The sequence below is a fragment of the Lepidochelys kempii genome, chromosome 5 (genome assembly GCF_965140265.1).
Source record: "Lepidochelys kempii isolate rLepKem1 chromosome 5, rLepKem1.hap2, whole genome shotgun sequence".
Taxonomy (NCBI): Eukaryota; Metazoa; Chordata; order Testudines; family Cheloniidae; genus Lepidochelys; species Lepidochelys kempii.
Genome location: NC_133260.1, coordinates 89254103 through 89542460, shown reverse-complemented (window position 1 = coordinate 89542460; position 288358 = coordinate 89254103). Strand labels below are relative to the sequence as shown.

At 40.0% G+C, this 288358-nt stretch overlaps 2 protein-coding genes and 1 long non-coding RNA gene across 4 annotated transcripts; all 3 read left to right on the top strand.

The window, feature by feature from the left end:
• The first annotated feature begins 109810 nt into the window (after positions 1–109810).
• On the top strand, positions 109811–144821 carry LOC140912086 (uncharacterized). Its single transcript, XR_012159220.1, has 3 exons — positions 109811–109862; positions 110489–110665; positions 143422–144821. It is a non-coding gene; the product is annotated as an uncharacterized lncRNA (long non-coding RNA).
• Positions 144822–147155: 2334 nt separating this feature from the next.
• On the top strand, positions 147156–214603 carry ERCC6L2 (ERCC excision repair 6 like 2). Of its 2 annotated transcripts, XM_073344952.1 has the most exons (16): positions 147156–147240; positions 148071–148149; positions 148881–149163; positions 153249–153664; positions 161565–161684; positions 168916–169109; positions 173529–173690; positions 174991–175198; positions 176712–176852; positions 180053–180166; positions 185463–185582; positions 199671–199742; positions 201312–201457; positions 208853–208948; positions 210128–210227; positions 214445–214603. In XM_073344952.1, exons 3-16 carry the CDS (start codon positions 149148–149150, stop codon positions 214601–214603), a joined length of 2064 nt encoding a protein of 687 aa, XP_073201053.1. In that variant the 5' UTR covers positions 147156–147240; positions 148071–148149; positions 148881–149147. The 2 variants fall into 2 exon arrangements, with proteins under 2 accessions (XP_073201053.1, XP_073201055.1); XM_073344954.1 differs by lacking the exons at positions 210128–210227; positions 214445–214603 and adding an exon at positions 209771–209965.
• Positions 214508–249991, top strand: LOC140911600 (DNA excision repair protein ERCC-6-like 2). The gene is given in 6 exon segments (XM_073344955.1): positions 214508–214597; positions 216209–216289; positions 220908–221062; positions 241162–241346; positions 247393–248302; positions 248304–249991. Coding segments are annotated over 5 exon segments (1347 nt in total). The 5' UTR covers positions 214508–214597; positions 216209–216249; the 3' UTR covers positions 248361–249991.
• Positions 249992–288358: the final 38367 nt, after the last annotated feature.

Below are 288358 nucleotides of genomic sequence, written 5' to 3'. Positions count from 1 at the left end.
ATGAGTCCTTTTTAAACTTGGTTCCTAAATGTACACTGTATTGTTTTACTAACAGCCTCCAATTAATGGACACAGATATAAACAGCAGGAATGTAAAATCATTAAAGAGTGGCTTTTGGCTTCTTTCATTCAGGCTCAAATGGTTGGTGCTGCTGTTACCAGTGATGAAAGACATAAAGCAGACTAAAACCACATATTTTCAGTACAAAATTCTGACATGGTATGTGTATGGCTGCACACTCTTAAAAGAGAATAAGTGCTTGTGCAGGAGTTGTCGAGTTGGAAAAAGCTTCTGGTCACGCAATAGACTGTACAACTCTCCTTGCACGTCAGAAAACCTGTGGAAAGTCATGCCCATAAGCTGAAAACAGGCATGGCCTAATTACTAGGAATGTGTAAAGACCAGAATAAATAGCTCCAGGCTCACAGATAGTTTGGCTGTATCAGAATCTTAGGAACCATAAGGAAAGAGATAAGACAACATTATAATGCCACTATATAAATTCATGGTACACCTATACCTCAAATATTGCATGTCATTCTGGTCATCTTAACTCAAAAGGATATTTTACCTCTTTTTAGCACTAGTGCAACGGCTACTAGAATGCTGTGTCCACTTCTGGTGTCCACAATTCAAGAAGGATGTTGATAACTTGAAGAGGGTCCAGAGAAGTCACAAGGATTAAAGGATTAGAAAACATACTTTGTTTAAATAGATTGAGTTCTTTGAATCTATCACTATAAAGAGAAAGTTAAGGGATGACTGGATTAGTCTCTAGATACCTACATGAGGAACAAATTTGATAATGGACTCTTCAATCTAGCCCAGAAAGCTATAACATGATCCAATGGCTGGAAATTGAAACTAGACAAATTCAGGTGGGAAATAAGGCATACATTTTTAGGAGTGAGTGTAATTAACCAATGGAACAATTTACCAAGGGTCATGGTGGATTCTCCATCACTGACAAATTTTTAAATCAAGTTTGGAGGTTTTCCTGAAAGATATGCTCTAGGAATTATTCTGGGGAAGTTCTATCTACTATGTTATACAGGAGGTCAGACTAGATGATCACAATGGTTCCTTCTGACCTTGGAATCTCAGAGCTAGGAGACAGGGACCAACATAACGGCTGCATTCTCTTTTAGCAGAGCAGACACCAAGAAATGCCAGCTGGGAAATGCTGGCCTGCTGAGAAGCCTGAAGTCTAAGGATAAGAGGCCGGTTTGGAGAGAAGCTGGTAAAGGCCCCACAGCTCGATAATCTACAACTTGTCTCTGACGTTTTGGCAATCATGCAGATGAGTAAAGGGTTTTGTCACCTCCTGCCCTGTAACCTTGGGTGCCTTTATGCTGTGCAACATTGGTTCAGAGTCCTGACACCAGTAACCTGCCCACAAGCACAAGGTCTCACTCTGTCTTCCACTAGAATAATTACTACTTGTTGGGTGATATGAAGAGTCCTTCCAGTCCTAAGTCTTCCCAAATCTGCCCTCCCCAAGTTCTTAACTACTAGACACTTGGACTTTTCCCCTCTGGTTCATCACCCCCAAAGTCATGGAACCAGCCCCGGGCACCAGCTTACTCCACAGAGACCTGCTTGGGGTAAAAATAAAGTTTGTTGAATAGGAAAATCATAGTTTCAAAGATGAAATAGTCAGGGAAAGCAAACATATACAAGTAACACAGAAAATAAAAACAAAGATGCAGCTTCACAGTTTCAAGTTAGATGAAATCCCCTTTCTAATACAAGTTACCTATTGCCTCTGAACAGTTTCCCTAGCTTAGGGGGGAATCCAACATTTCACAGACAGCACCTGCCAAATGACTGTCCCTCTGTTTCTGGATGAAGACATCCATTTCAAGCTTCATTCTTAAAAAGGGGCTTTTTTCTCCCCTTCCACCAAACATGGTGACTCACGGTTATTCAGAGTAGGGAAGTTCTAATCAGCATGTTTCAAAGTTGTCTTATCTCTAATGGCCCAGCATTTGTCTCTTCCTGAGTTGTATGCTGCTAGGTGCTTGGAACAAGTTTTATCTGGTTGCCTCCCTGCCTGAATGCACCACAAATTATGAGCACAATTTTCTGTATACATAGCTCATAATCATTAAGGTTAGAACATTACAAGATTTCATAAAAGACTAACAACTTATAGCACAACGTATAAATCAGTTGATTCAACTGCTTATTCTTTGGGGTTCAGACCCCCTATTCTCCTTTGGGGAGTTTGGACCCTGATTGTCTCTGGAGACTGAGGAGAACTGAGAACTCCAGCTTAGGAAGGACTAGAAAATCTGACTAACAAAACTCAGTTCCAAGGAGCAGAGCTGGGGAGACCCTTGGGTAAGGAGAAAGTGTGGAACTGACTAATACAGCCTTATTCCAAAGAGAAGAGCCTGGGATTCCTGCTTAAGGAAGGACTAAAAAGTGGTTCCCTGGTCAAAGACTGTTTTCAGGAGCAGGAAAGAAAAGTCATCTGAAGGAAGAAGCCAGAGGCAGCTAGTTGGACTAAGCAAGCCCAAGGTGACAAATGTCCGCTGTAGAGTGAGCATCTACTTGTGCTTATGGCTGTCATTAATAAATGAGACTGTAAACAAAAAACTGCTAATACACCACGCAGTTACTCACTAACCACTTAAATTTATAACATGAACCTTTCCCCAACACTAAGCTGAGATTAAGAAATGTAAGTCTTGTGAAGGTCTTGTGCTGTAATTGTTTCATTTTTTCAAGTTTCTTCTTTATATCAGAAGCTTCTTTTGTGAGCCTCTATAAAACCTTAACAGACAGAACTTTAAAAAAGTCTAATATTTTAAAAATACACTACAATGAGGAACTCACTGGTAGAACAACAGCATTTCAGTTTGAAACTGCCATTAGTGCCTAGCGCCTATATTTAATTAAACTAGGCAGTGAGCACAACAGAAAATGCAATTTCTGTTTTTTGAAGATGGTCCAGTGTGCATTCCAGATGGGACCATGTGTGTGGTCTTTTCATGGTCAGACAACAATGTTCTTCTCATGTCCTATGTTTTTCTATAATAATCTGAAAGCTGGCTGTGTACCCATCCAAATGCAGAACACAAGTCATTTGTTTGATGGACACTGAGTTTCACTGTAATTAGCATTGTATATTATATATGCTATACTCTTAAGATAGTAATATACTGTAACAGAGGAATTGCAAATGCTCTGCAAGTTTGCTTCTCATGTGCACCTGTCAACATCAATAGATAACACTGCCCCGTGGTTTTATTCTGATTTAGAGAAAATGTAGCATTTAGTGCTTTCCAGTTTTAATATTTATGATATGATTATGGTTTTGATAAATCAAAATAGAGTATTAACTCTTTGTTTTAAATTGTGCATAAAATAAGCATAGAAAAACTAAGAAGGATTTTCTGTCCTACTGAAGTGGAAGGAAACACAGCATAAATGGAAAAGAAGAATTTAAAGAGAACTGTTCATCAGCCAGTCAGTCACCAGCAGAATATTCCTTCATTTGAATCCAGATGTCATAAGTCTTCCAGAATTTTCAAATGAGCAGAACTGGAGGATTCAGGAACTGGAATATTCAAGACACAGACTGAGACTGTAACAGAAACTGAGGAAGCTCTCATAAAGCAGGGAACTGGAAGAATATTAAATGATTTGGTTTCAAGGAAGTAGACTACTTTTTTTTGTTGAAACCCGAAGACTAGAGCCATTGGAACTCTGTTTTTCAGTCATGAGAATTTATGGTGTTCTCAAAAGAGCTGACTTATTTTAAGGTAAAATATCTTGATCTGAAACTGACTTTAACTGGATATTTTAAAATTATTTCCCCCAGTTATTTCTTGTAAAAAATTTGATTTTATTCAGAAAGGGTACATGTGAATTACCACAATCTTAAACCCACAGACTGACAACAGTGGGTCACTTAACAATCCTACTAGGAGGAATCATGCTCTTGTGCTCAGACCACACACTGTTAGTACAGCTGGACTTGAGTTTTTCCCCATCCAAGCATCCCAAAGGGTGAGGATCCCTCAGTACCTAGGTCAAGATGACTAGGACTTCAGCACCCTTGCATCATATTTTTGATAAGCTGGGTAAGACTATGTCAGACACCTCTTACTTCACTTTTGCCCCAGATTGTATAGAAAAAATACATCTTATCTGAGGATGTTACCATCTATATCTCCCACTCCCCTACATGCAAGGTGGGTGGTAGATCCAGGTCTGACCAATGGAAAGACCTGTCAAACTCCAGATAGAGCAGTGCTCTTGAGAGCTCTGCATTGCCAGGCTTACTTTCTGTACAAAGTGATGTCTTAGTACCCTTAACTCATCAGGGAAAACTGGTCCTTCTCATTAGAGAGGAGATTTTTTTCAAGTACCTAGATACATGCTAGGAACAGAATAACACAAGACCACAATTCATGAAACAAAGGACCATAATCCATTCAAATTTAGTGTAATATTTTTTGTCTGTGAATAAAAGTGAGAGTTTAGATAATATATAAATAAGGGGGCAGATCCTCAGACTTCAGTGAAGTTATGCTGATTTATACCCTCTGAGGATCTGGTTCAATATTCTTTTAAAAGTTTAAAGTTCACCATGAGGCATTACTTAGAGTATGTCTTCACTGAGTTGGAGGTGTAATTTCTAGGTAGATGTGTGCTCAGTAGCTTTGATTGTGCTAGCAGGCTAAAAACAGCAGTGTAGCTGCCATAATAGGGGCAGTGGGATCAGCTTGGCACCGCAAGTACAGTCCCAACCAGGGCCTACGTACTTACTCAGATGGCTAGCCCCTCCTGCTGCCATCACTATACTTCTATTTTTAGTGCATTACCTTGATCAAAGCTTGCAAGCATGTCTTTCTAGAACCAGCTCAAATGTAGACATGTATTTATCAGTGTTTGTACAATTCCCAGCACAACGGGGACCCAATCCTCTTTTGGGACTATAGTGTGCTACCCAAATACAATAATGGACATGAAAGGGGTGCATGACAAATCAATAAAAGGTAGGGTCAGGGAATGTAACTATTTAGACTAGGATTTTCCAAAGAGCTCAAGTAGCGGCCTAACTCTGGTCATTGGAACCACTGAGCTCAATGAGAGCAGAGTCAAGCCAACACTGTGCTTTTGAAAATACCACCCTCCCAGTAAACAGCATTGTCTAAACGCAAAGTTGTACTGGTCTAACTAAATCAGTTTTTAAACTGATTTAGGTCAAACTGGTGCCAAACCCCAGATGTGGGCATTTGTCCTCCACTGATGACTGTTCCTGAGCATTAGAACCTTTATTTTAAAAAGTTGTCGGAGTTACCTGAATGAACCAAAAAAAAAAAAAAAAAAAATTCATACCTGGGGAACAACTCTAGTTTTTCTTTTTTCACTAGCCAAGAATTCAGGAAGCCAACATTTATTTTTTTAATCAATTTTTTAAAAATCACGTAGCTGATAAGACAAAGAAAATCTAACCCAAAGGGTAATTAATAAATGAGAATAAATTTTAAAAAATCCCAATTCCTGAAAAACAAGATTTGTCTGAAATTGCATACTCATTTATAATCCATATGCTGACATAGGGCCAGTTCACAGCTCTAAGATCTGCAGCTCTGTCCTCCCTCCCTCCCTAAGCCCCACAGGAACAGGATCTGTGTGGTAGATGGGAGCTAAAGGTAGGTTTGTAAGATGGCCTATAGAGGTTCTCAGACTGAATCTGTATTCTTTGTTTATGGGCTCTTTAAGTGAAGTCCTGGAGGCATGTCTAGCATGGGGAGACCTTGATAGCACAGCTCCATTTAAGTCCTGTTGCAGGGGAGGATAGGGAGGCACTAGTGGGTCAGAACCCTCATGGAAGCACAGAGCCTTTGTATGAATATCTCTGGATGCCTGTGGATCCAGGGGGTTTGAGGGCTGGATCCATGAAGTATTCCATTAAGGAGGTGGGGGAAACTCCACAAGGGTATTTTCCTAAAAGGGTGGGTTTTACAACAGAAGGGGTGATTCCTCAACAGTCTAAAGGTTAATATATAGCAAAAGTCTCTTATCTGTACAAAGTCTTGAGAAAGAAAACAGGAAATCATGGAAACGTTTTTCTTGTCTCAATCCTAGTCAGAAGTTTAAAATGTCTAGGATAACATTGTTAGCCATTACAAAGTGTGAATTTTGTATTATATTAGAGATAGCAAGTTCCCATAGTGCCATGGTTTCAAGAGAACAGACCATAGCAAGGGCACTTTAGTTTACTCCAGGGACATGAATTCCATGTGTTTGCTTTTTAAAAAGAAAACTTGAATCAAAATAAATTAAGAACTATAAATGAAAATAAAATTGTATTGAGTTAAAATACTATTAAGTCTCCTACATCCTATGGGCCAGATCTGCCCATAGAATGTAGAAGTGTTGTAGCCAATGTAGTTATACACATTTATACTGGCTGAGGATCCGGTGTAGTATTTTCCCCTACCTCCCAATATGTAGGTGCACACATACACATTTTTCTCCTCTTGCCAAGTATAACTTTGTATTAAGATCATCTTCCTATCTATGCTCATAAGAAAGCATTATTAAACGTTTTATATATTAACATGTAAACACCTAAAAGTGTTCCTTGAACAGTTTTCTTCTCTGAATCCCTTTCCTAACTCCTCTACTGCAGTCTAACTAAAGAAATCTAAGATGGACATCAGGATAATAGATAGTAAACAAGGATAGTCCTAGCCAGCCACTTCCCACTCTACTAAAATGGAAAGCTTTATGTCTGGGGCCACCCTGATTTTATTGACCTTGTAACCACTATGGGACAGAAAGTGACTCTGAAGATCTGAGCATATATCTTCTTTGGTGTGTGCATGTGTGTTAAAATGTCATCTTTTGGGATAATCATCCAAATGTGGTGCCTATGGAGATGTGGCTGATTCAATCTTTGTGCTCTGGGGTGGTCAGCCTGCAATTTAAAGATAGCCACAAATTGAACAGCAACCATAATGACAAGAGGCTGTTCCACTAATCCATGGTTAACAAATGTTAGTTAAAAGATAAATAAGCCTTATGCAAGCACTTCCTGGAGCTATACAAGTCTTGTGGTTTCATTTGCTCTGACTTCCCTCTTCTTTAGAGGGGAGCAAAAAAAAAAAAGCCAAAGTTTTTGTAACCTCATTTCATTACAATTAGAAATCACAGGAAAAAACTTACAAAACTAATTATTTTTATTTGTAATGGAAAAATAAACTAGTTCATGTCCAGGCTGAGCTTCAGCTAAAAGCTGCATTATTGGCTTTGTCTGTCTATTTTGTTTCTAATCTCCAGTTGTTTATAATGGGCAACAGGATGATCTTGGGACTTCTTAACAGCAAGCATACAAACCAAACCTCAAAGGACTGGTTTGCCTTTGTAGACAACAAATAGAAACACACCGTAAATAGGGTGGCGTTTTTTTGCTTTCATCACATTTATTTTCAAGCTTTTTCTCTTCACAAGGACTTTGTCTTAATTGACCTACATTAAGAGTTTTCCAAGTTACAGTTTTCTCCCTTCTGCTGAAAGTGACAAACTGCCTCAAACTTTAGTGCAGAGATGCTTTATAGAGCTTGAGGTTAAACTTAATACAGAAAGACACACATTGCCATGCTGCATCAGACTAGCAGCCCATTGAATACTGTATTTTGTCTCTGATATTAGCTACTACCAGATGCTTCAGAGGAAGGTGTAAGAAAACTCCTAATGTAACCTCCTTACAAGGGAAGTTTCTTCCTAACCTCCATTCAACTAGGGATTGGTTGTCTTCCGTTCTGAAGAATCAGGCTTTATCCATTTAATTTTTTATCCTATCTAATGTAACAGTGGATGTTCTTTCTTTCTTGAATCCTACTAAGCTCTTGGCCTCACACACAATTGGGATTCTGCCATATCAAAACATTGCTCACATCACCAGGGAGCTTTGCAGTTATGCAGGAGGGATGGGGAAGCAGGCAGCTGTGCCCCCTAAAAAGAATCTGAACACAAAGGGATGCAATTGATTGAAACTAGTCACTATGATTCTCCTTGCTTAAACTTATGATTTACATAGAATCTATGATTCTATGATTATGAACATTTTAAAATGTTGGGGTAAACAGCATATGATACAGCTAACTGTACTCAGTCTGTTCTATGTTATTCCTTATCCCTAACCCTGAGAAGTCCTTCATTTTATATAAGACTAGCACCAACATATACACTACGCTAACATCCAATCACTACACACGATTTCTAGAAATGGATGAACTTCAAAAGGTTTGATTTAGATAAACCCAAAAAAGTTTGAATACTAATGCTTCTTTCCTTCTCTTCTTAACCCATTCACTTATTTCTTCACTTCCTTTGACATCAAATTCCTTACACAAGCCACTCATCCTTACCATCCAGTCCTGCACTCTCTCTCTCTCTCTCTGTTTCCCTTGCCCTGATACCTTTACTTATATCATTCCCATTACAGCAGCTCAGGCTTTGTGCAAGTACTGTGCACTGTGGAGACTTTCTTGGTCAGTGGAATGACATGAATTCTGAGGCACCTCTCATTGCTGAAACCACAGAATGTGCTAGAAATATGAATGCAGATGCTGACTCTAAGCTCAACAGCTGTGCTATCCATTATATCATAACAAGTAAATGGAAGGGCAGCCTGATGGCGGAAGAGGATGACCTGGAATGTTTGTAAAAGAAGAGAGCTATAGGGCCCTGCTGGGAAGACGAAGATCCTCACCGGGGATGGAGAAAGGCAGTTGGGGGAAAAAGATACATTATGGGGCTTATGGGGGAACAGGATTTGAGGAAACCTTAAAAGGTTCTTAAATGGGGCTCGATAAACAGTAGTATTATTTTACAGTTATATAGTGCATTCCATCTGAGGCTCTTAAAATGCTTTACAGCCAGTAAGTATCATAATTCCCCAGTGAGGAAGTAGAATATTGCTATTCCCAATTAATGATGAAGAAAGTAAGGCACAGAGATGGTAAGGAATTGATTTCAGAAGTGCTGAACACCACAGCTGCCTTATTCCCTAATGCTCAAGTGCTGGTCTATTTGCTGTACAGTAGTACTCACGTTAATAGCAGAGCACATGCCAGGGCATCTCAATGGAGCAAAAAGTCCATCCTTCTGGGTGACTATATCCCCTAAACTATAAAAATGGGTAAGCGGGAGAGAAGATACAAGTTAAAAACACAAACATTGCTGAAGTTCCCTCCAATCACATTTAGGCTTAATCCACTTTTCAGTGAAGACAATGGGGCTCTTGCCAGTGACTTCAATTGAAGTAGAGTGTCCCAGGTTGAGACATTAAAGGTATGATGGGAATCTTTCCTCTGGATCAATCCCTAAACATCTAAGTCTGAAATTGGTCCATCTTATGTTGCAACTTTAAAAAAAAAATCTCTGCCAATAACCTTTGCAAGACTACTGCCTACATGGTATTACAAACTCATATCAAACTACCAGAACTCCACACACAGTTATACATTCACCAAATATAATACGATGTTTAAAAGATAATATGGACACTTGAGGGACCTTCCCATTCAAGTGTAGACCATTTATTTACTTTCAGAAAGCAGAATAAAAGAGTTTTGAAAAACTGACTGAGACATCCGGTTACAGTTTCATGCAGCTGTACAGTTCAAGCTCAAAATGTATACCAAAACACACACTGATCAAATCCAAACAATGAACCATGGCAGCTGTTGATAAAAAGGACTGCAGGACTAAAACACTGTTATGAACAGCTGATCATCAGCAACTTTCCTCTCTAACTTTCTCAAGTTATCTGCCTGGCTGCTACTGAATGTACCAGGTATAACACACCTGCTGGGCTACTGAAAGTACTAAGTACCTGCTTCCATTCCCTTGATTTCAATGGTTGAGGGCCCACAAAGCTGGTGTGGTATAGAATCAGCAATTGCGCTGTCGTCTTTTAGTTTTCTATTTTAAATTGGCCTTAAAATAAAGTGAAACTATTCTGAGTAAAAAGAAAAAAATCTGGAAGAACAAGATGAGAACTTTGACCATGGATAAACGATGACATACTGAGTATGGATTTTAAATTACACTGTCACTAGAACATGTTTCTGCTGTTGTTGGCTATTATGTTAATCTAAGACATCCTATGTACAGTAAGAAGCTGTGACTCAGCTCCAATACAATTGCACTTCTGACTTAACCCTCACAAGAAGAATGTAATATGTAAGCATTCACACTGTATAAGTATTAAGGGCTAGATTTAAAAAAAACAAACAAACACCTCCACCCAAGTCTCCCATTTCATACCTACAATTGACTGCAGACACAGATGATGGCATCTGAGTCTCCAACTGCTTGCACTTGCTAATCAAGTTGTAAGACCTCTAACTGACATTATTTACATCTACAATTAATTGTGCCTACAATTAATTCCAGGTGTAAAACTGAGGGCACTAAAAGGGTAAGGCACTTCAAAACAAGCCCTAGAAGTTCTCATCGTTAAACCAATATTATAGCAAGACAGGAGCTGGATAATCTTTTGCATTTATGCTGTAGTTTTAAAAAACTTGTTTAGGTTCAAGAGGTACATATTGGGTCATTATGTAGAATTAATTACCCCAAGACCCTTGAACATTTTCAGGATTGACTGTTCCCAGAGGGAGAATCAGGGGCCTGGTTGCTTATTTAGGCTTTTTCAAGGTATTTAGAGGCACAGCTAGGTTTAGTGCATCAGGGGCATGACTAAACCAGCAGGGACAGATTAAACCACTCAGGCATCACCTTTTGATTGCTGTGTACACAGACACCTGAGAATCCCATTCCTCCCTGATTAAAAAAAATCTAAACACTGTGTGGTAAACAGAGCTAGAGTGACTCTGCTGTTCAGAGTGAAATAGGAAGAGCAAGACATTTTTCAAGAGAGTTTGAATTAGTGTTAGACTGGAATGGGAGCATCAAAAGAACTGAACACCCCAACTCTAGGTGAAGTCAATGCCAGAGTGAAAGTAAAATTGATCTTTTACTGGTACAGGGGCCGGCTTCGGCCCCCCCCAAGAAGGGGTGAGGCCTTGGGCAGAAGGGGCAGGGCTGGGGGGGAGGGTCAGTGTCCCCCAGCCAGCCCATCTGCGCTGCCTGGCCCCCACCGCCAGGGCTCCAGCAGCGATTTAAAGGGTGGCCAGAGTCCTGGCCCCTTTTAAATCACTGGCCCTGGGGCAGCTGTTCCTTTTGCCCAACCCCCCGTCAGCAGCCAGGGGGGCGCAAAAGGGGCAACAACGTTTAAACAGGTTGCTTTTCCATGGCAGAGCTTTAACGTTACTGTCCCTTTTGTGTCCCCAAGTAGGTGGACCTGAACTGGCCTGTACTGGCTTACTTTCACCCCTGAGTCAATGGGACTTCTGAGTGCTCAGCATCTCTGAAAATTAGGTGTTTCAACTTCTGCTCCCAAAACTTATGGCACACAAAATATGTAGCCATTTGCTAATTTGACTGCAAATCTGTATTAAACATAAGCGTTTCCTCATTATTGCAACATTGCTATTGGGTGCTATTCTGCCAACATCTTGGGACTGGGGAGAAGGGTGTGTGTGTATATACATAGATAATATAAAATAGAGAGAAAGAGCGAAAGAACATGAGAAGCAGCTTATTGAGCCCAAATCATAGTGCAACTTCCAGGACTCATCTAGAGCCCAAACCCACTCATAAAAGACAATAACGAAGAAGGGGTGGACCGTGTATCAGAACTGGAGAGAAGACCTCAGGACCCCCCTGATGAATTTTCATAACAGCATTACAGATTTATAATTTCTAAGTGATCTTCTTATGGTGGCTTTTTGGTTGGGTACTTTAGAAGTCTCACCTTCCTATTGAAAAGACTGCAAAAGCATGCCAAAGACTTCAGGGAGATGTTACTTCCTGTTTTCTATTTCCCTAAAGAAACTGAAGAGAGGATGAGATGAAGGGGACCCACTTACAGTATCCCCATTCCATCATTAAGACTATGTAGGATATGTAGGCCAAAAGGCTCCAGGCAACCATTTTGTATCATCTGGGTTAACTGTAGTCTCTTAATCCCACAGAACAGACTGTGTCAGGCAGGTGATAAGGGTAAAATGTACTGTAACCTCACCCTCCTGCCCTGACAGACACTTTCAAAGTGTCTTGAGTTTGGTGGCTTAATAACATTACTATAGATCATTTTTCCGTAAGGGACCATTGTGATCATGTAGTCTAACCTTCTGAATTACATAGCTTGAAGAGTCTTGCCCAGTAATTTCTTAAGTATTTTACCTGATTTTTATTCAGGTTATATTTGCTGTATATAGCTGGGGTTTTAAAACTGATTATCCTTCTATTTTCGTTTTGGAAGGGTGTCTGGTTAAGCACTCCAGGTACTGAGAATTTGAGTGGATTCATGGGCAAACCAGTTTCAAATGGGGAAACAGTCATCTTGCACATCTGTGTTTTTTTGGTTGGTTGGTTTTTTGCTCCAGTCTTTACTGAAAACAAGGTGATACCATCTGTAGTCACTCTATCAAGTATGGCTACCTTGGAAATTAAAGAGCAATTTGCAAAACAAATACCTCCATTTGCTTCTGTACAGAAAATTTGAACCTAAATGAATGGGACATTGTGCCCTGCAGCTGGTTCCTCAAGTGCTATTAGGAAAGTTCCATGAGCGAGAGGCTTAGCTTGCTTTGTTCATGCATTTCCTAGATGCAAACAAGGCTAGAAAAAGATACTCTTCGTATGTAAGATGAGTAATTGAAAGGAAACTAGCTTCTCAATAGGTATGTATTGAGTTAGGCAAACTATTTGCCATTAATATTCATTGCTCTGCAATTTCTTGTAGTAGGTCCATGTGACTTTGCACTATTAAATATTTGTCAGCAAATGTCATGCACAGCAATGGTACCACAAATAGTAATTTCTGAGGTTCTAGCTGCCACTTTTTCTATTTTCCATATAGCAATAATTAAAAATGGAAATGGTTAAATGACATTCTTGGGATTGCTCACAATAGTACATTTTAAGGTCATTCCTTTCAAAGAGCAGGCCAAGAATTCAGAATACCCTTGAATGGAATGTTAATAACAATGAAGAGGTTACTACATATACATGACCTGCCAAATTAATGAATAGTGGTGGTTGAACTTAAATTTTGAAGAGTTTCGGCTCATAAGGAAAATATTGACTGAAGAACTCAAACTCATAATTTTGAGACCATGGGTTATTAATGTACAGTTTTCTGGACCTCTCAGGATCTTACATTGACCTCTTGTCACAGGTGCCAAGTTTCCGATGTGCTGGGGGGTGCTCAACCCCGGGCTCTGCCCCAGGCCCCACCCCCCACTCCACCCCTTCCCCCAAGTCCCCACACCCATACCGCCTCTTCCTGCCCCATCCCTGTCCCACATCTTCCAGCCTCATTCTTCCCCCTCTCCCAAGTGCACCGCATCCTCGCTCCTCCCCCAAGCCTCCTTCACGCAGAGAAACAGGTGATCATGGTGGATGGGAGGGAGGGGCAGGCGCTGTTCGGCAGGTCCCAGCGGTGGGCAGGAGGTGCTGGGGGGTGAGGGAGCTAATATGGGGACTGCTGGTGGGTGCTCAGCACCCACTATTTTTCCCCATGGGTGCTCCAGCCCCAGAGCACCCATGGAGTCAGCACCAAGGCCACTTGTCAGAAACCAGTCAGATCAGAAATACCCGGTATCTGCCATATTTATGACGTATGTGATGAATCTGAGTTTCCTTGCATTGATGTCTTGCCTTTCAAGCCCCTCTATCTTTTGATGAACACGCTTCAACTATTTTCCATTCTTTTGAACAAGGTACTTTTATGGCCCTTTTCCCTGTGGCATTTGAGCACCTCACAATGATTAGTGGATTTTAACCTTGCAACACCTGTGTGATGTAGGGAAATATCACTACTTTACAGTTGGGGGAAACTGAGGAAGGAGGTAGACTGAGTTGCTTAACCCAAAGTTGCATAGCAAACCCATGTCTGAGGTAGGCATTGAACCCCACTTACCCCTATCTACTTGACCATCCTTATTTCAAGGGGCATGAGTGGTCACATGGTATATCTTCCGGTCTTTAAATGGATGAGTGATGCTTTGGAATAGGACAATGATGACTATTAGGCCCCGTCTACACTGGCAAGTTTCTGCGCAGTTAAGCAGCTTTCTGCACTGTAACTCCCGAGGTGCACACGCTGCCAAGCCACTTACGGCGTAGAAACTGTGCAGCTGTAGCGCTCAAAAAAAACCACCCTGACGAGAGGCGTAGAGATTTCTGTGCCTGGGCTACAGCACTGTGGTGCCAGTTTAGACACGGTGGCAATTACAGCGCTGCGATCGGCCTCCGGGAGGTGTCCCACAATGCCTGTTCTCACTTCTCTGGTCATTGGTTTGAACTCTACTGCCCTGCCCTCAGGTGACCAACTGTCAGCTCCACCCCATACATTCCTTTTCAAATTTGAAAGTCCCCTTCCTGTTTGCTCGGTGATGCGTGCAGTGGTCTCAGTGCATCTTTCCAGGTGGCCAGGCCGGCTCCTCGCACCAGGTGATTCCTCGCTTGGAGCAATGCTGAGCTGCTGGACCTCATTGGCATTTGGGGAGAGGAAGCTGTGCAGTCCCAGCTACGCTCCAGCTGTTGGAATTATGATATCTATGGACAGATTTCACGATGCATGACAGAAAGGGGCCATGACCGGGACACATTGCAGTGCAGGGTCAAAGTGAAGGAGCTGCGGAACACCTACCACAAGGCGCGAGAGGCAAACCACTCTCCGGTGCTGCACCCATGAGCTGCTGGTTCTACAAAGAGCTGACTCGATACTTGGTGGCGACGCCACCTCCACTGCGAAGGCCACTGTGGATACTTTGTTGGCTCACGTGCCAGTCAAGAGTGGACCAAGCCAGAAGGAGGAAATCTTGGACGAAGAAGGGGAGGGGAACCAGAGCAGAGGATGACTTGGAGGCCAGAGATGCATGCAGTCAGGAGCTCTTTTCTACCCTGGAGGAGCCTAGCCAGTCATAGCAATCGGATCTTGGTGAAGCACAAACAGGAGAGGAGACCCCTGGTAAATGGATTTGATTTTGGGAATTGCTGAAACGATTTGTTGGGGGCAGGAGGGTTGCAGAAAGCAGGCTTGTCTCCCACTGCATGCCTAGTCTGAGCAGTGGAACAGGCTGTTGATAGACTCCCTCACTTCACAAGAATCTCCCTCAGAGGAAATCTCCTCCTGGAAGAGCCGCATGGGGCCAGGGTGGGAGCCGCAAGCTTGGAGAAGACCCTCTCTTGGTTCCCTGCTCACCCTCAGCAGCGAGATATCTTCCATAATGATCATATTCTGTGGAAAGTGTGGGGACAGGAATGATTATCAGGCTCCCCTTACAGTGCTGGTTCTCCCCAAGAGCCACGTGTCCAGTGTACAGCAGGGTCCAGGAAGAGTGATTTACCCTGCCCCTGTGGCTACTCATCATTCTGGGGGTCTTGTGGCTCATGTGTGCTTGCTTGGGATCGGCCAGTTAGTGATAAGTGTGTGAGTACTGGCCGTGTTTTAAAGCACTGAATCAGTGTTCTCTGTGTTGCAAACAACACTGCTTCTGTAAAATGTTGCCTTTAAACTTCACAGAGATGATCTTGGGAGCCCAGCCCCTGTCTTTGTTATCGGCGGCAGAAAGGCTGCGCAGAATTAGAAAGCGGCCACGAAGAACTCAGGAGGACTTTCTCTGTGAACTTATGAAGCACTCCGCCGTCAAGAAACACGCATTGAAGGAGTGGCGGGACTGCGAGAAGAGGGACCGAAAGGATAATGTGTCACACGAGAAAGAAGTCATGGAGCGGCTCTTAAACATTATGGAGTGCCAAGTGAACATGTTCCAGGCGATACAAGCTCTTCAAACCGAGCAGCTCTGCGCCTGCCCTCCCCTGCAGCCACTGTCGCAAAATTCTTTCCCCTGCGCCTCCCCTACACCCCGCCAACACATTCTTATCAACCTCCTGGCTCCACTCTCTACCCAGAGCATTCCACTCCTCCCTCCTCACAGTCCAGCACAGTGGACTCCCACTACCCACTGTACTCCACACCCGTCCATCTTCAGTTTGGCTCTGCTGAACACAGCACCTGCTGTATCATACATACACAAATCTGTAGCCGTCCTTGAACCCCTCCTCCTCTGGAGACCTTCCCTTCCCCCATCCCCCTTCCTGCTGATGTATTTTTGTCATTTAACTCTCTCATCTGGTTGTTGTCTTTTAATAAAAGAATTGTGTTGGTTTGAAAGCAATCTTTATTCTATTAAGTGAAAGCAAAAAGAGCCCTGCAAAGCAACATACAATTATGTTAAACCCCCTTCTTGCATCATGTGCACCAGTCACCTCCTAGCATTACAAGCACTGCAATCCTGAGCATAGCAACAAATATTAGTGGCTTTCAGCTTCAAATTGTTGTCTCAAGGCATCCCTGATCCTTATGGCCCCATGCTGTGCCCCTCTAATAGCCCTGGTCTTGGCTGTTCAAACTCAGCCTCCAGGCACTGAGCCTCTGTGGTCCAGCCCTGAGTGAAGCTTTCACCCTTCCCTTCACAAATATTATGGAGTGGACAGCACGCGGCTATAAGCATAGAATTATTGTCATCGGCCAGGTCCAGCTTCCCACACAGGCATCGCCAGCAGGCTTTGAAATGGCCAAATGCACACTCAACAGTCATTCTGCACTTGCTCAGCCTGTTGTTGAACCGCTCCTTGCTGCTGTCAAGTTGCCTCATGTATGGCTTCATAAGCCACAGCATTAAGGGGTAGGCGGGGTCTCCCAGGATCACAATGGGCATTTTGACTTCCTCTACGGTGATCTTCTGGTGCAGAAAGAAAGTCCCTGCATGCAGCTTCTTCAACAGGCCAGTGTTCCGAAAGATGCGTGCATCATGCACCTTTCTGGACCAGCCTGCGTTAATGTCTGTGAAACAACCACGGTGATCCACAAGCACCTAGAGAACCATTGAGAAATACCCCTTGCGATTAATGTATTCTCTGGCTAGGTGGTCTGGTGCCAGAATTGGAATGTGTGTGCCATCTATCCCAGTTACGGAAACCCATTTGTGCAAAGCCATCCACAATGTCACGCACGTTGCCCAGTCTTTTGGAGCAGGATATTGTATTCTATTCTATGGATGCGATTAATGGCCTGCACACTTCCATCAACATGACTCCAATGGTCAACTTTCCCACTCCAAACTGGTTAGTGACTGATCGGTAGCAGTTTGGAGTAGCCAGCTTCCAATGTGCAATCGCCACACTCTTCTCCAGTGACAGGGCAGCTCTCATTCTCATGTCCTTGAGCCACAGGGCTGGAGCGAGCTCATCACACAGTCCCATGAATGTGGCTTTCCTCATCTGAAAGTTCTGCAGCCACTGCTCGTCATCCCAGACATGCATCATGATGTGATCCCACTGCTCAGTGCTTGTTTCCCAAGCCCAAAAGTGGTGCTCCACTGTGGTCAGCACCTCTGTGAATGCCACAAGCAATCTCATGTCATAGCTACAACGCGTGGCGAGATCAATGCCGCACTCCTCTTGCCTTTGTAGTTTAAGGAATAACTCCACTTCCACTTGTGACATGTTGGTCAGAGTGAGCAGCATACTGGTCAGCAGTTCGGGATCCATTCCTGCAGCCCAAAAGAGACAGAGCACGCAGTACACAAACCGCTGAAAGATGGCGCCAAATCCGGACTGAAGCACAGAGATCGCTGGGATGCGAAGCAATGCATCACGGGCATGGGGACTGCACCCAGGATGCCCCATGACTCCCTCTGCCTTCCCACAAGTCTTAGCAGCAAAAGAGAAAGACATGCTCTCTGGGATAGCTGCCCAGAGTGCACCGCTCTGAATAGCTCTGCAAGTGCTGCAAGTGTGAACACACTATTGCATAGGCAGCTGTCAGTGTGAACACACAACAGTGGTTTTCCTTCTGCGCTCTCTGAGCAGCACTGTAACTCCCAGCACTGTAACTTTGCCAATGTAGACGTGCCCTTAGATAATGCAGAGAGTACTTCTGCTATACTGACAGGTTTCAGAGTAGCAGCCGTGTTAGTCTGTATTCACAAAAAGAAAAGGAGGACTTGTGGCACCTTAGAGACTAACAAATTTATTTGAGCATAAGCTTTCGAGAGCTACAGCTCACTTCATCGGCTATACGTTTGTGAAACTCCCACCATTTGCCAACATTTAAAGAAACACTGGTAGATGGAGGAATATTTGTGACTAGCAAATTGTATGATCCCATAAATATTAGCAAATCACATTTGAGATGTTTATTTGCAAATATCTCTGCAAGCTAGTTTTTAAAATTATTATTTTTCAATCAGCCCTAGAAGTGTGTAACCTTAATGATTTCTATTTAACAGAACGGAGTAAATTTTCAAGCTTATGGAAGGGGCTGGCAGGAAGGTAAATTACTTAGCCCAGAAAACTCAACTGAAGGTGTAAAACTAACAGAGGGGTTTCAAACTCTTGAGCACATTCATAGTGACTAGATTTTCAAAGTAAAAAGTTGGTTGCTGAAGTGGCAGATTAGGGCAAGAAATCATTTTGTCAGGGAGATATACTGATATAACTTTCTATTGAAGGAAGGACTGGCTTTATGGCTTGTGTAACCTTAATGCGTGTGAAGGTGTGCTAGAAAACCTTGATATGGGGAGAAACGGGAGGTTCCCAATATGACAGGCTTGATTGCAAAGAGTGCTCCTTAAGATGAATAATGACTGCAAGACAAGTGAACATATTTGTCGTCTCCTTAATGTGGCCTAATTGCAGTACCTTATAAGAATCAGGACAAAACACCACTCTCTGCAAAATTAACTGGAACACCACACAAGGTACTAACAATGGGGACATTCCTGATCTTCAAACTGTGACCCTAAATGCAATCCCAAACAATATATTTCTCCTTCAGCTTAGACCTCTAAAGAGAAGTCCCCCTACCTGTGAACTCCTTCAAGTTTCTTATACAGCAGCAATACCCTTATCACCTCATTTCCTGTTCGCTGCTGACTGCCACACCTGCAATTCTGTAAATTAGCTTCTGCTGGCCTCTGCTGTGCCTAATGGCACCACATGTCAGCCAATGGGTGAGTGCTTCACTCATCCGGACTCTTTGTGGATGCAAGTGGGGATAGGAAACTACTATTGTTTTCAAATAAAATATCTGTTATTTTGATACAGAAGGAAAAAAACCCTTCCCTCATTTTCTTATTTAGCACACTAGCTTCCCTTCTCAGCTTATGGTGAAGTGATACTTGTTTTTATTTTAAACTCAGGCGGGGTGGGATAGAAAGGCAGATTGCAATAGAGAGAACAAGAAGGAAAGTTAAGCACAAGTCATACTTACCACCTGATCAAACATCTCAGTGTCAGGAGAGGGGAAGTGGCCTGCTTTACACACAGTTTTCTAGGCAAAACCAACAAGGGGTGGGCTAAGAATCCCTCACTGATATCAAGCAAGTTACCCAAGGAATCTTTTTTCTACAACCTCAAAGATCTAATGAATGCAAACCATGATATTCATTTAAAAAGGTAATCCCTCCTTTCGATGTCAGCCTGCTAATGTCCAGACAAACGCTGCATAAACTTTCCTATACAACTCTGCTAATGCATTTCCGATCTGCAGCATCAACATATTTCCAGTCCTAGGCCTCTCATGAACAGAAACTGTATAGAATTGTGCCAAATTCTGTGGTGATTTTGTGATGTGGACAAATGCTAGTTAGCACAATGGGCCTTTTTTCTTATCCAAACAACATTAAGGCATGTAAGAAGTTTAAGTATTTGGTTACCCTTATTTTTCTTGCATGCTCGTATTTCCCGTACACAGCCCATCACTCCATTTATTATCATCTCTGCCTGATTTACAAAGCTGGGAGGATCTGTGCATTATGCCAGAATAAACTGTAGTCCTTAATGGTGTGGTTAGGAGGTCAGCTAGATTCAGCAAAGCACTTTGGGTGCAAATCTATAAGACAGACTTGGTTATAATCCAATTTTCTAAAGTCTGCGTGAGCGGGAAAATGAAAATAATAATAATAATAATATCTGGAGTGGTTTCTCTGTTATGCTCATCTCAGTCCAGTATTTCAAGTTTCATGGATACCTAGTTTTTCATTTGTAAAAGAATCTAGTTCTGCACTTCAGTGTGGTTAGAACTTTGTGAGGGTAAATACAGGAATCTCCTCTTCTTTTGTTACTCTGGTAGGACCCAACCCTGCTGTTTTTCTTTGCTTGAGTAGTCCTTACTCATGTTAGTTGTCTTTTGGCTTCAGTGAGATCAGATATGGTTAAAGATGGGAAGGAGCTGCAGGTACACGATAAATTCAAAAGACTATGTTCTGATATATCATCTTGGCTGTATTTTCAACATTCAAACAAGTTTACTGCATTTGGGTTACATGCAAAGATACCTGGGTACGGAAATCTCAGAATGAATGTAAGACAGTACAACACACATTTAATAGCTTTCCTTTCAGAGGCATCTTTCTGACAGAACACCACAAAAATACGAGATTATTAAGTACAGTATATCATGTGATGGAGCGCATGGTGGGGAAAGCCAGTCTAAATATCAATCTAATTATCTGGTATTAACTGCTTCTAATTTCAATCTATAATGAAATAATGTAATAAATATTAAAATAAAACAGAAAGATCTTAGAGATTAAAAGCACAATACAAAATAAAAGGAATTATAATAGATAATACTGGGACTTTTAAGGGACAAATAATCTTGATTGGAAAAAATTAGCTGACTTTTAATCTAATCATAAAATTTGTGAGTGAAAGGAATGCAATAATGGTAACTCAGTATATCTAGGCTTTAGTGAAACACTTAATACAATGTGTCATTGACATTAAACTCAAATTGGTTGTATATGAGCATTGTTGCCCTGACTGAAAATTGACTCAAGGACTGCTATGTAATGGGAACCAGAGACATATATGTTACCTTCATGGCATATACTCAGAGAAGTTGGATAACACCATAAATACTCTTGCTGGAAGGTTGTAATGTAACGCTACTTTATTTCTTAAAATTCAGGACAAGAACCCAAAAACACACGCAGAGAGAAAACTGACTGCTCCCTATGGCAGCAAGGGATAACTCAACTCAGCTCACCTCACTTACTTTAAAATGGTTCTTTTCATGCTACGTCTGATCCCATATTTTCCTACAGAGCCCCTTAGCCTGCAAACATGATGAGGAACTATGCCCTCTCATCTCCCTTAAAGTGACAGCTTGCAATTCAAATGCAGTCCTCAATATACCACAGTGGAGAATTTGGGGCTAGAGGGATCTGTGAAAGGTCCAGTTTTATTTAAAATCTTCATTAATCAGGAAGAAGGGGATGAAACTGATTAAGAAACACCTATTTTGTCTCAGGTTACTCAACTTAACTGGAAACCAAGTCTAACAGACTTCCAAATAGTAAAGTCCATTAGACTGTAATATTGTTTTCCAATAGCAAGTGATGTGAGGCCCATCACTTGATTCACTTAAATGATGACTAGGCAAAACACTTGACCCTGTATTGTAGGGAACAGTGCTGATTTATCAGGGAGATGGGAAAAAAGGCCTAAAAGGTTGTGAGGATATATGTACTGTTTCTTTAAATCTTTAGCTGGACAGCAGACAGGAGAGGGCCACAGAAAGTTCTAGAAAGAAGCTCCTTTTCTTATTCTAATATTTTTCCTTGCTCAGTGTTAGAAGAAAGTGACTCTGGCCAATGGTAATTCTTCACCAATGTCGTGGGATAGGAGTCTTTTCTATCTCTTTATTTCTAGGAGCCATGGACTCATTTTGCCCTGAAGATACAATGGTGTTAATCCAGAGTAGCCTACAGTAGAATTTGGCTCTATGTGCATATGTTGCTATACTGTATAACTCAACTGAAAATGGGTGGCAAACCCTGAAATCATATGGCAAACTTGCCAAATTTGGCTGGAGCTGTGATGCCCTTCTTGGTGGTATCACTTTCTAGAGTAATTTGTTGGATCAATGTGAGGCTGTTTGGCATAGCCAGGGTAGTCACTTAGTGGCATTGTTATGTGTGTACTGGAGAAAAATAAATTAAGATGAGATAGTTATGAGAACGGAATTAATTTTAAATTGTCATAGTTCCTGACCTGAACAGACAACTCCAAACATGATTATACAGAGGTTATTGGATCTCACACAAGAGTCTGTAAGTACAAGTGTAGCTTCACTGTTATTGAGTTGTTGGAAGACTGCTGTCTTAGTTCTAACATCAGGCTGTAAGTGTTTGGAAAGTTGGTCCATAGATTGCCCTGTTTGAGAGAGAGGAACCCAATAGGCAAAAGACTCATGCAAGAAAACTCAAAGCCTATTCTGTGACTTCCCACAGAAAGTCACAGAACATGGCTGTGTAGCAAGCACATTGTACTAGCAACTTTTTAGCTGTAATTAATCTTCCTGAATGGCTTTCCAGTCCACTATATTGATGTTCACACTACTCTCCTATGCACAGGTTGGCTTTATGGGGGAAAGGACTTACCGGATGTACTGTGGCAGATTCCTCAGATAACTTGACTTTGCTGAAAATGCATTTTTAAAATTATGACTAATCTGATCAGGATTGGAAAAGATATTAATGTCAATAAATAGAACCCAATTAACTACAGTATCATCCATAGCAATTTTACTTTTTCTGAAATCTTGTCACTCTTTATTTTATATTATCTCTTTAAACTTCAGAGTGACTCTCTTTCTCCTTTTATAACACAGCCTTAGTCTTTAGCTAGGTAATGGGATTTATGATTTTGTTTACATCAGTCGCCATGGCGATCCACCATAAAAGATCAGTTGCCTGGCAACTTGGTATTGTGGAGTTGCAATGAAGGGTGGAATTTTTTGTCTCTCTGACGGGAGGGCTTAAGGAATAATGAAAACTTCTGCTCATACTTCTCATGAATGCTTTTATTTTCAAGGTCAACCAAATGTTTTTTCAGTAAAGACTAATGCATTTGTCTTCAAAAGATGCACCGTAAAATGTTTCTCTGAGATTATCCTGTCTCAGAGTGAAGGACAACTAGCTTAAGAAGTTTTTATTCTCTCCATGCTGTTGCAAAATAAGGTTTAGAGTAACTGTGGGACAGCCATAATGAAGCAGGTCTCTTATTTACTGGCTCTTTCTGCATACATTAACAAGTGAGCTACTGTACACTCAAAACTATCTCTCATCCCAGGAATCAGGATAATTTTTCTTCGGTGTTTTTGTTTTGTCTCACTTTTAGTATTTTATCTTCTCTCATTATCTGGTCTGCTTTACCATAGTTAATGTTGTGGAGTGATCTAGAATTATTCAGGAAATGAAGCTTTGAAATTCCTTTGCAGGTTAATTGTCAAAAGGAGTTACCATTTTAAACTGATGTTCCGCAAGACAGACTCACTTTTAATGATCACTTTTCATATCTACCGGAATCTATGATGTATATTATGCAATTATAAAATCAAATTTTAGTGCAATAATTGGTGGACACAAAATTGCCCAGTGATAAACTCTGAAAATCAGGCCTTCAGACTGTTCAATGGTTACAGCATATCATGAGTGTTATTGTGCAGGCATCTGTGCTTTTGAAGTGGACTTGCTTCTTGCTTCTATTCCCAGTTCTGTCTTGAGGTTAAAAAGGCAGCACCTAATATTCTCTCATAACATCACTGCTTCACAACCATTAGAATTTGTCTGTTACAAACATACAGATTTAATCAGACCACGGTCACATCTCCATCCTGTTTACATGAACAGAAGGAAATCAAATGTCTGATGCGTAAATGGCTTCAGAAATGGAAATCTAGCTTTTAAGACCATACTCATGTTTTTACAGAACATATTTCCAAATCAGTTTGTAATAAGCTCCCCATCAACACAATCAACACAATAACACATCCTTTGACAATCCTGTAAACTCTTGATTGATGGGACTCCCATTGCCAGTGGGAGTTGCACATGTGGAAAAGCTTGCAGAATCAGACTCTGTATTATTAGGATCTAAAGAAGGGGTGTGTGGGGTGGAACGTTAGATTTGTGCAAAGTTGTTTTTAACCAAATATAGTACCCAACCTTATTTCTAATATCAAGAACTCCACACATTTATTTCAGGGATTAGATGAATGTAGCAGACTATTGCCAATGCATACCTTCAACTGTCTCTAATTTTATTGTTTCCCTTAATTCCATACAAACCTGATCTCAAATGCCTCAGTATCTCACACATGCAAAGGTAATCTCTGAGTCACGTAGGACCTAAATCTTTTAGGGCTTTATAGTTTAAAATTGGCACCTACTTTAGGACTTCAGATGTTTGAGAAGTATAGGTCTGTATGTGCTTATGTATAGTTAAATTCTGTTAGTATCTTACTCTCTGTAACTAAAAGATCTTTTCTGATGAACACACCATGTGGTTTCCTTGCCAAAGCAAATAACATGGTGGGCCATGTATCTCCCTCTGAGCTGCACAGCATGGAGACCTGTCGAGATGCTCCTTTTTAATCATACCATAGATTACAGTTCAGTAGCCTTCTCTTGTGTGTGAAACTTGGTCCAGAATTAAATTCTTCCAACACAATGCAAATATTCTGAACAGCATAGCTGAACACCTTTATGCATCAAAAGATGATATGAAGTAAAGAGGAGGGTGGAGAGGATGACTCAGGGAATTACTGATAGTAAACAGGGCCTTTCATCACAAGACTACCAATCCCAATCCAGGCTACAGTATTATAAGAACATAAAAATGACCATGCTGGGTGAGATCAAATGGTCTATATAGCCCGTATCATGTCTTCCGACAGTGGACACTGCCAGATGCTTCAAAGGGAATGAACAGAACAGGGCAATTTTTGGTGCTCCATCACCTGTCGTCCGGTTCCAGCTTCTGGCAGTCAGAGGCTTAGGGACACCCAGAGCCTAGAGTATCTCTGACCATCTTGGCTCCTAGCCATTGATGGACCTATCCCCCATGAACCTATTTAGTTCTTTTTTGAAACCAGTTATAGTTTTTGTCCTTTACAACATCCCCTAGCAATAAGTTCCACAGGTTGACTGTGCATTGTGTGAAGAAGTACTTCCTTGTGTTTGTTTTAAATGCGCTGCCTATTAATTTCATTGGGTGACCCCTGGTTCTTGTGTTATGTGAAGGGATAAATAACACTTCCTTATTCACTTTGTCCAAACCTTTCTTAATGTTATAGACTTCTATCATATTCTCCCTTTAGTTGTTTCTTTTCTAAGAAGAACAGTCCCAGTCTTTATAATCTCTCCTCACATGAAAGCTGTTTCAGACCCCTAATCATTTTTATTGCCCTTCTCTGTATTTTTGCCAATTCTAATATCTTTTTTGAGATGGGGTGTCCAGAACTGCATTCAGTATTCAAGGTCTGGGATGGATGAATAGATTTATATAGTGGCATTATGATATTTTTCTGTTTATATTATCTCTCTCTTTCCTAATGATTCCGAACATTCTGTTAGCTTTTTGGACTGCCATTGCACATTGAGCAGATATTTTCAGAGAACTATCCATGATGACTCCAAGATCTCTTTCTTGAGTGGTAACAGCTGATTTAGACCCCATCACCTGGTGCGCATAATTGGGATTATGTTTTCCAATGTGCATTATTTTGCATTTATCAACACTGAATTTCATCTTCAAATCTATTGCCCAGGCACTCAGTTTTGTGAGATCCCTTGATAACTCTGTGCGTTCAGCTTTGGACTTAATTATCTTGAGTAATTTTGTACTGTCTATAAACTTTGCCACTTCACTGTTTACCCTTTTTTTCCAGGTCATTTATGAATATGTTGAACAGCACAGTTTCCTGTACAGATCCTTGAGGGACCCAGCTATTTATCTCTCTCCCCTGTAAAAACTGACCATTTATTCTTACCCTTTGTTTCTTATCTTCAAATTCGTGAAGCGTTCCATATTTTTATGCTCAAATAAATTGGTTAGTCTCTAAGGTGCCACAAGTACTCCTTTTCTTTTTTCAAACCAGTTACTGATTCATGAGAAGACTTTCCACTTATCCCATGACTCCTTACTTTTCTTAAGAGCCTTTGGTGAGGGGTCTTGTCAGGGGCTTTCTGAATTCCAAGTATGCTATATCCACTGGACCACCCTTCCCCACATATTTGTTGACATCCTGAAAGAATTCTAATAGACTGGTGAGACATGATTTCCCTTTACAAAAGCCGTGTTAACTCTTCCCCAACATACCATGTTCATCTATGTTTCTGATAATTCTTTACTATAGTTTCCACCAATTTGCCTGGTACTGAAGTTAGTGGCCTGTAATTGCCAGGATCGTCTATGGAGACTTTTTAAAAAATAGGCATTATATTAGCTTCTGCCAGTTATCTGGGACAGAGATAGATTTCAGTGATAGGTTACATGCCACAGTTCGGAGTTCTGCAATTTCATATTTGACTTCCTTCAGAACTATTGGGTTCAAACCATCTGGTCCTGGTGACTTATTACTGTTTTATTTATCAATTTGTTCCAAAACTTCCTCTACTGACACCTTAATCTGGGACAGTTCCTTAGATTTGTCACCTAAAAAAAAAAGACTGTCTCAGGAGTGGGAATCTCCCTTGCATTCTCTGCAATGAAGACTAATGCAAAAAATTCATTTAGCTTCTCTGCAACAGCCTTATCTTCCTTGAGTGCTCCTTTACCACCTTGATTGTCCAGTGGCCCCACATATTGTTTGGCAGACTTCCTGTTTCTGATGTACTTAAAAGAAAAGTTTTCTCTTAATTTTGGTGCGTTTTGCTAGTCACTCTTCAAATTATTTTTGGACCTGCCTAATTATACTTTGACACTTGACTTGTGTTACGCTTTTATGAGCCCCAGAACTGCAATCCCAAAGCACAGGGAAATCAAAGCAAGACACACATGTCGGTGGAGAATCAAACATGCAATAACCATGAACCAGCTCATTCAGCAACAATCTGAACAAATCATAACAGTTCCAAATGAGAGGTATGTAGCAGCAGGCTCTGAGTGATTGCACAGACCCCACGCTATGTACACACACACACACACACACACACACACACACACACACAGGGGAATAGGAACTGGAACAATGAGTTCAGGGAGCAGGAAACAAACAGTAACAGGGAGCAGGAAGGCAACACACCCACACACTCAGGTCATCACAACACACCAGAATTTATGCTCCTTTCTCTTTTCCTCAGAAGGATTTTCTTTCAATTTTTAAAGGATGTCTTATTGGCTCTAACTGCCGCTTTTACTCTGGTTGTTTAGCCGTGGCATTTTTTTGGTCCTCCTACCATTTTTTAATTTGGGGATATACATTTATGAATTGCCTCTTCCCTTGTGTGTTCCAGGACTAGCTGGTCCAAGGAGCAGTCATTAATGGTGTCTAGAAATTTTATCTCTGTATCCCATTCTGAAGTGACATTGACTGGGTACATATGAGGATAGTTGAAATCCCCCGTTATTGAGTTTTCTGTTTTTGTAGCCTCTATAATCTCTAATCTTAGGAGCATTTCACAATCACTCTCACCATCGTCGTCAGGTGGTCCTACTGCTATGCTCTCATTACTCAAGCATGGAATTTCTATGCATAAAAATTCTATAGTACAGTTGGATTCATTTAAGAGTTTTACTGTATTTGACTCCATGCTTTCTTTCATATATAGTGTCACTCCCCTCAACAGTATGAGCTATTGTGTCATTCCTATACAATTTTGTACCCTAGTATTACCGTGTCCCATTGATTATCATTGTTCCATCAAGTTTCTGCAATGCCTATTATATTAATATCCTCATTTAATACCAAGCACTCAAGTTTACCCATCTTAGTATTTAGACTTCTAGCACGTGTATACAAGCACTTATAAAATTTGTCAATATTAGGTGATTGCCTTCATGTGATGTAATTGAACAGGACTTTTTTTTCATTTGATTGTTTCTCTTCAGTTCCTACCTCTATTGTATCAACATCTATCCTATCCTATTTAGTAGGATATAGAGAATCCCTTTTAATAAATCCTCTTCTAAGGGAAGTTTCTGCCTGAATCATGTGCTCTTCTGCAACTCTTGGCTTTCCCCCAACCCTGAGATTAAAAACTCCTTTATCATCTTTTTAATTTTACATGTCAGAAATCTGGTTCCATTTTGGGGGTTTATGTTTAGGCTCCTCCTTTCCCAAAAGGTTCTCCAGTTCCTAATGTAACCCTTCTGCCCGTCAGAGTTGGCAGCAACAAGGGCCGGGTTCAGTATCTAGGGGATCCATTCCAATAACACAATGCAAACTGGCTCGAGCCCCCACCCAGCGACCTGGGACAAATATATACCACACCCGCTGGGTGCCTCCAAGAGGCAATACTTCCCCTCTCGTAAGCACATAGTCTGAGTGTAGCAAAAAGCCTTTTAATAACAGAGAGAAACAATGTGGCATTATGTTGGGGAAACACCACCAACAGGATTCATAACACAACCCATGAGAAAAAAAACCCACCCCAAGCAAATTGGGGCATGCCCCTTTCCCTTTGGTTCTTGAGTCCAGCAACCTCAAATCACCCAAAGTCCCAAAAGTCCAATGACCCCAAAGTCTCTGTCCCTGGTCAGGGCAGCCCCAGAGTTCAAAAGTTTATCTGCAGAGCTTTACCTCCCAACCTGGGTGGAGATGGGACGGGGGTAAGAGGCACCTTACATGATCTGAAGCTGACCGCCCCACAGCTCCATAGGCCTTCGCTTCGCTTCGCTCCGCTCCGCCAGCCGCCCCACGAACTCCTTCGCTCAACTCCTCTCCGTGGCCACAAGCAGCTCCCGCCGTCCCACGAACTGCTCCACCAGCTGGTCCACAAACTGCTCCGTGTCCCACAAGCCGCTCCCACCATCCTACGAACTGCTTCACCGGCCTGTCCACAAGGCACTCCAGCCATCCCACAAACTGCTCCACAATATATCTTCAGGCTCCCCCACCACTTAACACAACACTCAGTGATTTCAGCTCTTAGTCAGTTCAGCTCTTTGGTGAATTCAGCTTGCAGTAGGGGAGCCTCAGTGCTGGTGCACCATTAGCCCAAAGTGAGCTCAGCAGCCTGTAACTAGACTCCTAATGGAATCAAAATTAGCTCTGATATTCCACAGTGGAGAGAGGAGGAAGTGCAATTAGCATGTAAGGCCCTCACCAAGGGGCCCATGCCACCAATTATTAATACTTGTCCCCAGCCTCTCTCCAGTCACAGAGTTTTAAAACCCATGACCCTTGCCTAGTGAGTGCTACTTAGTTGATGGTGAGTCCCTGCATCATAACAAAAGGCCAAGTACAGTTCCAAGCACAGTTCCCATAATCAGGGTAATAACAATTTATTCTTCCTGCCCCAATAACAGAGACACTGGGGATCCCACAACAGTCAAAGTGACCATTTAGGCAGCTATGGTCTCATTCTAGGCGTGGTGGGTGTGCCTATGCAAATGAGATTGGCCCCTGAAGTTCTTTTCCACAACTTGCCACACCTCACCACCAGATGTCAGGGTGGAGCTCATCCTGACACTGCTTACACTAATAAACCTAAATCCTTCCTCTGAACACCCTTGTCTCATCCATTCATTGAGACCCTGTAGTTCTGCCTGTCTAACTGGCCCTGAGCATGGAACTGGAAGCAGTTGAGACTGCTACCATGGAGGTCCTGGACTTTAATCTCTTATCTAGCCGTCTAAATTTGGCCTGCAGGACCTCTCTCCTACCTTTCCCTGTGTTATCGGTACCTACATGTACAACAACCACCAGCTCCTCCCCAGCACTGCAAATAAGTCTACTGAAAAGTCTGCAACCTTTGCATCCTTCAGGCAACTCACCATAAGGCCCTCCTGGTTATCACAAACCTAACTATCTATATTTCTAATAATCAAATCCCCCACTACCCATTACCTGTCTCTTCCTAATAACTGGGGTCCCCTCCCCTAGAGGGATATCCTCAGAGTGAGGATGATGATCAGAGACCTATTTGGCTGTCCACGTGAATGATACAAGAGGTTTCAGTCTACTTCCTAGTAGACCCAACTAGTGAAACTTGGCCTTCAATTAAATTTTTCCAGCAATGTACAGATATAATTCCAAACAGCAGAATGGAAGCAGTGGCTGTCCCATAGTCACACAGGTTGGAATCTTCATCAGCCAATAAGCTGCTTTCCTTAATCCTGTTTATTTGTAAAAAATCTGTTACCAATTGCCATGAAATGTCTTATTTCTAAGTTTTTATTTTTGTGTCAGTCTTATGGTTATCTAAAAAAGGCAATACATTTATGTAATAAAATTATATTTATATAGAAAAAGTTTCAAAATATAAAAATAATCAGCATTATTCCCTTGTCAGAATTCTGAATAATTAAAGATGTAAAACTTTCTTACAGATGTGCTGATCTAACCTAATGCTTCTGACTGTCTTGCTTCCAGCATCAGGCAGGCCATTGCTTTAGATAGTGCTTTGCTCACAGATATGTCAGAGACTGATTACTAAGCAATTTTTTTAAAAGCTAACTTGGGGGGGAGGGGGTGGCATTTATTGCTCCCTGTGCTTTACTGAAAAATGAAAGTTAAAGGGACCTGATATCAGATGAAGAGTTAATGAAGTTATAAGCATAACACCAAAAGTAAAAGTTGATTTTTACACTGAAACTGTTGGTACTTTTATTTTGACAGTTCCAAGTTTCTATTCCCTCCCCCCCGCCCACTTTTCTTTCAAAGGCAAAACAAACTACTGCTGAAAATCACAAACCAAAATAAGATCTTTGAAATACCTGAACTTTATATTTATATGTGTTATATCTGTGCAGTTTAAATTGTAATCTTTTTGGAGCAGAAATGACTCCTATTCCGACATATTTGTAAAAGCCATATCTGTGTGTCTGAGTATTTCTGAGCACTTCCCCATGTTATCTGAGTACCTGAGAAAACTATGCTAATCCATATGAGTGGTCTACAAGTAGACTTGAATTTTGATTTAGCAGGAAAAATCAGGAAGAACTCTGAAAAAAGAAAAGGAGTACTTGTGGCACCTTAGACACTCACATAAACACCACCCTATACCAGAAACTTACTGACCGCCATGCCTACCTACATGCCTCCAGCCTTCATCCAGACCACACCACACAATCCATGGTCTACAGCCAAGCTCTATGATACAACCGCATTTGCGCCAACCCCTCAGACAGAGACAAATACCTACAAGATCTCTATCAAGCATTCTTACAACTACAATACCCACCTGCGGAAGTGAAGAAACAGATTGATAGCGCCAGAAGAGTTCCCAGAAGTCACCTACTACAGGACAGGCCCAACAAAGAAAATAACAGAACGCCACTAGCCATCACCTTCAGCCCCCAACTAAAACCTCTCCAATGCATCATCAAGGATCTACAACCTATCCTGAAGGACGACCCATCACTCTCACAGATCTTGGGAGACAGGCCACATCTTGCTTACACACCCCAACCTGAAGCAAATACTCACCAGCAACCACACACCACACAACAGAACCACTAACCCAGGAACCTATCCTTGCAACAAAGCCCATTGACAACTGTGTCCACATATCTATTCAGGGGACACCATCACAGGGCCTAATCACATCAGTCACACTATCAGGGGCTCGTTCACCTGCACATTTACCAATGTGATATATGCCATCATGTGCCAGCAATGCCCCTCTGTCATGTACATTGGCCAAACTGGACAGTCTGTACGTAAACGAATAAATGGACACAAATCAGACATCAAGAATTATAACATTCAAAAACCAGTCGGAGAACACTTCAATCTCTTTGGTCACTCGATTACAGACCTAAAAGTGGCAATTCTTCAACAAAAAAACTTCAAAAACAGACTCTAACGAGAGACTGCTGAATTAGAATTAATTTGCAAACTGGATACAATTAACTTAGGCTTGAATAAAGACTGGGAGTGGATGGGTCATTACACAAAGTAAAACTATTTCCCCATGTTTATCCTCCCCCCCCCCCCACTGTTCCTCAGACGTTCTTGTCAGCTGCTGGAAATGGCCCACCTTGATTATCACTACAAAAGTTTGCCTTCCCACCCCGCTCTCCTGCTGGTAATAGCTTACCTTACCTGATCACTCTCGTTACAGTGTGTATGGTAACACCCATTGTTTCGTGTTTCCGGTGTATATAAATCTCCCCACGGTATTTTCCACTGAATTCATCCGATGAAGTGAGCTGTAGCTCATGAAAGCTTATGCTCAAATAAATTTGTTAGTCTCTAAGGTGCCACAAGTACTCCGTTTCTTTTTGCGGATACAGACTAACACGGCTGCTACTCTGAAACCTGAAGAACTCTGAGGAATTCTTCTTCTTCTCCCATCTCACTTCCATTCAGATGGAAGTCAGAGTACCTTATTGTATTTATTTTTAATTCTCATGAAAGGTTATAGTGAAAAAGTGGCACTATATAAATAATAAACTACAAACTCAGATCTCTAAGTTTTAGAAGATCAGATGGGTGACTCTCTGGAACTCTTCTTTGCCTTCTTCTTAGTATCTCTCCACAGACGGTAATGACTAGTAGTCAAATCTTGGGGATTTTTAGCCTTGAAAGCTATTTTAGTAGCTCCCTTTTTAGGAGTAGTCTCCAATCTGACAAACCTACAGTTTTCAGAGTAACAGCCGTGTTAGTCTGTATTCGCAAAAAGAAAAGGAATACTTGTGGCACCTTAGAGACTAACCAATTTATTTGAGCATGAGCTTTCACCTACAGTTGTGAGTCCTCAGCCTGACTGTCTGCGGAACTCTGCTCTATGTGGAATGCATGGGCCTAATCCTCAAATCTTTACTGAGGGTGAGTCAGGGCACTGGGGACCTAAGGGACGTTTATCCACTTATGTGGTTAATGTAAGCCTTTGTTTGTCTCCCACAAATGCCCCCTGGAGATTATTGCTGAGACATTCAGGAATAATTGATCAGGTCAAGGAGTTTATGCTTCAAAATGCATTTGCAATTCTCCTGTTCAGTGTGCTGGTGTAGCCTAGATTGGGGCATAACAACTTTACTTTTCTTGTTCCTTTATATGTGGAAATAGTGGCCTGACTCTGGCTCTAGATTTGTAACAAACATTTCTTTAAAACAATCACGCTCTTCAGTGGGCACTGGATTAAGTACTTCTTGAAGTCAATGGAAGGACTCCCAATAAAGCCAATAGGCTCTGGATTTAGGCCTAAATGCATTCACAGTATTGCCTATTCCAAGTGTTCAAAAATCATGAGTCAGACCTTCAGAATCATGAGGTTTAAAACAAAACAAAAACTTTGGGCACTTCCTTTGCCTTCTGGTTTCTGAGTTTTTAGGATGTAATCAGGTCATATTTTCAAGATTTTTTTTACAACTGAGGTCTAGAAATTTTTTTTCAAATGAAAGCTGAGATTCTCATGATTCCAGCAGCTGGAGCTTTAAGAAAAAAATCAAATATTGTGAGTCTTATGAGTGCTGGTAACACAGCACTGAAGACACATGCACTTCTTAACTAGCTGGCCTTCAGCTCAGTAGTTTATTGTGCTTGGAGTATCCATCTGCATGCTGTGGCTTTATGTTCTTGCTTGTATCAATATGCCAGAAATGGAGACTCCTCTTCCTAGAACTTTGAGTAAAATCTGGCTGTTCCAATTAAAGTCAATGGTGGTTTTGCCATTTACTTCAATAGGGCCCTTTTTCAGGAGCTAAGGAACAAGCGTGGTCTGATAAGGTACAGGACTAATATTATTTGTATTACCATAGCATCTAGAAGCTCTGTCATAGATAATAACCCCGTTGTGCTGGGCATTGTGCAAACACAGAACAACAAGTGGGTCCTTGTCCCAAGGAACTGATGAACTAAGGAGAGCAAGGCTCCCTTCTCAGCAAAGAATACTTTAAAAATTAGAGGGAAAGTTAGTTTATTTAGTTAGTTTATTCTATAATTATTCTGACATTTGTTTTAAAGATGTGTTCAACAAGAGAAAATAGAAACAAATGTTAAATGATTTCATTCTTTCCTTTTAAAGGGGGAGAAAATGTGTGTCCAGACTCTGCCAGCTGCCTATTGTGATAAATTTTATTGAAATTTCACAAGAGTTAAAGTAGTAAAATTGGATATTTCAGTCCCTCTAATCTTTACCAACATTTATATCTTTTTTTTATTAACTCAGTAGCGGGTTGCATTATTGAGATATTTGGCAAACTTTTCTTCTTTTTTCATTGGTGTAAAAACTTGGTGGGTGTTATGGAATCTGATTGTGAGTGTAACTGATATCACAATAGACCAATAAAGTGCTTATAAAGTCAATATCACAGCAGCCCTCCTCTTCCTCCACCCTACCCCATGCTGTACAAAAGTCTACTCTGCTTATTAATTTAAAAAAATACTTTTATTAGAAAGTAGGTCTTTAGTCTATTACTAGTTTTAACTCTGCACTAAAAATTCTTTGTCTCAATGGGTGGCAGAACTACTTTTAAAGGGGTGACCTACTTGTTTCTTTTCTGAAGTTACTGTTGCCAGGCCTTTTAACAGTGTAATGTGCTGCTACTCTGATCTCTGTTTAAAACTTTTACATCAACTTTATAGAGCCTGGAACATCCCAATACTATTATTGTAATTCAAACTGATTTTCAGTTGCCTGCCTTCTATGTTATTGATGGAATCAGCGCCCATGATGAATAACTAGTCCAGATGGCATTGCTTAATTGCACTAGGTTAGTACAGTGCTACAATTTGTTTAATGTGATCAGAACAGTGATGTTTTAAAACTTTTTATTTCCTAGGTCTGTCTTCTGTGTATATTTTGGGTAATATATTTTCTTTTCTGACAAAAATAAGTTTTGACTGTATTTTACTCCAGGTAGCACGGTGGAGTTAACACAGCTCTAGGAAAGTGAGCTGGATTCTTTTTGGGCTAATGTCAGCAACACATTTGTTAACTAACCCTTCAGTCCTTCAGTGAGATCTGTGCCGGCACAGGGGCCCAACTTTCATTTAAGGAATCTTTGTGAGCAGGGCTTGAGTCAGAAAGAACAGCAAAAAATGAAGAGAGAGCACTTAAGAGCACATTCAGGCTGGTCATGGCCCTAGTTTTAACATGGCCCTAGTTTTAAAGTGCATTTAAGTTGTTTGGATCCAACACAAACTTCTTGAGTCACTAAACATCCCTGAGACATAGCATTTCCCTCTCCAGAAGAATGTTGCCTGTCTTCCCTTATCATTGCTTAAATAATTCTTTATTTCTAGAAGTATGGTGGATACCTACACTGAAATAATGTGGTAACTGTGGAGTACTGAAATTTCTGAACCCACCCCCACTCCTTTTCCAATGTTTGTCCCTCTTATAATCAATTTCTTTACATCCTAGAAGACAGACTTAAGAGCAAAAGGGAGTTTGTCTTTTCCTAAAAAGACTTTTATACCACCTCTATTTGCTTTTATCATGTTCCATTGGCCCAAGGGAGGGTTTAGTATATTGTAAATCAGACATTCAGGAGTAAATGTGCCAAAGAGGACAACTCTGGGAGGCCCCACTTCCTTTAGGGCTTCAACTAATCTCCCCCTTCCACTATCTACAGATTTATTTCATCTTTGTTTTATTTTAATTTTCATTCACCTCTCGTTATATTTCTCAGTTTTCTATTTTGTTGCAGTGGGGCAGCATAGATTTGATTTTGTTTGTTTGTTTTTCTTTTTTTAATCATGAGGTAAAACCTCTTCTTAACAGCACTCCATAATTATCAAATTGCACAATTTATAAAATGTTCTAAAAGCATCTTGAATTTATACCTATACATTGACCTAACAAAGGCCACCTTGAAAATTTTTGCTGCTGGCAAGTCCTTACCCATCCATTTTATTTTTCCCAGTTAAACATTAACTGGTCCACATCAGGACACACCAATGAGCCCAATGCTAGAGTGTAACAGTACAGTGTATACTTTAGCAAAAATGTGGTATTTTCAATTTAGTTCCCATTTTATATAAGCTGTTTGTTAATGCCATTTCACTTAAAGATGAACAGTCTTTATTTCACTGCTTTACTTTCCAAGGCCTACTGTTTGAATGTCAAGCTTCCCCTGAAGCACTTAATGACACCCCTAATGATGAAAGAGGAAATGGAGAATCACAAACTGTAAGAGTATAATGTGGTTGGTTCAAAATGCATTTGCCTGTATTTTTTCAGGTCATACTTCTGTTCCAATAATTGAGTATCTTTAAAAGCTTGTACATTTTTTTAAAAAAGTCAGTTTCCAGCAAAACAATTACAGAAAACAGAAAACAATTTTCTCCTCCGTGTAAATGATTAGACAGAGAATAGAATGGGAGAAAACAGTTTATCTGGAATTCCTGTTCCATTAAGCTCTGATCCTGCGTGCGGCAACATGTGGGTGAATCATTGCATCTGTTTGGGACTCTATTGATTTTATCAGGACTCTGCACAGGCACAGGGGTCAGACCGCATGGAGCAACTTGCAGGATCAGGGCTTTAATTTGCAACAGACTGGAACAGATCATATTTTCCTTGTAGATTGTAAGTTTCATTATACCATAGGTCTATATTTTGACTAGGAAGTCTACAATCATGTTAGTTTTATGTCTTGGTGCGTGGAAATTGAGTGAAAAAAAGGAGAGGGAGCAATTTTGGGTAATCAATGGAATATAACTGGGAGCAGTGGGAGGAAATTAAGAAAAGGATAAATTAGGTTGAATGTTAGGGGAAGAAACCTTCCTGCCAGTGAGATATTAGGCTGTGGAATAATATCCCTAGGGAAACAGTAGGAGATCTCTTACATGGTACAGTTAAAATTAATCTGCATAGAGTACTGATAAAGGTACTGTATAAAATAACCCTGCATATGGAGGGAGATGGACTAAATGACCTATAGAATTTTCCATCCTTAACATCTATTATTGTGTGAGCTAAATTAAAGATTATAGTTCTTTGCATTGATACAGAATGTGAGAGGTATGTGGCCTCTTGCATACCACTTGGTGCCATAAGTTTTCAAAATTGAACCCAAAATGAACTCATTTAAAAAATGGGGAAGGAATGCAAATTTCTTACTTTCCCTTATTCTGCGCCCCAACTAATTTGCCAGTCCACTTTCATCAAAAATGGAGCATTTAGTGGTTCAGATACAAACAACCAGGCCCAAAAACAAAACTTTCCTTTGTCTTACTAGTTACAACTTTCAGGCTGCTGAAGCTACTACTGAAATAATTTCAAACGAGTTTTAGAAAGTTAAGAAAGCCAGCAAAATAAAGCAATGGATATTCTCCATTCTTATAACCTCCTATTCTCTATTGGCAGCCAAATTAGGCTATAGATCAGGGCTCTGCGCCTTTTTCTTTTTGAGGCCCCCCCAACACACCGTAAAAACTCCACAGCCCACCTGTGCCACAACTGTTTTTCTGCATATAAAAGCCAGGGCCATCATTAGAGGGTAGCAAGCAGGGCAGTTGCCTGGGGCCCCATGCCACATGGGGCCCTACAAAGCTAAGTTGATCAGGCTTTGGCTTCAGTCTTGGGTGGTGGGGCTTGGGGTCCTGGGCTTCAGCTTTCTGCCCTGGGCCCCAGTGAGTCTAATGCTGGTCCTGCTAGGCAGACCCCTTGAAACCTTCTCAAGGTCCCCCAGGGGGCCCCAGACCTCTGGTTGAGAACAGTTGCTATAGATCATAGTGAGCTAATGGACTGGAGAACAATCTTCCTTGTCAGCTCTATTCACCAGAGAGTAAATTCACTGTAAAATGAACGTTTCTCATTGTCAGATTCTTAACATCAGTATCGGCACTATTGCAACTGCCCACCACCACCCCGTGGCCCCTACCAAGACTGGTGGGGATTGTTTACAATATTAAAAACACTGAAGCACATTAGAAGAGCACCTATTAACAGTGCCTCCACTGCAAAAGAAGTTCCAACTCTGCCCAATTCTGTGAATCATCCTTTATGTATATACACCCCTTAGATAGGAATTGTATTTGCATACATTGTTTGTGACCTAGCAATCCTCCTGTAGGATAACCTAACCTTGTGAAGCTATCTACTATAGTCCCTTTCTCCATGCTTAGGCTGACAACAATCAAATATTTGTAGAAACCAGATTGGTGTTGACTTTGTCTGAGTTCATTTTTCTGCCAAAGAATATATTTTCAGTGAGATTTGCCCCCAGTCTTCCTCCCCCTTGGTGGGAATATGTTGTGAAACCTGCGATGCCTATATTGCATCTGTTTGACATCCCTGGAAACTGAAGTGCTCTAGCACTTCTCTCCACCATTAAATTAACCTAAAACTTTTTTAAAAAGTAACTATAATTAGTGGGAAAGGATTATTTTATCCCTCTTTTTCTTTTGGGATGGACAGTAATCCTTATAGTAGTACCTGCAACTTTTAACAAATTAGGGTGTTTGAAAAGCATTTTTGTGAAATTATGGCAAAGGAAAGGCTGTCTATAACTCTCTTATTTTGGGTCTTGAAACTTTCATATTGCATTACTTTGACCAGCTGCTCTTCCTTACACTGCTTTGCTCCAGAAGATTGTTCTTTAGTCCACTGAACTGGTTGTAACAGGCACTACCTTCTCATCTGGTTCCCAGCAGTTGGAATTCCTTATGTTGTTGTCTGCTGGCCAGTATACATAAACAGTTCAGGACTGCCCACCCACATTTACTATGAACACAGGTTTTAGCCATTTGCTAGCACTCAGCTGGATTTTCTTAGTAGTTTTGTTAACGTTTGCTTTAAATGAGTCTGATCTGCGGAATCATAATAAAATGCCTTAATATCTATTAATCTGTTCATAGTATATAATTATAAACACAACAATGTGTACAGTGGGCATATGTACATAGGTACACACTGTGGAGCCAGATTTTCAAATACTCAGCACCCACAGTTGGGGCCAGATTTTGGAAAGAACTCAACTTCTGTTTAGACAGATTTCCAAAAGAGCTCCGCACTGCGTTGGCTAAATGAAAGCCAAGTTCTTTTGAAAATATAGCTCCAATTTTGGGTTCTGAGCTCTTTTGAAAATCTAGCCCTATATATTAGAGTGTGCCTATATGCACAGAAAACAGTAGACGGAAATAACTTCAATGGCCTACTGTAAATGTTACTGCATTTTGCAGCAATGTGGGCATTCATAACTTCATTCCAGTACTTTCTTCCTAATTTCTACTTTAGAATCTATCCGGGTAGTTGGAATTATTTTTCCACTCCAGTTAAAATAAACTACTACTATCTACTACTTTTCCTATAAAACGTTTAAAAAGTATAACTTTATTCTGATGCTCTCAGTTGTAGATTTCAAATAGGACAACCATAAATGTTATTTATTTCCTATTTTCGGCATGCAGCACAGGCACAAATGGCATATCCTGCTAAAAAAAAACTCTGCTCATAACTTTCATGAGTGAAAGAAATTTACCTCCCATTACTTTTTCTTCCCATATTTGTAAAACAGCAACCATAACGTTACTATCTCATTGCCATACATTACGTTTAATGTGTGTTTTGCAGGCATATTGTAGTAGCTGCCTGGTCATTTCCATCAAGGCGAAAGGTGCAAAATAGGTTCTATTATAATTGTGTATTTTCTTTTACATATGCCTAACTTTCAATAAAGTCACTTTTTGGGAAATCTTCCATGCTTTTTCTCCAGTAAAAGATGAATTTTTAGGAAAGTTTGAACAAAAGCTGTTTTGAATTCAATAATACATCCCTGCCCCCTCCCATCTTAAAAAAAAAATTCTAACCACATTTTTTGGAACATGCCTTCATTATTCCAAAAGGGCTGAGGTTCGACTGTTGACACTTAGCATGGGCATTATGCTTATTGAGGAGTGGCATGCTTTGCTAGATTCAAGGAAGGAAAACAAAAGTTGTTTTGGTTTCTCTTAACAAGGAATATTTGAAATGTGTGTGTTCTGATCAAACACAGTAGACTTGGTTGGACAGCAAGTAGCACTTAAAGCTGGAAGAACTGTGTTGACGACACAGCAACTATTTAATGAGTGTAACACATTTTTTAAAGGAGTTTGAGTGATTTTAGGTTCCCCACTGCACCTTCTTTAGGTTACAGACCACGACCTGTTTTGCATACCAAATGTGCAAATTTTAACTCTTTCTACCATTGCCTATACAGCTTCACAAGCTTGAGCAGAATTTTGTCTTTCTAAGGCTTCTGTGCTTATGCCACCTTAGGGGTTTTTTAAATTCTGCACTAACAAGAGTAGGTACATTTGTAGGTATAGCAATGCATACTAAATCTGCAATACTAGCAGTCCCTAGGGCCTGTTTCAACTTCCATTACGGCCAGTGCAAGTCTTTCCATTGATCTGAATGGGAATGGAATAAAGTCACTAGTCATCCTCTGGTCAACTGGTCATTTAAGTAGAGCTGGTCGAGAACTTTCCCACGGAGTATTTTTCCTTTGGAAAATGGCAATTCATTGAAAGGTATCTATTTTGATGAAATTTCATTTAGAAAAATATTGAAGTGAAGCATTTCGGTAAAGTCAAAATAAAACATTTTGTTAGAACAGAACATTACAATTTTCCATTACAAAATATATTTTAAAGTGAAAATCAAAATACATTTTATCTAAACAAAGCATTTCAATTGATTCATTCATTTCATGGGACATTTCAATATTCTATGTTTCATTTCAATTTGGAATGAAAACAAATTTAATAATCACAGAATTTCCTGAAAAACAAAAATTCTGATTCCCTCACAGCTCAACTTTTAAATCTGCAGTTGTGAAGTCTGATGACATTAATAGATACCAGCTGACCTTTGCCAAGTGGGTCTTTTGCAAATTGGTACTACCTTTTTTCATTATTTTTTTCATGTAGAAAATGCCTCAAATTATATAAAAGCAACTTTATTAAGGAAGTGTATAAATAAAAAAGGGACATAAAATGAGAACATGAAAACTTAGCTTTGCCCCCTTATTCAGACCTACTATGGTACAGGGAATAGTACTCAGGTGCACTGGGCATGAACTGGATGCATCTGAGGTTGTGTGAAGCAAAGTTCCTAAACCCTGATCATTAGTCAGCTGAGGGGCCAAATCACACATTGCTACCAGTTAGAGCAGTCAGAAGGCACACATAATTAGGACAATTTTGGATTAGATCTTGACTTCAGTAGCAGCAGGACCCATTGTCTTACTCCTCATCCTTCTCAAGAGGGCACATGTATGATTTTAAAAACATCTCACAGGGGTTACCCTTGACTTACCTTCTAATCAAGTTGATCCTGACCATTATAGCTAAGTGCATGTCTGCTAGAATAAGTTCAATGATAAAATGATTTTTAAATTTTTATCATAAATATATTATTTATGATGTGGCTTTGACTATCGGCCAGATCTTCAGCTGGTTTAAATTATTGTAGCTCCACTCACGTCAATTTTACACAAGGTGAGGATCTGGCCCTGTGATCATATGTATAAATGACAGCTTTTCCTTAGTTCCTGTAGGCATCTCAGATGTGGGGGTATTGTAAACTGGTCAAGTTAGAATTTCAACACTTTTTCTTGCATAGTCAAGTTCCCAAAATATTAGCCTATACATCAAATACACTTGCTAATAAGTTTTAGTGTTACTACAGAAAAATCTGCTATTTGGTTACTTATGTACTTGATTAAAATCCTATTTAGGGTGGATCATAGGCTTTGGTCAATTTGCATTGCAATGAAGATTTCATTGAAAGATAATATTTCCTTGCCTTGATTTAGTTAAGTCTTCATTATTTTCCTCTGTCCTGGGTTATTTTTGGCGCAAGGATATGATCAACAACAGTTTAACAATGTCCTATCAGGGATTTAAAGTCTAAGTACACATTTTCTTTCTACTTGGGATATCCAACAAGACATTGAGTTTGTTTCTACATCTAAAATTTCTCTGTGGTTTGGCAGGCCCGTAGCTTTTGGTGGCTATGAACCATATCTTAATTGGATAACCTTGTGGAAACTACACAGAACTTTCTCTAGATTTCATTTCCAATTTATGACTATCTCGCTTTCAGCAGTTAGACTACACAAATACAAAAATGCTCTAATTCCTCTCTTTGCGATTCCTCAATGGTATAAGGTGGAACATTCATACTATCTTTCATTGCTTTTTATGACGCCAATCCAAGTAAGGCACTTAAGTACATGCTTATGTATAAGCACTCAAATAGTCCCATTGACTGTTCACATGTTTAAAGTTAAGCACTGGGACTCTAAGAACCCCTCAGTGCCAACTGGCAAAGGTTCATTGTTCTTTTAGCAACTTCTAACAGGCCTGACAAACTCACTATACATAAAATATTATGGAAATGGTGTGCGTATCCAAAAGGTGTCTTATAAGTACTGGCATCACCTGAAAGCCAGTGGCACACTGCTCACTAATATCACTGTCAAATGTATAGAATCATAGGATGGGAAGGGACCTCGAGAGGTCAGCTCATCTAGTCCATTCCCCTGCACTCATGGCAGGACTAAGTATTATCTAGACCATCCCTGACAGGTGTTTGTCTGACCTGCTCTTAAAAATTTCCAATGATGGAGATTTCACAACCTCCCTAGGCAATTTATTCCAGTGCTTAACAGCCCTGATAGTAAGGAAGTTTTTCCTAATGTCCAACCTAAACAGCCCTTGCTGCAATTTAAGCCCATTGCTTCTTGTTCTGTCCTCAGAGGTTAAGAAGAACAATTTTTCTCCCTTCTCCTTGTAACAACTCTTTATGTACTTGAAAACTTTTATCATACCCCCACTCAGCCTTCTCTTCTCCAGACTAAACAAACCCAATTTTTTCAATCTTCCCTCACAGGTCATGTTTTTTAGACCTGTAATAATTTTTGTTGCTCTTTCTCTGGTCTTTCTTCAATTTGTACACATCTTTCCTGAAACATGGCACCCAGAACTGGACACAGTATTCCAGTTGAGGCTTAATCTGCAGAGAGTAGAGCGGAAGAATTACATTTTATGTCTTGCTTACAACTCTCCTACTAATACATCCCAGAATTATGTTTGCTTTTTTTGCAATAGTGTTACACCGTTGACTCATATTTAGCTTGTGGTCCATTATGACCCTCCAGATCTCTTTCTGCAGTACTCCTTCAGAGGCAGTCATTTCCCATTTTGTATGTGTGCAACTGATTGTTGCTTCTTAAGTGGAAGTACTTTGCATTTGTCCCTACTGAATTTCATCCTATTTACTTCAGACCATTTCTCTTGTTTGTCCAGATCCTTTTGAGTTTTAATGCTATCCTCCAAACACTTGCAATCCCTCCCAGCTAGGTATTGTCTGCAAACTTTATGTATACTCTCTATGTCATTATCTAAATAACTGATGAAGATATTGAACAGAACCAGAGCTGATCCCTGCTGGACCCCACTTGATATGCCCTTCCAGCTTGACTGTAAACCACTGATAAGTATTCTCTGGGAATGGTTTTCCAACCAGTTATGTATCCATGTTGTAGTAGTTCCACCTAGATTGTATTCCCCTAGTTTGTTTATGAGAAGGTAATGTGAGACAGTATCAGAAGCCTTACTAAAGTCAAAATATACCACATCTACTTCTTATCCCGCTATCCACAAGGCTTGTTACCCTGTCAAAGAAAGCTACTGGGTTGGTTTGATACAATTTGTTCTTGACAAATACATGTTGACTGTTACTTATCACCTTGTCATCTAGGTGTCTGCAAATTGATTGCTTAATTATTTGCTCCATTATCTTTCTGGGTACTGAAGTTAAGCTGACTAATCTGTAATTTCCCGGACTGTCTTTATTTCCCTTTTATAGATTGCCACTATATTTTCCCTTTTCCAGTCCTCTGGAATCTCTCCCATGACTTTTCAAAGATAATCGCTAATGGCTCAGATATCTCCTCAGTCAGCTCCTTGAATATTTTAGGATGCATTTCATCATTATTTGTTTATATTCATCCTTTCATCCTAGGTAATTTGACCTAGTTTCCAGTTTTTGTAGTACTCTTTTTTGAGTTTCAGCTCATTGAAGATCTCCTGTTTAAGCCAGGGTGGTCACTTGCCATACTTCATATCTTTCCTAGAGATGTATTAACACTATATGAGGAATTATGTATACTTACTGATATTGTGCTTTAAACTCTGTAACCAAACAAAGGGATAAATGGGTTTCTTCCAGACTGGAGGGAAGGCAGTTATCTCTCTGTCATATATAAATTAAGCATCATGAGCCAAAAACAATGGAAGCTACATTTGCAGGTGAAGTAAACAGGAAAAACAAGTTAACATGCAGATGTGAAAGCAACATGGCATCAGCACACTGGAGAACAAATAACAGGAGAACAAATAACAAATAACCTTTCATATATTTGAAAGGTTTCTTGAACTAAAACAGATGGTGCTGTCCATCTCACTGAGGAGCATCTTTGGTGGAGGGGGTGTGATTTGGGAATGAATGGTTCCTGGATTGACTAAAAACCAGCAGACAGACTTTGAGGGTGAGAAACTGCTTTAGACAGGGATTGTAGCCTGTTAAATCTCTAGAAAAACATGTTATATTTTATTTTACTTGTAACCAGTTTTGTTTCTATTATCCTTACTTAGTATCACTTAAATCTCTATCTTTACTAATAAACTTATTCTCATTTCATGACAAATACATCTCAGTGCTGTGGTATTGAGCAAAGTATGAAAGCTCAGTTGCATGTATATTGTCTCTTTGGGAGGCAGTTTACCTGGTCATTTCTCTGAGTGTCCAATGAAGGGGGCTGGATGCTACTGGAAGACCCTCTTCAAAGGGGGTTCAGAGTTTGGAATGCACCTCACGTTAACCAACAAAGCAAAATAGGACTGGAAGAGTCTTGAGGAGAGTGTTAGAGTTGTTGAAAGGGTGATGGTGTTCAGGAGTTGACACTGAAGTTCAACAAGATCGACTCCCTCATGCTGGAGGCAGGGGGTAACAAAGGGACCCACAGTCCTGGGAACTCCGAGACAGCATCACAAGCACGTATTGAAGTGATTTCCTGTATCTGGTCCTGTATGCGCAAATTAGAGCAGTTGGTGGGTGGAGAGTTAGATTTCTGAGGTGGGGTGGGGTGAAATGTGTGCTTTTGGGAAGTTTATTTCTGCACTCAGATTATCCAGAAGGAATGAAGGTTGTGAAAACAGTGCAGATAGACAGATGTTTGGATAAGCAGGATTTTTTAAAATATACATTGCACTTTTCAATGAACATCATCTCACTGTGTGGGTAAGAGTGTTTTTGGACAAAACAAGGTTTCACTGATAAATTTTCCCTTCTTAACCCAGTTAATGGTTGGGGTAGACATTTGTGTTGCTTTATTTGAGTATATAGCTGAGAAAATATGGAGTAAAATACTGAAGGAAATAAAGAAAATAATCAAGTTTTGACTCAGATGTCAGTGACAATATGTCCTACTTATCCACTTATTTTTACAGAGTAGTTAATAGAGATGAGTAAATAGTCCAAAAATATTTCCACATATGTTTAGATTAATTCATTCTACCATACTCACTCCCTTTTGTTTTTGCTTTCTGTGACCGTTCATGCCATTCGGTTACACTGGCCCAAGTGAGTGAATTTTAAAGCCTCATACTTCAGCATTCATAGAAACTAAGTCTTGAAATTACGATTTATGAGGGTTCTTGCCAAAAGTATTGTTGCACACTCATCAAATCAGGGAAGCAGAAACAATAGTACAGGAATTAGCTGACTGGTCTCAACTAACCAACATAGCGGTAACAGCACAACTGTAAGGACATGTCATGTCAGCGAATGTCTAATATACTCAGCATGGTTCACAAGAAATCCATACTTGGAAAAAAATTGCAGAGAGAACTGAAATACTTTGAAATAAAAAAAACCTGAGGAAATACAACAAATAAATATAACTATCTAGTACAGATAAGCCAAAGAGAGACTAAATTAATCAGATAAGTATTCATGATAAATTATTGACTTGGCTCTAACAATCAGTAGCAGTAGTTCTAAGTTGAAATGTTCAGGAGGTCCCTATTTATTAAATATTTTAACTTTTTTGTTTAATGTTGTCTAGCACAAGCCTCTATTTGCTATTTCTTTTAAAAGGAAATAGAGATCTTAACATATTCAGGTTTTATTCATTCATATTTGTATATGCTAAACAAAAGCAGTAGGGTCCCTTGGCAAATTCTATAAAGTGCATAGAATAAAAGGATTCTATCAATTACCACAGATAACACTGCCACAGCTGTACCAGAAATGTCAAAAATGATTTAATAACCTCCTGAAACCACATCACCATCAGACTTCCCCTTCAACCAGTCCCTGGTCTTACTAGTCTCTCTCCCCTACACCCCAGGCCAGGTAGAGGCAACAGCCCCAGTAGCAAAGTGGGTAGCAATCTCTGTATACAGCATTAGCAAAGGGCCCAATCCTAGTCCTGTGGAAGCTGATGAGAATTTTGCTATTGACTTCATTGGAAGCAGGAGCTTGCCTAGGATAGGGTTAATTTATGATAAGCATGAACCAATTTGAATGGGTGGAATGACATGATTGCCCTATTGCTTTCAAAATGGGCGTGATCTGCAGCCTTGTTCTGGCAAAAATCTAATTGAAGAGAGATTGCCTTTGAATTCAATGGGGGTTTTCCGCAGGTAAGGACATCAAGATCAAGCCCAGTATTTCTGAAGCCCACTTTACTGACTTCAGTGAGAGCTATAAGCCCGCATCTAAGGGCAGAATTTGATCCTAAGCACTCTGCCTTTGAGCAACCATTATTTGAATGACATTCTCCCATGTTTGCAAGTGTATGTTTCTTCTTATTTCACCATATATTATGTGTATCTCACTCATTAGATTTGCTGTCTCTGCTAAGAAAGGCTGCTTATTATTTGTAGTGCAGGAAGGTTATGCATTTCAACTGCAGTCTATAGTCCTGAACAGAAATGATGACTTAGTGACATTTATTCTATTTACATTTGACTGATTTTTTTGCATGGCATCTTAGCTTGGCATACCAAGTTTTTTTTCCCATGGTTACACACAACTGCATATTTTTAGACTGAGCTAATTTCCTCTAATCTCTAAAATAAAAGGTTAATGAGGGACTATTGATTAGGCTTCAAAGTAAAGATGAACTTTTGGGGCTCTTTTTTTTTCAAAACAAGTGATTTCCCTGGTTCCTCTGGGAGTACTCTGGCTCCCAGAATGTCATAAATGTAATCAAACTGTCATCCTGCTGCTTGTGGTAACAAACACAGAAAGTGCAATAGAGACAGCTTTGAACCACAGATTACTGGGGTCCATTTAGTCTGAAAGGCCATTTGTATAAATCCCAACTGCATGTGGGAAGTGTGTTTACAATGACCCTAGAATCCATTTTTCTGACTTATTGCAAAAAACCCAAATGAGTTGTAGGCTGTGGTAAATATGCTTCTTTGAAGAAAGGGGAGTTACTCTTCACTCAGTCTGAAGAGTGACAAGGAAAGATCACTTATTATTTTTATTGTATTACACATTTATAAGGTGTTTGCAGAGCCATATAGTTGTTGTACCCAGATACCCTATGTATAATTTAAATTAAAAAGGCAAACACTTTGACACAAATTGTAGCTCTGCCTGGGTCCTATTGCTGTGAATGGCCAACTACTCTAAGAGAATAACAGATCAGCGAGACCCAGCTAATTTCCAAGAGGATTCCTAGAACTCTAATTTATGGGCAACCTGAACAAAGGTAAATATTTTACATTGTGCTCTGAGCCAAATCCTGATCCCACTGATGTCAACAGTAAAACTCCCACTGATTTCACTTGGACCAGAATGTGATTAGGTTCAGGATCTGACAGAATTCAGCTGCGGCTGAATTCCAACGTTGAAGGCCTGCTGCTGAAAATGCCTCACCCTGCCTATCATGCTGGGGACAAGCGGCTAGTGTGTTCTTTCTGAATGCAAGCAGTATAACTAGACATGAGGGGGGAGCCTGGAACCAAACTGGGATTTTCTAATTGATAACCAGTTCCTTGAATTTCTCTTGGAGGTGAATTGGCAAACAGTGAGGAGCACAGTTGTAATGTGCTCTTGTTGATCTTTCCTACTGAAATAACGGTTAGATGCATACTACACTAGCTGAAGCTTTGGAGTGTGGCCTTTAAGTGTGAACTAAGGAAAAACATCCTGCAGCAGTCTAGCTTTGAGGTGACAAAGACACAAATAACTATGGCAAAGTTAATTGACCTGCAGTGTAATCTTGAGCAAGTTTCATCACTTTTGTTTCCCCTCCCACTCTTTGTCTCTCTTGTCTGTTTATAATGCTCTTCAGGGCAGGGACTTCCTCTTACTAAGAATATGTACAGTGCCACCTACAATGGGCCCCAAACTCGAATTGATCATCTCGGAGCTAGCATAATACAAAATAATCAATAATAATATTCTAAATGGTTCATTTGGAGTACAGTAGCTGCCATGTCTTTGGAGATCTGCAAACAATTAGGCCAAATTGAGCACTGGTGCAAGTGGGCAGGAGGCCCATTGATTTGAGTGGAAATTGTGTGGGTTTATTCTAGGGACAAATTTGGTCCAATAATTTGTTCTTCTCATTTTCATAAGAAAAATCAAATAGTTACAGCATCTAATGTTGCTGAGTTTCATGGGGAAACTTTTTAAGCTGAATTTTGTATGTACTTCAAGTGTGACACTAGAAAATTACTCCAATAATGTAAATAACAGTAACAACAGTACTATAAGAGATTTATAGCCTCCCCATTGGAACCTTCAGACAAGGGTTAAATTTCCTATTTATGAGAACTTTTGAAATTTCATGATCATTTTCTACAGTTTATGCAAAGTTTGCACAATGGTTTCTAAAATAGAGATTTACAGTCATTTTGGTCCATAAACATATTCATGAAACCATTCACAACCAAGAACAATTGGAAGAATTTCTCTCTCAATCTGGGTACGATTCCCTTGGGTATAGTCAGTGCTCTGGAAGCACATACTATGATGTGATTGTTTGTAGGCCAGTCCCATGAGCTTGTTTTGATCGAAATCTTAGGTTCTTTGTTGATCTTAGAATATTTCAGTCCTGGTGATTCTGTGAGCAGCATCTGGAGTGGAGTGCTTGGAACCAATTTGCTTAGATATGTGCAACATCTTTGGTGTGAACATGGAAACAAGGAGAGACAGACATCACAATACAGTTAATTGTGGAAGCTGCAACTTTGTTTAAAATGATTACCTAGCGAGGATAATCAACCACCCCAAACTACCTTCAGGGTTGTTCCAGTGTGAACCTCAAGTAACACAAATGACCTGGGTGGACTATTAACCTGAAGGTGGTTGTGAAAGCCATTCTCCCTCTATGCCTTCAGGCCTGCCCAGGGACCCTGACTGGAAACCAGAGTCTTCACCCATTCCCTTCCATGCTGGAGGTAGGAGAGATAAGATAGGTGGAGCCACAAGTGGTGTGAGACATAGAGGTAACCCCTCCTCACCACGCATTGCCCTGCGCAGGACCAATTCCTAAGCAGCCTGCTGAGTAACAAACTTTGGTCTCTTTCTAGCCCTACAACTGCACTGGAGCCCACAAAAATTGCAGCAGTTGTAATTTAATCTCTGAAAGCCAGACCTCCTAGATGCTGGGTAAATGGTTAAAAGCCCCCACAAAGTAGTTGACCAATTTTTCTGTATGGAAGGAATCCCTTCCAGAAACCAAAACTTGTTTTCAACCTAGTCCCTGGCACTGCCAGAAATCTAGCCACTAGATTGGGGTAGAAAAGGTAAGACTGAAACAGGGAGCCCACAATGGCTACCCTGCCTAGGCAGAAAATTATATCAATCCCCCTCATGCTCACAATGGGAGCCAATCACCCAGCCTCAGCATCACCCAATAGCAGCAATTGTAATGGAATGCTAAATTTTATTATACTGTTCAGCCACGAGACAGCACCGTAAAATACCTTATTTAAACAAACGTCAGCCATACCTGGCAGAGCATTACAGGATCTTATGATAAAGGCATCTGGTGTGTAAGCAAGCTCTGCAGTCAGTTCATATCTGGTACAGAAGCACATGACAGCAGTGGTGGGTGGGAGAGACCCCCAGAGCCCAGGCTTAGAGGCAGTATGTGACCCTTCCTCATAGAGCAGAGCATGGGGAAGGAAGCGAGGTAAGGAAAGAAAGGAGAAGGGACATAGCTGAGTCCCACCTAAGGATGTCTCCACTTCTCCTGCCTCTGCTAAAGCAGCCCTACAGCTTGCAGGGTGGGCATTCTGTATTCTGGGGAACAAAATGGGTAGAGGACACAGGTATTTTATAAACATAACTAAAGACGTTGGCCCTTCTCCTTTCTGTTCTGTTTTCTGTTGTCAGATTTTGAGCTCTTGTGGGCAGGAATCATACCTTTCCCCCCAATTTCTTTACATTGCCATCAGTGAGAATATTCTCTTTTCTACATTTAATTGTGACCCAATTATAATGTTCCTTGTAGAAAAAGGCAAACCGTGGAAAAGAATTAAAAGTGGTAAATTCTTTATGTCCTTATGTCTTGTAAGGGTGGGTCTTAACTCCTGAACTAGTTGCTGTGGGTCAAATTCAACCTCAGTATAATTCCACCGACTTCAATGGATTTGCACTAGGGATCAGTTTGGGCCTGTATATTTGAACATTGCTCCTGCAAAGTGTACCTCAAACACACATCTGATGGACAATTCGAAAGACAGGCAGAAATGCCAGGGTGTTCTCCAATACCAGAGAATAACAAGAAGCTCTTTGTACAGCGTGCCGTGCACACAGGGTGAAATCCCACTCCACTGCAGTCAATGGGAGCTTTGCAACTGACTGTGGTGGGGACAGGATTTCACCCATACTATTCACATCTCAAAAATATAATTCATAGTCAGCACTTAAATGATAAAAAGGAGCAGAAGACTAAAATGAGAAACCCATATTTGAAAGACAGGAAGTTAATGAAAACTTCAAGGGCTGTTGATTTGAAACAAAAATGTAAAAGCGTCCAGAGCAATACGGTGTTGTGACTTAACTATCTGGAACATTTCTTTGTTTCCCAAATGCAGTTGTAAAAGTCACTAAATAATACTGAAGAAGACTGTGAAGGTTTTTTCCCATGGTGAATTGGGAACACCAATTTAAATTAGATTGAGTCCAAAGTTAGAATGGTTAGAAATGATGAGCCATTTTAGAAGTTTCTCTTTCAAAAATATATGAAATGTAACCAAGTCCTCACCTCCACCCTCACTGACAGCAGCTCTCTGTGGGAGGTATATTTGTAACCATCTAAAAAATAACTCTACTGTTTTCTATTGAACAGTTTTTGACCATGTGCAAATGCCAGATGCACTACTTTATGCTCTGCAGAAAGGTCTGGATCCTTTTTGTTGCACAGGGGCTTTTAGACCTTGACATCATGCACAGAATATGACTCAGTGTTTCAATGTTTGATAGAAAAAATGACTTTAGTGAAAAAGGAGGAGGGGACAAGGGGACGATGTGGAAGGTCTGCAAAATCATGTTTTATTTTTTATTTTAAAGAAGATTTATAAATAGGGATGGCTGAACGGAGAGGTGAAGTTGGAATACCCGACTGGAAACCAGGAATTTCTGAATTCTAATTCTAGCTCTGACACAGAGGTTCCTTTTGGCCTAGGCCAAGTTACTTAATCTCTCTGCTTCACTTTTAAAATGGGGATAATACTTATTTCACAGGGATATGGAAGGATTAATTAGTTAATGGTTTAAAAGTGCTTGGAAAGTGAAGTGCTAAGTATTACTTTAAAAAAATGGATGTTTGTTTCAGTTCAAGTAAACCCTCAAAATTCTGATACTTTATCTAAATTTACCTCAATCTTATTAAATCCCTGTTCCAACCCTGGCCCGTCTCCTTCCCAGTACAATTACATCTGCTTTCTCTTGCTTCCATTTCTTCTCTTTCTTCCAAACTGGATACGGACACCGATCCCTGCTTTCTGATCTGGGGCCATTTGTTCTTTATTCAACCCCTATATACACTTTTATTCCCTGACTCCCTCTTTCTCCTTCTTCATCTCTGGTGATATTTCCATTGCCAAATCTTAGCAGGTTTGGTACTTTATACTTCACTCAGTGTGGATGTGATTTCAGGTCAGAAGTGGCTCAAATGCATTGTGCAGCCCTGATTCTGGGGAAGCTTTGATGATCCCACAGACAGCAATTGCCCTTGCAAAAGCTGCCAGATCACCTCGATTTCACAGGCAATCAGAAGGGACAGAGGATTTTAGAAGACAGGCTTTAAAATTGGTGGGGTAATTACTCCAATCAACATGAACTTTAAAAAAGTCAACTTTGATTTGAGGATAGGACTGAGGCTTGTTCTTGTACTGGTTTAGGAAAATACGTTCATCTATCTTAACTTGTCAGGAAGGTTCTAGTGATCTGATGGTGCAGTTTCTCCATGAATTTGACTTTGACTGAATTCAGTGGGAGTTTCATAGGTATACTTAATTGTGCCGCAGTTGGGAGATGGACTAGAAACTAGATGACATCTTGAGGTCCCTTCCAGCCCTACATATCTGCAATTTCTATGTGCAGTGTCTGCAGTATCTTATGAAACAAATAGGTCACGTGGCACTAAAGATTGAAAATTACGACAGCATCCTGGTATACATGAATGAGAATGGAAAATGTTATGTATTAATCAGGATTTCATACAAGATATCCAGTAGTTCCTTGGAAATACCCTTTCTCAGCTGCAAAGAGTGCAGAAATATATGAAAGTTATCAAAGTCAACATTCAGATCATGTCCTTACTACTTCCAAATCAATCTGAATATCCCTGATTAGTGCTATACCACCCAGCCCTTTTTAACACTGTATACTACTCCTCCAACTCAAAATGCCTTGAGCCCAAGAGTAGAAATGTAGTGGAGAAGGAGATTAATTTTATTATAAACTACAAGATAAGCACCAATGAATTACAGTAGTATAAATATACTCAGATAGGGCCCCATTCAAATCAATGACCAAACTTCCTTTTAACATTAGTGGGAAGAAGATTTGAGCCACAGTTTCCCTTCTTGGCTAAAGAAAACAATCATTTTGGTTCAATTTTTTTTATCAGTTTTTCATTTGCCCTTATTGATGTCTTCTTCCTCTATAGAAAACTACTGATTTCTGTTTAACATAAGGCCACATCTCAGTGGAATTCTGTTTAAAAAAAGGTATCAGTCAGAAATCCTTTCTAAAACATGGGCAAGAAAGTTGTTCAAGTCTGCTAAAACTTCTAGAGAACAAATTGGCAAGTGGAAATGATTAAGACAGAAATGACTTGGTTCTCTAATTGAAGAAGTCATCCAGCATGATGTCATTCAGTGTTAGTATTTAATTGCTTTCAGGAGGGCTCACAGTGTGACGCTCTTTCTCCACCCTCTCCTCACCAGCCCCAAAATTCTCCAAGTATTTAAAATGTATCACATTGTGGAAGAATGTAGCTGTTTGCACACAGTTGGTCTGTTTTAAGTTCATTTAATTAAATTAGCTAAAATAAAAAACACAGTTGTTTATAGCCTCAGCTTTGGCTTTTTTATTTTATACATTGAGGTCGGACTCCGGCTGGGTTGGTGAGTGGTCAAATAGCATACTAAAAGAACATTCATATCACATGACAGCACCTGGTGTCTATGCTTGGTATGGCCAATCAACTGTTTGAATGGCTATGGGCAAGGTATATGTGGTGAAGATGTTCTTTTACAATCCTATAAAAACTGACTGTCGGGCACTGTGTCCTTGTCACTTAACTATATGTACCAGGTACTGCGACTTTATTCCCTAGAACATGAATTCACTGTTCCTTCTGTTTTTCATGCACTGTTAGTAGTATTCTGGATGCTCACAAACAGCAAGCCAGTATGTCTTCCTTGGGTTTCTTTAGATGCCTTCTCTTTCTCCTGTAGGACTCACCCTCAGGTGTGGTTATAACATATGATCTTCAGGCGGATGGTATGGCTGAAATCAGGAGTTCAGAAGTTAATGAGATGGATACATAAACAAATTGTGTAGCTTCCATAATGAGAGAAAAACATATCTAACAGGGGAACTTAAACATTCATCAAAGCATGGAATTTTCTAATTAGAGGCCACAGTCAGGTGCATTTTTGGTTTTTGGATGGTTGGTTGGTTTCTTTTTAAAGAAAAATGGAAGAAGATATGCTTGTATAAGGTAAATGAAAAATTGTGCCAAAAATGTAAGAGGAATTGTTCATCTATATTGAGATATTATGCCTGCTAATGCTTTCAAGGGCAATGATAATTTGGGTGTCAGCTACATGTCTTTTCTCTCCAGAAACTATATTAAGTCACGAAAATGCAACTCTTCTGCTAAGTCTTGAGCAAAATCTGTGTACATAAACATCCCTGGCTCTGATTCAGCCATTTCCCTATTTGCTTCTGACTTGGGACCCCAGTATTCCACATTCAGCACTTGCTGAGTGTCATCTCTTGCATTTCTGTTGACTGGTATCAGTTCTACAAGTCTTGTCTGTAGGAGCCTTGCTATACTTCATTCCCAGGCAAAATGCAGAACATAAAAAGCCTGAGTGCCAACACATTTTGTAATGTTTATAGCAAAAACATCTATAGTTAATGTTTCAAGAACATTCCCATGCTAAGAGTTCTTTCTTTCTTTCTTTCTTTCTTTCTTTCTTTCTTTCTTTCTTTCTTTCTTTCTTTCTTTCTTTCTTTCTTTCTTTCTTTCTTTCTTTCTTTCTTTCAGAAATACTTATTTTGGCTTGAATTTTTTAGTGTGAATGTGATACCTTATCCCCCTTTGTTGAGAATGTTTGAAAAAAAGTCAGTCCAATCCTTTTAATTTAAATATTGATTTCTTCCCTCTGTTCTCTAGGGCAAAGGGCTAGGCATAGTCTCTGAGGCATAGTCTCTTATTTTTATACAAAGCTGTTTTCAGTGGTCTAAAAGTTCACCATACTTAAAGTCTTAAATGGCATAATGGTGCAAATACTGATTTAATTAAGCGCTGCTTGCAGTAGTGAGTCTTATTGCTATTTCATGTTTGGCATATGATGGAGACATGAAGACATTCTGTACTCTTTGACAGCAGGACTATAAAAGATCAGCGCTACATTGGCTGTCCTGTTTCCTATCGCCATGAAAACGGACAGGACAGGAACTGACTGAGGAAGTGGTATATCACTATTATGGGGAGGTTTTGTAGCATAATATACTGTATATAATGAGAGACTAGAGGAGCTGGGTAAGAATGAGAAAAAGCGAATAGAATAAAAACAGCAGAAAGCATTTGGTTTTTCTTTTATATGGTAAAGTGCCATTTTATGCTTTTTGCCACACCCTTGTTAAAAACTGGTTCAAGAGTGTGGGAATGATATATAACTGACAACATGAATTTAGTAGCAGAAGCTGGACATTACAGCCTAAGGAAGGAAGGCTGAAATCAGTGAATTAAGTAACAGTAAACCACTGTTCTCTCTCTTTCTAAAATGTATGAACACAGCAACAGTGTGTTTAGTGAAGTTACTTCAAGAAAAAAAAAACATCTGACAGTCATTAAATGTCGAGACAAGTACAGTATATTAACACATTCAACCTTTATGGAAGAACTCCAGTGTGAGTGGGCATGTCCCAAATCTTGGAGCCTATGCATAGACAAAGGCATTCCCCCCCCCAACAGCACAGAAACCATATACAGAGACTTCAAGGGACATTAAAACAACTATTTTTTCTGTCAACATTGGCCAGTGGAAACCAGAAATATTGTGGGGGAAAAAGATGACATCCCTTATAAGTGCATGGAATGGATAGAGAAGACATGTACTGTACACGCATCAAATTGATGATGAATCATGAGACAATAAGTATTTGTGCCTGGAGTACAGCATTTAATTTTCTGCCAGTTAAAATGCATGTTCTTCAAGGGATGCCTTCCAATCTAGTTCTTGCAGCTGTTCTTTCAACTTTTCCAGAGATGTGTGACCGTGCCCTAAGGATTGTGCCAATTTGTTGGCAAATGAGCCCATTAAAATTTATGGCAAGAATGAGGCATGAGGTGAGTGTCTTGTATGACTGCCTGCATTACATGAGCCAAAAACCATATCTAGTTACTACGCTTCCAAGATTGTGAAGGAAAAACTTGTAGCCCTTCAGGAGAGGCCAAGGAGACCATAGATCTGTGCTTCTCAAACTTTTGTACTGGAGACCCCTTTCACATAGCAAGCCTCTGAGTGCAACCCCTCTTATAAAGTAAAAACACTTTTTAATATATTTAACACCATTATAAATGCTGGAGGCAAAGCGGGGCTTGCGATGGAGGCTGACAGCTCGCGACCCCCCATGTAATAACCTCGTGACCCCCTGCGGGGTCCCAACCCCCAGTTTGAGAACCACTGCCATCGATCAACTAAATCCCACATTCCCTCTCCTCCTCCAAAATGATTGGCCTGCATGTGTAACCCTATGCATAAATATATATAATAGCAAGGGCTTGCAGTGTGATTTTATTTACAAGCACTATTATTTACACTATAAGAGTACTGTACTAAGGATCAATATCCGCAACAGAACTAATCTGTCTGTCCTCAAACTTATCCATCTTAGCCATTCATTCAGTTCAACATAACAGCCTGCCCCTGTATCCTGCATTCTCCACCCCTCTTCATGACAAACTTAATGACAAGTCTTGTTACATGCCCTGAAGGCCCAAACATCTGGCTCTATCAGACCAAGAATGGAGATGAAGTAGGGCCTTAATATCTATGGGTTTGTTGCTGGGACTCCTACGTGCTACCACAATACAAATAATTAACAATAATATGAATCTAGTAACCTTTTACTTTTGACAGCCCTAAGAATGCAATCTAAATTTGCATTCTGCTACAAAAATGTGATGGTTTATGGGAACCCACTGAGGGTTAGACCCTAGATCCTAGTGCTTGCAGATCCTACAACACTTGCATCCAAGTTCATGGTACAGAGAGCAGACTACTAGACATCAGAGGGGGCTGTATCACAGCAGTCAGAGTGAAATTTTGCAGTGGTGTCAGTTGAACGCCTTGTGGTGTTTAGATGTTGCTTGTAATTATTAGAATTGGGAGCACTGGCTGTTGGGAGTCTGAAAGGACAGGAAACAGGAAGGATGGGGGAGGAGTTGAGAGGCTAGGAGAAAGCTACAGAGGGTGCAGCAGCCACTTGGTAAAGGGGTTTCCACTTTGAAAATAAAGTCCTGTTGAAGCTTGTTAGTACCTTGCCTGATTGATACAACACACCTGCAGGGGGAGGTTTGAATGCAGGAGACAGACCTGTCGCAGAAATTGGCCCCAGATTACGGAACTCATTCCCACCTGAGAGATGTATAACAACAGATTTCACCACATTCAGAACTAAAGGTAAAACTCAGTTCTTCAACTTGGTTTTCTTTAAGTAGGTTAATGGTACACACAAGCCACACCCACTTACACTCAAACATATAAACCAATAACAGTAAAGAACCCAGGAACCAACCAATCCTTCCTCCTGGTGGTTCACAAGGAGGAGAGAGAGAGAGATAATTATTTCTGTTTTCAAATAAACATCTACCAGTAGATAGATATTTGGACTACTACAGCACACTTGTACTTGGGGAGAAAACTATTGTCAGAAGCTGAACTCAGTAGCGAGGGTTGTTGGCAAGAACAGGTTGATGTAGGCACACTACACAGGACTCTGCTTGCAGTATACTGTTGCACATTGCACTCACCATCCATTGAATATTAGATCAAGTTTTTGCGGGTCTTTACTCTCAAATATCTTAATGGTTAGGCCTGAGCCATCTTTGAGCCAACTGCTCCCTTGTGACCAAGATCTCTTAAGCCTCATTTTTGCTAATGAAACTAACAGGAGCTGCAGGTAGACTTAGCAGTAGCAAGCCCACCACTGTGAAACTCCCTCTGTTTCACAAAAGCTGAGGATGACTAAAAAGTTGACTGCTTTTAGGGGAAAAGTGTAAGGCCCATCTCTTTGCCACAGCCTTCCCATGGTATGAATGATAACTTAAAACAAAAATCATACTCAACTCTCACCTCCTCTGGCTGTATTCAAAATGCTGTTGAGAAAAGATGAAAGATTGGAGGCATTGCAGAAGGTTCTGCAAAGGGGAAGAGGAAGAAAAAAGAGTTCAGGTCTACAGATAGGACACCCATGTGGATTAATGTGATTGTGTTAGGTGCTCAGATACATGACAAGTGTGGCATAAGTATTTAGCTAGGTACTTTTGGCAGAAAATCCTTATGATGTTTATTTGGTATGTGTTCCCAGCATGTGATTGGTAGGAATTCCCAGACCTTTAGAATTATAGGGATAGCTACTCCCTAAACCAACAGGTGGTAGCGTCAGGAGTCCCGCCCAACCTCCATGGGAGTAACTTTACTCACATGTGTAAATGTTTGTAGGATCCAATCCATTAGTAGTACAATGAAATACTGAATTTATTTTATTGCCAAGGATTCCAATTTTTTTGAGGAGTAGTAGTTATTCCTTGGGTTATAACTGGTGACAAAAGAGGAGTTTCCACTGGCTGCAGTGCTCTTGGTTACAAAATAAATTTAAAAGATGCTAACATTTCCAGTTCCTCAGGACTTATATTAAATCTACTAACTTGTTCTATAACCTCACATTCTAAAAGTTTAAGGGTGAGGAAAAATGACTTTTTTATGCTATCTGAGGCCGCAGATACCTCATGCAGCCTTAAATTACTTTTTCTGTTTTATAATTGTTTCCTGCTTAGCTTAATATTTTAATATTAGCTTAATATTTAATATTTTATTCTCCCAGATTCCTTCAGGAATCATCTGAAATGAACAGTCTGTGTTCCACCCTACCACAAAGATTTGTGATCAGCTAGCAGAGCAGACCTCAAACTGAGGTACTGCTGGTGTGAAGAACTTCAGGCTATAATATGTGCACTGGACTCACTTCCCCTGTGGCTGATTAAGGACAATGGGCAAGTATTTGGTCTGTTTATTCATGAGGTTTGTCAGTATGGAGGGAAGAATAACATCAACATTAAATGACAGGTTTCAGAGGAACAGCCGTGTTAGTCTGTATTCGCAAAAAGAAAAGGAGTACTTGTGGCACCTTAGAGACTAACCAATTTATTTGAGCATGAGCTTTCGTGAGCTACAGCTCACTTCATCAGATGTTTACCGTGGAAACTGCAGCAGACTTTATATACACACAGAAATCATGAAACAATACCTCCTCCCACCCCACTGTCCTGCTGGTAATAGCTTATCTAAAGTGATCAACAGGTGGGCCATTTCCAGCACAAATGGCCCACCTGTTGATCACTTTAGATAAGCTATTACCAGCAGGACAGTGGGGTGGGAGGAGGTATTGTTTCATGATTTCTGTGTGTATATAAAGTCTGCTGCAGTTTCCACGGTAAACATCTGATGAAGTGAGCTGTAGCTCATGAAAGCTCATGCTCAAATAAATTGGTTAGTCTCTAAGGTGCCACAAGTACTCCTTTTCTTCTATCAACATTAAATGACAGGTTTCAGAGTAACAGCCGTGTTAGTCTGTATTCGCAAAAAGAAAAGGAGTACTTGTGGCACCTTAGAGACTAACCAATTTATTAGAGCATAAGCTTTCGTGAGCTACAGCTCACTTCATCAGATGCATATCGTGGAAACTGCAGCAGACTTTATATATACACAGAGAACATTAAATGTTGATGTAAATCCAGAAGTAGCACAATCCATTGTACTACATATGGATTGGATCCCACAAACATTTACACATGTGAATAATGTTATTCACATGAGTACTCCTATGGAGGCTGGGCGGGTCTCCTGACACTACTACCTGTTGGTTTAGGGAGAACCTATAATTCTAGCTGACCACTGCCAGCACTACTACAATAGAGATTAAGCCACTCTCATATGCTCCTGGAAAGCAATGCAGAGACTTAGTTATTGTGTATAGTTTTATTTATTAGATAGAATAATGATTAGTTTAAAAAGGAACAGGTTATTCTAGGACAAGGCTGCACCTTAATCATCAGATCAAACAGTATGGAGCAGGAGTCCTTGCCTTAATGACTGGCAGTGCCAAATCCTGGTCCCAGTGAGCATTTTACAGGCAGGTTCATACAAAGTGCAAAATTCTGAAAGCCTGTTGAGGCTCTGGCATTGCACCACAAGTATACACTACTTAGCTGCTTACCTCCATGCAAAATATCCACTGGGTCAATATGATTTACAGGTGGGTATACTAATCCTCTGTGGACAACAGCAGAGATGTGCTTGATCATTAAAGTAGGTCTGATTTCATGTCAGAAGTGGGCTGTCTCCTAAGTCTGCCTACCATCTAAGCATTATGCACAGGTGTTGAGGATGTGTGTTGTGATCTTAGTTAAGGGAGGTAGAGACCCAGCCCACTTCTATCATTATCCTGTCAATGTTTTGTTACGGACAATCTGCAAACCCAGAAGATGTAATATGGGGACTACAAACTGGAGTAGCTACAGAACAAATGGACTATCACAATGCACGTGGGAGAACTTTGCTAGCATATTAACAAGAAAGGATATGTTTTTGCAGGATTATTGAGGCAGAAAAACATTGTGTTTCCAGATCAAGACAACACAGGAATTATAGCATGTTAATTCACCTGAGATAGAAAGTGCTGGATTGTACGCTCATGCAGGACAAGGCAAGTAGAGGGAAGAGGGTGCAAAAAATCTTCCATTCTGCCTGCACAGAGTGCAGGTATAAACTTGGTCTTGTATTAGCTAAGTGCAAAGAACCAGGTATCTCTGGCACTGTTAGAAATCCTCTTGGGATAGGGAAGGACCACAGCTTCACCTGTTCTTCTGCACAGGTTGGCAACACTGGGTTGGCATGGGAGTAATTCATGCTATACCATGTTCACTCAGGACTCCTGGAGGCATCAGAGGGGTCAGGAAGGGACATTTCCCCCATTGTGTTCTGTGAGATTTTTATCTCCTTCCTCTGCAGCAGCAGGGATGGCCACAGTTGGAGATGGAGTATTGGCCAGTACTCTGAGGTGGTACGAGCATTCTCTTTGTCATGTGGTTGGCTGGCGGGTTCTTGCTCACATGCTCAGGGTCTAGCTGATTGCCATACGTGGGGTTGGGAAAGAATTTTCTCCCAGGTCATATTGGCGGTGACCTCGTGGGGATTTTGCCTTCCTCTGCAGTATGTGAGTAGAAGTCTCTTGCCAGGATTATCTCGGCATCTCTCTCAATAATTTTCCTGCCATTGTATGGGGTTTGAACACTGGTGCACCTCAATTTCTCTTATTGTCTGTGGCACATAGAATAGTCTCCCGTGGGTCATATTTACTTTAGTCACATTTCAGTTGTGGAGTTTAGTGTGTGGGTGCTGGGTTGTATTGGTGGCTTGTGATACACAGGACGTCCTACTAGATGATCTAGTGATCCCTTACGCCTCAAACTCTATGACTATCAGTTTAGCCCAAAGCAAACCTCAGAAAAGTATCTCTGTGACTTTGGTGGGAGATTTGCCTGACTAAGGCATTTGCTAGGAGTGCTGAATAGTGTCCATTTGTGGTTTCCGTTATGTTCTTTATATGTACATAGTAAGGAAAAAATTCTGTGTTTTTGGTATACTGTTGAAGTTTCTGTCTGAGAATATTATTACAAGACATTTTCTTTTTTGAGGGTTTGGATATGCATGAGTAATATTTTGTAGGCTTATAAAATCCAATAAAAGCAAAGTTTAAAAAACAACAAAAGAAAACCCAATACCTAACCAGATCCCCAAAGAAGCCAAATCTATTCATAAATAATGAAGAAAAAAATCCCACCCCAACTTTGGGAAATTTTTCCTCTGGGTCTCTGGATGCAGGACTGTGACCCTTAAAAAAATTAATCTTCTGCTTGTGGTGGCTCTTTCTGCCAATCTCATGGGCGAACAGCCGTTATGGGCTTTCACTGACAGTAAATAGTACTTTCCCATACTGTAAAGTCTTGTTCACTGCTTGGCTTTTGAGTAGTTTTAGCTGCTGTGCACCAATAAACAAGAATGACAATCTTGAGAAATCAGACCATGTCAGTGGGCACTGTGTGGAGTTGACATGGAAAGGAAATTTTCCCTTTTATTAAGGAGTCCTCTGTCAGGAGCCAGAACATAAAATGTGGACTGGGAGGTGGGGGGCGAACAGATTAAATGGTCTGTGTTTGTGGGTGATGTCAGATTTGTGGGCAGAAAGAGAGACCAGATAATTGAAAAGATCTCTGAATCATCTCACTTATATAGTAGAGGGTCAGACAAATTTCTAGTAGGTTATGGCACAAATACATCATATGCTTTTGAATTATATACTGCATGTAGCTTAGGGTGCACTGGAAACCTATTCCTCTTAATTTTTATATTCCTTGGTCTGCTCCAATATTTGTAGCTAACCACAGTCTTGCACAAAAAATAAATAAATTTTATTTTAGAGGCATCAGACACCCACGTGATGTCTTTTATATTCAGACGGATATTTGTTTCTATGAATATTCATAACAAAAGTAACTTAAACCCAGGCTGACCTTATTCAGCCCTGATTACAACCCCACTGAACTTCAGTACAATGCTGATGCTGCCTCCATGGCTCTCAGCACTTTACTGTATTTCTTTGTAACAAACTGAAACCATTGATATAAGGAGAGATTCATGGCTCAGTGCAGCCAATGAGTCTTTCCATTCCCTTCATGGGCTTTGGAGCAGGAAAATAATGCACTTAAAAGAATTTTTAAAAATGAGTGTGAAAATAATTAGCCCTGAATATAGGCTCTATTGACTTCTATAAATGGGTGTTATAAATAGTGTTGTTCAAAAGCTTCAGCAAAAAACAATCAGCTCAGCTGGCTTAAGGTTTGAGCCGAGTAGTTAAATTAGTCCAGGTTTGCCTAAACCTGCTCCAACTCCCACTTCCATCCCAAAACTTGTGTTGAATCTTGAAATAGATCTTCTGAATAGGCATATACATTTTTTGAGAATGAGTTTTTTGAGTTTTTCTTTGGTTTCATAACAACATTTTTGTGACATTTGGCCACATGGTAGGTCTTCTGGGTTTGTAGCAGGACATGGCACAGATGCAACCTTTCTAGAGATGATGCACAACCTTCTTCTGGCCTTGGACTGGACAAAACCTCCATGCTGAGATCACTAGATTTCTCTTTGGCCTTTTACACCATTGATCATATGGTGTTGATAGTATACATAGGCGATATTATGGGAGTGAATGGGGCATCCATCTGCTAGGTCCTTTCATTCCTGACAGACAGACATGGAGGTTCACTTGCTCTTTATCACTGAAACCTCTATTTTGTGGAGTCTCACAAGACTTAACACTCTTCTCTTAGTATGTACATGAGACTGCGTCAGGAGATTGTGAGACATCATAGGCTCTTGGTTCACCATTTTGCCAATGACAGCCAGCTCTGCATCCCTTCTTCCACTGGTAGAGTTCTAAGTGGCAAGGGTCCAGCTATAAATCGTTGAACCCAAACTTGACTGTATTTAGATCTACCTTTTCAAAACTCTTCCTAAGGAATCAACACCAAACCCCCAAAACATGCACACACAACCCCCCAAGAGTGAACTTAAATTCATGTGTCCCTGCTCCTTGGAACAGAGAGAAATAACACAGTTTTTGTTATGAACTCTGATACTTAATTCTATATGGCATCTAGCTACAAAGATGATAGGTACCACAGAAATACCTTTGACAGATAGTAACACGTCAGATTACAAAAACTTTGAAGGCAAGCAACAACAACTTCTAAGTTATTTATTCCCCCCTTCTCCCTCATAAGATTTCAAGGGTGTTTTTTGTTTTTGTTTTGTTTTTTAGTGGTGGGATAGCGACATTTTGATAGCAAAATGTCCCATCAAGCTGAAAACAAATTTCTCTATATTGAGAACTACATAAAATGACAGTCTTAGCAGAATAAGAGAACGTTGAGGAATGCTGAAATCCGAATAACTGACTAAGGAGGAGGTAATGATAATTTATAACTTGTTTTGTAGGGATTGAATATACAATATTTTTCTTGTGTAAACAAAAGTTAATTTTAACTGTCCATATGTTTCTGTTTCTAGATTATTTGCTTAGAAATATTCATCTTGATAGCCACACTCTTGATTAATGTACTTTCTGCAACATTGTCACTAATGTGTAGAGAATTATATGATAAATTTCAACAAGTGACTGTGATATGTTTGTGACACATGAGAAATGAATTCAGAAAGAGAGAGACTAGAGCACAACAGTGTCTGGTTTGTTAAGAGCACACGCCATCATGTTCATTAGAGTTTTAACTATCACACTGAATACAGATTGAATACATGTTTACCCAAACATAGCCGAATATGATGAGTTTAAGTATATAAAAATCACATGTTAGGTAGAATTGTTTGAAAACATTTCTCACCTTAGATAAAATCTAAGGTAAACCCAGTGTCACTGTTATACAAAAACACAAAATAGAGTGTGGGTTTGTACTGAAATTTTCAATGGCTCTTCTGAATTCAGAAGCATTTTTTCACAGGTGAAACTGCTTGTGTGTGTGTGTGTGTGTGTGTGTGAGAGAGAGAGAGAGAGAGAGAGAGAGAAAAATGTTAAACTTCAAAATGGATAATCTTGTCTTTGTGGCAAATTTACAAATTCTCCCTGCAAAATTGCTGATTACCCACAAATAATCCATGAAAAATAGTGGTTTAATGCATAACATGGAGCTGAAAGTTGTAGACCACTACGAAATAATACATATTATCAGCACCACAGTCTTTTCAGTAACTAGAGACAGGGTGCATCCTGGTTTGGAACTGTCTACTCCATCTGATCTGGAGAGGTTGGAATTACAATCGAAAATTCAGATCTGGGTTAGCCAGATGCAACTCCATTCATTTCAGTAGAATGAAGTGAAACATTCAAAGATCAGTACTGTGATGTTGCACTTCATAATGTTTTATGGAAATATGCTTATGAATGTGAATATAATATAACTGGAATATGCTTCATGCAAAAGGTCTCTTGTAAGGTATCATTACAAAGCTTATGATCTACTGAGTGTGTTCATCCTATTTGTTTGCATGTATTATTTCTATGTCTGAAGTTAGGAAAATAAGATCTAAACTTGTATTACTGATGTAAACCCATTAAGTGGAAGCCATTTTACATGTCTAGGAATCAGACACCCAGGTGAAATCTTTTTAAATTTTCCAATGTTGAAATTTGTCATAAAATGGTTGTAATGTCATTGAAATAGTTTCATGTAGTTAGACATCACCATACACATCACAGTTCACTGTAAGTGAAGATTCTCAAGGTTACAGAGAGCTCTTGAGAGATGATAAATGGCAAAGTCAAAGGTGTTTGTTTTGTACTGGTTGGTGTCATTTATAACTTCAGTCATAGGGTGACCAGATGTCCCAGTTTTATAGGGACAATCCTGATATTTGGGGCTTTGTCTTATATAAGCACTTATTATCCCACACCCCCGTCCTAATTTTTCACACCTAGTTATCTGGTCACTCCTCTCTGAGATAAATTAAATATTGTAAAACATTTAGGATTTCTCCAAAGTGTTAGGACTAAGTGAAACTTCATGTTATGAGCTGCCTGTCATGTTTACTTTCAGAATGGTCAATTAAAGTACGTGCACTTCATGGGGGGGAAAAATAAAATCTTTCACAAATTGCAAGTTATACGTCAAAGTATCTTGTAACTGAGGGTAGAATCTGGTTCTAAGTAATTTAGTAAAGGCCTTTCTATGTTGACGTGTATATAGTTAGAACCGCTAATGATCTAGCCAAAGTATTTCCCATGCAATGAAGAAAATTAAATTTTCTCTTTGTTAATGTCTATCTTTGAAGCTCATTTTTCTAAAAAACTCCACGAGAAGATTCAAAGAAGTCGTCTTTAGGCTTATCTGCTATGAAATTCTGGGTTTCTTTTTTTTTAAGTCTAATTCATCCCTTTTAAATCTGTCAAACAAGAGCCATTCCTTTTAAGCACATGGTGGTAAGTTTCCTACAGCAAACCAACAATTGGTTTGGCTTGTCTTTGCTGAGGCAGAGAATGTTGTAGTAGACCACTTTTTTTGGGATCACTGGTAATATAAACAATGGGTTTATCACAGAAATACATACAAATTGCAGTTTTCCATTTAACTGCATTACATTTTTTGTGTGTGGCCAATGCCATATTTTCAGACATGCAAAATTATCAGTAAGAAACTGAAAATCATAATTTCAGGGCCCTGATTTCTATTACTTTAATGTCACACACATTCTTAGTCCATTGGCAGCTCTTCTACAGTATATGTTTCAGTGGATGCTCTCTCGCTATTTTATGATGTTCTTCTGATGCTTAATGTTGACATAAGGAGATGTGGGCAGGATATCATACCTGGGTAATTAGTGAGTAATTTTCAAATAGGGTCATCTGTTAACATGATCTACAGTATGATAGCTTGTTCATTATCGTGATCACATGAAGATGATATACATGCACAAGAGAGGCCTGATTCTCCATTACCTTGTACTTTGTCATTTACACTTATACAATGTGAATTACAACCACTCTGCGCAGGTTTAAGTGACTACACAGGATGCAAGGCAGTAGAAAGTGAAGCCCAACTGAGTCTTAACTCTGAGTTTCGTTATGTGGGTTTAGAAAACAAGTCTTGATTAACCAGCTCCTATTAAAGTCAATGGTAGTCTTTCCACTGACTTCAGTTAGAGTTAGATAGGGCTCATGAAGAGTATTCTGATAGCATTAGAAAAAAACTTCCGTGGTTAAACGTTTCTTGTAATGTAATACAATCAAGGTTTGAACTCCAAATATTTTTAATAACTACCTCTTCTATATCTTGGGTGACTGGTCACTGCTGGACTTTGCTGAATAGTATATGCACGGACAAAAACAAGCCAACATCTATCATTTCCTTATAAATCAAACAACACTTAAGCTACTAAGCCTGAGTTCAGAGATTACAACATATACTACAGAAATATTTCTTTTTTGCTATAAACTATTTGGGCAACAATCGTGTGGGATGAATAATAAATGCAATGCAGTTTCTTTTAATCCTCAAAGCTGTATTAACATAAAATAAAAATCCTAATAATCATCATAGTCTTTGTTTTTGTATAGCCAAGGGTTTTTGCAAAGAATAAGGACCCTGGCTTGAAGATGTAGATAGATAATGGAGAATGTGAAAGGCCTTGATTTAATGTCTTTATAATCCTGTCACCTTTGGCCATTCTAAACAGCCAGATTTATATTCTTTCTTCCACTAAACATACACAAAAATTGCATTCTTCTATGCTTAAGACTTTATAATAGCATGATATAATTCCCCATGGCAAAGTTATCATAATAAAACTACAGTCTCAGAGAATTAATGATAAGCAGCTCAATGCTCCAGGGATGGAGTATAATTTATTCTCATGATAACCCACACCCTCTGTTTGCTTTGTTCCTTCTGTCTCTCATCTAAATTGTATTTTCACTAAGGACTATTCAGTCTATCATTAAAACATGAAGGTTTACAGAAGAACTTTGAAAAGGCTTAAACTTAATTGATGTCCAAAAACTCTCAGCCTGCAAATCACACACAAAAGACATTTTACCTCCTTTTCGCAAACAGAAAGACGTCTAAATAAAATATCACCTCTGGAACAGAAGCAACTGACTTTTATGTTCTCAACACAAAAAAGGAAGATCTCCATTGGTGGCCTTTCTTATTTACACCACACACATGGCAGTCTTTGACATTCAGTTCCCTTCATATAAACAGAAAAGATAGTCTTTCTCCTGAAGTTAAGAACTGAATGATGAGGCCTTTCTATACACCACCACAATCCAAATGCCTAATGGCTCTGCAGTAGTTCTACAGATCTGAAGAGTAGATGCATTAAAATTCAATTTTAGATTTTAGTCCAAAATAAAAGGTTGCTGAAACACTACAGATCTGCATTTAATAAGATGCCCTGTCTACATGGAGCCTTTGGCCAAATTAGATAAACCAAATTTAATAATGGCTTAAAACTGGATTTAATTTGATTAAAGGTCAATTGTATATGGGGCTTTGGGGCTGGGGTAAATAAAGCTTTTGCAGTTGATCCCATTAGTATTAATAAGATGCCTAACAAAGGAGCATTAATGTTTCCAGTCCTTCAACAGGTTTCTAATTAATACTAAAAGGTACTAGATAAAACCCTTCACAATCTATATGGTATATCAATTCAGTGGGTTGCTGCTCAGGAGATGCTATTTGATTTGTATAAGTGAATTAGTGATTTTGTTTTTCCTTGTTGCTGAAAGCTCTTGAGTGAGGCTTAGCAATCATAACCTCCTCACTCCCAATATTTGATTTGGCACCTGCTGTGATAAAGATTTGAGAACTGAAGCAAGAATGTAAACGGAGGGTGTTTTTGCTAAAATAAACTTCAGTAACATATTCAGTGTATTTTATTTTAATTTTTAATTTTTCATGTGAATATAATGCTTGAGAAAGCATTTCACCCTTAAGGCTGTCATCTGTTTATCCACAGAGCAAAGATAAAGTAGGTCTGAGTGCAAACTTCTCCATGCTGTCTGATCAGATTGCAAGTCTGTTTCTATATGGGCCACCTAGAGACAGAGCACAGTAGGTCAGTTTCTCAGGCATTCCTTGGCTTCTTGCTGAGACTCCCAACAAGGGTGCCAGTTGATTTTTATAACACTTGTCTGATAGAAACTAGAAAAAGTCCAGCAACTCACTACCCATATATACACACAGTAATAAGAACTTTCAGTTGCTCAACGCAATTGGAATTTGAACTTCGGATTGCTCTGTAACCTATTGCCAATCCTCAGTTAGCCATTTCATCCTCCTTACTTGCTATCTTTTTTAAAAGAAATTTTAAAATCATTCAAACTTGAATTTCAAAATATCAGAAAATATAATTTCACATTTCAGGGAAGTTTTCACGTCCAAAAAAAGTCTGTCTCCAGGCTACATACAACTCTATCAGATTGTTCAGAAGGTACAAACTTGAAATCCTATGCCCTGTGTTATGCAGGAGGACAGACTGGATGATCATAAAAATCCCCTCTGGCCTTGAAATATATGAATGCATTAAACTATGCAATGGAATGGGCTGGTCAGGGACTGGAAGCAGACATAGTTTTTGCTGAGTTCTTGTGCACCAGCCAGTGAATATCCTTTTGTGGAGTATTTATTCAAAAGTCTTAGCACTTTTGCAATGTCTTAACACTTAAAGGTGTGGGCTATATACTTATCAATAAGGCCAAAAGAAAGATGAAGAAGCTGGACAAAATGAACTTCTTACAGGCATGTAGTACACTAGGTAGTCAGCCAGACAACAAAGAAGAGGCAATCGCCTTAGTCTCCATGTATAATCTCTTGGCATGACCAAGCACTGAAAAATCTACCACAGGAACTTAATCAGAAAAATACAAAATAATCTAAATGAAGAATGTCCAGGATTAGAAACAAAAATTGGTTTACTCACTTCCTAGCAAAATAGTTTAGATGGGGAAAATGGTGGTCATGGATAAGGGGCTGAAGCAGGTGGAAAAGAAAGAAGAGTCCTAAGATTGAAACTGAAGTCAGTTTTGTGGAACTGGAGAAAGTACTGAGGACACAATACCAGAGAACCAATCAAAGGTTGGAGAATGTGGAGACGGGTTATAGGCAGAAATAGTAAGACTATTGGGAATGCCACCAGGTAAAGTATACTCTAAAGTGAGATAATATAGCATCTCATTTAGAAGAAGCCATAAGCAACCTAATGTTGACACTATCTCAGGAACTCAGGACAAAAAATGGGTTTTGTTTTTAGTTTGGAATAAAGATGGATTTTGCTTTTCCTGGACTTCAGTCCAGCAACTCATCTGAGAAGGAAAGAAATTAATGTCAAGGCGGAAAAAAGCTTATCAATAGAGAACTGCAATTCTATAATTCATTCAAAATTCAGGGTAATTTTATAGTGACAAAAGAAAGGTTCTTATAAACAAGCTGACACAATTGAGAGGCAAAAATGAAGTCTGTCTCAAACAATGTGATAATTTGTATTTATAATTTGTATTTATCTGAGACACTAATTGTACAAGATGTTGCTAAACATTGATCATTTGTCCCTCTTGATATTTTGTAAAGCTATTGAGTTAACTTCATACAAATCCTTAAATGTTTAATTGTTCTTGCAGCTGAGTACAATTTAATCATGGCTAAAAACACACAAACTGTGGAAATGCCAAAGGAATAGGTTGCAATATACTTGGGCATGAGATAGATGAGGCTAGAACTCTTCACTTGCAAATTCCATTTCCACCCCCTCCTTCAGCTGCCTCTTGTGGCTTACTGCCCTGTTGACAATATTCACCTTCTCCGCAATGACAAGATTAGTAATACGGAGAGCTTCCCAATTTATTCCTTGGAGCCAGGTTATGTGTATTGAAGTATTGTCAATGTCTGTACTACAACTGAGACTTCAGTGAGTTGCATGTTGTAAAATGGGAATTTAATGGGCTTTAAGATCTCAGTGAGGCTGTTAGATTACAGGAGAATGGGAGTGGAGGAAAAAGAGAACAAATAATGAGGGTTTTTTTGTCTTTTTGTTGTCGTTTTGTCATAGTAGTATATAGCAGTAAAAATAATAAGATAAATACCTACCACAGTGTAAATTTTCCAGCAATGTCTGCCCACCCAACGCACAAAGTGTGAAGTTCATATGATACTTCTCTCTATTTTCCTTTCATATTAACAATCCAAGGATGGAAAATTAAGACTATTGAACCATGTGGTGTTAACAATAGGTTATAGCCAAACTTTTAAAAGTGGCTGTTGATTTTAGGTACCAAATTTATGACATGTGAATCTGAATCTCGGAATTGCTGAGTACTCAGAGCTCTCATTGACCTCACTTGGAGCTGTGGATTGAGGGATCCAGAATCAGTGGCCACTTCTGAAAGTGTTGGCTTTAAGCTTCATACACAAACAATTTGTCAAGCCGTCCTTAACCCTAATTTTACCAGAGCCTGCTAGGCAATCTAATGGGTTTTATAAACATTTCTTTTTCAGCTCAGTTGGTGTTTCAGAGAATTTGTGCTTATTAACTTTTTGTACTTAAAAGGCAATGTTTGAGTAATTGAGTTGTCATGTATTTTTATCCTTTACTTGTCAATGTTGTGTAAACTCTTCCCCAGATGGCATTATTTATACAGTTATATAAACTATGTCCAGGCTTCATTTCATAAGTAGATGTTCTGATGCAGATGATAAAACTGGCCCCACCCCCAAATCCACCCAACTGGTACAGATCTCTCTTGTGATTTCCTGAATACCATAAAGTATTTATACTACACTTAATACAATCCAGGCTCTCCACAGAAAACAACCTCCCTGTCACCACACCCTTCATGGTCTCCTGGCCCCACTCCTCTTTAAACCACAGATTTTACTATGCATTATGGGTTGTGCTCCAAACACCCTCCTGGCTTTCCCATTAGTGGCATCTAATAGATATCCCAGCAAAGCATGGATTCTTTATTGCTATGTTTCGTGTAATTTGAAAGTCAAGCATCCTTTCAAGAAAATGAAGCCAACCATGCTTCCTTGTGTAATGCACCTCCTTTCTATGTGTCCCACCTCATCACATCTCCTGTATATAGGATTACCATCTTAAAACAACATGAGTCAATCTGGGGACAACGCAGGAGAAAGGTCGACTGGAGGTGTGGCCCAATAACCTCTCGCACTAACACCAACAACCACGTCATATTTCTTTAGAACACATTGTTTGTCTAAATTTTCTGGAGAAAATTATGAGTAATGCTGTTTCATTTGGAGAATTTAAACAATGCTTTAGTCAGTGTTCAGATCTCTTGAATTGCCAGAAAGACAGAAAATAGAGATCTTTACTGGGCAATTAGAGGGTGCAGTTAAAGAGAAGCGAGTACATGGCTGGAAAATGAAAAAGGGACATAGAACAGATATTCAAAACCTTAGGCTGTATATTTGACACTCATTCCTTGTCAGAACTAAAACAGAAGTTTTTCTCCAGGGTACAAAGTCTAACAGCAAGACCAAGGGAAAACACATTGGGACTACATGAGGTTTAGGAGCAATAGAAAAGTTAGAACTGCACGATGCCCAAGATACTGATAAAATGCAGAAAGACAAATTCATTGAGGGGTTATATGATGATATTTTACCTAGTAAATTAAGGCTATTGAACATCATAAACAAATGAATGTGGCAAGAATCAAAGTGCAATGCAACACGGAAAAAGCTAAGACCTAACAAAAGGCGTGCTATAATAAAACAGCTGGTGCAGAACCTTTGATAGTTGGGGGAAGTATCTTGTTGGAATGCACAAAGGGTGGGAAATTAGATAAAACATGGATTCCTGAGCCTCTGCACATTTATCTGTGTGCAAGATTCAAATGGAATCTAATGAGCAAGTGACTCAAGTCATATACAGGAATCTATTGATACCTTGCAGGTCCAAAGCAAATATGCCAGTGAATACTGCGAGTCACAATCCTGATATTGTGAATCAGAGGTAGGTTCATACTCCTGAAGAAGAAAGATTATATAGGGTTCCTCTAGAACAATGAGTTTTGATACCAAGGGAGACACCTAGAAGCAAAAATAGGGTGGTATCTGACATGGAGACCCCAGGTGATCTATGAAGTCAAATTGCAGTATCCCTCCCAAAAGATTGGTTCAAGAGGTGATTGGGATAGAAATGCTGGAGCCATAGGAATCAGTTAAACATATATTATTATAGAATAATGTAAATAGTTACCTTCTTAACCATTGCATATATTTATGGGGCATACAGGGTATACGTATCATTAAAGGAGGATGAGTGTAGTATTCTTGGTCCCAGTACTAGCACCTGCTCCAGTTGTGAGTTCCTGAATTGCTATCAGCGCTGTGATGTAGCAGCATGGAATGCTGTTCTGGGAAGGGAACAGCCAATGGAAGAATAGCTTGAGCCAGGGAGGTGTTCGGATGATGATGGAAGGGAAGGCAGGTGTGTGTGGAGGTTAGGGGGAGGGAAGAAGGAGAAGGCTCTAGATGCTGAGGTAGGGGATGAACCCAACCCAGGATAGGAGGTGAGGTGATAAAATAAAAGAATAGGAGAATGAAAGTAGGGGACTGGAAAATGAGAAGAAAGAAGGAAATCAGGAGAAGCAAAGAAATTGAACTGGATATGTGAGCAGATGTTACTGGAGAAGGGAAGTAGAGGGAAATAAAATCTAGAGACATACTGGAGAGACAGTATCAAGGGGAAAATCTGAAAGGAAATATAATTGGTGAAAAGGAATTGATTGAAAGGCTGTTAGATGAAAATAGGTCCTTAAAACAGTAAACAAGAAGCTGAACCACCAAGGACGTAAAGTATATGAACAGAGAAAATGACTATTTGAACAGCAATTGATGGAATACAGTTCAAAGGCACCTAACAGACAAATGAGGGCCATTAGATGAAGAAACCCTCCTTGTGAATAAACACGGTAACAAGAAATACAGTCACAAGAACATCACATCTAGGGCAGACTACAGTCTCCGGAGAGGCAAAGGATAGGCCAGCAAGAGTGGAGTTGGGCTGACAACCAAGCAGAGGAAAGGTTGATCCTCCTCTGAAATGACATGGTATACTCTTGAGTAACTTCTTTTATTCTTGTTAATGATGCATTTGGTGTTTACTGTTTCTTGCTTTGTGCAGTTGTGTGGACAAGCTCACCAAGGTTAATGTGTTGGTAACTTATAGTTTATCATTATTAGTAGTATTAAATGATCCTTTTTGTTTTGGTTTGCCTCTGCCTCTCCTCACAGTTAGTATAGCCTAACCTAGCCTGGGTCACTGCACCTACACATCTTTTTTTATACATCTTCCATTCCCACCTGCTAGTCCTTTGAGCCCCTTCCTCTCCCAGGCAGAGGGAGATTCTGGTGTAATTCTTAATGATGATACTTCATTTAATTCTTTCAGATGTGCCCTGTGCTGTGAAATAGTTAATGCTTACATTTAAAAATACCAAAATTGGCTTCTGAGTTATCATCCATTTATATGAATGGGGGCAGTGCAGACTCCTCAGAGAGATTGTTTAAGGTTCTCTTCAAACTCCAGCAGTTGTCTTTCAATTGTTCCATTCATTTCATGTTTTCTGAGCAATCTTAACACAGAGAAACTTACTTTCTTTTTTTTTAAAATGAGATGTTTAGAGAACAAGTGCACTGTTGCTAACTCTCATGATTGCATTGTGAATCTCATGATATTTATTGATTCTTTTTTCCGCTTACAGTTCCTGCTCCTAAAGGCTTGTGATTAGGAGTTAGGCATCCTTAATGTAGGTGCTGTTGTTCCAATTATAATTGCAGATTCACAAGGGGTCGGAGTCTCGCAGGGTATTGGGCCAATTGAAGAACACCAATACAATGGAACTATGGTGGTTCTGCTATGCTGGAGGTGGGCAGTGCTTAACTGCGGGCCCAGATAGGGATATTTTCCTGAATCAAGGCCTAATATGTGAGGCACTTAGCTACTGTGATGTCGAGCACCCTAGAAAAGTCCATGAAGAAACACAAAAATTCCTTATTCAGTGAAGGGTTTGAATGCCATGCAGGAAAGGGCTATTTTGATGAGGCTAAAAAGAAATACTGACAGGTGGTATTTCCCTGAGCACTGTCCATCCTCCACTGTGCACTGAATGAGGCAGGGATCCAGTGGAAAAAATAGCATGTGATCATATCATTAAAGAATGTATCATTAATGCTAAGACACAAGAGGCTAGAACTAAGATTTTACAGGCTTTAATTCTGGTATTTACTAATTTGAGCATCTGACTCGGCAACCGTAACAAAAATATCTGTGTTAAAATATGATGGAATATTGCATAAAATGTTACTACTGACACAGAGTATATGTGTAAGATGAAATTGAAAAATTGTATTTTATTGTAAATGTGTCGCGTGAAACTAAAAGATGTTGATGAAGATGTTACTAGAGTATATTCTGAAGACATTCTTGGCAAGTATTCAGACTTAGTAACTTTGTAAATTACATTCCAAGCCTGTGTGTTTTAATAAATAAAATGGGAGACCAGAATGCATAAGGGTAATAGTGGGACTGAGGCATAACCTATATGGAATCTACAAATAGGTTCTAGTTTGTGGGAAAACTACCCAAACAGCTGTCTATTGACGTTTACAGTAAGTATAAAATATTCAAGTGTGCACAGTGGAATCCAGCTCTTATGTAGTTTCTGTGGCTAAAAGATTTCTTCTGGCATGCTTTTCTTGTCTGCAATTTTAGAAACATACACAGGCAGAAACACTGAACAATGTTTACTGTCATTTATTCCTCCACTCATGGGGCTGGTTGCAACCAAAAGTGGAAGAGTGGAAAATACAAAAGGCCAAATTTGGAAATGCAGTTTGAAAGTTTTCAATGGACATAAAATAGTAACGGAATATTTAAACAGATTAATGTAATTATTTCAAGTTACAAGAGTGCATTAGGGGATCCCAAATAAATTGTTCTGATTACAGGAAGGCCTGCTTTACTCTATACATTAACTCTTTTGCTCCATGCTGCTTTCAAAATAAAGAAGGTTCACATTTGCTTACAGAGAGGCTTATTTCTAGCTCAGTCAAATGGCACGTGTAGCTAAAACATTTCCAGAAAAACACTTGGACTTGTGGAATTTACTGAAGTCCTTTTTCATACCTAGATGTCCAGGCACGTAGACAGTCAGTCAGTCAGACTCATTCTACTTAAAATCTAGGCCTAGAACATGGACTGTCATCCTGGGGGTTGTGAACACTCCTTTCCCATGTTTCTGAATGGGAAGGGAGTCCTGCCTAGAACCTGGCAAGATGGGAGAGGGTGCTGCTATGGAAAAAGTTGAGAACCACTGCTTGTCACAGATTTTACAGTCTGTAAAATCCTCTATCACTTCACTGTTCATTTCTATTTTAAAAATCATCCTTACACTGGTTAGAAATTTTCTGACAAAACAGGTTTTCACTGGAAACTGTCAATTTGTCAAAACCTGAATGTTTCATGAAAATGTATCTGCTTCAGTGAACTTCCTGATAAATCACAGGCAGGGTTCTGGCAAGTTCTAGCCAGTTCACCTGTGAGTCTGCGGGCGAGCCCAGATTTCTAGGGTCTGGCACTCCAGGGCAGTCGTGCCATGCTGACCACCTTTGAGTTGAGGCTGGGGGGCTCAGGATTTCCAAATTCCTTGCCACTGTTCAGTGGTAGGCTGCAATGAAATGGACAAGAACATGTCAATTTACAGCAACTGTCAGGAGCAGTAGAGTAGTTAGGTGAATGGAGTTTTATTTGGGGAATATGAAGTTTGCCTTTGCCAGGGAGAATATTGCATTTTGGAAACACTATGTTTCAGTGTTTCCAAGACATACTGTGGGAATTTCAGTTCTGCAAAAATTTGAGGTTTTGCTTTTTGTCCTGAACTGGGATGAAAGTCTTTCTGAAAACTCCAAAAATGTCCTGGGACAGATAATCCTCTATACAGGAACTCTTGCCATCAGTGCTCCTCTTTTAAGACAAGTTAATTCCTGGCAGCTATGAAACCAAATGAGGTCAGAGTGCCACAGACACTATACAGGGTTTTCTCCTCTGAGCAGTCGTTTGCAAGATTGGACTATTAGGCTTTGTCTACACTGCACTATAAGCCCAGGGTCTGTGGGACTCAAGCCCCCAAACTTGGTGTTTGTAAGCAGGGCTTGAGCGTCTTCACTGAACATTGACCCTAGGTTTAGAATTTCTGGATCTGGGTCTCACCCCCTAGTTCAAGTGTCTACACTGCACTAGGGAGACCAAATCAAGCCAGCCTATCCCAGGCTTCCTAGTGCTCTTCCCAGCTGTCGCCACTCTAGCCATTTGTTCATGGTGTACTATGGGAAAACTTGACTGCCAATCCCATGGCACTTTACAGGAAGTTGTCACATCCTGCCAACCTGTCTTTTGAGTCTGCATATTCCCAGCAACTGGAGCAAGCAACATGGAGAAGTCACCATTTGAAGAACTTGTCCTGCATGGGCTTTCACTCCAGTTTCAGGAAACTGACAGAGCATCCATGAGACATTGGTGACATTTTGGGAACATTTTCTGACCTATCGAAGGCACCAGCAGAGGAGGATGAGGATGATACAGACATGGCAGACTCAAACTGGCTGCTGCTGCTCAGTACACTTGGTATAGCAGCTGATGGCCCCTATGTAGACCAGCATTTCTGGAGCAAGGCCACAATCCCAGACTGGTGGGATCCCATCATCCTGCAGATCTGGGATGACCAGCAGTGGCTCCAGAACTTTCACATGAAGAAAGCTACATTTCTGGAGCTTTGTAGGCAGCTTACCCCGATCCTCCAGCATCATGATGTATGCATGCAGGCAGCAACACCAGTCGAGAAGCAGGTCTATGATAGCAGTCTGGAAGCTGGCTACCCCAGACTTCTACAGGTGTGTTGCTAACCAGTTTGGTGTCAGGAAGTCAACTGTGCGTAAAGTGGTGGCAGAGGTTTCTGAGGCAATCAAGTGTGTGATTTAGCCAAAGGTGGTGGGCATAAACAATATCCCTGAATTAATTGCTGGTTTTGACAGAATGAGGTTTCCAAACTATATTGGTGCCATTGAGGGATTTGTGCCCATAGTTTGCCCTCCTTAAGGAGCTCATGGGTACATTAACTGCAAAGAGTACTTCTGTATGCAGGCAACTGTGGACCACAGAGATCAATTTATGGATGCCAACATGTGCTGTAATGGAAAAGTTCATGTTGCCAAGGTTTTTTGCCTTTACCTTCAGGGATAAGCCATGACACAATTACTGGCAAATAACACAATCATAAATGGAGTAATTGTCCCCACTGTTGTTCTAGGGGATCCTGCATTAACCATCCCCATTGCCTTATCTTGTGAAATATTTCCTGATCTCAGAGGCCCTGGCAAAAGAGTGTTTTTAATTATACTCAGTAGGTGTGGAACGGTAGTTGAATGTGCATTTAGCAGATTGATATCCCGCTGGGCTGTTTACAGAACTGTTTGGATTCCAGCATCACCAATGATGTCCACATTCTTATGGCCTGCTGAGCTCTTCACAATCTTTGTGAATCCAAAGGTGACCCATTTGCCCCTATGACAGTGATGGATTGCTGAGCCAGTACACTCAGCCAGCAAGTGCACTCCTCACAGCTGGAGAAGGGTGCACACGTACCACAGAAATCAGGGATATTTTGGGCACCCACATTATGGACTTGTCTGGACCAATGGAAGAGGAAGAATAGTACAATTGTGGATGCACTTGTATAGCACTTCTTACAGTAAATGAAGTACTCTTGCTGTATGCTGTGTGCGTGATTAACAATTCATGACAACTGTTGCAATGACTATTCTACAGTGGGGTGGGAGCACAACAGTGGTTTGTGTGACATGAATTGTGCATTTTCAGTATGGATTGATCTGAATAGATACAACTTCCCACTTGTGCCTTGGGTCTATCTTTATTCTTCAAAATACACATTATATGATGTATTTGCAGTGATGGTTATAAATGCGTTTAATAAAATAAAAGCCTTGATTTGTAAACATGGCTGTATCACAAACAAACAAAATTAAAGTATTGCCAGGCAGGCCAGCTGCCATTCAACACCAAAATACCAGTCATAAACTAACACTAGTAATTTAAATAAAGTGCATAACAGAAACATTATATGCAAAACAGTGAAACCAGTGTAAACAAATTCCCTACTTTGAGTGTTCCCTGGCCTCCCGTTCTCCTTTCCTTTTTAGCAAGTTTAGTGCACAGTCGGTGGGGTAGATTTGTCTTGTCCAGCTAGCGTTCAGTCCCAGTCACATGGACCACCATGGTATTGTCCAATGTGTTCCTGGTCTGTAGGACATGGTACTGTGGAGAGGACTCAGGACATGGTGTGTGTGTAGCAGGAGCTCTGAAGTGTAGCAGCCATTAGTGTCTGCAACTGCGCTGCAAGTCTTTCTTTGTGTGCTGCAATTCTCTCCTTGAGTTTTGCTGCCTGTCTGTCTCTGTCCACTTGCTGTGAATTCTTTTCCCTTTTGGTATTGTCCCTATTTGCTGGCCCTGTCCAGGATATCCACCATAAGTTCATTGCAGAAATGCTTCCTCTTTTCACCAGTCTGTGACAGTTCAAAATCCCAGACTCCTGCTGGAGTGTGGCTGGGCTGCTGAAGCAGATGGGTCTGCAGAGTTGGAAGGGACTTTGAAAATAGACAAACAACAGTACATTGTCTCTGTACTTCAAAAAAAAGAAAAAAGTATCTGGAATCTCAAGGCCAAAAACCACCTCATTCAACTTCAGCATAGTCTTGGAGGAATGCTTTGGTTCCCAGAAGCTTTGTGTACACAAATGAGTTAAGCAGAGTGCACACTGAGTGGTAAATTGAAGTTTTCAATTTTTAAACATACAGCATTTGTAGACTACTGTGTTTGGGGGCAGGGATGAGGTGTGTGATTTCCTACCTAAGGATGGTCAGTCCTTTCAGGCATTCCATGTTTATGGAGCACATACCAATCCTTGAGGTTCCTGAATGGCAAAGGGACATTCTATTCCAAGCTACTGGTGGCAAGCCAGCCATGTATGCCACAAAGGTTTTCAAGCATATGGTGACTGAGCAACAAATCTACAAGTGCTGTCTCTCCTATTGTGGTGGGCTCAGAAAATACTTATTGCGTATTTGGAGTTCCAAGTATGGGAAAAGTCTGCAGCTATCAGCACCTGAGATTGGACCAAAATTCATGGTGGAATCAACAGGATTCTGCATTAGTGTCCACATGAATTACTGTCTCCCTACAATTTAGATAGGCTAGAGCCTGCTCTGACTGTATCTATGGACTACATGCAAACACAAACAATAATATAGACTCTCAAAGAACTGCACAGCCAAACCCCCTTCCCCGGGCACATTTCTGGGCTGCCTACAAACCTCCCCAGCCATATTTTGGGCATGGATTGTATCACCCATGAACTACATTCCTCTGCCCATCTGGTACAGTTTACGGTTTACAGGTGGCTCGTAATGCTGTGGCATGACAGATTTTTCCGGTGTGGCATATTAAAAAAGGGAAGGCAATATATGGTTCTTACTAGTGACACCCCAGAACATCTTTGTGAGAATGTGTAAGTATCTAGTAAAAAAAATGTTAAGTGCTTGTTTAACTGTTGTTTGTGCCTCCTGGTCTCCATTTTGAATTCCATACGGGGGTGGTGTGACACCAAGGCACTAGTGTGCATTCCACCATTAGTGGATGCATGCTGCTATCTGTGGCTTGTAATCAAAATTGCACTGGGCCATACATCAAAAATCCCTCCCCTTTTGTATATTAACAGCAATAAACGTGGACCCAAACACTTAACAGGATCCCACGGAAACTTCTGCTTCTTCTGTTTCTGTTGCCAGTTCTGCAGGCTGGGGGGCAGGGGGGAGGGAGGTCAAATAGCTCCTATGAGCATGGACCAGGATGTGCTGCAGTTGCTTTGGCAGCAAAGCCTTTCTGGGGACCAGTGTCCACACCATAGTCATTTTGCTAGCCTGATCTGGAACCTGCTGGCTCCCTTCCAGTCCTACACTGACATAGGTGTCAGAAGATGGCTCTTCTGTCTGACTAGGCTATCGTTAACCACTGGGGCCTCAGTGCTCTGCGCAGCACCCAGCACCTGGTCAAAGTCTTCATAAAAGAGGCAGGTTGACGGGGAGTTTCCAGAGGTGTGGTTCTCATCCCTAGCTTTCAAATAGTCACTCCCGAGCTGCTTAATCCACTTCCTGCACTTGTCACCAGTCCATTGAATCCCTAAGACTACCAGCTCATCTGCTATTTCTTGGTGTGTGTGGTCCTTTTTGGTACTCTGACGTTGAACATGTTGCTTGCCTTACACCAGAGTCTGACTGTGGTGCTGTGACCAGGTAGAAACACCCTTGGCAAAGGGCTTTTTGTCAATGGCCATAGCTAATGCAGGAGACCGTCTCTGCATATAGAGAAAGCTTCTTCCTAAACCCCATTAGTTAGAGGCAGGATTATACCTGAAGCACAAGAGTTTAGATCCCTTCCTGCAACCAGCTAACTCATTTCACTTGTGAGCTAAACCACATTGAACCTCTGAAGAGGAAAGGCAAAAGCAATGAACTAGCCACTTCTGCCTATGCCACCCTATCATTCCCTCTGTATATATTATTAAAACCTAATGGTATGTTTGAATTTTGGACAATTCTGGAATGCCCATGTATTTAAACATTTTATGTTTAAAAATACGCCATGAATCTCTTTGAGTAAACTGTTCAATTTTTTTAAAATATGGGTTTTGATCATTCTGAACTTTTAACCCTTCCAAAGGCTGTTAGCAGTCCAGAAAGACACTCCAGCTGTAACTGGGGTAGTACTTTTACACAAACAGACAACACAGGCTGATAATCTAAATTGGAGACTTTTACGATATCTTCGTATGTGGGCACAGGCCTTAAGAACAAGGAGACCACACATGCACAAACAGAGGCTCCCATAATTGCCCAGCATTTTCACCACCTGTTCTAAAGCCATGTTATCAGATGTGAAAGAACCAGTAATGAACAGTTTATAAGCTATAAATGGAAGTAGCTATGTCAGGGAGCTGATAAACAGTTCGGTGCAAATTATTTGTGCAGCAGACTCTGTAATTTACACTACACTCAATGCTTTAAAGTACTGGTTTCAAGTTACAGGATGTCAAAATTACTGTTTGGGTGTGTGTGTGTGTGTGTGTGTGTAGAATGCATTTAGGTAATATTTCTGGTTTAACTGATTCTGTCAGAGATAATGATATCTGTTCCTTGCACTTTCTGCTTCACCTGTACCACAATCAGCTGGCTGAATAATGTGAAAGCTTCCCTTTAGTTTAGAAAAGTTCAGTGGAGCCCACCCTGTTGAACAATTTTCACAGACTTCAAAAGTCTTCATTTAATCTTGAAATACTGACACCTCAGCCTTCATTGCAGTTGTAAGTCAATGAACTCTTAATAAAATTAGCCCCTCATGTACCCCATTTTTTTAGATTTCCACAAGCTAAAGGACCAGGACACATTCAAATTAAGGCCCTGCTTCTCCAAACAGTTCTGCACATGAGTGATCCCACTGACGTAGAAAATTGTTAATGTAGAACTGTGAGTCTGGAGAAATATGCACATGGGAAACATTTTTTGTATAGCTGTAAGGCCAGCCTTATGTGGAGAGAAAAAAAAAAGATCTGTCTGAACTACCATTTAAAAGATAACAGGTGACGCTACTGGAAATTATTAACAAATAGGCAAAATGTAGGTTAAATGCATATGAGAGGATTTTCCTAGGTAAGAAGTGCTTGGGATTGACTTTCCCCCACTGTATTGTTAGAATCTTTCTAACATGGATTTCAGTGTGGGAAATGACCTGACCAATTTTTGGATTATCAATACATTAATCCTAGATTTGCATGGTATGAGTGTTTCTTCTTCACATACCTGCCTGAACCAATGTCTGCATTTAGGGTCTGGAAGGAATTTCTGTGGTGACTTGACAATGGTTAGGCTACTGGTGTGCCAACACCACTGCCTATTGTGCTGATCAGTATTGACTCGTTGCCTTGTATGCTCCCATTGGTCTGTATTGTATCATGTGTTGTCTCGTGTTAAAGTTAGATGGTAAGCTGTTTGTGGCAGGGATTGTCTCCATAAAATGGAGACCTGGATTTTATTCCCTGGCTCCACCACTGACCAGCAGGTTGACCAAGGGCAAATCACGTCACCACTCTGTGCCTCAGTTTCCCCATCTGTAAACGGGGGATAAGAACAGTGGTCTCCTTTTTTAAAGTGCTTTGAGAGTCATGGATGAAAAAAGCTAGGTATTTTTGTTCTGTGTTTGTACAACACCTAGCATAATCAGGCCACGGTTCATGAGTAGGAGCCCCGTGTGCTATGGTAATACAAATATTATTTTGGGAGAGGTGAGTGAGTGGAGCATTAAGAAATGGATCAGCCATTCAGCTCAAGTGGGTATGCCCACACAATTATTTTAAGGGAACATCGGTTATTCTCAATAAAACAAACATGGCATGGCACAGGAAAAATACTGGATTAGGAAGTTCCACAGATACTGTGAACATCAGTGCCTTAACCCACAGTACCAGTGCCGCTGTGAAGTCTTTTCTTGTTTCAAGATGTGCTTCCTCTTAGCTTGTAGTCAGTGAGCTGGATAAAGTTATCCTGTCCACATGATTAAATAAGCAAAAAATATAAACCTATTCATTTGTTTGTAATTTGTCTGTTGGTGATACGCTGTGACCAAGATTTTCAAGTAACTAGTGATTTTTTCTGTGCACCCATTCTTCTGCGTACACAACTTTAATTGAGCCTTTAAAGTAGGCTAGATTCTCAAAGTGCTCAGCACCTGCTTTCTGAGAATCAGGGCCCTTTAAGGTGTGTCAGCTGGATACCTCAAAATTGAGGTGTCCCCCCCAGTCATTAGCTACTTTTGGGAATCATGACCTGTGTACATGTCTAGATCTTAATTTTTAGTATTACATTTATTTTCTAAATGCATTTCATAGACTATGAAGTGGGTTGTACTATTCTCTTCAGAAAGCATCATAGGATGAATGTTTGCAAGATTATGTGTAGTTACAGCAGAGCAAAGGAATTTTTGATTCTCTCTCATGCACCCACGTGCACGTGCAAAATGAACTTGACGGCTCATGACTAGACACTGTGTTAACTTCCTGTTCAACATCCAGCCAGCAGGGGACTCCATAAGCTACAGGAAAGGGATGGGACCAGTATGCAGAGAATGTGACAGCAGGATCTGCAGGCTGGTAGTTGGCAGCGGAGGGAAGGCCAAATAACCGGTAGTCTTGGAGGTAGGACTAGGAGGCCTGAGAGCTAGATGGATACTGCTGCTAGCTGGGGCCAGCCTGAGGGCATAGGCAAGGGGACAGTATTTTTTTTTAACTGGGTTTTATTCTCACAGTTTTGTTTGCTGCCTCTTTTTTTTCATTTTTTTCATTTTGCTTCTGTAAAGGGAAATGGGGAGAGGGGGAAAATGAAAAAAAAAACAAAAGGATTGCTAAGGTTTGGGTTTTGTTTAAAAAAATGAAAGAAAATTAAACATACTTTTGGTAGAAATTTTCATTTTTGAAAAAATGTCATTCCTTGACAAAAAGAGCTTTCATTTGAAAAATGTTGGCCAGCTCTAATTACTATCATGCCAGTTGTTACCTAGCTCTTGGTTCATGCTGCAGCACCCACAATGGCAAAACAGCAACATCTAGCAACCAAAACTCTATCTTCTTCAAGGAATGTGCCTGTGCGTGGCCTGCTTTAGGTAAATCTGCTCCCCTGCACTTGTAATAGGAGAATTTCAGTGGTTGGGTCACACATGTGCTCCATCAACCCCCCACTCAGTTCCTTCTCTACAGACCTGGGCTTGAGACAGAGCAATCAGGCTAAAGATTAAACTCAGAGGTGCTGCCAAGCTTTAACTTTAGAATACTAGATTTAAGACCCAGTTAGTTAGTTATTAGTTAACTACACTACCTCTTCCCCATTTATTTTCTGTTTCTAACCCTCCCCCCCCAAAAAAACAAAAAAAACCCCACCTCAAACCCTTTTTTCTCCTCTTAGGAATTTAAGTTTCAGTTATTAGTATACCCCTTAATGTAGTATAATTACCCTCCCTCGCGGAAGAAACCCTATTCTAAGGGGCATGCCCAGCTCCTCAGGTTTTAAATGTTTCCTCACTGGTTGGTTGTCAATCCTGATTTCTGACATACATTTGCAGTGTGTCTTCTGCCTTGGCGAGACATACACCCCACAAAAGTGCTCCCACTGCTATAATCTGAAGCTCATGCCAGGATAGCGAGGGATTTACAGCTATAACTCCTCATTATGGAGAAGTTTCTGCGCCTGGCATCCAATCCAGGATCACTGACTTCTCCTAGGCACCAGTCTCCAATGGTGGCATCTGACAGAGGTTCCCCACTATCCTGTCAGAGGAAGGAGCACTTCTCCAAAAAGGAAAAAAAACAAAACAAAACAAAAAAACGGGCTCCAAACTCCCCTTCTTGGGAACCTGCCAAAAAGAAGCATTCCCCAATCTCTCAGACCCCTTTGGTACCAACTGCACCAAGACCGTCCACCTCTGAGGTAGTGGGACATTGGGTACCCTAGGTACCGTGTGAGCCAAAGACCATAAGTGGGTGGAGTCAGACAAAGGCACCAAAGGGAAACCTACAATCCCTGTCTTGGTACTACTGGAGCTACTCAAACATGCAGCACCGAGCAGCTCAGCAGCACTACAATCTATGGCACCACCTCCTGCCTCCACAGAGCATGACCCTTGGCATCAACAATTGCGGTTAAGGCATCGGTACCACCACCAACACCTTCTTCAATACTGATGCTCTCCATACTGCAACAGTTTCTCTGGCATAAAGACCTCTTAGTCTTATTGGCACTGGCATCTCCACTCCTCGGTACCTACATCACTCCAGCACTCTTGGTACTATTCCAACTCACAATGCCAACCAGATCAGCTCCTCCTTTATCCAGTGTCGAGGATGATGATGATGAAGTGGAAATCCACTCCTCCTATCACTTCTTGCCTATACAGACAGCCTCCGGACTGAGTCCACTAGAACCACATTGGTACTACCCCAGACCCGAAACTCAAGCATGGTACAGACCCATGGATGCTGCCCCCAATGCCATTCCCACCACAGTGACCCTACTGGGACCCATGGGCAGCATACTGTCAAACTACCCTAAGTCTCCCAGTCCACACAAGTATCACTGAGTATCACCCTGAAGGTCCAGGTACTGAGAGTATCACCCTCAGTACCTGGACCTTCTTAATCCCCAGAAGAGGCAATCGAGGAACTGGAGGAGATCAGAAAGTCTCCCCAGGTGCCAATTTTTGATCTCTCACAATGGGGGATGACTTTAAACAGGTCCAGGAGCTTTTAAAGAGTATTGCAGATTCATTGGCGATACCACTGGAAGAAGTTGTGGAGTCCCAACATAAGTTGTTGGACATCCTCCAGACTTCAACCTCTTCCAAGATTGCCCTCCCAGTAAATGAGGCTCTCATAGACCCAGCCAACGCCATCTGGCAGACCCCAGCAACAACTCCACCCTCTTGCAAAAGAGCAGATAAAAAAATACTATGTCCCTTCCAAGGGAATGGCATTTTTCTTTTCACAGCCTATGCCAAACTCTTTGGTGGCAGATACTGTGAATAAGCGGGGCAGACAACACCACTCCAGATCTACCTTGTATAACAGGGACTGAAAGAGACTGGATCTTTTTGAGCTCACTCCTCAGTGACCTTACAGTTCAGGATCACAAACTATGAAGCATTAATGGCCAAACACAATCAATTCAACTATTCAAAAATGTCTGATTTATTGAACATATACCAGAGGACAAAAAAGGAACAATTTAAAGCCATCACATCTGAGAGTCAGCTCCTAGCCCACACAGTATTACAAGCCTCATTGGACTCCACAGACATGGTGGCACATTCCATTGCCCTGGCTGTAGTTATGCGACAAGCTTCCTGGCTCCATCTCTCAAAGAGGTACAATCTCCTGCGAGGATCTCCCGTTCAAAGGCCCCAAGCTTTTCGCAACCAAAATGGATGAGTCCCTTCACACATTGAAGGACTCCATGGTGACTTTGAGATCCTTGAGCGTATACACGCTGTGATAGACCCAGGCCAGTTGGGTACAACAAAGTAGTAGAAAGCAGATATACTGTCCACTGGATTATCAGTTTTCTGTTCCCTGACTGACCAGAGCAGGGGCTGCTCCAGGCTAACGAGAACACCTGACTCCAATTAACCTGCAAAGAGTCAGGTTAGGTCATTAAGGTAATGTGAACACCTGTCTCTAATTAAGGCCCTTCTGATACTATAAAAGCACTCACTCCAGTCAGGCTGAGGAGAGCCTGGGAGCCAGAGGAGAGGAAGTGCGGCTGAAGGTCTGGTTAATGAAGACACCCTCAAGCCATCGGTAAGGGAGCCCTAAGGTAAGGGTGAAGAAGAGAGAAGTGGGAGAGCTGTGGGGAAGTGGCTCAGGGAAATGTAGCAACTCTGGTAGTGAAAGGTCGGCTGCCAACAGCTGCTACCATTAGGGTCCCTGGGCCGGAACCCAGGGTAGAGGGCGGGCCCGGGGTTCCCCCCAACCTGCCACTACAGGAACACCACCTGGGAGGGGAAGACAGGCCCCTGTCAGGACAGGAGGCTAAACTGTTCTGAAATAAGCCTGTAGGGACAACAGAGACTGTGGGAGTTCTCTCACCAACCTCCTTGCTGGCTTATGATGAATGCTCAGTAGACTGCAACCCTGGCCCTAGAGAGAGAAGGGCTACGTGGAGGGTTGCAGTGAGCCACTGAGGCTAGAATAAACCACCTAGAAGCGCGGGACCCAGGGGAACAAGGTCAGAGCTCTGCCACAATGCCTGCACAAAAGAAGAAACAGGGGAAATATTACTCAGCACAAAGAACAAGATCCACACCCTACACCCAGCCTCAGAGGCAATATGACCTGCAAAGGTGGAGTCAGAGACCCACAAGACAGAGACCACTCCCTTCTCAGCCCTCGATGTCCCAACAACCTCCCTCTAAACAACAATTTTGAGGGTTTGGTTGAAGACAAGAGAGACTTCCCACACTTTCTGTTGCTGGACCCATCTGGCGACATCCATCCATTTGGAGACCATCTGACTACATTCCATCAGCATGGTAAAACATCACATCAGACAGATAGGTACTAGAAATCATCATGACTGGCTATACCAACCAATTTACCTCCATCCCCGCTATCCACCCTCCCTCCCTGTCCCTCTTCGAGGACCCTACTCATGAACACCTATTGCACCAGGAGGTAAATTATATTATAATTATTCTATGCCTCAGTGCAGTGGAACCAGTACCAACCCAACACAGAGGGAAGGTTTTCTACTCTCTTTATTTTTTAATGCAGAAAAAAACTGGAGCATGGATGCCCATTCTTAACCTAAGAAGACTCAACGAATTCACAAAGACCCAATGATTCAGGATGGTCATGCTGATGATAATGATGCAATGATCATTCCAGCACTAGAACGAGGGGACTTTTTCTTGGCCCTCCATCTCCAGGATGCATATTTCCACATAATGATTAATCCCTCACACAGGCGGTTTCTCAGATTTTGTTCTGGGAACAGATCATTTCCAACACAAAGTACTCTCTTTCGGCTTGTCTATAGCTCCACGAGTATTCTCAAAAGTCCTCGCCGTCGTAGTGGCTCACCTCTGCAGACAAGGAGAGTATTATGACCCCTTATCTGGACAATTGCTTACTCAAAGCTTTGGCTCGAGAAGAGGCACTAGAAGCTACCCAAAAGACAGTAGCTCTCTTCACACAGCTGGGTCTACAAATAAATGAACAAAAATCAACATTCACACCTGTGCAGAGATTGGAGTTCGTCAGGGCCTACTTTGAGTCGCTGGAAGCTACAGCCTCTCTGCCTGCTCAGAGATTTACCTCTCTAGTCAATCTAATAGCTATAATGCAAGCCAGGCCACTGACATTGGCCAGGACCTGCCTCCAACTGTTAAGCTATATGTCAGCAACGACATTTGTCTGGCTGGCTCAGGACAGTGTATATCCCACACAGGCAGAGTATAAGCATGCACCTTATGATGCCAAGCAAAGTAAAAAATCCTCTACACTGGTGGACTCCACTACACAAGTTCCTACAGACTCCTCCATTGATGATACTCAAATGGATAAATTTACTCAGTTGGTTTTATGGCAGCCGCGAATGTGACTGAAGAGACCCACTCAAGAGAGACCATCTCTGCCACATCTGTCACATTTAAAGGTGATGCTTCAACCCTTTGGGCTCTGCCTTCTGTGAGCTCTTTTCTCCTCTGCAAAGCTGGACAGCTTCCTCTTGGGACTCCGGAGACCTTTGTTAAACTCTTGTTTCCAAAGGCTGCAGTCCTAAGTGTGATCTTCCCAGTTATCCACATCCATGTCCATTTCTTTGAAGTCTTGCTTGCACACATCCTTGAAATGCAACTGTGGGTGTCCTTTGAGTCTTTTTTCAGATGCCAATTCACTGTAAAGGATGTCCTTTGGGATGCACCCATCATTCATTCAGCACACGTGCCCAAGCTAGCAGAGGCCTCTCTGTTTGAGGAGTGTTTTCATGCTCGCCCATTTGAGCACCTCACTGTTGGTGACTCTGTCCCTTCAGGAGATTCCAAAGATTCGACGAAGGCAACGCATATGAAAGCTGTTGAGCCTCTTTTCCTAAGTAGAAGGTCCATGTTTCATTCTCATACAAAAGTGTGCTAATAACACATGCAGGCTACACACAGATCTTTGTGTGTTCTGTCAATTTGTTGTTTTGCCATACCCTCTTGTTCAGTCTAGACATTGTAATGAGTGGACAAAAGTTTTCAGAAAATCACCAGAATTAGATCGTTCCATGGTGGAAAGAAATAAGGGCCCAGTGATCCATATCCAAACAAAGACTGTCTAATGGATCTCCGGCTATACTGACCTATGTTATCGCCATCAACAGCTGCAATCCCCACTGGGGGCATGCACACACTCCACCAGAGCACTCTCTGCCTTGATAGCCTTCCACAACAATGTGCCCATTATGGAAATCTGCAAAGCAACAACCTAGGTGTCAGCCCATGCATTCACCCAGCATTCTGCCATAGAGCAGCACTCATCATCAGATACTCTGTTTGAACTTACGGTTTTATCATCTGCCATGACTGCAACTCTGAAGCCCCTCCCTTCTACTGGGGTGGGGCACTGCTCTACAGTCACCTAAAGTGGAGCACACACTGGGATACTCCTTGTTGAAGAAAAGGTTACGCACCCTGTGCAGTAACTGAAGTTCTTCGAGATGGTTGTCCCTGTGGGAGCTCCACTCTCCTCCCTCTTTCCTTTCCTCCCTCCCCTCTACTTTGGAGTTCTCACACCAGAGACTCTGTGGTAGAGAAGAAACCAAGGAGGGATTGGTCACACAGTGCTATGTAAGCGCCAAAAGTGACACAAGACGGGGACAGAGCACGTGCGACCCAACAGGGACTGCTACTGAATTTCACTGATTACAAGCACGGGGGCACAGATTCCCCTAAAGTGGAGCACCCACAGGGACAACCATCTCAAAGAACCTCTGTAACTCACCCTGTACAGTAACTGCAGTAACCTTCTCTTCAGCCAAGCACTTTGCACCAGAAATGAATTACTTCAGCACAGCCCCTATGACTGAGTTCTTGTTGACTAAAAGAAGCAGTTAAACCCCAAACAAAAACTATTCTAGGATAGTTTTCCCTTTTTTATTGAGCAACGTTAGTGTGTCCTGAGTCCATCCTTTCCTTTGTGGCTTTCTAAAGCCAGTAAAACTCAAATACTACACTCTGGCTGTATGGTAGCTGCCTTTCTGCAGAGTAACTATGCTAAGCCATCTCCATGTAATGCCAACAGACTCCCTAAGCACTCCTACTGAAATTTTTAATGCCATAACCTCTTCAATTTTTTTGGGAAGAAAATCAAGTCATTTGTTCCCCAAAAGACACAGAAAATCTACAATATGGCTAACTTAGGCATCCATTTTTTATTGAATTTCCAATAGCAGATGTAAGGCTATCCATACATTACATAACACATTTTTTGATTATTTTTTTTTCAAGATTCACCCACCCCTTGTAACACTGAAGGAAACACTCAAAATCAGGGACCCACCCATGCAACTGCTAATGCAATATGTAATTTATGGACAGCCCCTGATGATGATGATGACGATGATAAATGTAATTTGTGGATTTGAGAAGGAACTTAGATTGAAAGGGGATAGAAATGACATAGTAGCCTAAACCCTGGGTTTGAAATACCTACAGTCTCTGGAGTTACAGGTCAAATCCATGAGAAGACAGAGGAATAGGATCTATGCAGGATTGATACATGCCACTGACCTCAAGGCCCTATGTCCCCTTCTGCACAGAATTATTGTTTTCAAGATTGAATGGACCAATGTGGAGCTGAGTTATTCAGGAGTCTACCATGTCAGTCCTGTATAACTGTAATCAGACATGCAGATGACTTTTATGAAGAATTTTTGAAGAAAGAAATCTGATTTGCAAATAAAACTGATGAAGCTTCCAAAGAAAAGCTTGATAGGCTCAGTGCAAGCAGGTGCCATGGGATCTTCCTATGCGCAGCTTCTGGTATATACGTAGGGCCCTACAAAATTCATGGCCATGAAAAATGTGTCACAGGCCATGAAATCTGGTGGCCCCCCGCCCGCCCCCCCAGGTGAAATCTGGTCTTTTGTGGCCTTTTACCCGATACTATACAGATTTCACGGGGAGACCAGTGTTTCTCAAATTGGGGGTCCTGACCCAAAAGGGAGTAGCTGGGGGGTCACATGGTTATTTTAGGGCAGTCATGCTATTGCCACCCTTACTTCTGTGCTGCCTTCAGAGCTGGGTGGGGAGGGATAGCTCCGTGGTTTGAGTATTGACCTGCTAAACCCAGGGTTTGAGTTCAATCCTTGAGGGGGCCATTTAGGGATCTGGGGACAAAAATTGGGGGATTGGTCCTGCTTTGAGCAGAGGGTTGGACTAGATGACCTCCTGAGGTCCCTTCCAACCCTGAGATTCTATGATTAAGAGTGGCGGCTGCTGACTGAGGGCCCAGCTCTGCAGGCAGCAGCACAGAAGTAAGGATGGCGATACCATACCATGCCATCCTTGCTTCTGCTGCTGGCGGTGGCTCTGTCTTCAGAGCTGGGTTCCTGGCCAGCAGCCGCTGCTCCGCAGCTGCTCAGCTCTGAAGGCAACACCCTCGCCAGCAGTAGCGTAGAAGAAAGGCAGCAGTACCCCAAGCCCACACACAAGAAACTTGCGACCGCCACCCCCCACAATTCCTTTTTGGGTCAGGACCCCTACAATTGCAATATCATGAAATTTCAGATTTAAATAGCTGAAATTATGAAATTTATGATTTTTAAAATCTTATGACCGTGAAATTGACCAAACTGGACTGTGAATTTGGTAGGGCCCTATATGTACTTCAACCCTTGTATTCAGTCTAGAGAGCAGATGTTTCCGCTATATTTCATTGTGGAGTTACCAAATGCGTCCCAGCAAAGGTATTCTTTTTGCCATATACAATAGGGTTTGCTGTGTAAACCAGACAGCCAACAAAAAATTATTATACATTCTTTTCTTATAGATCTGATTAAAGTATGCCAGACCACTTCCCTCTCTTCTTTCCAAAACATCTGAAAACCCACCTATTTCACAAAGCATTTCCAGTACAAACATAACCTAGGATATGCTTGCTGTTCATAACACTTTTCCTGTTTGTGCTTTTAGATTTAAAAGATCTTGTTCTTTGTGTTATATACTCTGCTTTTTGGACATCAATGGTGTTGTCTGAATAAATAATGGGAAAGGTTCTAAAGAATCCTCTGGCACTGTGAGTAAAGCTGAGATATGAGATGTTTGCTGAAAGACAGGCTGTGCAAAGGATTTGTTTTTGCCACTATTTGTGTGTCTGCATGCATGATATCTGTGTGTGGCCTCACTGTGTGAATATAAGTGCCATTTACCCTGAATGCTTTCCAAACCACCTTTAGTCTGTGTTTAAAAAAAAAAAAATCTCTCTGTATTGTAACTAAGGAGATATAGGACGGGCAAAATAGTTGTCTTTTTTCTTCTTCTGTATACTCACTTCCATTCCTGAGACTTTGTAAACATCCTTTCCAGTATGAGTGTATATTTCTCACAGCAGTGCCCCAAAGGCTCCTAATGCCATGGTGTATGTAAGGGAAGGACATTCTTTCTTATCTGTTTTCACCCTCATCTCATGATGTCCCTTCAAAGACCTTTTTCCTTTTCTCCCATTTTATCCGCAGATGGGCTTGGTTGTGTAACGGACACTTGCTGTAGCTATATTTACTACTTGGCTGCTATTCTTTCTTGCATCTTCCCCTCCACTGTATATTATTGTGTCTGCCAGTTGTGGTGCTTTTTACCTGGGACTTTTCAGTGCTTTTGTAAAGGCTCCCTCAAGCTCTCTCTGTGTGTGTGAACCTTTCACAGAATTGAATGGGAGCTCAGCATAAATGGGCATTGCAGCTTTGGGCCCAGGCAACATTGTTGCTACATCCTATCAAGCTGTTCCTTCTTAAAGACTTTAAATAAAACCATCACATGGGGGCAGTGTGGTTTACTGGATGGAGCAACAGGTTGGGATTTAAGAAACGTGGATTATATTCCTAGTTCTCCCACTGACATGCTGGGTGACCTTGGGCAAGTCATTTCAACTCCCTGTGCCTCAGTTTCCACAGCTGCCAAATGGACATAATGATAATGACTTCCTTTGTAAAGCACTATGATGTATGGATGATAAGAGCTAGCTAATAGCATCTCACAGAACCTGCCTCTTGCTATCAAACTACTGAATTGAGTGGTTTAATTTCTCTTTCTTTATCATGAACATTGGCTGCTAGCAATCTAGCCCTCAGATTTAATTAGTGCAAGCAGTTTTGTACTGCAGTGTAAACCTGGGGGTCTCTAATAGTTGTTCAGCTGTTCTTAAAACTCCAGTGTTTTAATGTTTTTTTTAAATTTTATTTTATTCAAATCAAAATGTTCTCTGCATATAAGATGGAAAAATGAGAAGCCCCCAAAACACTATTTTGAAAGCTGAAAACTCATTAACAATTTTCACCTGAAATTTCTGATATTAGAAAATTTTCAGTAAAGTATGCAAAACTCAAAGCTATTATTGTGCTAAAATTATAATACTTGGCATTTAGACAGTACTTTTCATCCACAGAGCTCAGTAGTTCACAAAAGGGTAAGCATTTTTATCCCCATTTCACAGTTAGAGAAACAGAAGCACAGAGGGTAAGTGACTTTCTCAGATGGTAACAATAAGTCACTGGCAGAACCAGGATTACAATGTTAATCTCATGATTCTGTTTGGTGCCCTATTCCTTGGCCTATGCTAATTCCAGTTTTGTTAATCAGTTCTTGGGAATGCAGGAGTAATGTTGCCCACCCAAAAGCCACATCAAAGGGTGTGGGAATGAGTTATTTTGCCACCTCTGAAACTGAGTGAATGTAATAATAATTGCCATTTTAACACCATTTTACAAACAGTACTTTGATGGTATGCATCATTACTTTTTGGGGTGGGGCAAGTAAATGAACACTAAGGTTGCCTAGGAAGTCAGTAATACAACCTGTAGCTTCTGGTGATACCTCGTTCTCCAGACCACTATGACTGTTGGTCAAATTGCTTTAACTCTTTTTGGGTGAAATCCTGTCCCAACTGAAGTCAATGAGATTTCTGCCATTGACTTCAACAGGGCCAGGATTTTACCTGCTGTTTTAATTTCTGCATCTCTAAAATGGGAGTAATAATATGTACGTTGGTAAGTAAGTCCTTTCTTAGGTTTTCAGACTTTGTGTTAAGGAGCGTTGCCTCCATTTTTACAGATGAAGGAAAGATGCAAGGTGAGAGACCCATGAAAAGGAGAGGCCTGTGGGTAAGGTAGCAAACTGGGACTGAGGAATACTTGCTTTGCCTTAGAATTTCTGTATGACATTGAAGCACAAATTAAATGGCTTATTCATTTCTCTAGCTGGAATATAGAATAATAAAACTTCCCCGCTTCAAAGCAGTGTTTTGAAAATAAATGCATCTATATCTATGCTAACAAATGGTGCATTCTAATAGTGAACAATCCTTTTCTTGAATGTGAGCTGCCAAAATATGTCTGTCACATATGTTAATTTCATCTAACCCTTTTTGAAAGAAAACATTTTCTTGACCGAGTTTGTCAGGACTTTTAATTTTGAAGCTCACTGTCGAAGAGTAAACTCGCCATTGGAGCATCCTCTTTCCTGTCTAGTGCCAGTAGTCACTCTAGTCCTGCAGTGGTCTGCTTATTCCTGTGACTCATCCCTTCGGCCAGATCATGTTTTCGTTTCACCCCTTTTGGGGTAACAGAAATTCCGAACAAAAGTTCAGCAAATGATTTCAAGACCATGGCAGGTCTCCAGCTCTGGGCCCAGTGGTCTTAACTCCCTTTTCTCAGGGTTTTAAATTGTCCTTATCCCCGTTACAGGGTGGACTAGGCCCCAAGGCCCCCTGCTGGATGCCTTATGGCCCTGCCATACCCTGCCCAAGAAAAGGGCAGTAGAGAGGTCCTCCAAGCTGCCTAGAGCGGCTGTGTGGGAAGCAGCTAATCAGGGCCCAGCAGATCAGTATAAGAAGAGCTGCAGGGCCAAAGCTAGAGAAGAGTGATCCAGGTTAGCTGCTCGGACTCTACAAGGACAAAGCCCTGAGGTAAGTGTGAAGAATGTGTGGGAGCCATGAGGAAGTGGCCCAAGGAATTATAGCAGCAGAATTAGTCCTGTTTCTTGAAAGGGACATTATGGATGGCTGCTATCTATAGGATCCCTGGGCCTTCCTCCCATCCCCAGCCATTGGAAAAGTGGCCTGGACTTTAGGGCACCCCAGAATGGGAACTGAACTATAGTGGCCTAGCTGAAGAGCTAGGGCTAGAAAGGCCCTGAGAGAGCAAAGATACTGCCTCCAGGGAGGAGCCCTGGGGCACTGCTCCTGAGCAGGGACAAACTGATGAGAGAGGTCCTGTTGCCCCTGAAAGGGGTTTGTGTTGCTTTTATCTCTGAGACTGTGTATCCCTCATCTGGAGGGCTGAGTCACCAAAGACCCACCACAAACACAGAAAGAGTGTGTAGGCACATAGACTTGGCCAGGGGGTGCTTGTGAGAGGTGAGTGTGACCCTGTTACATCCCCTCATGTCAGAGGACTCTCTGACACTCTCAGTGGCTGGTAGGAGGATCTACACTCTCTTTCTCCACTTCTAATCCAGGGACCCTAAGACAAGGAGCCAGGACCTTGCCACTGCCTCCCTGGTCTCTTTCTTACCTCGAATCTTCAGGCCTTTCCCCTAGCCCCTTCCTAAGTGCTTTGTAATGAGCAATACCTCCCAGGGCTTCTCCCAAGGTATCAAGTCCCTACGCTTGTCAGTCCTCCACAGGAGCTTACTTCAATCCTGTGTCTTCCAGGAGTCTTCCATCCCCCATGGGCTTCAGCCTTGCCCTGCAGGAGCCTTCCTGTTACTCACAGGTCTTGCCACTCTCTACTAGCAAAAGAGTGACTGCAGAGTTCTTCCCTTTCACCCTGTGGCCCCTCAAACTTCAGTTTAGATTTCCCTTAGGCTTTAACATAACTGGTTCTTGGGCTTCACTGCCTTCAGTTTGCCCCTGGATGAGGCCTCTGGTCCAAGGCTTACCTGCCCCTAGCCTCTCAAGCTTCCTCCTGGCTAAGGACCTTCTGATTCTAGTTTCAGGCTTCTCTCTGCCTTTAACCTAAGAGGAAATTCCCAGCTCTCTCTCTCCTGTGCTTCTTCCTTTAGGAAGACCTAACTTCTCCCCACCTGTGTTTGATAACCAATTATGCTAACACCACTCCAGGTGCAAGCCAGTGGCCTAATTGGGCTCAGTTATGTTCATGGCATACAGACAATTAGACATAAAAACTCTTACTGAATGATTGTAATGTAACACTACTTTATTTCTAACAATCCAGAACTCTAACACACAATAACCAAATTCAGGGGGGGAGAAGGCAGGCTGCTCCCTAAGCAGGAGAGGCCCAACTCAACCCACCTTACTCCAGTTTGGCTCTTTTTCAGACTGACTGTTGAAGACCCCAAATCACACACTTCCCCACAGAACCCCCTAGCTAGCAAACAAGTGATATCTTGTAATTTTAACACAGGTTTCAATACAATACAAAACAGGCTCAGGCTCCTGTGAACCCAAGGTTAACCAGCATGGAATTATACACCTGATCATACTCACCACATTGCTGCAGCAATTGAATAACTGAGAAGTCAACTTAGAATCCTAGCACATTCTTCTCCCCAAAATAAGACCTCTTCCTCATGAGAAAGTTAGTGAAATAGGCTTGGTTATTAAGGAACAACTTAATAATGAGTTAACACCTTGGTCCAAATTCTACTCTTACACTGTGCAGCATCTGATTCTGCATTCAAATTTTATAAGAAGGATCCTATTGTGTGTGTGGTTTTTTTTATTATTCTGTGTGATGCCCTTTAAGGTTGAAATGTTATCCCAAGGCTATACCATAATTCAGGCTAATGCAATCAGTTCACTTAAAGTAAACCATTATCTACTGTAGGTAAAACCTTTGTGTATTTAGAGTCCCATCTAGTAACAAATAAAACTAATTTTTTACTACTTTTTATTCCAGTTAGTCTTGCAGTGCCACTAGAGCTACTGATGTGAGTCAGGGCTGTATTCTCTTTCTGGGTAGTGCATCACTAACAAACTTGTTAACTAAGTTCCAGTTGCAGAATCTTTATTAGTGGTGATATTAAATCCATAAAGAACCCATCTTGACTATCTGATCCCAGGCTGATTTACAGACCTGGCAGTTACCAGCTTCTCTTTCCGTGTCAGCTGGGTAGATTTGATATGAAGTCATTGATGGGCAATGAACACAGAACCCTCAAATGCCAATTTTAGTGTTATTTTCCAGAGTATAATTGCACTGAATGCTTTTCTTAATCCCTTTATTACATTTAGAGCGATTGTCCTGTTAAGTTATTTCATTGGGATTATAAATAAGCTTCATGCTCTAGAGGAATGAAATCTGATTCTCCTTCAGCATGTAGTTGCAGATGCCATACTGCTCCTGAAAAGAATAGCTTTGTTTTAATTAACAAGTGAGAGGGTGGTATTGTATGAAAATGTGAAAGTTGCCATGAATCACCACTGTATGTGTGATGTAGCACCAAAAAGATCTAAAGTTAGAGAGCTTTGCTAATTTTGAGCGCAAAAAAAAAGCTATGCAGGATATAACTTCTTGTTTTTATCAAATGATTTGCCTACAACCATATGAATTGTACTTATCACTGACTGATCAGGATTCAGCTAAATCTATAAAGAGATGGAGGATTACAAAAAAATTCAGATGGTGGAGAAAGTGAGGGTTGGTCGTTCAGTAGGAGGCACTGTTAAGCAGGTGTTGCATTGCACCCCAGACATAGCTGCATGTCTTTTGTTGGATAAGTTGGTGAAATGATCTCTCTTCTCTCCAGGTGGTTTGAAAAGTGCTTTGAGCTTTTTTGAATGACCAGGCTATACGAATGCAAGACATTCTCATCTAAGCAAGTACTGGCGACTGAAGCATAAAAATCAATATACCTACTTTAAAAACTTTCAGTTTGCTCTTTTATCACATTTCCCATCCCTTCCTTGCCAGCTCCCCCAAGTTGACAGTGCCAGGTCCTGAGACATCTCAGAGCCTATCAGTCACTTGCATAGCATATTTATTGATAGCTTTGAATTCCTGAGCCAGGAATGAACATTAGAGCTCTGATCTTCCTGTGACCCTGTTCTACCCAGCTGAATTGGAACTTGTGTTCCTGAGTTCTCTCTTGCTTTTTTCCTTGAAAAATGTAGGCAAATCATTGGCGTATTGAGGACCATTTATAGTGTTGTCAACAATTTAGCTGTGTTAAGCACAAATTAGGAACCCACCCTTGGTTTGCTTTGCATTGAATATAAGTTTATGGGAACTAAATTCTTGTGCTGAAACTCTTGATTGCTTATGCACTGACCAACAATAGTAATGCAGCAAAGGCAAAGAAAAAGAAATCAGTGCGCTAAATTGTGCGTGTGCAAACTTTGATGGAATCTACACTAAAATTATGCTGATTTTACCATAAAACATGGAGAAAATTGGCAACCCTTGTTGGTTTCTAGGGCCATTGCTAGCAGAGGCTGGGTACATTGAAAACATGATACAGAAAGGAGGGTGCCAACTACAGCACACATTATCACACTTTGTAGGATTCATACAATAACATGGCTTTACTTTAAAAAGTAGTACTTAAGCTACTTTTATATTACTTGAATAGAAGCCTCAGTTAATGTTGTTGAGTAGGAACGGAATCTATCTGAGAACAATAATTCTGCAGAGTGATGTTTAATTATATTATCAGGATCATATCGAATTGTTCCCTTACTATTTTTTTTATACAAACCAAAGTGCAAATTCTGTAATGCAGTGGGTCTTTAAGAAGTCCCATTTTCATTTATCATTGACTTAGGAGTTTTACTTTTGAAAACTGGATGTTGCTCCTAAGTCACTTAAGCTGAAATCCTCAAAGGTAGTTACATACCTAGCTCTCATTAAATTCAATGGGAGTTAGGCACCTAACAACCTTTGAGATCTGGGTCTTAAGTGCTTTGGAAAATTTTACCGAAAGTTTTTAAAAATATGTGCTTATTTTAAGCCTTCTAAATCTCTATTGTGACCTAAATAAGGCAAAATCTTGGGCATAGCAATAGACCTAACTATTCAAATCCAAATCTCTCTTGAAATTAGTAGAGTTGGAATAAAGGTTTGGGTTTTGCTGCATCTACAGTTATCAAAATAAAGTATAAATAAATTACTTCCCCAGATTTGGGTCTTGTGAGGAGTCATAATTTGACTCCTATGAGCTCAAACCCTCTAACTTCCCCTTTTTGGAAGGGGAAAGATTTAAAGAATGATATTTTTAGTAAGCAGGTATTTTCTCACTTTATATGCTAGAAGTATACAGAACACACGTGTCCCTGATAAGAAGATGAAACTGGTGAGCTCTTACCCAGAGTTGCCTTTGGCATCAAATTGCTTTGCAGTTTTATTAAATGAGACTTCTTGCTTAATCATAAAGTCCCTGGTGCCATTTAAGTCCATGGCAAAACTTCCATTGCTGATGATGCAAGGAGAGTGGGGCCCCTATTTCATATAAAGAAAAAATCAATTTATATCTGAGAGCTTGTCTATTAGATACCAGTAAGTACCTAATTGTAACAGTACAAACTGAGCATTCTCATCAGCGCTGAGACTGATCGTATTACTGTAAAATCATGCACTTTGAAAGTGGTATGTGTATACATATGTCAAATTTGCTTTCTCCATACAGTACTTTCCACATGAAATTCTCCATTCCATTGGTTCACTGCAAGTGAATAGCTCTTTTCTTTTTTCTTTTCTCTTTTCTTTTCCCTGATCATAAAATGGATTATTTGACTATAAACACAGGGCCATTTTTCTCTCAACATGTGCAAATTACAACTGTAGTGCATTTATTATTGATTGCTACAATCTTAGTTAAAATATATACTTATATATAAAAGCAAAACCATAAAGATATGCAAGTAACTAAAGCAACCACATGATTTAATTAGTTTAACTCTTCCTGCCTCTGTTTAACACTCATTGTGTTACATGTGCGTCTTTAGATGGAGAGCTACTTTGGGGCAAGTAGTGTTTTATGTATCTCTGAAATGCCATATAAAAATAATTACTGAATTAGTTTGATTGCTTTCATTTAAACATTAACTAGGGGGAGGTGTGAATTGTGACTAGAAAACTCATTTTTCACATCTGCCCTTTCCATTGTGCTTCTGCAATACTGCGGGGGAAGGCAGACCCAGTGAGCACCAGGGAGGGGTTACCGGTCTGCACACGCCCCAAATTCCCTGAGATAACCTCTCAAATCTTGAAGCTTTGTGCAATTTTCTGCTCCTCATACTGGCTGCAAAATCCTCTCCCTTCCCAGTGGGGGGGAGAAGACACTGGAATGGGAGAGGTTTTAGTTTGTTTTTCCTTCTCTCATGGGCTTTCCCTGGGAAAGGGGAGACTATAGTTTGTCTCTGCTTGGAAAAAGCATGCTACAGAAAAAGGCATATGAGGACAGAGGAGCCAGAAAAAATTGCAACAAAAGCTGCAAAGTCCATTTTAATAATACCAAGAAGAATTTTATTTTACTCCACAGCTTCAAGGTATTGGAATTTTTAACCTGGGTGGGACACATCTGTCCATTTAAAAAAAAAATGGATGGTGAGTTTTACAGTCAAGAAAGAGATGCTATAATTTCAAGTAAAATCAAACCCCATTTAATGTAGAGACCAAAAGGAGTGACTATGTGAAGGCTGCATGGTGGACCATAGGAGTGTTTGCAGCCCAATTCCTCGAACAGTTGTCCAGGTTAGAAAAACCACCACTGCGACTGGCACTCCTGTTGGCAATAAGAAAAGGAGTACTTGTGGCACCTTAGAGACTAACCAATTTATTTGAGCATGAGCTTTCGTGAGCTACAGCTCACTTCATCGGATGCATGCCGTGGAAACTGCAGCAGACTTTATATATACATATAAAGTCTGCTGCAGTTTCCACGGCATGCATCCGATGAAGTGAGCTGTAGCTCACGAAAGCTCATGCTCAAATAAATTGGTTAGTCTCTAAGGTGCCACAAGTACTCCTTTTCTTTTTGCGAATACAGACTAACACGGCTGTTACTCTGAAACCTGTTGGCAATGTGAGCGGAGGCCAAGAATAGCATGGATGAGACTGAACTCTCCTCTTGCCAATAGGTTTGGATACTGCAGGCCAGAGTTGAGGCACCATGGTGGGGGTGCAGAGGAAGCTTGCTCTTGTTCTGCCCCTGCTTGTACCTGCTCTGCATATGGACACTGTCAGTCTCCAGTGCTCTCAAGATGGTCTCTTTCACTCATGAATATTAAATTCATTTTTAAAGAACCACACAAGCCAGCCAGTCAATTAAAACAGCAGAGTTCTCCTGAAATGCATTTGCAACAGTATTAACTACCCAAAAGACTTCAATCAGCTTTACCTTACATTGAAGTTTGCCTAATTGAATAGGAACCAATCCTTCTTTCAAATTTAATTTCTGAGGGGGTCAACAAGAGGCTATAAACTCTGCTTTAAACTAAATAGGAAATTGCCTTATTCCATTCAGATGGATGTCAGATGTTCAGATTATACTGAAAGTCAAGGGAACCCTTACTATGGGAAACTCAACTCTTTGCTGCAGCAAGGTACTTTGGAAAATTTGCGATTAGTGCTATACAGGTTCGTTGGTGGGTTTTTTTCAGCCAAGAAATCAAAGCAAAGCTCCAACTTTTACTCCTTTTAAAGCCTGTTCCTCAGGACTTATTTGATTATCCACAAAATGGTCACAGAAGACTTAAAACACTGGGCAGTAATTCCCAGAAGCTTTCCTCACTTTAGCCAGCCAAGAGGAAAGAATACACCCTCACACTTAGTTCTCCGAGTCCTCCCACCAAGAAGGAACTCATCCCAACCCTCCACTTCCTCAGACTGAATCGGGAGGACTTTAAAAAGCCTCCAGTAGGCAGTCACATGATGCTTAGTTAGCAGACCCCTCCATTCTGTGCCTCTATCTGGAGATTACAACTCCCAGTGATCACTGGACCCCGTAACTGACATGCTGGCTGCACCTGTGCTTACAGCTCAGCTTTCTATTGCACAATCAATGAAAACCAGAATAAGAGTTTGGCTTGCAGTCATAACGTCTTGAGCAATGAACCAATCAGATTGCACCAATTAAGCAGGGGTGCACTACATCAGTATGTAGAATGGAGATCAAAGTTACTGCAGGAAGTACCACTGGTGATTCAGTCGATGCCACTATTCTCTCTGGCTCAGTACTGAAACATTCTACTAGAAGGGGCTACTGTAGGTGCCCTCTTTGATAGGTTGATTGCTGTATTTTGGCCTAGAAGGGTTACACTTCACTGATGGATGAAGTGATTTCTGTATAGTGAAGTTCAATGCCTCCTACCCCTCTGAATCCTTTAAAATGGGAGACTGAGTGGCCTCTGATTAAAAGTCAACATTTTAGCAACAAGTGTAAAAGTGTAGGAAAAGAGACATTGTATGTCTGAGAACAGTTGGTAAATGCTGACTTAATGGTAACCATTATACTAAAGTATCACATGACAATGTGGTGATTCTTAATTTTACTTTGAACTAACAGGTTCTATATGGAAGCCATTTTCTTAGGAGAAACTCGAAAATGTGATTACATAAGAAATGCCTACAGTTTTCAGTATTAAAGGGCATATCTTTCTTTTACAGACTACACATTTAGACTTATACAAAGTATAGCTAAAACACTGAAGAAGCACAACCTGAAAAATGTTTAGAAAGTGTGCACTGATGCAGCAGAATACCCTGTGCAGGGCTGGATTAAGACCTTTAGAGGCCCTAAGCACTGAAAAGATTATGGTGCACCCCCATATGTAATTCAAAATAAAAATACTATACCATAAAATTTTGTTTTTCAAAATGACACAACTTACATGTATACTGAAATTAAAATAGCTTCTTTCTAGATTTTCTGATTGCAAAATTCTGGATAAGTTCATCGAAGCGAATCGACGAAGCATATCTGCTTCCATACACAATAGGGAAAGTGAATCAAGTCCGTCCTGACACATTGTTGTTCTCAGAAGGTTTTTTATTCTTTTCAGCTGAAAAAAAGAGCATTTTGCAGAGCAGTTAGTAATCATCAATGTTAGAAAAATACATAGTGCGATCTCTACATTTGGAAATACACATATTCAATCTTTCAGTATTGTGTCATGAAAATCAATGTGACTGAATTTCATTTTTCCTGTTTCAGTAAACTTTGTGCGCATATAACAGTGGAACTGCCATACTTCTCCACAGAGATTCATGTTCAAGTCAACAGGGTATGAGTCAACTAGCTTTTGGGAACCTTGTGAATATTGTTCATCAGAGAAGTCCATATCATTTAGAAAAAAAAATCTACTTGATACTACTTTGTACACTTCATCTCTCCTCTTCATATGAGCTTCAAGTGTAAGTAGATACGCAAAATTTGTCTCTAGGATTCAATGCTGTTTCTGTTGCACTGCTATCATTTGCTTGTTTTTTCCTGATTCGCTTGCGGGACTGGGCTTCTTTGTAGTTGGTATCAGGCAAGATCTTTTGATATGTCTTCAAATCTTTCAAAATCATTCCTCCAAAGTGTGTACGTGGTCTGCTAATGATTGACAGAGGTCTGCACATATTTTCAAATCCAATTCTTAGAGCTTGATTTGTGTTGTAAAATTTCATTCCACATGGTCAACATGAATACAAACTCTAGTTCTTGCATCTTGTTTGCAATGTTTTCTGCCTCATAGTTTTCTCCCTTTTTGTGATTGGTCTTCAGCTATACTTTCTAATGCATCCACAATCTTTGAGTAGGACTCCAGAATTGCGCTTTTTGCCACTGCATGTGCCTCCCAGTGACTATTAGAGATTTTAACACACAATCATTGCCCAAATATGTTTTAAGAACTGCCCATCGGTGTGGTGAGGCAGAGAAAAATTTATAAAGTAACTGGATTGTTGAGAAAAAAACTTACTGTCACGAGACAACAATCAACACACTGTGGCCAACAAGACTGGGAGAGTGTGCAGCACGTGGTATGAATATGGCATATTTATTCTGTTCTAAAACCTCCTTCTGCATTCCTTGAGAATGCCCTAACATGTTGGCAGCGTTGTCATAAGACTGACCTCTGCACTTTGAGAAAAATCTCTTTTGCAAACTTGGCACAGATAATGCAGTACTTGATTTGCCATTTCTTCACCAGTGTGGCTTTTCAAATTGAGGAATGTTCTAAATTATTCAACTGGTTTTCCATCTGTGGGAGACATCTTAGTACAATACTCAATTGATCAATATGTGAAAGATCAGGTGTAGAGTCGAGAGAAACTGAAGTACCCAGCAGTACTTATTTCATCCACAATAGCTGAACAAACTGTCACTTATGAGACTATGAAACCATATTGTCTTGGATAAGTATGATGGGTTACCTTTTCTAGCATTCCCATATTTTGAGATATGGCCTGCTAAAAATGGGTCAAACTGAGCCACAAGCTCCAACAGTCCCAAGAAATTTCCATTCTTCAATGATCCAAATGTCATTTGATCCCCAGAAAGGCAGACCATATTCAGCTAATGTTTGAATAACATCTATAACATGCTGCAAGACATGTTGCCCTTTAATTTTTTGTTCCAATTTTTGTGTCAGTCCAAAGCCCTGTCTTTGGTTTAAATATGTCAACACTGAATCTCTGTGAGTAGGCTATTTTCATGTTCAATTAAAACAGTATTCCGCCAGTCACTAAATCCATCTGCAGCAAACCGGGATGTTGAAGATTTATATGCAAAAAGTTTGCAACCAGGAGTAGGATGATCAGTTAGTCTCTGACACATCCACATGTTCTGGAATGCTGTTTGTTTCACCAATAGAAGAAAGGTCAGTCTCTGAAACACCTACAGGCTTTGGAACGATGTCTGTGCTACTGAGAAAGATGTTGCTTCTGATGGATTTTCTTTGAAAAAATGTCAGCTTTAGAAGATTTTGGAAAATTTCACTAGTGTGTTTTTTTTTTTTTTTATTTCTTCCGCCAGTTTACATTTCTGTGCTCCACTCAGTTGGTTACATTTCATCCTTCCCCTTATCTCAGTTATCTGAACTGAAAAAAAAAATTAATAACTTACAATATTTTTGTGTGTGTATACAACAAAACAAATGAATCAAGTACGTATAACACAGAAGAATATATCAATAATAAAACATAAATGTATTGCAACACATGACAGGATCTGATTTCCTCGCATTATTTCAATCTATGTTAGTAGGATGCCCCCCTGGTTTAGGTGGAGATAAGTAATAAAGAGAACAGAAAAATGGGGGGGGAAAGTGTATAATGGAGTGTAAGGAAGTCTAACAAAGTTCTGATTTTTCCCGTGATGACTACTTCAATGTTTTTTTTTTTTTTTTTTTTTTGAAATAACAAATCAATTTTTTTACCCCCCCCCCTTTTTTTGTACCCCCTGCTTTGCTGGTGCCCTAAGCACGTGCTTCGTCTGCCTATTGGGTAACAGCCCTGACCCTGTGAGAGCATACAGGGATGAAAGGAAGGATTTCAGCTCAACTGGATTTGAGCTTTTAGAGGCTGTCACCAGGTTAGATGCTAAACATGAGCTACTGATGCTTGCAGGCATCCTGCTCACAGTGGTGCAGTCTAACTAGGTCAATACATTTGCCAGCAGCAAACAGGAAGCCTTCCCAGGTGAGTGAAGGCTTATGTATCAGTTTCTGCAGAATTCAAACTATTCTTGAAAGCAAATTCTGAACACTTGCAAAGATAACCTCCTGAATGTGCAGTCCCAAATGTAAACAATGCATTGTTATCTATCTGTATTTATTTGGCCTTTGTTACCATTACATCTGAGGTTCTAAATCATTAATGGGTTTTAGCCTCCCAATACTAGGTAGGCATCAGCCACAATTTTACAGATGGTCAACTGTAGCAGATTAAGTAAGTAATTTTGGCCAAAGTTACATAGGAATCATAGAATATCAGAGTTGGAAGGGACCTCCTGGAGGTCATCTAGTCCAACCCCCTGCCCAGAGCAGGACCAATCCCAACTAAATCATCCCAGCCAGGGCTTTGTCAAGCCTGACCTTAAACTTCTAAGGAAGGGGATTCCACCACCTCCCTAGGTAACGCATTCCAGTGTTTCACCACCCTCCTAGTGGAAAGGTTTTTTTCCTAATATCCAACCTAAATTTCCCCCACTGCAACTTGAGACCATTACTCCTTGTCCTGCTATCATCTGCTATCACTGAGAATAGTCTAGATCCATCCTCTTTGGATCCACCTTTCAGGTTGTTAAAAGCAGCTATCAAATCCCCCCTCATTCTTCTCTTCCATAGACTAAACAATCCCAGTTCCCTCAGCCTCTTCTCATAAGTCATAAGGAACTTGGAAACTGTCAGAAATTGAACCCAGGTCTCCTGACTCCCACCCAGTGGCCATCCTTCCTAACTTGTCTTATTGAATATGCTTACAGACAGCCTGAAACAATGAGTGTGGGACTTGCTTATGGCCTCAAATGCCCTAATACACATACTGGGCAGCCATGCTAGACGCTGAGGCATTCTGCTGGGGTTGGAGGAAGGAATTCTTCCTTCCCACTGCTTCCTTGTATCGGCAGAGCAGCACTATGGCTGTTCCTCTAGTCTCAGAATTTGATTAGGCTTAGTGACCCTTGTGCACTTACTACCTGGAGATATTGTCCAGGGGATCCCCCTGCCTGGTGATCAAATCATAGATGAGCAGTGGCTCTCCGAGAGACAATCCTGAAGAGATGGGCTATGTCATGAAGGGGAGTGTACCCCCCTGAACACAGACCTCACATTAGCATCAGTTCTGCTAGAAAATGACCAATGGCTGCAGAGATGGGGACAGGATTTTGCCTTATGCTGTGAACTGCCTCTATTCTTCTCAACTGATGTTAACACTGAAGCCTCTTGTCTTAGGCCTATCCCTAGTTTTGAGGGGTAAAACTGTCTGTTCTCTCACCCATATTAAACTGATGCAGCTCCATTTACTTTAGTAGAGTCTTACTCCTGATTTATAACAGTGTGGGTCAGAGCAGAGTCTAGCTCAATGTCTGCAAATGCCAGCAGCTTCAGCCATGCACTTCCAACACATCCAGAGGCACTTCGGCCTTGATCTTACTCTCTCTCTCTCTCTCTCGAGCACAAGTAGTCCCCTTGTAGTTAGGCCCGTCCTTAACAGAAGAAGAGTAGCATAAGTACTTGCAGAATTGGAGCCTTTGAGCGGCAGAGAAAGTAGAATAAGATTTCCAGCCCTCCTGTATCTGTCAGTGGCTGGTATAGCTATAGTTAGTTTATATTCCAGGAACTTTTAAATGCCCTATTACTACTTACAACTCTAAAATGTCTTCTTCTGCTACTGTCAGCAATGGAGTAACATAATAAAGAGTTGGACTTTTCAAAAATGTTCCTGTGGAAATAAACCAGGTATGGGGTTCACTGTATATTCTTTCTGCCCCCTTCCATTATCCAGTTCCAAAAATTAGGGGTGGGAAAGGAGAAGGGGAGCAAAACATTTTGAAATAAACATGTCATGAGCAGTTTTATATTAGCATGACCTCTGGAATAAACTGAACATAGCATGTCCCAGTCTGGATTCTTGTGAAGGATATTAATTCATATGTATAGAATTCTATCCAGTTTCAACTGCTACTGTAGCTTAGCTGCAGCCAAAAGAGATTCAAAAGCCTTTCATGAAGAGACAGATGAAACAGCCAGTTATACTCTCTGGCTGGCATGCTCACTTTGTCTCTGCTGCTAAACAAAAGGTCTCTGTACTAGGTCACTGTATAATGAGCCACAGTTCAGCTGTAAATACATTTTCAATGTTTCCGTCCCAGTGCAGAACAAAGAAGTGTCCCAATTCAGGTCAACACTTTGCAACATCATCATTTTGATAAAAATAATTTTTGTCATCAGTTGTCTAAGCATCCTTGTTTCATGGGAAGCAGGCTTCCTGATACATTTGACACTGGCTCTGATGTCAAATGGCTGTCACTGCCCTCTTTAATCTTAATTGGGGATCTCTGCTTTAAGCCTTGTTGCATTTCTGCACACTCAATATATGTGAATCAATTCTGTTTTGTCTTCCTTTGGTGGTGGGTGGTTGTCTGGCCTTTTTAAAAAAAAAAAAAAAAAAAAAAAATCTAGTTCTTTGTTTTTAGGAATTTGTTTACCTTGCTTGATGGAAAGAAAATTTGAGATGCTAAACATCAACAAAGTTAACCTGGGTTAGGAACAGAAAGATTGCTTCACTGTCCTGCCGCAAGATGGCTTTCTGTGCTAATCAATATACAGAATTTCAGACCCTACCTGTATAGGGTCCAGGAACTTTTAACTGTTCCAGTTCTGCAGCCTCTTAAGATGGTACATTTTCACTAATGCTATATTGATGATAAATTTTGGAGGTAGCCCAAAGTCCTGTATTATGTGTTTTATTTTCTAGGATGATTTTCAGGTTCAGCTGGATTTGAGCTATGATAACTTTTGCTCAATATACTAAATATACAGTATTAAAATAATGTGAGTGTAATCCAAACACTTTATAGTGTCTCTTTTGAAACACTTCTCCATGGTCCAGGCACATAATCAGTGGAGCCGTAATTAGTGGAGCCTGCACGGCTCCACTGATTAGGTGGGTGGCCCTTCATTTTCTTGTGTGTGGCTGCCCAGGTGCACACCTTAGAGGGAACTATCCACAGACCACCTGAATGGAGCTCCTGGACCACTAGTGGTCCGCAAACCACAGTTTCAGAACCTCTGCTCTAGGTACTTTCAGTAGCAGAATTTAAGAAAGAAACCAAATATGATTCTCCTGAAAGTGCCTACAACTTAGTTTTCGTGACACAGTTCTTAGCTAGTGATAGACGTGAACTATTTTCAGCTGTCACATTTCCAATATTTGGTAAATCTTTGCACCTACATGACTAAAATAAGACCCTTAGAAAAACACCCCTTTGGGTTCCTATGTAAAGAAACACTCAGACATAAATTTTCTTGGTAGATTCCAACACTAACATAACAGCACGTTAACAAGGTCCTTTATATAAATATAGGGCCAGGTTATGGTTTCAAATATTTTGTTTTAGGAACACCACTACTTTCAGTGTATAACCCTTACACTTTCTCCATTCTGAGACTATTTTGTTTTTGCCTACTTTCTCTCTCTACTCCTGGGGTTTGGACTTCTGGAGAATGTCTGTCTGCTTCTGCCCACTTCCAGTAAACTATGAGGGTCCAAAATTTTTGCTCAATTGGCAACTTCCTACAGCCCTGATGGCCACAGCTGATTTGCATGAAATGGAGTAAGTTGCATTTGCCTTCATTTTAAAACAGACTTGCAGCCCGTAATTCACTGTGTTGACCTGAGCAGTGATACACTTCCAAAATTCTAACAAGGGATTCCCTCAATGTTCTGCCTCACTTAGTGACATGTATACTATTACCTGGGTAAAATACTGTCTTTCGCTTCACCCCTGCCCAACCTCCAATCCATCAGCTCCAGGCATTCCCCACCACACAATCCATGAATCCTTCCATTCTCTGGCCCAGTGTCTTTCAACCCTCCATGCTTCCCCTAATGGTTGACCAGGTGGGAGTGAGACCCTGTAGGTGAAGAGCTGGGTGGTCATTTGGAGAAAGGGTATCCTTTAGTTTTTGAGGTGGGAGATCTTTAACTGTGGCTGTCTTTTCTAGCAACAGTGTCAGGAAGCCATCAGAGTAGGTCTCCCAAGATTAATGTGGGGGGTAGTGTGAAGAGTAGGGCTCCCCAGGCTGCCAGAAAGAATAGGGTATGAACAGAGTTGCTGATGTCTTCCCAGTAACACATCAGTTTTCTACAATTTCTAGTTTCTGGTTTATATTCATTACTACAGGACTCCCACTTAATGCAGCAGTAGCAGGTTGACCCATGGCTTCTCTTCTCCTTCAGGTACTTCTGGAATGACTAGTGGAGGTTTGCAAAGAAGTTGAGCATGAGAAGTTCTTTGCAGCAGCAGTCATGGCCTGTGACAAAGTAAAAGCAGCCACCCGGAAAGGTTTGAGATCCCTATCTATCACATGGCTGGATGGGATATACAAGGAGGAGGAAACAGGGTTCAGGGAAAAGGTGTGTCCTCTTTCCTCAGGGTTGGTTGAGGCGGGGTTCTGAATATTCTGACTTGTGGGTTTTTTTTTCAATTGATTTGGCTGTATTTTGGTTTGTGTGTGAGATTGTTCTAAACAATCCTTTGAGGAAAGGGCTTTAAAGATGTGGGTGTGGAGTGTGCTTTCCCCCCCTTTACTGATGAAGCAGCTTACATGGGTGTATTCAGAGAGGGCTGAAAATATTAACAGTCAGAGCTGTACTTAACATTTTTGGCTGGTTATGAAGCATTTTTATTCATTGTATTCTTCCCTAAATGTAACTAATTCCCCTCATGTTTATCACAGAGCTAGACACAAGGCTGGCCTGAGGATTTTGGGGAGGAGGGTTAGCAAAATGATTGTTTTGGATATACCCCTAAGCTTAACTGTCTTGCCTTTTTGAAAATATAGGGGCTGTCTTTAGTTTCTGTTGCAGAAATAGAACCCAGATGCATATTCCTTTTCATTTTTGCAATCAGTCTGACACTTAGTTTTCAAAGTTATCCCTGCAATGAAAAATACTAGTTTTCATATTTAAAAACAATTTAAGCTTATATTTTTTTAAATTGCTTATCTGGGCCCAAAAGCTGGGGCTGTCAGTGTGGGGCTTGTGCAAGTTTCCTCAATCTTATGAGTGACAAAGAAATCTAACATGGAATTCTGCAGGTCTCTTTTTGGCCTCAGGAGGCCACTGTGTCGAAGAGGTCCACACCCTTTTTATTTCCGCTTAGTGGTGCTGGCTCCATAATAAACCATCCTTACAAGGCAATTGAAATAAAGCTGGGTGGAAGAGAGAGTAATGAGAGAGGGAAATAAAATCCCAACTTTCTCTTTGCATCTGTATATTTTTTCCTTTTGTATACAATATTGGAGTGAAAGTACATTAGGCTAATATTTGTTCGTAGAGAACTTTGCGTTTGCCAGTTATGTTTGTTAATGTTTATCCAAGCCTCATTTTCAAGAGATTTCCTAGTTTACAGATTTGAATTAACTGGAAAGAAATATTCAAATGGGCAAAACATGGTATTTGAGGCACAACCAAAAAGCTGTCCTAGTTCCAAAGCAAACAAAGAAAATCAATACCAAAAGCTCTGCTTTCCATTAAATCACAACCTATTTTGTATGTGCATGTTATATTGAAAAATTGTTTAGAATTTGTTTTTTAAATAAGAAAACCAAGTAAAGCATTTAGTGCAGGCTTGATTCATCTTACCCTTAAGAACTTAAGACGTTAACCTTTAGGATAGCTTTTTTGGGGGAAGCTGAGGGTAAGAAATGTCCTCTATGCTTTCTTGTAATTTAATTTTTTGTTGCAACTCTGTATTTGCTTTTCTAGAACTTTACATTTGAATGTGTGTTTTGTACTTGGAGGAAGTATGCATGAGAGAGGGTGAGGATAATTTCATGAACTGGTATAGCCATTTGATGGTATTTATTTATCACTTTAAGATTGTCTTAAAATATATTGAGCCAAATACTGCTCTTGGATATAACGGAGTAAAATGGATTAATTCCATTGAAGTCAAAGGGTTTCCTACAGATTTGCAAGTTATATTTGAAGTTTTTCAATACTACTGAACACATGTTTGTATGATCAGCTTTGTCCCTTCAAATGTAATTTGTATATGTCTGTTACTGACATTTATAAACTGTCAACAAGTAAAGAAAAAATACCACATCCCCTCTGAACAGCTCTATATTTATTCTTTTCCCCTTATTTTAGCCCTTACTTTATACTGAGCAAGGCAACTTGTGAGATTCCCTCTTAGTAGTATTTGAGGCTTTTTGTCTTTGTGCTGAGGGGGTCTTATCTTTCCGCTAAAGCTCTTTTTTTTTTTTTAAAACTCTTCACATATATTTTTCAAAAATCATCCAACCTGTTCTTCATTCCACATGTGACTGTTTTCCCCTACCCTGTAAAAATCCTGGTGCTAACTGTCGTCATATATCAAACAGTACGCTGAAACTTGGATTATCAATGGATTTCTGTCTAATATTGTGTAAAGTTAGTAGCAAGGCATTAATCATTTCTTAACTGGGGCCTTAACACTTACATGGGGAAACATCTGCTATATTATGTTACACATCTGTTTACTTTGAAAAGGCTTTAAATGTGGTGTGATTGATTGGATAGATTGTCTTCTGAAATGAATTTGCCATACAACTTCTAATGTAAAGTCTAAACTGAATCCAAGTGAAATCCTCTTGTAGTGCTCCGTATGGTTTCCCAACATATCATAAACCAAAAATTCATTATATCTAAGGAACAGTTTTTATCTCAATTTGTGCTTAAAACAAGAGAGCCTATCTCTGTACAGAATGTTACAACTAATGAAGAATATGGATGAGCATTTAAATCACTTTCCATTCTTTTTTACCTGTAACTGGAGAAATATATTTTTGAACTAATAATTAAGAAGCAAAATAAATTGTGGATTTGTTCATAAAGCAGACCTTTCTCTTTCTATGACTAACTAGTATTTATTTTTTATATGAATCCATTGGATTGTCTCTACCTATTTAAACACACAATAAAAAAATCTAATTTACTTGACCGATGTCAACTAAAATTTTTTTAAAAGCCACACTTGGCTATAAACAAAAATACAGTTAATTTATTACCACTTCAGGAAACTGGCCAATGGATGAGTTTTACACTGTGCCTTTAAAAATAAAAAAACATGGACTCTGTTTTCAAATCTAGGGACTGAGGAAGAGTGCATTCTAGGCTCTTAATTGCCATACTGGTGCATGGTGGGGGGGGGAGGGGGACATTATCTCAGGTGCCTGTAGCCCAGACCATACGACTCATGAACAAACTAGGGAAATCCAACCTAGATGGAGCTACTATAAGGTGGGTGCATAACTGGTGGGAAAACCATTCCCAGAGAGTATTTATCAGTGGTTCCAAGTCAAGCTGGAGGGGCATATCAAGTAGGGGTCCCACAGGGATCAGTTCAGGGTCCAGTTTTGTTCAATATATTCATCACTGATTTAGATAATGGCATATAGCATACATTTATAAAGTTTGCAGATGATACCAAGCTGGGAGGGGTTACAAGTGCTTGGTGCATAGGCTTAAAATTCAAAATGATCTGGACAAACTGGAGAAATGGTCCAAAGTAAATAGGATGAAATTCAATAAGGACAAATGCAAAGTACTCCACTTAGGAAGCCACAACCAATTGCACATATACAAAATGGGAAATGACTGCCTGGGAAGGAGTACTGCAGAAAGGATATGGGGGTCATAGTGGCTCAAGCCAAATATGGGTCAACAGTGTAACCCTGTTACAACAGAAGCAAACATCATTGTGGGATGTATTATCAGGAGTGTTGTAAGCAAGACACAAAGTAATTCTTCTTCTGCTGTACTCAGTGCTGATTAGGCCTCAGCTGGAGTATTGTGTCCAGTTTTGGGTGCCACATTTCAGGAAAGATTTGGGCAAATTGGAGAAAGTCCAGAGAAGAGCATTAAAAATGATTAAAGGTCTAGAAAACATGACCTATGAAGGAAGACTGAAAAAATTGGGTTTGTTTTTTCTGGAAAAGAGAAGCCTGAGAGGGGACATAACAATTTTCAAGTACATAAAAAATGTTACAAGGAGGAGGGAGAAAAATTGGTGGTCTTCACCTCTGAGGAGAGGACAAGAAGCCATGAGCTTAAACTGCAGCAAGGGAGGTTTAGGGGACATTGGGAAAAAGTTCCTAACTGTCAGGATGGTTAAGCAGCGGAATAAATTGCCTAGGGAAGATGTGGAATCTCCATCCTTGGATATTTTTAAGAGCAGGTTAGACAAACACCTGTCAGGGATGGTCTAGATCAGGGGTCGGCAACCTTTCAGAAGTGGTGTGCCAAGTCTTCATTTATTCATTCTAATTTAAGGTTTTGCATGCCAGTAATACATTTTAATGTTTTTAGAATGTCTCTTTCTATAAGTCTATAATATATAACTAAACTATTGTTGTATGTAAAGTAAATAAGGTTTTTAAAATGTTTAATTTTAAATGAAGCTTCTTAAATTAAAAATGCAGAGCCGCCCGGACCGGTGGCCAGGACTCGGGCAGTGTGAGTGCCACTGAAAATCAGTTCGTGTGTCACAGGTTGCCTACCCCTGGTCTAGATAATACTCCCTATACTCACGGCAGGACTGACTAGAAGACCTCTCAAGGTCCCTTCCAGTCCTATGATTCTAAGTCTTCTCAAAACCAATACCTTGATTTTCATCTTGAAGTGAATATGAAGTCCGTGTAATTTTTGCAGCAGTATAGTATGCAGCAGATAGCAATACTAACCACAGGCAACATACTATATGAGAGGCTCTTGAACTACTCCAGGTGAGTACAGGTGGCAAAATCTGTCCTATACTAATTATAGTGCAACAGAGTAAAAAGTCTGCATTGACGGGCCACTTGCTGCCCAGGGAAGCCATACATGTATTGTTTGCTATTTATCTCAGCAAAATACAGCGCAGAAGATATGCACCATAGTTGTTCCTGAACTTTTTGTAGGAGGTAAAATCCAAGCAGCCAGTTTCCACGCTTTCCTGCCGCTGCTGCCCAGTTTTTCTAGTATGTACACATGTGCAATAATCAGAATTTGCCCTTACGGATTTTATCCAGTATCACTGGTTTTATTTTCATTGATGTAAAATATTACAATATAAAGTATTAGTGCCCCGGGAAGAAGATTCCTGTTTCAGAAAGGTGTCTCTAAGGCAGTAAATGGAGTATTTAATTCAACATTTGTCATCACAAGTTCTGTATATATCTCTTTGCTTGTCAGAAACCGGTTAACTGGTAGTTTTCTTTCAACTTCATTGCAATCAATATCTTTGACATTCAGCTTGTTTTTAGTTAACACTTTGCTGACGTTAAATCTAGTCAAATTGGGCTTTGTCAGATTGCTGACTTCTAATGTAATAATTCGGCTGTGTCAGTGTGATAGAAAAAGGGAAGAATTGCTTTTACAGTTGTATTATCAAAACCTATGCTGTTTTTCTTGGCTTACTCCCATGGAGTATTTTGATAGTTTAGGGAAGAACAAATATTGATGAACTGGTTGTCAATCACACACTATGCCAGTAGTCATAGGACTGATCTGGAAAATTAGCGCATAGAGATTTCTAGTGTCATTTGAACAGTTCAGTACTGCAAATGTAATCTTTGTATTCTCATGTATTCCTCTAGGGAAATCAAAGTCTGACAGTCTCTTTAGAAGTGTAATTCTGGCAGTCCATTTTGCTGCAGGGTTTATTCAAGTATAACGGCATCTACAAGTCAACCATGATCTCAGTTTTGCCTTAAAAATAGTTTTGCTTTTAGATTAATATAAAAATTTATGCTTGTAAAGGAAAGATTAAAATGTAAACTCTAGCACAATCGCTAGTTTGTGTAATATCATGATTTTTCCAATTTAATTCCAATTTCCTGATAAATGACGTAAGAGCTATTTATGACTAAAATTAAAGAACATCATCTTAAAAACTGATTATAAAACTGGTTCCTAAATGGGAGGAGACTTAGAGAAACAGAGAAGCTCTAAGTGATATGTCATTTTACATATGCATCTCTCCTTTTCTTATCCCAGTCTTCCACTAACCCCACCACCCAACCCCCACCCAAAAATCCCAATGTACTGTAAATTGCTATGGGCCTTAAACTGTCACATTTGGCATTAGTTTAATTAGTTTTGGCAAATGCTTTTTAGTGACTCATGGGAGAGTTCCTTCAGTCTCTTTATTAACAGATGTACCATTTCCTGTGCTAAAAGCAATGGCAACACTGTCACATGGCTATAAAATTGTAGGAATTTGCTGCCTATGGTCCAATAAAAACAAACTTGCATAAAAAGGAGATGTGAGCAGATAAAACAAAATATATATTTAGCAGAAATGATTGGTCATAAAAGATTTGATCCTTTGTCACTCATTTGAACTATGTGCTGAACTAGAAATCTGTGTTATGTAGCATATTAACTTGCTGACTTCTGAAGGGGAAAACTATTTCTTGTAAAAAAAAATCACCATATTTTGTCTGTTTGCCTCTCCAGATTGGATACCCAGAGTACACTGAATCTGTATATGCTACTATCGGCTCTAATAGTGTCAGCTCTAGTATACTTCCCTAAAGGATTCTGTTAAAGTGTTCCAATGCTACTAGAAAACTACTGTCTCTGCAGCATAGTACTAAGCCGCAGACATACTCTGGGTACGTGGGGTTTTATTTGTTACATTTTCTGTAACTACTCTTTCCTGCTCAGTTTTAGCAGCACAGAAGCCCAAAGTAGTGACAATAGCAGATGAGTCAGGTGACAAGGACATGGCAGTTTTTCTGGTGGAGGTCATTGTTGAGGGTCCAGTATGGCCTCCTATATACCTGCAAGCAGAGGGGGAGCCTGCAGGTTCCAGCTGAGGTGTGAGGAAGAGGGAAATGCTGCTTCTGTGATTTGCTTCCTTTTCACCCCCTCCCCCACACAGTCTTTTGAAGAGGGCTGTGTGGCTAGCAGATCTGTTAGATTCTCCTGCACCCAAGCCCTGAGGTTAAAGTAATGTAAGTTATTGCAGACTGGTGCTGAGTGCTCATGGCTAAATAGCATTTACTAATATTTTCAGCTAAAACCCAGAAACTTGCTTTGATATTATCAACACTTCTGATCTGATTTCTGCAAGCACTCAGTGATTTATTTATTTATTTATTTTTAATTGCAAGAAAGGGAAAATCTTGTGAATACTTGTGGGGAATGTGTTTCCAGGTGGATGTTTGCATGGCCCCCATCTTGAAATCTTTTTGATAGTCGCTCTCTTGTTGACAAAAGTTGTTTGTGCTTTCTGATTGGATGACAATACTTTGTGACTTGAGTGACCAGTCGCACACCGTAAATCAGGCGCAGATTTACCACAAAACATACCATGCCCTGGCACAGGACCCGCCCCCATGACGGGAGGACCCAGGGCCAGGTACTTGGGCAGCCCGCTCCGTGGTGGGGGAGACTGCAGGGGCAGAAGCGGTGGGGGGCAGGAGAGCAGGGAGCGAGGCTCCCCTGCAGCCTCAGGGGAGCAGGCGGGAGGTGCGGGTGGTGGCGAGCGCCGCAAATGCGGGCAGGAGGTTGCAGGAGGAGCACGGGGCAGCCGGCCGGAGAGAAGCGGCACTTTGAAGGGGAAACCGCCGCTTCTCTCCATCTGCCGGCTGCGTGGCTGCCCCCTGCTCCTCCTGCGTCCTCCCTCCTGCATTCTCGCCGCTGCCTGCTGGCTGCAGCCCACGGGTTGGGGGGCAGCTGGGGGATGGGGCCTGCTGCAGGAGGAGGTGCAGAGCCTGCAGGTGGGGTGGGGGGCAGAGATGGGTGCGCGGAGGCAGGAGGGCACTCAGGTGGCCGCTGATGGAACTGTGGTGCGCCCTTCCCCCCCACATGTGGGTGGGTGTTCAGCCCATGCAGGTCTCTGCCTGCTTCTCCTGGCCACATCACATTCTGAAAAACCATGTGTGAAAACCTGAAGCAAAATCCTTAGCAGAAGAGTTTGAGAAGTATGATATTGCTGTTTTTGCTCTTTTGTGGAACCGTTTACTTCATAGAATTAATACCATCAGCAAATCACTGCAAAAGGTTGATACAAATTCATTGAATGCTACACAATTGTTAGCCTCAGTTACAAGCTTTGTCATGGAAGTCCAAAATTACTATAGCTCAGTGGAAGCAGAGGCACTAACATTAACAGAATATATAGGTTCCTCTGATATATCTGATGAGACGCGTAAAAAAACCAGGAAGTTATTTTTCGATTAAACTGGAGACTATGAAATCCATGTAAAAGGGAAAGAAGATCATTGTTGAGACAGTCAGTGTTTGTGATAGAGTCATAGTGCAATTGCAGAGTAGAGGTGACTCTAAAGAAAATTGATTTATTTTGTGTTTTTTGACAGAAGTATAGATGAAAATGCTAAAAGCAACTACAGTAAGAAATTAAGTGAATTCTACTGAGAGGACATAGACATAAATGTTTTTGAAGATGAAGTGAAACATTTCATTCATTTTATCAAAAATGATGAGGTCTGTGCTTCGAGATCACCAGTTATTTGTATAGACTTGTACATAATGGTTTGCAGGCAACCTTTCCAACTGTAGAAATGATTCTGAAAATATTTTTAACAATACCTGTCACAAATGCTTGTGGTGAGTATTCTTCTGTATTTGAAAGGAGTTAAAATTATTTGTGATTTATGAGTCAGGAACATTTGACAAGTTCTGCAATATCGACAATTGAAAGTGCCTCTTTGAAAAATTACTTATGAATTAATAGCTTTTTTTCTACACTTTTTTCTTTACAAAATCAAAATGAATGAATTTTTTTTTTCAAATTGAATAAGTTTCTTCAAAGGAAGTTAACTTTTATTTTTCCATTCATGTATCTATACTTTTTATTTTTACACATTTTTCACATTAGTGTAATACAAATAAATACAGGCTTCCATCTAGACCAGAAGTTCTCAAACTGTAGTCCGATGATTCCATTCAAGTGGACCGAGGAAAGATTGTTATGTTTTGGGTTTTTTTAATAAAGCGCTCTTATCCAAAAAACTTTACAATAGTTAGCTTACAGTACAAATAATGTTTGGAAAGATTATTAAGTGTTTCGCCAAGCCCCTCAGCACTTTTCAAGTGGTCTGTGGGGGGAAAAAAAAGTTAGATTACAAAAAAAATCAAGGTACCTCACTTTATTTTCATTTACTTCCTATTTATAATATAGGAGGAGGATGAAGGGGAAAAAAATGAAAAAACAGGGGCGGGGGAGATAAGAGAGAATTCTTTTTCTTGGGCGGGGGCTAAAAATGAGCATTGGGCCCCACTAACTCTAAATCCACCACTGCCGCAAATAGCACTCTGGTTTGTGGTTGAGGTATGTTGGTGGGAAAGGCTTCCTGTGCTGCCTCTTGTCTGGATGTCTCTTCTGTGATTTTTAGAGATGGTTGAAAATCTGTTTTTTGAAATTTCAACAAAAAAGTCATGAAAACCTTTTTGAAAAATGTTAATGAAATATTTTCACACCATGTTTTGGCCAGCTCTAGCAATTTCATCCTCCGGTACAGTTAATCTGTTAATTTTATCAGTAAAACAAAAATGAAGAAACTATATTCATCTCATAAGTACAATTAAAGATCCAGATTCAGGCAAGCTGGCACAGGGAGATGTAATTTATATTCGCCTGCATCAGCCTCCCATGCCAGAGGGGGCAATTAATCAGAATAGAAGGTCATATGTTGTTGCATAGGAGCTGTGCTGGTAGGAGGCAGAAAATCAGTCCTCTCTAGCTGTACCCCCTTCTGGATAATGCTATCTTCTCTTGAGGATGCTCTGCTCCTTTACTGCCCTCCCACAGCATAAACTGGCATAGGCTCTGGTATGAATATGAGCTGCTGCTTATTATTTATATAGCACAAGAAATGTGGATAGCACCCCAAAAAGAAATTGCAAGAATTAATTATTGGGACAGTCTGAAGAGAGAAATAAGAATTAGAAAGAAAATTGAAGGGTACATGTATATGGTTATAGGCATTTATTTTAATGTATTTTAAGGTAACATGTTGTTAATGCCCATTTTGGCCTTTTAACCTATTTTTGAATGTATTTCCTTTCCCTTACATCCACCACATTTTAACTTGTTCCCACTTCCCTGTTGCCAGTCCTCATACATAACCCTCTTGATAAAATTAATCACTTGTTTTATTTATTATTTCAAGCAAGTGATCTAAGACCCTATCTTGAAATATTTAATCAGGCAAAACTCACATTGACTTATGCATCTCTCACTTAAATACATGGGAACACCATTGATGCTGTGTGTCACAATTCACAATACTTTTAGCACATGAGGACACAGTTATGCTGGAGGTAAGTCAATCTCAGTAACAAAGGCAAAAGTTTTTCAAAAATTAGGGGCCAACAGTTAGATTTCCGAAAGAACCTAAATGATTTAGGAACATAAGCCCAATTGATGTCAAAGCACCTAAATATGGAGTTAAGGCTCCTCTTTTTGAACATTTTGGCCACAGTCTGTATCTCCTAGACTGAATTTTTTGCTAATGAAAATGTACATGGAAAAACTATGCTTTGATACTTTGTATAATGTACAAATAATGATGTTAGGATTAATTTAAACCCATAAATGTTGGGTTGATATGGTAGGTTCTTCCTAGCTGCAACCACCGGGGCGGGGGGGAGAGTTCTTTCCAATATGAAAACTGTGCATTTAATGGAAGCAACAAGTCAAAAATTGGCTTCTACTCCATGGAATTTTGGTCTTGTAAATGGCCGTAAATAGGATTCTAAAATAATATTAATAATAATAATACCTTATAGTTCTATTGTGCCTTATGTCAAGGCTTGCAAAGCACTTTAGAAAAAAGTAATGAATGAAGCTTCACAACACTGTATGAGGTGGAGAAATATTCTTCTTTCCCCCTGAGATGGAGAAATTTATTCAGAGGGAGGTTATGATCCTTATTTTCCAAAGTGGCCCCTAGGGTTAGATGCCTCTGTTTTGTTGGATTGTTGGTTTTTTGTTTTTTTTTTTTTACTTAATTTGGAGCTGTGAATGCTCAGCTCTTCTGAAAAAGAAATTAAAGGTATTTTAAATTGGTAACTCTTAAAATGCTCAAAATCAGTAGTCATTTTGAAGTGTTGGTCTAAATGACTTGTCACGCAGCGAGTCTGTGACAGAGCCAGAAACAGCAATCTCTTGACTCCCTGATAGGGTTAAGCTATGGTTTTTTTTATAAAAATCGTAATTTTGCCTTCAAGAGATTTCAATACATTTGCTTTTTGTGACATAGGAATGCAGAGAGATGTGATTTACAAATCAGATAACATTACAATAATTCCACTGGAAATGATACCAACCATGCGGTCATTCATTTTACCACTGTCTTTTGGTAGCCTGAGAAGATGGCCGATATAGTAACTCTTCTTGCTGTTGTATAGAGAAATGGAATGTAAAAGGGGGGCTTGATCCAATGGAAAAACTTCTTCACTTGAATGGTGCAGAATCAAGTCCATAGAGAACAGGTGCATACTTATTTCATCTTCACAGTTTGAATGTACAGTCAGTCTGCTGCTACTTTTTAGACTATATTCATAGCCTAATCCTAGTGGGAATTTCTTCTCTTTTCTCTTCTGCCTTTACACTTCAAATTCACTCACTGCAAGAGTAGATACTAGTCATACAAAAGGCAGTGTAATCCTAGCTTTAGTAGAATAATGTGCCAGCATAATTTACATGTACGCAAGTATTTTTACCTTGTATATTTATCTGTGTGTGTATCCATATATATATATATGTGTGTGTGTGTGTGTGTATATATATATATATATACACACTCTCTCTCTCTCTCTCTCTCTCTCACACACACACACACGGCTTTGTATAAAATATATAATTTAAATTTTCTTAGATTAGTAAATCTTGTTTATGATGTTATACTGTTGGCAATGTTGAGACTTGCTCAGAATGACTGGCTGTAGTTGTGCATAAAATTAAACAAGTTAATACAACCATAACACATGATGGTGGGATTCAAAATGCCACCCACAGTGGATCATGATTTTTGTTTGTAATGCACTATAATCTTCCTTTCAACTTCAGTTCTTGTATTAAGAATGATCACCCTGTTATTTTATGCATATTGGGCCAAATTCAGTCCTCTGTTACACTAGTGTTATGCTCAGTGAACTCAATGAGAATTACTCTAGTGTAACTGAAAGCAGATTTTATGTATGTTTTCAATCCTATAGGTTCTTTTGTGCCAGTCTACTGTTGACTTCCGTGGGGGATTGGAACACAGAATGAGAACAGAATAGTATACTATTGATTCTAGAACATACTATTGTTCAGTTGAGAATATCTTTTTACTTTAAACTTGCAAGTTCTGGAGGAAAAACTCTGATCTTCGTTCAGTGCAAAGAATAAATCTACTGTTGGCAGTTTATTGATCATGATACTTTTTTTTTTAAATTGTTATAGTGGTTTGCAATAGATAGAACAATTTTTAGTGCAATATATGAGCCATAGAAAAGTAACTATTCTGGTCTTTCTAGATGACCATATAAACACAGGGCTTTTAATTAAATTGTAAAGAATTAAAAAATTGGATATGCCAATATACACATGTACAGTGGACAAACATTTTCATTCATCCTCCAGTTGTCCTGCACCCAGAAGTTAAGAAGCCTTCAATGTTTGCCAAATTGGGCCATTAAAGAAGAGAAAAGAAGTGACAATGAAAATGGAAGTCCACATTTAACCTAACAATCGTGTTGTGCATTCAGTTGGAATGCATATGCCTATAACACCCACAGATAACATTAAGGTGTGGTACAAAACTTTTAGTGGTATGAATTTGGGATATATGAGTAATAAAAGTGGAGTGTTTTATAAAAACCACAACAAAAGAATGAAAACTTTATACTACACTATCATGCATTTTGTTTACATCACAGATTTTAATGTTAAACTATTTCAGAAATGTTTTAGAGAGCTTACAGATTTTATTGGTACTCATTTTGATATCTCCCTGGTGTAAAGCTAAGCTGTTGTCCCACCATGAGTCTAATTGTGTGGGATGGGAGGGAAATAAGTGTGTCAGATACTTCATTATGCCAGGAAAGTCCAATGACCAACATGAAGCACTACTAAAATGAATGGCCTGAGTCTTGATTGTAGTCAAGAAATGTATAGCCCAGATGCGGGGGAGGGGATGCGTGTGTGGAGGGGGAAGGCTTTTGTGGGTCAGACACTTGCCTAAGATTTGGAAGACCTGCATTTAATATCCTGATCTATCACAGACTTCCGGTGTGACCTTGGTCAAGTCACTTAACTTCTCTGTGTCTCAGTTCCCCATCTCTAAAATGGGGATAATAGCACTTCTCTACATTACAGGAATGTTGTGAGACAAATACATTAAAGACTTTGAGCAGCTCAGATACTACATTGATGGGAAGGGGGTCATCTAAGTACCTAAGACTGATATGCATGCACAAAAGTGATTTCCTGCTCTTTTTGTGGTTTTCTGATATGTGGCTAGCTCTGTGCCAGTCCAGTTACCCCAGTGTAAACTAGAGCCAGTGGATTACAGGAGTGTGGGGAAACCCTGACTACAATCCTATCCTGGGGTTGTGGTAGCATAAAACTCTCTAGATTAGCTCTGTCCCACCATAAGATCCACCTACTCTGAGGTACCTGCTCCATAGCTGGTTAAGATTCCTTTAGGGCCACGTTGTGCCTGGGGTGTGGCACAAAATGCTCAGATTTCAGCCAAAGATTGAAGTCAATGTTTTTACCTGTATAAAACATTGCTTCAAGCTTTCAGTGCCTTCCATATCTCAAGTCACTGGAGCTCCAGCTTCTTATGACCTTTCACAACAAAAAATCTCCCCAATCTCTATTTTGAGTGGACTTTTTTTTTCTTTTTTGCTGGTTACTAGCAGAGTTACTATAGACTGGCTTTACTAGCTGCATTACACATCATAGGAGTATGTCACAGTTGATTCTTAAATATTCTGGGAGTAACTGACTACTGTACATGTTTGTTCCCATTGAGTTATCCACCAATACTGAGATGTATTGGAGCAGGAAGCACTGCTACAGTATGAACAATTCTGAGAAGCCAGGAACCTTGTTCCTGAAGTTTTTGCCAAGTTATACTGGTTCTATGCGTGACACACACAGTTTAGATATCATCACACAATCAGATGTTTAAGTCATGGCCATCCGCTTCTGATTGACTGCTTGCTATATATGATGTAAATATGGGATTAATTTATAATGGTTTATTTATATTAAAAGCATTTTTTTGAATAATTTGACTAAGCTACAACATACAGCACAAGAAGATACACTGAAAATTATGAACAAACATGTTCATTGAATAAAAGGTCTTTGGACTCCTTAAAATAAGAGTTCATTCCTGCGGAGCTCAGGAGGTGTGCTCCAGCTCTCTTCATAGAAAGCCCTGCTGCAAATCATTTGTACAAAATCTGACACATGTATATTGTAAAAGTGAGTTGCTGGAGATTCCATTTTTCATGTGAGACAAAAACCTGCAAAATGACCACTTATGGTAATTAAAGATCCCATTGCACTTTTTGCAAGAGTTAGGGTGACTGCCCTTGTCTTCTGGCCAAAATCCAATAAAAAGTATTTAATTATGTTGCATCTGCTTGCATTTTATAGTTCTTACAATGAAAAAAGTATTCTTTATTTCCTGTCCTAGATATTCAGAGCGTACACCATATACAGCTGAAGAGGAGAATGTGTAAATGTGGCCTTTGCTCTTCGCTGATCCTGGTCTGGTTCCCTGAAAACAGCTGTTATGTCACTTACCAGTGGCCTCAAGGGGCCAGTACAGTAACTGGGAATCCGCAGAGAATAAGGAAAGCTGTCTGTGTCCCCTTTCTCCAGCCATGCACCCATCCTGGAAATAAGGAAAGGAGTGACTTAAGTAGCCCATGTACTTTGTGGCAATCTTTCTGTGGCCAGCTATGCTGGATTTATAGCCAAAATCTGCCAGCAGTGCTCTCAAAGCAACTGCATTGCACCCAGCAATCTGGACCTCTTTCTCTAAGCTATTGAATGGGGTTAATGGTGCAATTATAATATTTGCCACATCCAATTCCAGTAGTGGCTGGATTTCAGTGGTGGCAAAGTAATTCTTGTATTATTTTAATTCTGTAAAGCACTTTGAAGCTCAGGAAAGGCAATATATAGATTAATAACATTATGAGAGCAAACTCTTCTTGAAAAAGTTGATGTAAAGAAAAAATCAGCAGAATCAGTGGCTGAAATGGAAATTCTGTACAGTAGCATAGGTAGAATTTTTCTCTGATTTCCAGAGGGAGCCAAAAAGGAAAATAGAAGCCGAATGATAAGTGGTTGAATTTTCTATTTGTATTTCTCCTTCATACTGTGATTAACCATATTTTAAAATATAAACCATATGGGATTTCCCTCTCTCATTTTTTAATTTGGTAAGACAAAGGTAAACCCATGGAAAATATATTTGTGACCAAAGGATCTCAACATCATCTTCCTCTGCTGCAGTACACAGCTTCCATTTCAGCTATTGCCTCTTCCGATTTATCCCTGTTTTCATCTACTTTTTCTGGCACTTTGCTCTTCTGATAAATTTATTATTTATATGACCTTTCACAAGTCTCAAAGTGTTTTACAGAATTAAAGGGGCATGGAATAGAGCAGACTGACTAAAGTTCTATTGGAGATTTACAAGACTGACTTCTCTTGATAATTAATTTATGTTCCTATGCTAATTCACTGGGACTAGGATGCTTCCTTTTTTATCCAAAGCTTGTGCTTGAGATGGCTGTTCTTCTGAAGGGGTGGAAGAAAACTGACTGACTAGAAGGAGCAGACATCTCAAACTGAAGTTAAGCAGTTGCTTGACAAAAAACAGAAGGGGACACAGGATCAGATGTGCATATTCTGTCTGGTGGCTCTAGCTAAATGGGGAGCTGCTGTTCCCTCTCACTCGCCACCTAAGTTGTCAGCCCAGTTATTGGTGTTTGGCAAGCACAGAGTGATTTCTTTTGGCTGATGACTGGGATTCTTCTGGAGGCTGTGTAGTTTGGGATCTACAAGAATCGTTCTGTTTAGAAATAAAACTGTCTGGCTGTAAAGTTCCAGATCCAAAAACATAACAATAATTATCTGAAATACTGCAGTTGTTTTTCATAATTATAAGTTTACGCAGCCATCTTGATTCTGACCTGACATGTAAGGTGTCCCTGGGAAGCTCCGTTATAGATCCTGATGAGATTCTTGATGATGTACCAAGAGATCTAGGGCCTGATCCAAAGTCCTTTGAAGTCAATGGGAATCTGCCCAATGAGTTCAATGACCTATGCATCAGACCCCTAGAATCTACTCCTTTTGGCTATTGTGGAAGCTAAGGGCAGATGGAGCCCATCTGACACTAACTTGGCATTGGATCAGATGGTTTCCAATGATTAGCTGCACTTCTCAGGCTAGCATGTCTTTAATAAACTGAGTGATACTGCAAAATGTAAAAGACTGCATTTCATAGTTACTACATTTGCATCCATTTTATTATCCTCTATCATGGTGGTATTTTCCATTCAACCTGTATCAAGAGAGGATTCAAATTTGTACATTAAAAATATAGTACATGTTGCTAGACTTTCCTTCCTGCCTTTTGCTTTTGCCTTTTGTTAATAGCTCTGTTCTATGGTGTGAGTAGCTGATCTTCCTGTAAAGATTAAGGAACATAAGAATGGCCATACTGGGTCAGACCAAAAGTCCATCTAGCCCAGTATTCTGTCTTCCAACAGTGGCCAACACCAGGTGCTTCAGAGGGAATGAATAGAACAGATAATCATCAAGTGATCTTGATCGCCCATTGTCGCCCATTCCCAGCTTCTGGCAAACAGAGGCTAGGGACATTCTCTCACTGGGAACACCTAATAAAATCTGATAGATGGGATGTTCCACTGATGGAAAGAGATGCTGCTAAACTACATTGCCATCAGTCACCTCCTTCTGAAACCCATGCTCTGGGATTGGATGGGACATCCAATGCAGGTTCTTCACTTGGCTGCTGCCTCTTTCCCCACTGTAGTCTGTATTCTCAGGAAAGGAGTCTTGAGATGGTATGAATCTTTTCAGCTGCCTACTCTCAGGGTGGATTGTAGGCTCAGCACTTCAGGGCCTGAAGCCCATTACCCCTTCTCCCTGTTTTTCATTGGCCTCGCTAAGAAATGCACCCAGAAAGAGAGACGTTCTGGTGTAAATGACTGTGTGGCAACCTGTCAAGCAAATTGCTTAGCTGCCAAAGGTGGCGGTTTGTAATTTGATCTGCATTAAAATAAAAATCCGCTAGTTAAACATCAGAAAGAATGGGCCAAATTCTGCCCTTCAGTTACAATGGTTTCAAACCCCTTGAAATCAATAATGTTGCTTTGGTGTAAACCAGATGAGAATGTATCTGTTACACATTTTACAGTTTATTTTATTTTTTATATATAATAAAAAGATTTGAAAAGAAACCAAGAGAAGGTCAGTAGGAAATCATTAAGTGCAGTGCAGAAATCACAGAAACTTGCATTTGAATTATAATGTGCTCTTGGGACAGCAAATGTATTCCAGGTCCATTCCACTTTGGAGTAGGAAATCTAAAATTCAAGCCCCCAAATTCCATACAAAGTATGTTTGGATTTTGTTCTCAGTGCACAGTCAACCTGTGGAACTCCTTGCCCAAGGAGGTTTTGAAGGCTAGGACAATAACAGAGTTTAAAAGAGAAATGGATAAATTCATGGAGGTTAAGTCCATTAATGGCTATTATCCAGGATGGATAAGAGAGGCTAGGGACACTATTCATTTGTCAGAGGGTGGAGATGGATGGCAGGAGAGAGATCATTAGATCATTACCTGTTAAGTACGCTCCCTCTGGGGAACCTGGCATTGGCCACTGTTGGTCGACAGGATACTGGGCTGGATGGACCTTTGGTGTGACCCAGTATGGCCACTCTTATGAATCCAGAGAGAGGAAGCTGTATGTATTTATTTGGGTGTGGTCATAGCATGACACTGCAGGGAGATAAAAGCACTTTTTAGAGTGCAGGGAGAGTTTGAACAAAAAAGTAAAATTGGGCCATATAAGGCTGCAATCTGTCGGACAATGGTGTCCTTTTTCTACTGGCTGTTGTTTCAGTGCTCTGTTGTAGACTCAGTCTGGAAGTGCTGGATCATTCATGATTGTGGGAATATGATTAGGAGCCTTTCACTGCTCAGTGGTCAATTTGTCTGGCACAAGTTGGTAGTGACAAAAATTATTACTATCTAAATGCTGATAAATATCCTGTGGAAATGAGATGGTGACTTCGGGTCACTTTCTAGAGGAGAAGTAACCACACTGAACTAGGTTTCAGAGTGGTAGCTATGTTAGTCTGAATCGGCAAAAACAACAAGGAGGCCTTGTGGCACTTTGGAGACTAACAAATTTATTTGGGCATAAGCTTTCGTTGGCTAGAACCCTGAACTAGTTCAGTTAAGCTAGTTAAGTAACTTAGGCCATTGGTATTGTTCATCAGAATAAAGTTTTGCAGGATTGGGTTCTTGATTTCTGTTGTCTTTGTGTGGTCTCTGTCCATGGTGCCAACTGATGTAGTCTTCTCTTATTCACTGTCTATGAGTGTTGGGTAGGTGACGGAGCACAGGACTAGAAATGTTGAATACTTTTAGGTAAGACATTTGAAGAATTCAACAGTTACAGTTAACTGATTTTTCTCAGAAAATAGAAGTGAATAATCTGATGTTAATTAAGTTACAGCTAGCTATTTCTCCAGTGAAACAAAGACATCTTAAAATTATTTACTCACTATTTGTCTAATGCCACATGTGCAGAGAAGGGCCTTGGACCGAAAACCATATAATCTAAATACACAGTCTGCAGAGCAAAGATGGGGGAAGGGATGCAACAAAAACAAAATGAGTAAGTAGTGAAACAGAACATGTCTTGTTCAGCCTATGAGTCTGATAGATCTTTATTCTCTGTTTTCTCCTCTTTGCAGATTAGTTATCACATACCTGAGGGAAGGATTAGGCTAAAGGAGTTAATGCTAAATGGGAAGAAAATGCAGCTCAAACACCAAAAGCCATTTTTCTGTATAAAATAAAATTTTGAACTGGCAGCACTTGTACCTTTTTATTATAAAACTTCCCTAGAAAATATTTATTAAAATAAAATTGAACTAGATTTAAGAACACAAGGTAAGGTATTTTAACAAGAAAGCCCTTTGTTGGATGGCTTCTCTTCCTTTGCTGTGAAACAAAGCCAATCCGAACAAACTGCGTTCTAGCTCCATCTATAGGAAGCAAGGATACATACTATTTTGCAAGTGAGCAGATGAATACAAAGCTACACTCCCAGCTTCAATCTATTTTGCCTCCTCTTTTTTGGAAGCTTGGAGTCCATGCCTGAGCTCTCCAGTTCCCCTGTAGCTCTAAATCTTCTTCCTCAAGCTAGAAGGAAGGAAATTGTTGATAAAATGTCATGAAAACCACCCAATTTGAGTTTATTTGTCTTTAGAATTCCTTTGTCATTTCCTTTAGAGCAGCTTTTTTTATTTCAGCTATTGGGAAGGAATTCAAAGTAGTGAGATCTTTCGCTTTGCCAGTGCAATTTGGCGGCACATTGTCATGCACTCTGATCCTTCAGTGTACTGTAATTTTAGACCTAACGTGCAGGAATTGCCCTCTGGTGAATAAGGTGAAAGCATTTCATTTATTAAGAACCTTAATTCTTGACCTTTTTAAAAAGTAGGACCAATATGCCAAATATGATAAATGATACAGATTACAGTCCAAGAGGGACTTGGCTGATTTATTTTGCTTAGAACCTTTTAAAAGACCTCTGATCACAATTAACTGTATTTGTTGTGGTGAGAGCTAAATGATAGTTCATAGCTGAAAGACTAGTGACATTCATTGAACTGTGCTGACCCTTCCTTTATTTTTATATTGCATGTATTATGCACTTGGTATCCTTTCATTCATCCCAAATTAGTTTTCCATGTTACCTTGCAAATTGACCAGAGTCAAGTATCTTTTGCAAATGCAGTAGTGATAAACTTCAGCAACTCAGAAAGTTAAATGAGACTTGAATTTGAAATTTTATTTTTCTCACTTAAGGAATGGAGTTTTATTTAATAAAGAGCAGCTTCAACAGACAGATATAATCCAAGAAACATGCGCACAGCTAGCTCATACTAAAGATCTTTTTAATAGCATAACTATTATCAATATCAAACTATATATTAACTTGTAAATTGTTACATTTTATTTAGACTAAACTTCAGGTTATTTCTAAAGCCAATTTTTACCTCAGATTTTCATGCATGCATTTTCCATGAATTTGGGACCGGCTCCTGCAATCCTAACTCACATAAGTAGTCCTTACATGATGGCCACCATCTTGGGTGACATACCATAGAATAAACTGCAGACCTTCAGAGATAAGGTATGAGCTGTTACAGCTTGAGCTAAAGCTGCATAACTGAGGCTGTAACACTCATATATTCTGTGTGGATTGGCACAAAGAGGACCTGTAGCATTTACTCACCAGCAGGGGCACTGGAACTACGGAGGCTGGGATTGTAGCAGCACTTCCTGGCTTGAAGTAATAATGGCAAACAAATACATGGCTTCTATCATATACAGCGTTTACAGTTTTGTTCAGCATCTCCATTATAAAAATTGTTCCAGAGCCACTGCTCACCAGTGAGTTACAGTGGCTCTCTTCAGTGGTAATACAAGTTGGATTCAGTCCTTGGAGAGCTACAATGTGTCCTGAGGACACTCTTCTATTCAAGACCCCATGTACTCCATAACAATCTGATCTAAATTCTGTAGTAAGACTCTGTATTCCATAGTACACAAGCTATGACCGCTTCAAAGAATTTTTTTAAAATTAAGATTTTTATTTAATGGAATATGAGAACAGTATCTTTTCTTATTTAATTTAATACTATATTCAGTTTTACACTGCCCTGACACCTTGAATTGTTCATATACTGCATAATTTTATATGGAAATGGATAATTGTATTAAATAGCATTGCAAGGGAGAAGCTGGAGCTATTTGCAGCTAGGGATACAGTTGGGGCTTTTGGCACCTGAGAAGATGTGAGATACCCACCAAAATGTGGGTATTAAAAGGAGTAACAGGGAAATAGTTAATGTTGCCACTGAAATTTACATGGATCATTTTGAGTTTAACCCTTCCATCAACTGACAAACATTTTAAAAAAGGCAGAAAAATTAATCTCTCCAAGTCAATGATTTTAGTGTGAATAAAAAAATGGCATAAATGTAATCCATTCTTTACAGTTTAAAGACTGTAAACTTGTAGACCTCTCAGTGTTTCATTATGGCAAGAAAATATATAAAGCTTTAATCTGTTGGAAGCCAGTTGTTTAGTACAGGAAAACAAAAACAATTTTGACACCATTTCATGTGCATATATTAATGGGGAAAGGTAAAATAACTGATTACATCAAGAAGGTTAAGGTGTTTAATGCCTATTTTACTTCAGCCTTCACTAAAAATGTTAATGGTGATCAGGTACTCAACACAATTAATATTAACAAGAGCCAAGGAACACAAGCTAAAATAGGGAAAGAACAGGTTAAAGAATATTTAGGTAAGTTAGATGTATTCAAGTTGGCAGGGCCTGATGCAATTCATCCTAGGGATACTTAAGGAAGTAGCTGAAGCAATCTCAGAACTGTTCGCTATTATCTTCAAGAACTCCTGGAGAATGAGTAAGGTTCCAGAGGACTGGAGAAGGGAAAACATAATACCTATCTTTAAAAAGGAGAATAATGAAGATGTGGGGAATTATAGATCAGTTAGCTTAACTTTGATACCTGGAAAGGTACTGGAACAAATTATTACTCAATTTGTAAGCACCTGAAGCATATTAGGGTTGCATGGATTTGTCAAGAACAAATCATGCCAAGTTCTTCACTTGGGAAGGAAAAATCAAATGCACAACAACAAAATGGGACTGGGTAATGGTATTGCTAAAAAATGATCTGGGGATTATAGCAGATCACAAATTCAATGAGTCAACTCATAGTTGGGGGGAAAAAAGGCCAATACTATTCTGGGGTGTATTAATGGAAGTTTTGTATGCAAGACATGGGAGGTAATTGTCCCGCTCTATTTGGCACCAGTGAGTCCTCAGCTGGACTACTACATCCAATTCTGGAGCCACACTTTGGGAAAGGTGTGGATCAATTGGAGAGAGTCCAGAGGAGAGTAACAAAAAGGGTGAAAGGTGTAGAAAACCTGACCCCTGAGGAAAGATTGAAACAACTTGGCACGTTTAGACTTGAGAAGAAAATACTAATTAAACTCTGGAGCAGGCTTCCAAGGGAAGTTGTAGAATCCCCATCATTGGAGGTTTTTAAGAACAGGTTGGACAAACTCCTGTCAGGGGTGATCTAGGTTTACTTGGTCCTGCCTCAGTGCAGGGGGTTGGACTTGACCTCTTGTTGTCCCTTCCAGCCCTATGTTTCTATGATTGATAAAAGTCTTTGATATAGTGCAAATCATCAAGAGCCTAAATTAGTGAATGTAGTCTTCTACTCACTTTTGATGCATTAATAGAGTTAAAATAAATGCTTGAGAAAAAAGCAAGGGGATTAGATGTAACTTGTTTTACAGCTTGATTTCAACCATATTAAATTGCTTGTAAGCCTATTAACATAAAACAAAAAAGTCTAACACACCATAAATAAATCTGTTTGTACAGTTAAAGGCTTAGATTTGAACCACTAGGCTAAATCAGTCAGACATAAAAGTGTGGCAGATATGCTATCTGCATATCCATATGGGGTTCAGTAATACTGAATAATCTATCTCCCTCAAGAATTTACACATTTCAGTGTAAATTCTTGAGAGGGAGAGTGACATCAAAGCTGCAAACTATTTCAAAGATTCAATAATACAGATTGATTTCTTATTATTATTCAGGTTTGGGAGTTTATTTAACTGACAAATTGGATTTTATTTCCTAGTTAACTCCATCTTTCAAAGACCGATCATCATCCAACCTTGAAATAAATGTTACCTGATTAAAGTAGTAAAGGTTAAAACATTTAAAACACATGCTGTAGATCTCAAAAATCAAGTCAAGATGTGTGAGGGTAAGAATTATTAGAGGATTTATGAAATCTGCCCTGAACAAATTAATTCATCAGTTTAGCCAAAGGTCTGTCAATGAATTCAAGAGCCTTTCAAAAAAAAGGAACATCTGTTGCATATTTAAAGGTTCTGTTTATATGCGAATGTAGTGGATGATTATTTCTGAGAGAGGATACACAGTTTACATGAATGTATTTGGAAGTTAATTTGGAATTGCTCTTGTCTTTGAGGATGAGGGGTAATCCCTGGGGATTCCAAACTTTCTCAGTGATGGAGGAGAATTAGATCTTGATTGAAAATGATAGGTACATTCATAAACCAGGATAATAACATGGTAAGAACAAGCTATTATTGAATAAGAGCCAATACTGGCCCTCCTTCCATTATTTTAATACAAAGAATTAATACTATATAATATAAAAGCATTTTAGGAAGGAGAAAGTGGAATTCTCTGTGCCTTCCTTTGGGCTTTCTGGTATGATTTAGTAATTCAGGCCCTAATTCAGCAAAGCAGTGCTACGTCTCATTGAAGCTAATAGAACGTAAGCCTGTGTTTAGGTGTCTTGCTCTATAAGGATGGGATTACTCGTGTACTTAAAATTCTGCTTAGTTTTGCAAAACACTTAAAACTAAGGTCTTAGTTTTGAAGTGACATATTTGTATAGTAAAGCACTTCACAACGAACACCCCAGATTCAGTAGAAAACGGACATTTCTGGGCATGTCATCAGGCCACCTGTAGTGGTTCCTTGCTCTCGAGTGAGGAGGGAAGCTACTCCATCTCATTATAGGCAGACAGCAAGTAACAGTCTATAGGAGACACACCGGCCCTCTGGGCAAGGCAGAGCAGTGTATGGTTCCACAGCCTTCTGAGTTGGGGTGAGCCCACAACACAGCTCAGGCCTTCTGCCAAAAAGGGGGGGTTTGGCCACCACCCCAAAGATGGGGTCAGTGGTAGGGGACTGGTCTCAGACTTAATGGTGGATGGGTCCGCCACTGGGTCAGTAGGGATCCTCCCAAAACAAAACAACTATCCCTCCAGCAGCAGAACCGGACTAAAGTCTGGTTCCCCTGGGCTACTTCCTATCACAGTCTGGGTATAGGGCTCCATAGTCCAAAGCTCCTCTGTCTCCTCAGGATACTTGGCCACTGGCAGTCACCACAGCTCCTCGGGGCATTCTTTTGATGGCGGTCTGGACAGGTCCTCAGGATGCTTGCCCGTATCCTCTGACTGCAGGGCACAGCTCTACTTGGAGTCTAGTCTGCCCACCAGGGGGAGTGTAATGTTCCCTCGCTCTCCAGTTCAGAGGGAGGCAGCTACTCCTCACTATACTACCATATTGTAGTCACCTAGTTAAGACTTTTTAGAGTTTTGTACCTTAATTAAAGGGGGTATAATCACACATCACATGAATTTAAACTCTAAATACTATTCATACTATATAGAAGACATTAAAGCCCAAGCTTATACTCTTCCTTCTTAAGCCCTCTCTAGTACCTCCATTTTCCATTCAGGTTGATAATATCCATTTATTTGTGTGGCTTCCATTGCTGTTGTACTGGGATTGAAATGCCTCATACACAAATATTTATCCTCACAAGAACTTTGTAAAGGTATGGAAGTATATCTTCATTTTGTAGATGGGGACCTGAGTGCAAATGATCTGATCAAAAATCTGTTAAAGTCAATGGAAGTCTTTCCATTGACTTCAAATGCTTTTGTATCAGATCTAGAGAGACTGAAGGCCTAATTTATCAGAGATGTTGAGCACTCATTGCTCCTACTGACTTCAACTGGTATAGTGGGTGCTCAGCACCTTTGAAAAATCAAGCTCTAAGATCATACAGGAATTCTCTGACAGAGTCCCACTTCCAGTACTTTAACCACAGCATCAGTCCTCCTGGTCTATAACCTGAGGATCGTCTTTGATATTTCTCTCTCTCCTCCCTCAATTCAGGCTTTAATGAGGTCTGGTTGCTTCTTTTGCCACAACATTTCAAAAATGTACCTCTTTTTGAAGACAAATTGCTTATGCATTTCCTCATCTCCTCTTCTCATGTCTTTATATGTTACTACCCTGCCTCTTCCCCTTACTTTCCAATCTATCCGAAATATGAGTCCCTTCACTGGCTTCCCATAAAGTTTATTTTTTCTCCTCCTCACATTCAAAATCCTATACCACCCAGCTGCTGCCAACTGTACATCTCTGAACCAGTCTGTTTTTTAGTTTCCTTTGCCCTTTCCACTCCACTAATCATGGTAGTCTCAAATTCTGTCATCTGTTGTCACAAAGATCTCTCTTCCTTTCTCCTTGCTTAGCATGTTTGTCAACTCTATGAAGTAATAAATAATAGTAATAGTTTACTATAAACAGTATTACATTCTGCCCATCAGTGGAGTTTCATCAGTGTAAATAAGGGCAGAACTAAGCTCATCAACTCTATTTCAAGAGTACAGCATCTTTTATAATGGCTTATCAAAGTTTGACTCCGACTCACAATTTATCAGACCACTCTGTTTTATTAGCAAAGCTGCTCTGCTAATACATTTAGAAGTGAGCCCCCCGAGTGGGGCTTGTGTCTTTTTAATTTATACAGTTTTTTGGAGAACAAGTTACAGACAAAAGAAGAAAAAGATTTTAGTCACCACCCTTCGAGATCCCTGAGACCATTCACGTATCTTCAATTACCTGCCACCCTTAACAATCTCCTTTAACAGCTTCCAGTTAACTTAACTAATTGCCCTTCACACCTTCCATTCTGATGCCTGCTTCTTAGACGTGCTGGCTCTATCTTAATTGCTTCTCCATTCAAAAGCTAACTGTCCCTACGTGTGCTCCCTCAGATACTTTGTAACATGTTTTGGCATGCCCTCTCATATACAATGTATCCAGCATGTCCCCTTATACAACGTTATACTTATACAATGTTATACTTCCACAGGCTATTACTGGAAACAGTCTGGCTGCGCTCCATAATTTTGAACTAGTTATAGCAGTGTCTGTCCCAGGGTATTTGAAAGACAAGGTGGGTGAAGTAATATCTGTTATTAGACCTACTTCTGTTGGTGAGAGAGACAAGCTTTCAAGGCCCAAAGGTCTGGGAAAGTTACTCCCAGCATCACAGCAAAATGCAAGGTGGAACAAATTTTTTAGCACAAGCAGTTAGCACATATTGTTATGCTCGGATCTTTCTCCAATTTGAAGAAGAGCTCTGTGTGGCTCAAAAGCTTGTCTTTCTCACCAACAGAAGTTGGTCCAATAAAAGATATTGCCTCACCCAGCTTGTCTTTCTAGTTTAAAATCAGCCTTGCCTCCTTTCATTTCCTTTTTAACACACTCTGCATATATTTTGAACTTTTCTCCTTTTGAAATCAATTAACTATGGATGATTCTTGGAATTTTATAGGGCTTTACATTCTGTAAAATGATTACAGTGACTTACAAGAGCTGCAGGCAGGGATACTGCAGCTGGAAACCATGTCCTCTAACTTAAATCATTTCTTTCCATTGATTACTTTTGTTTAGTTCCTTAAAATTAAAACCATCCCCTCACAAGGTTAATATTGCTCTTATTAGCCCTGAATTTATGGATTGCATCCATCAGTAAAAAGACATTATCACAGCAAATACATTCAAGATCATAATCCTGGAATGCTTGGTGGTTTAACAGACTTGGGACATTAGTTAAATTATTGTCTGAAGTGAAGTATTTGTGAAATGATTGTGGTGGACTTGGATGAACTTTTAGAGGAATGTAATTCACTTAGCAACCTCTACATGTGCTATTTCTACACAGAAATTCACAAAACTATAGTTTATGACATGGTGAAATGCTGTATTCAGTGTTGTGGTACTCCCAGCGCAACAGCAAAATGCAAGGTGGAACAGATTGTTTAGCGTAAATACTTAGCACATATTGTAATGGAGAAGAGTTGTAAGCTGTGATTCTTTACTGGAAACTGTTGCAAACTCCAAAACTACTGCACTAGAGCACTGAAATTGAAGTGCCATTTTTGAGACAATGGATTTGGGAAGAGATGAGATTCTTGCTAGAAAATAAGTTATAGACTTCCACCAAGACTTATAAACATTGAGGATATATACACTATTCCACCATTCACTATTATGTATCTTGTTCTCTCTGTGTAAATATTGTGACAAAGCTCTGTCCTTGCCTCCATGGGTCCCGCGTTTCCTGGCGGATTTTGCTAGCCTCAGAGGTTCACTGTGACCCTCCACATAACCCTTTTCTCTCTAGAGACAAGGATCATAGTCTACTGAGCCATTTTCATCATAAGCCAGCAAGGGAGGTGAGGAGAAGTTATCCTTCCTTGCAAAGTCTCGGTCTCCCAGTCTCCGTGATTAATCAGGGGGCAAAGGTGGTGGTGGTGCGGGGCAGCCCGGGCCCACCTTCTACTCCGGGCTCCAGCCCAAGGACCCTAATAGTATCAGCTATGGTAGCTGACCTTTTAGAAACACAACATGTACAATTCCCTGGGCTACTTCCCCCACAGCAGCCCTCACTTCCTCAAGCTCCACTTCACCCTTACCTCAGGGTCTCCTTCCTTGTGCCTGATATGGTGTGTACTACTCAGCCTCTCCAACAGCACAACTTCCTCCCACAGCTCCTGACATACACACCCACCTGATTAACTGGGAGGCTTTTAACTAGTTTCAGCCAGCCCCTGATTGGTTTCAGGTGTTCCAATCAACCTAGCCTTCTCCCTGCCTTCTGAAAAGTTCTTAATTGGCCCCAGGTGTTTTAATTGACCTGGAGCAGCTGCCATTTCACTTATCCTGGTACCAGGGATTTGTTTAGCCTGGAGCTAATATATCTATCTCCCACTACTTTTCCATAGCCATCTGGCCTTGCCCCGTCACAATATATACAATGTATATTCATACATAATTACCTACATACACTGGAAAATACATATTTGGTAGTTCTTTTCATACATCTGGAAGAGGAGTGTAGAATTTAAATGAAATGTGTACACTGATCATATTGTCTTGGTCTATAATGTGCAGAAATAAATATAGTAAATTGCAGTAGTTTAACATTGAAAAATATGCACTCAGATTCAGATTTGAAGTTCGGAATTATTAAATCTTGGTTTTGTTTTATGCTCATCTCTTTTATGGACAAATTCAGACTAGAAATAAAATGCACATTTTTACATTGAGGGCAATTAATCATTGGAATAAACTACGTATGAATGTAGGGAGTTCTCTATCACTTGGAGTATTTAAATCAAGACTAGATGTCTTCTAAATTTTATTCAATAGCTCAAGAAGAAGGTATGGATTGAATGCAGAGTAAATTCTCTGGCCTGTGTTATGCTGGTCAGATTAGGTGATCATAATGGTCCCTTCTGGTCTTAAAATCTATAAACCTAAGTAATTGTAGAAAATATAATTAATAAATACTGAATTATTTTGGCAGAGAAAATGTTTTAAATTGAGATTTTGCATGTGTGTACATGCCCATCTGATTTAGAGTAAGGGGGTAGGGTGCATTATGGCTGGTTATATGCTGGAAGTGCAAAGTAGGTTGTTGTGGCCTTGAGGAATCTGAGAGTGTATTTGGCTTGGATAGTAAACACTTCTACCTCGATATAACGCGGTCCTCGGGAGCCAAAAAATCTTACCGCTTTATAGGTGAAACCGCATTCTATTGAACTTGCTTTGGCCTCAGGCATTTCCGTTATTAATAGTCCCTTCCAACCCCCGCCCCCGCTCCCTGTCCCCTGACCGCCTCGCCCCCAGAACCTCAAAACCATCCAACCCCCCCTGCTCTCTGTCCCTTGACCGCCCCCTGAGACCCTCTGCCCCTTATCCAATCCCTCGGCCCTGGCCCAGCAGCCTTAACACACCGTTCAGAGCAGCGTGTCTGAGCCAGACACGCTGAGGCGCTGATCCACCGAAGCGCGCAGCCCCGCCCCCCAGAGCACTGCTTTACCATGTTCTATCCAAATTTGTGTTTTATCAGGTCGTGTTGTATTGGAGTAGAGGTGTACTTAGGAAACGAGGCATATGAATGAAGATGGTATTACCTGATGATTTTCTTAACTTTTAGTGATTGCGTGATGGTATTTGCATCTGAACAGCCTTAATGTCAACTAGCAAAGGGTGTTTGTTGTTTGAGTGACTGTATATAGTTGACTTTTTTTGAATGAAAATTAAAATAGCTGTATTTCCCATAATTCTATTCTTTTTTCATGTACTGATGAAAAGAATGTGTATGGAATATCAACTTTAATCTAATAAAAGGAACCCACAACTTATTTTTTTATTAAAACTAATAGAATGTCACTCTGATATGTTTTTGAACTAAATTTCCCTTTACTGTAATTGGTTTAATAATTCCTTTGATTATTTGGAAGATGAGTCTCTACCATGTCCTATTATTTCTCTCATTTTCCATTTTTCTTCATTTTGATCCTATACTGAGGACTTTAAAAGCAAAGCAATTGGCAAGTTTAGTATTACATTGGACCCACCTACTTCTGGTGTCACATTTCATAAATTGGTAGTAGGCTTAGAAGTTCAAGTTTTAATCAAAAGTTGTATTTTCAAATGCATTTCACATTTTTCTGGAAAATATCCCTGTGTGTAGTGTTTGTATTACTGCTTTGATACATTAATTACCCTAACAACCTGATTAATCAGAAATAATCTCTGACCTGGTCCCAGAAGTCTGTGGTTTCTGACTCCATCGAAGTCTGATCATTCTAGTAATAAAGTTCAGCCTGCTAAAAACAAAACAAAATAAACCCTACAAGAACAAAATTATCCCCCTTCCTCCATAAACACATAGTCATCCTGGGTGGTTTTTCAGGTCCCAGTTGATGAATTATTTATTTGACTAGCCACTGTTTGACTAGTTCTAGTGTTTACACCCTTAAATATATTTGTAGACCGTTAGCATGTCTCTCCTGAGCATACACTTAACCAAGTTACGTGTATTTTGTTACATGTGTGCATAATGGCTGAGAAGAAATACAGTGGAGACATAAGTTGTATAAAACATTTTTAGTCAGAATGTTTGAGTCAGACTTTGCATTTAAACAATCGGAAACTTTTAAGTCAAATCAGAGGAGGCTATATATTAGAGTGTGTATATGTGGGAGATGGAGAGAGAAAAGCATTTACGTCCTGATTTATTTTAAAATCAAACACACCAAGCACATTATGGCTGGCACAGCTAACAAGGCAAACTTTTGAAAAGAAGCAAAAACGCAATGAAAAACATCTTGAGGTTGATGATTCTCTTTTTGGCGGCATATGTGTTCACTACAGCAAAATCCAAATAGCAACAGATCTGCACAGAAACAATGCAGCTTTTGGTGGGGTTATCCAATTATAGTGATGCCTCTCTGGCTGGAATTCTCCTTTACAATCTATTTGAATGGCTAGCCATAATATAAATAAATAAATTAAATAAAAAACCTGGTACAACTACCAAATTAGTTGTCTGTTCAAGATTGTGATTTTCAGTGAAGAAGGTATCTAGGAGAATCAAAACATGTCTCCTCCTCCCGTATCAGACCATGTTTGCATCTCATCTGATCTTGGGATAGCTTTTGAACAGTGTTTTCTACCAGCTAATATAGGCACCTTGACATTAATTAAAGGGGAAGAATTAACATAAACCACAAATTCTTCAGATAGTACTTTTCTTCTTTTCTTTTTGCAGTGACTTTATTTTTTATTTCCTTTCATGTGTGTTGGTGTCAGTAAAAAAAATAACTGGATAGCTGAGAATAGAGGGAGCAAAAACTTTGTCTTCGGTTGCCTGGAATCCCTTTTTGGTCCTTAAAAAAACAAACTCGGCTGTAATCTCCATAAACCATTTTTAAGACTACTATTCCTGATGGAAAGCTCTGTTCCATTTCTGAAACCGTTTTGTTTTTGTAAGGTAAAGTGAGTAACACATAATAAAAGATTCTCTGAAGAGTAATTGTGTTGATTCAGTTTAACGAGCCCAGAGTACGACTGTGACTGGTCAACCAGTCTTCAGAGTATTTGTGTGCCTTTTTGAAACATATAGAACCATTCTACACAAGTATCTGTTACAAATGTAATAGAAGCAACAAGCCTCATTACCCAGTCCCCACTCTGAGCAACCATGAAAGCAGAGTGTTGCTGACATGATCCATTTATGAACAATATTTATTTAAGGATGAAACTTCAGCTTTTCCTCAAGTCCTTTAACCAGACACATTGGGGAAATGTATCTACTTCATAACACTTGTGGAATCAGTCTCTCAAGATTAGTCAGGCTAGGCAACACATCATCTATAAGACTAACTTTAAAGGACAATTTAGCAACCAGTAATTATAATTATACCATCCTGACTTCTGAGTGGTTAGGAATATTTGGACTCCAGGAGTGGGTTAGTCCCTTATTGAGAGAGCATGAGTTGACACAATATGATGGATAGCTATATCTGATTTATTAATATTAATTTAAACTTCTGAAATGTTATATTTTCTATATGGAAGTCTTGTCCAAACAGCTCCCATGAGGTGCCTAGCTGGTGTGTCCAGACTTGTATTTTCAGTGCTGTGGACTGTGGAATTGTACAGAATAAGATTTTATAGATGGATTGTCAGGGCTATTTATTATGCATGTGAGGTTGGAAGTGTGTATTTGATAAAAATATTACTTATTGTGCATATATTTTTGTGCTGGGCCAAATGGGTGAATGAGACCCAATTTGGCTTTAAAAGATTATTTAACTGGTGTAGCCAGACCTCTGAATTTTTGAAGAATAGATAATATAGTTGTGTGTTTATACCAGGGCTGAGTTTCTACCACAGGCTTCCTGGGAGTTGGGACATACACTTTCATAAGTGGGGAATGTATGACAATATGCCCACGTGACAAACTATATACTTGAGAGGCAAAAGGACTTTCTCATGTATGAGGTGTTCACTTAGTTGTGGGATCTAAATTAAACAAAATTCTGAGTCCAGTTTAGTGACACTTTTCATGGCGCCAACCCATGCCTAATTTTCACTGTAGTTCCTAGTGACTGGAATGGGACTTGTGGGTGGTCAGCACTTCTGAAAAACAGTCATTTTGCTTTTATTTCAAACTGAAATAGAGTGTCACAATCCTGACTAGCTCCCTTTTAGATACTTACCAGACAGCTATATTTGGACCTACACATTGGATCTGTGAGATTTTTAAGCTCCTCTGCTCTGGGCAGGCTCCAGTCACAGGATCTGGCCTCTCAGGCTCTCTTCCCCAGGCACAGACTCTGTCTGATTCCACTTTCAGGGAATTGGGCTTATAGTCTAGATGCCCTGAGCCCCCAGGACCGGTATTGACATGCCAACCACAACCTTCCCAGAAGTCCACCCTCATTGATGTAACCCATAGTGTAACCCTGCAGAGACACTTGGCAGCTGAAGCAAGGAAGACACAGACTTTGAAGAGGAATTTCTAAAGCAATCATTCTTTTATTTATAGACAAAGCATAGGAGATACTTCAATCTAGGCAAAATAAGAACACTTGTACATAATTTCCTCAGCACTGGAGAGTGTTCTTTGGGATTTGGTCTGTGCCTTCAGCGGTCTGAGATCCCTTCTCCTGGCTGAGGCCATGTCCACACTATGAGCACTCCAGCAACACAGCTACAGCAGCGCAGCTATGCTGCTGGTGCATCGTAGCAGAGATGCTTCCTACAGCAATGGAAGGGTTTTTTGGTTTTTTTGGTCAATGTAGGTAATTCACCTCCTGAAGCAGTGGTAGCTAGATCGATGGCTAGGTTGATGAAATAATTCTTCTGTGTCCACATCAGGAGTTAAGTTGGCTTAACTACGACTATGGGGGGGTGGGGGGGAGGGAGGAGGGGAAGTAGAGGGGGTATGTGAATTTTTTGTTTTGTTCCCTGAACCTCCCAGAGTCCATTTTTTAAAAAGCCAGTCCTAACACCTTGTTTCTTTGTTCCTTCTTTTCTGCTGGGCATTTTCAACTGCTCCAACCCCTGCTTCTGTAGACACTCTGGGTAAAACTGGTTTTCCGCTATGCTGCAGCTACTCCATTGTTCTAAGGTGCCTCCAGAAAGGAAGGCTGTTCAGCCATTGGGACCCAACCTTATGGCAATGATCTTCTCTCCTGTTGATCTCCTCTCTCTGACTCAGAAGAGTTGACATGAAGTGCCATCGTGTTACACGTGAAATGATTTCTGTTGGTAGAATGCATCTGTAAAAGAGCACTTATCTTACCCTTCTCCTCCCTTTGGCTGTAACACTTGTACTGTTGTCTTAAGAAACCTAAACCAAAATAAAAATTAAATAGGAATAGAGTTCATATTTAGGTACAGAATTTGGATAAATATTTGAGTGCTGAAGAACTATTAACTGAAAACTGGAAGTCCTTTTACAACATTTTCCACGCAGCAAATACTGTATGAGATATTTTAGGCAGCATAGCAAATAATTTCTAGCTTGAGCTGAAAAGAGCAGATTTCCTGAAAGAGGAAAAACTTAAAGGTACAAACAAATGGAAATCCACTCATTGGCTTTTCAAAATATTTTCATTATGGGCCCGATCCTAAAAGGGGTTTGCATTGCAAATTCCTATTCTCAGTGGGCCAGAGTCTCTATTGTGCTCCAGCCCTTTTGCATCATTCAGGTGGTACAGGGGACAGGTCGTGGTTGTAAATGGCCAACAGAGAATTTCTCTGGCAGAGAGGAACGCCTTCATGAAATAAATCTGGCAGAGCCAGCTCCTATGCCGTCCACCATAATGCAAGGGGGCACTGGAAAAGAGAGGGGGTGAATGTAAAGGAGAATTGATCCCAATGATTTCAATGGGAGTTCTGTATTTGGGCCCTAATTCTGCTCCTCTTTAAGACAATGACAGTTTTTTCATTGACTTAAATGGAAGCAGGCTCAGGCCTTTGGAGTACTTACAGGATCGGGCCCCCTGTTTGCTTATTAACAAAGTTAGTGTGTTTAAGCAATAGCTTTAGCACAGTGCCCTTCTCTTATTTGATTCTATAGTGAAGTCACCAGGCTGAATTTGTGACATCCCAGAGATATGGTGTGATCTATGCAGAAAGTGAATTCACCACAGTGTCAAGTACAAGAGTAGCTGTGCTGTGACAGAGTTCTTATTAAAACACAAATATCTCCATAAAAATAAAACCTGGAAAAATTCTGGTTAAGTAAACTTTTTGATATAAATGCATCTTGTCTTCAAGTATGATCCAATGTGAAAGCATCCTTGGAAGAAGTACTGCCTATACTGTAGCTGATTTTCTAAGATACTATGAGGGTGACAGATATTCATTTATCCAAGGCTAGGTTTGAGACACTGGAGTGTTTTATTCTGTCAATTTTGTATCTGAAATGCTGTCCTGTTTTCAGCTCAGGTTTTATAAGGGTATGTTTCCTGTCATGTTCCTTTTGAATGAATGTATTTAAATGTATGATTGATTGTATATTTTAAAACAATAAAAGTTATTTGTACCATATTACATGTAATTTTTAAACAATCGCTGCCAACATTTTGACAAGTGTGATTTTCGTTATTTATGAGTATATTACTAAAGTGCTGTAATATATTTAGTCAAAGTAACAAAGTTCTAGGAACATGAGTCTTTGCTGAGAAATGAGGCAAGTGTTTCAGGTGTCTGTTTGGATGTTTTTGTTTAGTTTTTTTTTTTAAAGCAAGCAAGTGTGCCAGTTATTGAGTTGAGAATTAGTGATGTGCTACTGTGTTCACTGAAGTCTTCTAATTGGGGATAAACAGAAGCTTATTGGAAATATGGGCTGTGTTACACTAGACTTGCTTCACAAAGCTGGATTTTTTCCCATGTAATATTGGATGAGACTTACAGTAATGCCACCTTTCCTCTGTATAATACTATAATAATCCTATGAGGCCACTCTCACTAGCCCAGTACAGTAGACCTGCATTTCAAATTCCATGAAGTAATTATTTTAATTGCTTGTTTAGTTCCATAATGTTTTCTTAAATATGCTTTTAAATCCCCTTTTCACTATTGATTCTTCTACAAATGGCAGTTGCATTGGGAGGAAGTGCAATTACTATACAGCCAGCTACCATACCAGCTATCTTCTGCCCCATTCCCAAATGACCTCCTGTATTTCAGGCTGGAGTAAGGATTGATGTAGAAGAAGAAGAAGAAGAAGAAAAGAATAATTGGGTAAATTGGAAGCTTAACAGAGAATATGGGCCAAAAGAACTGGCAAGCACCACTGCCCAATAAATTAAAAAGGAAGACGTTTTCTGAGTCAACGCTAACATTTAAGTGGATACTTATCACTAGGATCCCTAAAAAGTATGTGGGGGAGAAGGGAGAAGTCTGATCTTATTGCCAAATACAGAACCAAGGTTAATTTATTTTGGGCCCATAGACATTATTTCAAGGGAATAATATTGTATATACTTAGCTGGTTTCAGTTATTCATGTGCAGGAGAAAAAAGACATCAAGTAGGTTGACAGTGTTATTTCTCAAACTGATTCTAACTTACAGAAGTGTAAGACACATAGAGATGTCAATGAAAGAGTTGCAGTCCACAGAAAGCAGTGTATAACAACATTCTCTATTTTTCAGAAACTAAAGCCAGCAAGATCACATTAGTCAATAACCAGGTCAGGATGTGGTAGGAGGAAATGTAGACAGTCTAATATATGTAGTTTACTAATTTAAGCAGGTAAAGGACATTCTATTGTATTATCTTGTAATTATAAAGTTTTCTGGAAAGAAACTGATTATTTTAGTTAATAAACTCAGCCATGTTTTGTGGATGGAACAAAGATAGTCATTTGCTTAATTCTCTGTTCCCTGGAGATGGGTTTGAGATTTGTTTTTTTTTGAGGGTTTGGAGATTTTTGGGTGCGTGGAACTCTGTCACTTTCATTTATCACTGTAAAAATTGGAGGAAGAGGTATTGGGTTTTTTTCCCAGAGTTATCTTTTAGGATTTTATTGAAGATTTTTAGGACCAAATTCAGAGGTATGTGTAAAATGGTATAAATCAGCCCACCCTACACTCAGACTTTCTTACGTATTGTAGCAATAGTAAGAGAGTCTAAAATGGTGTAATTTCCATGCCAAGGCGATTGAAGTAAGAATCATCCAGTGGTCAGCTCCCTGGAATAGGAGTTAGGAGACCTGGGGTGAAATCCTGATCCCATTGAAGTCAATGAGATTTTTGCCAGGATTTCACCTCTGTTCTGTTGCTGCCTGTGCTGCTTACCCGCTTTGTGTCATTAGGCAAGTCACTTCTTATTAATTTGCATTACCATAGTGCCGAGGAGCCCATTAGAGCAGGTGCTGAATAGATGCAGAACAAAGGGGAATACCTGAGTGAAAACATTTGTACAGCACTATCGTTTTAGCCTCTACCCTGACATTTAGGCAGGCCCGCTCCAGCAAAGCGGTGGCTGTGACGGTGCCTGTGGCTACTCCTTGCCCGAGCCCGCCTGGCTGCTCAGGGCAGGAGCCGCTTAGTAACGGGTCAGTAACAGCCCCTGGACGGGGTCGCTGGGCCGGCTGCAGCGGGGCAGGGACGGACTGGACGGAGCCCGACCCTACGTCGGAAGAACGACGCGCCCCACCTTTCCAGGGAGAGCCGGGCGCATAGCGCGAGAATTGAAAACATCACGTTAGCGGCGCCTGAAGCCAACAGCCCTTCCACCGAGGCTGCGGCGCCTTTAAGAGAAAATCCCGTAGAGCCGCTTTCTCATCTCGCGATATTTGGCTGTAGAGCCTGCCCCCGGAGGCACCGGCTGGAGTGGGGCAGCCGCAGCCCCCGGTCGGTGCGAAGCGGGTGAAGTCCAGGCAAGGAGCAGGGAGGGGGGTGTCTGTCCCCCGCGCTCCCTCCCCCCACGAGCGGGGAGCTGCCCTGGGTCCAGCCCCCCCCCGACCATAGCGGGGAGCGACCGTGCCCGGAGCAGTCTCCCTCCCTGTCCTCATGCAGCCCCCTCCCACCCAGGGGGATCCGCTGCGGGGCAAGGGAATGGGGGGCTTCAACTGACCAGGGCCAGCCATACCCCCGCACGGGCGGGCGGGCGGGCGGGGGGGGTTGCAAACGCTGCCCCTTGAACTGTCCCCTCCTTATCAACCCATTCCAACCGCTCCCCGGTTCCATAGGAGCCGCAGGAAACTGCCCCTTAAATTCTCCAGGTCCAGAAGTGTTTTAATATTCTCTGAAACACACTCGTAGCAGGGAATATGTTATCTTCCCCTCCCCCTCTCCCTTTTGCAATAAAGTGACAGAAATTTGGGACTTATGCAGAACCTCTCCATTTAGATGTAAATGAAATCACGCTGTACTTTGGAGGATTGGGGTGAGGACCGAGGAGGTGTTATGCTGTCAATGAACATTTTGTTACTTCCTAAACACGCCTGATTTTGTGATAAAGCATCATGGGGAGGAGTGGGAAGAAGCGTGGGATTGGGTTCTTAACTGGGGGAAATACTGAAATAATTTAATAAAAGGTCCCCATCCTGCATTATTTGTGCACTTGGAGTTGTGAGTGCACAAGGAGTGCAAGACTTGACCCTCGAATGTGTGTGTATATTAAGGGAGATATTCCCAGATCTGTTATATTGATTTCCCTTCAAATTTTAAATACCATTTTGACACAGGCTGTATTTATTTTCACCAGATTTTAATACTATCAACATTTTTTATTTTGAAACTGATCACGCTACCTCAATTAAATTTTAATGGAGGGCAAAGACTAGGTAAGTATTGGTTAATATGAAGAGATTGTGTGTCCATCTCTTTATTTGGTTTTCTTCAATGTCTCTATTTGCCATTTGTTCCCTGTAGTCTTTATTTTACGTTAAAATCTAGTTAAAACCTGGTATATGGTTTGTAAGAACAATTAGAGGTGAATTGGAAAATTTTTATGTGTTTAATTCCCAGTTTGATTTGCCTGTTTGTCTGATGGTCTGTCCGGAAGAGGTGTATATACTCTGTTGGATAACATGAGTTATTTCCTCTGTTTGTTAACAAGTGGGAGCTTGAGTATATATTAAAAGATGATTGAAAGATATTGCGTAAGAAAAAAAAACAAGAGTACAGGTTTTTAGTAAATGCTATGATACCAAATACCAGGGCATATAGGAAAAGGTGATAAAACAGATTGACATGAACATTGTTGTTCATTGGTAAGATGATTTAACTTAATAGGTTTCAGAGTAGCAGCCGTGTTAGTCTGTATTCGCAAAAAGAAAAGGAGTACTTGTGGCACCTCAGAGATGAATAAATTTATTTGAGCATAAGCTTTCGTGAGCTACAGCTCACTTCATTGGATGCTTATGTTCAAATAAATTTGTTAGTCTCTAAGGTGCCACAAGTACTCCTTTTCTTTTAACTTATTGATGTTAAACTCTTTAAGTAGCATGGTGAAAATGCTTGCCTGGTCAGTGGATGTCTTAAGTCCATTTCAGCCCATGTATTTTGTTCACAGGGACAGCTTGCTAGGATCCAAAGCATAGGCCATTGAGCATGTAATAAGAACTACACAACTACTACATTGAGCATGGAGTAAGAACATCACAACAGGCTCTTGAGTCCCATCTTGATTGGTGTTATACCTTCAAAGTTGAGTGACTGGCTCCTTTTCCTTCCATCTCTGTTAGCATATGGATGGACTCGCTGACTTCTTTTGTTATCGTGAATGTCTGGATGTTCTAATTCATGGATGTCACAAGTGCATGTGTGGTTATAAATTGAAATGTGTGACAGTAGAGGTAAGTTATTACTTATTTACCTTTTAAGGGTACTTTGGATTAATAAATATCTGTACAATGCTTTGAAGATGTAAAATGTAACACTGTTAAGTGACAGGTACTGTAAAGGGTTGCATAAATTCTCTGTTCATATAGTAAAGTGATACTACTCCCCAAATATAAAAGTGTTTATATTGGTCTAGCTTATTCTCATACAGGAAAGGATATAAGTACCAATATAATTTTGATTTAAAAAACAACAAACAAAAACCCCACACTCCTGAGAAATAGGTATACTGATACATAAACTGTGTGTGGACCAGACTTGAGTGAATCTGCAGTGTGTCATCTCAAATCACATTTTTAGCAGCAAATTTTAGATTTATTTTTGTTACATGAAAACAACAAGGAGTCCAGTGGCACCTTAAAGACTAACAGATTTATTTGAGCGTAACCTTTCATGGGTAAAAACCCCACTTCAGATGCATGGTACAACTAAGATTACTGTAATTGAAAGATTACAGGATTCCCCCCCTTTTTGTGGCTTTTTAACAGCATGTTGTATGTAGTCACTTTCACTTCTTTGTTGGTTAGATTCACTTCTAATTTTGCATACTAGCATGAAGATTCATACTTTTTTTGTGGGGGGGGGGTTACCTGTATGCTTTTCCTTAGGTACTCCAAACACATGTATGCAACAGTAACAATGAAACAAAGATTCTAATCTTTCAGAGATTAGATATATTCTTCTATGTTAATTTTTCATTTAATTAAGTAAACTTGTAATCTATTTCCAATTAATACATTTAAAAGAATTGTCCTGAAAATATATAGATCTCATAGGTGCCAGGGAAGAGAGCAAGAGTGTGTGGGTAGGAGAGTATTACCGCTCCCATGGATTCTTGCGTTGAAACCTAAGAGGGGACCAGTGGTCAGGTGTTTCCCCTCCCTCAGGACCCCTTCAAGGTCCCATTTAAAAGAGCGCAGAAGCAAATGGATGGATATTTTCATTTCTCTGGAACCTTTGCATTGGAATCAGGAGGAAGACAAGTGCCTAGGAAGATACCTTCCTACTCCTCATTGCTGTATCTCACTGCCAGTCTCTACTTTTTGGGTGCTCCTTCCCCACAAATAGTTCACGTGCCTGTCTCTGTTGCTACTGAAATTTAACATTGTTGTCTAAATCTACATAGTAGCAATGAAACTAATCAGTCTTAATTTCACTGCTACTGTAAAGGAGTACTGTGAGCACCACAGGCAATGAAACTGACTGTCCACAAACTCAGATTTGTAAGGCTTTCTTTACAATCATGATTGATAAATATTTCTTTTTAAAAAAGCTTGAATTCTATGGAAATTGATGGGTTTAGGCCTTCTTCTTGCCAAATTGGAAGTGGATTGTTCAAGCCCTGCTATACTGTTTCCTTCTGCTCTTTCCACCCTCAGTTAAGAGTAGAGACAGTTTAAAAGTTACCTCTGTACATGCAATCTAAAAATGAGAGTCATGAGGCTGATATACCCCATCACCCTTTGGGGGAGGAGGGACAGATGCATTACAGCCCCACAGTTGAGTCTGTAGGGTTGCCCCTGGTCTCAGGGCTGTGTGACCCTGTGGCCTTAGTCAGAAGCCTGGCCCTGGCTAGCTGGGCAGTGCAACCTAGCTGGCCAACATCAATAGTGCTGCTGAGCTGGGCCACCACCCCAGGATGGGCAGTGGCCAGGATAAGGGACCCGGGCCCACCCTCCACACCAGGTCCCAACTCAGGGCCCTGTCGGTGGCTGGGTTGTCCACCACCAGCTCAGCAGGGATTCTACCAAAATATGCCAAGCCTGTCTACAGTTCTACAACCTCTTTCCCACAAAGTTGCCTTAGGTTTCTTCCTACCCAATTCTCTGCAGTTTAATTTTTCCAGGTTTCCACAGTCTCTCCCTTCTCTGCAGCATCCCGAGCCTATGTTTTGGGGTCCATCTCCGGCCGGCCGGCCTCCACATCCTGAAGTGCAGGCAGTACACCTCCTTCCTCACTAGCGGTCAGCCCAGAGTGGGCTGCTCTGCTGCCTTTTATATCCTATCTCCAGCTGGAGCATGCCCAGCAGAGCCAAGGGGGCATGGCCTCCTCGGCCCAGAGAGAAGGATTAACCCCTGCTGCACTAGTGCAGTGCTGATACACCCCTTCACAATGAAATAACTAATTTTCAACTAAGTCGAATAGCTCTGTCAACACTGAGTTTGTTTGTTGAATGTAGAAAGTGGAACAGATGCAGTTGTATAAATGGGCCTTGTGTAAATTCATTGAGAATGTGACTAGGAAAAGAAAGCTGTCGGCAACACCACTCTGCTATATGTTTTTAAATTCATGTGCTGAGGCATATTTGTGTTGATTTTAAACAAGAGCTGCTTTTTCTCTTGTCTTCATGTTGAGAAACAAGGTGGGTGAAGTAATTTCTCTTATTGTACCAACTTCTGTTGGCAAGAGAGATGAGCTTCCTCTCTCACCAACAGAAGTTGTCTAATAAAAGATATTACCTCACCCACCTTGTGTCTCTAATACCCTGGGACTGACATGGCTACAATTACAGTTCATGTTGAGAGGCAAGATGATTTACACACTTTCATTAAGAAATAATTAATTATATCTACAGTAGTAATGTAAAGAGTAGATTCCTTGTTATCAATAGATCAGACTAAATTATATTCAGCAGAATGTCTTTCTAACCATGCCATCCTGTCTGATCCCAAACCTGTTGATTGTTATACATCAGTGGCCCTCCAGTACCTGCATGGAGTTCCACTGAAGTCGTCATGGAACAACTTGTGGGATTGAGGCTTTAGTCTTTATATTTTTTCATATATGTTTCATTGTTATTTACATTATTCAGTGCTAAATAGCCAGTAAAAACATAATTCTAGTGTGACTTTCATCCTAACCTCCTACCTTATGTTATATGTAAGGCCCTTCGTAACTGATTTTTTTTTTCCCCTGAAAAATTCACAAGTTTTTGAAAAAAGCCAGTATATAGGATTTTACAGGAGTTGGGGGGTTCTCATGTTCTCACCTGAATTTTGGCTTTTTTGGGACTTGGGAATTTTTCACAGGGCAAGTGGCTAAGGCTGCGCTGAACGGCAGGTGGGGTCAGGAGGGTGCTTTCTTTGGCAAGGGTGTCAGTACTCATGTGGTGTAGGCTTCTGCTCCACTCCTGATCTGGTCCTTCAGCATGGCACCAATCTGCCTCCTCTGTGCTGTGGGGGAGTGAGATGAGCAGGGAGCTGGCTCCCAGCAACTGAGACTGCCCGACCACTGCAGTTATAGGCCTGCAGGGAGCAGAACAGTGCACCCCGTGAATACTGGCCCCTGCCAGACAGAGCCCTCTCCTTCAGTGTGAAAGTGGATGGGGCCATGTTGAAGGGCTGGGATCAGAAGGGGACAGTGTCCGCCATCGGAAGCAGGGGGAACTCCGTATCGGTAGTCTTGGCTGTTGGGGCCAGGCTTCCTGCCCTTCTTGCTCCCCCACCTTGCAGCTGTAGCAGCCAGCCGCAGGGCACAGAGCCCCATCCACTTCCCCTGCCAAACAGAGTCTGTGCAAGGGAAGCAGAGGGGGCCATGCTGAAGGGCTAGCGGGGTCAGGAGGGCATTCTGTCTGGCAGGGAGGCCAGAATTCACGGAGTGCAGCCTTTTGCCCTTCTGCTGACCACCTCTTCAGCACTCCCTTGGCTGCCTCTGTGTCGGGGCACAGAAAGAGAGGGTAGGGAGTAAGGTCCTGGCAGCCAAGACCTCCTGAGCACTGTAGGGCATGGAAGGTTTCCTCAAGCGCTACATGGTGAGTACCGTCCCCATGAGTACTGGGCATCCCTCCCTAGCACTTGCTGCCCTTTGTTTTTGTTTTTTCCAGATTTTCTCCCATTTGTAAAATTTTTAGAGAGAACAGGATAAATTTCCAAGAAACATATATAAATAAAAACCAAAAATGAAGGGCCTTATTTATATTTATTTTCTCAGAACAGTGTTTATAAAATAGTGTGAACAGTGTTAACAAAAGCGTAATAAGTATAGCACTTTTTTCACATAGTTTGCAACCTCATCTTTTTTTGGGTGTTTTTGTTTTTAGACAGGTGGCATGCTGGAGAGAAGTGTTTTGCCCCATCTCCTGAAAGTGGGAAACTTTGTGAAGCCACAATAAAGTCAGTTGAAACAGACAAGAATGGGAAATCATTTGCAATTGTATCATTTTTGGGGTCTGAAGAAAAGAACATATTAATAACGAAACTCTGTAAAGCCAGAGATCCCCGGAATAGCTTAATATTTGATGATGAAGATTTGGAAAAGCCTTATTTCCCTGACCGAAGGCTTCCATCTCCTGCTGTTGCTTTTGAGTTATCTGGAGATGGGGACTGTATCCCTTATACAATTAATAGGTATCTGCGTGATTATCAAAGGAACGGGGTTCAGTTTCTCTATGGACACTATGCTCGTAAAAGAGGATGTATTCTTGGAGATGACATGGGACTTGGAAAAACAATACAGGTATTTTGTCATCTTAAACTATTGGTTCAGATATGACTATGCTTTATGAAATAGATTACATTTAAGGGTTAATGATTTTTAAAAGGCACCTATTTAAGAAGTTATAATTGTATATCTAGCTAGAGACCCAGTGTTTGTCTTTGTATTTCATATATTTTGAGAATTACTCTCTGTGCATCATAACAATGATTATAAATGGGGCTTTATACTTTTAACATGCACAGAGTGGATGAAGTTGTTTTTCATTTATTGTCTAGACAGCAACAGTTTTATGCTGCTCTTGAAAAGTACTTCAAGTATACTCCAAACTTTGGAGACCCTAGCCAGATTTATATTGTAAAATCCAAGATATTTCATTCCATTGTTGTCTTCCAGTCAGAAATGTAAGTGTTTGATTTAGGCTACTATTCCTATAAGTAAAGATGACAGCTAATGTTAATGCAAAAGATACAGTATATAGTAGCATTTTTTCTTATCTGTTTTGGATCATCAGGGTTGAATGATTCAGTCAAAATTAGGACATTTTTAATCTGGAAGGAGGTTCTTACCCCTCCACTCCTTTTATTTAGTTAGCGGGTTGATTCCTAAAGTATCTAATATATGATGCCCTCTTCTCTCTCCCCCCCTTTCCCCCAACGGACTGCTCCATTGTCTAATTCCTTCCAGAGCCCCACTGATCCATCTACTCCAGTGTAAAATTCTCCCCACCCCCACTTCTGGGAAAGTTAACTGAGAATTTTCTTTACTCACTTTAGCATTGTCTCACACTGTAACATCATAACCCTTTTCTCTTTAAAAAGGGAGAATAAACTAAGTGTACTTTTGGCAAAGTGTCTCTCTAGGGGGAGTATTTATAGGTGTACCACACAATGTGCGTCTTCCTCTTGGTGCTGTAACATTCTCGGTTTGAATAAAACTGAACTGCTTGTGTTTGCATAATGCTGCACCTGGTTGTGCCTGGGTTTATTGTTAGCATGAGGTTGAGAGCAAAAGGAACTAATCAGATGCACTCAAATACAGTAGATGTAGAAGTATTTTTGTATTCTAAACTGCAAGTATCTCATACAATCTAATAAAAAACTTATATCCAAGGATATTTGGCAGTCAGTTTCAATACCACTAATATTTAAATAACCATTTTGGGTTTCTGCAATGTATCATATTTCAGTTGACTTGTGTCAACATTATGTTGGTAACATTCTTTGACATTCTGCCCACTCTACAAATCCCTCTCAAAGGAGAAGGAATACAAAGTAATAACACATGTTCACTATATTATTTATTGTGTTTACTTTTAAAATATAAACTAAAAAGTTCTTAAACTTTTTTCTTAACCTTGATCAACCTGTTTAGCTAATGCCCTATAATACCATCCAAACAATGAAACTAATTCTAAAAGTGCAATGTCATTGATAATTATAATGAAAAATACTTTCATCAAGCTGAATTTAAAATTTTACTTCTGCATATAAAGTGCTAGAATATCCCTTTGGATATACAAACATAGACTATTTTAGAGAGCAGGATTCCTAGAAGTTTGAATATCAAGCAGTTTGCCTGAAAGAATGGAACACATAGATGATGCTGGGTGATAGTGAGTGGCGTGCTTGCTGTGCTGTATAACTGTATGGAATAGTTAATTATTATGAAGGGGTAGACGGGAGACAAGCAAGCTTAGCATGTTGCAACAACTGATTTTTATGTGGTTGTTTGGAATTGGAATGTGATAAACTTTCTAATTGATACACCAACTTTGAAGAAGAATGCATCATTAAAAGAGTATCTTATATATTCCCCTCCCCAAAAAGTCAGTCTTTGTACTCTGCACTTTGAGGTGCAGGAAGGGCTATGCAGTGCATATGAAAGTACAAAAGAGGCAGGAGTCTCACTTATTTGTGTAGAAGACATTACTGTTTTGAAACAAGTATTATGTATATTCAGTCACTTTAATTAACTACGTAACACATATCAGAAAACCTAATTTACAGTGCTGTAAAAATCTCCTCCTCCTCATGCTTGTTTACATGCTGAACTTCCCATCCCTGGCTCAAATTACAGTGTGATTCTGGAAGATGGCTGGGATGCCTTTAGGAAATACTAATGCACACAGTGAGAGATTTTTTTTCCACTTCTGAAGACTTTTTTTATTATAATGAGGAGATGTTCAAAAGCACTCGTGCAAATGTTTTATAAACAAGTCTGATTTCCCTTTTCCCCTTCACATTGGCCAGTGGGAAATGTTATTGCACTGTTTCCTAGACCCTGGTATATAGTATCTATTGCTAACTGACAGCGTGTAAGGAAAGAGCCTGTAAATGTTTCATTGTCAGCATGGGGAAAGATGCCTGTAAAAAAAAGCACTTTCCCAGAATCATAATTTGGTCTGTCATTTCATGGATGAAATACCATTCTATCCTATGACCGATTCAGAGATTAGATTGTAGTTTGGAACACGTATTCTGGTTGATTTTATTCTTTTGGGATTTCTTTGAGGCTTAATTTAAACTTTGTTCCATAATGGATAACTTGGTTTCTGTAAATGATTTGTTAAACTTCTATTCAATACAATTTATTTTAGCAACCCCCTACAGTAGCTTAGAAACTCCTGACATTTTCTAAACTTCCCTTTTCAAAAAGTGTGTAATTCAGCCTAAAATCTCATTTTCAGTTGTAACATTACATACAAATTCTCAAGATGACAATTCATTTCTCAACTAAATTTCATTTAAATCAGTTGGGCTCAGTTTTATTTTCAAAGTCAGAGTTTGAATATGGAGTATTTTATTAACTCTAGGAAAATACTGTTGGTTTTTAATACCACAAGAACATGAAGGAGACACTGCATGAGGTTAAATTAGCATATTAAAGCTCCAATCCTGCAAACTACTCAGAATAGGTGTACCTCTGCTCTTCTGTAGATCTTCACAGAAGTCAATGGGGCTCTGGGCGGATCCCTGTTGAAGTCAGTGGGACTCCATGGGAATGGAGGTCTGCCCATGTGCAGCAGTTTGCAGATTTTGGTTTTAGGAGTGTAATGTTTAAACCTGATGAAGTCTTGAATTTCAGAATTACTGTTTAAACTCCTCCTTCACCTTCCCCAAACATATTATCCTACATGGGGCTGGTGTGTCTGATGTAAACTTTAAAAAAAATTCATATTTCAGGCAGCCACTTCCTCAATCCATGTGGCATGCAGAATTACCTTCTGTTACACCATAGTCACAGTGGGGTGGCTTATGGGCAAAGTACAGGCTTAATTTTAAATTTCCTTACATTTGTCCATTTAATGTTAAAAGAACATGGTTTTAACTAGGGCTATCAAGAGATTAAAAAAGTTAATCATGCTGTTAAACAATAATAGAATACCATTTATTTAAATTTTTTTTGATTTCTACATTTTCAAATATATTGATTTCAATTTCAACACAGATTACAAAATGTACAGTGCTAATTTTATATTTTTATTACAAATATTTGACTGTAAAAAACACAAGAAATAGTATTTTTCAATGCACTACAGTACTTGTATGAGGTGAAATCTATTTATGGTGAAAGCTGAACTTACAAATGTAGACTTATTAACAAAAAGAACTGCACTCAAAAATAAAACAATGTAAAACTTGAGCCTATAAGTTTACTCAGTCCTACTTCTTGTTCAACCAGTTGCTCAGACAAACAAGTTTGTTTACATTTGCAGGCGATAATGCTGCCCGCTTCTTGTTTACAATGTCATCTGAAAGTGAGAATAGGCATTCACAGGGCACTGTTGTAGCTGGCGTCGCAAGATATTTGCGTGCCAGATGCGCTAAACATTCATATGTCCCTTTATGCTTCAACCACCTTTCCAGAGGACATGCGTCCATGCTGATGACAGGTTCTGCTCGATAATGATCCAAACCAGTGTGGCCTGATGCACATTCATTTTCATCATCGGAGTCCGATGCCACCAGCAGAAGGTTGATTTTTTTTTTTTTTGGTGGTTTGTGTTCTGTAGCTTCCGCATCAGAGTGTTGCTCTTTTAAGACTTCTGAATGCATGCTTCACACTTTGTCCCTATCAGATTTTGGAAGATTCTTAAACCTTGGGTTGAGTGCAGTAGCTATCTTTAGAAATCTCACATCGGTACCTTCTTTATGTTTTGTCAAATCTGCAGTGAAAGTGTTCTTAAAACGGACGACATGTGCTGTGTCATCATGCAGTACTGCTATAACATGAAATATATGGCAGAATATGGGTAAAACAGAGCAGGAGACATACAATTTCTCCCCAAGGAGTTCAGTCATGAATTTAATTAGTGCATTATTTTTTTAATGAGCATCATCAGCATGAAAGCATGTCTTCTGGAATGGTGGCTGAAGCATGAAGGGGCATATGAATGTTTAGCAAATCTGGCACGTAAATACCTTGCAACACCGGCTACAACAGTGCCATGTGAACACCAGTTCTCACTTTCAGGTGAAATTATCTCCCATAAATGTAAACAGACTTGTTTGTCTGAGCGATAGGCTGAACGAGAAGTAAGATTGCGTGGACTTATAGGCTCTGAAGTTACATTGTTTTGTTTTTAAGTGCAGTTATATAACAAAAAAAAAATCTACATTTGTAAGTTGTACTTTCATGATTGCACTACAGTACTTGTGTGAGGTGAATTGAAAAATACTATTTCTTTTATCATTTTTACAGTGCAAATATTTGTAATAAAAAATAATATAAAGTGAGCACTGTACACTTTGTATTCTGTGTTGTAATTGAAATCCATATATTTGAAAATGTAGAAAAACATCCAAAATATTTAATAAATTTCAATTGGTATTCTGTTTAGCAGTGTGATTGAAACTGCGATTAATCACAATTTTTTTAATTAATCATGTGAGTTAACTGTGATTAATAGACAACCCTAGTTTTAACTTATCTTAGTGGTGTCCTCAGGTATGAAGAAGTAATTTTACTTACTGATTTTTTTTTTATGGAAGCAGGGGTGGTGCTGGTGGATAGTGGTGAGTAGCAAGATCTCTCTTCCTTTTCCAGCACACCTTGAAAAGAGGCTAAAAATGAAGTTAAAGGCCTGAAGAGCAAATAAAGTTTGAAGTCTTTATTTTTTCCTAATTATTTCCTTAAACTTGTGACCACCTAAGTAGTTGTGCTGTAAAATAGTTATTACAGAACGTTCTGAGAAATGGCCGTGTCTGTTGTAGCAGGATGGATTTACAAAATAATTTATATATGTTTATTTTACGGAGTTCAAACTATATTGTTTCTCGAGGTTGTGTCTCCCCTATCTATCTGTTATGAGGTGCCTCAGACAAAAGTGAAATGTTTTTGGCTTCAGTTCCCCCTCCTTATGCTGTCTATTCTCCAGTTTGCTTCCTGCTTCAGTTGAAGGAGCAGCAGATTTCTCTGGCAGATTGTTCTTTTTCAGGCCTTTGCCATAGTTGCCAAAATGTGAAAGTTTGATGGGAATAATTCTTCAAATAAATGAAGAGTCTGGAAGCCACTAGAGGTTGTTATTATTTTCTGGGGAATTTCAGTTTATGCTTGAAAGGAGAAAAAAAAAAAAGTCCACAGCCACCAAAAACTTCTTATTAAAATTCACTGATATGCATACAAACTTCCAGAACTGCCTTACCCCTGATATGAAGAATTGTGCCTAAAATTCTGTTGCCTCCTCTGGCCCCTATGGCAGCTTTCCATTCTCCTGCCCCACATGGTGGCTTCCCCCTCTTCTGCCCCACCCATCTCTATCCTTTGCAGGTTTTTGTCCTCGCAGTTCAGAATTCCTTGTTGGCTGTCTCCCTCCTCCATTCCCTGTTGGCTACCTCCTTCTCTCAGTGGTGCTGACAGCTTTAGCTCTGTCCTGCTATGAACAGCTGTGAGGCAGCTGCAGAGGGAAGGGATGGGAGCTGGCTGCTGCCGTGAGCAATAGAGGAACTGCTGAACTTCTAAAAGATGAGCACTGCAGTGGCAGAACAGTTGCTTCTTACTGCTGCATAGTCCCTGGGACACCATACCTGGGTGGTTTTTAAAAATGTCAGGTTTCAGAGTAGCAGCCTTGTTAGTCCGTATTCGCAAAAAGAAAAGGAGTACTTGTGGCACCTTAGACACTAACAAATTTATTTGAGCATAAGCTTTCATGAAATTTGTTCGTCTCTAAGGTGCCACAAGTACTCCTTTTCTTTTTTAAAAAATGTGACTCTTGTAGCCAAACCGTGTCTGTCAATAGCTTTGCTTTTTGCGTTCTGTTTGTTCTGGATGACCACTGAAGTGTAGCTCAAACTATGAGCCCCTAGCGTACTATAGAATGTTGCAGTGTATGTACCATATTACCTCAAGCCACCCACATTCCAAGCTGACAGATAAGCTGAAGTCAGCAGAGAATGCTTTGCAACTGGGGCTTAACAAGGTGACCTTGCTGTACTTCAGGCCCTGAATCCAATGGAGAAAGCTAATCCTGTTGCTAGCCTCAGAGAATCAGAGGAGCAAGGACTCTATCGTGGGAAGCAGTGGCTCTGAAAAAGACTTTGGGGCCATTTTGGATAGTCAGTTGAATGTGAGCTGCCAGTGCAATGCTGGCCCAAAGGACTAATATGATCGTTGGATGCATGAACAAGGAAATATCAAGTAGGTGTAGGCAGGTTATATTACCGTTGTATTTGGCACTAGTGCAACTGCTACTGGAATGCTATGTCCAATTCAGATGTTCACAATTCAAGAAGGATGATGCTAAATTGGAGAGGGCTCAGAGAAGAGCCACAGGAATGATCAAATTGGTTCCTAATCTGTGGTCTGTGGACCTCTGGGGATCAATGGTCTATGCCTAAGCGGTCCGCGAAAGGTGGTTGTTACCATAAACAGTGGTTTTCAACCTGTGGTCCATGGCCCCCGGGGGTCCGCAGACTATCTCTAAGATTTCCAGAGGGGTCCACACCTCCATTCAAAATTTTTTAGAGATCTGGAAATGAAAAAAAAGGTTGAAAACTGCTAGATTAAAAGATTTGAAAATATGCCATTATAGTGATTGAGCTCCTTGTGTCAGTCTATTCAGTTTAACAAAGAGAAGGTTAAGGGGTGATTTGATTGTAGTGTATAAGTACTTACCTGGGGCCCCAAAATTTGATATTGTGTTCTTCACTCTAGCAGAGAAAGGTATAACAAGATCAAATGGCTGGAAGTTGAAGCTAGATAAAAGTAGGCTGGAAATAAGGTGCACATTTTTAACATTGAGAGTAATTAACCACTGGAACAATTTATCAAGTTGTGATGGATTCTTTGTCACTGGCAATTTTTTAATCAAGATTGAATGCTTTTCTAAAAGACATGCTCTAGTTTAAGTGGTAATTAATTCAGGAAAGTCCTGTGGCCTGTGTATACAGGAGGTCAGACTAGCAGATCATAGCGGTCTCTTCTGGCCTTATCTATGAAATACATAAGAAATACATATTAATAGGATTGAGCAACCATCAGTTTAAAACCCTTCCTTTCCCTTCCCCAGAGGAAACTTTGGACTGAAGTTTCAGGTGGACTAACCACATCTTTGCTGCTTCTGTTTTCCCATTAAAGGACCCTATTTCCTCCTTTCTTTGGAAAGTTCCCAGGCATGCCCCTTCCGTCGTTTCTCACTATCCTCGTGCACTACATCTTCTGTATTTTTCAGGGATCTGTTTTTTTCTTCATCCATTAGCAAACATTCTAGCCCTGTAAACCATTTTTTTACCATCTGGCCAAGGGTAGATGATTCTCCAGAAAAAGGGGAGTTGAAGTCATATTTCAAGGATGAAGTCAACAAACACTGAGGATGCTTAGCACTTCTAGGATCGTGCTCTGAATGTCTGTTGTCTGAAGGACATATTCATATTTTGTTGCATTTTCTGCATATTCACTGTAAATTGCATTCTTTCTCTAGGTCATTTCGTTTCTGGCTGCAGTACTACACAAAAAGGGAACACGTGAAGATATTGAAAACAATATGCCAGAGTTTTTATTGAGGACCATGAAAAAAGAACCAACATATATCCCCAAAAAGGTAAAAATTTTAATTGATATAGATTTTTTCTTTGATAACATAAAACACTTATTTTTGATAACATAAAAGTTGATGCTGTTTTTTTTAATAAAAACTTACTTGCACTGCAAAAAATATGTTTGCATAAACCAGGTTTTGGGTGTTATATAGTTTGCATGTGTAAATACAGATGTTCATGGATTTTTGATAATGCAAGTCAACCTCCCGTTTTTTTTAAAACCGAGACAATGCAATATGTAGGTCTAGTATTTATTTAACTATGCAAAATGTGAAAATTCAGTGGGAAAATTCAGCAGGATGAATCTAATGGTCTAAGTAGGTAGTGAAGCAATTGTCCGTAAAAGGAAAATTAAATGTTATGCTTTAATACATCGTATATTGTGTACTTAAAAAAACATTATTTAAGTTGCAAAGTCAAGCACTTGAAAGTTAGGAAATGCTAGTCTCACCTTAACTCTTCCATGTATGTCCTTTCTGTGCACTGAATGAGTCAGGTGTCCTATGGAAAACTACATGTGATCATGTAGTTAAGACCTATGAACAATGGAAGCAAGAAAAGGAAAATGGTTTATATCTGCAGAACCGAGTGTAATTTCATGAGACAAAGAAAAAGTATTTCTCCAGCCTAAGGGCTTTCCCTCTGATGAATTTCAAAATCCTGCTACAAATGATGGAGGTTTTAGCATGTCTCAAGAAAGATTGGAAGGATCTTTTATAACAGAAAGAGCTAGGCAACCTAAACATAGGGATAGCTATTGGTTCCCTTTATAATGACTGTTACAAGTTTATAGGTCTTTTGGTGGTTCAAAATTACATTGTATCTGTGAAGTTTCTATAAGCTATAAAATGTTGAATGGTAGACATATGATGATTTTAGAAGTGAGGCTATATGATTTCCTGTATAATCTGTTATAATGCTAGCAAATGGATAAATTATCTAAAAGTTTATTTTAAATGTAAGACGCACCTTCATATGCCTACATTGAAAGACCTAGCTGATTTTCATTTGATTGAGGTGATTGAGTTGCAGGAACCATCTTAAACCATTAAACCTTTTATTTAAATACTTATCACTTAAATATTTTTAATGGTTGGTTTGTGGATCCGTCTTCTTTTCAGGGCTAAATAAGCTGCAACTTAATATAGTTGATTTTATGGGACTCATGTTGTAAGACTGCACCAGCAAGTTTGCCACTGTTTTAAAGTAATGGCACTTATAATGCTAATTTATATATTATTCTGTAGCAGGCGTCTTTTGATATTTTATGTGTATCAATGTGTACGGAACCAACATAATGAGTAGCCAATCCAAATTATTATATGGATAATAATTTCAGTTTGACAGTTCATGAGTTGAGAGAGTGGAATATGTCTGTAGAAAGAGAACTTCTAAGACACATAACTAATATTACAAGTTACACCTGTCCATGATATAGCTGAAGAGATGTTCAACTAAGGGTATGTCTACACTACGAAATTAGGTCGATTTTATAGAAGTCGATCTTTAGAAAACGATTTAATACGGTTGATTGTGTATGTCCCCACTAAGCGTGGTAGGTCGGTGGAGTGCATCCTGAATACTGTGGCTAGCATCGACTCACAGGGTGGTGCACTGTGGGTAGCTATCCCACAGTCCCCGCTGCCCACTGGAATTCTGGGTTAAGCTCCCAATGCCTGATGGGGAAAAAACATTGTCACGGGTGGTTTTGTGTACATGTCGTCAGTCTCCCCTCCCTCCCTTCTTGAAAGGAACGGCAAACAATCGTTTCGCACCTTTTTTCCTGGGTTAGCGTGCAGACACCATAGCACGGCAGGCATGGAGCCTGCTCAGCTCAGCGCTGCTGTTGTGAGCATTGTAAACACCTCACATATTATCCTGCAGTATGTGCAGAACCTGGCTGGGAAATGGCAGCACAAGGATGATTGTGAGGAGGACATGGACACAGATGTTCCTGAAAGCATGGGATGTGGCAATTGGGACATCATGGCAGCAGTGGGGCAGGTTGATACAGTAGAACTCTGATTCTGGGCCCGGCAAACAAGAACAGACTGGTGGGACCACATAATATTGCAGGTATGGGTTGATTCCCAGTGGCTGCAAAACTTTCGCATGTGTAAGGCCACCTTCATGGAACTTTGTGAGTTGCTTTCCCCCGGCTCTGAAGCGCAGGAATATCAAAATGAGACCTGCCCTGACAGTTAAGAACCGAGTGGCGATAGCTCCATGGAAGCTTGCAAAGCCTGACTGCTACTGGTCAGTCGAGATTCGATTTGGTGTGGGCAAATCTACCATGGGGGCTGCTGTGATCCAAGTAGCCAAGGCAATCAGTGACCTTCTGCTAGCAAGGGTAGTGACTCTGGGAAATGTGCAGGTCATAGTGGATGGCTTTGCTGCAATGGGGTTCCCTACCTGTGGTGGGGCGATAGACGGAACGCATATCCCTATCTTGGCACCGGACCACCTTGCCAACCAGTACATAAACTGCAAGGGGTACTTCTCAATGGTGCTGCAAGCACTGGTGGATCACAAGGGACATTTCACCGACATCAACATGAAATGGCTGGGAAAGGTGCATGACGCTCTCATCTTTAGGAACTCCGGGCTCTTCGAACAGGTGCAAGAAGGGACTTACTTCCCAGACCAGAAAATTACTGTTGGGGATGTTGAAATGCCAATAGTTATCCTTGGGGAGCCAGCCTACCCCTTGCTCCCATGGCTCATGAAGCCGTACACAGGCAGCCTGGACAGTAGTAAAGAGCAGTTCAACTATAGGCTGAGCAAGTGCAGAATGGTGATAGAATGTGCCTTTGGACGTTGAAAAGCTCACTGGTGCTGTTTGCTGACTAGGTTAGACCTCAGTGCAACCAACGTTCCCATTGTTATTGCTGTGTGCTCCATAATATCTGTGACAGTAAGGGGGAGATGTTTTTGGCGGGGTGGGAGGTTGAGGCAAATTGTCTGGCGGCCAATTTTGAACAGCCAGACATCAGGGCGATTCTAAGAGCACAGCTAGGCGCACTGTGCATCAGAGAGGCTTTGAAAAACAGTTTCATGACTGGCCAGGCTACGGTGTGACAGTTGTGTGTGTTTCTCCTTGATGCAAAACCACCCCCTTTGTTGAATTTACTTCCCTGGAAGCCAGTTCCCCTTCTCCCGTCGACCACAACTGGCAAAGGAAATAAAGTCCCTATTGTTTTGAATCCATGCATTCTTTATTTATAAAAAAAAAAGAGAGAGAGAGATCACTGACAAGGTAGTCCTGGTGGGGTGGGGGAGGAGGGAAGGACAAGGCCACATTGCTTATTGTAGCCACACTACAAATCAAAGCTGTTTGAATGACAGCCTTCTGTTGCTTGGGCCATCCTTTGGAGTGGAGTGGCTGGATGCCCGGATCCTCCCCACTCTGCATTCTTGAGCGTCTGGGTAAGGAAGATACAGAACTTGGCGAGGAGGGCAGGTGGTTATACAATGGATGCAGTGGCGGTCTGTGCTCTTGTTGCCTTTCCTGCAGCTCCACCAGATGCCTGATCATGTCTATTTCCTCCCCCATTAGCCTCAGCATAGCCTCCTGCATGTTCTGATCATGCTCACTGAATGCTTCCCTGGCCTCTGCCACCGAATGCCTCCATGCATTCAGCTGTGCCTATTAGTGCGGGAGGACTGCACGAGCTCAGAAAACGTCATCGCGAGTGTGGTTTTTTTCTGCCTTCTAATCTGCGATAACCTCATGGAGGGTGTTGATACGGGGAGCATAGAAACATTTGCACCTGCAAGGGGGATAAAAAGGGAGAGTAAAATTTAAGAAGATACGTTTCTGAGAACAGAAGGGAGTCTCTTTCACAGTGAACCAAGCCATTGACAGCAGACAGCACCTGTGCTTTAGGTACAAGGTCACATTTTGCCTTTTATATTGAGTGCCTGCCAGTATGGTGACACATCACACACAGCTGGGCAACAGAATTTGGTTTCCAGGCAGCCATAGTAAGCCAAAGAGTACGCGGGGTTGGCTTTTTCCGCTTCATAACATGTGGGAATGGTTTCAAACCAGCACCCTCCTTTCCCATAGCAAGCAATGCCGGTTGGGTTTGCTGTTTAAAAGGAGTGGCTGTGGTTTTGGGGTGGATGTGCAACACACCCCTGTCCCCACTGTGTGGCTATTCTCCAGACGATCCCTTTTAACCAAGTGCAAACAGCCCAGCATGAACGGGGTCCTTTTACTGTTCCTTTACAAAAATTCCTGTATTTCAACCAGGTGACCGTGAATGATATCACTCTCCTGAAGCTGACACAGAAAGATAAAGACCGAATGTTGCATGAATGCGACCAAAATCCAGGACCATTCGCTGCCATGCTTTTGTGCTGCAGTGATTCCAGACTACTTGCTACTGGCTTGGCGTGGTAAAGTGTCCTACCATGAAGGATGAAATAAGGCAGCCCCCGCACAGAAACCTTCTGCAAAGGCTTTCAGAGTACCTCCAGGAGAGCTTCATAGAGATGCCCCTGGGGGATTCCCACTCCATCCCCAGACATGTTAACAGACTTTTCCAGTAGCTGTACTGGCCGCGAATTCATCCCAATTCTTCAGGGCAAATCAAATATTAAACACAATTGCTTTTAACCCCTGTAGTGTAGTTACAAGTGTGCACTCACCAGAGGTGCCCTCTCCACCTTCAGTGTCCGGGAACCCGCCTTGGGAGGGTCTTAGCTCCAGGGTGATGAGAAGATCCTGGCTGCCGGGGAGAACGGATTCTCCACTTGCCTGCTGCGCATTCTCCTCCTCTTCCTCCTCCTCCTCATCCACAAAATCCTCCCCGTGTTGCTTGAGACTCCCCCCTTGCAGGTGTCCATAGACAGTGGTGGGGTACTGGTAGGGTCCCCCCTAGAATGGCATGCAGCTGATCACAGAAGTGGCATGTATGGGGCTCTGACCCAAAGCGACTTTTTGCCTCCTTTATCTTGTAGCAGGCTTGCCTGAGCTCCTTAACTTTCACACAGCACTGCTGTGTGTCCCTGGTGTATCCTCTCTCCACCATGCCCTGTTCGATTTTGGCATATATATATTCGCATTTCTTCTTTCTGATTGGAGTTCTGCCTGCACAGATTCTTCTCCCCATACAGCAATCAGATCCAGTGTCTCCCATTCACTCCATGCTGGAGCTTGTTTGCAATTCTGGGACTGCATGGTCCCTTGTGCTGCTGAGCTTGCCACACTGAACAAACAGGAAATAAAATTCAAAAGTTCCCAGGGCTTTTCCTGTGTACCTGGCTAGTGCATCGGGGCTGAAAGCGCTGTCCAGAGCGGTCACATTGGAGCACTCTGGGATAGCACCCTGAGGCCAATGCCGTAGAATTGCACAATGCTGCATCTGCACTACCCCAAATTCGACCCGAGAAGGTCAATTTTAGCGCTACTCCCCTCATCGGAGAGGAGTACATTAGTCGATTTTAAGAGCCCTTTAGGTCGACAGAATAGGGTTGGTTGTGTAGCTGCATTGCTTATAAAATCGACCTAACACCGCTAAATTCAACCTAACCTTGTAGTGTAGACCAGGGCTAAGTAAAGTTATTTTTGAATTGCCTCTTTTAGTGTTACTTCTTATTTGATAATTTTTGCCACAATGAATTTGTATATTGCTTAAAAATCAGTGTTTTGGAAACCTACTGTATGCAGTAGTTTAGACAAGGTGGAAACTTCCCTTTGTGGTTCAGTTCCCTGAAAAGAAAAAGAGAGAAAAATGATGACAAAAGTGTCAATGGTATACAATACGCAAGTAATTCTTATTTCTCTTTTGGTTGGTGTAAACAAGTAATAAGTGTTATTGCTTGAAATAGGATTCTAAGATACATACTTTTATTCGTAAAGTCCTGATTTGTTCTTTTACCCAAAGTAATGTGCTAAATGGAAGCTTTTCAATATCTTGCGCGTGAGTTGGTCCCACAATCCTTTGAGTGAGCATTTGTAATAGGACCAGGATTATAAAAGATTATGGTGGTATTAATAATACTTAATATTTATATGTAGTGCTTTTTATCTGTGTTTTTTAAACCAGTTCTCAACTGTGGTTAATTTAGTATTGTTCCCATTGTACAGATGAGAGAGAATTGAGGCACAGAAGTGAAGTGACTTTCCAAGGTATCACAGCCAGGAATAGAACCTAGTCTCTTGTTTCCCAGTCTTGTGTCCTATTCAATGGCATGTACAAATCGTATGTTTCTTTTTATAAAAGCCATGTACACATGCTAATACAATGTTCTTATTCTTCAATTAAGTCAAACGCTTACTAAATACAAAACAGTAGAGAGTCTTAAAGGTAAATTTGAAATACTTTATTAAACAAAAATTCACAATTGAATCCAGAGAATATCTACTGTATGGGAATATATGCATTGAACTAAAATACACGTTGTAAAAAGGTTGAAATCAGCTAACTGTATCTACCACGAACAATTTTAGTGTTCTGCATTTTTCCGGCAAAGGTTAATATCTCTAATACCTAAAATACATTTTAAAAAACAAATAAAATATGAATCAATATTGGCCTTTTGAGGTTAGTTGTAGCAAATATAGTTAATGGACTAATTACATAATTCAGATGCAGGTGTCTTTTGGTTCTTCATTTGTGTCCATTCATAAGAACGACTGTGGTTTAATGGAATATGCAAGTAGATGGAAGAGAAAAAACCTGTATTCTGTTCTTGGCTATGCCATTAACTAGCTTTGTGACATCAAACAAGTCTCTGTTTTCCCATCTGTAAAACATTTTGTGATCCGTGGATGCACATTCTATAGAAGTAGAAAGTGATGGTTGGTGTTTTCTCTAACAATCTACAGTCATAATTTTTCTACAGTTCTTGCATTTCATCAGTTTTACTCTCTCTGTCCATATGAAGTAGATTTTTTTTTGTAAAGCTTTACAGTATAACTTGAGTAAGTACCATTATTGCTTTGAAGCAGTACTCCTTCTGTATGTTTCCTCTGATGACCACACACTGTAAATAAACTTAGATTGATTTACTTTTATGAGTTTGTCCTCTAATTCTTCTCTTCCCTGTTCAGTTCATATAACGCTAAGCAAATAATAAATATCATTCATGGAAAATGATTAAATAGAATTCAAACTTTTAAATACTAAAACAATGCTCATTATTTTGATTTTTGCATGACAGCTCTTGATAAAATGTTTTTGACATGGGTTCTGCAGCAGTATAATGACAGCTGTTTGTTTTTAGACTTTCCTAATAGTGGCCCCTCTTTCTGTGCTTTATAACTGGAAGGATGAGTTGGACACTTGGGGCTATTTCAGAGTCGCTATTTTACATGGCAGTAGAAAGGACAATGAACTGAGTCGCATCAAGCAGGGAAAGTGTGAGATTGCTCTAACAACATATGAGACACTTCGCCTATGTTTGGATGAACTTAACAGGTAATGTAACATTTTCTAATGTTCATTTGTGCAAACACTGTTTTTTGTAACAGTCTACAGTGTTTTGGTTTTAAATTTTTTTGACAACTATTTAAATCCTGTGAATCTAACTCCTTACTGGGAGGTGGAATGAGGAGATACAGTACATCTATATCCAGTGAACTTACCAAACAGAATCTCTTTCTAATGGGTAACCCCCAAGAAGGTAGTTATTTGAATGATAGCTGTATTAAATGTTGAAATGTCAGGCAAACTAGTCTCTGTCTCTCCCATTCTGTCCCCCAAAATGACCATTAAAATACATGGGATGGCACAGGCTTGATACCCTGAGAATCCCTGCCCTAGACTTATTTTTTCATTTGTATAATAAGATTCCAGGATTGTCACTTTGAAGTGTAAGATTTATATAGAATCAATGTGAAAGTGATGGGAACAGCTTCAAGCATGGTTGTGAGCTCTTTTTGTTCAAAATATCACAATGTTGAATCTTCAGCGTGATTTGCAGTCTGTTGAGTCCAGTTTTTAAGTTTTCAGCCATTTTGACTTTACGAATTACACCCATGTAAAGTCAGGCTGAGAGTCCTATTCCATTGCCATATCAGAGTTAATATCTACACCTAATTAGCATGCAACAATTTTATTGGTTGTATGAGGGAGACTGTCCAGATGGTTGATTACTGGGCCCAACTGCCGCAGTTTTTCAAAACCACCAACATAACTCTGCCCACACAGTAACCCCAAACACACACAGCCCCCACCGCCGGACACATCCCTCACTTGCCACCTGCACAAAGCTCCCATCACTACACACACATTTCCTCCAATCTCACTCATATTCCTGATGAGAACCAGGTGGAATGTTAGAGTCCAAATGTTCTTTGGTGGTTGGAATGTGACACTTGATCAGAGAAGGTGGGAGTGACAGCTGTGTGGGGTAACAAAGAGGTGGTGGTCCCTCCCAACAGGGAGCAGCTCTGTGCACAAACTTTGGGGAACATGTATTTTTTAAGTTGTCAGCCATTTTAACTTTACAGATTGCACAATGCAAAACATCCAAACACAATACCCTCACACAAATGAACTCAACTAGCTGTTATTCACCACCCATACAGCTCAACACAGTCTCCCAGTGCACACCCCTTCGACACAACTCAGCACAAATCTCCCAGAACACACAATAACCCCAAACACAGATAGCTCCTCACCGCAGCAAACACTCTTCCTTCGCCACTCTCATAAATCAACACAAGATTTCCCAGCACAGTGCACATACTCTCCCACCCCCCATACTTGCCATAAACTGGAATGGCAAAGCTGTGGGTCATCACTAGTAGTAGAATATGCATCTAGGTTACATATCCCTGTTGCATGACAGAGGTCAGTATCCACTGTTAGTGGACCATGCTTTAATTGTCTCATGGACAACCTACTCTCATCTGTGATCCCACAGACAGCCTCACCTCCCATTCATGATCATATAATATTTTTGTTGCAATACAGCAGTTGCCTACATGGAAAAGTAATGATAGGAAATGATTTAATATGTATTTATTTAGTTTAGAATAGAACTCTCCATATCCTCCCCCTCCCCCCCCACACATCCCCCAACAAGTCCTCACAGTAGATTAACTTCTGGTGTACAGTGCAAATAGTTGACACAGTGCAGTGTTTTTTGCCAGGTTGTGTTGGTCCTTTAATTCAGGAAACTTTAAGTAAGAGAGATATTGTAATATTTATGTTTCTTAATACCCCAAAGGACTTGATAGAATATGAGATCTTCCTGCTTTCCAATTTGTCTCTGCTATAGTTCATAACCTTGAGTACAATCAATTGAGCAAGTCAGTATTGACTGTTTAAATACTAGAGAACTCACAGTACAAACTTGCTGACAGCTTGACATGGTCTTGTAGTTTAAACAGCTGGGTTCACCTTCAGGACTTGATAACAATTTAGATTGACTCACAGCTGAAGAGATCCCTATAGCTATCTCTGTCAACCTAGTCTTGTTTAAAAATACTGTGGTTTGAAGTAGAGATGTGAGAATCTGTGTGAGAGGGAGGAGTAATCCCTATACTCAGATCTCTTCATGCGTGAGCATAAGGAATGATTAGTTGAAATTGGTTACTTTCAAATATGCTCATTCCTGTTCCTACTTTGCATCTAGCCATGGTTTTATCTCTTATGTTCTCTTGAGAGTATCTGACTTTTCTTAAAGTAGATTTTTGAGATATAGGAGGCTGACATGGGCTACTTGATTTAGAGTATTTCAATAGTACTGAATGAAGGTTCAGTCTTAAAAATAAATTAATCTAAAATAGATTTTTTTTAAATGGAAAAAAAACTTTGATACTTTAAAATGTGCCTGCTCCTACTTGCAGCTGCTTGATTGTATTAAAGGAACATCAAACTTGAAGTTAATGTATTTTGAAATTGCTCAAAATATCATTGTTTCAGAACTAATCTTCTACCTGCTTTATAAATTTGAATTTAAATAAATCTCTCTGGGGGCTGGATGACTCAGGATTAGCAATGTGATCTGAATCATTTCACCTTTAGGTCATGGGGTTTTATTGTGTTCCAGACTGATAGTGACCAAAAGTTGTTACCATGCAATGGCTGCTGATATTGTTCAGATTCCTTTTGGAACAGTTGCCCATAATTCCCGTGCTGCTCGATATGCAGCTTTCCCTTCCACATCCCTCCAACCCCCCGATATCATTGGCAGTAGAGATATCAAAAAGAATAAACAATCCTGTCATCCCTACAGTTGATCCCTTCAAGTCATGTTTCAGACTCATTGATAAGGATGTTTTCCCTGTTGCTGCTACCCATGCTGTACCTCTTGTGTGGGGAAAATGTAAAATTTCAGTAAGCAGTGTTCTCAATCTGCTACCTTTTTATAATTGTTAATTAACTTTTTAAAAAATCTTTTAAAAGTGGAGTTAGTGATATTAAAAGCTGCTGGATTAATAGCCTAGAGACAGACAGCCTTTCTCTTTCACAGAATAGGTATAGCATGACTGGCAATAGTTCATATTTTTGGCCACAAAGCCTTTTCAGTGCGCTAAATTCATTTTTTAAGATAAGTCTAACCTTAGGAGAGGCAGGAGCCTACGAAAGCAATGCCATAGTTGGGTCCCTCCCAAATTCATGGTCCATTTTGGTCAATTTCACGGACATAGGATTTTAAAAGTAATAAATTTCATGATTCAGCTATTTAAATCTGAAAGTTCATGCTGTTATAATTGTAGGGGTCCTGACCGAAAAAGGAATTTTGTGTGTGTGTGGGGCGTTGCAAGGCTATTGTAGAGGGGGTTGCGGTACTGCTACCTTTACTTCTGTGCTGCTGCTGGCGGCAGCGCTGCCTTCAGGGCTGGGCAGCTGGAAAGCAGCGGCTGCTGGCTGGGAGCCCAGCTCTGAAGGCAGAGCCACTGCCAGAAGCAGCAGCAGCACAAAAGTAAGGATGCAATGGTATGGTATTGCCACCCTTACTTCTACACTGCTGCAGCTGGGCGCCCCACGGCTAGGTTGCCTCTGAAGGCAGCACAGAAGTAAGAGTGACAATACCACGACCCCCCTAAAATAAACTTGTGACCCCCCCCTCAACACCCTTTTGGGTCAGGACCCCCAGTTTAAGAAATGCCTGTGAAATCTGTATAGTATAGGGTAAAAACAAACAAAAGACCAGATTTCACAGGGGGAGACCAGATTTCACAGTCGTAACATGATTTTCATGGCTGTGAATTTGATAGGGCTCTAGCTATAGTGGGTGGCTCAGCTAGCTGCCGGGTTGGAAATAGCCTAATTTCTAGTCATAACAAAGTAAATATAAACTACAGGTGAATAATGGATGAAAGTAATCAAATTCTCCTCATGCAAGCTTAAAGAACTTGATTAGTACAGTTTTCTGATGCATATTTTTCATTGCAGAGTTGATTTAATGCTCAAGAAAGGGAGCCAGATTCCTCTTAAACTACAGTTTAAGGCACACTTCCATCTTGAAATCTGAGGATTTTTTTAAGAGAATTTTAAAAATCTCAGATATTATACCTAAGTCCCATTGTATGTGATAGTAAAACCAAATTTTTCTGTTTCCTGAAACATTATTTCTCTTTCATTTATCTGTGTGAGGGATCTGAACAAATTGATTATAGTGAAACTGAGTACACACAACAGGATGTAAAATACATAAAGTTAGCTGAAAAAATAGCTGATATGTTTTTTTCACTTACAATAATATTAAGTGTTACTTGTAACATTTGGACTTGTCTTTGAATTTTTTTTTAAGTTGATGGCATTTCTTTTAAGTCACTTGCTTTTAGTCAACAATTGTGAGGAAGCACAGCTAATTCTAAGTACATGTTTGTGAGATAATGCAAGCGACAGCTACATGAAACTGTATTTCCTGTTGATCCACAGCCTAGAATGGTCAGCTGTAATTGTAGATGAAGCACACAGAATCAAGAATCCAAAGGCTCAAATAACCCAAACTATGAAGGCTTTAAAATGCAGTGTTCGTATAGGTCTTACTGGAACCATTCTTCAGAACAACATGAAAGAATTGTGGTGTGTCATGGACTGGTAAGTAAGAAGTTAATATTTTAATTAAGACTTATCCAGAGAAGTGACAGGGTAGTAATGGTGTGGGGCTCAGCAGTGTCCAGAAACTGTGCTATAGTAGGAATTCCATCACACTTTTGTCTTGTTTCTGCTGGAAGTACATGTGTTTTCCCACCAGGGCACTGCCCCCAAGCTGTTGGAATAACCCATCTTTTAGAGTAGTCTTAGATAGCTTGTATCTGGTAAACTTGGGGGCGTCCTCATCCCCTCACTCTTTTGGGTACTGGTAAGCAGGGGAGGAGTTCTTTTCTCTTATTATTACCCCTCCTAACTTCTTTCCAGTGGTCCTTCCTTTCTTTCCCTGGCCTGTGGTGCCCCCACTCCACCCCACATGTAACAGGATAAGAATAATTATTTAGCTCCCAGTCTCAGGCACTCTGCTCCCTGCTTTGTCTAAAGTGCACAACTCACATTCATGTAGATAAGAGTGTTGTGTGTCCTCCTGATGATTTCTATTAATATTTCAGTAGTGCCCAAAATGTGCTAGGTGTTGTGCAAATATATAGGAAGGGACAGTCCCTACCCCAAAGAACTTTAAAGAGGAAAAAAGACCCCCAGATGAGGGAATAGAAAGTGCAAACAAAATAATCTTTTATTACTTACAATTTTAAAAATCTTAAATATGCAGCAATTGTGGGCTGAAGTGAAATGTCAGGAAGGGGATGAGTTAGTAGCAAAGCTTAATGTAAAATCCAAGCAACTAAAACATTAAGATGGTGTTAGAATGGATTACCCAATGGGGAGTATTTCTCAGAAAATGCCTAATGGGTTTAATAATTCCTGTTGTTTTCTTTAGATTCAGATTCATTAAACTATTTGATATCTTTATAACCTGATGGAATTAAAGCAGAAAGAATCAAAGTCAACATTTTAAAACCTGGGTGCCTAAACTTTAGGCACCTAAATCCTTAAAATAAGCTCCTAAATAATAGTAACCTGATTCATAACACCGGTCAGCATCCATTGGACGTGCAGATGCTGAGCTCCTCTGAAAATTGTGTCATTATTACTGAAGAGCCTGTATGGGGATTTAGGTGCCTAAACTTAGGCTGACAGTGAGTACATGGAAAGGCTGACTGTCTGGAAGTAGAATGATACATTTCTATTATATACATGAGTCGTATTTATTCATTTAACTGCTGATGATTGATTTAAGATCTGTCACTGTTAGTCAGGAGTATTTCACATGCTTTTAGTCAATGGAAGAGGATATTCTGCGTTCGCGTTCAGCCAATAACTGCTGTTCTTTTATTTCTTTTAGGGCTATACCTGGACTTTTGGGTAGCAGAACACATTTCAAGAAGGAATTTTCTGATCCAGTGGAGCATGGCCAGAGGCACACCGCAACTAAGAGAGAGCTAGCAACAGGTCGAAAGGCCATGCAGAAGCTAGCAAGAAAAATGTCTGGCTGCTTCCTGCGACGTACTAAGGCTTTTATTAGTGATCAGTTGCCAAAAAAGGAAGACAGAGTAAGAGTGGCCATTTTTACAAAATACTAATAAATATATCATATCTTGGTGGTTGTTATATATATCGTAGTGTTTTTTTTATAGTGTATCTAGTAGTTCATGGTTCTGTGGTCAGATTTTTCTAGAGTTCAGAGGTCCAGGTTGTGAGCAAAAATGCACATGCAGTAGTACACTTCATTTGTTCACATAATTACTATGATTGCATGTTCAGATTGAGTTATTTGGGCATGGAAATGCCCAGCAAGACATTTGACTGACCATTAACACATCCAGATGCTTAATTTATATGCACAGTTGTAATTATATGGCTAATATCAGCTTCACATTTCTGTGTGCAGGAGGTGGAGTCTGATAATATATAAATTAAGACTTGTTAAAAGCCAATTACTTTCAATCCTCCCCTTTTATGGTATTCATTTTAAAATTGTTTTTATTTTTTTTAAGTTAATTGTGACTAATTGTGGCTGTTCCTTTGGTGCTGGCATAAACATAATTTAAGAATTCATACTTTTTTAAATCATCATGACTAGGCTGTTTTGATGAATATGAGAATTTATTTAGCCAGCAAGCACAAATACATCTAATAAATTAAACACATTAGCTTGCAGCTGTTTTTCTAGATTTTGTTTTGCCCTTCATACAGAGCCTGTAATAATGTCATCCAAACTGTGTCTTCTAAAGGAAAGATTAACACAAACGTCAGTCAGGTGCTTTTCTAAATCTAGCGGTTTTATGTCTTTTCATTCTCTTGTTAATGTGAGTATACGTTCAAGTTACTGTTGTATTATTATAGCACAGCATGGTGCTGCTGCTATGTGGGTGGCCTAAGTTCAGAAGTGATCTTGGGATTTTCTGTTTCCTGCTGGTTAAGACCAAAGATGTCATGGAGATGCCACCCGTGGTCTTTGGGAGGAGGGATAAGAGTTTTGGACACACCACTGTACAGATCCCTCCCCCGCCCCATTCCTGTGACTCTCAGTATCAATAGGTCTCTTAGATTTGACTGTTTTTTATCTCTCTGACTGTAGAAGTGTTCTACAATAGTTAGTACCAAAGGGTGGTGAAAGGAAAAGGCAAATAAACCATTCTGACTAAGTGGGCAAGAACTTTTATGGCTAGGTCTTTTAAACCTTCACTCACTCACTCAATAACTCCCCCCCCCTCCTCCCCCCCCCCCAAAAAGCCTAAAGAAAATGTAGTGGAAGTAAAACTGCAGAATGATTGATGTAGTTTGATTTTAATACTGCTAATAGAATTGGTAAAAAAAAATTGTATTAAAATTACCACAGTTACCTGTTGACCATATTTTCACACTTTTTTTCCAGCACATCAGCCTCCAGTTCTTTGTTGGGAGCAGAAAAATACCCTTTAACTACCTGTACATCTATCAGTTTATTTTCCATTTCCTGTAATTTTAGTATTTTAGCATTTTTGTGTTATATTCTTATTGAGGTCTTTGTTGTTTTTTCATGTATGCTGCATACAATTGTATTTTGGGGTTCTATCTTGGCAGACGGTATACTGTTCCCTGACAGAGTTCCAGAAACAAGTATATCAGGCTGTGTTGGCAACAGAAGATGTAAGCTTAGTATTGCGAGCACGGGAGCCCTGTAGTTGTAGCAGTGGCCGTAAAAGGAAGAATTGTTGTTACAAAGTAAGTATTTTCACAGTCTAGATTTCAGGATGTACAGTAACTTGCATCTTTCCACCCTGCTGGTTTGGACAATGTGAAGGAATATGCTTCAGGGAATGACTGGCCCTACCTATTTTGCAGGTCTTGTTCCTAATAGATCACCAAAAGAGGAGTTGCAGAGTGGAGCATTCCCCAAAACCACTGTTCCTCTAGACGCACAGGCTGTCTCTCACCTTTGCTCTCACAACTTTTGTAGCAGTTGAGGGCAGAATAGAAATTCTTTGATCCCTTTTTATATTTGTTTAATAATCCAAGGTGGGGATGAAAGGTACATTATTTGGTCATTGCCATTAAAGAGCCAATATTTGCTGATAGTTATGACATGTTGGTGGCTGAGATTCTCACATTCTCTGTCTTTAATTAGGGTAAGAGATAGCGGTAGACACTATTCACAAATGATTATTTCTGCTAAGAAGGGGCTGTCTTAATCTGTATGTTATAGTTCACAAGGGAAAGTTGAACAAAAGGTAAATGTATATAAATACACTGGCAACAAAATCTATTAAACAATAAAAATTTGTTTTGAAAAACAGGGAAATCAATTTAAAGAACAAAACAAGGAAAATATACTGTACATACAGGAAAACTATTGAAAGACTGAACTTTAAGAAAAAAATGCAATTAAACTCCAGTTATAAATATAAATATAGTGTCAGTTAATTGGAGGTCATGGGGAAGAAACTAAAGTTAGTTATAGTTTAACTTAACTGTGTAATTTCAAGTTAACTCGGACTTAACAGTACCTACTGACCCCTTGTGATCTTCCACTCAGTACAGCCATTGCACTTTGCATGCAAGGAGAAAATATTCAGAAGGAGGCTTTGATAAGAATTCTTTTTGTCAGTTTAAACTCAAGAACTGCATCCTGGATGGTTACTTCAGCAAACCCATAACCTTGTCCCTTAAAATGTCCTGGGAGTCCTGATGATTACATTTAAAATCATTTTACTTCAGGCAGCTTGTTAACTTAAAAACCTAGACAAAATAAATCAAACTGATTGAGACACAGGTCATCTGTAAACTATTGGTGGAAGTGCTGTGATGGAAGTTGCCTCAAGCTCCACTGGTCTTGCTGTTCCCTGAAGTAGTAATTGCTGAAGACTTCTTGTCTTTTGTCTGCTTTGAATGTCTTCTTTTTTATAATTTTCAAAATAATAAACTTCACTCTTTTTGGCTGGTTGGTATTCTTCCCAGTCTTTACTTCTCCAATTTAAAGCAATGCATTTTTTTTCTAAATTTCCATGTATTCTATCTTTACATTAAATACTCTGTTGTTTTGTCAACTTCCCTGTTACTTTTAACTTACTGCAGTCTCTCACGTTTTCTTCCATGTACCCTATCACCCTTTATTGTCTAGGCATATCTGTGTCTCCAGGTCACTCAGTTTGCTCTGCCCTTGACACCCATATTTTAAGAGCTGTTACAGTCTGGGTTGAGAGTGTTATGGACAGCTTCTCTCAACCAACTGATTCAAATTTTAAGAATGGAAAAATTTAGATTGGATATCAAGAAAAACTTCCTTACTTGAGCTGTATTAGGTTGTGGAATAGCCTTCTTAGATCTGTGGTAAAACATTAGAAAAGGTACAGTCGGGAACAACCTGCATGGATAGGGGGATGGACTGAAGGACCTATTAGCTCACTTCCAGCTCTAAGTAATAGCAATACATTCAAATTATAAGCATACATTTGTATTTACTCAGCAGAAGTTGTCCTGTAATGGAAAATCATTATTCAAATACACACTTTACAATAATAGTAAAATGAGCACATAATACTGGCCAATGACACACTTTTATATACTGTATTTATTCCTCATGTACATTATAAATGTTTTTCAGCTTTGCTTCAGTGTGATAACCTGATCTATTTTATCTCTTGTTGAAATGCTTTTTACAGTAAGGCAGCTTTTGGATTGTTTATTTTATTAATAGATTTTACGTTATGAAGGTGTGCTGCTAGTTTTTCACTAATTTTAACAGTAGCTGTTTCCATGCTTCTATGTCTCATGATGTTTTGTAGAGAAAAGTGACCCTCCATTTCATTCAGTTCGCTAATGACACCTGAAATTACTGGAAGCCCTTGGCCACATCCTGGATGCTTAAGTGTAAAATAGATTGCTATAGAATAACTTCCTGAAGTTACCCATGAAATCTAGCAATTTGAAAGGTTGTAGGGGGAAACATGATTGAGCACTAGTTAAAATGTTATGGTAGGCATTTAAGAATAATATTGGAAAAGGAGTGCAAGTGCTAAAGCTGTCATTTTTATTATTTGTCAACTAGTGACTTCAGTGATATGCACTGGCTGTTATTTTTGGCATATTCACATGTTTAAAGTCAGTCAGCCATAACCAGGAAAACACAGTTATCTGATGTCATTGCTGATTCAGTAGAAAACCTTGCATAAACATTTAAAGTCATTTTAATTATATTTTTTATTATTATATTATTATATTTTTATAATTTTATTATTAATTTATCTATTTAAAATATTGTTGAGTTTCTTTTCAGAAAGAAAACTATTAGCTGTTGTTGTGTAAGATGCCATTAAAACAACTGTGATTTAAATTTGATTTTAAATTGTTTGTAACATTTCCATTTCTGTTTTTCATATGACATGTTACATGGCATCTTGGTTACCCTAACTTTCTATAAATTACGTGTTCTGTAATATGTAAGAACAAATATAAACAACATTGTTGTCTTGAAGCAGAGGCGGTGCTAGCAGGAGTGTTTTTGGAACCGCACACACACAAAACATACCAATAATTAATAAGGGGCCCCCTTGAGCTGCTCAGGGCCCTAAGCAATTGCTTAGTTTGCCTATGCCTGGCGTCGGCTCTGAAGAAATCTTTTCTGTTAATGCTATTTGTTACAAAATGCAGGAAAATTGTAAGTATTCTCTGTCATGCTGCATTTTTAATAAAATCAATAAGGTTCCCATATTAATCTATGTGGAAGAGGTTTTAAAAAATACTTGGAAATCGCAAATACACTTTCTGCTGAAAATGGTAGTTCTCATCTTAGAGTTCTAGAACGCTGATTCTGCCAGTTGCCAATAAATGTGGTTAGAATATCTATAATTGTAGGATAGTCACATTTTTCTAGGTTGTTTGTACCTTTAGGAAGCATTATTGCTTTTTTTGTTTTGTTTCTACAGACAAATGCCCATGGTGAAACAATGAGGGCACTGTATTTCAGTTACCTGACAATCCTTCGGAAGGTTGCTAATCATGCTGCTCTACTACAGACAGAGAACACCAGCAAACATCAGGTTGGTTTGGGTCTGCCTAAAGAGCAAAGTCGTGAAACAAAGGGAGAAACTTTTTAGTGAAAAGGTCTTATTGTAGCAGCTAGCTATAATTGTGATGGCCACTTCTTTTCAACTTTATTTACTCTCATCTTTTTGTCGAGCTAGCAGGAATTGAAGTATTTTGGTTCGTGCTTGGTGTCTGATCCTGCTCCCATAAAATCGAATGGCAAAACTCCCATTGACTTTTATAGTGCAGGAACAACCCTTATTCGGTAGTTTTCAACGGTAGCAATATTTTTCGTTTAGTCACGAGTAATTTTTTAAAAACTGAATTCTGGTGATGTTGGGGGAACAGTAGATAAGTAGACATTTTAGTGTTCAAATAATGTCAGAGGTAACTACTTGTAACATATTTGTTTATCAAAAGAATTTCTCCAGGGTTGGCTTCTTTGTAAAAATAGAAAATGTTTTAGGGCATTTGCTTTCCAAAAGAATTGTTCTTTTGAGAGAGCTGAATTGCTTTGAACAGCACAAGAAGAAATACTTTTATCAAAGTAGGGGCAAGGAGAAGACAGTGTCAGCTGGAATTGTTAGAATGGCAAGGGGGAATTTGTGAATCTAAACTGATGTTGGCACACAGATATTTTCTTGGAATTCACTTTACTTCTTTCCTCAAGTGAAGACAGAGGCAGCATAGAAACTTTTTTTTTTTAAAGTGTTGCAATATACCTCTAAGACCGCAAATGAGTAAAAAAGAAAGGGATGTTATCACCTTCATTTGGAGGCCTCAAGGGGATAAGAGTGCAGAATTCCTGGCTTAATCCTCAAGAAGGCGGTCCCTCTTTGAAAAGTGTTACACCTCGCTGTCCAGGACTTTATACTTATACCTATCACCATAGTAAGTGCCTAAATGGAACTTACTATGGTGATAGGTATAAGTATAAAGTCCTGGACTTTATACTTTACACTTTAAATGGCACCATAGTAAGTGCCTAAATTGGAAACAAGCAGGGAGAACTGGAGGTCCTGGTGATGTCAAGGAACTATGACGTGATCGGAATAACAGAGACTTGGTGGGATAACTCATATGACTGGAGTACTGTCATGGATGGTTATAAACTGTTCAGGAAGGACAGGCAGGGCAGAAAAGGTGGGGGAGTAGCACTGTATGTAAGGGAGCAGTATGACTGCTCAGAGCTCCAGTACGAAACTGCAGAAAAACCTGAGTGTCTCTGGATTAAGTTTAGAAGTGTGTGCAACAAGAGCGATGTAGTGGTGGGAGTCTGCTATAGACCACCGGACCAAGGGGATGAGGTGGATGAGGCTTTCTTCCGGCAGCTCACGGAAGCTACTAGATCGCATGCCCTGATTCTCATGGGTGACTTTAATTTTCCTGATATCTGCTGGGAGAGCAATACAGCGGTGCATAGACAATCCAGGAAGTTTTTGGAAAGCGTAGGGGACAATTTCCTGGCGCAAGTGCTAGAGGAGCCAACTGGGGGGGTGCTTTTCTTGACCTGCTGCTCACAAACCGGGTAGAATTAGTGGGGGAAGCAAAAGTGGATGGGAATCTGGGAGGCAGTGACCATGAGTTGGTTGAGTTCAGGATCCTGATGCAGGGAACAAAGGTAAGCAGCAGGATACGGACCCTGGACTTCAGGAAAGCAGACTTCGACTCCCTCAGGGAACGGATGGCCAGGATCCCCTGGGGGACTAACTTGAAGGGGAAAGGAGTCCAGGAGAGCTGGCTGTATTTCAAGGAATCCCTGTTGAGGTTACAGGGACAAACCATCCCGATGAGTCGAAAGAATAGTAAATATGGCAGGCGACCAGCTTGGCTTAATGGTGAAATCCTAGCGGATCTTAAACATAAAAAAGAAGCTTACAAGAAGTGGAAGGTTGGACATATGACCAGGGAAGAGTATAAAAATATTGCTCGGGCTTGTAGGAATGTTATCAGGAGGGCCAAATCGCACCTGGAGCTGCAGCTAGCCAGAGATGTCAAGAGTAACAAGAAGGGTTTCTTCAGGTATGTTGGCAACAAGAAGAAAGCCAAGGAATGTGTGGGCCCCTTACTGAATGAGGGAGGCAACCTAGTGACAGAGGATGTGGAAAAAGCTAATGTACTCAATGCTTTTTTTGCCTCTGTTTTCACTAACAAGGTCAGCTCCCAGACTGCTGCGCTGGGCATCACAAAATGCGGAAGAGATGGCCAGCCCTCTGTGGAGATAGAGGCGGTTAGGGACTATTTAGAAAAGCTGGACGTGCACAAGTCCATGGGGCCGGACGAGTTGCATCCGAGAGTGCTGAAGGAATTGGCGGCTGTGATTGCAGAGCCACTGGCCATTATCTTTGAAAACTCGTGGCGAACCGGGGAAGTCCCGGATGACTGGAAAAAGGCTAATGTAGTGCCATTCTTTAAAAAAGGGAAGAAGGAAGATCCTGGGAACTACAGGCCAGTCAGCCTCACCTCAGTCCCTGGAAAAATCATGGAGCAGGTCCTCAAAGAATCAATCCTGAAGCACTTGCATGAGAGGAAAGTGATCAGGAACAGCCAGCATGGATTCACCAAGGGAAGGTCATGCCTGACTAATCTAATCGCCTTTTATGATGAGATTACTGGTTCTGTGGATGAAGGGAAAGCAGTGGATGTATTGTTTCTTGACTTTAGCAAAGCTTTTGACACGGTCTCCCATAGTATTCTTGTCAGCAAGTTAAGGAAGTATGGGCTGGATGAATGCACTATAAGGTGGGTAGAAAGCTGGCTAAATTGTCGGGCTCAACGGGTAGTGATCAATGGCTCCATGTCTAGTTGGCAGCCGGTATCAAGTGGAGTGCCCCAAGGGTCGGTCCTGGGGCCGGTTTTATTCAATATCTTCATAAATGATCTGGAGGATGGTGTGGATTGCACTCTCAGCAAATTTGCGGATGATACTAAACTGGGAGGAGTGGTAGATACGCTGGAGGGGAGGGATAGGATACAGAAGGACCTAGACCAATTGGAAGATTGGGCCAAAAGGAATCTGATGAGGTTCAATAAGGATAAGTGCAGGGTCCTGCACTTAGGACGGAAGAACCCAATGCACAGCTACAGACTAGGGACCGAATGGCTAGGCAGCAGTTCTGCAGAAAAGGACCTAGGGGTGACAGTGGACGAGAAGCTGGATATGAGTCAGCAGTGTGCCCTTGTTGCCAAGAAGGCCAATGGCATTTTGGGATGTATAAGTAGGGGCATAGCGAGCAGATCGAGGGACGTGATCGTTCCCCTCTATTCGACATTGGTGAGGCCTCATCTGGAGTACTGTGTCCAGTTTTGGGCCCCACACTACAAGAAGGATGTGGATAAATTGGAGAGAGTCCAGCGAAGGGCAACAAAAATGATTAGGGGACTGGAACACATGAGTTATGAGGAGAGGCTGAGGGAGCTGGGATTGTTTAGCCTGCAGAAGAGAAGAATGAGGGGGGATTTGATAGCTGCTTTCAACTACCTGAAAGGGGGTTCCAAAGAGGATGGCTCTAGACTGTTCTCAATGGTAGCAGATGACAGAACGAGGAGTAATGGTCTCAAGTTGCAGTGGGGGAGGTTTAGATTGGATATTAGGAAAAACTTTTTCACTAAGAGGGTGGTGAAACACTGGAATGCGTTACCTAGGGAGGTGGTAGAATCTCCTTCCTTAGAGGTTTTTAAGGTCAGGCTTGACAAAGCCCTGGCTGGGATGATTTAACTGGGAATTGGTCCTGCTTTGAGCAGGGGGTTGGACTAGATGACCTTCTGGGGTCCCTTCCAACCCTGATATTCTATGATTCTGTGATTCTATGAAATGTTCTTTAAATATTGTTTCTGTCTGGCGTGCTTTGGAAGAATAGGTTTCAGAGTAACAGCCGTGTTAGTCTGTCTTTGCAAAAAGAAAAGGAGTACTTGTGGCACCTTAGAGACTAACCAATTTATTAGAGCATAAGCTTTCGTGAGCTACAGCTCACTTGCGTCCGATGAAGTGAGCTGTAGCTCACGAAAGCTCATGCTCAAATAAATTGGTTAGTCTCTAAGGTGCCACAAATACGCCTTTCCTTTTTGGAAGAATAGTGTTCTTTGTTACGACAAAAAATTAAGAGTTCAAATGGTTTATGGAAATTACAGTGTGCTGTAGTGCTTGAAATAGTTACTGGTATGATATAGTAGAATAGAATTGCTGTATTATTTAATGGTGAATTCATTTCCCATGATTATTTACTGTATGTGTAGCAGTTGATACCTGTCTGATTACATCTGTACACAAAAGACTGATTTAAAATGTTGACAATTAGTGTCAGTAAGCAAACTGGAAAATCCAAGATACTTGGGCTCTAGTTCCATCAGTCAGTATTTTTGAGCCTGGCCCTGCAAGCTACCTAGCACCCTCACTCCCATTGAACTCAGTATCTCAGGATCAGTCTTAATGCTCTATTGTCATCTCCTCCCATTCCTGCCCATTGCTTCCCCCTACCCCCCCCCCCCCCATGAAATCGACCTCCCAATCTGTTTGCCCTCTCCTTACTGATATTGTTCCTAAGGAATCAACTCTTCTTTGGAGCCAGCAAGAAGTGAAGTTATACTTGTAGTAATACTGATTTAAAAACCTTTCTTAATCTTCCCTCTGTATTTCTCAGTGTCTTCTTGTTTGTCCTTTGGATTTTAAATTCTTTGGGACAGGATATTTGTGTTTTGACCAGCTCCAGCTTTGTTTGTACTAAACAAATAATAAAGTCTAAAAAGAAAGTGGGGGGAGAGGGTTTGCGAGCCAGTCTGCTGCCGTATCTTCCATTGTGGTACTTGAGATCAGAAAATTAATGATCCTCATAATCTTGAGAGGTTTGGGAACTTCTCCATTAGGGAAAGAAAATTTTGCAATGCTCTCTTTAATATACGCCGAAGTCCACCATTGGTATTTTTCCAAGTGAGGCAATGCACTTTTATTTTTCTTAATATGGGAGAGAGGACTATCTTGTGTTTTGGACAGACTCTAGTTACTAGAATTCTCATATTTAACCATGGGTTTCAGAGTAACAGCCGTGTTAGTCTGTATTCGCAAAAAGAAAAGGAGTACTGTAGCCTCTTATCCTTTAAGCTAAAACCTCAATTTTTTTCTTACTGTTGTCAGATGCTTTTGTACTGAGCACTTTTATAAATTTACTACTAATTCCAGCATCATCAAGAATGTGCTCTTTTAGCCTATTTCACTCTTTCACAGATTAATGCTGGACCAAATTATCTCTAATACTAAACTCCATGTTTCGTTTGTGGTGATCATATTTTCTGCCTTTTTTTTTTTTTTTACAGGAAGAGCATATCAAAAGGATATGCAACCAGGTATTTTCCGAGTTTCCAGATTTTGTACAGCTGAGCAAAGATGCAGCCTTTGAAACAATTTCTGATCCAAAGTACAGTGGGAAAATGAAGGTAAACATATTTGGAAAAAACAGTGTAACATAATTTTATAGATTGTAGTATAGATGTGTTAGAAAATCTGCATCTACCATTTATCTAACCACTTTATAACTAATCCTTCTACCTGGATCATGAAAGTTACAGATTTAAAAGACCTAGATCACCATACTAATCCCTGGGAATGAAGGGTTATTCCTGATTAAAACATTTTCTAGTGCTTTGTCCATTCTAGTTCTTTGCAATGGTGTATCCAGTACTTCTCTTGGAAGACTCTGTAGTCAGGAAGCTTCTCTGCACCCCAATAGGAGTCTAAATTTTTACTTTTCATTCCATTACTCATAACTATAGTTGCTAGTTATATCTTCATAAATAATGTCACCACTTCTAGTGTTCAGTCTTTAAATATAATGGATTTATATCCATTTAGGTCTCCTGCCTATTGCCTTCTCTTACCCTAGCTATATATATTTAGCTCTTAAGACCTTTCCTCATCAGTCAGTTTTTTAGTCTCCTGGTTGCTTGAGTTATTCTTTTTCGGAATCTTTCTGAAAATGTATTGCCCAGAACTGGACTGATGTCTTATCGAACTAGAGTCACGTAGAGAAGGACCACTACCACCCTCCCCTTGATGTACTTGCCTGTGCAATCCATAAATGCATTGGCCTTTTTGCAGCTATATATACTGCAAAGTCATATTAAATTTGTTTTAACTATCATCCTTAGTTCTCTTCAGCATTACTGCTTCCCAGGGTTCTCCTTTTGTTTGAGCATCATTGTTTTCAGATTATTTTTTTTCCAGATTGCTTAAATTTTTCTAAGTTGAATCTCATTTTGTTTTCTGTATGTTTCTAATTTCTCTGGGCTTGTTGGGGTTCCCATCTCCTTTCATTTTAATATCAACTCTGGAGTTCTTTAGCATGCTGATTAATACCTCTTTCAGATGATTAAATCAATTCTAACACTGATCCTGAGGGTACCCCTCTAGGTGTATCTTCCTGACTTGATAATTGTAATCTATTACCTTTTTGTTTTTCTTCAGGTAGTGTCACTATGGGTGCTCCGTTTTGGAGGGGGTGGGGGTGCCCTGTGCATTTGGAGATTTTAGGTAGCAGTGCCTGTTCAACCTGCGCATATGCTCTGCTCAGCCTTGTGCTCTTTACCATGGGTATATACATCTGTGTGGGCGAACTGCCCTCAGTTCCTTCTCAATGATTTTGCCTGAGATGGAGCCTCAGGTGTGTCTGAGTTGAGCTTTCCTTCACTGTAGTTTCTCTCCCCCCATGGTTTCACTTAGCTTAGTTAGTTGTAGTAGTGTTGGTTAATAATAGTTAAAAGTAGTAAGGACCGTTGTCCTTTCAGGTTTTCTCTCATGTGGGGAACTTTATTTAGATTTCTAGAATGGTATGCCTGTCTCTCTCAGTTTTAAATGTTGCCTTTCGTGCCAGGAGTCTATCCTTCGTGCCAGGGGCCACTCCCAGTGCATCCATTTGCATGCTTTGGGGAGTCTGACTTTTGGGGGAAGTGTAATTTTTGTCTGGCGTTAAAATCAGGAACCAGAAAGAACTGGGAGATTAAATTGCATCTCCTCATGATGAACAGCTCCCTCCATTTGGCTTCTGACACAAGCCACGGAGACACCCCTGCCCTGCCATACACCTGTCTCTGAGCAAATAGAGCTCTTAAACCATTTCCACAAAACTTTCCCTTAGTGCTTCTAAGAGGAAAACTCGAATACTCTCAAAAAGTCATTAGAGAACAGAGCTCAGTTCCCAGGTAGGGAAACTATGTCAAAGAAACTGTGGTCGCAGATTGAGGCTGCTACTTTGGTATCTCCCCTCTACCCCCCACCCCTCCTCCAGTTCCTGACTCAATACCCACAAAGATGCGGGTCCTCAGGTACTGTAAGCAGCACTAACCCCAAAGAATGTAAGGATTCCAGCTCCAGAAGTTCATTAACATTGTCAGGGGATTGAGGCAACAAGGAGAAGAAGACTACCTCTTCTAAGTCAGTACCAATAGAATAAGCCAGGCTCTCCGTACCTACCATTGCAGCACTGCAGAAGATCAGAGTGTCATTTTGTGGACACACGCCTTGGAGCACATAAAGTCTGCAGTATTGTCTAGTTCCTCTGCCACAGTCATGGCTGCCACCTCGGTCAGTACCACAGGAGTTAAATTTTCATGAGATGTCACAGTGTGAGATGCCTGACACCCCTTTGATAGAGACCTCTACGTCTCCAGATATTCACCTACTACTGATGGCATCACCATCTTTTTCTACCAGTGCTCCACTTCTACAAAGTCATGTTGAAGATGATGATAATGGGGATTTTTCATTGACTTCTCAAATGTTGCTTCAGGGCTCCACTCCTCACTATCAGACAAATATTTTTCTGGAGACTTCTAGGAAGATGGAACCTATTTGAGAAAGACACCCTCAAGCTCCATCCTGATGGTCTGATGGCACTCATGGGTGCTCCCACCTATTCCATATTGACCCCCTCAATGGCTGTACTGGATCCATGAGCAGCATACCGCCAACAATTCTCTAGGACCCTTAGTATCACTCATTGCTCACAGAAGTAGAAAATTCCTCCCCATCCCCGCATTCCTCTACCTCTAGAAGGCCTGACCCACAAGAAGAGACTTTGGAGGAGCAGGAGGTGAGAACAGACAGAGATCACCCTGCTAACCAAATCTCTTCTTCATCCCCAGATGAAGGAGTCATGCCTCCTCCACCATCCCTGGCTGATGATTTTCAGACAGTTCCAGGACCTTGTTAAAAGCATAGCAGACCCATTACAAATACCACTTGAGGAGATTAAGGCGTCACGACATAAACTGCTAGATATTCTGCATACAACGTCATCTACCCAAATTTTACTACCTATTAATGAGGCTCTGCTGGATCCTGCAAAAAGTAATCTGGTATAACCCAGTGACAGTTCTACCCATCTGTAAAAGGGCTGATAAGAAATTTTATGTCCAATCTAAAGACTTGGAATTTCTATTTTCTCATCTCTCTCCCAACTCCTCCCTAGTTTTCGAGGCTATAAATGAACGTAGAAGGCAGCACTGTGTTAAATCAATGCCATACGGCAAAGATCAGAAGTGTCTTGTTTTATTTTGTTGCAGATCATATTCATCTGTGACTCTGCAGTTTAGGATCACCAACTATTGAAATATAATCACAGCTACTACTCAATACGTTTGTTGAGCATTTACCACTAGGGCAGAGGGACCAATTTCAGGCAGTCCATTACAAAGGGTCACCTTCTTGCCAGAATATCTCTGAAGGCCTCTCTGGATGCCCCTGAAACAGCTGCTCGCTCTGTTTCTACAGTGGGTGTCATGAGAAAGGCCTCCTAGCTTCAACTCTCAAGATTTCCAAGAGAGGTCCAGAATACAGTTGAGGACCTTCCCTTCAACAGATTAAAATTGTTTGTGAAGAATACCGTCGAGTCTGTACATACTTTAAAAGATTCCAGGGCCACTTTGCTTTCTCTAGGAATTTACACAGCTGCTCATAAACGGACAGTTAGTAAGTCTCAGACAATGCAGAAATCTTGTCCTGTCTCCTGCTTCTAGAGCCCTTATGAACTCCGATGAATGAGGCAGATGTTCCAGAAGAAGAGTCTGTCTGCTGTACAGGCATCGATCTCTCAACCTTCATCGAAACACAAATTTTGATGGAGTAGTCAATGTTCTGAGTTCTCTCCCTTACTCCTTACCAGATGCAATGGTTCATGTGCCTTCGCTGCTTTGGGAACTGCCTTCCTCACTCCAGACAAGCTTTTGAGCATATTGCTGTGGACAAATGGGTTTTGGAGATCATATCAGCAGGATACTCCATCTGCTTTACTTCTCTCCCTCCTCCCTTCAATTCCCTCTGTCCCTCTTCAGGCATTTTCCCTCTCACAAGTATCTTCTAGAACAGGAAATAGACTTCTTCCTGAACGTAGGTACTATTGAACTAGTTCTTGTACAACACACAGGAAGGTGTTTTAGTCCAGGTGCTTACTGGTTTCAGAAAAGAACAGTGGATAGAGACCCATTCTAGATCTAAGTCTCCTAAACTGGCTCATGAAGATACAGCAATTCAAAATGGTAACACTTGCAGCAATAATACCATCATTGGACCCAGCGAATTGCTTCTCTGCTCTTGACCTACAAGATGCATATTTCCATCTAGCAGTTCACCCTTCCCACAGAAATTTCCTATGTTTTACTCTGTGTCAAAACTACTTTCAACACAGACTGCTTCTGTTTGGTCTGTCTTCTGCTCACAGAGTGTTTTTGATGGTTCTGTCAGTGATAGCAGCTTACCTTCTCAGAAAAGAAATCCTTATGTTCCCATATCTCGACAATTGGCAGTAAAAGGGATGCTCCTAAAGTGAAACCTCGTTCTGACCTTCTGAGTGGCCATTGTTATTTCGATGTCCCCCTTGACCCTGGTGCAAAGATTGGAGTTTATAGAAGCTTATCTTGATACGGTAGTGGCCAAACCCTATCTTCCTACTCACAGGTTTATAACCCTATCGAATTTAGTCACTACTGTCCAAATCAATTCCCAGACATCAGTCAAAAACTGTCTCCAATTATTGGGACATATGGCAGGTGTTACTTTTGTAATAAGCCACATGAGGTTGCACCTGCACTGCCTTTAGGGGTGGCTTGTTTATTCACCAAGCAAGCACAGCTTGAACAAACTACTCTCGGTTCCTTCTGTCATGAAGAAGTCCATCAAGTGGTGAAAAGACCCTCACAGTATTTGAACAGAAGTCCCCTTTGCTCAATGTCTTTAATGGTGATAATAACAGATGCATCCCAGTTGGGATGGGGGCACATCTCAACACTCACGCAACTCAGGACAGGTGGTCATTTTGGAAGACTACTCTACACATCAACTTCCTGGAACTCAGAGCAGTCAGGAATGCCTGTCTCCATTTTATGCCATTGATCGGAGCAAACATATGAAAATAGTGACCAACAATATATCATGCATGTTTTATATCGACAGTCAAAGGGGAGTGAGATCATCCTTCCTCTGTGCTGAAGCAGTCAAGACTCTGGAATTGGTGCATACAAAATCTCAGCAGCTTACTTACCAGGCATTTGAAACATCATGGCAGACGCCCTCCATGGAGACCTCTCTCAGAATCACAAATGGGAGGTAGATCCCATTGTAAGCAATCACATATTTAAGTGTTGGGGCATCTCGCGGATAGATCTGTTCATCATGGCCAGAAACAGGAAGTGCTTCCAGTTCTGCTTGAGAGGAGGACTGGGCCACAATTTCTTGGGAAATGCCTTTTTCCTTCATTGGATGTTGGATTTGTATGTATTTCCTCCAACTCCTCTAATATCCAAGGTGTTGATCAAGATAAGGAAGGACAAGGCCAGAGTTGTTGTGGTGGTTCTGACCAAGACAGACATCGTTTCCTTACCTCATCCAATGGCTGCTTGTCAACCAATCACCCTCCAGACCATCCCTCATCTTCTGTCTGAGGTTGCTGGTCAAGTTCTTCACCCCAACCTTAGGGTTCTTCAGCTCAAACCATGGCAGATTGATGGTTAACGGGACTAGAAACAGCCTGTTCTGAGGACGTAAGAAGAGAATTTATTTGTTATGTAGTAGAAAGCAGTGTACCCATAATGCTTACCGACAGAAGAGGATGAGATTCAGCCAGTGGTGTGACCTTTCACCTGTGTCATTTTCAGGCTGATATACTAGTTTGTATCCTGGAACTGAAGAAGATAGGTTTGTCTTTGAGTTCCATTAGGATACATTTGGCAGCCATTATGGCTTTCCATTTCCCAGTGGAGGGCTTTTCGGTGTTTGCACATCTGATGATGGTGAGGTTTCTCAAGGGGTTGGGGAATCTCTTTATACAAGTCAAAAATCCTGCTCTGGTTTGGGACCTCAACTTGGTGCTTAGCTGCCTTATGGGACATCCTTTTGAGCCAACAATGACCTCTTCTCTACTTGACATATCTATGAAAACGGCTTCATGGTAGCCATTAGTTATTTTGAAGACCGGGGGAGATAGGGGCTCTGATGGCATATCCCCTTCACAATATTCTTCGGGGACAAGGCCACATTGTGACCACATCCTAAATTCTTACTGAAGGTGTTGTTTGACTTCCACATCAGCCAGTCTATTCCTCTTGTAGTTTTTTCCCCTAAAACACACCTGAATAATAAGGATATGGTAATACATATGCTCAGGTGGGCATTAGCCTTTTACTTGGACAGGACTAAGCCAGTTAGAAAATCTTCCAGGTTGTTTGTGTCTACTGCGGACAGATCTAAGGGATATCCAGTTTCCAAACAAAGATTCTCTAGATGGATTTCAGGCTGCATTACCTTTTTGTTATCAGTCTCATGGTCTCAAACCTCCTTCTAGAGTACTGATCCATTCAATAAGATCTCTTTCTGCTTCAGTAGCCTTTCAAATAAATTGATTAGTCTCTAAGGTGCCACGAGTACTCCTACTCTGAAACCTTTCTTAAGAATGTTTCCATTGCTGAGATCTGTGGAGCTTCAACTTAGGCCTCCGTGCACACCTTTTCTGAACATTATGCAGTAACTCATGACTCAGCTTCTGATGCTGTGTTTGGCTGTACTCTACTGTCTTCGATCTTGGATCCAACTCAGCAGCCCCCCCCCCCACTCCTTAGAGTGTGCTGCTCATTTCTAGCTGAAGTGAAGCACCCATAGGAATAGTACTCAAAGAAGGAGAGGTTATTCTGCCTGTATATTAACTGTAGTTCTTTGAGATGTGCGTCCTGATGGATGCTCCATCATTTTCCTTTTTGCTTCGGAGTTCTCTGCTATGGAGCTTTGTGATGGAGAAGAAACTGAGGGTGGTTTGCCCATGTAGTTCTGTATGGCCAGAGCAGAGCATGAGGCAGAGTAAAGTGCGTGTGCAGCTGAATGGGCACTGTTAACTAAGATCTCCGATCAAAGGCACATGTGGTGCATGTGTACTTCAAGTGGAGCATCCGTAGCAAGACACATCCCGAAAAACTAGTTACGTCACAGGATGAGTAACCTCTCCTTTTACAATCTTTTAGCTAATTTTCAATTCACATTAGTTTGCCTATATAGATATGCAGTAGCATAGTAGAACAGTATGTCCTGAACAGCATTCATTCTAAAACCTTAGGTTTAAATGTTCAGATGAAATGGAAAGTAGCTTGAAAGAGATCATTATTATATTTTGAATACTATACATAGGATTTATGTAGATTTGTTTGAGGTATTTAGTAAAGTTGCTGGGCAAAAACTAATTCACTCCTTGGCATAAATATTAAGGAGGTCTTTTCTTGCTCTGAGTGTTAATGGAAGAATAGATCCTAGTGAATTAGGTAGCATTCAGAATCCTGGGAGTCAACCAACTCTGGTTCTAATAAATATTGGGCTTTTCTGTTATCTATGGAAGTAGATGTGTAGTGGGTGTAGCTGCTTTTCTCAAGTATGGCTGTGAACCAATTTGATCTGCTATAAATGTTTGCTTTTAAGAGTGTCAAAATGAGATGAGGTAATTTTTGCTGTTGCTGAGCTGTCTAAATCTTTTTTGCTCTTTTTAAAGCTCTTTCTCCTGTCATTTTTCTAGAATGTCAGTTTGGCATGGCAAGAGAAGTGCCTAGTCTCAATGCTTTCAAGATAGGATAGTACTATATATTACTGTATATTAGAGGGAATGAGGGAAGTATGTCACACTTTAATGCTCCTAGCAATATTAATGATAAATGATATTAATGATAAAACAATGCAATGACAATAGTCTGGAATGCTAATTCTGGAAGAGAATGATTAATAGCAGGAAACAGAATGTGCTGCAAGTAGATCCTGTATAATATTCCCCTCACAATTCTTCACACCTGTTTTGTAACATTTCTTAGTCCTGAACCTCTATTTAGCAGAGACTCCTAGTTGTGCCAAAATCTGGGGACGGGGTGATGTCATGGAATTTATTTTCACTTATGAACAAATTCAGGATTTGAAGCCAGGTTTACAGAAGGAAGAGCCTAGAGCATAACCACATTGTGTTTTCAAGCCCCCTAATTCCCGTTTTTAACATGATAATCTGAGCTAACTTTTTCCCTGAAATAGCTTTATATTGTGGATGAATATTTTGTCACTATAAATTTTGGGCAATACTTGAAAAGAAAGTAGTAATATAATAGCCAATTAAATATAGGTGGTTAGATTATGTAGTGGATTTGTGTATTAGCTTTCAAGTGTGGAATTTAATTCACACTAATTTAAGATGCAAATAAAAAATTATTCTGTTCTCATTCTAATCTCTGATATTTCAATCTGACCACATTGTAACATTGTCAAACCTCCCATTTATCACACCAAGTGGAATTGAGTTGCATTGTGGTAAGTGTGTGTGTGTGTAAGTTTACATCAGCCATCTTTCTAGGTGGTCCATTCCTGAAAGTCCCTTACTTTCTTGAGTAACAAATCCACTTGCACACATAGTAGAAGGGAAAGATTATTTATTGAAAATACTGTTTTTATGGAATGATCCTCAGTTTAGTTGACTTTCTCATTCCTGTTTTTCTCCACTAATGCATCATAACAATAGAAAACCCATTTCAGTGAGAGTCTTATTGCTTATTTATCTGTGAATTGTATCTTGGTTGGACCACAAGGCATTTATTTATTTAGAAACTGAGTTTAATAAAATAAAAGTGAAGATCAAATCATAAATGAACTTTTAGCACATCCTATGTTAGTCTTCAGTTTGGAGTCCATACAGTATGAGAAATTTAGGTTTCAGTTAATGTAGCCTGCAATATTGTGTGTACACTTGATTTCATTAATGTGAGTAAAAATGTAAAGAAAGGAGAATTAATTTTTAAAAATATATTGGAATCGTGACATGTTCTGCCCCTCTTTCATTTCAGCAGGAAAACTACTTTTTTTCAAAGTACCAAGAACACTGCATAACATAAAAGATTGAGATCGGGACAAGATGGCTAATTAAAGATTTATAGGTTGGAAAGGACTTGAAAGATTTTTATTTTGGCTACTAAGAAACTTCAAGCCTTCGATGAAAATTAGATTTGCTTTCTAATCCCCTTCAAGCTAAGGAGAAGGGTAGTTCCATTAAAACTATGATTCTTACAGATATTAAAAGTTCTCATAGTATTCTTTTACATTAAAGATCTTAAATTACTAATATTGTAATGAATATGAAATAAAATACATTTAATAAAACGTATAATGTTCCATGAGGAATTTGTGAAACCAAGGACCACAACACTGATTTGAAAGAGAAGTAGCTAGTTTGAAAAGCCATTGTTTCTTTTTGAGTAAACAGAACTGAAGATTTTAAATATTAATAGAGGATCTAATATTCATATAATTAGAATCTCAAAAGACAACACTAGTATACAGGAGTTTTTGACCTTATCATTTATTGCAGAGATGTGATAGTGATGTTGGGTTTGAGTTGGTGATAGCTAGCTGGTGTTTCCAGTATCATCAGAGGAAAACAAATAACCAGAATATTTATTGTGAAAATTTAAAAGAAATTTAAGAAGGAATCTTTCTATTCAGAAAGTAGGTAACTACAGAAATCAGACTTCCAAAACAAGCAGATATTCTTGTAAACTCACTTGAATGTGAAGAACTTCATTAAAAGAAGAGAGTGGAATATATTTTATGACTACAAGAATGATACCACTTATCTGTCTGGCACCTGGTGAAACTTCCATTTATGTTGAAAAAAATGACACTTCTCTGAGAGATGTGGATCAAATATTCCTTCTTTAGAACCTGACTAAAGAAATCCTAATTTTAAGATTACTTTCACAGACAAAAGTCATGAATTCATTACTTTAAGATATAATCAGCTTGAAAAGCTCCTTTGGATCCTTACATTTAAAGTTCTTTTTTTTTAAATGATTACCCTTGGAAAATAATTCCTTTGCCGAGTGGGAAATCTGCCCTTCACTTTGACTGGTTCTCTCAGTCAGAAAGTTTGAGTGATTTTTGTCTGTTTTAACTTACATTTTTGGCTTCAAATTTTCTTAGTAAAATAAAGCATATTTAATGTGCCCTTTTCTTAAAGTGTATCATAAGGCAAGCTGGGGAGTTTGATCTATAGGGTACAAGCACGTTTTGGCAGTAGTCACTTGAAACCTAGTAGTTTTCTTCCCCCTGGCCATTAGAGGGAAAATAGGAAAAACAGTGATCTTGTGTTAGTTTTTCCTTTGCTTGACTGCTTCATAGAATTTTTCCTTTGTTTTGTTTTACTGCTACTGTATTGGGCCGTTTTGCTAAAACATGCTTTGAAGAGATCCCAGTAGATTACTGTTATTCAGTCCTCCATCATGCCTGGTTGTTTCTGATGGTAATGATCTGACGTCACTGCAGAAACCTGCTTAATGACTGTTTTCATTTTAACCCACTTAAGCGCATGGTTGCAATGTCTAAGCTTAAAAAAGTATATCTGAGGGTCAGTGGAATGAAACACCTGATTAAATGGAAAATAACGACTTCCTATCTTAAAGAGACCTCAGATTTTATATCACTTCAGGAAATGCATCTCAGTGTAGAACAACATTTCCAAAAGGTGTAATGCCATCCATATCCCAATGGAAGAAGGAAATGGGACTATATAGAGGATAAAAAATGAAGATGGGTGGGCCTTTAATAACATATGTTGGTCTTGTGCGATTGGTTTTATTTTCAAGAAGTGAGGGTTCAGCTTTCAAACTTGGAAATTCTGCTGTAGAAGATGACAAAATTTAATTGACCTGGATTATAGAAATTCACTTTATTATCCTTGCAAGTTTAATATTTTAAATGTTGCTATTTTAGCTCTAAAAATAAAAAAACACTTTCAAATGCATCAATACTGTATCTGACTTCATTGCTATAGTGGGTCAGATTGGCATAACTGAAAAATAACATTTGTGTTAAGTTCATTAAGTTAAAAATGTTTGACAGTAATTTTTTAATGCCAAGATGCCTTTTTAATGTCTGGTGTACTATATTTTTAAAATAGTGGAGACTTCATTGAAAGGTAATCTTTTTGAGAACAGATTAGCTAATCTGTTTTCTATTCTGAATAGGTTCAAGAAATTTTCTGAATATGTGATCCTGGATGATAGCTTTTGTCTGTGAACTGAATAATCATAACAAATTAGACCTATACTTCCTGTTCTTCTAGACCTCAAATGTACAGTATTTTGAGATAAATTGTTTTGACAAGGCTGCTTCAAATAATATTGTGAACTTGCTTCTTGATCAGATTATTCTCTCTGATTGTCCCGTATGTGTTGCATTCTGAAAAGAACTATAAATCTACTATACTGATGGACTTTTATTATGAGAGAAAAGGTATCCAGGGGATCTCTGGTCTCTTGGGAAGCCTAAAAAATGCACAGAGAGAGGTCACCATTAATTAAGAATTGGAAGATATTTTATAAACACTTTTTTAAAATCAGTAATGAGACAAAATTAACATATCAGTGGGGAAATAAATTTGACCAAATGTTATAAAACTTGCAGAAATGTAGCTATTAAAGATTTTCTTGTAGTATAATAACAAGAGGTGGAAGGTGTTTGCTTGCATGTGTGGTTGTTCAATAGTCTCCCTCCCCCTCCCCTTTTTAATAGCATTCTGTTTTCACTTCAGACTGTTTTGTCAATAAATGTAATACAAAAGCATTTGTTTAGATTTGGTGTAGTTGAACATGCAAGAAATAATGCCTGACAATATGCATTGTTGTGAGAATCCAGTACACCTCAGTTGTGAAGTGAGAATTGTGTAATGAAAAGACAAATGACTCGTCACTTTTGAAGTACCGTGCTTGTAGACTGCATGCTCTTGAGCATTATTCTACAATATCATTGACTTTTTGGAGGGGGGAGCAGGAGTGGTGAAACAGAATGGTTACACAGCTCTCTGAGTCACCCAATAGTTGTCCCATAATCACATGGGCCAAAACCTTCACTTGTCCGATTACTCCTTCAATTTTCCTCAAATTTTGGGTCTACCAATATTCACTGTGTATATGACTTTTAAATAAAAAATTATATTAAATACCTGGCTGTTAGAAATAAAATGTAGTTTTAGAACTTCTTTTGTAATACTTTTATTAGTTGCAACTTTTTGAAAGCTTCTGTTTATGTCTCCTGGGAGTATACACGTCTGATTAAGAGATTGATTTTACTGGCTTCTTATTTTCTTCATTATTTAAGTAGGAAAATGCAAGTATCTCTGCGGGAGTACCATGTAAATATAAACAAAAAATTAGGCCTGGTTGAGGGATGAATTATAAAAGCCCGTGTTTTACTTATTCCTGCCATGAATGCAGGGGACTGGACTAGATGACTTCATGAGGTCCCTTCCAGTCCTATGATCCTGTGATTCTATCTTTAAAACATCAAAAGCGGCATTGACAGCTGTACACAATATAAATTGTAGTTGAAATCTAAGAGGTAAATATCAATATGGTGTAAAGTGATTTCACTGCAGGACTTCTAATAATCCTGATGGGAGTTAAATCCATGCTCACCATATTGAAAAACCATATTTTAATTGTAACATTATGTTTTTGCTTGAGTATGCTCACCCAGTTTGTGTTTTTCAAAACACCTACCTTTTAGGATAGTATTCCAGTGTAGGAACATATACTTTGTTTCTCTTCAGCACAAAACCATTTAATTTTCTTTGTTTGTCAGAGTTAGTGCTATTATATTCCAGAATACCTAAAATCCAAGCAGACATGACATTGATTCACTTTATTTAAACAAACTGGGTGTATTTGTTTGCACTATCTCCTATAGAGAATTAATTACGTGACCATATTTATTACTCTAATAATAATATTACAGGAGACAAACTCCTTTTACAGCTTAAACATGCTGCTAATTTTTCTGTCCTTTCTTAATGCAATTACATGAAATACAAATGTAGGACGTTTAACACAGTATATTTTACACTTTTTGAGTAAAATAAAGCTCATTTGGTCCATTGTACAACTTACAAATTATAGTTACAGATGGAAAACATGCAACTTTATATGATTTGTGTCTCTTATTTACCCAGTAATTGAATGACACTACAATACAGAAAATGTTATGACTGTGATATTAGTATTTTGTGTTCAAGATTTTATCCAGAACTGTAAAATTAATACAAGCATTCCTCTGTTATTTGAGTGGTTACACTTTTAGTGAAATTTGTGTAGATGTAACAGTTTAAGTAGTTATCACCGAATAAATAAAATAATTTAAATATTTATTGCCCAGTGGGAGAAGGCTCCAGACATGGTGCAGAAAATTCCTTTTCCCCTTTGTGTATTGCTTCTGCATGGTACTCTTGAACTGCCATTGCCAGATGTGGACATGCTTCTTTTGAAAATAACTGTATCACTGTTATACGCAAGGCTCTGGATTATTTGCTTCCCTACCAGAAGAACATTGTGTGTGGGCGGATTATTGGCATTTCAAGGTCTGTGCAGAGTCTGGGAAGCTGAGGCCTACAGTAAACAAAGCAACAGAAAAGAGGGGGAGTAGGGAGGGGCATACATCTGACTGATTATTTTAAGAAGACAAGTTCCAAAAAGTTTTGAACTCCGAGGTAGTGCAGCAAACTAAATAAGGTTAGCTCTGTTCAGAGTGGATGTACGGATTCATTAATTAAAAACAAAAAACCCAAACCCAGGGTAGAACAGTAGATAGGTAGTATTTGTTACAGCTTTGTAGACTAACTTCTGTTAAAAGGCAACTTGAAAGGTACAAATAGCTCCTTTAGAACTTAACTTCTGTTAGTGTGATACTTTAAAACTGCCCTTTCAGAATGTGTTCAGAGAAGGAGTTTATTAACAGTGTGTGTGTGTGTGTGTTTATTTAGAATCTCCTTTTATTGTAGTGACATTTATGATACTAGGAAACTATATTAGGCTTGCAAAGCCTCTCATTAGTGCCCGTTTTCCTTAGAAAATAGTATGAAATACAGACCAAAACTACAGCTTACTCTTTTTAAAGTTAGAAAATGTAAGTGTGTGTATATATAAGGTGTACTTGGGATGAAGTCAGTTAATTGCTGCTCTGTGGTTCATTTCCAGGTCCTTCAACAGCTTTTAAATCACTTCAGAAAAAACAAAGATAAAGTTCTTCTCTTCTCCTTTTCCACCAAGGTGAGCTCTATATGACTTGCATTATGACTGACCTCAGCAATAAGTCCTGAGGCATAAAGCACAGGGGACAGCAGCAGCTTTCAACCACATTTTCTTTCTCACATGCACTATGGGAAATAGTGTTGATATGGACAATGTGCAGTACTAAAGAAAACATCTTGAAACAATAAGTTATCTCAAGGACAGTGGCAAGGACAAATGTAGTAATCTCCTTTATTCTTTGGGCTTGTCTTCACTGGAGTCTTAGCTGAAGTTGTCTCCACTCATTAATAGGGCCTTACCAAATTCACGGTCCATTTTGGTCAATTTCATGGTCAGAGGATTTTTAAAATAGTAATTTGCATGATTTCAGCTGTTTAAATCTGAAATTTCACAGTGTTGTAATTGTAGGGGTCCTGACCCAAAAATGGTGGTGGGGGTCTTCGCACCTTTATTATAGGGGGGCTTGCAGTACTGCTACCCTTACTTATGCACTGCTGCTGGTGGCGGTGCTGCCTTCAGAGCTGGGCAGCTGGAGAGTGGCAGCTGCTGGCCGGGAGCCCAGCTCTGAAGGCAGAGCTGGACCCCGAGTCAGTAGCTCCCACTCTCTGGCAACCCTGCTCTGAAGGCAGCAGCGCAAAAGTAAGGGTGGCATGGTATGGCTTTGCCACCCTTACTTTCCTTCAGAGCTGGACACCTAGTCATCAGCTGCTGCTCTCTGGCCACCCAGCTCTGAAGGCAGTGCAGAAGTAAGGTTGGTAATACCACCCCACCCCCAAAATAACCTTGCGATCCCCCTGCAACTCCCTTTTGGCTCAGGACTCCCAATTTGAGAAATGCTGGTCTCCCCTGTGAAATCTGTACAGCAGAGGGTAAAAGCACACAAAAGACAAGATTTCACAGTCCATGATGCGTTTTTCATGGCTGTGAATTTGGTAGGGCCCTACTCACTAGCCTAGCTCGCGTGCAACACAACTTGTGAGCTACACAGAATATTTGTATTAGCAGCACAGAGTAGTGGAGTCCCCACTGCGTTGGCATCAAGCATCAGCACCACTGAAGCATCAACCCACAGCCTCCAATGGGCCAGCTAGCTTGAGAGTAATGAACAACTTAACTTGAGCTAGACGCTTTGGGAGATGTGTTAGTAGCAACACTCAAGTATCCATCAAGCTAACAATGCAGTGAAGCCAAAGCCTTAAATGTGGTATTCTTGTTAGTAACTAGTGTGGTTTCTGAAATGATGCAAACTATAACTCAGGATTATCTAACTAAATACTTTGCATGCCAACATAGATGATTACTGTAAATGACAGTTCAAGATCTCTGCTTTAATTTTATATCTTTTGTTGCTTTCAATTAAAAAACCTGTGAAAGATTAAGGTTTTAAATGCCACAGTACAAAACCAATTGTGTCATAGAGAATAAGCGGATAAGGATGTTAAATACCAATAGAGAGAGACGTTTATATTCTCAAATGGTCTGTGGGCTATTAGAAATGATATTCAGGATACCTAATCTTTGTGGTTGTTATGGTGCTTATTTTAAAAAATACTAATAATGCCTTATCTCCCCATCTTTTTTTATCAGTTGCTAGATGTGCTGGAACAATACTGTATGGCATCTGGGCTAGATTACCAAAGACTTGATGGAAATACAAAGTCAGAGGACCGGGTCAGGATAGTGAGAGAGTTCAATAGCATGCAAGATGTTAACATTTGCCTTGTTTCTACAATGTAAGAGAATTTAATTTGTACTGTGTGTCTGCCTTCAGCTACGTATTTAGAGGCTTGTAGTAAAGTTACTGTGCATTAATTTGATCAATCTTGCCTGGTGTTACTGTCAGCTGTTACAAAACTGTGGTGTCAGCTGCATCCATTATGGGTTAAGATTACTACAGTAGAAATGGGTCATAACACTTAATTTTTGTTCTTCACTCTCTCCTGTCGTTTCTGGGATCGTTGAGATTTGAACCTGGCGAGTGATAGTTTTAAATCCCCAGGCTAGCCAAGGGCAGTGGGCAACCACAAATTGTTCCTAACAGTCTAGTGCACCACTGCATTCTTTATTTCTGTTCTACTGTGCACATTAAGAGACAAACTTTCAAAAACTAGGCTCTTAAGTTGTGTGTGCAAAACAATAGCATGTGAGTTATTTTATGTGTGCATAGTGAACCCATACGGAAAGCCATATTTTTATCAGTAAAATTTTACACCTATGAATGCTTTTTATATGTGCAGTTTGAGCCCAGTTTCCTAACACTTGTCCCTTAAAGCACTTATCTCAAACAAGCAATAAAATCTTACACATTCTATATGCCTGAAAGGGATCTTTTCATCAGTTTATGATGAATAGTGAATTCTACTGGAATAGGCTAATGAGATGTACGTGTTCAGCCAAAAATTATTAAAATAGTATATCAACCCATTCATGGCTTTCTGATTTAGTTACATAATCCTTTATCTTTTAGCTAAGCTGATTACTACTCCCAGGCAGTGGTGCAAAGGGAGCAGATATTGCCTATTTGTCCCTGGCTGTTGGGAAACTCCAGTGGGTATAGAGCCAGTATAACTGTCTCCTTTGCTGTTCTTTCCACAGTCCCAGCACAGGGTGCATGTTGGGAGCAGAGATGTGGAGAGGCCAGAGCAGGATACATTCTGGCTGTGCTCAACCATCATAGCTCGTTTAAGACCACTATCAGCTGGCACACAGTAGAACAGCCCTCAGGCTTCTCTAACTTGCATGGGTCTGGTATATAAGCAGAGAATCACGGCTCTAGTGATGTTCTCTTGCTTTGCTGAGCATAACCTCAGTGAATCAGAATATCTGGCCAGTGATTTCAGGGGACTTCTTGAATAAGAAATGATAAGCAGTTTTTGGTCCTTCTAGGTGAACAGAAAATTAAAATGAAAACAATCTTTTACAGGGCTACTCCTTCTGGGAGTTACTGTATCTGTACTGTTCTGAAAGGCTTTCTACTTATAGTGAATGTTCTGTCAACCTTATTTGTTTGAAACACTTTAGGATTAGCTTCATCCCCACAATCTCATAAATTCTGTGTTATGACATAGAGAATTCAATTAAATGGAAATGGAGTCTTGCTTCATTAGTAGTTTCTTCTCCCTTGCCCTTTTGAGTAGTAAAGGTGGTAAGGCAGGCCATGCCCGCCAGTGTTGCTTCATGCCAGCCACCTTAACTTATGATGATCCTATCTATACAGAGCTGAATACAATGTCTTACATTTCACTGAGTAAATTAGTGAAAAACATGCCTAGGACAATATGCAGCATAGTGTAAGTTCCAAGAGAAACAAAATGGTATACTCTGTATTTCTTAAAGTGTAGTTCAACACACACACATTGTACAACAAAAATGAATGTGTTTCTTCTTTCCTGAGATAAAGTAATCAAAGAGACTACAAGAGTCTTTTGTAAACCTCTGGAAATCTGAAGGTGCTATATCCTAGTAGCACTCCATGAGGGTTTCTGGTCTCCTCTAAATCAGAGTTTAGGCACACCAAACCAAGATCTTTTGTGCAGTCATCTGGTTGATGGAACTTTTCAGTATCTTATTTATTTCTAAACACATCATAAATTGACAGAATTGCAATATACTTTTCTGTCCATAGTTTCTTGCAAAGTTTTTGGCTGACTGCTCTGTGCAGTCAACTTCTATGTTCTGAAAGTCTCATCTTTCAAGGAGCCAAATGTTAATTTCTGACAAATCCACTTATGCTTTATTTTGGCTGAAAAAATGCATCTAACAAAGGGTGATGTCTCAATACAGTAGCTTTATTTTTTGTCATTTTATTCCAGTGGCACAATCAATATACAACTTCAAGAAGAAGCACCAGCCTATACAATTACTAAATGATGAAGCAGTAATAATGACTTCATTCTTAAAACAGTGACCGTTACCAAATTTATATTCTACCTTATGTTCTGGAGAAATAAATCCATTCTGCCTGAAATTTCTCCTGCATAGCCTTTAGCCAAAAAGTACCTTTAGAAACGTAAACTTTAATGGAATAATATGGTTTTGAGAAAAGGGGCTTTCAAAAACAGCTTTTCAATAAATACAACTTTATTTGTAAAGGCATATCTCCAGAACAACTTGATCTTAAATCCTCACATTTGTTTTAGATACTAGTATTGAACATAATCTTGTGGATATTCTAACTTTCAAAAATCTTTTGGACAAGTTATAAGTAATATGGATGATTCCTACTGATCTTATAAATTTCTGGAGACCAGTAGCTATAGATGGTTAAAGATTACAAGGACAGACACTTGTACGTTCTGTGGAAGAAAAAGGTTTATGGCACATATTCCCATGTACTATCTGTTGTCACTTTTAGAGCTCCATGACAGAAAGATCTCTTTCCTTAAGCCTGTGCTGGCAGAAGAATCTGTCCTGGGAGAAGAATAAATGTGGTCCATAATGCTTAGAGTTATTGCTGGTTCTGGAAGCAAACAAGTTCAAGTTGTAAATCTCGTGAGAAGTAGTGCTATGATTTGCAGGAGTTACAAACTCAGCTGGTAGAGCTTTCAGAGCTTGTAACATCTGTGATGCAACTTCGTTTAAGGGGAGGGAACTACAGCACTTGGACATTGGGCAGCGCTGTTCCAAAGTTCCAATATATCATGCTGGAAGACATAAAAATTGCTAATATCCCCTCCTTCAGAGCCAAATATTAAATCCAATGCTCTACCTTGTCTTTCCCACGCTAATCTCCATGTGCTCAGAAATCCATTCATTTAAAAAAAATAACCTAAATCTGCTTCTTGATGACAGCTAAGGAAGAGAGAGAACATTGTCATTTTTTTAGTAATGGGGGGCCCTCAGATACTAGAGTAATGAGGGTCATGTAAAATACCTAGATATATAAACATACCAAAAATAGTTAATATAAATTCCAGTATTCTGCATGTTCTTACAGACATGCCTCATTACTTTAAACTTCTGTAAGGCCACATTTTAATTTAGCATGTTTGCATCCAGGCTGGTTGAACTAAAACATCCTGAGTCATTCTTTTGAAGACTCTCAGATCTTATAAACTTTTGAAGTAAAGTTGACACGATAATCTTTAGACCTACATTTTAGAGCTCACATATTTAGCAAGCAGTGCTGTGAATTGGACAGAGCCTCATGTAATTCACACATGATTGGCTAGTGGATCATATAACAGTCATGATCTTCAGGTTTTTTATCTCTTTGAGTCCTGCATATGTGATGCTTACTGCATCAATCTCCTCCTGCAGAGCTTGAAAATTCCAAGGAGATAGAAGTGAAGGATTTGTATATCAGTGGTCTTGGCAGTGCTGCTTGCAAGTGCCATGATATCTGAAAGCAATGTCTCAAGAAGGTTGTAACTTCTGTTTGCATCCCTACAAAGCCTGAAAAGGTTCAGTAGATCAACTGGAAACGCACTACATGCAAATGTATGCGTACCAGTGCAGACTTTGGGCTTCTCTGTAGATTTTTGGTATTTCTAATATTTTTTTCAGAATAAAATTTCTTTTAAAATGCAATTTTCTTATCCTTTTGGTAATGAAAATAACCTTTTCTAATGTGAACCAGTGCAATGATGTCTTCCTGAGTCTGCACACAGACCTGAAATAGTAGCTATTAGAGCCATGAGATTCCCTTTATTTAAGTGGAGTATTAATCCAGATATGAAGCCAGAAAATTAGGCAATGATGGGAGATGAGATAAATTGTAATGTAATATGCACTAGAAAGAATTTTAACTAATCTCACCTATTAGTGGCTTCTAAATTAAGTGTATATAAACTTAAGAAAATATTGTAAAGTGTGCATCAGCAGTTCAAAAGCAAAAAAAGATGTTAGGTTGTATAAAGGAAGGGACAGAGAAGAATAATGAAACTATTATAAAGTTATATTATATATTGTTGGTTTGTCCTTACCTTCAGTAGTGTATACAATTCTGGTTGTGTACAATTCTGGTCACTCATCTCAAAAAGGAAGTAGCAAGAGGGGAAGAAAAAAATCCAGAGCGAGGCAATGAGATGACTAATCATTAAAGATGTAAATAGTTCTAATATTTAAATCTCTCCTATTAAACTTTTGATATTAGACAAATAATAGCACACAAGATAGAAGTGTGTAAAATTATTCGGTTGGTCAGGTGCTCTTACAGTATTTGCCCTTTCAAGTAAAAAGAAGCATCCAATTAAAAGATGACAAATTTTAAAATTACAAAAGAATTTTTTATGTACTATATAATCTTGTTTGTGGAACTCCCAGCAACAAAGTGATTTTGAGACACGAAGTTTAGGATCACACAATTCTGTGAATAGAACTAATTACTAACTGCCTCCATAGAAACTTCCCTCTGGCATGTTGTTTTCTAACTTCTGAAGATTATGGTACTGAGCACAGAGACAGGATACAAAAGTAAATAGACCATTAGTCAGATCCAATGTGCAGTCCTACAATACCATGAACTCTTGAAAAATAATGGTTTATTATAAGGCAATGTTGCAAACTCCTTAACAGAAGTGATGTAGCAGGCTGAACCATCTGAGCCATGAGTTCTCTTATAATTCAGTGTGATTTAAACATTACCTGCTTAAATGACACTTAGAATATTACCCGTTTTTAATTATTTATTTATAATGCACCAACTCATTTCTAGGTACATTGTGTTTATGAAGGAGTCATAGGGGCCTTGTGTTCTGAAACATTGTAGCATACCTAATAATTTTATAAAACTTTTGCCCCTTCAATTTTTTTTAAACATCCTGTTTGATCTTGTCTTTCCTCATACTCAGTCTGTTGTTTCCACTAATGAAATCTGAAATATACTTCATATTTCAGGTTTCAAATATTTGGATTTTTTTATTAGAAACCAGTTGGAAAAACATGTTGACTTATATTTTGGTCTGACTGCAGGGTTTGGTAAGAGCAGCTGAATTCCATCCCCTCTAATAAAAAATATTCCAAAATACAGTGGAGGATTGTAAAAAAACAAAACAAAAAAAAAACAAAAAAAAAACAAACAGATTTTTATTCAGTATTTCAAACTTTGAGAATGCTCATCTTCTGGAAACCTCTGTTAACGTTGGCAAGGTCCCACATCCTCTCCTTTTCTAAATTTAATTAACCCAGCACTACACCACATTTGGAAGGAAAAGGCCACAACTTTATTTATATTAACAAGGATTCCACAAAGACCATAAGGTGGTGGTTCCCATGAATTTCTTTTTTCTAAATAAGGAAATGAATTAATGGGGGTAACTCAACCCTTTCCAACCACCTTAAACTAGCTTAATAGAATCCAAAATAAATTATTTAAAATATACACTTTTAAAAAAAACTTGAATAAACTTTTTCCATATTTTGGGGGTGTCTCATTGAGAACATGTAGTGGCTTGCTGCCACTTTCTTCTAAATTCTTTGGAGAAACCATCATTGACCATAAGATACCACTATAAACCTTATGGAGGGGATAGATCTCATCAAGAAAAAGACACTCATCAGTTAAGAATGGTATCCACTCAAATTGTGATGACCAGTCTGCCATACATACATATGTTACCTCACTCTCACTTGATTAACTGGTGCTACTTCTAATTATTTAAACTCTATATCTACCGTCTATATCCCCAGCAAGGGATACTGTTAGAGAGAGATTCTTGAAACCCCTTAGCATTTCCGCTAGATTCAGTCTTATTGACTACCAGCTGTCTGTTCACATCATACACAGGATGTGCCGAATGTGCTTTCTGGATCTGAAAAAAAAAACAACCCAAAATCAAAAATGGCATGTTTGAAATCAAAGCCCACCTCAAACAATCTCTCAGATACTAGCGCATTGGATACAAGCACTTTGTTTCCAGACACTTTCCAGAAATTTTCATCTCTTTTTTGGGGGGATTAGGAGGAATGTGGCTAAACAGGTACTAAAGATATTTCCAAGAACCAGTCCTGCAACTTGACTACTCCTCTCTTTGGCCCCACTCCAGTAAACCGCTTCAGCATATGTCCAACTTTAAGAAAGTGAGTAATCCTTTTAGCTTCAATAGGGGAATTGTTCAATTGCTTAAAATTAAGCACATGCTTAATGGGTTTGCTGTATTGGGACCTTTGTTGTCTGAACAGCATTTTGGAGTAGTTAAGGTGTTCTGGAAGATGCAACCAACACATTGAGCCTAACTGTTCCCCAAAAGTCCAATATATACATATGTAATAGGACTTTCTTATACTGACCTTCACAGATATTGTGCATCCGATGAAGTGAGCTGTAGCTCACGAAAGCTTATGCTCAAATAAATTTGTTAGTCGCTAAGGTGCCACAAGTACTCCTTTTCTTTTTGCGGTTATAGACTAACACGGCTACTACTCTGAAACTAGAAGGACTGCATCACAAACGAGTGATGTTTTCTCTTATCATTCACTTTTCTGTGCTCTTACTTAGCCCTCTCAATAGTTTTATTCAGAAACAGGCACCACTGCACTCTAGTACTTGTTTATCCTGCCAGGACTGCTGCACTAAGAATAGCTGGGAGAGGCATTACAAACTACACCTTGTTTTGGTGTAAGTCATGTAGCAAGTACTGCCAAAATCCATCTCCCTGTGATTCAAGAAACAAAACTGGTACAAACTCTGTAGTAAGTCTCTCTTTACATAAAGTCTCTTCTGGCTGTCTCATATGGCTAGAATTGACATAGATCTGTTGAAGTAAATGGAGCTATGTAGATTTACACCAGCTGAGGATTTGGTTCATATTGTTCACTTTGAGTGTCAAGGGGATGCAGCAGGTAGTCGGGCAGCACTTCTGTTATCAAGGTGAAAGCAGCTGTTTGTAGTTGGGCAGGTTATAGAGTCTGCCTGCAATTTAAGGTATTGTGATTTTCTACAATAATCATGATTGTTAGTTTATTATGTTATTGTTGTGTTTTGTAAATAAAGCGCCAGCCCATTGCTACCGACGTTGGTATAATGCTGTTTAATTATGTTTGGAATAAGAAAAAATGTGAGCCTACCACTAGTAAGCCTAATTTTGGTTAAATAAATCCAGAGCTAGAAATCTTTTAATTTGAGTTAAAAAATGGTGGTACCTAACTCCTTTTCTTGCAGTCTAAGAACTAACTCATTTTTGTTAAAGGGCTGGTGGATTGGGTCTCAATTTTGTTGGAGCCAATGTCGTTCTGTTGTTTGATCCAACATGGAATCCAGCAAATGATCTTCAAGCCATTGACAGGTATAATCTCAATTTTAAAATTTAGGTAGACATAGTGCTCTTTTTGTTTTTTCATTTTGGAAATAGATTTTCTTATGCAAATTTTCCGAGAGAATAGGATATTCTTAGACACAATCTGATTTTGGCCACATCAGACTAGATTAGAAATGCCTGTTAATAATTTTTTTTTAGCATTAATGTACTCTGCATACTGTTTAAAAAGTCAGTGAGAATTTCCACAGCTCCTTTACCTCTGAATTGTAACTTTTTTTATTTCCTACTTTTCAAGTTGTGACATCATTGGAAGAGAGAGGCATAGGACAAAGCTGTTGTTATGATAGTTTTGTTTTAAAAAAATAAGTGGACATATAGCCTGATGGCATTTTTCCTGAACCTGGAACAATCACTGCTAGCCTGTTTAAAAGTAGAGAATATAAACAAAAAATACACAGTTAGTGATCCAGCTCAAGAGTGATGTTGAGAAACAGAGAATCCCTGAAGAAAAATAGTTGTGTTCTTATTTTGAAACCTCTGTAATATAGAGATGTCCCATTTCAGCATTCAGTTTAATGTCTGATAGCTTGCTGTGGTGACATGTGCAGGATTCTTATTTTATAAGTGTTTTCTCCTAGACATTCTAAACGTAGAATAGCATTTCACATACAGCTCATGAAAATACTTTTAGATAACTAAGGAAACACCCCAAGGAGTCTTTAAAATGTATAAAGCAATTGAGTTTTGATGAGTAAAAATACATTCTTTGTTCCATCCTATTTTATATTTTAGCTTTTAAGCTCCTCCATTATTTTGTAATTTCTAACAATATGGAGAGTCTATTTTTAGATACCTCCAGGAAGACATCTTTCTCCCCTTCACACTCCACAAATGGAAAAATGTTATGATGTTGCAGAAATGTGTGTCCTTGCAAGACTAGACTTTCACGCTACCACCTCTGTGAAGGTCACAATGCTCTGATGTCTTGACATTCAGTAAATCTCTTCTGTGGTTTCTGAAGTGAGGGCCATAAAGAGAGAAAATGTGAGCTGGGTAAAAACATTTAATTTCTAAACTTGTCTTTTAGGGAAGTTCTATTTTAAGTTTACAATATTTCCCTTTTATTGGAATTAGGATTTTACTTATCCCCAAAGGAACTCGTTGGCTAATAACCTAGCATTCTTCAAAATTACTTTGTCTTTGCAGAGCCTATAGGATTGGCCAGTGCAGAGATGTGAAAGTGTTTAGATTGATCTCATTGGGGACAGTGGAGGAGATGATGTACTTACGGCAGGTTTACAAACAGGTAAAGTTCACACAGTATCATGGTACATATAAAACAATAACTATTTTCAGCCAGCTGTCTGAATGAGTGAAAGCTGACCTATAGCAAGGTTGACTCTATGTTGGATTTATGACTTGCAATGTTAATTTATGCACTTGACAAGGAAGAACTACCCCGTTTATTTCAGTGGGTGCTAACTCAGGCCAGTGATGGTACTTTAAGTGCCAATGTTGTTACTTATTTCAGCACTCAAAGCATGTGAGAAAGGAGATTTAAGTATCTCTTATGAAGATCTGAGACAGCCAATATTGAATGTCATTCCTTAAAATAAAAATGTAAGAGCAAGTTTTAAATTTCAGTTAAATATTGGTGGGCCTGTACGAGAAATTAAACTGAAATTTAAACACATGATGGGATTGAAGATGGGCGCGATTGATTTTCATTTTCCAGAAGGGTGGGGCTTATTTTTCAAAAGTTTGGGAAATGCTGGGCTAAATGGACTTAAGAAGTGTCCATTACTCTGAACACTACCTTATTTGTGAGAGCCAGGCTCTTCTGTTAACTCCTTGATTCTCCAGCTCCTCATTTTGAGTGAGGGAGGAGGAGGAGGAGAGCTGAAGTGGGGCAATCCCCATTGCCAGTATAGTAACTTGGACAGTAATGGCTGCTTGATAGCATCATACTTCTGAGGAAGCCCACTGACTTCCTCTTCCCTCCTATGGATTGTGGTGACTGGCAGGGTCATGAGAATTTGTAAGAAAGGTTTTCCCTTCTCCTAATTCAACTTGTCCCAGTCTTGTTTCAGGACAGTTTATTGAGATCATCGGGGCAAGAGTAGGGGTTGTGCCTATCATGTGACACTTTCTGAATAGAAAGTTTGAGGAATGAAATCACATGTGTGGATTGTGTCCATCCCTAAGACAGCAGCAGAAAGTCACTAGTTCCTCACTTCATTTTTTCTCCAGTGTTTACTTTTACTTAATTGAAAATGTTCTGGTAAATGTACTGTGACTGAACTAGCAGAGTTCTGCTATATACCGGTAATCTAACTTTTAAAAGGAAATCACTGTATTTTTAAAGCGTCAATAATTAATTAGCATTTATTTAAGGACTAACATCTGCTGCTTTTTGTGCTCTATTCTGAAAAGTCTTAACATGTTTTTTTTCTCAAACGTACACAACTTTCTGAAAAACTTTTATATTCCCTGTTAATATCAGTATGTGTGTATGCTATTTTCTTGACTGTGACTTTCACAATGTCATATTGCTTTATTGTGTATAGGGGTTTTCGTCTTACTGGCAACCGTGATCAATCTGAAAAATAAACAGATAAAAAGATCTGGAAGCTAAGACCTTTCAGTGGAGAACACTGTCAAAATAGGTCAATTTTTAGACCTACCAACTTTGACAACCTTTTGAACATCAGTAAACATGTTTTTAAACATCATGTATTCCTTTCTCCATTTCAGTGATTATCTGACATCTGTGACAGGGTCGGGCCAGATGGCTATAGGAGAGTAATAGAAGGCAGATATATTAGCCCCAAGCTAAGTAGGTCCCTTTTCCCTGGGTAAGGTAACAGGGAAGGTTCCAGAACAATCAGGAACCTTCTGGAGACAATTAAGACAGGCTGATTAGAACACCTGCAGCCAATCAAGAAGCTGCTAGAATCAATTAAGGCAGGCTAATCAGGGCACCTGGGTTTTAAAAAGGAGCTCACTTCAGTTTGTGGTGTGCGTGTGAGTAGCTGGGAGCAAGAGGCACTAGGAGCTGAGAGTGAGAATGCGGACTGTTGGAGGACTGAGGTGTACAAGCATTATGAGACACCAGGAGGAAGGTCTTGTGGTGAGGATAAAGAAGATGTTGGGAGGAGTCCATGAGGAAATAGCCCAGGGAGTTGTAGCTGTCACACAGCTGTTCCAGGAGGCACTCGAGACAGCTGAGTTCCACAGGGCCCTGGGCTGGAACCCGGAGTAGAGGGCAGACCCAGGTTCTCCCCAAATCCTCCCAACTCCTGGTCAGACACAGGAGGAGTCGACCTGTATTGTGGGTTCAAAAAAATGGCCAAACTAAGGGCTTCCGTGAAGCTCCAAGGCGAGCAAATCCACCAATAAGCGCAAGACCCACCAAGGTGGAGCAGGAACTTTGTCACACATCCTAATTAAATACATGTTCAGGAAACTTTAATCGAAAGCACCATGAAGAAAATTATGTGCTGTTTATGTACAAAATTTTGAGATGACTTTACAAAGACATTAGTACAGTGTAAGGCATTCTTTCTACCAGCTTTGTAAAGTTCTCACAAAGCATAACGATTTAATTTTAGCAGGAATGTTTAGGGCCAGACTTGCACAGGTCTGTGTATGAAATTGTGTACATATATATACATGTTACTACTGAATGCAAAAAACTGTTATATTAGATAGATTATATAACTGGAGGGGACAGGCTGCATACACTACTCTGACCAATTAGGTACCTATTAATGTAGCTGAGCTTATATGTATGCATACAGCTGTATGCATATAACTGAACATCTGTCTCTTAACTATAAGAATGGTCAGTTAAAATTTGCAAATCTAAGACTCAGATTTTCATTAGGTCTCCACTAATGCACGCTTAAGATCAGCAGACGCATTGGTCTGCAAACACCTGTGTATCTGTATGAACAGGTAAACTGGTACATAACTGTGAATTGCATGTGCAGTTACCTGATTTGTCTGCCCATGTGTAGGCTTTTGCATGTGGAAGTGAGGAACCTACAAATCTTATGTCTGCATTGATAGAAACCTGCTCTAAATTTTGACCTGATTATCCAGAACTTGCTGAAATTTTTTTGTCTAATTGGCCAAGTATATTTTACATAGAATTAGTCTACAGACAAAATATTGGAAATCCAAGGCTGGTTTTTACATCTAGATTTGAATTGCATTGACAGTTGAGTATCTAACTGGGCACACAATTTCCCTGAGATTTTCAACGAGTGTTGTTGAAGAGTATAAAAACATATTGTGACCATTAATGAGAACGCAGAAACATGACCGCACCTGAACATGTGGCTTTCTGTATATGTGCAAGTGCATCTTCAAATAGACATATAAACTGAGTTGTCTACTCTGTATTTAGTCAATGTGTAAGTATATGTGTAAGTAATTGATTTTTTGAAAAGCAGTCTGTTTGTAATGCTTTGTGTTGTGTTGTCTAAAGATGAAATTATTGAAGGATGTGTTTGATTTTGAAATTACTTTCACATTTTTTTATTGTTTTTTATTAGTGGAACAGTTGGGGGAGAGGGGAACCATGTACAACCATTAGTGATTCAGAATATAAAAGAAGTAGAACAAAAATATAAAATTAAGTAAACAATATAAACTAGTTAATCTGAAATCTGTGGTGCAACCTTAACTATGATCATGATTGTTACTACATTTTTAGAGAAACATGTACATTGCACCTAGCAAAATTAGGGCTCCATCCAGCTATAGTTTGCCTTTGTGACTGATGACTATTTCAGAGGGGTACTTCTCCCTTGAAGGCAGCTGCATAGTCCTAGAATTACCATTAAGTAGCCCTCAAAGGCTACTAACATCCTAGGGACAGAGCTACAGAAAAAATTTTCAGGTCGAGTAAAGCCATCATTTCTTCCTGCTGTTCGTGCAGAGGATGTCTGCTATATTTGTACTGAACACTTGACGTCAGTTGAAGCACAGCTCAACCTGCCTGATTTAAAGAACATTTACATTTGATCTAATGCACTATTTACTTAACTTTTTCCAGCTCTCATTAGTCATTTGTACATTCCACTTAATCAGAGTGGATCAGAATTTAAATTTTTCCAGATCAATATTCATGATTCAGTGACCATATTCTTTTTCACTCTTGGTGTACTTTAAAGGCTGAATAACAATAATTTAAATATTTGTTATAAATTATTTGTAAACAGTCATGATGCAGTGAAGTACTGATACTCAAGAATAAGTTAGCAAGTTTCCAGTGTTAGGCATAGAACAATGAAGTAGGAGGCTTAGAACATTTTTTTTTCTTTCCTATTCAATAAAACTAGTCAGATTAATATTATACCACAATGGCAACATCTGCCAGGTAAATAAAAACAAAATATTCTTCCTTAGGAAATTCTGCCTGCTTTAACTAAAGCTGCATATATATTGTGAATGCCAGGAAATTCTGACGTGATTGGATTAAACATTTCTGAAATCTCTTGCATTATTTTGTTTTAGCAACTTCACTGTGCGGTAGTTGGAAGTGAAAATGCCAAGCGATATTTTGAGGCAGTGCAAGGATCAAAGGAACATCAAGGAGAGCTTTTTGGGATCCATAACCTCTTCAAGCTTCGAACCCAGGGATCCTGCCTTACAAAAGACATCCTGGAGGTGTGAAGCTTTCCTTATGACTTTTGGATATTTGCTTTACATATTTTTTCCTCTTGAAGCATTTTACCATAAATATGAATGTAGTGCCATGCAAAGCAGTATGGTGAAAGTTGAAACAGCAAATGCCTACACTGTGCCTTAATGTAGGGCTGTTACTTTCTCACTTTCAGGCACACCAAAATAATTCCTCTAAAATAAACAAAAATATGGAAAATGTAGTCTTATTAAAACTTGCCAAGAGCTCAATGAAATACATTTCTGTTCCTAATAAAAATACCACAATTGATTTTGGGACACCTTCTGCATTTATTCATCTGTGTTCACAGAAGTATTTTATTTATCAGATACAGTATTTGTCCTTTAAATCAAATTTAAAATACTTTTTTACTATGAAGAAGGTGTTCTGATATTGCTAACCTTCTGTTTAATGGTTATTAGTTCGGGTGGATAGACATTTTTCATATCATAGAATTATTGCATTTATGTATCATATGCATACATTTTTTAAAAAATGCAGCATTGAAAAGGTTGAGTGGGGCATTCCATTCTAAAATCCCTGTCTTTTGGTTGTTCTCAAACAGTGTATTGAGCCAGATTCAGAGAGTGGTGTAGAGAGAGGTAAAGGATGCATAACATGCACCTCTTTATGTCCCCAGTATGTATGTTTTGCCAAATAAGATTCCCTGAAACTGTTTTTCTTTCTCATATCTGACACCTCCACCCCCTTATATATCACTCCTCAATCTGGTTTGTGGAGTCTGAGAAGGAGGTTAGGAGCTAAGCTGGTATAAATCACTAACTTTTTAGTCCATAGCATGTGTAGCAAAAAACCAAAATCTTTCATATGAAGATGTAAGAAGACTATGTAAGGTAATGTAAGCCACTGTGCACTTTCACACATATACCTGCTTTGGCTTCTTGATGAGTAAGATACCCCGATTTAAAATTCTTTACCCTTATGTGTGGATAAAGGAGTCTAATTTTATAATATGGGATGCATTGCCTCTGAAGTTGGCCCATTGTGTTAAGAACTCTTTTAAACTGCGAAAGCCATGACCCCATCACAATCATTCTTAGTATTTGAACTTTGGAGATAAAGCTTAGTCATAGTCTCAGCCAAAGATGAATGTTTCTAGAAAGTTTATAAACAAAATGTGTCTAGCCATATTTTGGAAAAGATACCTGTTTTTCACTTTGGGATACTTCAGCTCAAATCTGTTTTACTAGGAGGAAAATAATTATGTCTTGGTATTTGCTTTAAATAGTCTTTAGTGATGAAAATACTGTCTTTCTGAAAAAAATGTTTAAAAATAGTAAAATTTTGGATGTGTGTAGGATCCACTCAACATGTATAATATGTCAGTTTTCTTACTCATTCGAGGCCTGATCTAACTGCCATTGAGTGTTTCCATCAACTAAAGTGTGGCAGTTTATTTGGGCCTTAAGTGTGAGTGGCCATTTTACTTTTGAACATGTGCACTTCCAGATAAATATGGAAAAATTAAGCTTTGCCTTGTCTGCCCACCTTACCTTGAAGACCACACATGCTGCCTTATTGTGTTGGTAATTTTTATTATAAAATTTTCCTGTCTTGCATCTTTTCTCTTTTAGAGGGAGGGTCAAGTGGAAGCAGGAGTCATGACAGCCACTACATGGCTAAAGGAGGAGCCATCATCATGCAAGTTAGAAATGGTGAGTTGTCTTTGTGCATGTCATACATCAGGGAATGTGGGTGCTATTTTTTCTTCTCGGTCCAGTTAGTGTGTTGAGCAAACATCTTTGACAAAAATTAGACACAACAATTTTTAAAAGATACAGTATGTAAGGGATAATATCAGAAAGAGAACATTGCTGCAGGATGATGGTCTCTTGCTGCCTTCGATTAGAATTTTCAAGAAGATAATGAATATCAGGCAAACTTCCATTAATATGTTTAGTCTGTGGTAATATCCCATCATGATGCCTCTACAGTATTTCTTAAATACCATCAGACTGCTGTGCGTGTATATATTTTGTTAATGGATACTGTTGATGTAGAGGGACAGTTGCTCACTGAGCTGTTGTTGAAATACTGTATTCTGAATGACTTATTTGACAAATGATTTGTTGGACCCGAACCTCAATTGATGTAAGTCAGCCTAGCCCCAGTGATTTCAGTGTTTGTTCACACAAGCTGAGGAGCTGCCCCCACTGTACTTTGAACAGAGAATTTGAAGTAAAATTCGCTCTTTTGCACAAAGCCCAAATAGTTGGTTCGTGTGTTTGTGGGTCAGAGACTGGTTGTGCTCTGTGGTTGGACTGGCCTCGTAATTAGAACTGAAGTCAGGACAGGGTTACCTGAAAAGAGGCAAGGCTGGGACCAAGATAGACAGGAGCAGGGCTAAAACAGGAGCTATCACAGCTGTGGGCAAATGCTTTGCTTAGCCGCTGAACGCTGCTGCTGGGCTTAAGAGCCAGTCTGCTGACTTTTCCAACCGGTTGGGCGGTTTGGCCAATCAGACCCCTAACTATTAACTATAGTCAGTATTCTGTAGCCTAGTAACTGGTATAGTGGTCAGATCCCCTGTGCAAGGGGTTTGGGCTGCTTGCTCCATATAATTGCAGATCCAATAAACCCCCCCACAGGCCATCTTAATGACTTGTTCCTGTTTGCTGAACTTCTTTAGTTTTGTGCTTGGCTACAATAGTCCTTAAGTGATTCTAGAGTAGAAGGTTATATGCGCACAGTTCTTCAAACCATTATAAATGGGAGTGTTGGACCTCAAATCCTAAAAAGTTGGCCACCCTGTTATGTGTTTTCCTTATAAATGATTTGATTATGTAGTGTTTTGGTTTGCACTGTTGAGTTGCTTTTTAACCTACACAACTTGAAAGCTGCACCAAAATGAGTTCAAACTGTAAATGTAATGGTATGTTTACTGGATAAATGCAGGTTGTTCCCAAACAAACAAACAGTAGACAGCATGTGTTATTGTCCCAAACATTTAACACAGTTTACTAATATTGCGGGGGTTTTTTAATCGTCATACACGTGCTATTATTTGGTTAAATATTGTATTGCATACCAAAGCTTCCTACTTGCTTAATATCTGTGTATTGAATATGTACTTATTTTTGTATAGATTGGGTTTTATAATTTAGTAAAAACCCATTATCTGTATTAGAGAGTCAAAGTTAGAAGTTGTTGTTCCAAATGTATATCTGTTTTAAATAGCTTTTTTGTTTTGTTGTAATGTTAAGTTCTGTGACAATGATTTTCAGTATTTATTTATTTATTTATTTTAGCATGCAGAGCCAGGTTGTGAAGACGATAAAGCTCCTCTCAAATCGGAGAAAGAGGAATTTGATTTTTACAGTGACTTTAGTGATGATGAACTTGTGGGAAGCTCAAGAACAAAAAGAAGTAGATTTTGCAGTGCAAATGACATGCTAGTTTCACAGAAACAGCTTACCTTAATGCAGTGTGGTTTTCTTAAACTGCTAGAGAGAGAAACTAAAGCTACTGAGGTCACTGATAGTAATGGTGCATCTGATCATGATAGCTCAGATGCCAGGTCTGTGGGCCAAAGAGCAAATGTAGATGTCAAATGCATTGGTCTTCAGAAAAGTAGAAGTCATAGTATTTTGAGACGTCGGAGAACCACTGAGTCACCAAATAGAAGTGAAAAACAAGATATGCATTGTGTGATTGTAGCCCCAGATTGGCCTGTTTCATCTGAATCTGAGGAAGAAAAGGACATTGAAAATAAAAATATAGATCAGTGCATTTCAAAGGAAATTGGCGTAGTCATGGAGACTGAAGGCAGCTCAGAAGAGAGTGATGATGTCATCTTTCCTTCACAAATTCTAACTCACCAAGAAACTGCTCCTGCTAAAAGTGTTAAAAGAGACAAGGCTATATCAGAAAAATTGGAAGGGTCAGATACAGAAAAGACCACTAAATATACACCTAAAAGAGACACTTTGGCCTGTAAACAATCTCTATTCCATAATACTAGGTCAGTCTTCACCAAAACAAAGACTTGGAAAAATGCCCAAAAGTCCACAACATATGAGAGAGGCACTAGTGACATAAGTGATGAGTCTGATGATCTTGAAATACCCCTATGGTCCAAATCAAGAAACCAGAAAGCCTTCACTGCTCTTAGGTTGAAACAAAAATATGATCGAAATAAGAAGTTCTGTAATTCTTCCAGAACTGTGGTGCAGGCAAACAAGCCAAACAATGGAGAAAAGGAAACCGATTCACAGAATATAGGTGAATTTTCATCCTCTGAAGATGGTTTACCAGTCAAGAAAATTCACTTAAGTAAGCAAAACCACAGGCACAAAAAACAGAGACGCAGAATTCAGTTTGACCCCAAATCACCCTGTCGTGTTAGAGGTGCCTCAGTTATAGTTTCGACACCCAGTCACTCTCATGTGCACAAGACCTCTATAAGTAAGAGAGCATGTGTCAGTCAAGAAGAAAATGTGGGATCAATGGACAATTTTTTAGGTGATTGTAAAATTTATTATGAGTTTTTGTTCAGCACAATGTAGTAGTACAAATTTAATATGGAGAAGTTTTTTGCAGATATATTAAAGGTGTCACCCTGTCCTTGTTTATATCTGATTTATTAAGAGATCTTTAATATTGTCCTTCCCTTTTTATAGGCCTTGTTGATTTCACTGATTATTTTTATCCTTGTCTCTTCTGATTTTGAGGGCCACGCTGCAATACAGTGGATGGTGCTTAATATCAACCTGGATATTAACAACTTCCAATTAATAGCAACATTTTGCTCGGAACGAATTCCATGCCATTGACATTAATGTTAATGGGATTCAGATTGTTAATAGGATTGGCAACGGCAATGATGCTTTATTGAGTTTTTTTGGAATAAAGACTCCAGCTGTAGGCAGGCAGGTTTGTACTGCTGCAGCATGGGAAGAAAATGCAGGGAGATGCCTTCCCTCGCTGCAGCCCTGCAAACATGCTTGCACCTGCAGCCCTGCCCAATGGGGGACCCCTGCTGGAGTCCTGGCACTGCAAGCTGGGAGGGGAGGCTGTGGGCAGGGCAGCAGTATGGAGTTGGGGGCTGTAGCCTGGATGCCAAGGCTTTCCACAGGGAGTTGGGGGGTGCTGACGTCTCACGGAGCAGCAAGATACCTCTCACTGCTGTTCCCCTCCCAGTCCCACTCACAAGGAGAGGTACTATGCAGCTCTGCACCCCTGTTCTCCTGATGCTGCCCTATCCGCAGCTTCCCTTCCCGTCGGAAAGCCCCAGCATACAAGCTGCAGCCACCCTCTCCGTTGCTGCCCCGGGCTGGTTTGGGGAGGTAAAGCCAGAGAAAGCTCATCCCAACACTTCCTTATAATCATAGAATATCAGGGTTGGAAGGGACCTCGAGGTCATCTCGTCCAACCCCCTGCTCAAAGCAGGACCAATCCCCAATTTTTGCTCCGATCCCTAAATTGCCCCCTCAAGGATTGAACTCAGAACCCTGGGTTTAGCAGGCCAATGCTCAAACCACTGAGCTATCCTTCCTCGCCCTTTCTGGCTGCAGCCCCACAAAAGTGCCCTTCTTCTTATTGGCAACTGCCAGATAATGGCAATTTTTTTTTGGCAATCCAGGGGTTGCTAATAAGCAGAATCGACTGTTTACATATGTTTCTATTTTTGCTAAACATTTGCAATCACTACAAAAAGAAGCATTAATGTATGATACAATTACATTTTCTAATTTGAGAATGAGTAAATGAGTTCTCACCATAATGTTAACTTTTTTCCTGTTATCAGTAACTGGTAATTTTATCACTGAATATTATTTGAAAATATGTACTGTGGTATTGGTAGTATGTATAATATGGAGTAGTTGGGGCGATTAGTCCTTAACTTTGAGCGTTATTATTGCATTCATCTTTTAAAAACTTTGGGTGCCTTGGAGCAAAGTTTGCCATTTCTCGGTATGCAAAAGGGAATTTACTAAAATGGTTGCAGCACTTAAATGGATATTAGCACAACTGAAGGATTTAAGGACAAAGCCCTAGATTTTTGAAGGTATTTAGTTCCTAAATCCCTTTTGAACATGAGACTTAAGCTCCAAAAGCAGTTAGCCATTGCAACGCTGAGTGCAACAATGCCTAAATACCTTTAAAAATCTAGGCCTAAGTTACAGGCTAACAAAATGTAGGATTTCCAAGTTAACTTTATTTTAACTTTTTCTTTTAAAATTTCAATAGATCTCTATAATAGAGCTGATATATCCAGGCAGTATTTTGGAATGGCCAAAAGAGTTTGATTATACCTTTCTTCTCATGTATTAGACGGTGTTCAAGAAGTGGCTTATATTCATTCAAACCAGAATGTGGTTGGATCAAGCAAGGCTGAGAATCAGATGAGTAACTGGGCAGTGCGAGATGTGTTTGAGTTGAAGCAGTTTTCCCAGCTCCCTGCTAATATAGCAGTCTGCAGTGCCAAGGTAAAGAGGAGGATTTGGGAAATGTTGTTTTGTTCTATTTTTATCCTCCTTATTCTCTTTCTTCAAACTTGGTTTTTTGTTAATGGCCACCATGAATGATCTAAGACACTGATGGGAAGAGGAGGAGGAGTTTCAAGTGGAGGCCTAATAAAATAAAATACTGTGGCTACTTCTGTATTGGTCAGCTTTGAAAGTGTTGGGAACTGAGTTGAACAGCACCCTCTGCTGGTTTCTGTAAGACTGTCTCAGAAGTAATATGCTTATCTGTTTTAGAACAGAGATTGGGTACCTGAAATCTAATCCTGTGCCACATTTTCTCTGGTAATAGGACTTGATTTGAGGCCTGGAATCTTCAGTTTCTTTGGTCTAATTAATAAAGTAGCAAGTTACCAGAAAAGAAGGTTGAACCTTCATGGTATTCCAGAGGACTCCCTCACTAGGGCTGGAAAGTGTTTTAGATAGAATCACTTAAAGTCAAATACAAGTTTGCAGAAAGAGTTTATGTCAAAACGTCTACTATGATTAATTCAACTTTATGGGTCAGTGTAGTCTTCGTTAATGTAAGTCTGAAGTTGAAAATTGAACGCAAGCCTGTTGGGAGCATTTCTAACACTTGCTTAATTTGTAGTGATGAGTATGTTTTTATGCTTTACAGCCATTACATTTCATGTTAAATTACATTTGGAATAGAGATAAGCCTGAGTCTAAACTCGGATAGAGCTTCAAGTTTATGTTTCAAACCTATTGTTTGTTGGTTTTAATCTGCATTCCTGAATGCTTGGGGCATTCTGATTTGGATCCAGATTTCAGACACTTAAGTGGGAATGTTCACATCCAGGTTTTTGGTTTGGGGGTTCATGTTTAATTTGGACTTAGATGGACACCATCAATTTATCTATTTGAAAAGATGAATCTAACCATTCCCCAGTCATTTTTTTCCATACTACAAACATTTGTAGTTCCCCTAGGCTGATCCCCAGGATGAACCACAAATGTTTGTAGCCTAAAGCAAATGTTTGGGGTACATTCTGTTTAGTCTTCACAGATGTGTTTAGCTACCATGAATAAACTAACAATCATTTAACTCAAGGTAAAAACTCTAGTCTGGATCTACATATATTAGGTCATGCCCATGCATTTCCTCATTAACAGGTGTTGTTTACACTATTGATGTAGTGTAAATAATTGTTCTATTAGCAAGGGGTGTTGAAGCAATATTATGCTGGGAAGATCAAAAAAGCCAATCAGCAATAAGTGAGATCTTTTCTATAGTAAAAGTATTTGTATTTGAATCTCTCCCCTAAATAGACCATCAGGTAAAAATGCGCAAGAATACCACAGAAAGATCCCAGCCCCTAATAGCCAGGATTGACAACATCACTAGAATGCAGGACAAATGAAAGAAAAATTTGAGGAGAGTACTGGGGCTTAATGACTCTAATGCCTGCTGTGTCTCTGATATTAGGCTATGGGATTTTAAAGGCTTTTCTGTTGTTCAAATGATTTGTTTCTCATTACACCCGAATTCAGAATTTTCATGCCCACAGGTGTTAACAAATTAATTTCTCTGATTAGCTGTCAATCGATACATTTCAAGGGTATTTGGTTTCTTAAACCAGAAGCAACAGTAACATCAATTAACTTGAAGAGATTGAAAAAGGAAGGAAAACATCAATAATGGTGGGAAAAACTGCCAGTTGACTTCATTCCCTGTTTTTACTCTGACATAAAGGCATTAATTTAGCAGTAATCGCTAGATGTCTGTTTCTTCTAAAATATAGAGCTCTGAATTTTTCGTGCTCTTCTTAAAGAGCTGCTGATGCCTTGTAGAAAACTTTGAAAAATGATCCACTTTTAGGAACAACTTTGCTGCTACTTTTTCTGTTTTCTCCTTTCCTTGTTGCTTTATTTTTAATACAAGGACTTTGTATGAAAGGCAAATTATGGTTGCTCTGGTGTTCATCTCTTTTTGCCATTTATTTTTCACTTATTCAGTCAGTTTAGGACATTGTAAGGTGCCGTGGCAAATACTGCAAAGAAAATTGTGAGGAATCAAATGAGGAATAGTCAAGAAAAGAAACATGCAAATTACTCTAGTGTTCTTAAAAACAGGTTTAAGTACTATCAGCCAAACAAAATTCTTAATGAAAAAATCTTGTGGAGTCATGGGGAGTTTCAGGTATAATCCTGGTAGAGTTTTTGGTATGCTCATTTTATTCTCATAGTTCTCAAAACAAGGTTAGCCCTGGTCTACACTGGGTGCGGGGGGATCGACCTAAGATACACAACTTCAGCTACACAAATAGCGTAACTGAAGTCGACGTATCTTAGGTCGACTTACCTGGCCGTGAGGATGGAGGCAGGTCGACCACTGTTGCTCCCCCATCGACTCCGCTTCTGTCTCTCGCGAGCTGGAGTTCCGGAGTCGACGGGGAGTGCGTTCGGGGATCGATTTATCGTGGCTAGATGAGACGCGATAAATCGATCCCCGATAGATGGATCACTACACGCCGATCCAGCGGGTAGTGAAGACCTGCCGTTAGAAGATTTGGACAGAACAACTGAATGCCCTCATGAAAGCTTTGACTCTGCTCTTCAGAAGCACTGTCTTGGCATCTGTTTACAAGAAGTTTCCATATGCATTAATGTTCTCTTCGATTTCTATGTTCACACTCCTTAATATGATTTTTTTTTTAATATAGGGATTTTTTTGTGATCTCCTGTAGGTCTTAGTCCTCTCAGCTGATGCCTCCCTCATGTACAACATAGCATGAAAATATCTGCAGTGTGTTATATTTTACCTCTGTCCTTTTAAATATCTGATCCGGTTTTATTGTTTTTTTTGGGGGGGGTAGGGTTTTTTTGTTTTATTTTTACAGTTTCATCTTCTTTTTTTCCCCTAAGCATCTCTGGAGAAGGATTGAACATCAGAATAATCTCATTTTCTTTCCTGTAGTGGATCAGTCTCTTCTCGTGGGCATTAACAAAATATCCCTTCCTATTCCCTTTTCCATGCCAACTTCATCATGTTAAATTAATGTTTTTTATAATATGTGTGTAATGTTACACTTCCAACTTTGTAAAGCTGAAATTTATAAACACATTTCAGAGATGATAGAAAATAGTTATATCTCTGAAAGAAAGGGATACAAAAATATTAAAAGATGTCTGACACACTAAGGGAATGGCCAACTGAAGTAGCTGAATTTTAGAGCAAGAAATAAAATGCTTGTGGAAAACTAGGCTTGATTGGAGATATTTCTTTATTTCTGACACCCTTGAGAAAATTAAATTGAAGGTGGAGAATAGTATACGTTATGAGTAGGGCTGTCAAGTGATTAAAAAAATGAATTGCAATTAATTGTGCGATTAATCGCACTGTTAAACGATAATAGAGTACCATTTATTTAAATATTTTTGGAGGTTTTATATATTTTCAAATGTATTGATTTCAATTATAACACAGAATACAAAGTGTACAGTGCTCATTTTATATACATTTTGATTACAAATATTTGCACTGTAAAAACAAAAGAAATAGTATTTTTAAATTCACCTAATGCAAGTACTGTAGTGCAATCTCTGTATCATGAAAGTTGAACTTACAAATATTGAATTATGTACAAAAAACCCTGCATTCAAAAATAAAACAATGTAAAACTTGAGAGCCTATAAATCCACTCAATCCTATTTCTTGTTCAGCCAATTGCTCAGATGAACAAGTTTGTTTACATTTCAAGGAGATAATGCTGCCCGCTAAAGATTCATGCTTCAACCACCATTCCAGAGGACAGGCATCCATGCTGATGACAGGTTCTGCTTGATAACAATCCAAAGCAGTGCAGACCGAAGCATATTCATTTTCATCATGAGAGTCAGATGCCACCAGCAGAAGGCTGATTTTCTTTTTTGGTGGTTCAGGTTCTGTAGTTTCAGCGTCGGAGTGTTGCTCTTTTAAGACTTCTGAAAGCATGCTCCACACTTCGTCCCTCTCAGATTTTGGAAGGCACTTCAGATTCTTAAAGCTTGGGTCGGGTGCTGTAGCTATCTTTAGAAATCTCAATTTGGTACCTTCTTTGCATTTTGTCAAATCTGCAACGAAAGTGTTCTTAAAATGAATAACGTGCTGGGTCATCATCTGAGACTACTATAACATGAAATATATGGCAGAATGCAAGTAAAATAGATCAGGGGACATACAGTTCTTCCCCCAGGAGTTCAGTCACAAATTTAATTAACAGATTATTTTTCTAATGAGCGTCATCAGCATGGAAGCATGTCCTCTGGAATGGTGTCCGAAGTATGAAGGGGCATATGAATGTTTAGCATATCTGGCATGTAAATGCCTTGCAGTGCTGGCTACAAAAGTGCCATGCTAACACCTTTTCTCACTTTCAGGTGACATTGTAAATAAGAAGATGGCAGCATTATCTTCCGTAAATGTAAAAAAACTTGTTTGTCTTAGTGATTGGCTGAACGAGAAGTAGGACGGAGTGGACTTGTAGGCGCTAAAGTTTTGCATTGTTTTGTTTTTGAATGCAGTTATGTAACAAAAAAAATCTACATTGTTAAGTTATACTTTCACGATAAAGAGATTGCACTACAGTATTTGTATAAGGTGAATTGAAAAATACTGTTTCTTTTGTGTATCATTTTTACAGTGAAAATATTTGTAATCAAAATACTAATATAAAGTTAGCACTGTACACTTTGTATTCTGTGTTGTAACTGAAATCAATATATTTGAAAATGTAGAAAAACCTCCAAAAATATTTAATAAATTTCAATGGTATTCTATTATTTAACAATGCGATTAAAACTGTGATTAATCGTGATTAATTTTTTTAATTGCAATTATTTTTTTTGCTAATTGTGTGAGTTAACTGCGATTAATCAACAGCCCTAATTATGAGTCAAGACAATATGCTGTAAAAATATTTACATATTAAATAAAAATATAAAAAAATAAAAAAAAATAAAAAAATGAAAAATATTTATCCTGGGAGTTTTCTTCAGATTATATTATATCATTCTTTGATTAACCCAAAACATGAATTAGTATATGAATGCTCTATAGCAAGAATTCAGCCAAATGCAAACTGGAAAAACTATAGCTAATAATATGGTAACTGGATAAACGTGACTGCAGCAAAAATCAATCAACAGAGGCAAGAAAAGCTTAGTATACACAAAAAGAAAAGAAGTACTTGTAGCACCTTAGAGACTTTCCACTGAATGCATCCGATGAAGTGAGCTGTAGCTCACGAAAGCTTATGCTCAAATAAATTTGTTAATCTCTAAGGTGCCACAAGTACTCCTTTTCTTTTTGCGGATACAGACTAACACGGCTGCTACTCTGAAACCTGAGTATACACAGACACTTTTCATTCATGTACTGTATAATCAGAAATATTCTGAATGTGAATGGGCTTATCAATCCTGCGTACCTGAGAAGTAAAGAAGGGATTAATGCATACATTAAAAAGCAGAAAGTGGATTGGATTACAGCTGGAGTGAATTACAGAAATCATGAAGGCTGCTCCCTTAGTGGAGAGATGGGTGGCTTGGGAGAAGGAGCTGTGCTGTGAGCAGCCGGATGGGCTTATGGGCTATCCCACCTGTTCAGGAAGATGAGTTCCTGAATAGTAAATAGACTTGAAAGGGCTTAGTTGTAGCAAGCTTGAGTCTTATTATTTGTTTGAGATACACCAAGCTGTTCTTTGTTTTGTGTTTTTTCTAACCTACACTTAATGTGAAAGGGCTTGATTTAGCCTTTTAAAGTGAGCAACTGTAACTCAACATTTACAATAATGAATGGCTAAAACATATCAAACTATTGAAATTTAGAATCTGTCATAACATTCTTAATATAAAGACTAAAATCTGAAATTAAAAAAAAACAGCTTGAAGATTTGAGTCTTCTTTCCCAATTTTAAAAGTAATAAAACTAATACAATTAAATATACACTACCTGTCCTAAAAAAGAAATAGAGAATAAACTTTATCCAGATTTGCAATGACTATACTTCATCCAATGTTTCTTGGTATAAATATAAATATTTAAAGCCAAACTAAATTCTGTTTCTTGGACACTAAGGTCTTAGAAGGCAAACTATTTTGAATGTCTTTTGGACAGAGCAATGGTCGAGTCCAACAAAATTCTAATAATCAGATAGAGGCAGGAAGGACTTTGGACTCTATAACACACAGTGGATCTCTTATTGACCATTCCAAAATTGAAAGCATAGAAGACAGCAGGTACTCTAGAGTCTGAGCATGAGCCAAAATAGGTAGAAGAAGCAGGAGGCAAGATGGTAATTGTCAATCCTCCAATCCTTGGAAATGAATTTGACTCCCTCAGTGCTCCTTTATGTGGTAGAAAATTATGTTAATTTCTGGATTACTGCAAGAAAACAACAGTAAATGTTTCTTTGATCATAGTTGGATTACACCCTAGGCACTACTAAAGATTCTGTTAACCACCTTTTACCATCCCTCACACTGATGCAAGTCTGAGAAGATTGGGAAAAGTACACATCATCTCACAATAGTTCTGGGGACCTGTCAAGACAGGAAAAGGAACTTAGTATAAACACACATTGAAGCTCAGAGCGATGAGGATCTATACTAGCATGATACCATCTGAAAATATCTTCCAGCTATCTCAGCTGCAGTAACAGTAATTTACACAAACAAACAAGATTGGACCACAAATCTACAGCTAGGAAGGCATAATTCTCCTAAGTGGAGATGGTGGTGGAGCAGCGGATCTTGCTGGAGATCAGAAGATACTGTTGATGGTATAATATGGATTAGTGATGCATGTCAGGCCAGCCTGTTTAACTTAAAAGCATAAGTATTTGAAGGATGAAGTTGAAGGAAAAGGTATTACTATGACAGTCACCTCAATGATCCTTACCTCTAGACACCTTCCACTACAGTAGCTCACTTGAAGAGATGAATTGAGCTTCCCCTTATTACAGGCAAGCCTGGGTGTCCTAAAGGTTAAGGTGTGATGTGGTTGGGATGTTGCTGTTCAGGGGTTATGATTAAATATCCTGAAATCTCATTGTGTGTTTGTAGCCAGCATATTGGACTCATTGGACAAACAAATCATTTTCTGTCACACACATACTAATAAAAACACCTTATATCTGAAGTTGTCCATATGGAAACTCAACTTAGTAGGTTCTCTTTCATGTCCTACCAGGTTGTCTTTTGATTGGCCATATTAACAAGCAGTAGAATCTGATGCTCTATCAATAGAAAACTTTACCTCTTACATCTTTCAAAAAGATAACTTTATGTTAAAAAACACTTCCACAGATCTCAACAGCTTGTTATTCTGTGAACTTCCCAAAAACTTCAGTGTTCCATACCCCTGAGCAAAGCGCTTTAAAAATATAGAGATCACTAAAGTCTATGGAAAGGCTTTGGCTTTGCTCCTCTCCTCCCAATAGTGGAGACAAAAATGTGCCCAGCTCTCTGAGAGCACAATGATGCAAGGCATAGATGGGAAAATCTCACCAGGCTTCAGGATTCTAACGACTTGATCCACAGTCTCCTGGGTTCAAAGGTCATCTAGCAAAAGAAAAATCCACAGCTGCCCCTTGCTCCAATGTTCGCATCTTCACAAAATAAGCTGTCATTTATTTAACAATAGATGCAATTTAAGATAGGCGGGTTTCCCCATCCATAGAACTGGTCTGAATGAAGAAGGTTCCTCTTGAAGTAAATAGTTTTCCTGTTAATTTTTCCACACCTTACTGTGCTTTGCCCATCCTCAACTAATTTAATGGGATCCAGAGGGCCCATCATCTTCAGCATTTGTTTCCATAAAAATGATTCATAGTTCTGTTGTCAGTGCATGAACAACCACAGACTTGCTTCAAATATTGACATTATTACAAGGGGAGTTTACCTACGTTAATAATGTGTCACCATATGTTACAAAGAAAACCTGTGCTTGTATTCTCTGCCAGGGGGTGATATCAGATGGAAAGGAAGTATATTCAAATGGAAAAAGTTTCTGAAGGGGGAAAAATATTCAGTGCAAAGGAAGCAGTGGATTGGATAGCGTGTTCTTCTGTAGCCATCATTTTAGAAAAGATGAAGAACCCAGGTCAGTCCCCGCCTCACTGATTTCAGCCTTACTAAAGACAAGGACCAAAAGTCATGACAGCTATGCAAATAACAAAACCAAGCTTTTACACATTCCTCCAGGAGTGAGGTAAATAGTAGGGAGAAAATATAGGTGATCACATATTTCTTCAGAGCTGACATGCCCACTAAATATTTGCACAGTTTGCATTTCCATTTCTCTTATGCACAGGGTGACTAAAGACTGTAGCAGCCTAGCAGATTTTCAGTGGTGGATGTTTGATTTATTTCCCTTAATATTCTTTTGCTTTTTTGGACTCTTATTAGTGAACTTTTTTTTTTTTTAGTTAAACATAAAAGAAATAAAAGCTTCCCAGAGCCAAGATGAAATGTCCTCTTCTGCTGTTTCCAGTCTATTCTGAATTGAATGTCTGGATTCCATAATTAATTCCCTAATTAATTTCAGTGTTAATTGGCAAAAACAGTCTACATGAAAATTCAAAAGTAGAGGGGTCTGGGATGGCCTTTCTTTAGCTCTTTTGAAGCTGATTTTTACTTTTATTTTTCTGAAAGGATTTTTTTTTAAGCGGGGGAAGAAGAATTTGAAGAAGGGGGAAAATTTACTTCACAAAACAATTATAAAAACAGGGGCACGGCATATTTAAGTATTTTGAAAAACTGATAATATCCTACATTAGAGCTAATTTGCTCTCAAAAATGGAAATGCTTTAGTCACAAAACTTGTACTGTACCTGTGGGTTATATGGAGCTTTGGGGTTGAGGGGGGTTTTTTTGTTTTTTTTTTTCTTCCAGTCAACTGCATGTTTTCAACTTAAGTTTACTTAAAGTTTTACTGAAAAGAAATGTACAAAGACAGCCATTCAATTGAGGATTAATTACTATGGCAACTGAAATGTGGTGACTGAAAAGGGGGAGGATGTATTCTCCCCTCAACTTCCTGCCAGCTGTCATATTCAACCTCTGCGGCATGAATCCTGGCCAAAATATAGAGTGTGACCAGCTCTAAGAAACTATATCTGTATTTTTATAAATTGGTACAAGTATCACACTATAAAAGAAGACTTAATCCCCTGAATTGGATGACAGACACTTGGCACTCTTGCCAGTGTTTGACAGAGAAATAACTGGATGCTTTGTAGTAAAACCTGGATTAATGGTAAACCCCTCTTTATGTTATTGCAGTGTGGTGTAAATGAGAGAACTAAGCATGCTGTCAGTCTAGAAAAAAATGTGCCCTTTGTATACCCAATGCAGGTTTACGTGCTGCTCAGAATACTGTAAATACAAAAGTTGTGTTATTAAGAACTCCTCTTTATCGTATTTGTAGTATATTGGCATTTTTTAGATTGCTTAAACAAAGGATTTCCATCAGCTGTAGTAGATTTGATTGCAATATGTTTATACAGCTTTTTCATTCATCCAGGAAAGATAGGTTGTTTACAGCGAGTAGACATTGGGGAGATAACGTTCCATTATCCTGCCCTTTCAGGATAGGGAAGGCTATTCTGCTTTAAAATAATTGTTCCCAAATGATTGACCTGTAATGTTGTTTCGTTAAGGTTACTATTTCAACGTATTATGGAATTAACCCTTTCAGTGTAATTTTTAATGTCCTATACACACAATTTTGTAAAGCTTATAGCTGTTGGGTAGATGTTGTTCTGGGTTATCTGCAATAATCAGGAAATGTTGTTTTGAGGTCTTCTGGCTTCTAATAGAATAAGCAATTACCAACTGGTCTTGAGTTCTGAGACAAGCTAGTGGTTCTTCCCCTTTTTCAACAACAACAATGGTTATGATGATTGATTTGTGGTTAGGTTTTCTGATGTACTAAGGCGATATGTCACTTGAATGAATTAATCCTGTTAACCAGCTAAAAAGGGGAAAGAAATTGCTGCTGCCCCTGAAAATATGTTCTCTCCATCTGACTGGAGAAGAGGCAGTGAAAATTGTGCAGAGCAGAGAGACATCTGTCCTTGGTTGACCTGGTAGCCTATTATGAGCACTTCCCAGTTCCAAGCTTGAGATCACAATTTCAGGAATGGTGTCTCAATCTATGGCTGATCTGAAGTTGAACATGCCAGAAAGGCAGAACGTTGAATGTCGCATGGAAGGCAAGGAAGTAGAAAAGCTGTGTATTGCTCTGAGGACTTCTGCCTCATCTGGACTAGTTTGGGCTGTTCCTGTCCGGACTAAAGAATGTTTCACCTCTGTAGTTGATGGGAGCATTCTTGTTGGACAGTTACAGGTAAGTCTAATTGAGGAGTAGTGATTTTTTTTAACTGATGAAAATACAAAGTAGTAGAATGCTGGCCCCTGTATAAACTAGTCTAGTGTAAATGGAGAGTATGGCTGTATATAGACTGATATTGTGATGCCTGTCTTGGATGTTGGCAGAATCTGTTGATATCTGGACCATAGCCATATAAAAAGGAACTGGGGCTAATATTATGGGAAATGGAATCAAACCCAGTCCCTTCACAGAGAGCCACTTGCTTTCATTGGTTTTTCTCAGCGCAGTTCCCAAACAAAGAGTTAAAAAATATGAATGTTTCAGAGGACTTCAGTTAACAACCAAAATTTCTTCATCACTAGCTATCTCCCCACTCAGTTAGAAGGGGGCAAAGGTGACAGTTTATCACCTTTGTGCCTCACTGGTCCCTGCAGTAACTAGAGGCTGGCTCAAGTTCCAGCCAAAGTTAGAATAGCCTCAGCGATGCTGCAATATGTGCCATTTGATAATTGCTCCCAAGGGGCTGTTACACTAGCTGGGGGATCACTTGAGCAACAAAACATTCCAGCCCCATCCATACCCTCAACCATTTTCCTGAAATGTCTTCTACAGTGTGGGGCAAATGGTGGTGACATAAAGCTGGTTATACTAGCTCTTTGACATCTAAGGAATCCTTATCAGCTCAGTAAGGGAAGCTTTCTGCCTGCTTTGCACCACAGAGGGGCTGAAATAAGGCCGGGGTCTGGTCCTTACTGTTGTTGGGTTTTTTTTATTTTTTATTTTTATCGTTAAATCTTTAAGGAAGTCTTGGAAGTAATTTAGTCCCTCAGTACATTGTAATTTAGAGTTCTGTTGGTTTCTTCATAGTGTGAAGAATATACTTCTATTAAAAGGATTCCGCTGATTGAACTCTGTGGTATTATGAAATATTAATTATATGGGGACAGACTCAGAACCCTTTGCTCACACTAGTGAGCAAGTGCTCTAATTGACTTCAAAAAGTCTATCACAGAATTAGGTCTGATAATGGATGTGAAATTGCAGGGAGTTGGTTTCCTTTTGGAAGAAATTAAGTTGAGGAATTGAATATTGGGGTTTGTAATTACATTAAGAACCTTCCTAATATTCTGTATTACAAGTACAACAGATGAAAACAATTTTAGCAGCTTTTTTTTAACATGTAATTTTAGTCCCCCTTACTTAAAGACAATGATAACTTCATGAGCCATTTTAAACATAATCCTTACCGTTTGTATCTTGAATATTGTGGGGACAGACACCTTAGATTAGATAGACACTAACACTTGTAATTACAGTATTATCTTCATATTTGATGAACTGTAGATAAAAGAACAATTCTGCTTTCAGACTACCAGATGTGAGGCAAGTGTATTATGGTATAACAGTAGCTGTTCCATGGTTCTTGATGAAGCTAGCTATATTGTGATCTTGGCTGTATGGGTATCGTGTTGAAGAGGAACTAGATAATGCATATGATCCGTAAGGAAGAGTGATCCTGACTACATTATTATTTGAGCAGCTTCTTGCTTGCAGAGTAGTGGAGTTTCTTAGAGAGAGAGCCTTTCTTCATGCTTATCTGTCTGGAAGTGGGTGGTAGAAAAAACCAAAAATGAAGTGAACAAGAGTAATCTAAAGTTGCAGATTTCATATGTTCTAGCAAATACAGAAAACATACCCAAATACAGTGAAAACTGTGGATAAGAAAGTTTCTTAAAAAGTATAATGAAAGGTGGCAACAACTCGTATGTAATGTGAGAAAAGCCACTGGAAAGAAAAGCAGAGGAAATTTTTAAGGAGTGGAAAAAATGGAAGTAAACAGACTATTTGGGACTGTGAATGAGTCCCATTGGAAAATTCAGTGGTCCAAAGTCTGTGGACCTTCAGGACATGGTGCAGGCTCCATCTGTTCTGTCAGTTTTTGAAGGGATTGGGGTTAGGCATGAGGCAGAATGGGTATTTGCTTGTTGTTTTGTTGTGAGTAGATGTTAACGAGACAGTCCGACAGGATTTCTCTACTATATTTCATAATTTTGTATGACTGATGGCAGTGCACCTAGAAGTTTGAATAGTTACAGTTTTGTTTGTTTTTAGAAATGAAAATAATTAGATAATGAAACTGTACAAGATATGCATCCTGCGTATCTGGGGGCAGTGATTTCATGTGTCCTTTAAGGAAGAAACTAGATAACACTGCTCTGGCTATGAAGGGGGAAAGATGCACAGTGGAAATGATAGCTGGAAGCCTGAATGTTGCAAGAAAACTGCTTCAGGGTGATAGTTTAGGTGGGTGAAGAGGCAATAAGTTAGAGAGAGAAAGAGCCTCAGACATAGTATATTTATGCTGAAGTACTTTAACGTGAAGTCCCACAGTTTTTGAAGGATATTCATTGTCATTGAAGCAGCCTGGAGAAATGAGGAATTGCCACAGGGTTCGAAACTATCTAGAGATAATTCCCATTGCACAATCACCCATTTAGCTTAATGTGTCCCTACAGCACATGTTCATGTAGAGTACCATCCCTGATGCCCCCATTTGTAGTCTGTTCTGACTCCAGCACTAGCAATCTATAGCAGCAATTCATTTTGCAGCCAGATTGACTCAGTCATAGGTGAGGAGGGAGCTGAATTGGCCCCCACACTTATTTGCCTGAGGTTCCATAACATGTAGGGCCAGCCCTGCTTGGTGTACAATAGCGTGCCCCTTGCAAGAAGCAAGTATATGAAAGTTGTATGCCTTCAAAAGAGAACATGGATATGATCGCAGAAAATAATTGTTTACTATAGGCCTGTTATACATTTTAAAATTGACTTTGGTATTTAGATTATCACACATTGCTAAAATATGTCTGTCTGGTTGAGGATTGAAGATAGAATGTCAAGCTGGAAGCAATGACTATGAAGTCACCCCCTTTGTATCTTTGTATTTAATGCCCCAGTTTCACTCATTCTTACATTTGTCCCTTCCCTTCTGAAAATACATGTGAACGTAAGGATTGAGTGAAGGCTGTGGAACTTGAAATATGCAGATGTTGCTGTTTTTGCTGGGCCTTTGAGAGTTTTCAAAACACATACACACATCCACTTATCTTCCTATCACAAAAGACAATTTTCTCTATTCATTCTTCATTTTCTATGTATGTGTCTTCTTCTCAAACTTATAAGCAAGGTTTTGGTCTTTGGAAAATTGATGTATGGTATGTTTTGAATACTCTATGCAGAAGAAGTGGAATATGAAGAGGTCAAAATAACTGCTTTCTCAGGAAGTATTTTTAATCAATGACATAGTTTAAAGGTTGTAGAGCACTTAAAATAATTCTCCCTGACCTTCCCCAGTCTTTCTTTGCTGGTGCAGCACAGGGAAGTCTCTTTACAGCAGGTACTGTTGCACAGTCATGGAAGAGATAGTGAAACAAGAGGAAGGTGAGAAGGGAGGAATGACTGAGTTGCCATATGCACCTTTCCCCACATTTAACTGGGGCCTCACAATCGCATTTAATTGTGCATACAGCAGCTCTCAGTTTGAGATGTCTGTCTAAACTCAGTTTCTTATCCTTAACCCTCACATTTTTTCAGCACATGGCTGATACTTTCCAGTTCCTTAAGGTTTATTTCGTTAAGTTAACTTTATAGGATGCAAAAATATTGGCTGATACTTGAATTGGTAGATAAAGGGCTTTCATCTCTGACACTGGACTTTACTCTGTAGGGTTTTGTTTGAAAATATATTGTCAATCTTTAGTGATTCAATTTAGACTACATATGGCAGATTTTCCTCTGACAGAGCGTGGACAACTGTGATGAACTAGACTGAATCTAGTCAATTGCAAGTAAATAATTTCTTGCTTTCGGTGCTACAGAGGCAACATTACTTTGCCATGGCACTGGACCTATCCCCTAATATATTGGTTTCAGAGGAAGGAAAATGTGAGAAGTGTAATAAAAAAAAGAGAGGGTTTCAAATAATTTAGCACAGGTGCAACTAATTTGATGGAGGACAAATAAGCCTATGATCAATTATTTAAGGGAAGCTTTAATCTTTTGGTTGGTAGTGCAGTTACATGCCCTGCAAATACATGTTGCAGCAACACCGAACTTATTGACCTCATCAGAAGAGTGTCAATTTGCCACTCTGCTGGTTGCTTTCTTTTTCAAAAATATGTATTGGATTGAGAGCAAAAGACAAAGTAAATACATTTAAGCAGACTAATTAGAAAATGTGGTAAACTGTACATAGGAAAACTTTTTAACATGGAAGTATCATATCTCTGAATGATAGTGTATTGATTGACCAGAATCCTCATGAGTTTCCACATTCTGTCTTCAGATGTGTTTCAAAATATTTTGCACATCATCATGTATTTGGAATTTTTAAGCATATGCATTTTCTTTCAAATAAATTGGGAAAAATGGTTGAACACATTACTTCAGATCCAGGTGTTGTCTGGAATCCTAATCCTGGGGAAAAGAACCCAGGCTGTGTATGGCAAAACATTTGAAAGTTTGTAGATACTTATTAACTCTTGCTTCTGGTTTAATGCAATAGAATGCCACTTCACATTTCATTACACCACACTACCCAAAAGTCACATGCACAAGTCAGCAGTAGTCTTCCCACTTTTCAGCAAAGATCTAAAAGATTGGGAAGTGAGGACTTATCGCTAAAGTTTTGTTACTCTTTCAAAATAGCCAGCAGCATATTTACTAGTTTTATTATACAGTAGTATTAAAAAAATCAGAACTAAACTACATGCACAAAATATGACTTGTGATACAGGATTCTGGCTTTTTTATTGTTTTGTTCATTTCTTCACTTGGTCACAGAATTCAGTAATGCATAATGGGTCTCCCATTCACTAATGTGAATTGGTATGGTTCTACTGGTTTTTATAAGGTTTTAATATAGTGATATAAAATATGCTTGCCTAGATAAGAATTTGCTAGCCCATTTAAAAGATTTTTCTCCTATGGGCTTACATAAGAATGGCCATACTGGAACAAACCAGTGGTCCATCTAGCCCAGTATCCTGTCTACTGACAGTGGCCGGTGCCATATGCTTCAGGGGGAGTGAACAGAACAAGGCAATTTATCAAGTGATCCATCCCCTGTCATCCACTCCTAGTTTCTAGCAGTCAGAGGTTTTAGGGGACACCCAGAGCATGGAGTTGCATCCCTGACTATTTTAGCTAATAGGAACTTATGTAATCCTTTTTTGAACCCAGTTATACTTTTGGCCTTCACAACATCCCCTGGCAATAAGTTCCAAAGCTCGACTATGCATTGTTTGAAGAAGTACTTCCTCATGTTCGTTTTAAACCTGCTGCTTATTAATTTCACTGGGTGACCCATGATTCTTCTGTTCTGTAAAATAAATAACATTTCCCTGTTCACTTTCTCACACCATTCATGATTTTATAGACCTCTATCATATCCCTCCTTTTTTGTCTCTTTTCCAAGCTGAACTGTCTCAGTCTTTTTAATCTCTCCTCATATGGGAACTTCCATATGCATTTTTGTTGCCTTTCTCTGTACTTTTTCAATTCTAATCTCTCTGCTTTTGAGATGTGGCGAATAGAATTGCATGCAATATTCAAGATGTGGGCGTACCATGGACTTCTATATGGCATTATGATATTTTCTGTCTTAGCATCTGTCACTTTTTCCTAATGGTTCCTAACATTGTTAGCTTTTTTTTTACTTCTGGTGAACATTGAGCAGATATCTTCAGAGAACTGTCCACGATGACTCTAAGATCTCATTCTTGAGTGATGACAGCTAATTTAGACCCCGTCATTTTGTATCTATGGTTGGGATGATGTTTTCCACTGTGCGTTATTTTGCATTTATCATATCATTGAATTTCATCTGCTATTTTGTGGCCCATTTTTGTGAGATCCCTTTATAATTCTTCTCAGTCAGCTTTGGGCTTAACTGTCTTGAATAATTTTGTGTCGTGTGCAAACTTTGCCGCCCCCTTTTCCAGATCATTTATGAATATGTTGAACAGCACTAGTCCCAGTACAGATCCTTAGGGGATGACACTATTTACCTCTCTACAATGTGAAAACTGACTGTTTATTTCTACCTTTTGTTTCCCATCTTTTAACCAGTTACTGATCCATGTGAGGACCTTCCCTCTTATTATATAACCTCTTTATCCCATGACTGCTTACTTTGCTTATAAGAGCCTTTGGTGAGGGATCTTGTCAAAGGTTTTCTGAAAGTCCAAGTACACTATATCAGCTGGATCACCTTGGTCCACTTGCTTGTTGACCCTCTCAAAGAATTCTAGTAGATTTGGTGAAGAATGATTTCCCTTTACAAAAGCCATGTTGACTCTTCCCACACATCTTATATTCATCTAGGTATCTGGTCATTCTGTTCTTTATTATAGTTTCAACCAATTTCCTTGCTACTGGCCTGTAATTGACAGGCTCGCCTCTGGAACCTTTTTTTAAAATGATCATTGCATTAGCTATCCTCCAGTCAGCTGGTACAGAGGCTGATTTAAGTGATAGATTACATGCCACAGTTAGTAGTTCTGTAATTTCATATTTAAGTTCCTTCAGAACATCTGGTCCTGGTGACTTATTACTGTTTAATTTATAAATTTGTTCCCAAACTTCTTCTATTGACACCTCAATCTGGGACAGTTCCTCAGATGCATCTTCTAAAAAGAATGGCTTAGGTGTGGAAATCTCCTTCTTATCCCCTGCAGTGAAGACAGATGCAACAAATTAATTTAGCTTCTCTGCAACAGCCTTGTCTTCCATAAGTGCTCCTTTAGCACCTTGATCATCCAGTGGCTCCGCAGATCATTTATCGGGCTTCCTGCTTCGAAAAAATTACTTAGTTTTTTATTTTGCTACTTGCTCTTCAAATGTTTTGGCCAGCCTAATTATACTTTGACACTTGTCTTGCCAGAGTTTATGCTCTTTTCTGTTTTCCTCACTATGATTTGACTTCCAGTTTTTAAATTGATGTGTTTTTGTCTCTAACTGCCTCTTTTATTCTGTTTTAGCCGTGGTAGCATTTTTTGGTCATCTCACTGATTTTTTTTTTTTTTTTTTTACTGTTTTTTAGACATGTCTTATTCCAAAGTCAGAGTATTCTATAGAGTATTGTAAGTGAGCATGGCATTTTACAAACATGATGGTCTCTGTACCAAGGAGTTTGCAATCTTAAAGTCCAATCTATAAAAGGATATGATTGTATCAAGTCCCATGCAGTTCAATCCGTCTTTGCAGGAATGGTGTGTAATTCAGATGTATACAATATATGAGATAATGCAAAGGAAAGAGGCCAATGGTGTAATGTCAGCATGGAATTTGGCCTAGAAGGACTTATAACAAATGATGTGGGTTTGAAGGTGGAGCGGAAAGGTCCTTGAGGAACAAGAAGAGGGCAGCTGTTGAAAGGAAGTTGCTGGCATGAAATAGGCTTGAAGCAGAGGGTAAGAGAAGAAGCCAAACAGCCGTTAAGAGAGTGGACTGGAAAGAACATCAGCAATGTGAGAGTAAAAAAGGAGGAAATGAGAGTAGGCTTGATGAGAGTAATACATAGAAATCCAATTCAAAGCACAGAAGAAAGGAGCAGCCAAAATGTTCCTGTGAAGTTTTTGGCTATTTTAACAGTAATTACAATATGAAAAATTGATATTTGGAAGTAAACAAACAACAAAAGAATTTTTCAAATTATGTCAAATGATTCATGAAATATTTTCACTTACCTACGTGCAAAACATACTGCTGCATTTAGGCCTTATCTCAGCTATAATTGAAGTCCATGGTCTTTGGATAAGGCCCTGAGAGAGTTTGAAGATTTCTTAAGAAAAGCTACACTATAACCCTCTGTTCTTGCCTAAAAGTTCATGTTGGTCATTTTTGAAAAGTGTTATTCGGGTTTAGACTTGGGTTTGAATTTGATAAAATCATGAACATTTTCATAAATTCAAATAATGCCAGTAGTTCTGTATCAACATAAGTTGGTGGTGGGTCCATTTCACCAGTTGGCTTTTGTCCAGAAGACTGAATTAAGACATTCAAATGTAATTCATAGTTGCTTTAGGCTTCCACTAGCATTAGCTCTTGGGAAATGGTGTTTACAGTAACTTTTTCTACCTCCATGCAGAAACCGTGACCAGTTAATTTGGGCAGGATAAGAGTTTCACAAACTTTTGTAAACACACTTAAAAGTTTTTGTCCTTTTTAGAATTACAGATGCCATTTGTGAGAGTTTATTTACAGTAAGCAGTATGTTTTTACAGTAATTCTGGTTCTTTGCAAAGACTAGCAAGTTTATGACTTTTAGTGTGTTTACAGGATTTGGCTTTTTCCCAAAGAGAGAGATTTTTAATCTTTTGTGTTTGAACAGATGTGTAAACCAAAGCATTGCTGCCTCATCTATTCCATGTTCTCTAATGAAAGGAAATAAATGGATGAAAAATTAGGGAGTTATAAAATACTTTTAAGGAAGACATTGACATGACTAGACTAGTACTGTACACCAGCTATGTTTGTTTGCATTATTTTAAATTATATAATTTTAATATAACTCCTGATTCCCTGAGGAAGAAAGATGAATACTAGACATTTTCTGAGAGCATTCTTTCTACTGTAAATATTTTGCATTTAAATATCTGACCCATCAAAATAATTTATTTTGAAGCTAACCTTTAGGCTTTCTATTAAAATGTATTACAAATTTTAAATTAAAATTCTATAGCCATATGTATTCAAACAATAATTATACAATATGTAAATATTTTAAAATATACACAGAGTAAGATTTTAAAAATATTTGTAATTTATTAGATGTTGTTTATAATTTGTCTGTTTGCTGAGTAATATCATTATACAATTCCCTTTGAGAACTGAAGACCTTGTTTTTTTAACATAGTTAGAGCCTTGACTTCAGTTTTGGTAGTCTATGTAAGAGTTCACTGCAGCATTGATGATGATTGGAGTTGTGCACTTATCTTGCCAAAGTAAAAGTTTAAATCTTTGGTCTCTTAATTTGTTTATCTTCATTGTCAAAGCCTCCCCGTCCATGCAAATTGGGTCTGTATTTTGCCAAAGTAATATAATGAGAACAGATGTGAGATCCTAGGGTCTAAGAACACTGCAAACAGTCCCATGGAAGTTAGGAAATTGGCACGCATCAAATAAAAATTGATTGAAAATCAAACTTGGGTATTAAGTAGTTGAAAATTCTGCACAGGGCAAGTATACATGTAACAAAAACATTAATAAACAGAAACTAAGTGGAAATTCAGATGGTCCATGTAATCTTGTGAAATGACGCAAGACAGAAATGAGGATGTATTTGAGTCAATACAATAATTTTAATGTGTGAATAGGTTCTTTGTATTCTGATGCAGGTTCCAACTGAGATTGGGACCCCATTGTGCCAGGCATTGTATTAGCATTTAGTGAAAGATTCAGTGTATTTATCCTCACTACACTCTTGTGAGGTAGGGAAGTGCTATTATCCCAGTTTTACAGGTGGGGAACTGAGATACAGTGACTTGCTCAAAGTCACAAAGGAAGTTTGTGACACATCAGGGAATTGATGTTGGGTCTCCTGAGTCCCAGGCTAGCATACTAACTGCTAGACCATGGCTAATTGTGAAATTAGAGTGATCAGAACAGAACTGCTACATATTTTAAAAAAACCCTCTTCTATGAAATATGGACAAATAATGTTTTCTATTTCTCTTTTTGTTAGAGAGAGAAGGAAACCCAAGAAGCCATATCAGCAAAAAAGAACATTAAGAGAGAACAGCAAATAAGTGACAACAGTAAGCAGTCTCACCTTTGTATTGCACATCCTGCAATCCAGAAGAAGAAAAAGGTACACAGAATAGGTCCAACTACCTTCTTGATTGGAGAGACACCCAAAAGCATTCGCAGGTGAGACTCGTAAGGTGGGAGGATGAGGAAGAAGTAGAAATTACAGAGAACTTTACTTTAGGAAGTTGTGTAATTTTTTCATTTTGTCAAATAAACTTTAGTCAGACATGGGTGGGCAAAAGCAGGGCTGGGTTATTGATAACTTTCTGTTACAAGAGCAGAAGTAATTGGAAACTTTGCCTTTATACTGTAGCTTATACAGCACACTTTTGCCATACTGGCTGAATTAAAATATACATGAATTCTTTAAAATGGCACACATGTTGTTTTTGTGTTTTCAGTTAATATTGTGAAAGTTGATAATTTTGATAATTTTCAAATTGAGGTAATTTGAGGACTTCCAACTGTATTTAGAGGGCCAAAATAATTCCAGTGCAACTTGTGTAAAGTCAATAGATTTACACCCGGAAAGGATTTTGGTCCATTTTGCTTTGGTTTAGAGCAGTGGTTCTCAATCTGCAGCCAAGCCCAATCAGCACACAGTTGCAGCCCATGTGACATCCTCAGGGCCATACAGATATTATATATATTGTGTGTATGTGGCCCACATAGCAAGTAGTGAGCAGCATACGTGGCCCACCATGGTAAATAGGCTGAGAACCACTGGTTTAGAGACTGTGCAGTACGTGCAATTAGAATCTTGTTTTTTATGGGTCCAGTTGTTAGGCAAAACTCCCATTTAAATTGCTGAGAGTTCTGACTAAGGATTGCAGATGTGGCCCCTCAAGTGCATCTGCCATACACAACTATATTATTTTCCTTAATCTGAAAAAAGCAGATCAATACCCTCCTACCTTTCTCACAAAGGTGTTGAGATTCAGTGAATATTCTCAGATAAAAACTGTTAATGTGAGTTGAGGATGAAAGTGCTTATCAGGAAATTTAAAATTAAAAAAAAAATACCTGAATGTAATTAATCTCAAAACAAGCAGTATAAATCCATGAAATTAAGAGTTAAGGTTAAATTTAAAAGTAATCCAAACACTGTTAAAGAGTGGGAAAGCAACAGCTATGCAATTATGATTGATACATATTTTGTGCTTGGTATCTCAGATTAGAAGAAACTGACTTTTAAAATGTATTTGGTTTTTTTTCATATTTTTAATGCTGTCACTGCTAGGTAGAGTTAAGATTGTTTGGGCACTTCTACGCATTTAGATTTCTTTGAAGTTTTTAACTCAGGCTAAGTGCTTCAGGAGGATGCAATATATTCTTCATACATTACAAAAAAGCTGAATCCCTGCTTTAAGTGCAAAGCTCTCCTCTTCCTTACCTATGGAAACATTCACAGTGCATCCAGAATTTGTGAAGTGGTTTGAAATCTTAGGTTGTAGATTTTATACAAGTTGTTTACTTAAAGTACACACGGTTTGCCTCTGCTTTTAAATTGACAGAAAGAGGGTAGTAACTTGTTGATATGCGAAAAGATGGTCTTTACTAGCAAAAATTGTTTTGAAATGATTGTTTTACCAGTCCTTTAACTCTGAAAAGCCTGAATTTCACTTTTTCCAGAATAGAGATGAACTGTTTAAGGATTTTACTTATTAACTAGGACTATAACTCTACGGTAAACAGTTCTTTAAAAAAATTCATTATGGAACAAACAGTCGTGTTGACAAGAGATTGATGTTCTGATTTTTGGAAAATGCATATTGCCTTTTCTAGGGGAGTGAATATTTAAAACCGTTCAAGAATGTGCAAGGTGTTGTGATTTGCTGTCTGTCAGGTGTAGTTTATGACTTGGCTATGAAAACATACTTAAGGGAAAATACATTCAGGATTTTTTATCATCTACAGGAAGTTCTTTAATTTTTAATTTAAATCTGAACAGTGTTTATTTTACAAATGGAATTTTGGCAAGTGATGAATCTATAATGTGTTTAACAGCAAGTGCCAGTGTGTGGGAGGGAAGGAAGGTGTAGTCTTCTCCTTGAGGGGGTAAGGCTTTGAATTTCTCTTTTCCTGCTAATTTGAAAATGTACCCTGACAGTAGTCTGATATTTCACTGCCAGTCAGGATGTATAAAATAAATGACTTGTTGAAAATCATAATTTTGGATTCTTAAACAAATTTGATATTCCAATTCTTGTTGAAACTTAAATGGGAATTTACAGCCATCAGTCTTGAGGCTGAGCTCAAATGGAACCACCCACAAACCATTTCAACATGTTGAATCAACATGTCATGCATTACATATCTGTGCAGATGTCATCCTAGCAGGATTCATGGTATGTGCACGGTACAATACTGCAGCTTAATTTATTAAATTGTATAAAATGAGATTTTATAGCGTGGATTGGAGACTGGCAACTGGTATTATCCAGATCTAGTCTCTTTCAGCTGAAGGGTACAAGGACTAAAAAGTTGGGTTTTTCTTAAACACAGATTCAAGTTTTCCAAAACAGGGTATTTTTCTGTGCTGCTGCTTCCCCACCCTCCCACATCTCTCTCCCCCTGCAAAATCCCAGTTTGGAAAAAGACTCATTCTAGTTCATTCTCTCTCTCCCCCACCCCTCCTCCAGTCCATCCCCCACTCCACTCCACCCTGTCCCTCCTCACTATTTAATACTAATTAGCAACATTTAAATTATAATCGCAGAGAAAAAGAAACATTGTAGCAGATGTCAAGATCTGCAAAGGAGAAAGTTCTCATAGTAACAATGGTCAAAGAGCATGCAGAAATAGAAAGGTATAGGCCATTGCTAACTAAGCAAGGAGTTGAGAGAGAGAATTTATGAAATCAGCTGAAGCAAGTGCATTATAGAAACAAGGAGGTCAATATCAGATTGGATCCTGAAATAAGTGGGGAGCCAGTAAAAATTGTTTGAGGATATACTTGTAATCAAGCTGCTTTCTCCATTGAAGAAGGTATGCAGCATTCTTCTGTAAATGTTGGAGTCTGGATAGCTGCTACTGGGAGAGGCCCAAGAGGCGTATAACTAGTAATATTAAAACAGAGATGCTGTTGTAGATGTTCAAAATATGTTAACTATGAATTTCTTTTTTTAACAGAAACAGACTGGTTCACTGTCCAAACTAAATAGCAGATTATCTACATCATAGTTAAAACAAAACAAAAACACCCTCCTGATCTGAAATTGGAAACTTGGTCTGAATTATTTAAAGGTCTTTCCCAATAATTTGAAAATGAGCCTAAGTGGATTGACATTTTTAAAATATATTTGATAAGTTTATAGTGAATTTTTAAATACACCCTACCCGTGGGATTCTTTGCACTTATATACAAAATGTGCAGTGTATGTAACTTTTAGGAATATTTTAATACAGATTTTTTTCACTAAATCTCTTTGTATTAGTTTTGTACTTCTAAAAATTGATTGTTTTATGGGTGTGAGAGGGGAGAGGAAAAAGCGGAGCAGCTGAATATTTGGATAAACTATTTAGATTGGAAAAGCTCTATATTTTTTTAGAGAGTTAAAGTGAAGTGTCAGAGAGTATCACTTACGTAGTCTAGCTTGATAGTGATAATAAATCTTCAGATTTTTAAAAGCCTTGAAAATGGATTTAGAAACGATTAATAAGCAAAACAGTCTTATTTCATGTAAAATTAGAGCAGGGGCCTCTTAGGGCTTGTTGAATCCTGTGTTTTAACCTTCCATTTAGAATGGTGCCAATATCTTTGGACAGAAATCTGAAAATATGAAATTTTGCAACCAAATATTCTACCAAAGCTGGAAATAATCTTGTGGAAAACAGTAGCTGGTTGCAAACAGACTTGTGTGAGATGCTGCTGCTAAATGCTGGAAACTCTCAAGCTTTTATTGAAAAGAGGCCCAACTGTGGGGATGGGGAAGGGAAAACGGGAGTGTTGGCTGCATTTAGTACTCAACTAGGAGAAAAGATGACCTCTTTACAAACCTGCTGCATTTTATAGAAAGTGTCTAGTTTAAAAGAACCAACAGCAATATGTCTGAGACTCAGGGCCTAGTCTGGTACAATCATATTCTTGAAGATTGTTTTCAGTTTTAAATGGCTGTAGATTTCAACTTTCTAAAGGTATACCAAAGTGACTGACTTACCAATGAGTTAGGTATAGGTAATGCAGTGGCCACATGCTCATTCATGACTCCCTCACAATCTAGGACATAAGAACCTATTCTGTGTGATGATTTTTGTTGTTGAGATGAATTTGGCTGAGAAGCCAGGGTTAAGTGCTATTTTTCTTTTAAAATTGCCCACAGGACCCCTAACTTCAACATGAATAGCCATCAAAGATTGGGCAAAGGGAGCTTAGTTTTATTATGTATTCTGAAGGATGGCATTCTTGATAGTTCTACACTTTGCAAGAACCACACTCTGGCCTGCCGACGTGGGGAGTCAAGGGAGCAATTGCCCAGGGGCCAGGGTGGTTTAAAAGGCCCTGGAGGCCCCAGGCACCACCGCTGGCAGTGCAGCAGGGCTACGGCAGGCTTCCTGCCCACCCTCGCTCCGCACCACTCCTGAAAGCAGCCGGCGGCAAGTACCTGCAGCCCCTTGGGAGGATAATCTCCGCGCACTGCCCCCGGCCCGAGCACCAACTCTGCAGCTCCCATTGAGCTCCTTGCAGTGCCAAAGGAGACAAGTATTCACATCCCAAAAATACTCTGATTGGCACCCTTTTGGGCAGTCTCAGTGGATTGGCTGAAGACTGAATGGTGGGTATGGGCACTGTACTATTTGTCATTCGTAAGATGGTCCCTCCAGTTTAGGGTTGATACACATTGTTTGAGCAGCGTGTGAAAAGCAAGCAGTGTTGCTGTCTGTGGAAAATATTACGTGTTCAACCAGGCTAAGTATAAACCTTAGAAAGTACATGTAAACTCTCTCTACTTTGTGTGTGTGTGCTACCACTCAAACCATTTTCACTGTTCCCACCACTCAAGCCTGAGCTGTCTATTGTCTAACAGTAGAGGGATGGAAGGAAGAAAATTATCCCTGTGAATCTTTCATAGGTATCAGCAAGACAGATTACTAGATAAGCTTAGAAAAATCCTTGTTGCTACTTTGCACTATAGTACATCAGGAGAACTGTTTTATCAGTAACAGTTTCCTACTTCAGAATTCCTACTGTTATTTTAGAAATAAAAAAAGCATATAAGAACAATAAGTCACGGCAGATATAACTTGCTAGATAGAATGCTCCCAGCTTTTTGTTGTGCCTCACAAATTATGTAAGGCATGTCAATACCTGCTCGCCTGAAGTTTTCTGTTGAATTCATAACATGTTTTAACTTTACTGCAGGATATTTTAGCTTAAAATATTTCATATGTAGCTTTCGTTCCAAAATAGCTTGTTGTCTTGAAAAGTTATATTTTTTTTATTTTAATGATTCTGTTGCACACAACTTGGTCATCAGCAGCCACTTAGATTGCAGAGGAGATTGAATCCCATGACTTTTCCTTATGATTTCTGTAAATACAAGATTTTAAAGTTTCTGTATTCTTCCACTGTCTAAGGTGGTAAAACTGTGTGAGTGAAAGTATGGACAAGTGTTGGTGAGAATATGAAGTTCCTTACAAAAAAAAAATTACTTCTTGTTTACAAGACATTAATAACCAAGTTGTTACTGAAGCCAGGAAAGCTCAGAGTTCAGCAGTCCATAAATATTAGATTAATTCTTTGCAATGTGTCAATTATTACCATGATTTAGGTTTCCATGGCCTTTGGTACTTATGGGTTCATTTAAATCAAGTTGTTTAAAGTATTGTATCCAAAACAAACATAGGCTGGCCTTAGAGGCTAATCAGCAACACGTTAGTGCCCTTTGGAAAGCACGCCCATGTAGAGCACATTACCCCACCATGATGTAGACAAGCCCTGTGTCACTTTGGCAACTTTGAATATTTTGCTCTTGGTCTTTTCCTTGCAGTTGAAGTCAGAACTAGTACTGTTACCAATAAGGGTATGACTTTCAGTTCTCATCTAGGTTTGTGTTAAATAAGTTAATTAAACTGAATGAATTGATTGTATCTTTATTTTATACTCTGTGCCTTTTAAAAAAAATTAAGACAAGATAATCATGTTTTTCTCTATTGATGGTGATAGGAAACAGTTTGAAGAAATGGTATCCCACTTTAACATGGCTTCAGTTGAAGAACTTGCAGAATATATTGCAAAAGCCACATCAGGAGTACGACAGAAAATGTTGAGAGATTTTTATGCTGGAAAGTGTCCAGAGTTAGAGGACCTATTTCCAGTCAAAGTTCCAGTACGCGTTTCAGATGGGTGTGAGGAAGAAGAGGTGTATATAAGTCATTGTAGAAAGAGAAGGGCCATTGTAAAATGTGGACAATCAAGGTCTGGTCCTTCAGCTGAAGATCCTCCCTGTGTGACTGCAGGAATATGTAGCCAAAAAAGACACAAAGGAGAAGCAAAACAGTTTCACAATGATTTCTGCATTCAAGATGCTGTGTGTCTTAATTCAAAAGATAAACAATTGTCCACTGTCAATACCCAAAATAGCATCAGTGGGAGAAACAGTCAACCATTCAAAGATTTTATGGCAACTGACTCAGTAAGCAGTAAATCAGAAATAATAGATGTGCTCTCTGTAAATATCACTAAAGGACAGCAGGACTCCGAGGGGATGGAATCTCGAAGAAAAAGATCCCTGTCTCAGTCAGAAAACAGAGAAAGAGAAACTCAGACTTACAAGAAAAACTCTTTTGTAGACTTACTAGGAGACACCTCTGTTCTCAATGACCTCTTCAAAAGTAATGGAAACAGGCCTACGGAGCTGCCAAGAACATCTCTTTCAGGGCCTGCAGAAAAAGCAAAAGAACGACCAAAAGACTTCTGGGATGTGCTGAATGAGCAGAATGATGAGAGTCTCAGAAAGCTCACAGACATGGCCGTCATAGAGGAGTTGTGTGAAAGAGCACCTCCTATTGCTTTGACAAAAAAGAAGGAAGTTCATGAAAGTTCTCTTTGGAAACAAAATGATAATTTTTTATGGAAAAAAATATAATCTAAGTGATTCAGATGAGTCTACATCTGGCACACACACCTTTTGATGTCTAAATATGAAAGACTGATCTTAAAGTTCAGGTAATAAATTCATCAGTCACACAAATACAGCTTAAAAAAACGTACTGGTGTTAGTAGTATACATTATGGGACAGCATTCCATTATATCTTACTGTGACCATTGGCCTTGGGGCATACTGTAAGATATTCTACCCTATGTTTCTCTGCAGTAAGCAAGGCGGAAATACTGGTGATGTAAATGTAGGATCTTAGTGTCATTTAAACCCTGGCCTTGTTTGTAATCATAAGGGGGCCCATATTTGTTTTGACTTCAGTGGACTCATACTAGGGATTCTGCTGTGATCATGGAGGCATAAAACACAACAAGATAGGTGTTACTTCAGTAGTACAACACCGCAGGGCATGAGTTATGGTTTACTAATCCATGCGGTCTTCACAGCTATTGCAATCCATGAGTATAGGTACATATTAGCTCTATCACATCCTACTGTGATTTAACGCACGCTAATTTTAAATTACACTCTTTTTAATCGCTTGAGTTGTTTTCTTTTGGATGCTGATGTGGCTAAAGTTAAATGGAGCTCTGGGTATTTTTTCCTCTTGTTGAAATATGGGTGGCTCAGGCTGTGACTCTGCCAGCAGCCCCTCTGATGCTGCTTGGGTGGATCCCAGCAATCTCAAATAAGACTGCTGTTAAACAAGGTTGTGTTTAAATCAGAGAATATGTATCTTTCTAATCAGAGCTTTGCATATAAGTTTTAAATTATAACTAGAGAATTTTTGAGGACTGAATAACTCAGATAATGGAATTTGGAGCCTTTCACTCCTGCATGTCATTTATTGAAACTAGTCATTGGCCTGTGCATAATAAGTTGGAGGCCTCGCTTATAATTCCTCGTATTTCTCTGGTGGGCAAGTACCCATATTACAAAAACCTTCATCGCCACCATGGTCTCCAGGTAGTTAAGATATTCAGTTAATACCACAGGCAGGGATGCTTTCTCTTCACTCGGGTTTTTTTCAGCCCATTTCATAATGAAGTTCAAGATAAATCCAGTTATCTTCAAAATCTCAGGTTTAGTGTTTTCTCTTAGTTTATTTTAACATTTGAGTATCTAATAGGAAAATAAATTGATGGGAAAATAACTTAGATCAAATATGGGTATTTTATGGGGGGGGGGGGCGGGAAAGATAGTTCTTTCCACCCAAAAAATAATTCTGTTTACATTTTTGTAAGAAATGTGCTCTGAAAAGAATAAATGTTTTATATACAATACTGAGTTGTACACATTTATGTATAACATGAACAAGATATTTAGAAAAGGGGACATGCAATTATATGTGCAGATGACTTGTTAGATGTGTACTTTGTTACTTGCATGTGCAGTTACTGTCATTGCACTCATAGAATCATAGAATATCAGGGTTGGAAGGGACCCCAGAAGGTCATCTAGTCCAACCCCTTGCTCGAAGCAGGACCAATTCCCAGTTAAATCATCCCAGCCAGGGCTTTGTCAAGCCTGACCTTAAAAACCTCTAAGGAAGGAGATTCTACCACCTCCCTAGGTAACGCATTCCAGTGTTTCACCACCCTCTTAGTGAAAAAGTTTTTCCTAATATCCAATCTAAACCTCCCCCACTGCAACTTGAGACCATTACTCCTCGTTCTGTCATCTGCTACCATTGAGAACAGTCTAGAGCCATCCTCTTTGGAACCCCCTTTCAGGTAGTTGAAAGCAGCTATCAAATCCCCCCTCATTCTTCTCTTCTGCAGGCTAAACAATCCCAGCTCCCTCAGCCTCTCCTCATAAGTCATATGTTCCAGACCCCTAATCATTTTTGTTGCCCTTCGCTGGACTCTCTCCAATTTATCCACATCCTTCTTGAAGTGTGGGGCCCAAAACTGGACACAGTACTCCAGATGAGGCCTCACCAATGTCGAATAGAGGGGAACGATCACGTCCCTCGATCTGCTCGCTATGCCCCTACTTATACATCCCAAAATGCCATTGGCCTTCTTGGCAACAAGGGCACACTGCTGACTCATATCCAGCTTCTCGTCCACTGTCACCCCTAGGTCCTTTTCCGCAGAACTGCTGCCTAGCCATTCGGTCCCTAGTCTGTAGCTGTGCATTGGGTTCTTCCGTCCTAAGTGCAGGACCCTGCACTTATCCTTATTGAACCTCATCAGATTTCTTTTGGCCCAATCCTCCAATTTGTCTAGGTCCTTCTGTATCCTATCCCTCCCCTCCAGCGTATCTACCACTCCTCCCAGTTTAGTATCATCCGCAAATTTGCTGAGAGTGCAATCCACACCATCCTCCAGATCATTTATGAAGAAAACCGGCCCCAGGACCGACCCTTGGGGCACTCCACTTGATACCGGCTGCCAACTAGACATGGAGCCATTGATCTCTACCCGTTGAGCCCATAATCACTGTATTTGTGTATGCATATTGCAGCATGTGCAATTGCCTGTACCTATTTATAAAAATGTGGCCCTAAAAACTGGTATTAATATTCACGCTTAAAACACAGCTGTGGTTACTTTTACTGTAGAACAATTACATTTCTGTTGAAGTAATTCGGCTGTTGAAATGAAGTCACTGCCTATAGTACAGTAGCTTGATCCAAAATGGCTGTTAACAAAGCAGTTTAATTGCACTCAAGCATAAACAGGTGAGCTGAAGAATTACATAGTCCAGAGGCTCCTGGAAAGAATTATGATATTGTAGTAGAGACACAGGAGTGGGATTCAGATGTGATTTCTGTTTTCATTTCTGCCACACATTCTGTAACAACTTGGGCAAGTCACTGAATCTCTGCACTTCAGTTTTCCCATCTCTAAAACAGAGATCTACTTGTGTAATAAATTGTATTACATGGGCATGCAGGTTTTTGTTTCCTGACTCAACCACCTCACGCAGGTAAGAATTACAAAAGCTTACTATCTCTGTCACATGGATCGGTAATATGGATTGGAGTTGCTGTTGTTATACCTTCCCTTATTTTGAAAATCAAATGCTAACAAAACATAATACCACCTAGAGAAAAACTATCAACTAATACAACCAATTATAAGAAAAACAAAACAATGTCTTCTATTGAGATTAAGGTAGATGACAAAAATTGGAATTATTTTGCCTTTTAGCGATATCTATTAGGGCTGCCAAGCAATTAAAAAAATGAATCGCATTTAATTGCAATGTTAATAATAGAATAACATTTATTTAAATATTTTGACGTTTTCTAGATTTTCAAATATATTGCTTTCAATTACAACCCAATACAAAATGTACAGTGCTCACTTTATTTTTTATTACAAATATTTGCACTGTAAAAAACAAAAGAATTATTTTTCAATTCACCAAATACAAGTACTGTAGTAAAATCTCCTTACATGAAAGTTGAACTTACAAATTTAGAATTATGTACAAAAAAAAACCTTCATTCAAAAATAAAACAATGTAAAACTTTAGCGCCTACTAGTCCAATCAGTCCTACTTGTTCAGCCAGTCACTCAGACAAACAAGTTTATTTACATTTGCAGAAAATAATTCTGCCTGCTTCTTGTTTACAATGTCACCTCAAAGTGAGAACAGGTGTTTGCATGGCATTGTTGTACCTGGGGTCGCAAGATGTTTACATGCCAGGTACACTAAAGATTCATATGTCCCTTCATACTTCAACCACAATTCCAAGGGACACGCGTCCATGCTGATGACAGGTTCTGCTTGATAACCATCCAAAGCAGTGTAGACCGACAAATGTTCATTTTCATCATCATAAGTCAGATGCCACCAGCAGAAAGTTGATTTACTTTTTGATGGTTTGGGTTCTGTAGTTTCCGCATCAGAGTGTTGCTCTTGGAAGACTTCTGAAAGCATGCTCCACACCTCACCCCTCTCAGATCTTGGAAGGCACTTCAGATTCTTAAATCTTGAGTGCTGTAGCTATTCTAGAAATTTCACATTAGTATATTCTTTGCATTTTGTCAAATTTGCAGTGAAAGTGTTCTTAAAATGAACATGTGCTGGGTCATCATCCGAGACTGCTATAACATGAAATATATGGCCAGAATGTGGGTAAAACAGAGCAGGAGACATACAAGTCTCTCCCAAGGAGTTCAGTCACAAATTTAGTTAACGCATTATTCTTCTAACAAGCGTCATCAGCATAGAAGCATGTCCTCTGGAACGATGGCCAAAGCATGAAGAGGCGTATGAATCTTTAGCGCATCTGGCACATAAATATCTTGCAATGTCAGCTACAACAGTTCCATGTGAATGCCTGTTCTCACTTTCAGGTGACATTGTAATGAAGAAATGGGCAGCATTATCTCCCGTAAATGTAAACAAACTTATTTCTCTTAGCAATTGGCTGAACAAGAAGTAGACTGAGTGGACTTGTAGGCGCTGAAGTTTTACATTGTTTTGTTTTTGAGTGCAGCTACGTAGCAAAAAACCTTCATTTGTAAGCTGCACTTTCATGATAAAGAGATTGTACTACAGTACTTGTATGAGGTGAAATTGAAAAATACTATTTCTTTTGTTTACCATTTTTACAGTGCAAGTATTTATAATAAAAAATAATATAAAGTGTACACTGCTCACTTAAAAATGTAGAAAACATCCAAAATATTTAATAAATTTCAGTTGGTATTCTATTGTTTAACAGTGCAATTAATCTAATTTTGATTATTTTTTTGAGTTAACTGCGATTAATCAACAGCCCAAGTATCTATTGATAGCCATTATTTCTGAACCACTGTGGCTTTCTGATTGTACAGCCGCTACTTCTTCTGGAAACAGCTACTTATACAGTGGTGTTGTCATAGTTGTCATTATTGTTCACAAACCAGACTTGTGTTTCTTCTGTGCACAAGCACTGTCAACAGAATTCTGGATGTTCTCAAGAAACTGAGCCAGTGTTCTCCTTTGTGATCTACTTATGAAAAGTGCTATGTAAGAGCTAGATGGTGGTATTATTTTGTTTGGCTCTCTCTGTTCCGTGTGTTGGATTGATCCCCAGATATGGATAGATAGAGCAATTTTCTGCAATATCTTTGGGAGATCTTCCTATATTAAGTGTATATATCATTGTGGGCCAGGGATGATGTGTAATTCCATGCAGGAGGGTGACAATAGCTCCTCCAGGAACTAAGAACAGTGTGGGGTGATTGGGAAAATTCACTCAGGCTGTAACACATCCAAAGAAGGGCTGCCACCTGGAGAGGCTCTCATGTGCTGGTTCAAACTGGATTCTCTAGAGACAGCAGACAAAGGACTTTTGGATAAATCACCTGTGTTTAAGGACTCAGGGCCTTCTGTCTGATCCAGTAAGTGGACAGGACCCTCTATCCAAGGGAGTCCCCAATCTTTCCTGGGAAGGGTTGGAAGCACTTTGTCCCACTGAATCGCCGTAAGACTGATGAGTGACCTCTGGTAATCTTTTAGCATGTGTATAGGAAACTTTATTTTTATATGTTTTCTCTGTAATACTTTTATCTTCAGAATAAATGTTCTTGCTTATAAAGAGCTGTGAGGTAGCTCATAACTGCTGGCAATTACGTTGTTCATAGCCTTTACAGAGAAAGCAAAGCACACACACTGGCCTGTTTAGGCAGCGTGGTTTGATGGGGATAACAAAGTGTAGGCAGGAAACTGTACAGCCTGGAAAATCCCCAGACGGGAGGGGGAGAGACAGATCTCCACCCAAAAGAGGTGATGGCTTAGGAGCCAGGAACCAAGAGTGTCTGTCCTTGAGGGACTACAGAGAGGGAATACAAGTGCAATTGCCCTGAACTGTGACAGTTATGACACCTGACCTTGGTGAGAATGGTATAGCTGTTACTGTGGCATATTGCCAGCCTTTTTCTGTTTGGAATTCTGTTTTGGTTTGGGATATTGCTGTTCTTGTTTCCAGGCACTTAGCTGTGTTGTAACTACTTAAGGGTTCTGTTTTACTTCAGAAGTTTGTTAAATGTTAGCAGTAAGGGTTTTTGTCCTTCACCTCAGGAACTTCTCAACTGGTGAAGGACAAAAAAAGTCCCATAACGCATTGTGAGGTGTTATTATATGGTACTAATGTTAAGTATGGCATAAACCAGCAAGATCAAGCTGTGGCAGTGGAAAATCTGTTTGGTGGGAAAGTACAGTGCACAAGCCACCTACAACTCCAGCTCAGCTGGATGGGCTGTCGCCAGCTGGCACTGCCCAGAAAGTGGGTTGAGTCAAGACAGTGGTGAAACAAACTTATTCAATACATACCACATTCAGTCTCCATCAGCGGGGTTTCTGTGTAGCTCTGGATAAAGTGGAATAGCTGGGGGAAGCGTAATGTGGTACTGCCACCTGCTGCCTAAGAATAAATCCTCTCTATCTGGGGCAACTGCCCGCATTGGGGCGGCGTATGCAGCTTGCCTCTTGCAACCTGAGCCTGTCTAGATTCTTGTTTATGGCAGTATGCGCCCGTATGCCTTTCTGACATGCCGTAGACCAAATATGCACAGTTCAGATCCATCTTAGAGGGCTGTGTATTTAAATAGATCTAGTCAGAACAAAGCCCTATACATTTCCTGACAACTTTTTATAAAATCATTACATCCAGTTTCTGTGACTTGAGTGACGACTACTTTACATGCAAAATAGCTTCAAATCTCTAACACCCAAATTACCTTTTTAATAATTTGTGCTCAAATGATTCAGAGCAGATGACTGCAGGGGATTATGATTAAATGTCAGACTGTGATGCTTCACAGTCTAAAGACAAATGTATATGACCATCTTTCATGTATATATTATACCACACTAGGGACATAGTGGTACCCCAAATATTGTTTTTATTTAAAGTAAACACTCAAAATGTAAGCTTTAAATATCTTCTGAATGCTAGTAACATAGTTATTGAAATAAACAAATCACATCTAAAGTACTGACGTGCTTGTAGACGAACTTTTTGATCAGCCAGTAGTGTTAATATAAGAACATTTAGAAATGTTACTAATGTACATGTATTCAGGTGTACGCTTAAAATCTTGAGAAACAGAAAATGAAAAATTATTCTTTCATTTATATTCCTGTTATTTCCCAAAGAAGATATGTGAATCTTTGCACTAATGGTTCCATTACCCAGAAGGCACATTCATTAGGTTCTAGGTAAAATATAAAGGTATCTATCATGCCTACTGCACACTGGCCTGCATTAAGGGGGGCAGTGTACAGCAGGACCAGCCCTGAAGGAACTCTGGCAAGCATTTTGCCTTAATAGCTACTAGTATACGGATGTAGAATGCCTTCTGGAGCACTCTAATGCACATGAGGCGGCCATATTCCTAGTGTAAGCCCTATTGCTTGTTTGTCCCACTATGTGGGCCAGTGAGGAGGGAGTTTGGGGCCATGTGAACTGCCGGGAGTGCATTGAGACAAGTCCCTGCAGTCCCCAACCTGCATTCTGACACTGTGCTGGGATGGAGGGTACTTGTGTGCTCCCCCTGACCTTTATGCCAGTAAGGATGGCTGTATGCTCATGAGAATCTGCCCCACAGGTGTTTCAGCCAAAAGAAGTAGCAAGTACAGGATCTGAATGTAAGTGACCCACAACAGGTAGTTATGGCTTTCTACATTAATGCTATACTAAGGCTGCAAATAAAGCTCTCAAAATCAAGGAATGCATAATTAAGATAGTGTTTAACCATAACCCTGCACCTTTGTACATGTGTCATGCACATGGACTATGGTTTAGATCACTTATATTGTTAAATGCCATGAGAGGTCATATAAACTGTAATTTCTTATTTAGTCATATCTGAAATACATATTGTAAGTACCCTGCCATACTATTCTGTATTAGAGCCTCTGCATCTAAACTAATATAACCTAATAGGACTACATAAATTGGAGATGGAAAACATGGTATAAAATTTCTTGCTGGGTTTTTTGCATGTAAAACAAATATGCATGTATGCCTATGTCTGTATGCATTCCATGTCTTTGTGTGTAATAAATGTAAATAAATAAATACTGGATCTGACCATTGGTCCATGTCTCGTCCCCTACTAGTGTTGCATACACTATGTATGGGGTGAGGGAATTCTTTCTTACCCACAAGTAATAATCTTACACTCTGAAACATATTGACTGAAATTAAATCTAGTGAAAAATTATTTCTCTAGAAGTTTTTTTCTTCTAGGAGTAGAAAAATTGCTGAATGATAAGCAATCCTAATGCCTTCTATGCTGAAGCGTGTGTCATGCAGCTCAGTGCAATGGGGTCGTGTAATGTAGGACTTCAGCATAATGTGTAGCTACAAGAGGCCCAGGTATAGGGCTGCCAAGGGAACCTTAACCGTGAATTTTCTGATGCTTATAGGTTTTGAAATCTCAAAATTAACACTGTTTTATTAATACCAGGATTTTGCTTTGAATATAGTGTATAAATTGTTTTATGTGAAGGGTAAATGTTATGAAATTTTAAAACCTTGGACACTGACGCTACACAGCAGCAGTCTGTGAACTGTGGTGGTTTTTGTGGTCTGGATGAGTGCCCACTGGAAAATAAGCTTAAATTTGATCTGGAGCAGATTCCACTTTAGGTCATGGGAAGCTGTTATAGTCTTCACTTTGTCTCTGTGTTAGCCATTATGCACTTATTGTAACTGGATGCCATCTGAAAACTAAAATGGGAAATCTGACTTAAGTACCTGGAGCAAGGAAGCTGCTGTACTTAACAAATATGATGAAATAGTAACATGTTTAGGCTTTACAAGAAATTGGCATAAGCGTCTGATGTATTTCCATCACCTTTCTGAAACTGCATTCTGTTACCATTTTTATTATATCCCCTGGTGTTTTAGATGTGATCTTGAAGGCTTTGAATCGCTTAGAATTATGATAACCAATTGGGACACTTGAAGAAGGAGGTTTCCCTTACACAGGACAACAAAAGTAGCCTCAACAGAGGAATAGAAGAAAACTTGAATATCCTGTGATTTTGACTTAGGCAGGCTTTATGGGAAGCAATATTAATCTGTGAGATGGACCCAGACCCAGGCCCCACATTTCTCCTCTCATAGTCATAAATTCCAATGCCAGAAGGTTTCAGAGTAGCAGCCGTGTTGGTTCTTTTGGCTACAGCATCACACTGGGCGTTTGTGGTCAGCTGATTATCCACTATGATCCCCGAATCTATTTCAGTCACTGCTTCCTTGAGTAGAGTCTGCATCCTGTAAGTGTGGTCTACATTCTTTGCTTCAAGATAAATACATTTACTTTTCGCCATACTAAAACACATATTGTTTGTTTGCACCTAGCTTACCAAGTGATCCAGATCACTCTGAATCAGTGACCTGTCATAGAATCATTGAAGATTAGGGTGGGAAGAGACCTCAGGAAGTGATCTAATCCAACCCCCTGCTCTAAGCAGGACCAGCCCCAACTAAATCATCCCAGCCAGGGCTTTGTCAAGGCGGGCCTTAAAAACCTCTAAGGATGGAGATTTCACCACTTCCCTAGGTAACCCATTCCAGTGCTTCACCACCCACCTAGTGAAATAGTTTTTCCTAATATCCAACCTAGACCTTCCCCACTGAGACCATTTCTCCTTGTTTTGTCATCTGCCACAACTGAGAACAGCCTAGGTCCGTTGTCTTTGGAACCCCCCTTCAGGTAGTTGAAGGCTGCTATCAAATCCCCCCTCACTCTTCTCTTCTGCAATCTAAATAAGCCCAGTTCCCTCAACCTCTCCTCATAAGTCATGTGCCCCAGCCCCCTAATCATTTTTGTTGTCCTCCGCTGGACTCTCTCCAGTTTGTCCACATCTTTTCTGTAGTGGGGAGCCCAAAACTCGGATGCAATACTGTCCTCTTCATTATTTACCACTCCCCCAGTTTGTGGCTCATCAGTGATGATTTTTTTCTTCCACCCCACATCCATAGTGCGTGGGTCCTTTATTGATTGTTATAGTTTCCCTAATGGCAAGCAAGCTGCTGACAAACCTTAAAAATTATGTGGTCCTTACTCAAAAAAGTGTTTGACTTTAACAACCTTGTTACTTATAGCCCTTTCTGGAGGTAGGGAGTTCGATAAAATGGTAGCAAGCCAACTGGAGTACCATTTGACATTCTTCATTGCTCAGACATAAATCAGTTGGACATCAGACCAGGATGTGGTGTGGAGATGGTGTTGGTCTCATTGGTTTCTGATAGCATCAAAACAATTGAGATCAGATGTCCAGATAAACACCATTAGATTTAACAGAGACCGAAACCATTAAACATAAGGTACTTGCTGGTAGGAGCGGATAGATTTGGTTCATGGTAGCTCACCTTATTCCTTTTAGATTATTCTTATCACTCCATGTGGGTGTAAGGGAGTATCTGCATGCAGACAATTACACAATCAGGGCCCAAATAGGGAGAGTTCATTGGCACAAACCAGCTCTTGTTTTAATGAGCAGAGCTATCTGAAGCAATCAAGGAATGAGGATGCAGACCCATTTGTTTCTGTAAGTAGACATATGTATAAATAAATCCAAACTTTCATAGATTGTATAAAAATAATTTATTCATTGATTCACCAACTCTCATTTATATGTAGAAGTGCATTAGTTGTCTGTTAACCTACTCCACAAGAAAATGTCTTAAACTAAGATTATCTCTGTATGTATTTTCCTCTTAGATTATGACATATTATACCTACGGGCATTATATAAAGCTGTAAATAATACTAGTTCCAGTGCACTGAGGATATGTATATGCCCTTTTTTGTCATGAATAAGATTTGCATATATTTAAGCTGGAATCTAAACTGGCTGGAAAGGAAGCGCTTGACCTTCACCGAAACTATTACTTTTAGGTACCCTTTGTCTTCTTGGAAATCTGTGATTATCATTTGGGTAGGTTTGGAAGTAAAGAGCAATTTGGGGATTTAATGTTTAGTGTTACAGGATTATGGCAGAGTGGAATGTGGGCAGCTTCCACTGGTACGTTCCTGCATGATTGCAATTGAGGTATTGGTTATGTGGAATCTGTAATAGCCTCACAGTAAAAGGAATGGTTTCATAATGGTTATCACCTCATTCCCTTAATAGAAATCAACTGCGAGGAGGAGGGCTCTTTTCATCATTGCTTTCAGGTTAAAAAGTTTTCAGTTACTTATTTCTCAACTAATTCTCTTTGCTCACCAGGGGTGTGCAGGTTCTCTCCCCTTCCCCTTTCAAAAAATACCAATAATCCTCATTGATTTATAGTTACTTGTATCCTGATTGGGAAGAATAGGACTTTGGTGGACTAATAAGAAATCTGACCCTGCCTACACTACAAATACAGTTGTGCTGGGAGCCTGTTTACAACAATGTCGTTACTGACCCCTGTTACGAATGTAAGAGGGGGAAATGTGATGATGTTCTAAGCTTGATTTGTCGTGTAGACTGGATCTTAACCATGCTTTGTGTGAAAGTAGAATGAATTATATTGAAATTAAATTCATTAAAGAAATGCTGCTTGAAAGGTTTGTTGAAATATAGTTGTCAGGAAGAGAAACGTTAAGGAGTGTGAGACAATGGATCCTCAAACTAATTAACTTAGAGCTCCTACTGAGCTAGGAGATTGGTAAACATTAGTATGCAAATAAGATATGTATATATAGTTGTCAGTTTCTGCTTCCTTTTGTCTCCTATGTTAAATTGGCTTTGGCTTATCTGTATAAATAAGTTAGCTTGAGCTTTTGCAGGGGGCTCACATATATCTGGGTGCATTGGCAAAGCGCTTTGCTAATAAACAGAGTGGTCTGACAAATTCAGTGAGTCTTGAATCTGACTTTGACATTTGCAAACTGAACCCGTTCTTGTAAACAGATTTGGGAGCAACCATGTTGTAAGCAGATTCTTTGAGTATTCATATATGTGTTTAAAAGAAAGGGAAAGGGAAAAAACCATAGGGAAGCATTACTGCAGAGAGGACTTGTGCTTTCTGTTACTCCTGGTGGTTGGAAATGACAGAATTGTCAGCAGTAATGCAGAAAAGGCAGAAGTGTTCAAGAAATATTTTTGTTCTGTATTTAGGTAAATGCCAAGTGATGATGAAATATTTTCCATTCCAGCAGTCACTCAGCAGAATGTTAAACAGCAGCTACAGACATTTTTAAACCTACAGATCCGGATAACTTTGTAGCAAAGAGTTTTAAAAGAACAGGCTGAGGAGCTCTTTATACTATTAGTGTTGATAAATCTTGGAATGCTGGGCAAGTTCCCGAGGACCGCAAGAAAGTGAATGTTGTGTTAATATTTTAAAAGGGTAAATTAGATGACTTGGGTAGATAGAGGCTTGACCTGATATTGATCCCAGGCAAAATAATAAAGAGCTGATGTAGGACTCAAAGAATTAGAGGATAATCTGATTAATGCCAATCAGCATGGGTTTATGAAAAGTAGATCCTGTAAAACTAACTTAATGTGTTTTTGATGAGATTACAAATTTGATAAAAGCATTAATGTTTAATAAACTTCTGAAAGGCATTTGATTTGATGCCACATGATATCTTGATTGAGAAACTATAATGATACAAAATCTATTCAGCATAAATTAAATAGATTAAAAACTATTGATAAGTTTCAAAGTGTAATTATAAAGAGAGAATCATCGAGAGGTGTATTTCTAGTGGCGGAAGCACAGGAATCAGTTCTTGGCCCTACACCATTTAACATTTTTATCAGTGACTTTGAAGAAAACACAAAATCATTACTGACAAAGTTTGCAAATAACTAGAAGACTGGGGAATCGTAAATAACGAAGAGGACAGACACTGCTCCTGAGCAATGTAGATTACTTGGAAAGCTGGACATAAGCAAACAACATGTGTTTCAATAAGCCCAAATGTAGAGTCAATCTAGGAACCAAGAATGTGGGTTATACTTACACAATGGGGGACTGTACCCTAGGAAACAGTGACTTTAAAAAGGCTCCGAGGTGGATAATCAGTTGAACTTGAGTTTCCAGTGCAACACTGTGGACAAAGGGGCTAAATGCAATCCTTGGATGTATATACAAAGGACTATCAAATACTAGCAGAGGCTATATTACCGCTGTATTAGCACTGCTGCGACTGCTACTGTGGAAAACTGTAACCAGTTGTGGTGTACTGATGTACACAATTCAAGAAGGATGTTCAGATCTTTGAGACGTTTCAAAGAAGGGTCATGAAAATGATTGAAGGATTGGAAAATGTGCTGTACAGTCAAAGATTCAAGGAGCTCGATCTATTTAGCTTATCAAAAAGAAGGCTAATGGAGCACTTACGTTTATAATGCATAATGGAATCCCTACAGAAAACCGATAATGGTGGGTTTGTCAGTCTGGCGGATAGAGGTATAATAAGATCCAATGGCTGGAAGCAGAAGTCAAGCTAGAAATAAGCACCTTTTTAACTGAAGGGTAATTACCCATTGGACCAATTTACCCATGGACTGTTGTGGATTCTCTATCACTGGATATTTTTAAATCAAGGTTGGATGAAGACCTGGGATCCTGAGATTTGAGATGTAGGAATCCTGAGTTCTAGTCCAAGTTCTAGAAGTATGTGCTCTAGTGGCTACAGACCATTTTGCCTGGTTTCTGCCAGCCTGTTTGTCCCCCTCTGCTCTTAACCCCCAGCCTGTCCCACTCTTCCTTTGCTCCTCCTGGCCCCATACTGTACCCTCTATCCTGCCTCTGTCTCACCCTTTTGTATTCAAGCTAGTCAGGTGGCTTTTTCCATTTCTTCTGCCTTCTTTCTGTGTTACCTAAAGACCTCTGGGCACTGGGGACATGGAACAGAGTGTTTCCCTGCTTTCAATTCTGGTGTCACAGCAACTCTTGGCTGCCAAGAGGAGAAGTTTCTGGAAAAGTCCTGCACGGCCCCTGGATTGGAGGAGCACGCTCATTTGCTCTGTGAGAATGGTTTACGCGCAGTCTGGTCAGCATGGCAGATTTGTGTGGGGATAGACCACAATCAGTACAGATGGAATTTTCAGAGAATTTACCTGCCAGCCTCTAACAACCTTCTACTGAGCATGTGCAGCCTGAAATTATTAGAGACTTGTAACTTGGCCAAATTTGGGCAACTTTTCACACCGCCTCCCTCAGTCCTTGCACTGGCCTCTGGGGAATCAGTTGGGCCACAGGAGTCCAGGCTCAAGTCATCCAGCAGGGCTGAGCAAACACAAGTAACAGTTAACAAGCCCAGGCTTCAGGCTTAGAGCAGCCTGGGAGAGGGGGAGACTGCCACCAATGCGTTTGGTGTGGGAGGGAACGCAGGCCCACCCACTCCACTGTGTCCCAGCCCTGGGCCCTAGCAGCAGCCAAAGGCCCGCTGCTGTGTCACTGGGGATCCTGGCCGCAACACACTGACATGGGTTCTGGCAGTACTGCAGCCAGACTCAGGTCAGCTGCCCCGGGGCTACTTCCCAACTCCCCCTCTAGAGGTACCTGGGTTAAGGCGGTGTCCTCAGGGGGGTCAATCACCAGTGGGTCCTCAAGGTAGCTGGTAAGCGGTAAGCTCAGCAACTCTCCCACAAGCTGATCCGCGTCAAGTGTCGGCTGGTCAGGCCAGTCTCTAGGTCTGCCACTGGTTACTGGAGTCTCCCCAGCGGAAGTTGGGCCAGAGGCGTCTGATCTCTCCAGTGGCTCACTCCTGAGTGAGCTCTGGGGTTGGGCTCTTATACTTCCTGTCTGGCCTCTGACCCTCTGAGGGGCGGGCTTGGAGTGCTCTGGCTCTGCCCTCTTTGGTGTCTGGCGGAGCTCGTCCCTCTCCGGGGCACCGGGGAACCACACCACCTCCCTACAAGGCACTATAGGTCCTCAGTGAAATGGTTGAATGAAATTTTATCAAGCCAAGAACAAGGTAGCTCTATTTTAACTTCATATTTGGCAACAGCTGACCTGTTTTCACTGAAATTTCCCAGAAAAATTCAACTGACCATGGAAAATTTCCGTGTTAATGATTGAAGTTTGTCAAAGTTATAAGCAACAGAAAACTGGGTCTTATAATGGAAAGTGTTAAGCAACCTTAACTATAGATGGAGGTCCTGGCACTTATTATCTGGGTTTGTGTGTATATATATTTATATACACTTCTATATGTTTGCATAATTATATATGGTGCCATGTGGTAGCGTACATATCATTTGCTGAGTTTGGGATGGTCTTATTACTGATCTCTGACAAAGCAAACAATTCTGATGCATGAGACTTCCTCTCCTGCTGAACACTATGAAGCTAGCACTTTGCATAGGCCAGCACAAAGAATATGTTGGGGGTAAGCTAAGACAGGAGCAGGACTTGACCTGCTCAACAAATAAGTGGCATACATTGGCCACTGTTAAACCCTGGAGCTGTAATTATAGATATGGAGTAGCAGCTATGGAAAAGGTTGGTGTGTGTGTGTAATCTATCTTCACCAAACACAACACATAGGTCCCATGCTTTGAAGAGAAAGGGATGTGAGTTTTGTGTGTGTAATATACTTACGATCGTTCTGTTTTATTTCACTGTATTACTCTGGGAAATAATTTAGAAGTATTCATTGATTTTATTTTAACTAAACAGGTTGCAAATACAACCAACACTATTGTCAGAGGGAAAAAATTTTTGTCTTCCCTTCATTGTCCCACACACTAAAGGTAGCTTTAACAATTACATTTGGACTAGCAGTTTCTCCTCTTAAAAGCTGTGTTTAGATGGTGAAGGCCTTTTGTGATTTCTCTTCAGCATGGTATGTACATACTGTAGTAATCCATTTTTTCATCATCTTGTTGCTAACAATGAGCCACCTAAGCTCTGAAAACCTCCCTCTGCTGTTAGTTATAGAAGAATGCTTAAAGGATTTAAAGATGTCAGTCTTCATCTTGTTTTTTAGGAGGAGGGTGTGTGTGTGTATGTCCGAGAGCAAGCGAGAGAGAGAGAGTTGGAGTTCAGCTATTACACTGTGTGTGGTCTGAGGTTATTTCTCATTTCATGAAATGCACGCTTCATTCCTGGCTCAAGCAAAACTTGTGCGTCACTGAATAAGTCCCTTATCCACTTTCCAAAACACTGAAGAGATTTGAAAGGGCTCTGTGGGTGGACTGCTACTATCAGCAAAAGCAAATAAGCCAACTTATTTAGCTAGGCATTTTTTAATGCTTAAACATAATAACCTTCACAGATACTAGAACAGTTTTGGCTGGCTGGGAAAGAAGAGGGGGAAACCCTAATGTTAATTAAGGTCTGACTGCTTAAACTTTAAAGGCCACATTTATAGTTCTTGCTATATAAAGGTGCTGTCTGATCATAGCTGAGAGGAAAAAAACACGGGGAATGATTAAATGAACAGACTGTACCATTAGGAGTCCCCTGTGGTGCTCTAGCTGTAGTTTATTCAGGAATTCACCATCCTTTAATCAGATGTGGTGGAAAGCAATTACAGTCCAAAAAAAGATATATCCAAGCACTCCTTGTATCAAAAATGTTTTGATGTTCAATATAATTAAATGGAGCTGTCCTGAAAAGCTGTGGGTGTCCAATGGCAAAGAGCAGGTATAGTAAATACTGGCTGTGTGCTAAATCCCAGCACTGAAAATAAATCATGGCATACTTAATGGAAGCAAAAGCCAGAATTCAGTCAGGATGCTAATAGACCAAACCAGCTGCTGTGTGGGGGTAGAAACCTCAATGGACAGGATGGCACAAGAAAGCTTTGAACAAGGTTTGCATGAAACCAGCTGGAAATGGGTTTAGCCCACAATAAAGTCATGTAGACCAAATTCTGCTTTCAATAGCATGGGTGTAAATCCAGCATAATATCATTGAACTCAATAGAGTAGGGTTTGAGGTGGTTTAACTGAACAGAATTTGGCCCATATGGTATGAGCTGAAAATACACATAAGTGAAGCAGACTAGCTCCATTATCTCCCTGAGATAAGACTTGCAAAAAAGCCAATTCAAGTGAATGAGACTTGCAAAAAGCTCATTCAAGGTGAATCAGAGTTTGACAGATCAGAACTGAATTTCCCTGTGCAAGGTAGTCCAGTACAAAGTTCATTAATATACACGTGAACAAGGCATTCTGTGTCTGGTCAGTCTCTCCTTGAGCTGGACAGTATAAGAGAGGTAATCTTGGAGAATGTTATGTTTTGCCTTAGTACAGTTCTGATGGACTTGACCAGAAGGAAGACTCCATTTCGACCTGATAGCTCTAGACCACAAAAAACTTTTGTTTGAGTCTTGGACGTGGTCCCATAGAGGTACATAGGGAAAAAAAATTGCTTTTCAGGGGAGGGGTAAGTGCAACCACCACCCCAACCCTTTACAATAAACTTGGACCCTGCCCAGCTCCCACACTGCTTTATTCTTACCTTTATTATTTGTACTACAGTAACTGCTAAAGGACACCTCCAAAATCGGAGCCCCATTGTTCTGGATGCTGAGCCAAGGAAATAATACTGTTTTCTATACAAGGAAATAATTCCTCCCTCAACGATCTTACAGTCTAAATAGACCAGATACACAGACAAATAATGAGAGAAAGGAGATATTATTTCCCTCATTTTATAGACAGGGACTGAGATTCAGAGAGACTAAACGGTGTGTCCCAGATCACACAGGAAGTCCTTGGCACAGCCACGACTTGAACTCAGCTCTCCTGAGTCCTAATCTTGTACTTTAATCACAAGACCAGCCTTCCTTTCTGGAGAGCCCCTGGAATTCTGGTATGGCTCCTAACAACTCTCTTCCTCTCTATTGGGCCTGGTTGATGGAAGAGTTCAAATGGTGAGCACTTGTGGGCCTCTGTAATCAGGAATGTCTTGCACTCTGCGTGTGGTGGGGGAGCACAGAAAGTGGAGCTTGGACAGATCAGTGAGCTCAGGCCCAGAAAAGATAAGTCATAGTGGGTCATGCAATTCAGTCATGTTAAGTGTAAAGAACTCTGGAAATGGGAAGCGAGTTGCAGAGTTGGGGGACTAATAGGGGCCTGTAGGGTTTACAGGGGTAGGCAAAATAAACAGAACCCAAATGTATCTGATATTGATGTTCCAGAACAGAATTCCAATTAGTACAATATCCATGCTATGCATTCCTCATTATCTGGTTCCCCATCCAATGGACCATCGGAATTGATTGCCGAGTGGTCCACACTCTCACTCGGAGTGAGGCTGAAGGGTTATTTGTCTCTGTCATGAGCTCTGCATGAGGTGTTTTCTCCAGGTTCAGTTGTGCACACACTCAACACACAGCAAGTCCAGAGGCCGAATATGGGACTTCACTCTTTGGGTGTCTGCTTTAATGTCTGGCTACTAGGAGCCAGACTCAACTGCCAGACCGCCATGACTCTGTCCAGACAAGGCTTTTCCAGAGTTGTATGGCCCCAAATAAATTATCTTAATAAAATCAAAGCCAGTTTCAAATACCACAATATAAAATGGTTCACCTTCTGAAACTAGCAATTATAAAACCTTTCCCTGGAAAAGGTCTCTGAAGCAATTCCTATTATAAAAGCTGCAGCTGAGCTAAGGGTGGTAAATGACCACAGTGTTCCTTGGAGGCTGTGGGTGTCAGAGGAAAGATGCATGAGAGAAAAATGCATTGGCTGAAGGTAGAGCATGTTTTCGAACATTAGTGGTAGTTCAGTAACCCAAGCATGTTTCTGATTAACATCAGAGTCCTTCAGATGAATGGAATGTAAACCACATACCAATTATTGGAATCCCATGAAGTAAACTCCCTTTTCCGTCTGTCTGTCTATCCATCTATCTGCCCACCCACAGGACTACAGTGTCTCAGAAATATTCCTCCTTAGAAACTGTGGAAAATTCTACTTCTGTGTGTGTTCGCTTTATCCTTGATTCTGTGGTACTGTACTAAAAATTGAATAAATGAAATTACAATGGAGGCACGTGGACACTATCAAAGAAATAGACCTGCTAATTAAAAGGATAATATTTCCTGGCACCAAATCAAAACACACAGGAGCAAGTCCTGAGATCTTTATTCAGGCATACTTCTGAGAATTTGACCCATACAGTAAAACCTATTAAAAACTTAAGTCCAGTGCATTACAAGATAAAGAGGAATAGAAAATGTATCTCCCTAAAAATTAATTGATCAGTTACATGTATGTGTGTGTGTGTGTGTGTATATATATATGTATGTACTGTGTGCCAAATCACTGATTACTTTGTACTTTTATAACATCCTTTATTTAAGGTTCTAAACCTATTAATTATGTTAGCTAATCTTCCCATCCCTTTTGTGAAGCAAGTAAGTATAATGTCTATTTTGCAGATGGCAAAATTGAGGCACAGAAAAGTATATTGACAACAAATTAATGCCACAGGAATACAACCCAGAAATGTAGAGTCTCCTGCTGTAATCACTAGACAACACTGTCTCTCCTAAATATATAATAATCTTAACCATAAACCAGCAGATCCCTCCTACAGGAAAGAAGTAATATATCTGATTTAATTAGTACTATCTACTTCTAACATCTGATCCTACCTACTCAAGGAATGTAGACCTATGATAAGGGTAACGTTGTGGCATGGGGTGTTTTTTTGTTTTTGTTTCCACTCTAATTGCAATACAAGTCAACCTGAATATAATAGTATGGCAGCCGTTGGAAAGCTGGAAGAAAACTTTAATCATACTGTTTCCACAGTATGCATCCGATGAAGTGAGCTGTAGCTCACAAAAGCTCATGCTCAGATAAATTGGTTAGTCTCTAAGGTGCCACAAGTACTCCTTTTTTTTTTTAATCATAATAGTTCTGTAAGAGTTGGTCCTATGGCAGCATCAGGTCCTATTTCACTGTAGCTGTTTTCTGATGCTTTGCTGGCCTCTACAGGGACAAGCTGTAAATACTCTGGAGTACAAACTGGAAATAAACTTTAAGCACAACATTCTGTTCTTATATCCCTCTCCCCGGGCATCTCTTTTCTACCTATAATCCTAGTGAATTCTGTGAAAGAGGGATGCTTTGTAAATCCTTGAGAATAATTTTCTTTATTTGTGTAACTCCCTTTCTGTGTTGGCCTTATGTTGAGGACACCATCCTTCTGGTTGAGGAGGACTGGATAGGAGTTCCTTGGGATCCCATCAGTGCCACCCCTTAGTCAGAAAAGGGGAGAAGTTCTGCTGACACAGCAGTGGCAAAGAAGTGTGCGTGAGACGGAGGGAGATTCTCTAGGTTTCTACAGGGAGGCAGGAGATCCCCTATGAATAGAAGTGCAGAAAAGAGAACAGTGTATTTTATGTGTAATGTTTATTAACTTTTAATGCTTAGAACACCATTATTGAATGCTCTCATCCTCAGTAAAAAGCATTACTAGACTGTGAAAAGGAGCAGTGGTTTTAAATCTCTCAGCAAGCAGTATGCCTCCCCTTTCTCTTCCTACTCTGCCTCACTGCTTGCTGAACTAGTTTGCTGCATTCCCTCACCCCTTTCCTTGGCTCCAACTTTCTGCTTTTCCCCAGAAAAACCTTAACTACATGTTTTAAATTTGCTGCACGTAGCAGAGAATAACGCCCTGAGTAGTGGGGCCCTGGGAACTTCATGGGTTTGTTTAATATTAAATGTACATATTCGTAAAATGTCAATGTACCTTTCTGAAATTTCATGACATAGCCATGTGTCTTGGCACATTTTTTAAAGGCCCTAGTTATTCCTCTTCCAAAACCAACAGTACACATCCTCCAGTTCCCCAGCTCCTTTCCTTCCCTTTCCCCTTGTCTCCACTCCCTCCTGCCAATTCCCTCCCAAATGAAGTGTTCATATCTCCTGATGATATCTTCATTCCCACTCTGTTCCTACTTGCCAGTTCCCTTCCACTTCAAGCAAGGTCCCATGTTCCCATTTATTTGGCCCCAAACCAAAACTAATTAGTAATTCCTCTGCCTACTGATATGATAAACACAGGGCATGCTTGTATTGGCCTCTCTTTTTTCCTTTGAAGTGAAGCAATTGTCAAAAGCTTTCATTATGTTAGAGAGAATCCCTGCTAATACCTCTCCCATCTCATAGGGCAATAGTCACCAATGTGCAAAAGACTCACACAAGGCCCTATGCAGTACTTAAACTCTTATGGCAAGGATTATATGGTGCAAGAAAGCTTGCGGTAGGCCTCTGAACCCAAACCTGCAATCCTTCCTCAAGCAGAACTCCAATTTAAGTCAATCACTATAATAATCTAAGGTTCTATTTGAAGTTAATGTCAAAACTCATATTGACTTCAACAGGATCGGGATTAAGATCCCAATCTTGCATGGAAAACCAGACAATCCAGCACCGTTCCCTTGCCCTGTCTCTTAGGGAAGGATTTTCCTCTCATTACACTTTTGTACCATTATTCTGCCATTCCTCCCCACAGTCCCAGGTTTCATGGGGCTGTCCTGCTGTGACCCCAATAATCTCTTACTCCGGAGGAAGATCAGTTTGCTCTGGGCCCCCAGTTTGAGAAGACCTCCAAACTAAATCGTGGCACACGGGGTCACATCACTGCTCAAGTCTGACCTATCTTCCCCTCAATCTGTCTACAGGCCCATCCAACCCTCCATCTCCATCTATGGAAAGGTGGACGGGCCAAACCTGAGAGACACTGCACCTCACTTTAGCCAACTGAAATGTTGGGAAGTATTGTTGGCAAATATTTTATCAAAATGTTAAAAACAAATGAATACTGAATCTTAATATAATGATATACTTTGTTAGTGTGAGAAAACTTATTGGTACTCCTGAGTACATAGAAACAGTTCCAGGTGTGTGTATGGCGGAGGGAGATACAACGTAAACTGCAGTATAAAGGAATTGGGTAGTATCCTTTTAAATAGTTTGTGAGCCCTCTAGTTGTGCTCAGTGTGTTTTCTGTTTTAGAAACCACCCCAAGCAGCATATATAGAGGTAGCTAGGCTTTGTGTGTTTGTGTATATTTAGTAAACACATCATTTTGTTGTGTTGAGAGGAAAAGACAACAGTTGGTGACAAGGATGAAATCCTAATCCAGGAACACAATGAAATAGAGAATGATTCGGGGACTAGCTGGGACTGTGACTAAACTACTCATTTAAGGGGAAAAGGGTTAAAAATGTCTGTCTGGGGAAAATGAACTTGTTTGATAGCTCAATAGAGGACTGGCCTGCCTATATCAACAGATTGGAACGGTATATAACTACTCCTAGTATAACTGATGAGAAAAGGGTGATGGTTTTACTATGTGAAGTGGGAGCTAAAATTTATAACTTGCTACATAGTCTAACAACTCCTATTAAACCAGTGGACAAAACGTTGTGCAAATTGTGGAAATCCTACAAAATTGCCTATCCTCACCAGTGATTGCAGAGTATTTCTGCTTTTATAAACAGAATTTAAAAGAAAATAGAGGAATTTCTGAATATGTGGCTGAATTAAGAAAATTTACAGAGCATTGCCAGTCTGGGGAGTTTAAATTGTACGTTAAGGGTCTGGTTCATACCTTAAGGGATTGGTATGCAAAATGAAGCAATTCAAAATCATCTATTGACTGAGGCTGATTTGGTCCTCAGTGCCCGAGAAATTGCTCTGTTAATGGAGGCAGCAGCAAAGATGCCAGGGAGCTACAACTGCATCATGTAATCTGTGCAACAAATAAACTGGGGTCAAACAGAAAGTACAGCGAGTGCAATGCTCAAAGGCTCGGTGCTTTCATTGTGGGAAACCATCTCGCAATGCAAATGATTAAGTGATACTTAATGGACAGATAGGGTATTGGTCCCCACATTGGATCAAGACATTTGATGAGCCCAAGAAGCTTCTAGCATCTGAACACTACAGTGTATCTCTGCCTGAAAAGTTAGCTTGTGACATTTCCCGATATAGAATAGGAGCAATCTGATGGAAGATCATTTTGAAAAGCCTATTGCCTTTGCTTCTAGATCTCTAAGGCCCTGTGTTTTCAGTTTTTACCAAAAAAAATTTACCAAAAAAACCAGAGAAGTTCCAAGGCTTTACAAAAGTCATTATTTTTTTTTTAACCAATTTGCACCCAAATTTTGGAAGTGCTGGAACTCCCTGGACGTGGCTCCCCACTCCAGAAGGGATAGAATCCAGTTCTTACAGACAACATCCAGTTGCTCTAACCATAAGACCATCCTTTTCTTACCTGCAATCTCCTGCCTCGTTCATTACACACCTTCCAACTACTGCAACAAATGAGGCAAGGGCCCTACAGACAACAGCCTCCTTCATTATGTGCACTGAATGAGGCTGTGCTCTTCTACTCTTTGAACAATTCTTCACCAGACCATTTCAGTGGATTTCTTTCTTTTTCTGAATTCTTTCTAAAAAAATCACACCTCTCTAATGTAAAATGCAGTACGGGGTAACTGGTGAAATTCTCTGGCCTGTGTTACACAAGAGATCAGACAATCTGGTGTAATCGTCCCTTCTGGCTTTAAAAATCTATGAATCTATGAAAATGACATTTAAAAAAAAGTTACAAATGCAAGTCACTTAAACCAAACTTTTCACCAGTGGTCACTGATTGTGTGTCTGTGTCTGACTAAAGACCCTGGGGTCTGATCTGTAGAAGTGCTGAGCCCTCATAGGTGTAACTGAAGTCAGTGGGAGTAGTGCTTTGAGCATATTAAGTGCTACATAATGCTAAGTACTCTGAAAAATCAGGTCCTAGCTGCTTCAAATTGGCACCCAAAATTAGCGGATGCTTTTATTGCCATTATCTAGCTGTGGCTCAGTTCCCAATATGTAAAATGGGGATAATACCACCCCCTCAACTCACGAGGGTGTTGCCAAAATATATTAATTAATATGGGTGAGGTACTCAGAGACTACAGTGATGAGCGCCATAGAAAAGATCATGAGGAACATGGACAGCTAGTGACCTGGCCATTGGGGGAGGCTAGCCCCCCGGCCCCTGCCCTTATGCCCAAGGCCCAGCCCCTCCCCATCTGCCCTCCCCCTCCCACCAGAGCCCAGAGCATCCCCACCTCAGCCTCCGGTCCCAGCACCGGGCAGCCAGGGGGGTGGGGCCCCAGCCCTGGTGCTGCAGGTAGCCAGGTGCTGCGGTCAGCCCTGGTGCGCCGGGTGGCAGCGCTTCTGACCCTGGTGCTCTGTGCATCCAGCGGGCAGCGCAGCCAGCCCCAGTGCATTCAGCGGGAGGCAGGCCAGCTAGCCTGAGCCGGCTAAGGCAGAGCGCTGTGGGAACCGCAGGAGGGGGCCTGGCCTGGGGGCAGAGTATGGGTGGGGCTATGCTAAGCTGTTTGGGGAGGCACCGCCTACCCCTGCCTGCGATACCCACCGCCCATGATGAGGAAATTAATAATTGTGTTTCTGTACCAGGGTTTCAATAGTGTACAGTAAAGAAGGCATGGGGCCACATGTTGAACAATGAGGAGAAAACAAAATATTGTTACCTCACTAACTGAGCACCAACCATTTTGTGCACTGAATAAGGCAGAGGTCCCATTGAAAAAATAGTATTTGATCATGTAATTAAAGAATTTACTATAATATATATATACACAAAGAGGCTGAATTAAGATTGTGCAGCCAATCTTAATTCTGGCGTTTCCTAACTTCTGACCGCTTGACTTTGCAACTTTAATAATTTCTTTTTTACATTTGTGGCTTGTTTGTTTGTAAGAGTGTGGAAAGGTTGCCATTCCTAGAGCCCAGCTTTTGGGGGAGACCTTATATTCCTAATCAATAGCACAGGCTTCCCTTTAACTAGACCAATGGGGTGATATTTTCTTTATGGGTTTTTTAAATTGTATCACCCTTAAATATTTAAGTTACAGGAAAAGGTCATGATCAATTTGTATGCCTTCTAAGAGCAATTCAAGGGGTTCATAGAACCTCAAGTTCTACAAGTTTTTCCCATCCCTGATTGGCTGGGCTCTCCATCAAAATTGTCATTATGCATCATCATCACTGGAAGAGCGGAAGACCACTCAGATGCAGTATGCCTCTAAAAGATCCATGAGGAAATGGACAAAAGTTCACATTTAAGGCCATAAGTCTCATGCACTTCCCCTTTAGTCACTATTTCATGTAACAAAAGCAGTTTTGCAGTCTGTATGTCATTTCATTCTCATTGGTAGAGTCTCTCAGTACTCCTTTCACTCATCAGACAGAAATGTATTTATTTATAACAAAAACAACTTAGCTCTCTAGTGCATGCTCCTTTTTTCCATGTATTTTGCCTCTATTTGCCCCCGATTTCTAGGACATCGAAACCAAATATGGCATTCTGTGGTGAAACAAGAGACTATGGCTTCTATTGGGTTCTTTGGGATTTGCAACCTCCAGAGGTTTTTATCTAGCTGTTCAAAACTGCAGTGTTTGTTTAATTCCTTTTATTTTGCCTTCCCGTCCCTGCTCAAGTACCACTCCCCTTGCCTTCGTGCTGTGTTTGAGATGGTTTAAGGTAAGGACTAATACTGCATATTCATTTTAATGGATCTAATCAGTGGTGCTCACAATTGAACGTAAGTCTCTTTATAGTACCTTTTTACAAACTTCCTTGTATCTTCTATGTAATCATTTCTTTCTTCGGCAAACACATTGGAAATGCTTGAAACTGAAATTATTGAGTGAATGTCTGTACTTTAACTAAAATGAATAGTGTGTAGGTAAATACTTCCTTTGAAAAGATCAATTCAGAGGTTGACATGGTCCATTGCAAAGGGGCTCTTAAATGTCATCATGCTAAAGAGAATATCTATTTTTTATTACTCCTGATGTCTAATAATGAATATTGCTATTTATATGCACTGCTTCATCTTCAAAGTGCTTTGCAAACATTCATTATCTGAACATCTGCAGACCTTGGTGCCCATCCACCTTCCAGAATCCTTCCCACTACTGCACTTGATACATTAATCCTTCATGTTAAGACTTTGTGCAAAACAATTGCCACAAAACCCCGCCACATGCAAAACTCACTTGGGCAAGGCTTTTCTTTCAAACTATAATTTTATTTCCTCTTGGCTGAATGAGCACCAGTTCAAGATTCGAGTAAGCTATAACAAAGTCATGTATTTTTGTGTGTGTGACACGAAAAAGGAACGTGATTCAGCCATAACACTGGAGTTCTGAGTATACTGTTTCTGTAGATCCGTGTCAGAATGTGCCTCAGCACTATAAGTTCCAGAGCCATTTAAAAGTGGTATATAGGGCATGTATCTATAAGGGTTTTCCATCCCAATCAGCCTAATTTATTTTCCTTCCTCCACAATCTGAGAGTCTCAGAACCATCTCTCTCTCTGCTTCTCTTTGTGGTTTACTTGCATATTATGTAGTATAAGTAGTTGAATAATTTAATCACAATCAATGCTTTTTAAGCATTTGAACTTGTTGTGTTGTAGCCCTACCCATACTCATCTAAAAGGTGCCAAATTGTATCTACGCTGATGTTAAAGGGGTTTTTCAGTCAATTTAACTCGGTGGTGCTAAATCAATTGCAAAATGCACCTTTTTTGTCTATGTATTCAGGACCTAAATTAAATTCCTCACTTCTGACGTGGGACTTGACTTTGATCTCAATTTGGTGTAAATCAGGATTATCTCAACAGAAGTCGTTGGAATTGTATCGTTGAAAAGCGGGTGTAAATGTGATGGGTATGAGGTTCATAATTTGATTTTGATTACTCTCAAATCTTATATTTAAGAGGTGAGTCATATGGTATGAACCTTTGACTGAAATGGAAACAAATTATTTGCACAAACTCTAGCCAAGCAAAAGTGTTGAGTTTTAATCAACTCTAATTTAGAGCTGAACTTTACTAAACAGTTAGCATTTAAAAAAAAAAAATCCCTGCCTACCTCAGACCTATTGAAGATTGTTGACATGGATACATTTCAGCCTGGTATCAGGAAAGGGGGAAAGAATACATTTTAAGGAAAAGTTTAAAGGAGAAGTTCATGACAGGCAATATGTAATCCATTACATCTTGTAAATACGATCACTGCATTTACATTGGATCACATCAAAAGCCAAATGTTATGTGACATACTCACCATCATAAACTTTAAAGAACCTTTTTTTTTAACGTAGCTATCCATCTCTGAAACGGGATGCCTCCTGTCAGTGTTGATAGCAGCGGCTCTCTGATCTTAAGGACCCTGAGCAGAGGGCACAAATGTCTGAGGTGTGGGTACTGTAATCAAGACAGTTCACTGTCACCTGCTCCAGTTATAGCTGCATAGTTTGGTGCTTCTCTCACTGAGCTGTTATGAAATTGCTAAGGGCGTTTAACTACAGAATCTGGAGGCTTGTCTGTGTTTAACCACTGTGTCCCGCTATCTTTTACACAATCTTCTATTTGATTTTTTTGTGTATTTTATTTACATTATTTATTTGTTTAATTTTTTACACCAAGTATGGATTTTTTTTTTAAAAAAAATAGAGGCAGCAAAAACAAGTGCTTGTTAGTAATTACTGGGCAAGCTGGTCTGAACAAAGAAGAACCAACCTGAATTTTCATTCAGAAGTCAGACAAATCTGAACCTAATCTGTTTTCAGTTATTTCATTTTTGCATACCCCTATTGTGATACACTGTGTACACATGGGACTCTAGCTTTTTTGTAAGGAAAGACCGAGCCTTCAGGGTGTGTTGATAATGACCAGGTATGTTTTATTTTCCACTCACCAGACATACACCCAATTTCCTGTTAAAGATTGTGGTTAGTGTAGTCAACAGACCACCTCCTTCTTATCTGGCATCTCCATTTCTGGAGGTTTACAACCATGTAAAGCATCCCATTCTGTACAATCCTTGGCTAACCGCTCTGTGGATGAATAGTCCTTTTGATCCACCCAGGATACCACATTATCCATCAAAGATCTTCTTTTTCTGCCTTGAATTCTTCTGCCATCAACTTTCCCTTCCAATGCTCATAAATATCCATTGCTTGCTGAAACTCTTAAAGTGTGCCCTGGAAATTGATTCTTTTCATAAGATCTCTGACTAGTGTTAGCTGGCTTCCAATCATGTCCAATACTTTGTCATTGGTTACTTGGTCAAGCCATGTCTTCTATAACACCGTCATTCAAAGGATTGTAGTTACTTTATTATCAATTGTTTCAATGTCTGTGTTTCACAACTGTAATTTCACACAGACCAAACATAAATTTTTAAGAGTCAGAATTCAGTCTTCAGATTTATGTCTCTTCTCATCAGATGTTTATACTTCTGGAATGTCTTTCAGTCTTGCTATTCTGGTGCTGACTTCAGTATCTGATCTTCTATCTTCTGTAATGATGCTTCCTAAATAGTAGTAATTTCTCACGTGCTGTACAACTATGTCATTCAGTGGAATCTTGCATGTTTTCCCAGGATCCTTGCATCACACCATAGTTTTTGTCTTGACCACATTCCACTTTTGACCCTATTCTTTGCCATGTGCATATATAATCTCCACTAACTTCATCAGAAATAGTAATCTCCACTAATCTCCACTAATAATCTCCACTAACTTAATCAGAAATAGGGCAGATCCTGCTGTAGTGAGCTCCAGGCACAGTGAATCTAGTGCAGTGCAGTTCTGCTATGCATGGAAGTCAGGCTTTGTATCTTCTGAGCACATGGCTTGCTGCTCTACAACAGTTTCCTATGCAAACCCACTCAGAAGGGCTCATAGAGGTGGAACAGAGACGTGCAGTGGGATAGGAGCTTGGATGGCACATGAAGCTTCTTTCTTGGGATCCCTGGAGCTAAGGTACAGGCGCAAAGAAGATCGGGCTGGTCAGGAATCAGAATTTCCATTCCACAGGAATTTCCAACATTTCATTTTTAATTGGAACAAAAAGACCATTTCAAAATTTTCCAGGAAACAGTTCAGAAAAACTTTGGATTGGAGCCATTGTTTTGATAGTGCTGAAATGTTTAGTTTCCATTTTTGTACTGCTTCATTTCATTTCAATTTGTATGTTAGATTTAAATAGTAAATATATTGTATTATATATACATAAAATATAATATATTAATGTAATAATAAACATTTTATGTAATATAAAGGTCAAAAGCAAATTACTCGAAATGATAGTCGAAATAAGTTTTGTACTTTATGCCAAAGAAAACATTGTTGAAATTTACACGTTCCCATAAAGGTTATAATTTCAACAAAACTGTATTTGTTGACCAGTTCTGAATGAGGACTATAGCAATCTCCTTGTTACAGCCATGGCCCCAGAGCATCAATGCTGCCACTGTGGCACAGCCTGAGAGGAGTATTCCTTTCCCACAGCCCCATAAAACACTGCTGCACCAAGCCCAGTTACTCAGCTTGGGATCAGGATTTAGCATATTTCTACATTACATTCGCAGTTCCAGCTTTGGTAGTAGAATGCTGAAACGCCACAAGAAATGCTGTTTCCATGACATTTCTGGCTTAAATAGAATTCTAGTGAGTGAGCTATTCTCTTAAAATTTCCATCTCACGTCTGCATACTCACAATCTTGGAGGTTTGAGGTAAGCCTCCAATGAGCATGCAGAGTTCTGAGATCAGCAAGTTGGGTATAAGGCAGCTGGCTGAAAATAACTCTGAGAAAGTCCCGAAGCAAAGTTGGTGGGAAGAGGGAGGCATTTTGAACAGCTACTGAAGGAGTTCAGCAGCAAATAGTCAACTCGTTTCATAGCCTTGGAATTCTGTTGGAATTGTCACGATTTCTTGATAGCCTAATAGCAGTGACTGAGGGGGAAAAAACTGCCTTCCACCTTTTGGCTGGGAAAGAAATCTTTGCCTACCCCTTTTTACTTCCATGATGCCCTAGTCACAGTGAACTATGTCTTATTGACTTCTAGGCTGGATTGCTGTGAGTCAAAATACTTCAGAAAGATTGTTCCAAAAATCGACCAACGTGCAGCAGCCTTCCTCCAGAGCAACACTGGCTGCTTGACAGCCTCAGCATCCCAGTGCTTCACATGCTATGGTGGTTTCCTGCAAAAAAAACTAACAAAAAAAACCCGCTGGATAAGTTTTCAAGGTACTCATCTTCACCTTTAGAGCTGTCCATGGCATTGGATTAAGACTCTTTCCCTTGGACCTCTCTCAATTATTACATTCCACAGGAGCAATGGTATTGTCAGACTCAAGGATCAAGTTTGTGAGACTTGGGAACAGAACTTTCCACAGTCTTGGGCTAGCTGCCAAGATCAAGACCACAGACCTCACCACCTTCAGAACAAAGTGCAAAACTCAGTTCTTTAGCCTTTCTATGACAACTGGACTTTCAAGTAAAGCAAAGCAGACAAATGGAGGAAGAGAAGCTCTCTCATACACATTCCAGCAATTTTCTTGGTACAAGGGGGAAATGTAGCAAGGTTCTTGGTTTATTTAGTTTTAGTAGGTGGCTGGATACTATGGTGATAAGCTGGAGAAAAGAACCTAGACATATAACATAAGAACATAAGAATGGCCCTACGGGTCAGACCAAAGGTCCATCTAGCCCAGTATCCTGTCTTCTGACAGTGGCCAGTGCCAGGTGCCCCAGAGGGAATGAACAGAACAGGTACTCATCAAGTGATCCATCCGCTGTCACTCATTCCCAGCTTCTGGAAAACAGAGGCTGGGGACACCATTCCTGTGCATCCTGGCTAATAGCCATTGATGGACCTATCTTCCATGAATTTATCTAATTCTTTTTTGAACCCTGCTATGGTCTTGGCCTTCACAACATCCTCTGGCAAGGAGTTCCACAGGTTGACTGTGCATTGTGTAAAGAAATACTTCCTTTTATTTGTTTTAAACCTGTTGCCTATTAATTTCATTTGGTGACCCCTAGTTAATATAGATATTAACAGAAACATTTACTGTGCAATCAAAGCTAAATAGAAGTGTGAAGAGATATTGGCAATTCTTTATCAGTTCCGGTGTCAGTCACAGTCCCATATTTGATATGCTCCCTACAGTCCTCCCAGTAGGGCTGCTGGAAAGGTTTCTTCTGAAACTTTTTTTCAACAAAAAATTGGATTTTCAATTAAATGAGATTTTTGTGAACTCATACACTCAGGGTGACCCATTTACTCTAGGGTATGAGGACACAATTCCTGTGTCTTTTTATGAGTACAAGTATAACAATAATTAAGGCTACATTTTAGTCATGGGTATTTTTAGTAAAAGCCATGAACAGGTCACAGGCAGTAAACAAAAGTTTATGGCCTGTGACCTGTCTATGACTTTTACTATATACCCCTGACTAAAACTTAGGGGGGTGGAGTGGCTCAGGGGGGTGGTTCTGTAGGCACTGCAGGTCCTTGGTGTGGGGGGGGGATTGCAGCCCTGGGGCACCATGGGTGCTGGGGGGGAGGGTTGGCGGGGATGGGGCAGGTTCCCTGTCCCTACCTGGCTCCTGGGAAGCAGTGACCTCCAGCTCCTCGCTCCACGTGCTGCCTCTGCTCCGCCCCAAGCCCCGGTTCTGCAGCTCCCATTGGCTGGGAGCTGCGGGCAGTGGGAACTGTGGGGGCAGTACCTGCGGGCGGAGGCAGCATGTGGAGCTAGGAGCTGAGGGAGAGGAGTTCCTGTCGCCCTTCTGGGGAGCTCCCCCCAAAGGTAAGCACTGACCCGCACCTCAGTCCCTATACCTGAGCCCCTCCCACACCCAAACTCCTGCTGCTGTGGGGTGGGGGAGTCCAAGACTGCCCCAGCAGCAGCCGGTGGGACTGGCCCAGGGGCTGCCCGAGCTGCTCAGTCGGCTCCCAGGCCAGCTACACAGGTCACTGCAGAAGTCACGGAGGTCATGGGAAGTCACAGAATCTGTGACTTCCGTGACTTCCATGACAAACACGGAGCCTTAATAATAATTTATTAATAATCAAAACATAAATAAGTTCCAACAAAAGCAACAAAGCTTAGTAGGTGGAATTATGGGTAAGCAACAACATAATTCATGTAAATAAAGCTGGCCAAAGCTGGCTTTTCACCTTCTTCTCTACAATTTGAGCAAAGAATTCCAGCTGTAAGTCTCCTGGCCTTGGGGCTTATATTTGGAATGATCCTCCTGTCTTCACCTACAGAGAGACCCTTTTTGTCCCCTTTTATATGCCTCCTTAAAATCCATCACTTCAAGCAATGCTCACTCTCTTCTTATCATTAATAATCATTCCTCTTAACACCATTCCTCTCCTGAACTGTGGTCCTGCATCACATCGTCTGTTTAGTATGTTTTATTTAGACTTCAAGACAGGGAAAATATCTTTGTTTATAAATGCCATGTCAATGTATAGTGCTGTATAATTTATTATTGTAAGTGCAGGACTGTGATGGGGCATTAATGGAGCCCTATGGAGGCTGCGTGACTAAGATGGGGGCTGTGAGGAGCAGCCAATCAGGGTCTGGCAGGCCCATATAAGAAGAGCTGCAGGGTTGAGCAGGGTCAGTTGCTCCCTACAGCTCAAGGAGGGAGGACTGGCTGCCTTGCAGGTGGTAGAAAGCTAGCACCCTGGACAAAGTGGTGCTGGGCAGGAACAGGGGAGTGAGAGAAAGAGCTCGTAGCTGGCTGCCAAGACTGGCTTGCTGAGGCCCTGAGGTAAGGATGAAGAAGGTGCTGGGGCTGTGGGGAAGTGGCCCAGGAAATGTACTGAGAAGTTGGAGGGATCACAGCATGTGGGTGCCATGTACACGGTCCCTGGACCAGGACCAGAAATAGGGCGGGCCTGGGTTCCCTCCAGCCATTTGCCACTGAGGAAGTGGTTGGACATTTGGACTGCAGTACTGTTCCCCGGAAGGGGGGAGCGCAGAGTGTAGCATGGATGGAGGACTGTGTCACAAAGAGGACGCTGTCATCCTTGGAGTGATGTGGGAGAAGAAGTGATAGCAGGCAAGACACCACCTGGAGAGGGTGTACTGACCTACAGAGTTGATACCCAAGATGACCAGCAGGAGGTGCTAGCATGGTGAGTGGAGCCCTGTCACAAGGACATATTTCAAATTGTCTTTCCAAGTCATAAATACAGTACTTATGACCATGTGCTTGAACATTTCATTTTAACATTTTTTCTCAAATGTTTCTTTTTTCCAAGGTGGAAAAATATTGGAACAATTTTGGGAAACCCCAAATCCCCTCTTTTTGCTTCTTTAGGCAGTATTGAGGGACCAATGTCCTCTCTACTGGCAGAAAAGGTATATTTTACCATACTCAGTGGGATATACCATATTCTGTGCCACCATGGAAGAGCGAACAATGACAATTGCAACTAACAATGTCTTCAGAATGGGTTAATAATGACCCTTTCAAAAGCAGTTGTGAACTAAACTGATATATGTAGATATTATTTTGATACAGCAATGAATGAGTATGAATGTTCATCTCAAGAAAATATTTGAGCACAGCTGTTGCTCTCTTGTCCCATATGGTTGTTTTTAAGCATGGCTTAAACTTGATGCAGTTTCCATTTATAAAAATTCTGTAGCAAAATCCTCTTTTCAATAATAATATTCATGTGTGTCTTCACTTCTGATATTTTTCTAATTAATTAATATCTTGAAACATAGTTCCCTTGTCTCCTTGCTCCGTTGTATGCACATTTTATACTCCACAGCTCTGAAATCCTCTTAACTGGTGCAAGAGTGTGGAAAGGTTAGGTTACCTTGTTTTGTTCCAGAGAATCTTAACTTACATTGTTATGACAGTGTGTAACATGTCACATGCCAGATGTGCTGTCTCTTCATTACATACTCAGACACATCCCCATATTTTGAATGTACTCACTGAAAGAGCTTCCTGCTATGTTTGTCCCTGCAAGGCTGTTCTAAACCCATAGATCAAAATGGCCAGATGATTAGTTAATGTATCACTTATGCAGCAAAAAAAAGAAAATACCCCATTAAACATGAGAGTACGTTCAGGTGGTAACATTCTCATTTCTGGGACACCTGGTTATTGGGTTCAAATTCCACATTAGGACTTGAGATCTACCTATACTGACATTGAAGTGCAGTTGCATACAGTATTTTTCCTTTCAACGTGACATCCTAGGGTGGAACATGAAACAGATGTCCTTTCCAACAACTGTTCAGGTAGAAGTGAAAATTGCATTGTGCCTTCTTAAGAAGACTAGTGCACCCCAACAATGCACCAAAATCAAATGTCATTTATTAAATGACCACAGAGCAATCCTACATATTTTGATGATGTTTTTATGAATAAATATAAGCTTGTTTTTCCACATTGGCCCTATTATTGTCAGAGAGAGGGCCTCATTTTGATTTGATTTACACTAGGGGACTTTAAGAGAAGCTACTCTGACTTTATATCAGTTTAACTAAGATCAGAACTGGGCCCATTATGTTGCTGGGGAATAAAGAACTCTGAACATATACTGACACACAATTAATGAAATAAGCACAAGACCTGAATTCTTCATCCCCCTTGTGATCTACCCACTGAACTAGAGAATAGACTTTGCTTTTTCCTGTGCACCTTTTATAGATCTTCCGTGACAATATAATACACCCAAGTAACTGCAGTACTATCAGCTGCTCCTAATCTTTAGATACCCTATACTCCACTGAGTGTCTGACAACACACAAAGACACTTAAAATAACTTTTGTCTTTTACTAATCTAAAGTATTTAAAAAAAAATTATCCAGCTATAAGGCAGCTACTGGAGTTTATTACATTTCCAAACCATTTTCTAGTTTTCTTTTCTTTTTGCACTATATCAATTTGAAATCTGTTACTGAAACAGATGCACTTTGAGACAACATTTTTCACAACTTTTTGATTCCTATACTTTGTGTCCCCTATACAGCAAATACAGGTCGCAGTAATGGGCCCTAGAGTAACAAGTGCTTCCCGTGAGATACTGAGCAGATTTAACCCTGAGAAGACATCAACAAGAGTTGAGGCTGCACATCACATCACAGAAGGCAATAAGTGTCATCCAAGTTTAAGCCCAATACACTCAGAATTTAATGAAAAACTGCAGTAACTGTTACTATTACTATAGGTGACTACAGAGAATGTAAATTAAAAGGGGAAATTATAGTACTGCCAGCCATAGGCATTAAGAAATCATGGGTCAAGCTTCAAAAAAGCATGGGAGTGTCTTAAAAGCAGGGGTTTTTTTTTTTTCAAAAACACATCATAAATGTTGGGTTCTTTCTATGTGACTTCTGGTGTCACTGTGTGAGCCTTTCAGGTCCCATTTTTAAGCTTTTCTCCACAATCATGTAGAGCTTTTTAATGAAAGTTGAGATTCTCATGAAATGTCATGATTCCAGGAACTACAGCCTCAAGAAAGACACCAAATATCATGAAACTCTCAATAAAATCATGAGAATGGCAACACTGAAATTACAAAGCAGCCTCTTAAAATACCCAAAAATGCTTCAAAATCTCCATTGATATGAACTGGCCAGTTCTGTGGCCTCTGATCCTGCCACTTTATGCATGTTCCAAAGCCTGTGGAAAAACAATGGAATGACTGCACTGGCTTCAGATCAGGCCTTGAATGAGGATTTACAGAGAGAATTCAGTAATATATATCCTGGACTATTTTAAAAACAACAACAAAAAAAGTAGGGTGAAGGCACATGAGGCTTTCCAATTCTGGATTCCTGAGTTCAAGTAAAAAGAGGTTAATCTTACGTCACACCCTAATATTTTGGTGTACATCACAAATACTACCACACAGGCACACTAGCAGTTTCTAGCCCGGAGAAACCAGATGCCTACAACCCCACTTGATTGTGCTCTTTTCTTTCTCCACATGGCCTTGAGGAAGCCCAACTAATGGGCAGCTCTAGTCAGCTCCTCTCTAGCTGGCTGGGTTTGCGAAGCAATCTGTCTTTATTTTGAGTGCATTCTGAATTCCATGAACCCAGATCTCAGTAAACCACTGAGGATATAATCAACCTTTGAATTACAGAGAGGTTCAGTTAACCATGGTTTTAGTGTCTGTAATCAATTCTGTCAACTTTCTAGATACAGTAGTTGTGCTGAACAGATCTCAAAGAGAATTTATTTTTCAGCATGTCCTGTGAACTCTGCATTGTGATCTAACTTGCAGCTATTGATCACTTTCCTCACACCTGTCCTGGCTGATTTCAACATTCAGTATTAGTGGATATTAACAAAATCTTATATTCTTGTATCCTTTGTATGTCTCTCTTTCTCCTTGCTTTCTGCATTTTTTGCATGTACAATTACAGCAATTACCTAGCAAATTAGGCAGCTGCATGTAAAAATAATATTTAGGTGCCAGATAAAGACCAGTTTGCACTTTCAGCTGTGGTAACTGCATGTATAAACATAAAAATATATGCATACATGTATAACTATGTCTGGACTTCCTTATTTTAAAGTTTGAACATATACTAATTAGAACTGATAGAATAGAGGATAGATTTTTTTCCCCCTTACTATCTGTTCAGATTCCAATTGAGTTTCTGTTTGAGAGTGTCTTGTGATCCTTTTGCATTTGCTTTCTGCAAACATTGACTGCTCAAGCTTAACTAGAGCAAATCCTTAGGGAAAACTTTTATTCAATGTTTGAATATTCACTGGAAAAAAATTGTTTGCAAAATTTGCATTTCAAAATTCACCCTAATCAATACAGCATGAATTATGAATTTTATAGTTGAATTCTCAGTTACACTGTGGGTTCCCCTTGGAAAAGCACTGTATGCCACAGCTACAACCTGAGTGTCATGGATCACTGAAGGATCTAGCAGGAGCATCCTCATATTGCAGACAGGTTTAACAGATGGCAGGCACACTCCCTTAAAAAGGGATAGGCAACTCTGCCAGGTGCTTCCTCAAACAACCATTATCAGTCTTGTCTGGAATGGGCCTCAATCAGTTAATCAACATTGAAGACCCAGTCGCATTCAGCTCTCAGCTGCAGCAGCCAGTCATGGGAGAAGGAGACAGAGAATATGATCTGACTACTGAAGGTATCATAATCCATGTCTCCTCACTAACCATCCTAACAGCTTTGCATATGTGCAACACAGAGTTCCATGTGTGGTCCACTACTTTGTCAGCAGCTCTTGTCAGGCCTGATGTACTCACTATACCCAACACACTGTTGTTATGATATTACATACCACCTTTGAGTGTGTGTATATATATTATTGGAAAACTAATAACTCACTAATCATTAATATTCCTGTGATGTATGTACGATGTGAGTGCAAAGAGTTATAGATGTGCTAGAATTATGCTCTTAAAAGCAAGCAATGCATAAGCCCTGGTGGCCCTAGACAATGGAACGTGTACTTGCATGGCTGACCAGTCTGGTCATCAGGCAGAGACAATGATGGTGCATTTACATGAGAGATAAACAAAGCCTTCAAGTTAACAAGGGGAGGAGGTAATGACTCAACTATCACTAGCAAAAGCGACCAATGAAATTAAGCAAAGTGTGGCCTAAAACAATGGAAACCCCATTTACATGCTGTGACAGGGTCGGGCCAGATGGCTATAGGAGAGTAATCCCTACTGGGATCTGGGAAGTGGGTGGGCAAAGCCCGCCCACTGCTAAAGGATTTCCCCCACCACCACCCCCCAGCCTAAGACGGGGATCCACAGGACCTGGACACCAAATAAATAAATAAAATAAATAAATAAATAAATAAGCCCGACTGGAGAATAATAGAAGGCAGATATATTAGCCCCAGGCTAAGTAGGTCCCTTTTCCCTGGGTAAGGTAACAGGGAAGGTTTTTTTTTTTGTTTTTTTTTTTTATTTGAAACAGAAAGAAAATTTATTGGTAATGCTTACAGAATTACCAAAGGAAACAAAACAACTATGCAACAAAACAACGCAATCAGAAGGTATAACACAGCAGCTTTCAGGAGGGAGAAGTGTTCAGGCTAGCCTGGGCCCAGAGCGGGGGGGCTTCCTCGACACTCGTGGTCTTCCACCCTCCTGAGTTACCTGGTGGCCTAGAGCGGGGGGGCTTCCTCGACACTCGTGGTCTTCCACCCCCTCGAGTTACCCAGTGCCGCGCCCAGTGTCACCGATTATCCCTCTCCTGAGAGTGCCCGGTAAGATGGGCACGGCTGCGGGGTGGGCAGGTTAGGGAGGGGGGGGGTAGACACCCATGTATTATAAGACCCCTCCTAGATGACAGGAATGATGGTATCCACAGCGGCAACGGCTGGGGCTGGCGTCTCTCGCTCTGCCCCTCAGTCAAAGGGTCAGGCGGAGGGAACCGGACGGGGTCACCGAGCAGAGAACCCCAGACAGCGCCCACCGCTCCTCGAAGGCTTCAAGGGAGTCGGTGGACGCCGCCCAGAGGAACTCCGCCCGGATACGTGAGTGTACTGAGGATCGAAAAACGGCCCCACAATCGCAGGACGCTTCATGGGCCAACCTCCTCTCTCTGGTTTTATAAATGGCTGTTTTAGCCAAAGCTAGGAGGAGGTTGACCAGAAGATCCCGCGACTTTGTGGGGCCACGAATGGGAAGTGTATAGATAAAAAGGTGGGGGGAAAAATGAAGCCAGAAGCGTAATAAAATATTTGTGAGGAGCCGAAAAAGGGGCTGCAATCTGGCACACTCTAAATACACGTGCGCCAGGGTTTCCCTCACATTACAAAAAGGACAAGTGTCCGGAATGGGGGTAAACCGTGTCAAAAACACGCCCGTGCTCACAGCTCCGTGAAGGAGCCGCCAACTGATGTCCCCGACGGGCCTTGGGACCAGGGTGGAATACAGGCTGGCCCACCGAGGTTGCTCACCCTCCAAAGGTGGCAGGAGATCCCGCCACTTTGTATCGGGGCGGGACACCAGGGTGTGGACGTGAAGGGTGTGAAGCGTAAGTGTATATAAGTATTTCCGTGGAGCAATTTGAAAGCTAACCGGCTGCAGTTCGTGCAGCCGGCTTGCAGTGAAAGGGTGAGGGGTTTGTTGGGATCTACGGGGTGGGGGCCCGATGGAAAGGTCCGGCGGGCCCGGGGTAAGGGATGGGCGGGGTGCGCCCTCGCACAAGGCTCGGCTAACATAAGCCCGAGCAGCGGGGGTCAAGGCGGCCTTCACCTCCTGAAGCACGCGCCGGGGGGTACGAAGGCTGGAGAGCCCCATGCGCCGAGCGAGCATCAGGGGATCCAGCCAGTCTCTCCGGCCGTAGTTCAGGAGGTCTCCGACCCTCGTGACTTCCGCCAGAACCAACCTCTGGCGCACCGAGCGGGACTCCGCCACCTGCACACGGAGCTGGGGGTTGTGTAGCAGGGGCTCCGTGAGGAGATCTGCCCCCACGGTGGCCGCCACGGACCTGGTTGTTAGAAACAATTTCCAGGTCCGGAGGAGGTCCTGGTAGAAGACCGGCAGCCCGGAGAGGTCTCGCGGAAAACCCCTCGGAGAAAGATAAAAGAGCTGCCGGTCATATCGAAACCCTTGGAAACGGCGCAGGAAGGCGTGCGCCAGTATGCTCCACGCCGAACTACTTGCACTATAAAAGAGCCTCTGCAGGGCCTGGAGGCGGAAGACGCGGACCTGAGTGTACAGACACTTCAGGCCCTGCCCTCCTTCCTTCAGGGGTAGATGAAGAACTCCAACAGGGGCCCAGTGCATTCCTGACCAAAAGAACTCTAGAATCAATCTCCGGAGATGGGTCAGGAAACCCGGGGCCGGGGCCAGGGTGTTGAGCCGGTACCAGAGCGTGGACAGGACTAGTTGGTTAAGCACCAGTGCTCTCCCTCGGAGGGAGAGACATCGAAGAAGCCTCGTCCATCTCCGGATCCGCTCTATCACCCCGCCCTCTAAATTTTGCCAGTTCTCCGGCGGGGAAGGATGCGTGGCGGAAAGGTAAACGCCGAGATAGAGCAGTGGACCCGCACTCCACCGGATGGTCTGAAGTGCGGGTGGGAGGGAGCTCACCTGCCGCCAGTCCCCCACCGCCAAGCCAGAGCTCTTGACCCAGTTGACTCGGGCGGAGGAGGCTGCCGAATAGATGGCTTGGCATGCCTCCACTCGCGCCAAGTCGCCCGGGTCCTGGACCACGAGAAGTACGTCATCGGCGTACGCCGACAGGACCAGCCGCAGCTCCGGCTCCCGCAGCACCAACCCTGTC

Excerpts from the sequence above, each read along its gene's own strand:
- ERCC6L2 (XM_073344952.1), top strand. Across the intron at positions 175,199-176,711 it reads TGCCAAAAAAGGAAGACAGA|ACGGTATACTGTTCCCTGAC; the intron begins GTAAGAGTGGCC and ends CTATCTTGGCAG. Across the intron at positions 199,743-201,311 it reads TCTTCTCCTTTTCCACCAAG|TTGCTAGATGTGCTGGAACA; the intron begins GTGAGCTCTATA and ends TTTTTTTATCAG.